Source organism: Saimiri boliviensis, chromosome 14 (assembly GCF_048565385.1).
Source record: "Saimiri boliviensis isolate mSaiBol1 chromosome 14, mSaiBol1.pri, whole genome shotgun sequence".
Lineage (NCBI taxonomy): Eukaryota > Metazoa > Chordata > Mammalia > Primates > Cebidae > Saimiri > Saimiri boliviensis.
In genome coordinates this window covers 35,493,777-35,767,387 of record NC_133462.1, presented here as the reverse complement: position 1 = coordinate 35,767,387, position 273,611 = coordinate 35,493,777, and the positions used below count along the sequence as shown (strand labels likewise).

The window sequence follows — 273,611 nt, the reverse complement described above, 5'->3', positions numbered from 1 at the left end:
GCAAACAATGCTGCTTGGTGTCCCCTATTTTTTTTTTTTTTTTAGGGACAGGGTCTCTGTCACCCAGGCTGGAGAGCAGTGGTGTAATCTCGGCTCACTGCAACCTCCACCTCCTGGGTTCAAGCGATTCTCTTGCCTCCGCCTCTGAGTAACTGGGATTACAGGCACCCACCACTGTGCCCATCTAATATTTGTATTTTTAGTAGAGATGGGGTTTCACCATGTTGGCCAGGCTGGTCTCAAACTCCTGACTTTGTGACCTGCCCGCCTCAGCCTCCTAAAGTGTTGGGATTACAAACGTGAGCCACTGTGCCCGGCTGAGTTCTTTCAAACTGGAGAGGCCGGGGTGGCCTGGGGTGCTGTGTCAGGAGAACAGGGACAGCCCCTCACCTGCAGGGCACAAGGTCGGGACGAGGCTGAGCAGGCTTCCGGCACTCCCCACCCCACGTGTTTTTCAGTGCATCCTGTCAATGATCATTGTCCTCATCGTGGAAGTGACAGCGGCCACCGTGGTCCTTCTTTTCTTTCCAATAGTAAGTACAGCCCTGCTCCTCCCACACAGCATTAGAAAGATACAGAACCAAGGCTGGGCACAGTGGCTCATGCATATAATCCCAGCACTTTGGGAGGCCGAGGCGGGCGGATCACCTGAGGTCAGGAGTTCGAGACCAGCCTGACCAACATGGTGAATCCCCGTCTCTAGTAAAAGTACACACACACACACACACACACACACACACACACACACAAATAGCCAGGTGTGGTAGCACACGCCTGTTATTCCAGCTACTCAGGAGGCTGAGGCAGGAAAATCACTTGAACCCAGGAGGCAGAGGTTGCAGTGAGCTGAGACTGTACTCCCACACTCCAGTGTGGGTGACAGAATGAGGCTCCGTTTCAGAAAAAGAAAAAAAAAAAAAAAAAGCAAAGATATAGAACCAATAGAAGCCCACCCCTCCCTGCCAGGCACCCACAATCGATTTGAGGACCCCGCGATGGAGGGGCCCATCACAGGTACCTCCTTCGATGGAGTGACAGCTGAACTCCTCGGCCTGTCCCTCCAAGGCCTCAGGAAACCTGCTGAGTTCGTTTAGTCCATCTCTCTTGTGTTTGGTGGCAGGAGAAGGGGAGGTGATCGGAAGTGCTTGCACATTGATTGGGGTTTTGAAATGTATTCAAAATAGAGGGACAATTTAACAAGATCCACCCAAATGACAAAAGCTTCAGCACTTTGACCCGGCAGTCCCATCTCTGGGAATTATTCAAGGACTCACTTGCTGGTGTGCAGAATGACATTCATACCAGGGCATGTGAAAGATTGCCAAGAGGGCCGGACATGGTGGCTCTCACCCATAATCTAGCACTTTGGGAGGCTGAGACAAGTAAATCACCTGAGGTCAGGAGTTTGACACCAGCCTGGCCAACATGGTGAAACCCCATCTCTACTAAAAATTCAAAAAAAAATTGGCTGGGCTTGATAGCATAGGCCTGTAATCCCAGCTACTCGGGAGGCTGAGGCAGGAGAATCGCTTGAAGCCACGAGGCAGAGGTTGCAGTGAGCTGAGATTGCACCACTGCACTCCAGCATGGGCAACAAGAGCAGAACTCCATCCATCCATCCATCCATCCATCCATCCATCCATCCATCCATCCATCCAGGAAGAGAGAGAGAAAGACTACAAAGACCTAGCGAGTATGAAACTATGAACAAGGGTTTAGGCAAGTTAAAATACAACCATACAGTGGAGTCCTGAACACACAGGTACAGGGAAGGAGGCGGCTCTCTGGGCACCAGATGGAATGCTCTCCAGCGTAGAGTGCTGTCCTCACTGGCATCCTCCACAGAGGCTGACCCTGAAACAAGAATTCCAAGGCATGTGGTTTATTTGGGAGGTGATCCCAGAAAGCACCTGCAGGGGATATGGGAAATGAGGCAGGTAAGGGAAGAAAGCCCACAAAAGGGGACACTGGGCACAGCACAGAACATGCACTGAAGTTATTCCACTCCAGTGGAGAGGGAGCCGGGGTATTGATCCAACAATGAATCAAGGGCTGCTCCCAGGGGGCACGTGGGCTCAGAGGCCAGAGAATCCTCACTTGCTGGCACTAGGGAGCCAGGGCAGTGGGCACAGAACTGACAAGGGCCACAGGGTTACGGACCACCAAGAGCCCCTGCTACTCTTGTCAAGAGCAGCCAGACGCAGAAAAAAAAAACCGAGTACAGCATAAACCAAATAGGAAAAATAGTGAAAATATGCTTTGCTTTGACACACATAGAACATCTCTTTGGGGGCACAGGAAACAGTTAACAGTCATTGGTATGGAGTGGGAGGGAGGAAATTTTTTGGCTGGAAGGGGTGGGAGAGAGACTTTTCATGGTCTGCCCTTCTGTGCATTGTCAATTTCAAACCACGTGCCTCTATCATCGCTTTGCAGAAGGATTTTTTCTAACCTTTATTTAAAAAACAGAAAATTAAATGTGCTCCTCTTGTGCAGAGAGAGATTCCGTGGAAGGTGATATTCAATTCTTTAATGGAGTTTCAGCTCCATCGTGGGTGCGGCAGGTTGTGGGCGATGCCAAAGAGCAGATGATTCAAATTCGTGTGTGATGGGTACAGAGAGATACCCTTGGCTCCAGACCCACACATCTCCCTGTTTCCCTCTCTTGGGGGGCACAGTAGCCTCCAAGTGTCTTCCTCTAGCACAGACCCATGAGCTGAGGGTAGGAAAAGCGAAGGCAGCACAAGGGAAGCCCCCACCTCCCCACGCTATCCTCGAGCACCCTGGCCAATGAACCGGCGCCCCTCTTGCTAGTTGGGGCACTGATCACTTCCTGTCCCATCTGTGAGGTTCGAGATGTGGCCTTGGAACACAGCTTCGTGACCCTGAGGAAGAACTACAGAGGTTACAATGAGCCAGACGACTACTCTACACAGTGGAATTTGGTCATGGAGAAGGTGAGACTTGCTTCCAAAGAAAAAAAAAAATAGTGGTAAAAGATACACAACGAGGGCCGGCCATGGTGGCTCACACCTGCAATCCCAGTGCTTTGGGAGGCCGAGGCAGGTGGATCGCCCGAGGTTCGGGAGTTTGAGACCAGCCTGGCCAACATGGCGAAACCCCGTTTCTACTAAAAATACAAAAATTAGCCAGGTGTGGGCGTGTGTGCCAGAAATTCCAGCTGCTCGGGAGATGGAGGCAGGAGAATCACTTGAACCTGGGAGGCGGAGGCTGCAGCGAGCTGAGGTTTTAGCCACTGCATTCCAGTCTGGGCAACAAAGTGAGACTCCATCTCAAAAAAATAACAAAAACAAACAAAAAAATGGCCAGGCTCGGTGGCTCACCCCTTTAATCCCAGCACGTTGGAGGCCGAGGCAGGCAGATCACCTGAGGTCAGGAGTTTGATACCATCCTGGCCAACATGGTGAAAGCCTATCTCTACTAAAAATACAAAAATTAGCTGGGTATGGTGGCAGGCGCCTGTAATCCCAGCTACTCGGGAGACTGAGGCAGGAGAATCGCTTGAACCTGGGAGGCGGAGGTTGCAGTGAGTGGAGATCTCGCCACTGTACTCCAGCCTGGGCAAGAGGAGCGAAACTCTGTCTCAAAACAAACAAACAAACTACTGAGATTGAGGAGCTGTTTGTTACTTCTGCATAACTTAGCCCAGCCTGGCTGATACAGGGATTGTGGCTAACCTGTTTCTTTTTCCCACATCCCCAGCTGTGGCTAATGTGGGAAGAGGGTTCTCGGTGGCCGGGAACAGTGGCTCACGCCTGTAATCCCAGCACTTTGCAAGGCCGAGGCGGTGGATGACTTGAGGTCAGCAGTGCGAGACCAACCTGGCCAACATGGTCAAACCTGGTCTCTACTAAAAATACAAAAATTAACCTGATGTGATGGCAGGCTCCTGCAGTCCCAGCTACTTGGCAGGCTGAGGCAGGAGATTTGCTTGAACCTGGGAGGCGGAGGCTGCAGTGAGCTGAGATTGTGCCATTACATTCCAGCCTGGGCAACTGAGCAAGACTCTGTTGAAAAGAAAAGGGGGTTCATGGAAGGCCTTTCTGGGGAGGGACATTTCGATAGAGACCTGAATGAAATAAGGGAGAAAACCATGCAGATATTTAGAAGAACATTGCAGAAAGAGGAAACGGCCTATGCAAAGGCTCTGAGCCAGGAGCCAGCTGTGTTTGTGGACAGCAAAGGAACCAGTGTGGCTGGAGCTGAATGAATAAGCGGAAGGACTGGGAGCAGGGCAAGGGCAGGAGGTGACAGAGGCCCATCGCACAGGGCCTTATGGACCACTGAGGAGTTCAGCTTTTTTTCTTCTTCTTTTCTTTTTAGAGGCAGGGTCTTGCTGTGTTGTCTAGGCTGGAATGCAGTGGCGTGATCATAGCTCACTACAGCCTTGATCTCCTGGGCTCCATCGATCCTCCAGCCTCAGCCTCCTGAGTAGCTGGGACTACAGGTGTCTGCCAGCATGCCTGGCTAATTTTTGAATTTTTTGCCGAGATGGGGGTCTCACTCTGTTTCCCAGGCTAGAAGTTCAGCTTTTACCCTGAGTGAGATGGGAGCCAGGAAGGGTTCTGAGCTGGGCTGGGATGGTTATAAGGGGATGTTTAGCAGACTCTGGAATATTGTGACCACACTGGACAGTAGCCATGAGAACCATGATTTCTGATGTTTTCATTATTTTATTATTTGAAAGGGACTCTCTAAATATTTCTTCTCCTCTCTATAGCTGAAGTGCTGTGGGGTAAAGAACTACACAGATTTTTCTGGCTCTTCCTTCGAAATGACAACAGGCCACACTTACCCTAGGGGTTGCTGTAAATCCATCGGAACCGTGGCCTGTGACGGACGCAACGTGTCCACATATGTCATCCACCAGAAGGTAACTGGAGATTTTGTGTGTTGCCTTGACAGACCCCTGAGGGCTGGTGACTTTCTTATTTTATTGTTTTGAGACGGAGTTTCCCTCATTGCCCAGTCTGGAGTGCAGTGGTGTGATCTCGGCTCACTGCAAACTCTGCCTCCCAGGTTCAAGTGATTTTCCTGCCTCAGCCTCCCAAGTAGCTGGGATCACAGGCACGCACCACCACACCAGGCTAATTTTTAAATTTTAGTAGAGATGGGTTTTCACCATGTTGATCAGGATGGTCTTTAACTTCAGGTGATCCACCCACCTTGGCCTCCCAAAGTACTGGAATTACAGGCATGAGCCACCGCGCCTGACTGCTCATCTAATTTTTTAGACAATTTATTGAAGAGACAGGGCCTTGCTATGTTTCCCAGGCTGGTCTTGAATTCCTGGCCTCAGACAATCCTTCCGTCTCAGTCCCCCAAGTATCTGGGACTACAGGTGCACACCACCACACCTGGCTAATTTTTGTATTTTTTGTAGAGACGAGGTTTTGCCATGTTATCCAGGCTGATCTTGAACTCCTGGGCTTGGGGAATCTGCCAGCCTCAGCCTCTCAAAGTGCTGAGATTACAGGCATGCCCAGCTTTATTTATTCATTTGGAGATGGGGTCTTGATCTGTCACCAGGCTAGAGTGTAGTGGTGCAATCTTGGCTCACTGCAACCTCTGACTCCTGGGTTCAAGTGATTCTCCTGCCTCAGCCTCCCAAGTAGCTGGGATTACAGGTGCCCACCACCATACCCAGCTAATTTTTATATTTTTAGTAGAGACGGGGTTTTACCATGTTCGCCAGAATGGTCTCAATGTCTTGACCTCGTGATTCACCTGCCTCATCTCCCAAAGTGCCAAGATTACAGGCATGAGCCACTGCACCTGGCCTATTTATTTTTGAGACAAGGTCTTGCTCTGTCCCCTAGGCAGGAATGCAGTGACATGATCATGGCTCTCACTGCAGCCTCAACTGGCTGGGCTCAAGCAATTCTCCTGCCTCAGTCTCTAAGTAGCTGGGACTACAGCTGCATGCCAGGCTAATATTTAATTTTTTTTTTTTTTTTTGAGACGGAGTTTTGCTCTTGTTACCCAGGCTGGAGTGCAATGGCGTGATCTCGGCTCACTGCAACCTCCACCTCCTGGGTTCAGGCAATTCTCCTGCCTCAGTCTCCTGAGTAGCTGGGATTACAGGCACGTGCCACCATGCCCGGCTAATTTTTTGTATTTTTAGTAGAGACGGGGTTTCACCCTGTTGACGGGGTTGGTCTCGATCTCTCGACCTCGTGATCCACCCGCCTCGGCCTCCCAAAGTGCTGGGATTACAGGCTTGAGCCACTGCGCCCGGCTTAAATTTTTTAATAGAGATGGAGTCTCACTATGTTACCCAGGCTGCTGGTCTTGAACTCCTGGGCTCGTGATCCTCCTGTCTTGGCTTCCCAAAGTGCTGGGATTATAGACATGAGCCACCATGCCTGGCCTTTGATTCTTTTACTCCTCTCAAAATTCTTGTAAAGCAGATAGATCCAGGGAGTACCATTTATAGATGGGAAAATGGTGTTCAGAGAGATATAGTGATTTCTCCAAGGTCACACAGCTAGTAATAATCGAGGGCGTCCAACCACACTTAATCACTACACTGGAACCTTAGCACAGACAAACAGAAGGGAGTCATCGGCATGTTCTACTGGGGGAATGAGGACAGGGAAGATGCTAGGTGGCAGGAGTAGGTGGCAGTCCAGTGAGATGGAGCAAAGGCCCTCATGGCTCTGTTCCCTTCTCCTCAAAGGATCTGAGAGGCGTCTGAATGGCCCAGTGAGTTGGGGTTGATGACAACTTGCAGTCAATGAGCCCCGAACCAGCTCCTGCTTGTTTTGGTGTTTGTTTCATCAGGGCTGTTTCCAGAAACTCCTGAAAATCACCAAGACTCAGAGCTTCACCCTGAGTGGGGGCTCTCTGGGAGCTGCAGTGATACAGGTAAGACCCAGCCTCCATAGGGCACATCGAGCCGTTTTATTAAGCACTGACTGCCCAGACACGGTGGCTCACATCTGTAATCCGAGCACTTCGGGAGGCTGAAGCTGGTGGATCAACTGAGGTCAGGAGTTCAAGACCAGCCTGACCAACCTGGAGAAACTCTGTGTCCATGAAAAATATAAACTTACCCGGGAGTGGTAGCACATACCTGTAGTCCCAGCTACTCAGGAGGCTGAGGTAGAAGAATTGCTTGAACCCAGGAGGCGGAGGTTGCGAAGAGCCGAGATTGCACCATTGCATGCCAGACTGGGCAACAAGAGTGAACACTGTCAAAAAAAAAAAAAAAAAAAAAAAGCACCTGACAAATACTGTTTTGGTCACTGGGACAAAGCAGCGAACAAAATACAACACTAAAATAAATAAATAAATAAAAGAAATAAACTAAACAAAGAAGAGCAAACTAAACCCAAAGCCAGCAGAAGGAAGACACTAAAGATCAGAGTGAAAATAAGTAAAATGGAGAAAAACAGTAAGACCAAAATTTGATTCTTTGAAAAGATAAAAAAGGTCGGTTGTAATGGCTCAGCCTGTAATTCTAGCACTTTGAGAGGCTGAGGTAGGAGGATTGCTTGAGCCCAGGAGTTCGAAATCGGCCTGAGCAACATAGTGAGATCCCTGTCTCTACAAAAACAAAAATAAGAAAATTATCCAGGTGTGGTGGCACATGCTAGTAGTCCCAGCTATTTGGGAGGATGAGGGAGGAGGATCACTTGAGCCTGGGATATCAAGGCTAGTGAGGCATGATTGTGTCACTGCACTCCATCCTGAATGACAGTGATGCCCTGTCTCAAAAAAAAGATACACAAAACAAAATTGACAGAACTTTAGACTGAAGGGGAAAAAAAGGGAAAGATTACTCAAATTACTAAAATAGGGAATGAAAGACAGACATCACTACTGATCTTACAGAAAGAAAGCAACGATTAGGGAATAGTGTGAACCTGTATGCAATAAATTAGATAACCTAGATGGAATACACACATTCCTAGATAAACACGAACTACCAAAACTGACTCAAGAAGAAGTAGAATGTCTAAATAGATCTACAACAAGTGATTAGATTAAATTAGTAACCAAAAACTTCCCACGAAGAAAAGATCAGGTCCAGATATCCTCACTGGAAAGACTACTAAACTTTGAGAGAAGAATTAACACCATTGTTTCACCCACAAACTCTGCCAATAAAAAGAGGGAAGACATATTTCCCAATTTATTCTATGATGCCATTACAAGATATTGCAGTGACATACATAAGAAAGTAAAACTATAGATCAATGTCTCTTATTTTTGAGATGGAGTCTTGCTCTGTCAAACAGGCTGGAGTGCAGTGGTGCAACCTCTGCCTCCTGGGTTCACATGATTCCCCTGCCTCAGTCTCCACAGCTGGGATTACAGGCATTGACCAGCTAATTTTTGTATTTTTAGTAGAGACAATGTTTTTCCTGGTTGGCCAGGCTGATCTGGAACTCCTGACCTCAAATGATCCGCCTCCCTCAGCCTCCCAAAGTGCTGGGATTACAGGTGTGAGCCACTGAGCCCAACCCAGTGTCTCTTTTGAATATAGATGCGAAAATCCTCAACAAAATACTAGCAGGTTAAATCCAGCAATATATAAAAAGATCAAGTGGGATGTATCCCAGAAAGGAAAGGCTGGTTAAAGATATGAATATTAATATAATATACAATATTGATAGAATGAAGGTCAAAAACCATACGATCCTCTCAATAAATGCAGAGTATTTGATAGAATCTTTACCATTCTTGATAAAAAAAAAAAACCCTGAAAAATCTAGGAATATAAGGGAATTTCCTCAGTTTTATATCAAAAAGGACAAGTGACAAAACAAAATATCGATAAACGGACATTGTCAAAATGAAAAACATGTTTCAAAGGACATGAAGAAAGTGAAAAGACAAATCATGGCTTGGGAAAAAAATTGCATCTTGGTTAACTACATGGGACTTGTATCCAGAATACATAAAGAATTATTATATCTTAATAATAAAAAGACAACCCGACTAAAATGGACAAGCGATTTGATTTTATCAAAAGAAGGGATACAGCTGGCCAATAATCACAAAAATGCTTTACCACCATTAATCATTAGGGAAATGCAAATAAAAACACTTACTCCCACTAGATGGCTAAAGTAAGAAAGACAATAACAAGTGTTACAAGGATGTGGCGATATTAGAACCCTTACACATTGTTGGTGAGATTGTAAAATGGTGAAGCCACTTCCTAAAATGTTAAACATAGAATTATTTGTCCCAGCAATTTCTCTCCCATGTTTATATCCAAGATGATTGAAGACATGTATTCACACAAAAACCTTTATGTGAATGCTCACAGCAGGATTATTCATAATAATAAAAAAGTAGATAAAACCCAAATGTTCATCAACTGATGAATGGAAAAAGAAAATGTATATCCTTGTCTGGGCACAGTGGCTTATGCCTGTAATCCCAGCACTTTGGGAGGCTGAGGCGGGGCATATCATGGTCAGGAGTTCGAGATCAGCCTGACCAACATGATGAAACCCCGTCTCTACTAAAAATACAAAAATTAGGCCAAGTGCAGTGGCTCATGCCTGTAATCCCAGCCTTCTGGGAGGCCGAGGTGGGCGAATCACGAGGTCAGGAGTTTGAGACCAACCTGGCCAACGTGGTGAAACCCCGTCTCTACTAAAAATACAAAAATAAGCTGGGTGTGGTGGCCTGTAATCCCAGCTACTCTGGAGGCTGAGGCAGGAGAATCTCTTGAACCCGGAATGCAGCGAGCAGAGATTGTGCCACTGCACTCCAGCTGGGGCAACAGTGCGAGACTATATCTCACACACACACAAAATTAGCCAGGTGTGGTGGTGGGCACCTGTGATCCCAGCTACTGGGGAGGCTGAGGCAGGACAATTGCTTGAACCTGGGAGGTGGATGTTGCAGTCAGCTGAGATCGTTCCCCTGCACTCCAGCCTGGGCAACAGAACCAGAATCCTTCTCAAAAAAAGAAGTGGACATGGATGCACTTTGTTTCCTCTCTTAACTGAACTGCAGTGGCTCCAGCTTAGCCCAGATGGTTCTTCAGCCATCTGTAAACCCTGCCCCTCACCTTTCTGGAACAGGATGCTCCTCCTGCCCCCATAACTCCACTATGATTCTGGTTCGGAGGTCTCTAACATTGGATCCATGTTTTCTTCTGTGCCCATTTCAGTTGCCAGGAATTCTTGCCACCTTGCTGCTGTTTATCAAGCTGGGCTGACACCCAGGGTGGAGAAGACGGGACACCTGGGCCCACCTGGCTGCTGGAGATTTGGTCTGTTTTATTTCTCTGTGGCACCCACTGCTTCTGGAGGGAGATTGTTAATAAAAGACCCAGGAAACCCCTGTCCAGCCTGACTCCTTTCTCCTTACTTTTATTTTTGTCAATGATTTTATCTCAAAATACCTGAATGAGATGCTATGTCTTTCTTTCTCATGCAACTTTCCTGTTTAGTAAATTACTCTTGGTGTGTGCATAGTTTTTTGTTTTTTTAACAGAGAGTCTTGCTGTGTTGCCCAGGCTGGAGTGCAATGGCATGATCTCAGTTCACTGCAACCTCTGCCTTCTGGGTTCAAGCAATTCTGCCTCAGCCTCCTGAGTAGCTGGGATTGCAGGGGCCCACCACCACGCCTGACTAATTTTTGTATTTTTAGTAGAGAGAGAGTTTCACCATGTTGGCCAGGCTGGTCTCAAACTCCTGACCTCAGGTGATCCACCCGCCTCAGCCTCCCAAAGTGCTAGGATTATGGGCATAAGCCACCATGCCCGGCCTGTAAATAACCATCTTATTCTTAGTGTCATTAACTCTAATTACAGTGAAGACAGCTGCGTACTGCTCATGTATCAACTCAAAATCCTTATATTCAATGAAAAAAAATTTTTCCCCTGGCCAGTGTTTTTCCAAATACAGTTCAAAAGTTATGGCAAGGGATGCCTACAACTGAAGCCCGTGCTGCTGGGAGAGTGATGGTTCCTGCGAAGGCTTTTCCAGGAATACCCTTCCCCCTTTCCCGCAGAAACTTCCTCCCAACTCTTTTTTTTTGTAGAGACAGTCTCGCTGTCACCCAGGCTATAGTTTAGTGGCGGGATCTTGGCTTACTGCAGCCTCTGCCTCTTGGGTTCAAGCAGTTCTCCTGCCTCTCAGCCTCCCAAGTAGCTGGGATTACAAGCATCTGCCACGGTGCCCGGCTAAGTTTTTTTTTTTAGACTGTGTCTCTGTCGCCCAGGCTGGAGTGCAGCGGTGAGATCTCAGCTCACTGAAACCTCTGCCTCCCAGGTTCAAGCGATTCTCCTGCCTTAGCCTCTTGAGTACCTGAGATTATAGGCACCTGCTGCTACCATGCCTGGCTAATTTTACTATTTTTTAGTAGACATGGGGTTTCACCATGTTGGCCAGGCTGGTCTCAAACTGCTGACTTCAGGTGATCTACGTGCCTCGGCCTCCCAAAGTGCAGGGATTACAGGTGTGAGCCACCCTGCCTGGCTAACCTCACCTTCCTTTGACTTGTTGCAGAAAGAGTGTGAAATGCTGCCAGGCTTGGTGGCTCATGCCTGTAATCCCAGCACTTTGGGAGGCAGAGTCAGATGGATCATGAGGTCAAGAGTTCAAGACCAGCCTGGCCAACATAGTGAAACCCCGTCTTTAAAAAAAAGAAAAAATACAAAATTAGTTGGGCATGGTGGCTAGGGACTGTAATCCCAGCTACTTGGAGGCTGAGCAAGAGAATCGCTTGAACCCAGGAGGCAGAGGTTACAGTGAGCCAAGGTTGTGCCACTGCACTCTAGCCTGGTGACAGAGCAAGACTCTGACTAAAAAAAAAAAAAAAAAAAAAAAAAAAAAAAAAAAAAAAAAATTAGATGTGGTGGCACACATCTGTAATCCCAGCTACTCTGGAGGCTGAGGAAGGAGAATTGCTTGAACCCGGAAGGCAGAGGTTGCAGTGAGCCAAGAACGCACCACCGCACTCCAGCCTGGGCGACAGAGTGAGACTCCATCTCAAAAAAAAAAAAAGAGAGAGAGAGTGTGAAATTCTTGAGGAGTGCCACAGGTTCTGGGTTTACTGCTTTCTTTGTGGTTTATTTACCCTGTTCCTCTTGCCCCTATATTTCCTGAAAAGTATGAGTTACCAGCACTGGCTGTAGATTGGAATCACCTGGAAGCTTTAACAAACGACCTAATCCTGAGCCACAGATCCTGTTCTAATTTTTTTGAACTGGGCTGTGACTTGAGCTTGGGGATGATCCAAGTGGTTTTTAAGATATAATCACGGGCTGAGCGTGGTGGCTCACACCTGTAATCTCAGCACTTTGGGAGGCTGCGGCGAATTGATTACCTGAGTCGGCGGTTCAAGACCAGCCTGACCAACATGGAGAAACCCGTCTCTACTAAAAATACGAAAAAATTAGCTGGATGTAGCGGCACATGCCTGTACTCCCAGCTACTTGGGAGGTTGAGGCAGGAGAATCGCTTGAACCCAGGAGGTGGAGGTTGCAGTGAGCCGAGATGATGCCATTGCACTCCAGCCTGGGCAACAAGAACCAAACTCCGTCTCAAATAATAATAATAATACACACACACACACACGCATACATATATATATATATATAAATCATGGTCACAGCTGAGCATCAAGGAACTCAGGGGTTCATTCAATAACCATAGCATCCTGAATCAATTCTTTCATTAGAGGTTGCAAAATATTGTTTATTTTAATTACTTTTCTCTTTTTTTTTTTTTTTTTTTTGAGAAAGAGTGTTGCTCTGTTGCCAGGCTGACGGACAATGGCATGATCTCAGCTCACTGCAACCTCCACCTCCCAGGTTCAAGAGATTCTCCTGCCTCAGCCTCCTGAGTAGCTGGAGTTGCACGTGCCTGCCACTGCACATGGCTAATTTTTGTATTTTTAGTAGAGACAGGGTTTTGCTATGCAGGTCAGGCTGGTCTTGAACTCCTGATGTCAAGTGATCCTCCCACCCCAGCCTCCTAAAGTGCTGGGATTACAGGTGTGAGCCACTTCGTCTGGCCAGAAATTAACTTTTTTCTCCACACTTCTGAGACCAAATATGTGGGTTTTTCCACACCAAGTAATTCTCCAATTCTATGTGGACACCCACTGGGTTTCCTACAATTCATTCCTGACATCAGTTACCCAGAGCTGGTATGTGGGCTCTGTCCCACAAAACTGAGCCTGCCCTCACTTCAGATGTCAGTAGCAAGCATCGAGTTCCTAGGTTACCCATACTTCTGTCCAACGTGGCTACAAAGTCGGGGGGTTCCTGCAAACCCCCTCCCTTTCTGTTTTCATAATTTGCTAGAATGACTCACACATGTCAGGAAAGTGTTTTGCTTACTACTTCCTGGTTTATTATAAAGGAGACAACTCAGGAACAGCCAAAAGGAAGAGATAAAGAGGGCAATCAATGTGTGGGGGATGGGGTGCAGCACTTCCATACGCTTTCTGGGTGGGGGACGCCGCCACCCTCCCATGACCTCCATGTGTTCATCAACTCAGAAGCTCTCCATAGGCCAGGTGTGGTGGCTCATGCCTGTAATCCCAGCATTTGGGAGGCTGGGGTGGGAGGATCACTTGACATCAGGAGTTCAAGACCAGCCTGATCTACATGGCAAAACCCCATCTCTACTCAAAATACAAAAATTAGCTGGGTGTGGTGGAGTGCGCCTGCACTCCTAGCTGCTCAGGAGGCTGAGGCAGGAGAATCACTTGAACCTGGGAGGTTGCAGTGAGCTGAACTCGTGCCACTGCACTGTAGCCTGGCTCTCTCAAATCAAAAAACAACAAAACCCCGGGTTTGGTGGCTGATGCCTGCAATCCCAGCACTTTGGGAGGCCGAGGTTGGTGGATCACTTGAGGTAAGGAGTTCGAGACCAGCCTGGCCAACATGGTGAAACCTCATCTCTACTAAAAATATAACAAATAGCCAGGCGTGGTGGCACGTGCCTGTAATCCTAGCTACTTGGGAGGCTGAGGCAGGAAAATCGCTTGAACACTGGGCTGGGGGTTGCGGTAAGCCAAGATCGACAAGAGTAAAACTGTGATACTGTTTCAAAAACAAACAAACAACAAAAAACTCTTCAAACCTACTCTCATTTAGGGTTCTTTTTTTTTTTTTTTGAGACCAAGTTTCACTCTCGTCACCCAGTCTGGAGTGCAACAGCATGATCTTGGCTCACTGCAACCTTCACCCCCAACGTTCAAGCGATTCTCCTGCATCAGCCTCCAGAGTAGCTGGGATTACAGGCATGTGCCAACATGTCCAGCTAATTTTTATATTTTTAGTAGAGACGGGGTTTTGCCTTGTTGGCCAGGTTAGTCTCAAACTCCTGACCTCAAATGATCTGCCCGCCTTAGCCTCCCAAAGTGCTGGCATGACAGGACTGAGCCGCCACATCTGGCCAATCCCAGCACTTTGGGAGGCCAAGGAGGGAGGATGGCTGGAAGCCGGGAGTTCATGACCAACCTGGGCAACATAGCAAGATTCCATCTCTCAATCACTCAATCTTTCAGCTGGGCATGGTGGCACATGCCTATAGTCCCAGTAACTCAGGAGGCTGAAGTGGAAGGATCCTTTCTGCCCAAGAGTTCCAGTACCACTAGAATCCACCTCCCGGGTTCAAGCGATTCTCTTGCCTCAACCTCCCAAGTAGCTGGGATTACAGGCATGTGCCGCTACATCCAGCTAATTTTTTCGTATTTTTAGTAGAGACGGGTTTCTCCATGTTGGTCAGGCTGGTCTTGAACCGCCGACTCAGGTGATCAGCTCGCCGCAGCCTCCCAAAGTGCTGAGATTACAGGTGTGAGCCGCCGCGCCCAGCCCGTGATTATATCTTAAAAACCACTTGGATCATCCCCAAGCTCAAGTCACAGCCCAGTTCAATTAAATTAGAACAGGATCTGTGGCTCAGGATTAGGTCGTTCATTAAAGCTTCCAGGTGATTCTAATGGTACTGTACCACTGCACTCCAGCCAGGGCACACAGCAAGAACCTGTCTCCGAAAAAAAGAAAAGAAAATGCTCACGAGGAAGGTTGCAGAACTAAATCAGGGGAGGGGGCAGTGAGAAAGTGAGATTTGCACAGCAGCCCAAAAGAGGAAGTTAGGTTAGGGGAGCATTGCTGCATTAGTCTGTTTTTCTGCTGCTAGAAAGAACTGCCTGAGACTGGGCAATTTATAAAGGAAAGAGGTTTGGCCTGGCACAGTGGCTCACACCTGTAATCCAGCATTTTGGGAGCCTGAGGTGGGCAGATCATGAGGTCAGGAGTTCAAGACCAGCCTGGTCAACATGGTGAAACCCCATCTCTACTAAAAATACAAAAACTAGCCAGGCATGGTGGCATGTGCTTGTAATCCCAGCTACTCAGGAGGCTGAGGCAGAAGAATCACTCAAACCCGGGAGGCGGAGGTTGCAGTGAGCCAAGATCTTGCCACTGCACGTGGGCCTGGGTGACAGAGCATGACTCTAAAAAAGAAAAAAGAAAAGAAAGAAAGAAAGAGGTCGTTTAATTGACTCACAGTTCAGCATAGCTGGGGAGGCCTCAGGAAACTTACAATTATAACGGAAGCAAAAGGAAAGCAAGACACCTTCCTCGCAGGGTGGCAGGAAGACGAAGCGCTTCAAGAAGGTGGAAGAACCCCTTATAAAACCATCAGATCTCGTGAGAACTCACTTGCTATCAGGAGAACAGCACAGGGGAATGGCTGCCATGATTCAACGACCTCCACCTGGTCTCTCCCTTGACACGTGGGGATCAGGGCCATCCAGGCAGAGGCAGAGGGAAGAACGTGTGCAAACCTTGAGGGAGGAACCTGGTATGTTCAGATGGCAGCAAATAGGCCAGCGTGGCTGGAGGAGATCAAGTGTGGGGAGGCAAGTGGGGAGATGATGGGTCAGATCATGCAGGGCCCTCGGGGCCACAGGAAGGACTTCGGCATTTACTCCAAGTACGGTGGGAGCCATTGAAGGTTCTAGGCAGAGGAGAGATGTCCTCTGCCTCAGGTGTTCACAGGTGCCCTCTTGCTGCTGTGGGGGAGAACTGACCTTTTTACTAGACCTAGTTGAGGGAAACAGTGTCCTCCCTACCTCCCATATAGCAGAGCTTTCCAAGGTCAACGTGATGGGCATGGGACCTAGTGAGAGGCAGCTCCAGGCCCGGTGAGTTTCCGCTATGTCTTGAACAGCCCTTGACTGACATCTGCTTAGTTGCAAATCAACCCCCCGTCCCAGAAATGCATTTCACTAATGGAAATAAAAGCACAACTGCATTTGGGCATGACAAATTTAATGTTTGCTTGTGGAGAAAAGAGCACATCTTCCCAAACTGGACATCGAGGAATTGCTACACAGAAGAACCACATCCAGGATAGAAATGAGCAGCCAGAGCTCGCTCAGTAGTGTATTTCAGAACTGTCAGGGAGAAGCCAGTAGGGGAACTATCGCTTTAACACCGAGACCACATTTTACCTTTTACTTGATTTTTTCTAAATGGAGTAGGAGAGAAAGATGCTAGAACGTGATCTTGGGAGGAGTTTCCCCCAGTCCTCCCCCCAAAAAAGGAAAAAAACAGAACTCCAAACCGCTGTGGTCATGGCAATTTCCCACCAAAACTGCCCATGGAAACACAAGCTGCTGTAAGTGAGTGTTAAGAAGGAAGGCACTGGTAGGTGGATGGTCCTGACTTCAATCCCTGGAGCTGGAGAGGGATTTTTCCCATGGCCTTTGGTTTAAAGTGTCTGTAAACTCAACAAACCTCCATTCCCCAGAGGTAATCTGCAAAAACATCAATTTCACCTAGAGACCATCTCCAATTAAACCTCACTCCCAAAGTCATTCAGTGTAACATCTGCCTTATTTTTAAAAGAAACAAATGTTCCCATATGATTCCTAGTCTTTGTGAGAATCCTGAGGCAGCCTCTCAGTGGCTACTTGAAGTTGAACTCTTGAAAAAATCTTCTGTAAACAGAAAGCTGAGGCCAGGTCAGGAGCAAGATGCAGCCCAAACTGTTTCTCATCACACAGGAGATGACAGGTCAGCTCTGCCCTATTCGAGACAATCTGATCCACTTTTTTTTTTTTTTTTTTAACAGCAGTTTAGAGACAATTGGCCAACGAAACCAGCCTGGCCAACAGGGTGAAACCCTATCTCCAATAAAAATACGAAAATGAGCCAGGCGTAGCGGTAGGTGCCTGTAGTCCCAGATACTCAGGAGATGGAGACAGAAGAATTGCTTGAACCCTGGAAGTGGGGGATGCAGTGAGCCAAGATCACGCCGAAGCACTTCTGCCTGGGCGGCAGAGCGAGACTCCATCTCAAAAAAAAAGAACAAAAAACTTCAACAGTCCATATTGCATCTTAAGAAGTCTTTTTGAAGCTGCTTTAGTCTGACTATAGTGTTAAAGCAACCAAAAATTTTTGTCTCCCACCCACATTCTCAGATACCCTCACTTTGTGTGTTTATAGGATTTGTCCATTTCACCTCAGTCATCTAATTTGTTGGTATAAAAAGATACCCTCTGCTGGACGTGATGGCTCATGCTGTAATCCCAGCACTTTGGGAGGCCGAGGCAAGTGGACCACTTGAAGTCAGGAGTCTGAAACCAGCCTCGCCAATGTGGTGAAACACGTTCTTTACTAAAAATACAAAATTTAGCTAGGTGTGCTGGCACGTGCCTGTAATTCCAGCTACTCAGGAGGCTGAGGCAGGAGAATCGCTTGAATTCTGGAGGTGGACGTTGCAGTGAGCTGAGATCGCGCCACTGCACTCCAGCCTGGGCAACAAGAGTGAAACTCCGTCTCAAAAAACAAAAAACGAAAAACAAGATACCCTCACTCCAAAGTTCTAAGGGTCGCCTCTGGTATGAAGTAACCGGGGCTCCCTAGAAATAAATCTAAACTGGAACCAGGCTTTCCCCCTTACACATACCCCAGGGAAGAGGCTGAGCTCATGAAAGCTGCAGGAAGTCATTTTGGCTGCAGGGGCTGGGAGAAGAGACACAGCCTCTGAAACGAAGTCGGGGAGGTGGGAACATAAAACTCCGCTCAGCCATCCTCACAGTGCTGGTCCTATTAACGGGTGTTGGTTAGTGTTTGTGAGCGGGGGGGGGAAAAGGTGCTGTGCCACCAGAGTTTGGAATTTGATGGGCAGAAAGTGTCTCTGAACTGGAGGTCGAGATGTAAATCTTCACACTGCACACATAACCTCTGAGCAGAAGCCCCAGCAGGTGGGGACTCCAGGACTGCAGCTTCATAGACTCCCTGGCACTGATCACAGCCCGTGGCTCCCATTCACATAAGGGCCTGTCATTCCCAGGCTGTCTAGAGAGTACAAGCAGTGACAGCAGGTTACTTAACCCTACCTCCTTGGCCCTTCCACCCAACCCCCAGCGTCCCCTAGAAGCGACCTCTAGTTTGAGGCTGCAGTGACGTATGGTTGCGCCACTGCACTCCAGCCTGGGCGGCCGAGGGAGACCGTCTCAAAAAAAAGAAGTGACTCCTCCATTAGCAGAAATGGTCACATCCCCCAGCCCTGCCGATGACAAGGATTGGGAAATGGTCATCGGGTCTCAAAGGGCCCCCCCACACACGGGTGAAGCCCAGATGCTTGTATCAGAAAGTCGCCGACAACTGCCTGCTGCGGCTGAGTGTGTTGCTGCCTTTCCTTTTCTAGCAGGATGAATGATTGGGCAAGAAGTTGCTTAAAACACAACCAGCCAAACAGGGCCTGGGCAGGAAGGCCCAGGCTGCTGGCTCTGAGGTTAATTAACTTCTGGCAAAAAGCCCAGAGCTGGAGTGCTAGGGGTTGGGTGAGTCTCTGCCCCGTCTAATGTGGTCCATAGTTCCAGAATTCAATTCAGGATCAGCGATGCAGTGAACACAGCAGCACAGTGGCAGGGTCGTGGGTGACGTGGATCTTGGGGGAAGCCTGGAAGGCACTTCTGGGGTCCCTGAAGCTGGGGATGGGGGTTTGAGGGGATCTGTCTCCCTATCCCTTCTACAATGGGGAAAGGCTGCTTTAATGCTGCTTTTCCCAGTAGAGGGTATGCAGGGGTCAAAATCACCCTCCCACCGTGGAGTCCAGAAAGTTTGTGGGGCAGGCTCAGAGACCAGCCTGCAGGACCTGAGAAAGAGGCGCTGCCTTCCCTCAATGGACTCCAAGAACCCACCCCGTGCAAGGAAGAAGATGAATCATCCTCCACCAGCTTGGGAATATCAGTCTGCCCAACCCAGAACAGACCTGGAAAATGGTTCTAAGCCAGAAGGCACCATGGATGCCCCTCCATCGGATGGGGTGGGATGTGTCGCCCACGGCCACCCTTCTTAATGCACCCTGAAAAGCAGCAAGCTCAAGCATGCCAATGTCCCTGGGCCCCTGCCTGCCATGCCGGGCTGAGTCCCCACGGTTTGCCGCCTCTCACCGGGGCTGCCTGAGCAATCTGGCAGACACGGTGACGAAGTGAAGGAGCGAGCCATGCAGGAGTCGGGGGCAGCTGACAGGAGGGAAGGGATTGCCCTGAGCTTGAGAATAACCATTGTGGCTCATGCCTCGATCACAGTCCCTGACGAGGCAGGAGGGGGGTGGGGAGGGTTGGGGCCATCTCTAGCAGCTGCAGCTGCTGGGCTGGGGGGCCGGAGCATCCCCCAGGGCTGGCCCTTTCCCGTTGCTGCCTGAGCTGGAGCTGGGTTCCAGGGACTCGTTCATCTTCTCACAGATGACATCCACCAGGCGCTCAAAGACCTGCTTCACATTGACGTTCTCCTTGGCGCTGGCCTCAAAGAATTCGAAACCTGGATGAAAGTTAAGGTGGGGACACTTGTGAGACTCCCGAGGTGCAGAGTCTCAGCTGTGGCATCACAGAAACCTGGGTTCTAAGCCTCATTCTGCCCTTTAGTCTGCTGTAGGATCTTCGCTGAGTGCCTTTGCCACTCCAAGCCTGTTTGCTCCTCTGTAAAATGGGAACAATGATCCTACCAATGATAAAAATCTGTGACAAGCCAGGTGCCGGGGCTTATGCCTGTAATCCTATCATTAAGGGAAGCTAAGGTGGGAGGATCACTTGAGGCCAGGAGTTCAAGACCAGCCTGGGCAACATAGCAAGGCTGTGTCTCTACAATAAATTATTTAAAAAATTAGATGGGCAGCCAGGCGTGGTGGCTCATGCCTATAATCCAGCACTTTAGGAGGCGGAAGAGGGCAGATCATTTGAGGTTAGTAATTTAAGACTAGCCTGACCAACGTGGTGAAACCCTGTCTTTACTAAAAATACAAAAAACTAGGTGGGCATGGTGGCACAAGTCTGTGATCCCAGCTACTTGGGAGGCTGAGGCAGGAGAAGTGCTTGAATCTGGGAGGTGGAGGTTGCAGCGAGCTAAGATCACGCCACTACACTCCAGCCTGGGTGACAGAATGAGACTGTTTCAAAAAAAAAAAAAAAAAAAATTAGATGGGCGAGGTGGCATTCACCTGCAGTCTCAGATACTTGTGAGGTTGAGACAGAAGAATCACTTGAGCCCAGGAGGTCAAGGCTGCAGTGAGCCATGGCTGTACCATGGTACTCCAGCCTGAGCAGTGAAGCAAGACCCTGTCTCTTTTTTTTTTTTTTTTTTTAAGACGATGTTTCACCATGTTGGTCAGGCTGGTCTTGAACTCCCGACCTCAGGTGATCCGCCCACCTTGGCCTCCAAAGTGCTTGGATTACAGTCGTGAGCCACCATGCCCAGCTTAGACCCTGTCTCAAAAACAAAACAAAACCAAGCCCTGTGGCCGCAGCCATGGCCTAAACAATCCTAAGAATCTCTTTGTCACAAGGTAGTGGCTGCAACAATCTAGGTAGGAGGGAACATGAAGAGTTCTGCTGCCCAGCGACCATGGCAGTTCCCACAGGTGGCTATAGCTCAGTTTCCACCCAATTTCTGCTACACAGAAAGGTATGGTCAGGAGACCCATGAAGTCACATTTTTCACTGCTTTTTTTAAAGAGCAACGGTTGGTCTCTCGCCGGGGGTGGTGGCTCACGCCAGTAATCCCAGCACTTTGGGATGATGAGGCAGGCGGATCATGAAGTCAAGAGATGGAAACCATCCTGGCCAACACGGTGAAACCCTGTCTCTACTAAAAATACAAAAATTAGCTGGGTGTGGTGGTGCATGCCTGTAGTCCCAACTACTTGGGAGGCTGAGGCAGGAGAATGGCTTGAACCCAGGAGGCAGAGATTACAGTGAGCCGAGATCGCGCCACTGCACTCCAGCCTGGAGACAGAGCAAGACTCTGTCTCAAAAAAGAAAAAAAAAAAGAGAAATGGTCTCTATTGCCCAGGCCGGAGTGTAGTGGTGTGAACACAGCTTATTGCAGCCTCAACCTCCTGGGCTCAAGTGACCCTCCAGCCTTGGCCTCTGAGTAGCTGAGGCTACAGGTGTCCACCACCATGCCCAGCTAATTTTTAACATTTTTATTTTGCAGAGGTGGGGGTCTCACTCACCGTGTTGTGCAGGCTGATCTTGAGCCACCACACTAGGCTTCTTGCATCCTTTTTTTTTTTTTTTTTTTTTTTTTTTGAGAGGGAGTTTTGCTCTGTTGCCCAGGCTGAGTGCAGTGGTGTGATCTCAGCTCACTGCAACCTCCACCTCCTAGGTTCAAGCGATTTTCCTGCCTCAGCCTCCCAGGTAGCTGGGACTATAGGTGTGCGCCACCATGCTTGGCTAATTGTTGTTGTTGTTTTTCTATTTTTAGTAGAGACGGGGTTTCAACGTGTTAGCCAGGATGATCTCAATCTCCTGACTTTGTAATCTGCCTGACTTGGCCTCCCAAAGCGCAGGGATTGCAGGCATGAGCCCCCAGGCCCAGCCCCTGCATCCTCTTTAAGGTTGCCTAAGAGTCTGCCTGAGACGAGCTGTCCCTGAATCTCCATGCAGCCCCACCTGCCACATCACCAAGGTAAGCCAGAAATTCAAACACCTGCCACATTACATGTGACCCAGGTTAAGTGGGCCTGTCTTCCCTGTGCATCATGCTGCACTATAAAAATGGAATCATAATGAACTAGGTGTTTAATTATCTGTTTATGATCTGTCTCCGCTACTAGAAAGCCAGCTCCAGGCAGGCAGGATTTCCGTCCATGGCGGCACCCCAGTGCCTGACACGGAAAGGTTGCTTAGAAACTGTCTGCTGAGGCCAGGCACGGTGGCTTATGCCTGTAATCCCAGAACTTTGGGAGGCCAAGGCGGGTGGATCACGAGGACAGGAGTTCAAGACCAGCCTGGCCAACATGGTGAAACCCCATTTCTACTAAAAATACAAAAATTATCCAGGCATGGTGGTGTGCACCTGTAATCCCAGCTACTACAGAAGCTGAGGCAGGAGAATTGCTTGAACCCGGGAGGCAGAGGTTGCAGTGAACCAAGATTACATCATTGCACTCCAGCCTGGGCAACAGAGCGAGACTCCGTCTCAAAAAAAAAAAAAAAAAAAAAAAAAAAGAAAAGAAAAAGAAACTGTCTGCTGCATTATTGAATAAATGAATGGGTAAATGGATGAACAGCAGAGGCAGGGCATGAACTTAGATTTCCTACTGTGAGCCTAAAGATATCAAAGCCACCCTACTGACTTCCTGGGCAGAATTTCCCTATCCACATGTGGCCTTGTCTCATACAATCGGTGTTCTTTATTTTTCTTTTTTTTGAGACCAGCTTTCACTCTTGTTGCCCAGGCTGGAGTGTGCCGGTGCAATCTCGGCTCACTGCAACCTCTGCCTACTGGGTTCAAGTGATTCTCCTGCTTCAGCCTCCCAAGTAGCTGGGACTGCGGGCACACACCACCATACCAGGCTAATTTTTGTATTTTCAGTAGAGACGGGGTTTTACCATTTTTGCCAGGCTGGTATTGAACTCCTGACCTCACATGATCCGCCTACCTCAGCCTCCCAAAGTGCCAGGTGTGAGCCACTGTGTTTATTTTTCTGATATTTATCAGGTGCGATGATGTGCGCCTGTATTCCCAATTACTCGGGAGGCCAAGGCAGGAGAATCACTTGAAGCCAGGAGTTCAAGACCAGCCTGGGTAACAATACGGAGAGAGACTCTGTATCTAAAATAAATAAAAATTTTAAAAAGAAAAAGAGAATTTTTTTAAAAAAATATTATTCACTAGAGAAATTTACTGGAGAAGCTAGAAACTACAGAGAAGTACTGAGACAGCCTGTAATCCCAGTACTTTGGGAGACTGAGGCAGGTGGATCACCTGAGCTCAGGAGTTCGAGACTAGCCTGGCAACATAGCAAGACCCAGTCTGTAAAGAAAATATAAAAATTAAGTTAGGCATAGTGGCTCGTGCCTGTAATCCCTTGGGAGGCCAAGGCAAGCAGATCGCATGAGGTCTGGAGTTCAAGACCAACCTGGCTAACACAGTGAAACCTCATCTCTCCTAAAAATATAAAAATTAGCTGGGCATGGTGGTGCACGCCTGTGATCCCAGCTACTTCAGAGGCTGAAGCAGGAGGCTCACTTGAACCTGGGAGACAGAGGTTACAGTGAGCCGAGACTGCGCCACGGGACTCCAGCCTGGGTGACAGAAGGAGACTCTGTCTCAAAAAAAAAAAAAAAAAAAAAAGTGTCAGGTGCGGTGGGTCACATCTGTAATTCTAGCACTTTGGGAGGCCAAGGTGGGCTAATCACAAGGTCAGGAGTTCAAGACCAGCCTGGCCAATATGATGAAACCCCATCTCTACTAAAAATACAAAAATTAGCTGGGCATGGTGGTGTGTGCCTGTAATCTCAGCTACTTGGGAGGCTAAGGCAGAACAATCACTTGAACCCAAGAGGCAGAGGTTATAGCGAACTGAGATTGCACCACTGCACTCCAGTCTGGTGACAGAGCGAGACTCTGTCTAAAAAAAGAAAGAAGGAAAAATTAGCCAGGTGTGGTGGCATGTGCCTGTAGTCCCACCTACTTGGGAGGCTGAGGTGGGAGGATGACCTGAGCCAGGGAAGTCGAGGCTGCAGAGAGCCAAGGTCACGTCATTGCACTCCAGCCTGGGCAACAGAGTGAGATCCTGTCTCAGAAAAAAGAAAAGAAAAGAAAAGAAAAGAAAAATACAAAGAAGGCCAGGAGTGGTGGCTCACACCTGTAATCCAAGCACTTTGGAGGTCAAGGCGGGCGGATCACCTGAAGTCGGGAGTTCAAGACCAGCCTGACCAACATGGTGAAACCCCATCTTTAAAAAAAAAAAAAAAGAAAAGAAAAAAAGAAAACAAAGAAAAGTACAGAGATCGAGATAAAAGTCATTTGTAGTCTTATCACGTGGAAACAATTACTATTGGTGTTTTGCTATTTAGCTTTCTAGTCTTTATCCTTTTTTTTTTTTTTTTTTTTTTTTTTTTTCTGAGATGGAGTCTCACTTTGTCGCCAGGCTAGAGTGCAGTGGTTTGATCTCAGCTCACTGCAGCTTTCACCCCTGGATCCTGGATTCAAGCGATTCTCCTACCTCGATCTTCTGAGAAGCTGGGACCATGTGCCACCACGCTCAGCTAATTTTTGGATGATCTCAATCTCTTGCCCTTATGATCCACTGGCCTCAGCCTCCCAAAGTGCTGGGATTACAGACATGAGCTACCAAGCTTTTTTGTTTTTCTCACCTTTTTTTTTTTTTTTTGAGACTGAGCCTCCCTCTGTTGCCCAGGCTGGAGTGCAGTGGCATCATCATAACTCACTGCAGCCTCAATTCTTAGGCTCAAGTGATCCTCCCACCTCAGTCTCCCAAGTAGCTGGGACTACAGGGGTGTGCTACCACACACAGCCAACTTTCGGTATTTTTTTATAGGGGCGAGGTTTCACCATGTTGCCCACGCTGGTCTCTAACTCCTAGACTCAAGTGATCCTTCTGCCTTGACCTCCCAAAGTGCCTGGATTACAGGGAAGAGCCACCATGCCCAGCCTTTAGTCTTTTTCTATATAAATATGTCGCTGGTGGGGTTAGGTTTGTAGGGGATGTGTGTGTGCACATGTATGTCTGTCTGGCTTTTTTTTCCTACAAAATTGGGATCAGGTCAAGCGTGGTGGCTCATGCCTATAATCCTAGCACTTTAGGAAGCCAAGGCAGGCGGATCACCTGAGATTGCAAGTTTGAGACCAGCCTGACCAACATGGTGAAACCCCATCTCTACTAAAAATAAAAAATTAGCCAGGCATGGTGGCCTATGCCTGTAATCCCAGCTATTCCTGGCTGAACAAAATTGCTTGACCCTGGGAGGTAGAGGTTGCAGTGAGCCGAGATTGCACCACAGCACTCCAGCCTGGGTGACAAGACCAAAACTGTATCTCAAAAAAAAAAAAAAAAAAAAAAAATGGAATCAATTCTGTCTCCTGCTTTGTACTCCAATCTTCTTTTTGTGTGTATGTGATATGTGATACAGGCTCACTCCATCACCCAGGCTGGAGTGCAGTGGCACAATCTAAGCTCACTGCAACCTCTGTCTCCCGGGTTCAAATGATTCTCATACCTCAGCTTTCCAAGTAGCTGGGATTACAGGCATGTGCCACCACACCCAGCTAATCTTTATATTTTTGGTAGAGACAGGGTTTTATTATGTTGGCCAGACTGGTCTCAAACTCCTGACGTCAAGTGATCTGCCCACCTCAGCCTCCCAAAGTGCTGGGATTACAGGTGTGAGCCACCACACCCAGACTGTACTATTATGTTTTAAACATAACAACAGAAAGTGAGAATCGCACCTTACCCCAAGATCCCAGATATGATCGGCAAGTAGGTATGGGAAACATCTACAAGTATTCCAGCCCGTGGCAGGCATAACCCACTTCACTACTTCCAGGCTACCTGGGGCTCCAGAGCCCTGTCCCATACAACAAAGACCCAGTTTCTCCAACAAAGCAATGGCAAGAATAAATGGGGAAAGGGATGGTTATAGCTTAGAGGTCAGCAAACCTCCTCTGTCAAGGGCCAGATCATAAATATTTTAGGCTTTCTGGGTCATATGGTCTCTGTCTCAATTACTCAGTTCTGCACTTGAAGCACAAAAGCAACCACAGACAATGCATCAATAAATAGGCATTGGCTGGGAATAGGTGTGAGCTCACTCCTGTGATCCTAGCACTTTGGGAGGCCAAGGTGGGAGGATTGCTTAAAACCAAGAGTTCAAGATCAGCCCAGGAACATGGCAAGACCTATCTATTAAAAACATTTTTTTTTTTGAGATGGAATCTTACTCTGTTGCCCAGGCTGTAGTGCAATGTCACGATCTCAGCTCACCGCAACCTCTGCCTCCAGGGCTCAAACCATTCTCCTGCCTCAGCCTCCTGACTAGCTGGGATTACAGGCATTCCCCACCACTCCTGGCTAATTTTTTTTGTATTTTTAGTTGAGGCAGGTTTCACCATGTTGTCCAGGGTGATGTTGATCTTCTGAAATGATCCACCTGCCTCAGCCTCCCAAAGTGCTAGAATTATAGGCATGAGCCACCATGCCTGGCCAATTTTTTTTTTTTTTTTTGGATGATGTTCTGCTCTGTTGCCCAGGTTAGAGTGTATGATGAAATCTCGGCTCACTGCAACCTCCGACTCCCGGGTTTAAGCAATTCTCTTGCCTCAGCCTTCTGAGTAGCTGGGATTACAGGTGACCACCAAAACGCCTGGCTAATATTTTTGTATTTTTAGTAGAGAGAGGTTTTTCCATGTTGTCCAGGCTGGTCTCCAACTCCTGAACTCAGGTGATCCACCAACCTTGGCCTCCCAAAGTGCTGGGATTACAGGTGTGAGCCACTGTAGCCAGACAGTTTTTTTTTTTTTAACTGGGCAAGTGTGTGGAGTATACCGGTAGTCCCAACTACCGGGGAGGCTGAGGTGGGAGGGTTGCTTGAACCCAGGAGTTGGAGGCTGCATTGAGCTATGATTGTACCACTGCACCCCAGCCTGAAAACCAGAGAGAGACCTTGTCTCAAAAACATAAACAATAAATTAAAAAAGTAAATGGTATGGCTGTGTCTCAGAAAAACTTCATTTATAGATACAAATTTGAATTTCATATAAGTTTCACATATCATAAGATACATATTTTTTTCAACCACTTAACAATGTAAAAACTGGGCCAGGTGTGGTGGCTCATACCTGTAATCCCAACACTTTGGGAGGCCCAGGTGGGTGGATCATTGAGGTCAGGAGTTTGAGATCAGCCTGGCCGACATGTTGAAACCCATCTCTACTAAAGATACAGAAAACTAGCCAGGCGTGGTGGCAGATGCCTATAATCTCAGCTACTCAGGAGGCTGAGGCAGGAGAATCACTTGAACCTGGGAGGCACAGGTTGCAGTGAGCCTAGATGCAGTCATTGCATTCCAGCCTGGGTGACAGAGCTAGACTCTGTATCAAAAAAAAAAAAAAGTAAAAACCAACCAGGTGCAGTGGCTCATGCCTATAATCCCAATACTTTGGGAGGCTGAGGTGGGCCAATTGCTTGAGCCCAGGAGTTCACGACCAGCCAGTGCAACATAGTGAGACCTTGTCTCTACAAAAAAATTAAAAATTAGCTGGTATGCTGGCTTATGCTAGTAGTCACAGCTACTTGGGAGGCGGAGGCAGCAGGATCGCTTGAACCCAGAAGTCTGAGGCTGCAGGGAGCCTTGAACTTATTTTGTGGAGTTAGGAGTCTCACTATGTTGCACAGGCTGGTCTCCAACTCCTGGCTCAAGCAATCCTCCCTCCTCAGACTCCCAAAGTGGTGGAATAACACCACTGTACTCCAGGCTGGGTGAAAGAGTGAAGCTCTGTCTCTACTATTTCAACAATAACAAGAACAAACCAGCTGGAGTTACACAGCGAACTGATTATAGACAAAGGGCTGGATGTCCAGGGTTTGTTTCTCAATGCTCTAGGAAAAAAGGAAAAGTATTTTGAAGGAATAGATGATTCCAGATTGATTAAATGTTGAGATTTAATTAAGCTGAATCAGGTTTTATGGAAGTGTATTACACGTTCCTTTCTACTTGTGAATGTATTTGAACTTCGTTTTTTTTTTTTTTTTTTTTGAGAAGGAGTCTTGCTCTGTCGCCAGGTTGGAGTGCAGTGGCACAATCTCGGCTCACTGCAACCTCCGCCTCCTAGGTTCAAGCAATTTTCCTGCCTCAGCCTCCCAAGTAGCTGGGACCAAAGGCACGCGCCACCACACCCAGCTAATTTTTGTATTTTTAGTAGAGACGGGGTTTCACCATGTTGGCCAGTCTGGTCTTGAACTCCTGACCTTGTGATCCACCCACTTCAGCCTCCCAAAGTGCTAGGATTACAGGCGTGAGCCACTGAGCCTGACCTGTTTTTTTTTTGGAGACAGAGTTTTGCTCTTCTTCCCCAGGCTAGAGTACAATGGCGCAATCTCGGCTCACCACAACCTCCACCTCCCAGGTTCAAGTGATTCTCTTGCCACAGCCTCCCAAGTAGCTGGGATTACAGGCATCTGCCACTATGCCCAGCTAAGTTTTTTGTATTTTTAGTAGAGACAGAGTTTTGCCATGTTGGCCAAGCTGGTCTTGACTCCTGAAGTCAGGTGATCCACCTGCCTCAGCCTCCCAAAGTGTTGGGAATACAGGTGTGAGCCACCACACCTGGCCACAATTAAAGTTTTATTGGTGGGTGTGGGGGTTAAAAAAATAAATAAATAAAATAAAATAAAGTTTTATTGGCAAACAGTCACGCCCATTCATTTATGCATTGTCTGTGGCTGCTCTGAAGCAGAGTTGAGTAGTAGTTGCCACACAGAGCATATAGCCAAAAATATTTACTATTTGGCCCTTGAGGAAAAGGTTTGCTGACCTCTGGACTAAAGGAAGCAGTCATATCCACTATTTTGCTGTTTTGTTTTTCTGCTTAGTCGGTGACATTACCGTATCAAAACATAAAGAATGACCGGATGTGGTGGCTCATGCCTGTAATTCCAACTTTTGGAGGCCAAGGTGAGTGGATCACCTGTCAGGAGTTCGAGACTAGCCTGGCCAACATGGCGAAACCCCACTTCTACTGAAAATACAGAAATTAGTGAGGCATGATGTGTGCACCTGTAATTCCAGATATTCAAGAGTGAGACTCCATCTCAACAACAACAACAACAACAACAACAACAAACCATGAAGAACATTCCCTCAGCCAGGTGTGGTGGCTCGCCCCTGCAATCCCAGCACTTTGGGAGGCCAAGGAGGGAGGATCACTTGAGGCCAGGTGTTTGAGGCCAGGAGGCTGGGCAACATAGCAAGATCCTGTCTCTACAAAAAATAAAAATAAAGAACATCCTCATCCTTTTCCACAGCTTCATAGTATTCCACTATGTGAATATACTTCATGGCCACTTGGTTCCCCAACTGTGAGACATCTGGGGAGGGATCATAGGTTTCACTTTTACTAACTTATTTATTTATTTATTTATTTATTTGTATTTTTAGTAGAGATGGGGTTTCACCATGTTGGCCAGGCTGGTCTCGAACTCCTGGCCTCAGGTGATCCACCTGCCTCAGCCTCCCAAAGTGCTGGGATTATAGGTGTGAGCCACTGCACCCAGCTGATTTCACTTTTACTAACACTGCTGCTACACTATACACACTACATCCCACATGAGTGAGGATATCTATAGGATCAGTTTCCAGAAATGGTTTTGCTAAGTTCCCCAGGCACAGGCAGTGGGATAGTGGGTGTTCCTGTGCATGGATCCCCTGAAATTAAACAGCAAAGGTGGCATACACATGGGTATTTTCCTGGGCAGATCCTCAAAGGGTCAGTGACGGGGATGGACCCTGAATCTGAGGATGAGGATGAGGGTTTGGTTCTGGGAGACCCAGGGCCTGTGGCCCAGGCTGGGCACTAACCAAGGTCATCGGCGAGCCTCCGGCCATCCTCAGCAGGCACAACACGTTCGTCCTCCAGGTCACACTTGTTCCCCACCAGGATGACCTGGGCGTTGTCCCAGGAGTAGGTCTTGATTTGCGTGGCCCTGAAGAGTTACCAGTCATGAGCCATGAGCCCGGGGGGGGTTAGGGGTCAGAGGAGAGGGCAAAGATCAGGGGTCTGTGGTCAGCAAGCACTCACCAGTCCTGCACGGCGGCAAAGGATTCCTGGTTGGCGACATCATACATGAGCAGGAAGCCCATGGCTCCCCGGTAGTAGGCTGTGGTGATGGTACGGTAGCGCTCCTGGCCTGCGGTGTCCTGGACAAATGGCAGTGACAGTTGGCTGGGAACCTGTTTCCCTGCCCTCCCCTGTCTGAGAGAGGCACTGCCCTGTGCTCACAGCCCTGTCTTATGGGGGAAACACAGACCTGCTTGCACAACGTCCAGTCTGATGGAGAATACACAGACCCTGCCCTCATAGCCCCAGTCTGATGGGGGAGGCATGGATTCATTCTCAAGGGACCTCCCCAGTCTGATGAGGGAGAGACTTAGACTTGCCCTTGAGGGGTTCCAAGTCTCAGGGGTCACAGACTTATAAGCCCCTTTGACCTCATCTCTAAGAACCAACTTCAGCCAGGTGTGGTGGCTCATGCCTGTAATCCAAGCACTTTGGGAGGCTGTGGCAGGCGGATTACAAGGTTGGAATTTGAGACCAGCCTGGCCAATATGGTGAAGTTCCGTCTACGCTAAAAAAAATACAAAAATTAGCCAGGCGTGGTGGTGGGCACCTGTAGTCTCAGCTACTCAGGAGTCTGAGGCAGAATTGGTTGAACCCGGGAGGTTGCAGTCAGCCTAGATCATGCCACTGCACTCCGGCCTGGGTGACAGAGTGAGACTCCGTGTCCAAAAAAACCCAACTAAACAACTGCAAGTAAGAACCCACTGGGCCCGATGGTACCATCTTGATAGGACACCTTGGTACTCTTGCTACCATGATTGTCACCAGCGACTCAGCTGGGAGAGGGGGCTGGGTGTAGCTCTGCAGACCAGGCTGGTTCAATGGGGATCCCAGGAGTCCCCTCTAAGATGGTATCCAGAACTCCTTCCCATTGGTCACCAGCACCTGGGAACTTTTTTTTTTTTTTTTTTGAGATGGAGTCTCACTCTGTCACCCAGGCTGGAGCGCAGTGGCATGATCTCTGCTCACTACAACCTCTGCCTCCCAGGTTCAAGCGATTCTCCTGCCTCAGCCTCATGAGAAGCCGGGACTATAGGTGCGTGCCACCATGCCTGGCTAATTTTTGTATTTTTAGTAGAGACGGGGTTTCGCCATGTTGACCAGGCTGGTCTCAAACTCCTGACCTTGTGATCCACCTGCCTCAGCCTCCCAAAGTGCTGGGATTACAGGTGTGGGCCACTGTGCCCAGCCCTTTCTTTTTTTTTTATTTTAATAAATGGGGTCTTGCTCTGTCACCCAGGCTGGAATGCAGTGGTGCAATCGTAGCTCACTGCAGCCTCAACTCCTGGGCTCAAGCAATCCTCCCGCGTCAGCCTCCTGAGCAGCTGGTACTACAGGGAGGAGCTACCATGCTAGGCTAATTTTTACATTTTTCGTAGAGACGAGATCTCACTATGTCTCACTATGAGGCTGGTCTGGAACTCCTGGGCTCAAGTGATCCTCCACCTTGGCCTCCCAAGTGTTGGGATTACAGGCATGAGCCACCATGCATAGCATAACCAGTAATTCGAACATTTTTTTTTAAGATAGAGTCTTGCTCTGTCGATAGGCTGGAGTGCAGTGGTGCAATCTCAGCTCACTACAACCTCCGCCTCCTGGGTTCAAATGATTCTCCTGTCTCAGCCTCCTGAGTAGCTGGGACTACGGCCATGTGCCACCATGCCCAACTAATTTTTGTATTTTTAGCAGAGATGGAGGTTTCACCACGTTGGCCAGGCTGGTCTCAACCTCTTGACCTTGTGATCCGCCCACCTTGGCCTCCCAAAGTGCTGGGATTACAGGCATGAGCCACCGTGCATAGCATAACCAGTAATTCGAACATTTTTTTTTAAGACAGAGTCTTGCTCTGTCGATAGGCTGGAGTGCAGTGGTGCAATCTCAGCTCACTACAACCTCCGCCTCCTGGGTTCAAATGATTCTCCTGTCTCAGCCTCCTGAGTAGCTGGGACTACGGCCATGTGCCACTATGCCCAACTAATTTTTGTATTTTTAGCAGAGATGGAGGTTTCACCACGTTGGCCAGGCTGGTCTCAACCTCTTGACCTTGTGATCCGCCCACCTTGGCCTCCCAAAGTGCTGGGATTACAGGCATGAGCCACCGTGCCCGGCCTCAAACATGTTTTAGGTTAGTATCGTCTCCCAAGTCAGACCCAGGAATAATACTGTCTCCCTCAGAGTCCCCTCGACCAGGGCAGAGCATGTCCTCTCATCCTGATAAATTTGCCTAGTAGATAATTCCCCCTCATTCTTCACACCTGTCCCAAGTGCACATCCCAACTCGGGGCTACATCTCCTCACTTGAGAACCCTCACCACAGCCGGAAGAACTCTCCAGTGAGGCCAGGTGCAGGGGCTCATGCCTGTAATCCCAGTACTTTGGGAGGCCGAGGTGGGTGGATCACCTGAGGTCAGGAGTTCGAGACCAGCCTGGTCAACATAGTGAAACCTCATTTCTACTAAAAATACAAAAATTAGCTGGGTGTGGTGGCTCATGTCTATTATCCCAGCTACTCGGGAGGCTGAGGCAGGAGGTGTATTGGAGGCTACACCAATAATAGCTCCTGTGGATTGCTTGAACCCAGGAGACGGAGGTTGTAGTGAGCGAAGATCCTACCACTGCAGTCCAGCCTGGGTGACAGAGACTCCACCTCAGGAAAAAAAAAAAAAAAGAACCCTCCAATGAACTTCCCTGGATGGACCCCACCCCCAACCGACAGCCAGCCTCCTTGCCTACCCAGATCTGCAGCTTGATCCTCTTGTCATGGCGGTAGACGGTCTTGACCTTGAAGTCGATGCCCACGGTGCTGACGAAGGCAGGCGTGAAGGAGTCGTCCGCGTACCGGAACAGGAAGGACGTCTTGCCCACGCTGCTGTTGCCGATCAGCAGCAGTTTGAACATATAGTCAAAGTTCTGATCTGCTGCATCTCGGGGGCCTGCTGGGGGGTCTCCAGCTGATGCCATCTTGGCCCGAGCCTCCTAGGACAGGGAGGCCTGAAATACTCAGAGAGGTGAGACGGGTGTCCTGCAGGGGAATCAGACACCAATAATAGCTCCCGTGGATGCACCAGGGCTGGATTCAAATCTCAGCTCAGTCACTTGGAAGCCACGTGATGCTGGATGCCTCCCTTGCTCCCTCTGGACCGCAGTTTCCTCTTCTGCAAAATGGGATGTTTGTCACAGTCCCTTCCTGAAAGAGTAGTTGGTTGTGAGCCTAAAATGAGTTTCTTTCTTCTTTTTTTTTTTAGAGACAAAGTCTCGCTCTGTTGCCTGAGGCTGAAGGGCACTGGCATTATCATAGCTCACTGTAGCCTTGACCTCCTGGGCTCAAGCAATAGTCCTGTCTCAGCCTCCCAATTAGCTGGGAATAGAGGCTTGCCACCACATCAGGCTTATTAAAAAATATATATATATTGTTTCCTATGATCCGTTTTATATATATATATATATGTGTGTGTGTGTGTGTGTGTATGTGTATATCTATATACGTGTATATATATATATTAGTTTTGTTTTGAGACGGAGTCTTGCTCTGTCACCAGACTGGAGTGCAGTGGCACAATCTTGGCTCACGGCAGCCTCCACCTCCTAGGTTCAAGCAATTCTCCTGCCTCGGACTCCTGAGTAGCTGGGATTGCAGGTGCCTGCCACCACTCCTAGCTAATGTTTGTATTTTTAGTAGAGACGGGCTTCACCATGTTGGTCAGGCTGGTCTCGAATTCCTGATCTTGTGATCTGCCCACCCCAGCCTCCCAAAGTGCTGGGATTACAGGTGTGAGCCACCACATTCAGCTTAAAAAATATTTTTTGTAGGCCGGGCGCGGTGGCTCACGCCTGTAATCCCAGCACTTTGGGAGGCCGAGGCAGGTGGATCACGAGGTCAAGAGATCGAGACCATCCTGGTCAACATGGTGAAACCCCGTCTCTACTAAAAATACAAAAAATTAGCTGGGCATGGTGGCGCGTGCCTGTCATCCCAGCTACTCAGCAGGCTGAGGCAGGAGAATTGCCTGAACCCAGGAGGCGGAGGTTTCAGTGAGCCAAGATGGCGCCATTGCACTCCAGCCTGGGTAACAAGAGCGAAACTCCGTCTCAAAAAAAAAAAATTTTTTTTTGTAGAGATGGGGTCTCACTATGTTGCCCATGCTGGTTTCAAACTCCTCTGCTCAAGCAATCCTTGGGCCTCAGCCTTCCAGTGTGCTGGGATTACAGGCACAAGCCACCATACCTGATCTAAAATGCGTTTCTTTATTCATTCAACAAATGCTTACTCTGTGCCAGGTCCTGTTCTCCATGGAGATGCAGCTGTGACATGCAAAAGTCCACCCTCAGGCGGTCATGTTTGTTTCAGTGGGAAGATATTAACACGCGTAACAGTCATTAGACAGTGCGTGGTATACAGCTGGGGCACCAAAAATGAGACTGCTGTTTAATCTTCACACTCTATGGCATAACCGAGTCTTTATTGGGCTGGAGGGTGAGACCCTTCCTGTCTGGAGACCCAGAGGCCTGGCAAAGGGTTCAAGTTCAGGGCCGAGGGTAAGGGGCTCTGGCCGCTGCAGAACTACACTCTGGAGAAGGTGCAGGTGTGGACTTCGCCCAGCGTGTGCAGCTGGTGTGGCCCAGGTGTAAGCTGGGGTGGGGTGGGGTGGGGGGAGGACCTGCCAACTGGATTAGCTGGATAGAGCCCCCGATTAAAGCTTAGGTGTTGACTTTGGCTGGTGTCAGCCACTGGGGCGCCTGCCCTCCCCCAACTCATGCCAAATATAACCCCTTCTCTGAGTGCTAGGGGGAAGGGGTTTTCTATGCACACAGCCCAGGTTTAAAGGCCAGTTCTACCCCCTCAATAGGTACTCCATTTTCTATTTGTCAAAGGGGCTGGGCCTGTCTCCTTCTGCTCAAGGCTGACTCACTCCAGCCCCAGTCCACGGAGGCAGGAATGAGAGTCCTATATCCAGGGAAACCATCCCAGCCCTCTCATTAACACAACCCCACCACCACGAACACCGCTGCCCACCGCTGGTCTTTCCAGGCAATCCCTCCCAGGCCTGGGCTGCTTGAATCTGCCCACACTCCAACATGCTGCTTCATCCCGGTCCAGGGTGCTCCCACAACCCTCATAACCTCTCCCAGGCATCAGTTTCCCCAGTTGTCTATGGCCGCTGCAGGAACCCCATAGAGGGGCTGGACAGAGGCTGAGAAAACCCTGGCAAAGCTATTTCTCAACCGCCTTTGGGGCTTTTTTCTACTTTAAACGAGGACCTAATCAGCCCCACCCTGTGTTCCAGGAGAACGAGTTTGAGGAAGGGAAGAGGCAGGAAACCTTTTCCCACGCAGGGCAGGGCCTCAAGCCTGGGGCCCCCACCTCCCCCAGCGTCAGCTCCCCTGTGTCAGTCGGCCCCGCCTCATTCTAACCTTCCGCCGACCCTCCCTCAAGCCTAGTGCCGGGGAGCTCGCTTCTCTCTCCCCTTCATTAGATTTGGGGCGCCTCAGCCAGCGCAGGTGGCTCGGGACCTTCCCTCATCACCATATGGTCCCAACGCCTGTCCCCAGCTGGGCTCTCTGCCCCGCCCGCGTCCCATCAGCGCTTCCCAAGTGCCAGCTGGGTGGGGGCGAGGACAGAGGTGTTCCCCGCAGCCCCGCCTTTGTTCTCCAGGCCCCCCACCCTTTCCCCCAAACCCCTGTACCCCACAGACCTGCTCGAATGCAGAGGGGCGGGGCGGGCTGCGCTCCTTCCCAGGGGTCGCCTCGCGTATGGGGCGCCGCCCGCAGGAGATCAGCCGGTGAACTCGCTGCGGCCTGGCCTTGGCCGAGACCCCAGCCCTGCAGACGCCGAAGCCCGCAGCCTGCAGCCACCCGGATCCCGCGCGGGCTCCGCCCAGGAGGCAGAGGAGGGGCCGTTCCCGGGGCGGGGGGTGGGGGAGGACCGCGCGGGGCCGAGCCATGGGCGGGGCTTGCTGAAAGCGGGTGGGCGGGGCTGGAAGCTGCCGCGAGCGTCTAGAGCCCGCCCTAGCCAAGCAACATCTCATTTTTCCCTCCTTCTATGCCCACGGCTGTTAAAAGCCTGGAGTCTGGAACCTAGTTCGAGTCCCAGTTCGACCACTTTGTAATCTTGTGACTTTGGAGGCGTTATTTGACCTCTTTGAAGGGCGTTAGTTTCCCGGTCCGTCAAATACCTCATAGCAAGAGTACCCAACCTCACAGAGTTGTGGGAGGATTATGATCTGAGTTGGTGTTTGTCAAGTGCAATGCCGGCCCTAAAGTAGGCTAGGGCAGGCGCAGTGGCCTGTAATACCAGCAGTTTGGGAGGATGAGGCAGGAGAATCACTTGAGGCCAGGAGTTTGAGACTAGCCTAGGCATCATAAGGAGACCTCATCTCTACTAAAAATAACAAAAATTAGCCAGGTGTGGTGGTGTGTGACTGTAACCCCAGCTACTTGGGAGGCTGAGATGGGAGGATTGTTTGAGCTGAAGAGATTGAGGCTGCAGTGAGCCGCAATTGCGCCACAGCACGCCAGCCTTGGCAACAGAGCAAGACCCTGTTTCAAATAAATAAATAAAAATAAATGAGAGCCGGGCTCAGTAGTTTATGCCTGCAATCCCAGTGCTTTGGGAGGCTGAGGCTGGTGGACCACTTGAGTTCAGGAGTTCAAGACCACCCTGGCCAACATAGAAAAACACCAACTCTACAAAATGAAAAATACAAAATTAGCCAGGCATGGTGGTGCGTGCCTGTAATCCCAGCTACTTAGTAGGCTGAAGCAGGGGAATTGCTTGAGCCCAGGAGGTGGAGGTTAAAGTGAGCTGAGATCGTGCCACTGCACTCCAGCCTGGACGACAGAGCACGATCCTGTCTCAAAAAAAATTAATAAATAAAAAGTAAATGAGGCTGGGCATAGTGTCTGATGCCTGTGATCCCAACCTTTGGGAGGCTGAGGCAGGAGGATTGCTTAAGCTCAAGGGTTCAAGGCCAGCCTAGGCAATATAAAGAGATCCCGAATCTATGAAAAAATTTTTTTAACTAGCTGGCCATGGTGACACACACATGTTGTCATAGCTAGTCTGGAGGCTGAGGCAAGAGGATTGCTTGAGCCTGGGAGAGAGAGGCTTCAGTAGGCTATGATTGTGTTACTGCTCTCCAGCCTGGGCGACAAGGCAAGACCTTATCTCTAAATAGAGAAAAAATAAAGTGGGTTGGATCTCTCTGTGAAATACTCAGGCTTTGCTGCTGTTGGAATTCCAGCAACTTCACCTCACTCGATTTGCTGAACCTCTGAATCCCCACTGCCTTACGGTAACAAAAGTAGCTGCCCCAAGAGCTGCCACGTGGATGAATGGGGATGAAGTGGGTTAGTTAGGAGGCACTGGATTATGCTTAGTAACAAGCACCCCCAAGACTCCATGGGCCCAACAGCTAAGGTTTGCTTCCCATGATGGTGGTTCGTGAAGAGAAAATGCAGCAACTTATGCACTGTTTTGCAGTACTTCTCCTTGGAAGGGGTACATGCCACCTCTGCTCACATTTAATTGGTCAAAGCAAGTCACATGGCCACCCCCAATGTCATTGGGGTGGGAAATATGATTGTACTCTAGGATCAGAACCATCAGGGGCTGGTGGCATGTGCCAGCTACTTGGGAGGTTGAGGTGGGAGGATTGCTTGAGCCCAGAAGCTGGAGGCTGCAGTGAGCTATCATGCCACTGCACCCCTGACTGGGTGACAGAGCGAGACCCTGCGTCAAAAACAAGACAAAATGCCGGGTGCGGTGGCTTATGCCTGTAATCCCAGCACTTTGGGAGGCTGAGGTGGGTGGATCACCTGAGGTCAGGAGTTCAAGACCAACCTGACCAACATAGAGAAACCCCGTCTCTACTAAAATACAAAACTAGCTGCGCATGGTGGCACATGCCTGTAATCCCAGATACTTGGGAGGCTGAGGCAGAAGAATCACTTGAACTCAGGAGGCGGAGGTTGCGGTGAGCTGAGATTGCATCATTGCACTCCAGCCTGGGCAACAAGAGTGAAACTTCATCTCAAAAAAAAAAAAAAAAAAAAAAAAAAAAAAAAAAAAAAAAGAAAACAAATAATACATGATATATCACTCGTTAACATGTCTGGTATACAGCAGGTGCTCAATAAATGGGCATCATTATAGGAGAGGCTTACAGCTGCAATGCCTGACACTTGGAGAGAGATCCAAGATGGCTGATTACTAGCAGCTTGGGATTGTAGCTGCCAGTGAAAGCGCAGAGAACGAGAGGACGCCACATTTTCACATGAATTCTTGCTGCTCACGTACCAGCAGATTCCCAGTGGAGGAGCCCCACAGGTCGTCAGCGCGACTCTTGTGACCAGCGAGGTGGTTTTGCCGGCGTCTCGCAGTGGCGGTTCTTGGTGCAGAGTCAGAAAAGCACCATCGGTCTTAACGCCGCTGTTTTGGCTGGCACAGTGGGTTGCTCAGATTCCAGTGCTGCGAATCAACAAGTTGGACGTCCACTCAGAAACCCAATTACAAAGACGGTAATTATAAAGACCACAGATGGATAAATCTATAATGAAGGGAAGAAACCAGCCTAAAAAGGCTGAGAATACCCAAAATCAGACCGCCTCTCCCTCAGCAGGGGATCACAGTTCCTCATCAGCAACGGAACAAGGCCTGATGGAGAACGAGTGCATTCCAGTAACAGAAGAAAGGATATCAGAGGTCGAAGACCAACTTAATGAAATAAAATGAGAAGACAAGATTAGAGAAAAAAGGATAAAAAGGAACGAGCAAAGTCTCCAAGAAATATGGGACTATGTGAAAAGACCTAATCTACACTTGATAGGTGTACCTGAACGTGACGAAGAGAATGAATCCAAGCTGGAAAATACGCTTCAGGATATTATTCAGGAAAATTTTCCCAACCTAGCAAGGCAGGACAATATTCAACTCCAGGTAATACAGAGAACACCACAAAGATATTCCTCAAGAAGAGCAACCCCAAGGCACATAATCATCAGATTCACCAGGGTTGAAATGAAGGAGAGAATACTAAGGGCAGCCAGAGATAAAGGTCAGGTTACCCACAAAGGGAAGCCTATCAGACTCACAGCAGATCTCTCAGCAGAAACCCTACAAGCCAGAAAAGAGTGGGGGCCAATATTCAACATCCTTAAAGAAAAGAACTTTCAACCCAGAATTTCACATCCAGCCAAACTAAGCTTCATAAGCGAAGGAAAAATAAAGCCTTTTGTGAACAAGCAAGCACTCAGAGATTTCATCACCACCAGGCCTGCTTTACAAGAGCTTCTGAAAGAACCACTACATATAGAAAGGAACAACCAGTATCAGCCTTTCTAAAAAATACCAAAAAGTAAAGAGCATCAACATAATGAAGAATTTACATTAACTAGTGGGCAAAACAGCCAGCTAACCTTAAATGGCAGTATTAAACTCACATATATTATTACTAATTCTAAATTTAAATCGACTAAATCCCCCAATCCAAAGACACAGACAGGCAAATTGGATAAAAAGCCAAAACCCATCTGTATGCTGCATCGAGACCCATCTCACATGCGAGGATACACAAAGACTCAAAACAAAGGGATGGAGAAAGATTTACCAACCAAATGGAGAGCAAAAATAACTAAATAAACAAAAAGCAGGAGTTGCAATTTTTGCCTCTGATAAAATAGTCTTTAAAACAACAAAGAAAGCCGGGCGCGGTGGCTCAAGCCTGTAATCCCAGCACTTTGGGAGGCTGAGGCGGGTGGATCACGAGGTCAAGAGATCGAGACCATCCTGGTCAACATGGTGAAACCCCGTCTCTACTAAAAATACAAAAAATTAGCTGGGCATGGTGGCGTGTGCCTGTAATCCCAGCTACTCAGGAGGCTGAGGCAGGAGAATTGCCTGAACCCAGGAGGCGGAGGTTGCGGTGAGCCGAGATCGTGCCATTGCACTCCAGCCTGGGTCACAGGAGCGAAACTCCGTCTCAAAAAAAAAAAAAAAAGCAACAAAGATCAAAAGAAGCAAAGAAGGACATTGTATAATGATAAAAGGATCAATGCAACAAGAAGAGCTAAAGATCCTAAATATATACGCACCCAATACACGAATACCCAGATATAGAAGACTCATAAAGAGACTTAGACTCCCACACAATAATAGTGGGAGACTTCAACATTAATATTAGACAGAAAATTAACGACATCCAGGACTTGAACTCAGATCAGGAACAAGTAAAATTAATTAACATTTATAGAACTCTCCACTTTAAATACACAAAATATACACTCTTATCAGTACCACATCACACCTACTTACAGGTTTAAATGAAATATTGGTTGGCTGCTGGTTTGTTATTTTCTTCCCTCATTTTTTTCATGTCTCTGTTATTAAGCACAATTACAGGCATACCCATTTTTAGACTGCATTTTAGCCTGGGCAATAAAGCAACACCCCTGTTCTCTCTCCCTCTTCCTCTTTCTCTTTCTTCCTCTTCTTTATTCTTTTTTAAATTTAATTTTTATTATTCTTTTTTCTTTCTTTCTTTCTTTCTTTAAAAAAAAAAAAGAAAAGAAAAAGAAAGATTTCACATTTTCAGAATATGACCTACCTGGAATATACATATAAGGAAATGTTCCATAATGGTTTTAATTTCAGGATAAATTTACCTAGGAAAGATAGGAATATTTTAGAGAACACTTCCTTTTTTTTTCTTTTCATTGTGCTGCTATAATGTTGAGAATCAACCAGATGCAACTGTTCCCTATGCCCCACAGTTCAGGAAAAGACAACCCAGAGCCTACGGCAGGCGTCCCCAAACTATGGCCCGCGGGCCGCATGTGGCCCCCTGAGGCCATTTATCTGCCCCCCCCACCCCCCCGCTGCACTTCAGGAAGGGGCACCTCTTTCATTGGTGGTCAGTGAGAGGAGCACAATATGTGGCAGCCCTCCAACGGTCTGAGGGACAGTGAATTGGCCCCCTGTGTAAAAAGTCTGGGGATGCCTGGCCTACAAAGTTTTGGTTCCCACCCCAGCCTGGTCACTGCCACTCATCTGGGTCCCTGTGTACTCACTGTGAAAACATAGCCTTGGACCAAATATTGTGTAAGGAGCTTTCAAGCCCTTAAATTCTATGATGAGTCATCAAGTAATGAACAACAAACTAACGGGGGACGGGGGATGTTTGATACTCCAAATCATCGTGCTTCATGAATGGGGAAGCTGAGGCTCTCGGCTCTACCCTTGCCTGCCCCTCCCCCTGCTTCTCATGTGGGGGAAAAAAAAGACAGTAGCCATTTCCAAAGAAGCATTTATTGGCATGCAGGGTCCATGCTAAAGGCTCCTTATTTCCAGGGCCAGGCCGGCGAGACAGAGCCCATTGCTCAGGACGCAGCCTAGATTGCAAAGAGAGGACAGGCCATGGTATCGGAAGAAATTCTGACGGAGGGCACTGTACTTGGGGTCCTTCTCTCGCAGCTGGCGGTAGGGATCGGGGCCCTGGTGGCTGCCTGGTACCTCCCCACCCAGGCCCCGCTCCTTCTCCACGGTTTGCAGGGCCCACGTGGCAGCTGTGGTGCGGGGCTCCAGCCAGCGGGCGTTGACAGTGGCCAGCGTAAGGCTCAGGAACAGCAGGTAAAGCTGGCAGGGACAGCAGAGGAGAAGGTAAGCCATGCCTGGGACGCCAGAGGGGCCCTAAGGAGGGCCCTTCTCAACAGCACAGGGGTGGGGGTGGGGACAGCACTGGATCAAAAGCCTGCCTCCCTGTCTTTCCTTGAACCCAGACTGAGGGCCCCAAGGCAGAGCTCCAGCTCTCCTACTCTGAAACTGGCAGCTCTGAAGGAAATCCTCCATCCCCACCTCCTCCATCCCCCGCAAAATCTCCTGAGCCTCCTCTCCTCTGATACTGAGACTGGAAGTCCCCAGGGTAGGATCTCTTGCCTCAATGGCCACAGCCCAGACCCGAGAAGCTGACACTGGACCCACAGGGAGTGAATAAAAAGTCTTTGGTGGCTCAATGCCTATAGTCCCAGCACTTTGGGAGGCTGAGGTGGGTGGATCACTTGAGGTCAGGAGTCCCAGCCAGCCTGGCCAACATGGCAAAACCCTGTCTCTACTAAAAATACAAAAATTAACTGGGTGTGGTGGCACCTGCCTCTAATCCCAGCTACTCAGGAGGCTGAGGTACGAGAATTGCTTGAACCCAGGAGACAGAGGTTGCAGTGAGCCAAGATCACACCATTGCACTCCAGCTTGGGAGACAGAGCAAGACCCTGTCTCAAACAAACAAACAAACAAACAAACAAACAAAACCAAAAAGTATCTGAAGGCAGGCATAGTGGCTCATGCCCATAATTTGTAATCCTGGTGCTTTCAGAGATAAAGGTGGAAGCATAACTTGAGGCCAGGAGTTCAAGACCAACCTGAACAACACAGCAAGACTCTCATCTCTATTTTCATAATTAAGAAAAATGTTTTTGCCATTCTCACATTGCTATAACCCCATCTCTATTTTATTTAAATATTTGAATACCTTCTGAGCCTGTTTCATTAAAATAATTAAAAGAGGCTGGGCGCGGTGGCTCAAGCCTGTAATCCCAGCACTTTGGGAGGCCGAGGCGGGTGGATCACAAGGTCAAGAGATCGAGACCATCTTGGTCAACAAGGTGAAACCCTGTCTCTACTAAAAATACAAAAAATTAGCTGGGCATGGTGGCTCGTGCCTGTAATCCCAGCTACTCAGGAGGCTGAGACAGGAGAATTGCCTGAACCTAGGAGGCAGAGGTTGCGGTGAGCCGAGATCGCGCCATTGCACTCCAGCCTGGGTAACAAGAGCGAAACTCCGTCTCAAAAAAAAAAAAAAAAAAAAAAAAAAATTAAAAGAAAGAAAAAAATAGCCTGTGAAGTTCTGGTTACCTATAATCCCCTCCTGTCTTTATGAGATTATTCTTGAAAAACCTATCAGGTCTCACTTGCCCACATCTGTTGAACATAATGCAGGCAGGGGAAGGCTAGAGTCGAGAAATCTGAGATGCAGAGATGGTTTATTGCCTTGTGGCCAGAAAAATGTGTGGAAGGGGGTAGGAAACCATAAATTCCCAGTCGGGCTGGTTTTTAAACAATAAGCTGGGGTCAATATCCTAGCTCAGCTGAGTCACCACAGATTGGCAGCAGGCCCTTCCAGCAGGAAGAGAGGGAACAGCAGCTAGTAGAGAGATGCTGAGGGGGACAGACAGGGCTAATAGAGATTGTTGTACAGACTGTGCACTGCTCAAAGGTATCAAGAGCTCAGCTTTGTATCCACTAGGAAAAAGGGGCACTTTTTTTTTTTTTTTTTTCTGGAAAAGGTGTAGCCATAGGTGCTCACTGGGGTCTTGAGAACAAGTCTCCAGAGGGTAGTGGCACTCAAGCCCACGTACCTGGCTGGCCTCCCAGAATGTAAGCTGAGCCCAGGCGTGCTGTGGAGCCAAGATGCAGAGGTTGATGAAGGCACAGCCCATGGAGATGTGGAAGTAGAAAGGGAAGAGTTTGCTCTGCACTAGGCCGAAGGTATGTCGGGGAAGGCGTCGGAAAAGCAGGAAGCCTGCAGGATATGGGGTCATAGGGATGTTAGGGCACTTCCAGGTTCCCCTCTTATTTCCATCCCCACTCCAGGTACCCATGATGTCCAAGCTGAGGGTCCCTACCTGAGACGAAGGTCACCCACATTTGCATGCCCCAGGCACCTGACAAGACCAGTAGATGGACCACCTTAATCAGGCCTCCCAGGTTACCGCCTTCCTCCATCTTGCAGCCCTGGGAAGGAGGCACCGGGTGGCTCAGAACTTTAACTTTGCCTCGTGCGTGGCCTTCAGACCCCGTGAGCCCGCTCGGGGACAGGGTAAGGGCCAATCCATCAGAGATTCTGGCAAAGCGGCCCAGGAATGAGAGTGAGAAAGGCCCGAAGCAGTCAGGGCCCAAAGACAACCCTCGACCCCATCTCTCCAAATGTCAGCGCTCAAGATCTCAGGCTGTCTGGACCTCAATCTCCATGTCACTTCAGAGTCCCCCAAATTTCAGCCCCAGCAGCTCCAGCTCATAGCCCTAGGTTTTCAGAGACCATCCCACTAACTCCCAAATATCACCGCAGGGATCCAGGTCCGACAGCCAAGACCACCCCTCTCATAACAGAATCCCAGATGTAAGGTCAAGCTCCCCAAAGCCCCCGAGGAAACCCCAAATCTCATCCCGAGGACACCGATCCCACCGTTAGGAACCGGGACCTCAACCCACAGCGCCCGGATTTCGAGAACAGAGGCGCCGGGGCCAAAAGGGCTGAATTCGGTACCTCACTCCAGCGCCCCCGGGTGGACAGTGACCCCTCCTCCACCGTGTCCCCTGGTGGGTTTCCCCCAACCAAGAATTCGTCCCGCCTCCCGGCTGAGCCCGAAACCAATCGGATCGTAAATCTGCAGCTTTCTGTCCCGCCCTCTTGGGGACTGACTAATCGATTGGTAGAAACTCACCTGGGATCCCGCCCCCTCCACGGGCTTTTATCCAATTACACCGCGGGTACTAAGCGTGAAGGCGCCAATGAGGCCTTTGGCTACTACGGCAGGGGCGGAACTAAAATGCCGGCCACACCCCTCTCTGTGACTCCTTTAGCCTTTGAGCTTTTTAATGCGATGGTGTCCCCGCGGGATCAAATTTCAGCGTCACAGCTGAGGCCTGGCTTCGCGGTCCCTGATGGGAGATCATGAACAGGTGGAATGTGGTAGGTGGGCGTCTATAGCCCGGAGGGTGGAAAATTCACAATCCAGGGGGCGGGGCCAGGTTGATGACCCCGCCCCTTCTCCTAAATTAGTTTCCCTAGAGGGACGCGGAAGCAAAACCGGGGTGGGCGGGGAGAGAGGAGACACGATTGGGGACCTGAGCTGGTTCTCAAATGCCTCTCCTTTTCGCCTCCAAGCCTCCCAGGCTTCCTACGGTCCCTAAATCACAGGTTCTCAGCGTGACATTTCAGAGCAAACACAGATTCCCATTACTGTATACCACGCACTGGCATGGATTAATTCATTTAATCACAACAGCCCAGTAAGGTGGATATTATGACATCCTTTTATTATTATTATTATTATTTTTCTTTTGAGACGGAGTTTCCCTCTTGTTACCCAGGCTGGAGTGCAATGGCGCGATCTCGGCTCACCGCGACCTCCGCCTCCTGGGTTCAGGCAATTCTTCTGCCTCAGCCTCCTGAGTAGCTGGGATTACAGGCACGCGCCACCATGCCCAGCTAATTTTTTGTATTTTTAGTAGAGACGGGGTTTCACCATGTTGACCAGGTTGGTCTCGATCTCTCAACCTTGTGATCCACCTGTCTCGGCCTCCCAAAGTGCTGGGATTACAGGCTTGAGCCACCGCGCCCGCCCCTTTTTTTTTTTTTTTTTTTTTTTTTTTTGAGATGGAGTCTCGCTCTGTCGCCAGGCTGTCGTGCAGTGGTACGATCTTGGCTCACTGCAACCTCTGCCTCCTGGGTTCAAGCGATTCTCCTGCTTCAGCCTCCCGAATAGCTGGGACTACAGGCATCGCCAACATGCCCAGAGAATTTTTGTATTTTTAGTAGAGATGGGGTTTCACCATGTTGGCCAAGATGGTCTCGATCTCTTGACTTCGTGATCTGCCTGCCTCAGCCTCCCAAAGTGCTGGGATTACAGGCATGAGTCACTGCGCCGGGCCCCAGCATCCCGTTTTTTTTGTTGTTGTTGTTGTTTTTTTGAGACGGAGTTTCGCTCTTGTTACCCAGGCTGGAGTGCAATGGCGCGATCTCGGCTCACCGCGACCTCTGCCTCCTGGGTTCAGACAATTCTTCTGCCTCAGCCTCCTGAGTAGCTGGGACTACAGGCACGTGCCATCATGCCCAGCTAATTTTTTTATATTTTTAGGAGAGACGGGGTTTCACCATGTTGACCAGGATGGTCTCGAGCTCTTGACCTCGTGATCCACCCGCCTCGGCCTCCCAAAGTGCTGGGATTACAGGCGTGAGCCACCGTGCCCAGCTTACTTCCCGTTTTTATAGTTGCGGACGCTGAGGCATGGAGAGGTTCAGGAAAGCCACCAGCATTACACAGCGGGAAGGGACAGAGCTAGGATTTGAACCCAGGCCATCTAGCTGGAGAGTTTCCCTGCTTAACCATTATGTTCAGCTGCCCCTGGAAGTGAGGACCTCCCTGAGGCAGTGACTCTTGAAGGGGCAGCTTAGGACATTTCAGGCAGAAGAAAAATGTGTACATCACAGGGTGGGTGTGAAGATCCAGTGAGTGCTTAGGGATGCCCAGCACTCAATTAGGTGCTCAGAAAATAGAAGCCTAAAAAAGGATTAAGGAAGATTTTACTGAAGATATGCTGAGTAGTTTTTGTTTGTTCGTTTGTTTGAGACAGAGTTTCGCTCTTGTTGCCCAGGCTTGAGGCAATGGCGTGATCTCGGTTCACTGCAACCTCTGCCTCCTGTGTTCAAGTGATTTTCCTGCCTCTGCCTCCCAAATAGCTGGGATTACAGGCGTGTGCCATCACGCCTGGTTAATTTAGTGCTTTAAGTAGAGATGGGGTTTGACCATGTTGGTCAGGCTGATCTCAAACTCCTGACCTCAGGCGATCCTCCCACCCCGACCTCCCAAAGTGTTGGGATTACAGGCGTGAGCCACCGCACCTGGCCTGAGGCCTGATATTTTACTTTGGGGTCTTCTGGGTCCTTCTTGCTGCCCTGCCCAAACCTTGGGGCTGGGATCATCTTTATTTTATTTTTTATTTTTTGGAGAACAAGTCTCGCCCTCTGTTGCTCAGGCTAAAGTACAGTGGTATAATCTCGGCTCACTGCAACCTCTGCCTCCTAGGTTCAAGCAGTTTTCCTGCCTCAGCCGCCCAAGTAGCTGGGATTACAGGCACCCACCAGAAAGCCTGGCTAATTTTTGTATTTTTAGTAGAAACAGGGTTTCATCATGTTGGCCAGGCTGGTGTCGAACTCCTGACCTCAAATGATCCTCCCGCCTTAGCCTCATAAAGTGCTGGGATTACAGGTGTGAGCCATTGTGCCTGGCCATACCTGACTTTGGGACCATGTTTCATTCAGCTTTGGCTTCTACCATAACAGAGAAGCCTTGAGTTTCGGGCTGAGATATCTCTGGAATGTCAGGAAGGGTCTGGGGGCAGCGGGGACATGGGGATTTATCTCAAAGCAGCCACTGCTTCCCTACTCACAGCGACCCTCTTTTGGCTGGCCTACCCCGGGACCCTGACTACTCTGTGTCCTGCCTCTACTCAACTTCCTCACCCTCCAGCGTGCGTTTGCCTGCTAACACAAAGTGTGAGAAGTACTGGGGTTCATGGCGGAGGGGGCTGCTGTAGGGCTGGGATGCTGGGAGGGGCTGGGAATGCAAGGAGTGCTCGGCACTGTCCCTCAAGGAAGCCCTCACTCCTAGGCTCTTCCTTGGACAAGGCTCTGGAGTGTACAGCTCACTGGTCCAGGACCCCACAGCGGGAGACCTTGGGACGCCCTGCTTCTGGGGACATAGTGAGGAGTGTAGACTGGATGCCAGTGGTGGGCTCGGGGCCTCCACCACATGGGGCTCCCCCCTTCCCCAACCCAGACCTGAAGAAGGAGTGCCGTAATGACCAGGACGTTTTGAAGAGGCATCACAACATAACTAAGGTCACCCCCACCCAAGAAACCCCTTCAATGCAAAAAAACCACTGCAATCTACCACTGTGGGGCTTAGGGAAGGGGCTGTAAGGCAGAGGGACTCCCATGAACATGCCCACTGTGGGTGTTTTTAACACCTAGAACAGCGTCTAGCACTCAGCAGGCCCTCACTAAGCAAGTCTTAAATGAAGGGATGATGGAATGAATGGAAGCAAAGAGTGTGGTTGCGTGTCTTCCATGGGGATTTGGCTGTGAGCGTCTCTCAGCCATACGAGTGCATTTCTGAACATGTGTAGCCCAAGGGGGAGGTGCATGAATATGCCTGGAGTGCAGCTTTGCCTGCACTTGTGGTTTGGGACACCCAGAACTGAGGAGATCCAACTCTTGTCCAGCCCTCCAAACTGGGTTGGGGTGAACAAGGAGGCAGCTCAGGGGCAAATTTCTACTCCCCTCTTGTTTCTCTTCCTTAGAAGCCCTTGGAGACCAGCTCTTCCAAAGTCAAAGGTAAGAAAGCTCCTTCCCAATGAGACTGTATGGGGAAGACCTGCTGGTTCTTAGCTCTACCCTCTGCCCCAGCAACAGCTGACCCTCTGCCAAGGTCACCCATTCACTCCTGCCCAAGGCTCACTGGGCCTCTGTTCTAAATCTTACCCCCTGTCCCTACTGCTACTCGAAGCCTCTGCTGACCTCTGCCCTGCCCTTGCCCCAGACCCCACCCCTCCCAGTGCTGGCTCACCACCCTCTCCTCTGCCCACAGCCAAAACCATTGTGATGATTCCTGACTCCCAGAAGCTCCTGCGATGTGAACTTGAGTCACTCAAGAGCCAGCTACAGGCCCAGACCAAGGTGAACCACCTTGGCCCTGTTGCCAGCAACCTCTGTTTCTCCTTGCCCTCCCCTCCTTCCTGTCACCCCAAGGTTGACCTCTTTCCCCAGGCTTTCGAGTTCCTGAACCACTCAGTGACCATGCTGGAGAAGGAGAGCTGCTTGCAACAAATCAAGATTCAGCAGCTTGAAGGTTAGGACTGGCCAGAGATCAAGGTCAGGCAAGGCCAGGTGTGGTGGCTCACACCTGTAATCCCAGCACTTTGGGAGGCCGAGGCGGGTGGATCACGAGGTCAGGAGTTCAAGACCAGCCTGGCCAATATGGTGAAGCCCCATCTCTACTAAAAATACAAAAAAATTAGCTGGGCACGGTGGTGCGCTCCTGTAATCCCATCTACTCAGGAGGCCGAGGCAGGAGAATTGCCTGAACCCAGGAGGCGGAGGTTGCAGTGAACTGAGATTGTGCCACTGCACTCCAGCCTGGGTTACCAAACTCTGTCTCAAAAGAAAAAAAAAAAAAAGCCAGCATTTTGGGAGGCTGAAGAGGGTGGATCACTGGAGGTCAGGTGTTCGAGACCAACCTGGGCACAACATGGTGAAACCCCATTTCTACTCAAAAAAAAAAAAAAAAAAAACAGGCTCGGAGGCTCATGCCTGTAATCTCAGCACATTGGGAGGCCAAAGCAGGTGGATCACCTGAGGTCAGGAGATTGAGACCAGCCTGACCAATATGACGAAACCCCATCTCTACTAAAAATACAAATATTAGCTGGGGCATAGTGGTGTGCGCCTATAGTCCCAACTACTCAGGAGGTTGAGAAAGGAGAATTGCTTGAACCTAGGAGGCAGAAGTTGCAGTGAGCCAAGATCACACTACTGCACTCCAGCCTGGACAACAAAGTGAGACTCTGTCTCAAAAAAAAAAAAAAAAAATCAGGCTGGAAGCTGGTCCTGTTGGGATCAGCTGGGCCAGGCCAGGGTGAGAGAAATTGGGAGATTCTTGGGAGAGTCTGGGTTCTGGGTCAAGATTAGGACAAGCTAGGTTCAGGGTAGGATCAGGGCTCAGGCAAGGTCCCATACTCTCTGCAGAGGTGCTGAGTCCCACAGGCCGCCAGGGAGAGAAGGAGGGGCACAAGCCGGGACCCTCTTTGGAGCAGGGCCAGCAGGAGCTTTATGGGGCCCTGGCCCAAGGCCTGCAGGGGCTGGAGAAGACCCTTCGTGACAGTGAGGAGGTGCAGCATGCCCGCACCACTCGCTGCCTGCAGCTGCTGGCCCAGGAGATCCATGACAGGTGGGTGACGGTGGGAGGGCAAGCGGGAGTCCCCGGGAGGGAAGGGAGGTCAGGAGCTGGGAACCGAGGCAGGATCAGGGAAATGGCAGAGGCCTGGGTGAGGAAGACTGGGGGATGATGGAAAGCCGGAGGGACAACAAGCGAGAATGTGGCCTGGTGCAGTGACTCATGGCTGTAATCCCAGCACTTTGGAAGGCCAAGATGGGCGGGTCACCTGAGACCAGCCTGGCCAACATGGTGAAAGCCCATCTCTACTAAAAATACAAAAATTAGTCGGGTATGGGGGCCGGTGCCTGTAATCCCAGCTACTGGGGAAGCTGAGGCAGGAGAACCACTGGAACCCGGGAGGCAGAGGTTGCAGTGAGCCGAGATCGCACCATTGCACTCCATCCTGGGTGGCAGAGTGAGACTATGCCTCAAAAAAATAAATAAATAAATAAAAGAGGAGAGGATGAGAGGCTCAGGGGAGAAAGGTGGCTGGTGGGGGTTGGGGAATGGGAGACTGAGAGGCCAGAAGGCAGGGAAGATAGAAAGCTGGAGGTGGGATGGAAAAGGGGGCCAGGGGTTCAGAAAGCGGGGTGGCAGGGAAGGCTGAGAGGGCAGGAAGCTGGGGGTGTAGAAAGCCGGGGGACAGGAGGTGGGGAGGCGGAGGCCAGGTGATAGGAGGCTGGGTGCGTTGGGAGAAGCTGAAAGAATGGGAGGCTGGGGATCAGAAGGAAAGGATGGGGATGAGGGTAGGGGGTTGTAGAAAGAGGGGGAAATGGACAGGGAGGTGTGGGGAGGGGACAGACTTGGGGGGATGGGCGGTCAGGGGTCAGGCAGCGAGTGTAGGTCTAGGCTGCACTGTCCCCTCAGCAAAAAGTTCCTGTGGGAGGAGCTGGAACTGGTTCGGGAAGAGGTGACCTGCATCTATCAGAAGCTCCGTGAGTGCCTGGAGCCACAGCCAGGGGCAGAGCGGGGGGGGGGGGGTCCTTCTTTAGCCCCTGTCCCCTTGAGCCCCCTCCCTCCACAGAGGCCCAAGAGGATGAGATCTCAGAGAACCTGGTGAACATTCAGAAAATGCAGAAAACGCAGGTGAAATGCCGTAAAGTGAGTGGATGGGGAGCCTGGGGAGGAATGGGAGAGGGAGGGATGGGGATTTTGGTCAGCCTCCGCCATCAGATTGAAGACTGGGTTCAAATCCGAGCTCTGCCCCTCACTGCTGTGTTACTGTCGGCAAGTCACTCAACCTCTCTGAGCCTCAGTTTCCTCATCTGTATAATGGGTGTAATAATAACTCATCCTGGCTGATGCCTGTAATGCCAGGACTTTGGGAGACCAAGGTGGGCAGATCACCTGAGGTCAGGAGTTCGAGACCAGCCTGGCCAACATGGTGAAACCCCGTCTCTACTAAAAATACAAAAATTAGCCAGGTGTGGTGGCGGGCACATGTAATCCCAGCTACTCAGGAACCTGAGGCTGGAGAATTGCTTGAACCCGGGAGGCGGAGGTTGCGGTGAGCAAAGATTGCCCCATTGCACTCCAGCCTGGGTGACAAGAGCGAAACTCCGTATCAAAAAAACCCTCATCCTGTTGAGCACGGTGGCTCATGCCTGTTATCTCAGCACTTGGGAGGCTGAGGTAGGTGGACGGCTAGAGCCCAGGAGTTCAAGACCAGCCTGGGCAACATGGTGAAACCCTGTCTCTACAAACAAACAAACAAACAAACAAACAAACAAACAACCACTAGCTGGGTGTGTTGGCATGTGCCTGTAGACCCAGCTACTCAGAAGGCTGAGATGGGGGGATCACGTGAGGCTGAGAGGTTGAGGCTGCAGTGAGCCCTGACAGCATCACTACACTCCAGCCTGGGTGACAGAGTGAGACCCTGTCTCAAAAAACAAACAATAACAACAACAAACACTCATCCCTACCTGATCAGGTGTCTGTGCTAGCTGAGTATTAAGCACTTGAATGCAGCCTGGCATATAATAAGTCCTGTGTAACAGTCACCTTTTACTATCGTCACTATTATTATGATTGCTATTGTCTCATCCCTCCCCACCTCAGATCCTGACCAAGATGAAGCAGCAGGGTTATGAGACATCTGCCTGGCCGGAAACTGAGGAGATACCACAGGGAGCCAATGGCTGCTGGAAGGATGACCTTCAGAAGGAACTGAGTGACATATGGTGATGCCCAGCCCTCAGTCTGACCCCTGACCCTCATGTGAACTCCTTTCCCAAACGGGATCTGGCAGTGACTTCCAGAACCTGGAGCCCACCTGAGTCCAGAGCTCCCTCACCCCCTAGGACTCAGCCCCACCACAGCACCCAACCTTAGTCCTCCTGCTGTCCACTCCTTGAGCAGTCTGGAGTCTCCCAGGACCCCCGGCTCCTCATCTTCCTGCAGGTCTGCTGTGCACGTGCTGCAGAACTCCATCGACGGCCTCACCATGTCTTTGGGGGCTCGTTCCAAGGCCTCAAGCCCCAGGGGTGAGGGAAGCTGAGAATTGTCCAGGGGTGGGAGGTCATTGTCTAGCTTCACTTGGGGGAGCTATGTTCAGAGAGCCTACTTGGGAGTGACATCCATCTCTTGGGTGTTATTCTGTTGTCACATTAAGTAATATTCTGGGGTCACATTAAGAAGTCACTGGAGTTTTCATCCAGGAGTCATTCATGGTCACATTCAGTGTCACTTGGATCTTTTTTTTTTTTTTTTTTTTTTTGAGACAGAGTCTCACTCTGTCACCCAGGCTGGAGTACAGTGGCACGATCTTGGCTCACTGCAACCTCTGCCTCCCAGGTTCAAATGATTCTCCTGCCTCGGCCTCCCGAATAGCTGGGACTACAGGCGTGTACCAGCACACCCAGCTAATTTTTTTGTATTTTTAATAGAGACGTGGTTTCACCCTGTTAGCCAGGATAGTGTCGATCTCCTGACCTCGTGATCTGCCCGCCTTGGCCTCCCAAAGTGCTGGGATTACAGGTGTGAGCCACCATGCCTGGCCCTGTCACTTGGATCTTATATGAGTCCATGGGGACCCCATGCAGTGGCTCATGCCTATAATCCTAATATATTGGGAGGCTGAGGTGCGAGGATTGCTTGAGTGCAGGAGTTTGAGACCAGCCTGAGAAACACAGTGAGACCCCATCTCTACAAAAAATTTAAAAATTAACGGGGTGATGGTGCACGCCTGCAGTCTTAGCTACTCAGGAGGCTGAGGCAGGAGGATCTCTTGAGCCAGGGAGGTTGAGGCTGCAGTGAGCCATGATAGTTCCACTGCACTCCATCCTGGGCAACAGAGTGAGACCTCATCTCACACACAAAAAAAGGTGTCAGTCGGGTGAAATTCAAGGGTCATTGAAGTCATAATTTGGTGTCACATTGAATCACATTCAAGGGACTTGGGGGTCGTGGTTTAAGGATCAGTGAGTTATACTATGAAGGGACACAGGGCATATATTTGGAGGTTACTTGAGGGTCCTATTCAGGGTACCTGTCCCTCCTGCAGGCCACAAGGGGCACCGGTACCTGAGCCATCTACTCCCCTCCTGGGACTCTGACTCTGACTCTGACCAGGACCTCTCTCAGCCACCTTTCAGCAAGAGTCGTCGTTCCTTCCCACATGGTGCAGATGATTTCCACCCCCCACTCACCCACCCATTCCCCTCCTGACCGGCCCTGGACTCCCAGTCTAGACCCTTGGGACAGGCCCAGATCCCGATCTGGACATTCGGTCCCTGTCCTGCAGCCCCAGAGTCCCCCGGACCTGGTCAGGCCCTGACCCACTCTCTCTCTCCACAGCTTGAGCAGCCGGGACTGCTCTCCCTGAAGACCCCTCCAGAGAGAAAATAAACTAGCCGAGACCCTCTTCTCGCCCTGGACTGTTAGTCCTGCTGCTTCCTGTGCTAGGAATCCCCCTGCCCTCCCAATTTACTCTTCGGTGTTGAGGGGGAGGCGTGTAGAGACCCGAGAGGTCTTTTGGGATGTGTGGGCTTGGAATCAGGGGACATGGTGAAGCCAGATTTAATACATGACAAGGCAAGGAGTCATTCTGTCCAGATACGAGCGACCAAACAGACTTCCATGCCGGCCATAGAGCCTTCCTTTCTGGGGGGCCCTGGTGAATGGGGAAACTGAGGCTCAGAGAGCAAGGGGCACGGACATGCTCTGAAGCCCCTCCCTCCTATTACCCTTGGAGCCCTCCCCAACCCCAGGGTCTTCCCTCTTTACATCCATTCTTGGTTCCTTCCCGCAATTGATGCTAACACGCCCCGCCCCCAAGAGCACGGAGGCCCCGCCCCACCCCGCTAATAAGGCCCCGCCCTACGGGGGGCTATGCAAAGGAGGCGCCCGGAGGCCCCGCCCCTCCCTCCGCCTCGGAGTCTGCGCGGCGCTGCCCGGCCCGGCCGACCGCAGCTCGGTCTCGGCGCCTGCCAGCCGGGCCGGCCGTCTGTCCGTCTCGCCGCGCCGGGGCCATCTAGGTGGAGCGGGGTCTCAGGCGACTGCGGTCTCGACGCGGTGAGGAGAGGGACTAGGGGCGCCCCTCATCCCCTCTGGTGGGCTTCCCACCCCCGGCGTTGTTCCGCGGTTCCTGAGGGTCTGGTGCCTCCGGGTCCAACGCGGGGAGGGGTGGGGGAGGGGAGGCGGCGGGGGTGCGGGGGAGGGGACGGAGCTGGGGGAGGAGACCCTGGGCGGAGGAGCCCAGCGCCCGTGGTGAGGGTGGCCGTGGGTAACTGTGATTGTGTGGTTGTCATTGTGTGTCTGTGTGTGGTTGTGTAACTGACATCGTGTGGCTGCACGACTGGGATTGTGCGGCTTCGGGAGGTCCGCGGGTGTGTGTCACTGTCATTGTGCTGCTGTCGTTGTGGGTGTCACTCGGATTGTGTGTGTGTGTGGCTGTGCTGTGGCTGCCATTGGCCCCCCGTGTGGCTGCTGTCTCTGTGTGTGACTGTCTTGGCGTCTGTGTGGTTGTGTGCAATGACAGTAAAACTGTCATTGTGTGGCTACTGCTGTGTGCTTATTCTGATGGTGTGTGTGTGTGTGTGTGTGTGTGTGTGGCTGTGGTTGTGCGCCGTGCGCCTTTCTTGTGTGGCGTTTTGAGTCTGTGCCATGGTCCGTGGAAGTGGCCATGTGGCTGTGGTTGTGGATGGTACCGTGTCTCTCCCCTATGACTGTCGGTGTGAATAAGAGACTGTTAGTGTGTGTGTGGCTGTTACTGAGTGCCTTGTAATTGGGGGTGTGACGCTCTGATGGGTTCTGTGACCCCCATTGTGTGCAGTGACTTTTTCTTTGCTGTGACTCTTTAAGTGTGTTGCAGGCCTGTGTGTCCCTGACTGTGGCGGGGTGAGGGCTTGTGTGGGACTGTGATGTGTGTAGGGTCTCCTGATGTGTTTCTCTTTGTTTGGCCCGGGGTGGGGGGTGGGGACTTGTTTGATCTGTTTGGGTGTCTTTGACAGGCTGTGTGCCCACTGTGTGTGAGTATGCAGTGACGTTTGTTGTGTGTTGGACACCTGTCTGAACGAGCGGCCCCCTCTTGTTCACTGCAAAGTGGCGTCCAGCACATTGCCTGGAAGTCGGCTAGTGCCCAGTCTTTACTGTGGGATGGATGAACGCTGTGCTGTGTGTTGGGGGTGGGGGTGGGGGTAGGATGGCTGGGTTGTGCTTCCTAGGGGTGCCAGCATGGGTGACTCTGGGTTTCTAGGACTTCTGGCGACCATCACCCCATATCACACTACAGAATGAGCGTCGTGGTTGGGGCGCTGGACCCAGAGTGCCTACCCTCACCTGCCTGGGCCTCAGTTTCCACATCTGCACAATGGGGGTGACCAGCCCTGCCCTGCTGGCCACCAGGAGCAGCTGTGAGTCTGCGGGTGTGGATGCAGCCTGGGGGAAGCCATAGGGCGCTTTCACAGGTGAGACGGGGCTGGAAGAATGGGTGTACGCAGGTGTGACTGTGTTGAGCCCTGAAGCGATGGGGACTGGGGGTAGCCTTGGGGGAGGGAAGAGGAGAACTGGGAGGCAGACCGGCTGGGAAGAGGGGGAAGGAGGGAGAAGCAGTTGGCAGAGAAGGAGGGCTTGGCTATCAGCCCAATCAGACACCAACACCACAGCCCATGGTGACAGAGAGAGGAGCCCCTGTGGAGCCATGGAGGAAAGGACTCAGGGAAAGGGCCTGGCAGGGATGGGGGCCCCTTGGGAAAGAGGATGGGGTTCCCTAAAAACTAGTGGGGACTCTTTTTTTTTTTTTTTTTTTTTTGAGAGACAGAGTTTCACTCTGTTGCCCAGGCTGGAGTGCAGTGGCACAATCTTGGCTCACTGCAACCTCTGCTTCCTGTGCTCAAGTGATTCTCCTGCCTCAGCCTCCCAAGGAGCTTCAATTACAGTTGCCTGCCGCCAAGCCCAGCTAATTTTTTATTTTTAGTAGAGAGGGGGTTTCACCATGTTGGCCAGGCTGGTCTTAAACTCCTGACCTCAGGTAATCCACCCGCCTGGGCCTCCCAAAGTGCTGGGATTACAGGCGTGAGCCATTGTACCTGGCCTTGGGGGCCCTTCTAAATGCCATGTGGGAGGGGTTCCCATGAGGCTGGAGAGTCTCTTCTCAAGGACCATCTCCTAAAAGGCACTGGCTCAGAGTCTCCGTTGTCAGCTGTAGAGGAAGGGGACCCTTATAGAATCTCCAGAATCTCAGGGAGTGGTTTCAGGGGAGGTGGTGTCCCCAATAGGGTTGGGACCAACAGGGTGGGGCCTGGATTGCAGAGGCATGGCCAGAAGGCTCAAGGGGTGGAGTCAGGGCTTCCTCTGGACCCATCGTCAGGAGCAGGGGTGTGGCCAAAGGACTCCGGGATGGAGCCAGAGTCCCAGTGACCTGAGCCTTCCCCTAGGCACAGCCCTGGGACTCCCACTGCCTCCTCACTCTGCAGGCCTGGCCTTCACCATGGCGGGAGGGAGACCACATCTGAAGAGGAGTTTCTCCATCATCCCCTGCTTTGTCTTCGTGGAGGTGAGGACTTCCATTTCTCTCCCAGAGAGGGCGTGCCTATCTCTGTCTCTCTGTCCGACCTCCGTCTTCCTATCTGTACCCACTTTCCGTCTCTGGGATCTCCCTTGCTGCCCCCTTTCTCTTGAGAAGTGGTCATGAGCCTGGATTCAGAAGTGCCACTCCCCAGGGTCCAATTCCCCTCTGCCCTATCGACACTGCAGGCTGCTGGACACCGCAGGTACCCTCCTGAGCCTCAGTTTCCTCATTCATAAAATGGGCATCACCAGCATCCCATCTCCTAGGGCTTTTTTTTTTTTTCCCTGAGATAGGCTCTCACTCTGTCACCCGGGCTGGGGTGCACTGGCATAATCTCGGCTTACTGCAACCTCTGCCTCCCAAGTTCAAGCAATTCTCCCACCTTAGCCTCCTGAGTAGCTGAGACTATAGGTGTGCACCACCACGCCTGGCTAATTTTGTATTTTTTGGTAGAGATGGGATTTCAACATGTTTGCCAGGATGGTCTAGAACTCCTGGCCTCAAGTGATCCTCCCACCTCAGCCTCCCAAAGTGCTGGGATTACAGGTGTGAGCCACCGCACTCGGCCTCCTAGGGCTATTGCAAAGGTAAAATGTATTAATTCGTGGACAAGGTTTGGTATGACCCCCCTGCCCACAGTTAGGGTTAGACCTGTGGTAGCTGCTCGTACTCCTGCTAACCTCTGATTTCTTTCCTTGTGGGAGAGTCTCTCCACCACCTGCTGTCTGTCTGTCTCTCATCTGAGCCTTGGCCCTATTCTCTCTCCCCATGCCCATCTCTTCTCTCCCTCTCTACAATTCCCTTCCCTTCTTTCCCTTCTCTCTTCTCTTGCTTTTTTTCTCCTTTTCTCCCCTCCTTCCCTCACTTCCCTTTCTCTCTCTCTGTTTCTTCCTTTCTTTTGAGACAGAGTCTCACTCTTTTGTCCAGGCTGGAGTGCAGTGGCATGATCTCACTGCAACCTCTGCCTCCGGGGTTCAAGTGATTCTCCTGCCTCAGCCTCCCGAGTAGCTGGGATTACAGGCATCTACCACCATGCCTGGCTAATTGTTGTATCTTTAGTAGAAACAGGGTTTTGCTATATTGGCCAGGCTGGTCTCAAACTCCTGACCTCAGGTGATCCACCTGCCTCGATCTCCCAAAGTCCTGGGATTATAGGTGTGAGCCACCTATTTATTTTCTTTCTTTCTGTCTTTCTTCATTCCTTTTTCTTTCTTTTTTCTGAGACAGCGTCCCCCTCTGGCACCCAGGCTGGAGTGCAGTGGTGCCATCATGGCTCACTGCAGCCTTAACCTTCTGGGCTGAAGCAGTCTTCCTTCCTCAGCCTCTCAACTAGTTGGGACTACAGATGTGCAGAGATGAGGTCATGCTATGTTGCCCAGGCTGATCTCAAACTCCTGAGCTCAAACGATCCTCCCGCCTCAGCCTCCCAAAGGGCTGGGATTATAGGCACGAGCCGCTGCACATGGCCTCTCTCTGTTTCTGCCTCCTCCTCTTTCTGTTTCTCCTAAGCCCTGACCATTCTCTCACCTCCTTTCCCCAACTCTTTCAGTCTCTCTCCCCCTTGTCTCCATCTCTCTCCGTCTTCCACCTTCTGTCTCTAACCCAGGTCTCTCCATCTTCGTATCTCTGCCTCTGTGGCCTCACCCCTGACTCTCTCTCTTCTCTCTCCACCGCCTCTCCCTGCCCTGGCTCGGTGGCAGTCGGTGCTGCTGGGCATTGTGATCCTGCTTGCTTACCGCCTGGAGTTCACGGACACCTTCCCCGTGCACACCCAGGGATTCTTCTGCTATGACAGTACCTATGCCAAGCCCTACCCAGGGCCTGAGGCTGCCAGCCGAGTGCCTCCTGCTCTCATCTACGCACTGGTCACTGCCGGGCCCACCCTCACGGTGAGACAGTGACCTCCTAGGAGGCAGGTGGGCCAGGTGAGGGTGGGTGAGGGGATGGGCTGGAAGGCCAGAAGACTCCACTTTGATCTTGCCCACAGATCCTGCTGGGGGAGCTGGCACATGCCTATTTCCCCACACCACCTTCAGCGGTCCCAGTCATGGGAGAGAGCACCATCGTGTCCGGGGCCTGCTGCCGTTTCAGCCCCCCACTTCGGAGGCTGGTCCGCTTCCTGGGTGAGAGACACAGCCTGGGGTCAGCCCCATGGTAATGGTGGGAGGTGGGTATAGAAGCAAAGAGTTGTGGGCCTGACAGTCATAATTCCAGGCCAGGTGCAGTGGCTCATGCCTGTAATCTCAGCACTTTGCGAGACCAAAGCAGGTGATCACCTGAGGTCAGGAGTTCAAGACTAACCTGGCCAACATGGTGAAATCCTATCTCTAATAAAAACACAAAAAATTAGCTGCACATGGTGGCAGGCGCCTGTAATCCTTGAACCTGGGAGGTGGAAGTTGCAGTGAGCCAAGATCGTGCCATTGTACTTTAACCTGGGCAACAGGAGCGAAACTCTACCTCAAAAAAAAAAAAAAAAAAAAGAAAGAAAAAGAAAAAAAGAAAAAATTCCAGGGAAAAGCTGGGCATGGGGGCACATATGTGTAGTCCCAGCTACTTGGGAGGCTGAGGTGCAGACTCAGCTGCTTGGGAGTCCCAGTTACTTGGGAGACTGAGCAAGACCCCAACTCTTAAAAAAAAAGGAATTCCAGGGGGGAAGGAAGAGGACCTAGAATTGCCGTGATGGAGATGTCAGGAAGCCATGAGGGACTAGGCTCAGGCCAGATGTAACGGAGGTTCTAGGGACATGGATGGGGGTGGGGCCCAACCCAACCATCATGGCAACTGTGGAAGAGGGTTCCAAAATGCCACAAGGAGAGTCTCAGGCACAAAAGAGAGACACAGGCACAGGACAAACACCCTCGGGCCCCTGGGTAGGGAGATGAGACTCTGACTGCTTTAAATGGGGTCCCAAACACAAGTGGTGGCTGTGGGAAAGGGGGAGGGGCAGAGCTGACCTATAATTGTGGTCCCAGGGGCAGAGGGTGGGAGACCCAGCTCTAACTTCTCATTGGCCCCAGGAGGAGAGTGATGAACTCAGTAGTACCCAGTTTAGGGGCAGGGAGGAAGAGGCCCAGATATGCCATTAGGGTTTTCCCTGGCCGTCCCGGGCATGGGCTGGATCCTGATGTAATGGTGTTGGCGGGGAGGTCCAAGCCCAGGTATAATGGGGCTCCAAGGGAAGACCCGCCCCTGACGTATGTGGAATCATAGAAAGACAGGGGCCAGATAATGAGGGTACCTGGGGGAAGGAGGCCTCAGAGTGCCTTCCTGGGGGTCCTAAAGGAAGGGGGACGTTGGCCAGCTACGGGGTCCCAAGTGTGCTTTCATGGCAGTTACAGGAAAAGGGAGATAAGAGGTCCAATGGAACCAGTGGGGGCATCAGGGCCCGGCGCATAAACTCTTCCACTATCCCACACCAGGGGTCTACTCCTTCGGCCTGTTCACCACAACCATCTTCGCCAACGCTGGGCAGGTGGTGACCGGCAACCCCACGCCACACTTCCTGTCCGTGTGCCGCCCCAACTACACGGCCCTGGGCTGCCTGCCACCTTCGCCGGATCGCCCGGGTCCCGACCGCTTTGTCACTGACCAGGGTGCCTGCGCTGGCAGCCCCAGCCTCGTGGCCGCTGCTCGCCGCGCCTTCCCCTGCAAGGACGCGGCCCTCTGCGCCTACGCGGTCACCTACACGGCGGTGAGCCTTGGGAGCTTCGGGGTCAGAAATGGGGGTGCGGGCTGGACGGTGACCGGGAGCCAGGAAGCCCCCAGGGCTGGAGCCTGTGTTCCTGCACGCCCCCTGGCGGGAGCCGACCTGTTGAAAACTCTCGCTCCTCCTCCTCCCAGATCTTAGCCAGGCCCCCAGCCAGTCTATTGACTCCACCCCTTGCTCTCTGGTCCCTCCTCCTGAGCCGATAATGCGCTCCTGAGGGAGGCTGTTGGCTCCACCCTATGGGATCGAGACACTGTCCCTAATGTGCAAGACTCGGAACTCCTAGAGCCTAGCCAGACCCCCAGGATGCTACAGGCGCTAGATATATTAGCTGGGAGACTAGGTGGATGGGACAGCCCCCTGGAGTCCTTGCCCCTCTCCTGGGGGCCTTGTTCCTGCCCCTTGTAGCTCTGGCCACGCTCCTTGCTCTTGACTCCTCTGGGATTTCTAACTCTGTCCGCTGCTTTTTCCTGGTCACATGACCTGTTGCTTCATCTGGCATCCGGGTTTATGCTCCAACCCTGTTAGCGGTCCCCTGGGGGTCAGGGGCTCCACCTCCTAGAGCTCCTGTACCTGCCCCCTTAGCCCTGACTCCACCTTCTGGTTCTGTGGCTACGCTCTAACCTGGCAAGCGTCTGTTCCCATCTGTGACTCCGGACCAGGGTCACCTAGGCCCCAGACCTTGTTCTCTGCCCTTGGGAGCTCTGGCCACACCTTCTAGCCCTGCAGGCTACATCCTCAGTCCCTGACTCCCGTCTTTAACATTTTGGTCACGCTTCTGGAAAAGCCCACTGAGGGCCCATGACTCCATCCCTGGAGCCCCTGGCCACACTCTCCAGCCCCACAACGCTCTGACCATGAACCCTAGCTCAGAAAGTTGCCTCCTCTTGGGTTCGGCGACTTGCCTCTGCTTGTCCCCTGACCAGTCCGGCTCCCCGCAGATGTACGTGACCCTCGTGTTCCGCGTGAAGGGCTCCCGACTGGTCAAACCCTCGCTCTGCCTGGCCCTGCTGTGCCCGGCCTTCCTGGTGGGCGTGGTCCGTGTGGCCGAGTACCGAAACCACTGGTCTGACGTGCTGGCTGGCTTCCTGACAGGGGCGGCCATCGCCACCTTTTTGGTGAGTCCCCTCCCCAACCTTCCCAGCATAAAAGACCCTCATCCGCTGGGCGCGGTGGCTCACCCCTGTAATCCCAGCACTTTGGGAGGCTGAGGCGGGTAGATCACAAGGTCAGGAGTTCTAGACCAGCCTGGCCAACATGGTGAAACCCTGTCTACTAAAAATACAAAAATTAGCTGGGCGCGGTGGCTTGTGCCTGTAATCCCAGCTACTCGGGAGGCTGAGGCAGGAGAATCAATCGCTTGAACTTGGGAGGCAGAGGCTGCAGTGAGCCGAGACTGCACCACTGCACTGCAGCCTGGACAACAGAGTGAGACTCTGTCTCAAAAAAAAAAAAAAAAAAAAAAAGACCTTCATCAGTTATCTAACCCAAGAGTCAGGAAGACATGATGGAGAAGGGCGTGGATTCTATGTGACCTTGGGCCAGTCCCTTATCCTGACCCTTCCTGGATATTCTCATCTGTGAAATGAGATACCAAGATCAAGGCCTTGAATGCAACTTTTAAGAGGGTGCCCAAACACGTAGAAATCAAGATTAATAATATTTTAACAGAACATTTTTTTTTTTTGAGATGGAGTTTCGCTCTTGTTACCCAGGCTGGAGTGCAATGGCGCGATCTCGGCTCACTGCAACCTCCGCCTCCTGGGTTCAGGCAATTCTCCTGCCTCAGCCTCCTGAGTAGCTGGAATTACAGGCACGTGCCACCATGCCCAGCTGATTTTTTGTATTTTTAGTAGAGATGGGGTTTCACCATGTTGACCAGGATGGTCTCGATCTCTTGACCTAGTGATCAACCCTCTTCGGCCTCCCAAATTGCTGGGATTACAGGCTTGAGCCACCGTGCCCCGCTCTTTAACAAAACATTTTTAAAATTCAAAGTTAATACAAAACTATCACAATACAGAATACAAAACTATCACAATACAGAATACAAAACTATCACTATACAGAATACAAACATTCTAAATAAAGACGAATCAAAGCTTATGCCGGTAATCCCAGCACTCTGGGAGGCCAAGGTGGGTGGATCCCTTGAGGCCAGGAGTTCAAGACCAGCTTGGTCAACATGGTAAAACCCCATCTCTACTAAAAATACAAAAACTAGCTGGGCATGGTGGTGCACGCCTGTAGTCCCAGCTGCTTGAAAGGCTGAGGCAGAAGAATTGCTTGAACCTGTCAGGGGGAGGTTGCAGTAAGCCAAGATCGTGCCACTTCACTCCAGCCTGGGTGAAAGAGTGAGACTCTGTCTCAAAAAAAAAAAAAAAAAAAAAAAAGCCAGGCATCATGGGGCACACCTGTAGTCCCAGCTACTTGGGAGGCAGAGGCAGGAGAATCACTTGAACACGGGAGGTGGAGGTTGCAGTGAGCTGAGATCATGCCATTGTACTCTAGCCTTGGTGACAAAGTGAGACTTTGTCTCCAAAAAGAAAAGAAAGAAAGAAATGAAATCCTGTCCCCGCACAACTTGGTCTTACTTGCTTTACCCTAGTCTGGGCTCTGTGGGATAAATAATAATTGCACCGACTTCATAGTAAAGTGGAATTGCCGGGTGCGGTAGCTCACGCCTGTAATCCCAGCACTTTGGGAGGCCGAGGCGGGTGGATCACGAGGTCAAAAGATCGAGACCATCCTGGTCAACATGGTGAAACCCCATCTCTACTAAAAATACAAAAAATCAGCTGGGCATGGTGGCATGTGCCTGTAATCCCAGCTACTCAGGAGGCTGAGGTAGGAGAATTGCCTGAACCCAGGAGGCGGAGTTTGTGGTGAGCCAGAGATCATTGCACTCCAGCCTGGGTAACAAGAGCGAAACTCTAGTCTCAAAAAAAAAAAAAAAAAGTGGAATGAGCAGTGCCTGACATATACTATGCATTAGCTGTTTTTGAAAATCTGAGCCTCAGTTTCCATATCTGGAAAGTGGGGATCGTATTTACATAGCTCCGATGTGACTGGCCCCAGGCCTCAACACACTCCTCTCCCTCTGTTCCAGGTCACCTGCGTTGTGCACAACTTTCAGAGCCGGCCACCCTCTGGCAGAAGGCTCTCTCCCTGGGAGGACCTGGGCCAAGCCCCCACCATGGACAGCCCCCTCGAAAAGTTAAGTGTGGCCCAGGTAAGGGGGGCCGGGGACTGCTCCCGGCTGGAGAGGGTGGTGGGTGGAGGAGGCCCAAGGAGGCAGGAAGGGAGTCAGGCAAGAGGTGGGGGGGTCTCAGAACCATGAGGAAGTGGAGGGATCGCCCATCTCTGTGGAAATGGTCCTGGAGGAACAGCCTCAAAGAATGAAAGGGTGCACCCCTGTCTTCTTCCCAAGGGGACACGGTTAATCATGGGAACCGTGGTTGTCTTTTCCATGGGGCTCTTGACCTGATGAGCTCCTTGTGACTGTGGCCGGTAGGGCCCAGGGGGCCACTAGCCCCTTCCCTCTGTCTCTTTGTCTCAGGAACCCGAGGTCTGCAGGCCGCATTCGACACCGGCACGGCTCACCCCATCCAGTGAGTATAGGGGAAGTGGGGGGATAAACAGGAGGACCTCCAGGTGGGCAGCCACTGTGACAGAGGTCTCACCTATGATTTTATGCCGCCTCCCAAGTTTTCTGATCCCCTGATCTCTGACTTCTGATCACTAGAGTCGCAGAACTGCGCCCGCCGTGGCCACCTGATCCCCAGCTGTGTGTCCTCCAGGGCCCCAGCCATGTGTTCGTCGCCCCGTGTGCCCCGCCCTCGTCTGAGGTCTGAGCCGACGCCCTTGCCCCTGCCCCTACCCCTGCCAGCGCCCACCCCCAGCCAGGGACCCTCGCCTTCCTCCCCTGGACCTGGGGGGCCAGGCGGGGGTGGTGGACGTGGCCGGAAGCTGCTGCTGCCCACGCCCCTGCTGCGGGACCTGTATACCCTGAGTGGACTCTATCCCTCCCCGTTTCACCGGGACAACTTCAGCCCTTACCTGTTTGCCAGCCGTGACCACCTGCTGTGAGGCCCAATCACCACCCAGAATCTGCCCGGTCCCTTCTTTCCTGCCACGAGTGTGTGTGGGTGTGCCACGTGAGTGCCAAAGTCCCCTGCCCCCCAAGCCAGCCAGACTCGGACATTAGAAGATGACTGGAAGGACATTTGGGAGATAACTGCCTCTCTGGCCCTCTGGGACATCCCGATGGGGCAGAAATGCAGGGTGGGCCCTTGCCCCTACTATTGCCCTTTTAAGGGCCAAAGCCTGACCCCATTGGCCATTGCCCGGCTAATGAGAACCCCTGGTACTCAGAATTTCAACCAAAAGGAGTTGGCTCCAGCCAGTGGGAGCCTTCCCCTCATTTCTTAGAATCCTTCTGCAAGAGGGCAACTCCAGCCAGTGTTCATCGACCTGAACAGCGAATAGGAGCCCTTGGTTTCCGGAATTTCTAGAGTGGGTGGGCATGATTCCAGTCAATGGGGGACCGCCCGTGTCTAAGCATGTGCAAAGGAGAGGAGGGAGATGAGGTCATTGTTTGTCACTGAGTCTTCTCTCAGAATCAGCGAGCCCAGCTGTAGGGTGGGGGGCAGGTTCCCCCATGGCAGGGTCCTTGGGGTACCCCTTCTCCTCTTAGCCCCTCCCCTGTGTGCAGCCTTTCCACCTCTCACCCAGTCCCTCCTAATCCCCTACTTAAGTAGGGCTTGCCCCACTTCAGAGGTTTTGGGGTTCAGGGTGCTGTGTCTCCCCTTGCCCGTGCCCAGGTCATCCCAAACCCTTCTGTTATTTATTAGGGCTGTGGGAAGGGTTTTTTCTTTTTTTCTTGGAACCTGCCCCTGTTCTTCATACTGTCCCCCATGCCTCAGCCTCATTACAGATGTGCCATCATGGGGGGCATGGGTGGAGCAGAGGGGCTCCCTCACCCTGGGCAGGCAAAGGCAGTGGGTAGAGGAGGCACTGCCCCCCTTTCCTGCCCTTCCTCCTCTTTAATAAAGACCTGTTTGTAACAGAAGTTTGGCCACCTGCCTTCCTCCCCCGGGTGGGGGAGGGTGCGGAGGACTTTCATCGTGGGTCTAGATGTCTGTGGAGCTGGGTGTGGGTGTATTGCTGCAGTGTATCTAAGGACGATTGTGGAGAGGCAGTATGGTTTCATGGGGCTCCAAACTTGGGCTGAAATCCTGGCTCAGCATTCTGGGCTCTGTGGCCTCAGGAAAGTTCATTCACCTCTCTGTGCCCTTGCTTCTTCATCTGTCAAAGGCAAACAGTCGCTCAAGCCACCAAGGCACACAAACCTACGTCAGGAGCTGTTTTTCTCAGGCCAGGGCACAGAGGGCACAGGGAATGGGGGGAGGGGACCTGGGGGTCGTGAGAGGGATGGGGGATGCTGAGGGGCACTAAGAACCTCCAAGCCAAGGGCCAGGTGTGGTGGCTCACCCCTGTAATTCCAGCACTTGGGAGGCTGAGGCGGGCGGATCACGAGGTCAGGAGTTTGAGACCAGCCGGGCCAATGTAGTGAAATGAAACCCCATTTCTACTAAGAATGTAAAAATTAGCTGGGCGTGGTGGTGCACGCCTGTCATCCTAGCTACTCAGGAGGCTGAGGCAGGAGAATTTCTTGAACCCCGGAGGCAGATTGCAGTGAGCCAAGATCAGGCCACTGTACTGCCTGGGCAACAGAGTGAGACTCTGTCTCAAAAAAAAAAAAAAGAACCTCCAAGCTGAACACCTGACTGCGTGAACGAAAGCAGGGGTGCTGAGTATGAGATTACGCCAAGACCCATTCCCCCCTGAGAACTCAGCAGATACCGGTAATGTTCCAAGGGTCAGAGAGCCACAGGACCCCTCCCACAATCATGGCTCTGAGGGGGCTTCAGACAGGGCATTTGGGACCCAGAGTCACCCAGGAAAAGGGAGTCTGTTTCCCTTCTCACTAATTAACCCATTCATTCATTCCACAAACACTATGGAATCCCCACTGTGTGCCAGATGGTCTTAGTCTTTTCCAGCTGCCATAACAAAAAGCCATGGACAGGATGGCTTAGAAACAACAGTTCTGGAGGCTGGGAAGTCCAAGACCAAGGCCCCAGCAGATTCTGTGGCCAGTGAGGGCCTGCTTTCTCATAGACGCACTCTAGTCTCAGATGGCAGAAGCTGAAGGAGCTCTCTGGGGCCTCTTCTACAAGAACACTAATCTCATTCAAGAGGACTCCACCCGTGACCTAATCACCTTTAAAAGGCCCCACCTCCTATGACTGTGGGTTAGGATTTCAACATATGAATGGGAACAGGGCACAAAGGTTCAGACCAAAGCATAGGTGCTGTTTAGTTAGGCACAGGGTGGGGGTTGTGGAGGTGGGAGTTTACAGCAGCAAATAGAACAGACAGAAACCTCTGCTGACATGGATGTGAGCATTCTAATATTAAGACAATAAACAAGGTCGCCACACCTGTAACCCCAATGCTTTGGGAAGCCAAGGCTGGAGGACTGCTTAAGCTTAGGAGTTGGAGAACAACCTGGGAAACATAGTGAGACCCCCATCTGTATAATGTGACAACTGTGGGATAGGACATAGTTTGCAATTTTTTTTAAGAGATAGGGAGAGTCTTGCTCTGTTGCTCAGGCTGAGCAATGGTGGAGTGCAGCAGCACAGTCATAGCTCACTGCAGTGCAGCCTTAAACGTTTGTGATCCAGCAGTCCAGCGATCCTCCCAAGTAGCTGGGACTACAGACACACACCACCATGCCTGCTAGTTTTTAAAAAATTTTTTAGTAGAGACAATATCTTGCTATGTTCCCCAGGCTGGTCTTGAACTTCTGGGCTCAAGCGATCCTCCCACTTTGGCCTCCCAAAATGCTGGGATTACAGGCATGAGCCACCAAGCCTGGGCTATGGTTTGCAATTGAAAGAAAGTGATCAAAGAAGTTCTCTCTGAGATGACACTCGGAGCGAGGGAGGCAGCCATGCAAATATGTGGTGGAGGTGGGGTGGGGAGACGTCCAGACAAAGGGAAGAGTAAGTTCGAAGGCCTCGAGGTGGGAACGTGCTTTCTGTGTTCAGGGAACAGCAAAGTGGCCTGGGTAGTATCTGGGAACAGGGTTAGCGAAGAGGAGACAGAAGAGGTTGGGGAGATGGTGGGGAGGTTAGGGAGGTGGTGGAGCTGATCGTGGGCCACTGGGGGATGAGATAAGAGCATCAGAGAGCTGATGGCAGAGGAAAGACAGCACCATGGGGTCCCCTGATTGACCGACCAAGGCGCCTATTTCCAGAGCTCATACACGTAAGACTTGTGGTCTCTCCTGACACATAAGCTGCCTCCACTGGGGCCAGGAAGAAAGCGAAGCTTCAGCACAATGGACAGCGCCACCACCCAAACCAGCGGGCCGTCCGCGCACCTGATGCGGAGTGCGGGCCAAGAATGGGAAAGGCAGGGGAAGAATCAGTCCCGCTCAGGAGGGTGTTGATAGCAGTCCTGGCCTTGCACCGACTCCCATAGCGATACAGATATCTTACGTAGACAGCACAGGCTGGCTTGTACTTGCTTATTCGAAAGCCTTCTCGGCCGGGCGCGGTGGCTCATGCCTGTAATCCCAGCACTCTGGGAGGCCAAACTGGGCGGATTACATGAGGTCGGGGGTTCGAGACCAGCCTGGCTAACCTGGTAAAACCCCGTTCCTACTAAAAATACAAAAAATTAGACGGATGTGGTGGCGCACGCCTATAATCACAGCTACTCAGGAGGCTGAGGCAGGAGAATCGCTTGAACCAGGTGGCAGAGGTTGCAGTGAGCTGAGCTCGCATCATCGCACTCCATCATGGGCAACAAGAGGGAAACTCTCAAAAAAAAGAAAAGAAAGGCTTCTAGGCAGGGCGCTGTGGCTCACACCTGTAATCTCAACACTATGGGAGGTCAAGGTAGGAGGATTGCTTGAACCCAGGAGTTTAAGATCAGCCTGGGCAATGTAGCAAGAACCCCGTCTTTAAAATATAAAACGTTTAGGCTGGGCATGGTGGCTCACGCCTGTAATCCAAGCATTTAGGGAGGCCAAGGCAGGAGGATCACCTGAAGTCAGGAGTTCAAGACCAGCCTGTCAGCATGGTGAAACCCCATCTCTATTAAAAATACAAAATAAAATTAGCTGGGCGTGATGGCGTGTGCCTGTAATCTCAGCTACTCAGGAGGCTGAGACAGGAGAATCACTTGAAACTGGGAGGCAGAGGTTGCAGTGAGCCAAGACTGTACTGCTGCACTCCAGCCTGGGCAGAAACCACACAACAACAACGACAAAAACAGAATCAGTTAGAGTGAAATATGGACAAATTGGGGCAGGTGGACAGGGAAATCCTGAGTAGATATTTGACCAAAGACCTAAATAGAGTGGAGAAAAAAAGAGCCAGAGGGATATCTGGAAGCTAACTGCTGTGCATACCAGAACTTCAAGTTCGAAGGACTTGCAGTGAGGCAGTGTTCGGCATGCTCCCACGTGTGTGACTGTGCCGGGCTCTGTGATGTGGGTGTCACTACTGAGTATCTGTGCGTTTGTTGTTGTTGTTGTTTGTTTTTTTCTGAGATGGAGTCTTGCTCTTGTTGCCCAGGCTGGAGTGCAGTGGCACAATCTCAGCTCACTGCAACCTCTGCCTCCTGGGTTTAAGCGATTCTCCTGCCTCAGCCTCCCGAGTAGCCAGGATTACAGGCATCCGCTTCCACATCTGGCTATTTTTTGTATTTTTTAGTAGAGATGGGGTATCACCATCTTGCCCAGGCTGGTCTTGAGCTCCTGTTGAGATAGGGTTTCGCTCTGTTACCCAGGCTGGAGTGCAGTGGCACAATCATGGCTCACTGCACCTTTGACTTCCTTGGGCTCAAGCAATCCTTGCACCTCAGCCTCCCGAGTAACTGGGACTACAGGTGCATGCCATCAAACCTGGCTAATTTTTAAGTCTTTTGTAGAGATGGGGTCTCACTACATTGCCCAGGCTGGTCTTGAACTCTTGGTCTCAAGCAATACTCCTGCCTTGACCTCCCAAAGCATTGGGATTACAGACATGAGCCACCATACCCGGCCTGTTTGTGCATTTGGAGTGTTGCCATGTGAGGTGATTCATGGGTTGTATATCTGGGGACTGAGGTGGTGTGTCTGACAGCGCACTGTGTGCCTGTGTATGTATGTGTGTGTGTGTTTGTGTGTAGTGGCAATGGCATAGTTGTGTGTGTGAGCAGGAGAAAGGGTGTGGCGGATGAATGTGTGATAGTTTGTATGGGATGCTTTGTGTCAGGATAGGGCAAGGTTGGAGCATGTGGGTGATGGGGATTCCGAAAGTAGAATATATTCAGAGATGCCATGGTGTGTGTGTGTGTGTGTGTGTGTGTGTGTGTGTAGAGGGGTGTGAGGGTGCCCAGCTGTGTGAGTGGGTGTGTCGGGGGATGTCGTGGAGCTGTTTTCTGGTCCCAGAGGGAGAGAGAAAGCCCAGGAAATCTCACTTTCTCCCTGCCCCTGGGTCTCCAGGCAACAGCACCACTTTGAAGTTACCAGGAGACAAGGTTGCCAGGGCAACACAGGCGTGAGTGGCAGCTCTGGGGCAAAGTCTGGGTGAGAAGATCCAGCCAGGGATCACGATCATTCACTTTGTTCCTCCCTTTCTCCCCGTTTCTCATCAATCCCACCTCCCTTCCTTCATTGATTTAACGACTATGTATTTGAGAACCTACAAATGTGCTAGGTGCTATTCTGGGTACTGGAGAGACAGAAGTGAACAAGATCAACAGTGTCCCTGCTGTATCTCTCCCTCAGTCTTCCAGCTCCTGTCTCTTTGTCTCTCCTGCCCTCTTCTTTGGCCTGCGGTTCTGCCTTTCCCCCGTACCACAAGGAAGGCCCCACAAAACCCCTTAGACAGGGAGGAAGTAAGTTGAGAGTCCTCATTTCACAGACTTTCAGGTATGGCTGCTGATGTTTTGCACCCGAGTGTCCCTGAGCCCGTGTCCCCCGATACACACTCCTGCCCATACTCAGGTGCACAGAAAAGACAAGCACACAGCTCATTCCCCTCTCCAACTCTCCGCTGTCATTGGATGGCATCAGCAAAACCACACACAGATACATGCCAATCACAATATTCCTCTGAGATATCCTAAGCCCTATTTTACAGGAGAGCAAACTGAGGCTAGGAGACTTTAAATAATATGTCAATCATTACGGTCTACTCCTCCAACTCTCAACGCTTATATTTGTCTGACTAGCTGACAATAATAGTGTTCGTGCTGCTTTCCCCAGCAGCCTCCCGCAGGGAAGGGTCATATTTCCCTCGAAAGCACCCCTATTCCTCAGCACTGGGTTCTAACCATTTGCCCATTCACCCGGGGCGGAGCTAGCCAAGGTCAATCGAGTTTTGATGGACAGACTCCTAGACCAATAGACAAACGAAGTGAACTATAACCGATGCGGTCTCGGCTTGGGCGGGACTAAGGCTGGGAACGCGCCACCAATTGGACAGACTACGCGGCGAATGGCGGAGACGCTGAAGCGGGTGCTAAGCAGGGGCGGCGCGGCCTGGTCCAGGGAGGAGAACAACCCTGCCGCCGGACCGCCTTTGCTGCTGCTCGGCGCACCAGGATCTGGAAAAACAACGCTGCTATTTGCAGCGGCCCTAGAGGCGGCGGGCGAGGGCCAAGGCCCAGTCCTCTTCCTGACACGGAGACCTTTTCAAAGCCTACCTCGCGGGACCGGAACGGCTCTGGACCCCATGCGACTCCAAGTAACCGTGGGGGTGGGAGCTGAGGCGTTCTAGCCAATGGTGGAGTCGATCCGGGACGTTTAGTGACAGATAGACAAGCCAATGGAGGAGACGGTGGAAAGGCGGGCCAGGGCAGACATGATGGGGCGGAGTCAAGCATGCGTAAGGGAGGTGGGACCATGGGGAGTTTAAGGTTGAGGGGCGGAGCTAAGCCTGGGTTCATCCTGTACCAGAGTTGGTTCCTGCTGGGGTCAAGGATGTGCTCGGACCGAGTATGCTGGGAGGCGGTTTTCCGTGGAAAAACTGCCCTAGAGATTTGGCCAAAACCAAACAAAATTGTCTTGCCCTCAACTAATACTCGGCAGTGATGAATGCTGGAAAAAGGGGCGAATACAAGAATATTTAACCGCTCTGAACTGGTTCATCCTGGAGGCAAGGAAAAGCACAATGTAAGGAGGCAGGATTACTCTTGCGGGGAGTCTGGCTTCCTGTGCTGAATCTGGCCCTTTCCTTCTGTTTCTCCTTCTAGAAGATCCGCTTCCAGTACCCACCCTCAACCCGAGAACTTTTCTGGCTCCTGTCCTCTGCCCATGAGGCCCCGGGGCCAGCCCCCTCCCTTCTGCTGCTAGATGGCCTAGAAGAGTACCTAGCAGAAGACCCGGAGCCCCAGAAAGCCGCCTACCTCACTGCCTTACTTCTAGACACAGCTGCCCACTTCAGCCACCGGCTTGGGCTTGGCCGGGACTGTGGGCTCATGGTAGCCCTCCAGACCCAGGAGGAGGCAGATAGTGGAGACTTCCTGCACCTGGCACTGCTCCAGCGGTATTTTCCTGCCCAGTGCTGGTTGCAGCCAGATGCACCAGGTCCAGGAGAGCATGGCCTCCGAGCCTGCCTGGAGCCAGGGGGACTGGGCCCCAGAACGGAGTGGTGGGTGACTTTCCGATCAGATGGAGAAATGATGATTGCTCCGTGGCCCACCCAGGCTGGTGACCCCAGCTCAGGCAAGGGTTCAAGCTCTGCAGGCCAGCCCTGAGCTTTGGTGGGTGACCACGTTTCTCTGCTTCAGTTTCTCATGGCCATGTGCAGATCCAAAAACCTAAAGAATGTAAAATGCTTTTTCTCTTTTAAAAATAGAGCACTATCTTTTATGTATTGCACCCAATCAATATATTGTTTAGTTTTGTTACTTTATGAAAAGAGTTTCAGACTGGGTGCGGTGGCTCATGCCTGTAATCCCAGCACTTTAGGAGGCTGAGGCAGGAGAATCATTTGAACCCATGTGTTTGAAACAAACATGATGAGGCCTCATCTCTATAAAAAATTTAAAAATCAGCCAGGTGCGGTGGCTCACACCTGTAATCCCAGCACTTTGGGAGGCCGAGGTAGGCAGATTACCTGAGGTCAAGAGCTCAAGACTAGCCTGGCTAACATGGCGAAACCCATCTCTACTAAAAATACAGAAAATTAGCTGGGTGTGTTGGTGCGCGCCTATAGTCCCAGCTACTCGGGAGGCTGAGGCAGAAGAACTGTTTCAACCTGGGAGCCCGAGGTTGCAGTGAGCTGAGATCATGCCACTGCACTCCAGCCTGCGCGACAAAGCAAGACTCCGTCTAAAAATAAATCAGTCAGGCACCAGGCACAATGTCACGCCTGTAATCCCAGCACTATGGGAGGCCGTGGCAGGCGGATCACCTGCGGTCAGGAGTTTGAGACCAGTGTGGCCAACATGATGAACCCCTGTCTCTACTAAAAATACAAAAATTAGCCATACATGGTGGCAGCTGCCTGTAATCCCAGCTATTCTGGAGGCTGAGACAAGAGAATCACTTGAACCTGGGAAGTGGAGGTTGCAGTGAGCCGAGATTGAGCCACTGCGCTCCAGTTTGGGTGACACAGACGAGATTCCGCCTAAAAAAAAAAAAAAAAGTTCAGCCAGGCTTAGTGGTGCATGCCAGTAGTCCTAGCTACTTGAAAAGCTGAGGCAGAAGGATCGCCTGAGCCCAAGAAGTCGAGGATGCAGTGAACTATGCTTGAGCCACCGGGCTTCAGCCTATGCAACAGAGACCCTGTCTCAGAAGAAGAAGAAGAAAAAAAAAACTCCCATTGAGTTACTTGTTGACACCAAGTGTCATCAGAGTACATGGCCTGATTCAGAATTATTGTTATTATTATTAATGGCAGAGACTAGCTAGAGGCCCCTTAAATAGCTTTGCTCTTCCTGGGTGTAAAACTAAACTACATTTCCCAGCCTTTCATGTGATTGTGGTCATGTGACTGTTTCCAGCCAATGAGGTGGGAGAAGAGGAAGACCATTTTCAGGTCAGATCCCTTAAATGGCCCATGGAAGGTCATTGCTGCCCTTTCTCTTCCCTTGCTGACTGTCAGAATGTAGAATAGGGTATCCATCTAAATACCCTAAGAGAAGGTAGAGCTACAGACCAAAAGTCTGAACCTCTGACTCATCCCATGGTTGGCTGCCAATTTGAGCTGAGTTAGGAGAGAGAAATCATTTAATGTGGTAAGCCACTAAGATTTAGGAGCTGTTTAACATACTGTTTTATTAATATTATGATTAGTATTCAGATTGCAGGTCCAGAACTTCAGAATAAGCTCAAGAACTTTAACTTCTACTCCTATGGCCTATGCCCAGGGGAAATGGGGTGTACAGGGTGTTTGTAGAAATCATGGTAGAAAAACTTACATACATATGTATATATAGATAGATAGATAGATTTAAAAAAAAACTATACATATTTAAAAATACTGCAGCTGGGCACAGTGGCTCATGCTTGTAATCCCAGCACTTTGGTAGGCCGAGGCGGGTTGATCCCAAGGTCAGGAGTTCAAGACCAGCCTGGCCAAGATGGCGAAACCTTGTCTCTACTAAAAATAAAATGTAGCTAGGACTACTGGCATTAGTCAGGCATGGTAGGAGGCACCTGTAATCCCAGCTCGAGAGGCTGACACAGGAGAATCACTTGACCCGGGAGTCAGAGGTAGTAGTGAGCTGAGATTTCGCCACTGCACTCCAGCCTGGGAGACAGAGTAAGACTCTGTATCAAAAAAATAAAATACAATGAAAATACTGCAAGGTTGTGATTTCCTGAGCAGGATGGGCCGGGCAGACAAAATCAGCAATGCCCCTACTCTTGAGAGAGGTCTTGCTATCCCTGTTCAGTAAGTCTTGGGTCTGCACTGGTTCTCTGGATCATAGTGGATCCCCGAGCATCTGCAGGCTGGTGTCCTAAGAGCACGTCACATAGCTGGGGGGCAGAGACTCAGAGGCTGGGATGAGGCTGTTCTCATAAGGGTTGGAGGAGGGGCCATCGGATGAGCCCCCTTGAGCTCCCTGGGAGTCCCCTGAGCTGTAGTCAGTTGAGATGCCAGAATCAGATACCACAAGGTAGAGGTACTTTAGGTGGGGTGGGGTAGGGGGCAGCTCAAGGCACAGTTCCCATGGACGCAAGAGCTGGGAGCTGGGGTCCAGGATGGTGTACTCAAAACTGGCAGCAGAAGCTCCCTCTGGGCTGGGCTTCAAGGCTAAAGCGGATGTGCAGGAGGATGCTTCTGAGCCTTCATCCATGGCCACTATATCCATGCTGCTATCAGGCCGTGGGAGGTCCTCACTGGGAGGACTCTGGGGCAGCAACCACTTGTCCAGCACCAGATAGGTATCCTGGGCATGCTCACTGCCCACTGGCTCCAGCTGGGGGCCCTCATCATCTGTCCCTGGCTCCACTGGCTGCATGGTCTCCCAGCAGCACTCGGAGAGGACTTCCAGGGAGACAGGTGGGTCCTCTGTGAAGGGAGTGCAGGGGCTCCACCACAGACAGCCGTCATTCTGGTACAGCCACAGCTGAAGAAATAGCACCAACCTGCTCAGAGAGGCCTGCAGTTTGGCTGCAAGAAGCAGGGAAGCCCAGGCACTGAGGGGACAGCCAGGCCACCTACCTGGAAATTACCCTTGTGGGTGGTAAAGAGGCCTTCAAACTCGCTCTCTGGGCTTGGGATGCCAGGCCAGATCTTCTGCTTCAAAGCCCTGTTCAAGCCAAAGAAATAGTTACATGATATGACTCACTGAATACTCACCAATACCCCCTCCACTCCCAATCATAGGGGCACAGATACTCCCGGTCTTTGTGATGACAATGGAGGCAGAGGAGTGTATCAGGGCTGGGGGACATCAGTTTTGACTAAATCATCAGCAAGGCCCTACAAAAGGGTAACTGGAACAGGGTATTGAAGGGTTCATAGGATACATCATTCTCCCTTTAATCCTGGCCATGGCCAGGTGCAATGGCTTATACTTGTAATCCCAGCACTTTGGGAAGTTGAGGCCGAAGGATCACTTAAACCCAGGAGTTCAAGACCAGCCTGGGAAACATAGTGAGACCCGATCTCTAAAATAAATAAATAAACTAAAACCCTGGCCCAGACTTTTCCAGGAGGTCCACGATGTCACTTTGTCGATAAATATTATGTTACCTTCTGGGATAAATAAGAGAAGGCATTTAGAATAAAATCCAAGGGGGGCGGGGTGGCTCATGCCTGTAATCCCAGCACTTTGGGTGGCCGATGTGGGCGAATCACCAGAGGTCAGGAGTTCAAGACCAGCCTAGCCAACATGGTGAAACCCCCCATCTCTACTAAAACTACAAAATTAGCCAAGCATGCATGCCTGTAATTCCAGCCACTCAGGTGGTTGAGGCAGGAGAATCACTTGGACCTGGGAGGCAGAGGTTGCAGTGAACTGAGACTGAGGCATTACACTCCAGTCCAGCCTGGGCAACAAGAGCAAAACTCCATGTCAAAAAAAAAAAAAAAAAAAAAAAAAAAAAAAAAAAGGCTAGGCTCGGTGGCTCACACCTGTAATCCCAGCACTTTGGGAGGCCAAGGTGGGTGGATCATGAAGTCAGGAGATTGAGACCATCCTGGCCAATGTGGTGAAACCCCATCTCTACTAAAAATACAAAAAAATTAGCTGGGCATGGTGGCGTATGCCTGTAGTCCCAGCTACTCAGGAGGCTGAGGCAGGAGAATTGCTTGAACCCGGGAGGTGGAGATTGCAGTGAGCCGAGATGGCACCACTGCACTACAGCCTGGGTGACCGTGCAAGACTTTGTCTCAAAAAAAAAAAAAAAAAATCCAAACTCCTCCCTGCAACCCTGCAGAAGGCCTTGTATGATATGACCGATGTCACCTCCCTCATCTCAACATCTGCCACACCCCCTTACATACTGTTCCAGCCACATGTCAATTCTCAAAGCTGGCTCAATGTCCAATCTCATTCCCACCTCAGGGACTTTGCCCTTGCTGTTTTTCCTCCACACTTTTCAAGCCGCTGCTTCCTTCCAACCTTCAGATTTCCGCTCTGATGTTACCTCCTCCTGGAGGCCTTCCCTGACCATCCTGTCATGTCCCCACACCCTATTTGTTTCTGTGATATCACTCACACTCATTTCAATTTGTAATCAAATATTTTGGGTCCCTTGTTTGTTGACTGCGATCCACAAGGTCAGGGGCTTGTGGTCAGGGTCTGGCTTTTCCTCCATTCTCTCTCCAGTGCCTGGCACATGTTTGGCACTCAGTATGTATTTTCCAACCAAGTAAATAACCAGTTCCGTGAAAGACAAATAGAAGATTGCTTAGCGAGGCTGAGCGAGGTGGCTTATGCCTGTAATCTCAGCACTTTGGGAGGCCGATGTGGGTGGATCGCCTGAGGTCAGGAGTTCAAGACCAGCCTGGCTGACATGGTGAAACCCCGTCTCTATCAAGAATACAAAAATAAGCTGGGCGCGGTGGCTCAAGCCTGTAATCCCAGCACTTTGGGAGGCTGAGGCAGGTGGATCACAAGGTCGAGAGATCGAGACCATCCTGGTCAACATGGTGAAACCCGTCTCTACTAAAAATACAAAAAATTAGCTGGGCATGGTGGCACGTGCCTGTAATCCCAGCTACTCAGGAGGCTGAAGCAGGAGAATTGCTTGAACCCAGGAGGTGGAGGTTGCAGTGAGCCGAGATCGCGCCATTGCACTCCAGCCTGGGTAACAAGAGCGAAACTCTGTCTAAAAAAAAAAAAAAAAAAAGAATACAAAAATAAGCTGAGCGTGGTGGCAGGTGCCTGTAATCCCAGCTAGTCGGGAGGCTGAGACAGGAGAATCGCTTGAACCCGGGAGGCAGAGGTTACAGTGAGCCCAGATGGTGCCATTGCACTCTGGCCTAGGCGACAAGAGCAAAACTTCGTCTCAAAAAAACAAAACAAACAAACCAAAACAAACAAAAAAAAAAAACAAAAAGAAGACTGCTTAGCAGACAAGGCAAGAAGGGCATTCCAGCCAGAGGGAGCAGCATGGGCAAAAGCTTGCGGGTGTGAAACCACCTTATGTGCTTGGAATTACAAATACCTCAGAATGGCTGGTCTGATCGTAGTGTCTGAGGAGCTTGACCACAGGGGTGGGGAGGCATTCAGGGGCTTACATTCTTCCACTAAATCCATCTAGTTGATTTTACAAAGGTGACGACAATGGGGGTAGGAACTAGCAAAGGGACCCAAGAAATGGCAGCTCCTGACGTAGAAGGAAAACCAGGTGAAAGTCCCCAAGAGCAGAAAATGTTAACGAAGAGTCTGGGTCTAGTCTGGCATGCATCCCAGTCCTGCCATTGACGTGTCTCCTCACGTCACTACGTGACCTTGGGCAAGTGCGTGTCTCTCTCTGTGAGCCTAGGTTTCCATAGTGAAAGAAGATTGCTGGGTGGGGAGGAGTCTGGGCCAGGTGCCCGAATGGGGAGCTCACCGGCGGTGGGAGAGCAGGGCGAGCACTGTCAGCAGCACCAGGATGAGCACGAGGATGACGGAGAGCGTCAGGATGAGGGGGTCCAGGTCTGAGAGGCAGGGAGGAGGTCAGAGCGGAGGGCTCGCCCCGTGGTTCGCCTGCCTCCTCCTACACCCCCGTCTGGAGCCTCACCAGTAGGCGTCAGCAGCGACACAGGCTCGGACCAGGCGCTCCAGAAGCCGCCGAAGCTCGGCTCAGCCATACGCGCGCGTACAGCGAATGTGTAGCGTGTCAGGCGCCGCAGATTGCTCAGTACGCACTCGGTGCGGCCCTCCAAAATCTCCACCTGGGGGCGGGGCAGACAGAAAAGACCACATGGGGGCGGGCCCTGGTGGAACCGAGCCAATCAGCGAAAGACAAAACGGGGCCAAGTATTGCAATACGGCCAGTAAGAGTAGTGGGAGGAGCCCAAGAAAGCGAAGGGCCAGAGAGGTCTCCGATACCGAGGGCAGGACCCGAGCTATTTAATAACTGGGCTAGCGTGCGTAGAGAAAGCCGGGAGCTAAAGGGGTCTAGGGTTACCAGCAGGAGGGTGAGAGGGGTTGGGGTTTAGCAGAATTGCGAGGATATTAGGAAACGGGGAGTTTCTGTGGACCTGGAACGGTCTTCAGCGCCAGGGTAATAGGATGTGGGATGTCAGGGACGGGCGCGGGAGGGGACACCTTGGAGACTGGGCGCGACCTGGAGATGAGTGGCGGGGCCAGGCTGTAGTCAGTGGCGGTTTGGGGGCTGGGCCGTAGGGGTGGGCCTCACCCTCTGCGCGCTCCCTGCGCCACTGCCTGACGAGACGTCCACCTCGTAGCGGATGTGGTACGGCATGGGTGCCCCAGGCGGCGGGAGCCAGCGCAACACCACGTGGCCGCTCTCATCAGCCAGCCGCGCTGCCAGCTCCACGGGGGCATCCAGGAGCACTGCAGGCATGGGGGTTGGTCAGGTGGGTGACGACTGAGATCCCTCTCCTCCGACCACTTCTCCATTCCCAGAGCACTTACCTACTTCATTGACGTGGATGATACGGTGATATCGCAGAGCCCCGGAGGAGGCTACTGTGACGCGCAATTCTAGGGGCACGAAGCTCGACGTGTCGGCTCTAGGCAGCGAACACCAGAAGCGCACCACGCCTCGAGCCGTGGGAGTCTGGTGCAGGCGACACCGCTTCCATGGCTCATTGCTGTACGCCCAGGGACCCGGGAGAGAAGAGAACAAGTTGAAAGGGGGGACCGGGGAGTTTGTGTTGCCCCGCCTGTGGGAGGCCGTGTGTCTGTGTGTGAGACAAGGTCTTGATTTGTTGCCCAGGCTGGAGTGCAGTGGCGCGATCACTGCTCACTGCAACCTCAAATTCTGGGACTCAAGGCATCCTTCCACCTCAGCCTCCCAAGTAGTTGAGACCACAGGCATGCACCACCTCACCCGGCTAATTCATTTTTATGGTGCCGTGACTCGGATTTTTTTTTTTTTTTTTGAGACGGAGTTTTGCTCTTGTTTCCCAGGCTGGAGTGCAATGGCTCACTGCAACCTCCGCCTCCCGGGTTCAAGCCAGTCTTCTGCCTCACTCTCCCGATTAACTGGGATTATAGGCATGCGCCACCACACCTGGCTTATTTTGTATTTTTAGCAGAGACAAGGTCTGTCCATGTTGGTCTCGAATTCCAGACCTCAGGTGATCCGCCCGCCTAGGCCTCCCAAAGTGCTGGGATAACAAGCGTGAGTCACCGCGCCCAGCCTTTTTTTTTTTTTTTTTTTTTTTTTTTTTTATATGGGGATCTCGCTATGTTGCCCAGGCTAGTCTTGAACTCCTGGGCTCAAGCAATCCTCCTGCGTCGATCTTCCAAAGAGCTGGGATTACAGGCATGAGCCACTGCTGGCCTCCGTTTGGACAGTACCTCGAGGAGGCGTCCCAGCCCCGACGAAGCAACCCCTTCGCCTCGATTTGGAGGTGTTGTTATCCCAGCCTGATGTTTGGGGTCGCATTCCAGCAGTGATCGCGGGAGTGTTCGCGTCCCAGCCCATAGGGGGCATGCCAGCCTGGGACCCACAGGGCTCCCTCCAGTAACCCGACTGGAGGCGCCTTCGGGCCTCAAACAGCAGGCGACCTTCGAGGCTACGACTTACAGGGAGCTCTGCCCCACCCGCTCCCTCCGCCCGTGGAGGCGCCCTCGGGATCGGACTCACTCGAGCTGGTAGGAGAAGCTGTAGTTGTCCGGGCCCATCCCGGCGCTCGCCGCTTCCTCCCAGAAACACACTAAGTCCTCCAGCCGCTCGGTGAAGCACAGAAACTCTTCGGACCCGCGGGCCGCCAGCAAGGCCGCTGGGGAGGGGAAGCAAAGGGAAGGCATGGGGGTCTGAGCCCTGTCCTCGGGCGACAGCCCCCTCCTCTGCCCTCCAGCAGCCTGGGCGGACCTGATAAGAAAAAAGCCCCGCCCCGCCCTCTCCCTAAGTAGGGCCCCTGGAAGGGTCTGCAGAGGTGATGCCCCCCACTAATTCCCAGGCGCGCGTCGCTCGCCTTACTGTCCCCCGCCAACACCACTCCCGCACACCTGCCCATCCAGCGGCCAGCTGAGCTGCGAGCGGCGATCAAGACCTCGAGATCGGCGCTGCCAGCCCCGCCCTAGCCTAGGACGTGCGCGCGCCGGTGGGTGTGTGCGGAGAGGCGGGCCCCCTATCGGCCCCAGCAGGCTCCCCGCCGACCGATAGCGCCAACCGTGTCCCCCGCCTCCCTCCCTCCACCGTGCCGGGCAAGTGATCTGGCGCCCTCACGCAAACAGTGTTTACAGTAACCTGCGGCTCGGCCCCTCTAACTCAGACCCCGGCTTTGTCCTTCCTCCCCCCAAGGAAGGGTCGACTTTGTTCCCAACCCCCCAGGGACCTTAGCACCAAGCCTACCCCTTAAGATGTAGCATGTCCCAGACTCCCTGAAAAGGTAAAACGGGAACCTTAAGCCCACTCTGTCTCTCCCCCAGGAAGCGATCAGGAGTCTTGGATGCCGGCATGCCTCACCCCTGCTCCCATTCATCCAGGACGCAGTCTAAGGGTCCAGCTGCCAGCTTGGCCCCCAGGACCCGGTCTGGAAGTCCAGGAACAGGCATGTCCCCCAGGACCTAGGGTGAGAGTTCAGACCCCAGCGTGGTCCTGCAGGCTCCAGTGGTTGGTGGGGGGGCTCCACACACAGCTCCATCCTTACCTTTGTTGTCGAACTTGGAGTCCGGGAGGTTGGGCGGGGATGAACAGGCGGCCCCAGCAAGCAGGAGACAAAGGGAGCCGACCTGGGGCCACAGGGATGCCACGAGGTGGCCCATGATACCCTGCCACGGGAGCCCAGGGCTTCTGACTCTCCGTCTCCTGCCCCTAGCACAGTCCACAGCTGGGTCAGCAGCTGCCTCCACCGGACGCAGCTGACCAGGCCCTTCCCCACCAGGCGCCTCTAAGAGGCAGATCCCCCGAGGGGGCGGGGCCCGCAGTCAGCTTCGGCTGAGATAAGTGCCTGGCGGGAGGGGGCAGGGGCCCTCCCCGGGTCTGAGGCCGCTGGGGGCCGGGGAGGGAGTTGGGCTGGAACAGCTCGCGTTCTGGCGTCTTTTTTATTGCTATGTGGCCCTGGACAGGTGACTTACCTTATCTGAGCTTCAGACTTCTCGTCTGTAAAATCTAGCCTGGCACATAGCGAACATTCCAAAAAAAAATGTAAGCTACTGCTTTTATCGCGGAAATCAGCATCTTTTCCCAGCCTGGAAATAATCATTTTTATTTTCTTTCTCTCTCTTTGAGTCACGGTGTTGTCCTGTCACCCAGGCTGGAGAGCAGGGACACAATCATAGCTCATTGCAGCCTCTGGACTGAAGCAGTCTTGTCACAGCACCTGGGTAATTTTTAAAATTCTTTGTAGAGACAGGATCCCACTATGTTGTCCAGGCTGGTCTCGAACTCCTGCCCTTAAGCTATCCTTCAGCCTCAAGTATCACCAATGTGCTGGGATTACCAGCACGAGCCACTGAAGCTGACCAGTAATAACCCTAAAAACGATCAGCAGTTGAGTGTTTGCACAGTGCTAGACCGTGCTGCTGGAGTGTATGTGTAATATTTCATTTATGAATTTTTGGAAAATAAATTCACTGCATACATTTTTATTCTCTTGAGCTGGGCCCGTTGGCTCACACCAGTAATCCCAGCACTTTGGGAGGCTGAGGCAGGTGGATCACTTGAGGTCAGGAGTTCAAGACCAGCCTGGCCAACATAGTGAAATCCCATCTCTACTAAAAATGTAAAAATTAATCCAGTATGGTGGCACATGCCTGTAACCCAGCGGAAGGCTGAGGCAGAAGAATTGCCTGAATCTGGGAGGTGGAGGCTGTAGTGAGCGAAGACTGTGCCAGTGCACTCCAGCCTGGGTGACAGAGTAAGACTCTATTAAAAAAAAAAAAAAAAAAAAGGCCGGGCACGGTGGCTCAAGCCTGTAATCCCAGCACTTTGGGAGGCCGAGGCGGGTGGATCACGAGGTCAAGAGATCGAGACCATCCTGGTCAACATGGTGAAACCCCGTCTCTACTAAAAATACTAAAAATTAGCTGGGCATGGTGGCATGTGCCTGTAATCCCAGCTACTCAGGAGGCTGAGGCAGGAGAATTGCCTGAACCCAGGAGTTGGAGGTTGCGGTGAGCCGAGATCGTGCCATTGCACTCCAGCCTGGTCAACAAGAGCGAAACTCCGTCTCAAAAAAAAAAAAAAAAAAAAAAAAAAAAAAAAAATCCCTGCCTGGGCAACCGCAGTGACTCAGGCCAGTAATCCTAGCACTTTGGGAGGCTGAGTCGGGGGATCATTTGAGGTCAGGAGTTCAAGACAAGCCTGGCCAACACAGCAAAACCCATTTCAACTAAAAATACAAAAATTAAGGTCGAATGGGCCAGGCGTGGTGGCTCACGCCTGTAATCCAAGCACTTTGGAGGCCAAGGCAGGTGGATCACCTGAGGTAGGGAGTTCAAGACCAGCCTGACCAACATGGTGAAACCCCATCTTTAAAATAAATAAATAAATAAGGTTGGAAGTGGTGGCTCACGCCTGTAATCCCTGCAATTTGGGAGGCCTAGGCGGATGGATCATGAGGTAAAAAGATGGAGACCATCCTGGCCAACATGGTGAAACTCTGTCTCTACTAAAACACAGAATTAGTTGGGTGTGGTAACAGGTGCCTGTAGTCCCAGCTACTCTGGAGGCTGAAGAAGGAAATTGCTTGAACCCGGGAGGCAGGGGCTGCAGTGAGCCGAGATTGCACCACCGCACTCCCCAGGCAACAGAGACAGATGCTGTCTCAAAAAAAAAAAAAAATCCCTGCTTTCACGGAGTAGTAAAGGCAGCAAATCAATAACAAAACATCAAATACATGTCAGGTGACAATAAGCATACTGGCTGAAACAAAACCAAAACACCACCTGCTTAATAGCAATGGGGTGGCCCACATAGTGAAACCTGGTCTCTACTAAAAATATAAAAAACTAGCTGGGTGTGGTGGCACCCACCTGTAATCCCAGCTACTTGGGAGGCTGAGGCAGGAGAATCGAATGAGCCCAGCGGGAGGGGGCGGAGGTTGCAGTGAGCAGGGATCGCACCATTTCACTCTAGCCTGGGTGATGGTGCAAGACTCTGTCTTAAAAAAAAAAAAAGGAACTCAATGCCAGTCTCTTCCTAGGAAATTGATATTTGGACTGTTCGAGTGTGTGAGAGAGAGGTAGACAAACACGAAGGACACCTGTTTCATAACTTTGGTCACAATAAATTGTGATTACGAATGGCAAATTTGGCCCCAGAGTTAAATGCATGTTTTCTGGAGTTCGATCAATATTTGTACACCACCCACCTACCATGGGACCTTGAATAAGTTACATAACCCTCTTTAGTCTCAGTTCTTCATGGATAAAGTGTGAAAAATACTCTGGGTGACATGGTGAGATCTCGTCTCTATAAAACATTTTCTTTTTAAAGTAAGCCAGATGAGGTGACAGGCGTCTGTGGTCCTAGCTACTCTGGAGGCTGAGGTGGGAGGATCACTTGAGCCCAGAAGGTGAAGACTTCAGTGAACTATGTTCACGCCACTGCACTCCAGGCTGGGTGACAGAGTGAGACCCCATCTCTATAAAACATTTTTTTTTTTTTTTTTTTGAGACGGAGTTTCCCTCTTGTTACCCAGGCTGGAGTGCAATGGCGCGATCTCGGCTCACCGCAACCTCCGCCTCCTGGGTTCAGGCAATTCTCCTGCCTCAGCCTCCTGAGTGGGTGGGATTACAGGCATACGCCACCAAACCCAGCTAATTTTTTTTTTAGTATTTTTAGTAGAGACGGGGTTTCACTATGTTGACCAGGACGGTCTCGATCTCTCGACCTCGTGATCCACCCGCCTCGGCCTCCCAAAGTGCTGGGATTACAGGCTTGAGCCACCGCGCCCGGCCTATAAAACATTTTTTTAAGAGATGGAGTCTTACTCTGTCGCCCAGGCTGGAGTGCAATGGTGCCATCTCAGTTCACTGTAAACTCTGCCTCCTGGGTTCAAGTGATTCTCCAGCCTTAGCTTCCCAAGTAGCTGGGACTACAGGTCCTATTACCATGCCTAGCTGATTTTTGTATTTTTTTAAGTAGAGATGGGTGTGGAGAAATGCTAAGTGTATGATAAAATATATCATTTGCTAAGAACAGTGGCAAGGAAAACCTAGCTGTCCCCTCCGCCCCCCGCCACCAAGTGGAAAACTGCTTGGGGCATTCTAAAGTAGCAAAATAGTATATGTATAGCGCATACGCCAGTTAAAACAATTCTTTTTTTTTTTTTTTTTTTTTTTTTGGACATGGAGCCCAGGCTGGAGTGCAGTGGTGCAATCTCAGCTCATTGCAACCTCCGCCTCCCAGGTTCAAGTGATTCTCCTGCTTCAGCCTCCCAAGTGGCTGGGATTACAGGCACCCGCTACCACACCCAGTTAATTTTTTTGTATTTTTAGTAGAGACGGGGTTTCACCATGTTGACCAGGATGGTCTCAATCTCTTGACCTCGTGATCCACCCGCCTCTGCCTCCCATAGTGCTGGGATTACCGGCATGAGCCGCCGCGCCCGGCCTAAAACACTTCTTTAAGCTCTGGATGGGTGACCCTGCCCCTGGGGCTCCCATGTGAAGAACACTTTCTAGTTTGTCCTTGATCGGTGGTAAGCAGGCACCAGGTGCCTCTCTAGTTTATCTTGGCTCCATGAGCAAACACAGGACACCTGCTGTTGATAATAATCACCTGTTCAAAGAGAATAGCTACCTGGGTCAGTGTCTGCTCCAGGGTCTCAGCCCGGAATGCCGTCAGCTCCTGAGGTTCTCAGCTCGGAAGGCTGTTGGCCCCCGGACAGTCTCACTTTGCTGTTCTATCTGGGTGTCTGCTCCTTAATGGCTTCAGCGCCGCCTGGGTGCGGGTCTTTACGTCTGAGCTGGACTCCATAGACGGGGTTTCACTCTATGTTGGCTAGGCTGGTCTCAAACTCCTGACCTCAGGTGATGCACTTGCCTTGGCCTCCCAAAGTGCTGGGATTATAGGCGTGAGCCACTGTGCCTGGCCAACATTTTTTTTTTTTTTTTTTAAGACAGATTCTTACTCAGCTGCCCAGGTTGGAATGCAGGGGTGCGATCTCAGCTCACTGCACCACCATCTCCCGGGTTCGGGTGATTCTCCCGTCTCAGCCTGCTGAGTAGCTAGGATTACAGAGACCTGCTGTTGTGCCCGGCTAATTTTTGTATTTTAGTAGAGACGGGGGTTTCACCATGTTGGCCAGGCTGGTCTTGAACTCCTGAACTCAAGTGATCCACCCACTTCAGTGTCCCAAAGCACTAGGATTACAAGCATGAGCCACCATGACTGGCCAGCTTTTTAAGGTAGCCCGGTAAGGTGGCATGCATCTATTGTCCCAGCTACTTGGGAGGCTGAGGTGGAAGGATCACTTGAGCCCAGGAGGTGGAGGCTGCAGTGAACCAAAGATACTACTGCACTCCAGCCTGGGTGTTAGAGTGAGAGCCTGTCTCAAAAAAAAAAAAGTGAACTACTGAGTCCAACTTGGCCGTAGAGACCCTGGCCTAGGCAGCGTTGAAGGCATTAAGAAGTAGACACCCAGATAGAACAGCAAAGTGGGACTATCTGGGTAGTCAACAGCCTTCCAAGTCGAGAGCCTTGGGGGCTGACAGCATCCCAGGCTGAGGGCCTGGAGCAGACTCTGACCCACGTATTTACTCTCTGAACAGGTGATTGTTATTAACAGCAGGTGTTCCGTGTTTTCTCATAGAACCAAGATAAACTAGGGAGGCAGCTGGGGCCTGCTTACCACTGATCAAGGACAGACCAGAAAGTATTCTCCATGAAGGAGCCACGGGGTCAGGGTCACATCCCGTGCTTAAAGAATTGGTTTAACCGGTGTATGATATACATGTACTGTTTTGCTACTTTAGAATGCCCCAAGCAGTTTTCCACTTGCAGGTGGAGGCGACCAGGTTTTCCTTGCCATCGTTCTCAGCAAACAATATTTTTATCATTCACTTAGCATTTTTCAGCAGTGGATGATAAGTGTCTATTCCAGACATGGTGGCTCACGCCTGTAATCCCAGCACTTTGGAAGGCAGAGCAGGAGAACTGATTGAAGACAGTCATTTGAGACCCACCTGGGCAACATAGCAAGACCCTGATTCTACAAAAAAGAAGAAAAATTAGCCGGGCGCGGTGGCTCAAGCCTGTAATCCCAGCACTTTGGGAGGCCGAGGCAGGTGGATCACGAGGTCGAGAGATCGAGACCATCCTGGTCAACATGTTGAAACCCCATCTCTACTAAAAATACAGAAAATTAGCTGGGCATGGTGGCGCGTGCCTGTAATCCCAGCTACTCAGGAGGCTACAGTGAGCTATGATCACACCACTGCACTCCAGTCTGGGTGACAGAGCAAGATACTGTCTCTAAAAATAAATAAAATAAATTTATAAAGTGAAAATAGTGTCTACTCCATAGGGCTATGGTGAGGATAAATTAGATAGATTGTGCCAAGTTCATAAAACAGATCTTGACACACAATAAGCATTCAGTAAGAACAGCAATGATTATTTGCTTAAACTAGTTCAAGAAGGATGCTGAACTAACATCTAAATCAGGTGTCCCCAGACTACGGGCCCCGCGGGCTGCATGCGGCCCCCTGAGGCCATTTATCTGGCCCCATGCTGCACTTCAGGAAGGGGCACCTCTTTCATTGGTGGTCAGTGAGAGGAGCACAGTATGTGGTGGCCTTCCAACGGTCTGAGGGACAGTGAACTGGCCCCCTGTGTAAAAAGTTTGGGGACGCCTGATCTAAATGGTCTTAAGAGGCCGGGGCAGCGGCCTCCCACCACTTGGGATGCAGGGGCAAAAAATACCCAAATGGTCCTAAGGTCTTTGTTTTCTCTTCTTTTCTCTTTTCTTTTCTTTCTTTTCTTGAGGTGGAGTTTTGCTCTTGTTGCCCAGGCTGGAGTGCAATGGTGTGATCTCAGCTCACTGCAACATCCACCTCCCAGGTTCAAGCAATTATCTTGCCTCAACCTCCCAAGTAGCTGAGATTACAGTCATGCGCCACCATGCCCAGCTAATTTTGTATTTTCAGTAGAGACAGGGGTTTCACCATGTTGGTCAGGCTGGTCTCGAACTCCCATCCTCAGGTGATCCACCCTCCTCAGCCTCCCAAAGTGCTAGGATTACAGGTGTGAGCCAACGCACCTGGCCTTTTTCTTTTCTTTTCTTTTCTTTTCTTTTCTTCTCTTTTGTTTTCTTTTGAGACAGCATCTCGCTCTGTTGCTTAGGCTGGAGTGCAGGGGTGGGATCTTGGCTTACTGCAACTTCTGCCTCTTGGGTTCAAGCGATTCTCCTGCCTCAGTCTGCTGAGTAGCTGGAACTACAGGCGTCCACAACCATGCCTGACTAATTTTTGTATTTTTAGTAGAGACAGGGTTTCACCATGTTGGACAGGCTGGTCTCGAACTCCTGACCTCGTGGTCCACTCACCTTGGCCTCCTGAAGTGCTGGGATTACAGGCATGAGCCACTGAGCCTGGCCCACACCGCTTCCCTTTAAGGGAAGGCTCTGAAATTTGCTCACATCCTTTCTCTTTATATCTAATTGACCAAGACTTAGCCAATGGCCAGATATGACCACACCTTGCTGCAGAGGAAGTGGGAAACATAGCTTTTACTTAGGAGACCAGCTAAAAATCAGTGGTTCTATTACCATAGAAGAAGGTGATTAAATTTGGGGGGAAAATGGACTATCTCATTCTCAGAGCAAATCAGAGCCAAGAGACAGCAAGAAAACCCTGATGACATCTTTTGAGTGCCTGGATCCAACTGTGCCTGAAGCCCTACTCACTGGACATTTGAATTGCTTGAGCCACAGATTTCCTTTTTTGTACATGCCGGTTTGAGTTGAATTTTTGGTCACTTGCAACAGAAAGAGAAGTCTGATTAGTGCAATGAGATGTAAAGTCTCTAGTTGATGTCCCATGCAGAGTAGGAGCTCATAAGTGGGCATATTATTATTACTGCTGTTACTATGTTGCAGTTGGCCCTACAGCTCATTCTGTCTCTGCCTTCTCTATCCTACTCCAGCACTGTTAGAGATTACCCCTCTCTTCACCTGCACAATCCATTTCTTTTCTTTTTCTTTTTTTTTTTTCGCTGCAACCTCTGCCTCCCTGGTTCAAGCAATTCTCCTGCCTCAGCCTCCCAAGTAACTGGGATTACAGGCATGCGCCATCGCGTCTGGCTAATTTTATATTTTTAGTAGAGATGGGGTTTCTTCATGTTGGCCAGGCTGGTTTTGAACTCGTGGCCTCAAGCAATCTACCTGTCTTGCCCTCATAAAGTGCCAGGATTACAGGTGTCAGCAACTGCACCTGGCTTTTTTTTTTTTTTTTTTTTTTTTTTTTTTTTTTTTTTCAGATAAGAGCCTCACTCTGTCATCCAGGTTGGAGTGCAATGGCACAAACTCACTGTAACTTCCATCTCCCAGGTTCAAGAGCTTCTCCTGCCTCAGCCTCCCGAGCAGCTGAGATTACAGGGACCCGCCACCACACCCAGCTAATTTTTGTTTTTGTTTTGTTTTGTTTTGTTTTGTTTTTGAGATGGAGTTTCGCTTGTTACCCAGGCTGGAGTGCAATGGCGCGATCTCGGCTCACCGCAACCTCCGCCTCCTGGGTTCAGGCAATTCTCCTGCCTCAGCCTCCTGAGTAGCTGGGATTACAGGCACGCCCCACCATGCCCAGCTAATTTTTTGTATTTTTAGTAGAGACAGGGTTTCACCATGTTGACCAGGATGGTCTCGATCTCTTGACCTCATGATCCACCCGCCTCGGCCTCCCAAAGTGCTGGGATTACAGGCATGAGCCACTGCGCCCGGCAATTTTTGTATTTTTTAATGGAGACGGGGTTTTACCATGTTGGCCAGGCTGGTCTTAAACTCCTGAGCTCAAGTGATCTGCCCACCTCTGCCTCCCAAAGGGCTGAGATTACAGGTGTGAGCCACCACACCTAATCTCTTTCTCCCTTCTTTGCACAGAGGGGTTATCTGTGACAGGAAGAGGAAGGTGAAGGCAAGAGAAAGGGTTCATCTTCACAGCCCTGTTGACTCATGGGTTATGATGCTATTTGTTTCTAATTCGGATGGAATTTCAGTCCATGGCTCTCCCATATATATGGTAGAAAAGAGGCATATCACCCCAAAAATGTTGGGGAAGGAAGTCCTAAACCCTCTTTGTGTGATAGGGTCCTCTCTTTATTAATTTAATTTTTTTTAAATGGAGTATTGCTCTGTCTCCAGGCTGGAGTGCAGTGGCCCGATCTCAGCTCACTGCAACCTCCGCCTCCCGGGTTCAAGCAATTCCCCTGCCTCAGCCTCCCGAGTAGCTGGGACTACAGGTGCACGCTACCATGCCTGGCTAATTTTTTGTATTTTTAGTAGAGACAGGGTTTCACCATGTTGGCCAGGATGGTCTTGATCTCCTGACCTTGTGATCTGCTCGCCTCGGCCTCACAAAGTGTTGGGATTAGAGGTGTAAGCCACCTCGCCTGGCCTATTGATTGATTGATTGATTGATTGAGACGTGATCTCACTGTATTACCCAAGCGAGCCTCTCACCTCAGCCTCCCAAAGTGCTGGGATCACCCTCCTGAGCCACTGTGTCCAGCCAGACAGGATCCTCTCCAGCATCTGGGTTTAGTGGCATACCTGACCCAACCCCTTTCTTAGGGCTTAGTTTTTGTTTCTGAGACAGGGTTTCCCTCTGTCATCCAGGCTGGAGTGCAGTGGCCCAATCACTGCTCACTATAGCTCCAACCTTCTGAGCTCTGGTGATTCTCCCACCTCAGCCTCCCAAGTAGATGGGATTACAGTCTTGCAGCACCACGCTCAGTTTTTGTTTTTGAGACAGGGTCTGGAGTACAGTGGTGTGATCTCCGCTCACTGCAACCTTTGCCTTCCGGGTTCAAGTAATTCTCCTGCCTCAGCCTCCCCAGTAGCTGCGATTTCAGGCGTGTGATACCATGCCCAGCTAATTTTTTTTGTATTTTTAGTAGGAGTCAGGGTTTCACCACGTTGGCCAGGCTGATCTTGAACTCCTGACCTCAAGTGATCTGCCTGCTTTGGCCTCCTAAAGTGCTGAGATTATAGACGTGAGCCACCACACGCCCGGCCTAATGTTCTGTATTTTTCGTAGACAGGCTCTCATTATGTCGCCTAGACTGGTCTTGGCTCTTAGTTTCTCTCTCTCTCTCTTTCCCTCTCTCTCTCTCTTTCTCTCTCTCTCTCTCTCTGTGTGTGTGTGTGTGTGTGTGTGTGTGTGCGTTTGTGTGTGTGTGCGTGTGGTAGCTGTTTTCTTTTATCTGGATAAAGGGTGAGCATAGCACACAGGCACAGAATAAACAACGCTGACACATGTTTTATAACTCTGATCACTATTTTCATCCACATCTGTCAGTTCTGATGTGTCTCCAACAGTTACAAGATATCTCTGGGGAGGGATCTGACTTACCCATGCCCCACCCCTTTTTATATTTATGGGATTGAGCTCTCCACCAGCCACCCATGGACTGATATCTTTGGAGTATGGATCTAGTACCAACAGGGTCAGAAAAAGAGATGGGGTCCAATGGGCTACAGCTAGGGGGTGGTCCCGGGGTACAGAGCACAGTGGCCTCTATGGGGGGTGACGGCTTTCCAGGAGAGGAGTCCCAAGCTTGCCCCTGGGACTTGTGTGTTGGAGGGAGGAGAGAGCTGCCTCAGGTGGGGGAGATAGACAGAGTGTGCCGGGCCCCCTCTTTCCGCCGCAGCATGAAATCTCCGGAGGCAACTGGACTCATGGCATAGAAGACGTTGGCATTATCAGGAATCAGGAATTCTGGTCAGGAGTGGATATGATGGTCATGGGCCCGTACAACCTTGTGTCACCCCCACAGAGGACCCAGGAGCCTTCTACCACTCGCCCTTGAACCTGAATAGCAGTGAGTCCCTCTGCAGCTACTGCCAGGCCAACCTCATTCTGCTCTCACTGGGAACCTGGATGACTTCTCACTTGAAGCCTGAACAATCTCATGATGCCACAAACTCACAAACTGAAGATCAGACAAACTTCTACATTCCCTTCTCCCGCTTGACCCTGAACAAACTTTTTTTTTTTTTTTTTTTTTTTTGAGACAAAGTCTCACTCTGTCACCAGGCTGGAGTGCAGTGGTGTGATCTTGGCTCACTGCAACCTCCAGCTCCCTGGTTCAAGTGATTCTCCTGCCTCAGCCTCCCCAGTAGCTGGGATTACAGGCATGTGCCACCATGCCCAGCTACTTTTTGTATTTTTGGTAGAGACAAGTTTCACCGTGTTGGCTGGTCTCAAACTCCTGACCTCAAGTGTTCTGCCCACCTTAACCTCCCAAAGTGCTGGGATTACAGGGATGAGCCACCACGCCCGGTCCAACCCTGAACAATCTTATTGTCTTATAGATTCTAGGAAGACAACCTTTGGGGCCTCTCTCTGACACTGAGCCAGGACAACCTCATGACCCTACATCATTAAGGCACAGGTATTTTATGTCTTCTTACCGCCCCCTACTCTGATTATCTTACCTCTCTCTGTGCCTGAACCACTTCACAGCCCTGTGAACCCAGGTACCCTTGGGCTCCATCCTTGACCCTGGTCAGTCTGCTTCCCTCCCCGCTGCCCCCCATCCTGACCTCCAAGCCATCCCTGCTCACCCCTGTCCCCAGGAAGGACTTGAAAGAGCTGATAGTCCCGGGCCCAGGGCTGGGGCACATTGTGCTTCTGCAAGGCTCGCAGGACCACGCTGGGGGCTTTGTCCTGACTGGTCAGCTGGAAGAGAGGGGCAGGAGGTGAGGGAGGACCCCGGCCTCAAGGGCAGGGCAGGCCCCAGCAGGTCCCCAGCCCAGCCCCTCACCAAGATGCTTCGATACAGGTTCCCGTGGTCATTGTCAATGCTGACACGGATGACTCGGGCCTCTGAGCTCTGCTGCGCCGGGAGGGCGACTCGAGGGCTGCCCAGAGGCGAAGGGAAGGGCCGGAGGCTGGGCAGGTCCAGGCTCAGGGGCAGCTGCAGGCAGTTAGGGGTGAAGGCTGCAGCTTGGTCCATCTGCAGATGCTGAGAGCTAGGAAAGCTCGAATCCCCAGCCACCCCTGGTATAGTCAAGAGCCCCACATTTAAAATCTCAGGGAAACATTGGCTGGGCACAGTGGCTCATGCCTGTAATTCCAGTACTTTGGGAGGGTGAGGCGGTGGATCACCTGAGGTCGGGACTTCAAGACCAGCCTGGCCGACATGGTGAAACCCCGTCTCTACTAAAAATACAAAAATTAAGCAGGGCACGTGTAATCCCAGTCCTTTGGGAGGCTGAGGCAGACAGATCAGGAGGTCAGGAGATCGAGATCATCCTGGCTATCATGGTGAAACCCCATTTCTACTAAAAATACAAAAAATTAGCCAGGCATGGTGGCACGTGTCTGTGATCACAGCTACTTGGGAGGCTGAGGCAGGAGAATCGCTTGAATCCGGGAGGTGGAGGTTGCAATGTACTGAGATTGTGCCACTGCACTCCAGCCTGGGCAACAGAGTGAGGCTCTGTCTCAAAATAAATAAATAAATAAATAGAAAAATTAGCCAGTCCTGGTGGTGCATGCCTGTAATTCCAGCTACTTGGAAGGCTGAGGCAGGAGAATCACTTGAACTCGGGAGGCAGAGGTTGCAATGAGCTGAGATTGCACCACTGCACTCCAGCCTTGGCGACAGAGCGAGACTCCGTCTCTTAAAATAAAAAATAAAACAAAATAAAAAACGAAATCTCAAGAAAACAAACAATTTCCCCCTATACACACAGAGCCTGGGACATGTAACTAAGGTACATTCACAAGCCCACATATACACCATCCCATCACATACAGACTCTGGTTCCCTGTTATAGGAACAGACATGAAGAGTGTCCATATACACACAATCCATGATCACACACAAGAAATCCTGTGTACACGCATATGCTCACAGCGGTTGTACACCCCCAGCCCACGCCACCAACCAACAACCCCACAAGATCTCGTGGATGCTCAGGCCTACGTTTCCTCTTCTGGTACGCAGGTTCTTTTTTCTTTTTTCTTTTCTTTTTTTTTTTTTGAGATGGAGTTTCGCTCTTGTTACCCAGGCTGGAGTGCAATGGCGCAATCTCGGCTCACCGCAACCTCCGCCTCCTGGGCTCAGGCAATTCTTCTGCCTCAGCCTCCTAAGTAGCTGGGATTACAGGCACGCGCCACCATGCCCAGCTAATTTTTTTTTTTGCACCTTTTAGTAGAGACGGGGTTTCACCATGTTGACCAGGATGGTCTCGATCTCTCGACCTCGTGATCCACCCGCCTCGGCCTCCCAAAGTGCTGGGATTACAGGCTTGAGCCACTGCGCCCGGCCCTTTTTTCTTTTTTTTGAGACAGAGTCTCGCTCTGTCGCCCAGGCTGGAGTGCAATGGCGCCATCTCTGCTCATTGCAACCTCCACCTCCCGGATTCAAGCGATTCTTATCCCTCAGCCTCCCAAGTAGCTGGGATTACAGGCCTGCGCCACTACACCCAGCTAATTTTTGTGTTTTTAGGAGATGGGGTTTCTCCATGGTCTCAAATTCCTGGCCTCAAGTGATCTGCCTGCCTCAGCCTCCCAAAGTGCAGGGATTACAGATATGAGCCACCACACCCAGCCTTCTTTTTCTTTATAAACAGGATCTTGCTCTGTCATGCAGGCTGGAGTGCTGTGGCATGATCGTAGCTCACTGTAGCCTCAAACTTCTGGGGCCAAGTGATCCTTCCACCTCAGCCTGCTGAGTAGCTAGGACTACACCCAGCTAATTTTTTTGATTTTTAATAGAGACAGGGTCTTGCTATCTTGCTCAGCTGGTCTTGAACTCCTGACTTCAAGCAATCTTCCCACCTTGGCCTCCCAAAGTGCCAGGATCGTAGGCAATAGCCACCGTGTCTGGCATGGTATGCAGATTCTTAGGGACGTATGTGTCCTTGTCTCTACTAAAAATACAAAAAAGTAGCCAGGCGTGGTGGCACAGGCCTGTAGTTCCAGCTACTCGGGAGGCTGAGGCAGGAGAATCACTTGAACCTGGGATGGGGAGGTAGCAGCGAGCCAAGATCGAGCCACTGCACTCCAGCCTGGGCAACTGAGTGAGACCCCGTCTACAAAAAAAAAAAAAAAAAAAGAAAAAGAAAATAAAAGAAAAAAAAAATAGCCAAGTGTGATGGCCCACACTTGTGGGGCTAGCTACTTGGGAGGCTGAGGTGGAAGGATCGCTTGAGCTTAGGGGAGGGGTGGCAGTTGCAGTGAGCTGAGATTGTGCCACTGCACTCCAGCCTGAGTGACAGAGCGAGAAGACTCTGTCTCAAACAAAAAAGGGGTGTGATGTGATTGCACCTGAGGCTGCCCCATGGGCAAGCAGTTACACAGGTCCAGATCTGAGCAGGAATCGGATTGATGAGTGATCTCTCAAATAGGACCATGCAGATGCACACAGCCCCTGGATGGATACCCCAAGCTCAGCATGTCTCAGTGTACATGCCTGGCCCCACAATCCTGTGTGTACACATGTGCACACACACACGCACACACTCACACAGAGCCTGGGTGCCCACGGGCCCACGTGCACACACAAGCAGTCTTGGTACCTTGGTGCTGGGGCTCTGGAGCCCTGGAGAGGCCGGGGGACTGCCAGCAGGAGCATCTCTGCTTCTAGGACTTGAGGGGGGAGACCCTGGGGACACACTAGGGGGAGATGCAGAAGCCGAAGTGGCGTGGCTGTGCTGACTCCTGACCCCATGGTCCCTAGTCCTGTCACCAAGAAGAATGCTCACCTGGAGGTGGGGGATGGGGGGTCCCCAGGACTCCCACTAGGGGATGTGCTTTTCTCTCGGGAAAGCTTCCTAAGGTTGGGGACAGGGGATGAGGCTGAGGCAGGAGCCGTCTCTGCTGGTATCTCCCCACCTCATCTCCAACACACACCCCGAGACTCACGCACTGAGACGCTTGGTGAGGCTGATCCGCCGTCGGATGCGTGGGGAGCTGGGGCAGGAGGCAGCTGGTGGCTCAATGACCCAGGAGAGCCGGTAGCTGAGGGGTCAATGTGTGAATGAGATGGTGGGGCCAGGAAATACAGGGGATGGAGAGATAAGAGTTAGAATCACTTGGCCGGTGAGGTGGCTCATGCCTGCAGTCCCAGCACTTTGGGAGACCGAGGAGTGCTGATCACAAGGTCAAGAGATCAAGACCATCCTGGTCAACATGGTGAAACCCCATCTCTACTAAAAATACAAAAATTAGCCTGGCGTGGTGGTGGGCACTTGCAGTCCCAACTACTCAGGAGGCTGAGACAGGAGAATCACTTGGACTGGGAGGCGGAAGTTGCAGTGAGCCGAGATCGTGTCACTGCAATCCAGCCTGGGCAACAGAGTGAGGCTCCGTCTCAAAAAACAACAATAAAAAAAAAGAGTTGGCCGGGCGCGGTGGCTCAAGCCTGTAATCCCAGCACTTTGGGAGGCCGAGGCGGGTGGATCACGAGGTCGAGAGATCGAGACCATCCCGGTCAACATAGTGAAACCCCGTCTCTACTAAAAATAGAAAAAATTAGCTGGGCATAGTGGCACGTGCCTGTAATCCCAGCTACTCGGGAGGCTGAGGCAGAAGAATTGCCTGAACCCAGGAGGCGGAGGTTGCGGTGAGCCGAGATCGCGCCATTGCACTCCAGCCTGGGTAACAAGAGCGAAACTCTGTCTCAAAAAAAAAAAAAAAAAGAGTTAGAATCAGTTGGGAGGTGGGTTTGGGGTACAAGGGGGAGCATCCAGAGGTGGCACACCACATGTCAGGGTCAGGGTGGTAAATGAGGGTCATTGAGCATCAAGGTTTTATCAGAGATGAGACGGGATGGCTGGTTGGGAGGTCACAAAGGATTCACAGGGTGGGACTAAGGAATCAAATTGGGTCAGGGTTAAGGTCAGCAACAGGACTGGGCATGGTGGCTCACACCTGTAATCCTAGCACTTTGGGAGGCCAAGGCAGGAGGATCACTTGGGATCAGGAGTTCGAAACCAGTCTGGCCAATATAGTGAAACCCCATCTCTACTAAAAATACAAAAAAATTTAACTGGGTGTGGTGGCTTGTGCCTGTAATCTCAGCTACTCAGGAGACTGAGGCTGGAGAATTACTTGAACCCGGGAGGCAGAGGCTGCAGTGAGCTGAGATGGCACCATTGCACTCCAGCCAGGGCAACGGAGCGAGACCCTGTCTCAAACAAACAAACAAACAAACACACAATGAATAAATAAATAAATACAATTTAAAAATAAACTGAGGGTCAGTCTGGGGTCAGGTCACCACTGGGGTCAATGGTTAGAGTCCCAGATATATAGAATGAAAGGACACAGTTGTGATACTTGTTAGGGACAAGCTGCCTCAGAAAACCCCCTTCGAGTAAGCTGACCCCTTCCCCGCACTCGGACTGCTCTGCCGCTGCATTCCTGAACTCCTACCTAGGCGCCAGGCTGCCAGACACGCTACAATTTAGCAAAGCCTGATTATAGGCTTTCCCTCCCTCCAGGGAGGACAGGGAAAGCAAATGTTATCCATACTTGTAAATTCCTGTTTGACGCATATCCGTAAAAAATCCTGGTTTCTCTCTTTTTTTAAAACAGCCAACCACAAAAGTCACAGGATGATGTATTGTAGGTCTGTTACAAGTTGACAAACTACCTCTGTGCCTGTTGCCAGCCAAGAGGTGACCTCAGTCCTGAAACTCCCTTATGCCCCTCTCATCCCATATAAACCCCTCGTTTTGTAAGCTCGGGGCTGCCTCCTCTGATTGTTAGGGAGCAGCAGCCCCACAGGTTAGTAAAACTTGCTTGCCTGACTTTTGGTCTATTCTCCTTTCTCTCAGCCACCCTTACAATACTCAAGTTGGACAGTCAAGCAAACATAAAAGTTGGAGTTGGTTACTCAGAACTGAGGGTCAAGGGTTGGAGTCAGAGAGTCAGATAGGACCAAAGATGGGGACAGCAGATGGGACGGTTGAGTTGAATGGCCAGCTGAATGCTAAAGGTTGGGGTCAGAAAATCAGATGGGATCAAAACTGAGATCAGAGGTCAGTTGTAACTTTTTTTTGTTGAGACAGGATCTCACTCTGTCACCCAGACTGCAGCTGCAGTGGCGTGATGTTGGCTCACCCCAGTCTCCGCCTCCCAGACTTCAGCAATCCTCCCACCTCAGCCTCCCAAGTAGGTGGGACCAATGGTGCTCATCACCACATCCAGTTAAGTTTTGTATTTTTTGGTAGAGATGGGGTTTCGCCATGTTGCCCAGGCTGGTCGAACTCCTGGGCTCAAGGGATCCACCTGTCTCAGCCTCCCAAGTGCTGGGATTACAGCTGTGAACCACCAGGCTCTAATGGTGACTTTTGATTTGGCTGGAGATACTGCAAGGTCACAGGTTTGGGGTGGGGTTCAGGGCTCAAGAGGGCATCTTGGGAGGAGCTGGAGGTGTGCATGGGTGGGTGGAATCCAGTTTGTGACGCAGGATCAGCGGGGGTGGGGCCAGGACTGGCTACAGGGTGGTCACCTCTGCTCCTCGCTGAGCTGGCGCTGGGCTTGCAGGGCGGCCAGGATGGGTGGGTGAGGCCTCAGGCTGTAGCTCTGACAGCGCTTCTGCAGCTGCTGGATGCGGGCCAGGATCTCCCACTCCTGGGGAAGAAGCTTCTGAGACCCGTCCGCCACCCCCACCCTCGGGCACCACCCCCATACCTCCCCTAGCCTCCACTCACCTTCCTCCTCTTCTCAAAGTTAATGAGATCCCCCTGGGGGCAAAATATGTCTGAATTGTGGGACCCAGGGTCAAGGGTCAAGATCAGAGGCTGGGATGTCAGGAGCCCCACTGGGTTAAGGGAGGGTAGGGCAGTGTCAGGAGTACAGGTAGGATCCAGAGTGGATATCAGGAGGCCCATTGGGCTGGGAGCAAGTGGAGTTGGGGTCAGGGGTCGAGGGTCAGGGGTCAGACCTCCAACATATCCGGCAGGGCTGTGTCCAACATAACCAGGTCCGTGAGGAAGGTGCCAAGGTAGGGGACAGGGCCTGGTGGTGGTTTCTGCGGCCCCCAAAGCTCCAGTCACTCGGGGCCATTACTGACCCCATCACCCTCCACGTCCCTCTCTGAAGGTCCCACTTGTTCCCATCCCAAACTGTAATCACTTACTGAGGGCAGGCTGCCTGGGGTGTTGTCCTCTTCTTGGGGTCCCTCAGTGGCCTCCTCCTGGGGGAACAGAAGAACTGAGCAGGCCTGGAGTCTCCTTGGACACTTCCTCAAGGACGATGCCTATATAGCCTTCCTGCTTTGAGCAATCAAAAACCAGTAGGGGTAGCTCACACCTGTAATCCCAGCACTCTGAGAGGCCAAGGCAAGCAGATCACATGAGGTCAGGAGTTCGAAACCACCCCAGCCAATGTGCTGAAACCCCGTTTCTACTAAAAATACAAAAACTAGCCAGGCATGGGGGTGTGCGCCTGAAATCCCAGCTACTCAGGAGGCTGAGGCAGGAGAATTGCTTGAACCTGGGAGGCAGAGGCTGCAGTGAGCTGAGGTTGTGCCACTGCACTCCAGCCTGGGTGACAGAATGAGACTCCATCTCAGAAAAAAAAAAAAAAAGAAAAGAAAAAAGAATGCCAGGCATGGTGGCTCACGCCTGTAATCCCACCACTTTGAGAGGCCAAGGCAGGTGGATCACCTGAGGTCAGGAGTTCGAGACCAGCCTGACTAACATGGTGAAACCCTGTTTCTACTAAAAATACAAAAAATTAGGTGGGTGTGGTGGCTCATGCCTGCAATCCCAGCTACTCAGGAGGCTGAGGCAGGAGAATTGCTTGAACCTGGCAGGTGGTGGATGCAGTGCGCTGAGATCATGCCATTGCACTCCAGCCTGGGCAACAAGATCGAAACTCTGTCTCAAAAAAAAAAAAAAAAAGAAGGCAGTGGTTAGGCCTACCCAAGAAGCCAGACCACCCTGGGTGGGAGTAGGGAAGAGATAAACAGCAGGGAGCAGGCCCCATGAGAGGTGGGGCTTGTAGGGGTGGCGGCCCCCAGGGCTGGCCTTAACAAGGAGACAATCCTTGTCCACAGCTGGATGACACAAGCCTGCCAGGGACCTCCTGGGTATCCTGAATTGCCTGTTGTTTATTTACATTTGATTTGATTTGATTTTGAGATGGAGTCTCACTTTGTCACTCAGGCTGGAGTGCAGTGTAATGCTCTTGGCTCAGTGAAGCCTCAACTGCCCTACTTCAAGCCATCCTCCCACCTCGGCCTCCGGAGTAGCTGGAACTACAGGTGTTCACCACCAACGTCCAGCCAATTTTTGTTTTTTGTACTTTTGTATTTTTTTTTTTTTTTTTTTTTTTTGAGATGGAGTCTCACTCTGTCACCCAGGCTGGAGTGCAATGGCACGATCTCAGCTCACTGCAACCTCTACCTCCCAGGTTCAAGTGATTCTCCTGCCTCAGCCTTCTGAGTAGCTGGGATTACAGGTGCCTGCCACCACACCTGGCTAATTTTTGTATTTTCAGTAGAAACGGGGTTTCACCATGTTGGTCAGGCTGGTTTCGAACTCCTGTACTCAAGTGATTCTCTCACTTCAGCCTCCCAAAGTGCTGGGTTTACAAGAGTGAGCCACTGTGTCCAGCTCATGTGCTGTTCTAGGTGCTGGGTAGGCAACAGTGAATAAAAGAGACAAAATTTGGCTAGGTGTGATGGCTGACCCCTGTAATCCCAACACTTTGGGAAGCCAAGGTGGGCAGATCACCTCAGGTCAGGAATTCAAGACCAGCCTGACCAACATGGTGAAACCCCATCTCTACCAAAAATACAAAAATCAGCCAGGTATGGTGGTAGGTGCCTGTAATCCCAGCTACTTGGGAGGCTGAGGCAGGGAAAATTGCTTGATCCCGGGAGGTGGAGGTCAAGAGAGCTGAGATCATGCCAGTGCACTCCAGCCTGGGTGACAGAGTAAGACACCATCTCAAAACAAACAGTGAAAACAACAAGAAACCAGAGATGGGATTTTGGGGATGATGGAGGCTGGGAAGGCCTCTTGGGGCAGGGACATTGCATCAGAGACTGGCAGGAGGTGAGTGAGCAAGCTGTATCAACTTGAAGAATGTTCCAGGCCCAGAGATCTATGCTAGGTTCACTCTAAAAACCAGCCTGATTGCAATGAGACTTTAACGCTTGCCTATAAATAAGCCAGACTTTTGACACACATTTTTAGTTTTGCTTATCAAGGTAAAGTCCTCAGAGCATTTTTTTTGTTGTTGTTCCCACTCTGTGCTGTGACTGACCTTCAGTAACCTTTTCTTTGTGACTTATTGTGTTTTGTTGAGTGAATAAATAGGGCAGTCACTGGCTGTGAACTATTACGCAGGAAGTAGAGGAAAGAAAAACGTGCACCCGCCAGGGACAAGGGAAAGGTCGTTTCTGAGCGACAAGGAAGGACAAAATGTGATGACCCCAGCAGGGCGAGTCCTCCTGCCTGGCCCCAAGTCCCCCCACTTCCTGGGCCTAAAATCCCCAGGGTCTGTATCCCTCTCTACCTGGAAAAGAATCTCTCTGCTGCTCAGGTGGTTGCTCTCGTCGGAGAAAATCTGCGAAAGTTTCCTGAAAGTAGATAGCAGTTCCCTGGGAGAGGGGTGGTTGGGGGTCAGTGGCTTGGGAGGGTCAGACCTGGGGTATGGACAGGGGAAGAGGGGGAAGAGGTCCCGCCCCACCCCAGCTCACCGGCTCACGGACCCCCAGCTGCGTTTGAGCCTGTAGATGGGGTTAGATTGCAGGGCCGACAGGATGGCACGCAAGGAAGAGAAGTTCCGCAGCTCTCGGCAGCGCTGCCAGGCGGTAGGGATGCAGGTCAGACATTATCTACATCTCATTCTGAAACTTCTTTTTTTTTTTTTTTTTCAGAGATAGAGGCCGGGCGAGGTGGCTCACTCCCGTAATACCAGCACTTTGGGAGGCCAAGGCAGGTGGATCACAAGGTCAATAGATAGAGACCATCCTGGCCAACATGGTGAAACTCCATCTCTACTAAAAATACAAAAATTAGCTGGGCATGGTGGCACACGTCTGTAGTGCCAGCTACTTGGGAGGCTGAGATGGGAGAATGGCTTGAAGCCGGCGGACGTTGAGTAAGCCACGATCGCGCCGCTGTACTCCAGCCTGGGAGACAAAGGGAGACTAGACACCGTCTCAAAAAAGAAAGAAAGAAAGGTAGGGTCTGTGGCCCAGGCAGGAGTGCAGTGGCTTGATCCATCATAGCTCACTTGCAGCCTGGAACTCCTGGGCTTAAGAGATCCACCTGCCTCAGCCTCCTGCCTCAGTGGCTGAAACTACAGGCACTTGCCACCAAGCACGTCTAATTTTTTTTCTTTTTTTGTGACAGAGTCAAGCTCTATCCCCCAGGCTGCAACGCAGTGACGTGATCTCCGCTCACTGCAACCTCTGCCTCCCGGGTTCAGGCGATTATCCTGCCTTGGCCTCCCGAGTAGCTGGGATTACAGGCGCACATCCCCACGCCAGGGCTAATTTTTCTTGTAAGGCTAATTTTTAACCTTTTTTTTTTCTTTTCTTTTTTTAAAGAGACAGGGGTCTCGCTATGTTGCCTAGGCTGGTCTCAAACTCTAGGGCTCAAGCGATCCTCCCTCTCCCCAAAGTGTTGAGATTACAGGCGTGAGTCACTGCGTCAGGCCTGATCCTGTGACTTGTGGTGCCAGGTTGGACCCCTGGGTCTTGTCACATATCTGACAAGCGACCAAGACTCCCCACTCATTCCCTAGTAGTCCCTTCCTCCCTCCTCCCTCGGGCCCAGCCCCTCTCCCAGCCGCCTCTTCAGCCCCTATCTCCGACCTTGACTTCTCCGATTGGGGCTTCCTACCTCTCCCAGGTCCCCTGGGACCTAGCCTTGCCCTCAGCCTCTCGGTAGGACCCAGACCCCTCCTTCCTCCCTGAACCGAAGTCTCACCCTAGATATCAACTTTCCGCCCGCTTCCTTCCCTCGCCTAGACACGCCCCTACTCTCTCCTGAGCCCTCACAGCTTCCCCTTGCCCCTCCCCGCGCCCCCAACACACCTGGGCGATGCGGATCCACTTCTCCAGCCGCTGAGCCCTCTGCGGGGCCGCCAGGCCCGGCACTCCGAGCACCGAGCCCAGCACGCAGCCGGTCACCGTGTTGAACTGGGCCACGGTGGCGCGCACAGTGGAGGAGGCGCCTGCAGCCCCCGGCCGGTCCCGCTGCGACCACACTGAGCCCAGGCATTCGTAGGGCCTGACCTTCGAGAAGAGCTCCTGGGCCAGGGGATGGGGGTGGAATTGGTGCTTAGCGGAACCTGTCCCCTCACTGTGGCCCATCCCGACCCAGTCCGGGGTCCTCACCAAGTCCATGAGGGTCAGCTGCTCGGCCACCTCGTCCACGCTGAAGTCCAGGAGTTGAGGACCTTGCAGCATGAGCCCTTCCTCCTCCTCCGCACGGGCCTCTAGAGAGTCAGGGCCAGAAGTTTGGGCAGCTCTGGGAGGTCCTGATTATTAGAAAGTATTACATACTCTCAAGTTTGAATCCAAGACTGGCTGTGTGACGTTGGGTGAGTCCCTGTCCCTCTCTGAGCCTCATTTTCCTCATTTGTGAAAAGAAGAACTCTGTTTTTTGTTTTTGTTTTGTTTTGTTTTGTTTTTGCGATGGAGTCTCACTCTCTCGCTCAGGCTGGAGTGCAATGGCCCAATCTCTGCTCACTGCAACCTCTGCCTCACGGGTTCAAGTGATTCTCCTCCCTCAGCCTTCCGAGTAGCTGGGATTACAGGCATGTGCCACCACACCCAGCTAATTTTTTTAATTTTTTGTACAGATAGGGTCTCATTGTGTTGCCAGGCTGGTCTCGAATTCCTGGGCTCAAGTGAGCCAGGTTGGGCTCGAACTCCTAGGCTCTTGGCTTCCCAAAGTGTTGGGATTGCAGGGATGAGCCAGTGTGCCTGGCTGTGGATTTTTTTTTTTTTTTTTTTTTTTTTTGAGACAGTCTTGCTCTGTCACCAGGCACCAGGCTGGAGTGCAATGGCTTGATCTCAGCTCACTGCAACCTCGGCCTCCCAAGTTCAAGCAATTCTCTTGCCTAAGCCTCCCGAGTAGCTAGGACTACAGGCGCACACCACCATGACCAGCTAATTTTTGTATGTTTTTAGTAGAGACGGGGTTTCACCATGTTGGCCAGGATGGTCTCAATCTCTTGGCCTGCCCGCCTCGGCCTCCCAAAATGCTGGGATTACAGGCATGAGCCACCTCACCCGGCCGGGCTTTTTTTTTTTTTTTTTTAAAGATCATGCATACCAGACTGCTATAAAGTGCTCAACAAATATGAATAGTTTTACATTAGTGGATTTTGATGATGGCGCCCCCTAGGGGAAACTTTGGAAGTTGGGAATCTTGAATTGTGCCCTCCAGCCTCCAAATGTCCCTGCAGACATTTGTGTCTTTGAAAACCCTGTTTGTGGCTGGTCCCAAGATGGTGACTTACCTCGATTGATTGTTCACAGTTACAAATCAAACTCCTTGTTCTACTCTTTCCCTTCTCACTACTGCACTTGACTTGTCTTTAAGAAAGGAAGAAAGGGCTGGGCGAGGTGGCTCACACCTGTAATCCCAGAACTTTGGGAGGCAGAGGCAAGTGAATCACTTGAGGTTGAGAGTTGGAGACCAGCCTGGCCAACATGGTGATACCCCCTCTCTACTAAAAATACAAAAATTAAGCGTGGTGACGAGTGCCTGTAATCCTAGCTACTTGAGAGGCTGAGGCTAGAGAATCACTTGAACCCAGAGGGTGGAGGTTGCAGTGAGCCAAGACCATGCCATTGCACTCCATCATGAGTGACAAATACTCTGTTTCCAAGAAAAAAAGAGAAAAGATAAAAGAAAAAGAAAAACCTCTTTGCAATAATCTGCATTTAGAACCTGACTATTTTGTTCATAAACACAAATTATTTTGGAATGTAAGAACCATGTATGCTAGAATATGCTAGAAAGAATTTTTTTTTTGAGACAGAGTTTCGCTCTTGTTACCCAGGCTGGAGTGCAATGGCGCGATCTCGGCTCACCGCAACCTCCGCCTCCTGGGTTCAGGCAATTATCCTGCCTCAGCCTCCTGAGTAGCTGGGATTACAGGCACGTGCCACCATGCCCAGCTGATTTTTTGTATTTTTAGTAGAGACGGGGTTTCACCATGTTGACCAGGATGGTCTCGATCTCTCGACCTCGTGATCCACCCGCCTCGGCCTCCCAAAGTGCTGGGATTACAGGCTTGAGCCACCGCGCCCGGCCGCTAGAAAGAATTTTTAAAAAAATAAAAAAGAATGTAAGGACCATGAAAGTCTGGCCTTAGTTTTGTTTGCAAGTTGCAAGTGTTCACAAGTTTGGAATATCTGTGTTGTGTCTTCGCCTCACCAGTGCTCTCCCCTGCGTTAGCTGGTGCTTGTTACTGTCAGTATCACAGCACTGTGACACTCCATTGTGATGCTAGGACAGCAAAGACATGGGACAACCTCATCCTGTGTCCTAGTGGGGCATGCCAAAGCATTAACCCATTGAAAAAGATGGTTTAGGCCAGGCGTGGTGGCTCACGCCTATAATCCTAGCACTTTGGGAGACTGAGGCAGGCAGATCCCCTGAGGTTGGGAGTTTGAGACCAGCCTGACCAGCATGGAGAAACCCCATCTCTACTAAAAACACAAAGTCGAGTGTGGTGGCACATGCCCATAATCCCAGCTAGTCAGGAGGCTGAGGCAGGAAAATCACTTGAACCTGGGAGGTTGTGGTGAGCTGGGATGGCACCATTGAACTCCAGCCTGGGCAACAAGAGTGAAACTCCATCTCAAAAAAAAAAAAAAAAAAACCAACCAACCAACCAAACAAACAAAAAACCAACCATGATTTATTATTGTGTAAATTACTCTCCTTTCCTTTATCCTTTGTAATAGTTATGGCATTATACTATTATTTTATTGTATTTATTTATTTATTTTGTGATGGAGTCTTGCGATGGAGTCTTGCTCTGTTGCCCAGGCTGGAGTGCAGTGGCTCAATCTCGGCTCACTGCAACCTCTGCCTCCCAGGTTCAGGTGGTTCTCCTTCCTTAGCCTCCCAAGTACCTGGGACTACTGGTATATGCCACCATGCCTGGCTAATTTTTGCATTTTTTTTTTTTTAAGTAGAGATGGGGTTTTACTATGTTGGCCAGGCTGGTCTCAAACTCCTGAACTTGTGATCCGCCTGCCTCGGCCTCCCAAAGTGCTGGGATTACAGGTGTGAGCCATCGTGCCCAGCTAAACCTTTATATATATATGTAACTGAGACTTTGTCACCAGGGATAGAGAAGTGGCTGCTACTTTGAAAATCGGACAGGAATGTGGCCACTGTAATCTGGAGATTAAGCGAGGGGGATTAGGGATAGAGAAGCTTCTGTGATGAGGATCAGATCAAACACAGATGGGTGAAAGATGATACTTCCTAATCAGGATGCAATTATTCAGCAAACTAATCTGTGTTGTTCCTGCCCCTGAGGACAGAGCTGGGAGCAAGGACCACAGGTCCTCCTCTCATGCACTCACAGTCCAGGAGTTGAGCAAAAGCCAAGAATCAAGTAAGGAGGCCAGCCATGCACAATGGCTCATGGCTGTAATACCAGCATTTTGGGAGGCCAAGGCAGGTGGATCGCTGGAGCCCAGAAGTTCAAGAACAGCCTGGGCAACATGGCAAAACCTCACCTCTACAAAACAACTAGCTGGGCATGGTGACACCTGCCAGTGGTCCCAGCTACTTGGGAAGATGAGACAGGAGCGTGACTTGAGCCCAGGTGGTGGAGGTTGCAGTGAGCTGAGACTGTGCCACTGCACTCCAGCCTGGGTAACAGTGAGAGACTGTCAAAAAAAAAAAAAAAAGAAGAAGAAGAAATTGAAAAAGAATTGCAAAAATAAGAAAAATTTTACAGGTTGGGCATAGTGACTCATGCCTGTAATGCCAGCACTTTGGGAAGCCCAGGCAGGAGGACTGCTTGAGCCCAGGATGTTGAGCCTGCGGTGAGCCATGATGGAGACACTGCACTCCAGCCTGGGCAACAGAGCAAGACCCTGACTCAAAAAAGGAAAAGAAAAAAGAAATTAAAGACAAATATCAAGGCAATGGTTTGTAGCTAGAAACACCGGGGCATCCTGACCCAATGGCACCAAGGAGGGAAAAGTATTAGACACAGGCTAATACTTCAGACAAAATTTTTTTTTTTTTTTTTTTTTTGAGACGGAGTTTCGCTCTTGTTACCCAGGCTGGAGTGCAATGGCGCGATCTCGGCTCACCACAACCTCCACCTCCTGGGTTCAGGCAATTCTCCTGCCTCAGCCTCCTAAGTAGCTGGGATTACAGGCATGCACCACCACGCCCAGCTAATTTTTGTATTTTTAGTAGAGACGGGGTTTCACCATGTTGACCAGGATGGTCTCGATCTCTTGACCTCGTGATCCACCCGCCTCGGCCTCCCAAAGTGCTGGGATTACAGGCTTGAGCCACCGCACCCGGCCTAAATTTTTTTTTTTGAGATGGAATTTCGCTCTTGTTACTGAGGCTGGAGTGCAATGGTACAATCTCAACTCATCGCAACTTCCACCACCCGGCTACAAGAAATTCTCCTGCCTCAGCATCCCAAGTAGCTGGGGTTACAGGCATGCACCACCACACCGGGCTAATTTTTGTATTTTTAGTAGAGACAGGGTTTCTCCATGTTAGTGAGGCTAGTCTTGAACTCCCAATCTCAGGAGATCTGCCCGCCTCAGCCTCCCAAAGTGCTGGGATTACAGGCGTGAACCACTGTGCTGAGCCGATAAAGAGTTGTTATCCCCATTGAACAGACGAGGAAATTGAGCCTTAGAGTTAAAACCTTGCTTAGGATTTGCAGCTCTGAGAGGGGAGAGAAAGCCTGTGTAGGAAGAAGCAGGCAGGAAAGGCCTCTCAGAACACGACTGGATCTGAAAACTCCTCACCTGTCCACACCTGGGGCGGCTCCTCTTCCTGCTCTCGCTCAGCCTCCTCCAAAAAATCTTCCAGAAGCTTCTCAGCTTTTTGGGCCTCAGTGCTCTCTGGGGCTGCCCAGCCCAAAAAGTTTCGGACACGGCCCAGGTCCGAGTGGGCAGGGGGGTCTCGGAAATCCTGAGGGTGGTCCTGCAGCCAGGAGCCCAGCACTGACACCACAGCCCTGGCCAGAGAGGCAGGGTCTCAGAGCCGGGTCCAGAGTGGTGGGGAGACCCAGAATGTGACTCCTGGTACTTTTCTCCCTCCCTTCCTTCCTTCCTTTTTTGACAGACTCTTTCTTTGCTGCTCAGGCTAGAGTGCAGTGGTGCTGTCTTGGGTCACCACAACCTCCACCTCCTGGGTTCAAGTGCTTCTCCTGCCTCAGCCTCCCGAGTAGCTGGGACTACAGGTGTGCACCACCATGACCAGCTAATTTTTGTCTTTTTAGTAGAGATGGGGTTTCACTATGTTGCTCAGGCTGGTCTTGAACTCCTGACTTTGAGATCCGCCCACATTGGCCTCCTAAAGTGCTGGGATTATAGGCATGAGCCACAGCGCCTAGCCTTCTTCCTCTTCTCCTTTTTTTTTTTTTTTTTTTTCTGAGACAGAGTCTTACTCTGTCACTTAGGCTGCAGTACAGTGGCCTGATCTTGACTCACTGCAACCTCAGTCTCCCAGGTTCAACTGATTCTCATCCCTCAGCCTCCCGAGTAGCTGGGACTACAGGTGTGCACCATCACACCCAGCTAATTTTTTTATTTTTATTTTTATTTTTAGTAGAAAAGGGGTTTCTCTATGTTGGCCAGGCTGGTCTCTAACTCTTGACCTCTAGTGGTCCACCTGCCTCCACCTCCCAAAATGCTGGGATTACAGGTGTGAGCCACCTCGGCCAGCCTGACTCCTGGTCTTTTCTTACCTGACCTGTAATTTTCTTTTTTTTTTTTTTTTTTTTTTTGAGATGGAATCTTGCTCTGTCACCCAGGCTGGAGTGCAATGTCATGGTCTTGGCTCACTGCAACCTCTGCCTCCCGAGTTCAAGTGATTATCTTTCCTTAGCCTCATAAGTAGTTGAGATTACAGGTGCCTGCCACCATGCCCAGCTAATTTTTATAGTTTTAGTAGATACGGGGTTTCACCATGTTGGCCAGGCTGCTCTCAAACTCCTGACCTTCTGATCCGCCCACCTGGACTTCCCAAAGTGCTGGGATTAGAGGCTTGAGCCACTGCAATTTGCAAAACCCCAGGCCAACCAGTAACCTTTGTCCTCTGGGATTTTCCTCCCCCCACTCCCCTATTTGGATGGGGAACCAACCTCAGGTTCTTGTTGAAGCTCAGATCTTGTCCCGCTGTCTTCTTGATCTCTACCCTGGGAAGAGGCCCCCCAGCAGGTGAGGTAGGCGGAATCTAGAGGGGCCTTAGGAAGAGGGCTCTGGGTTTGGGAGGTGTTTTCTGGTCCCACCTGAGAAGGTGAGGGTGTGCCCAAGTGGGGATCTAGGGTGGGAACATGGAGGTTTTGGGTTGCTACTGACCCGGGAGGTGGGGGCGGCGGCATTGGTGGCAGCAGAAAGCCCAGAAGGCGGGCAGTGGGTACGAAGGTCCGGTGGGTGGCCAGGAAGGCGGGCACAAAACTGGGGTCCTGCTCACGGTCTCCAGACACCAACTCTCTCACCAGCCACTCCAGGCGCGCTGCCCTCAGCACCCGCACTTTGCTGGTTCGATAGTGGAGGAAGGTATTGGCAGCAGAGGGGCTGGGGGCCTGCAGGAGGGGAGAGGTGGCCATGAAAGAACAGAGTGGTCCTTGAAGCACCTTCTCTAATCACATTTATCCCTAGCACCACTCTTTTTTCCTTTTTTTTTTTTTTTTTTTTTTTTTTTTTTTTTTGAGATGGAGTCTTGCCCTGTCACCCAGGCTGGAGTGCAATGGTGTGATCTCGGCTCACTGCAACCTCCGCTTCCAGGGTTCAAGGGATTCTCCTGCCTCAGCCTGCCAAGTAGCTGGGATTTTACAGGTCCATGTCCCCAACCCAGCTAATTTTGTGTATCTTTAGGAGAGATGGGGTTTCACCATGCTGGCCAGCCTGGTCTCGAACTCCTGACCTCAGGATCCATCACTTTGGCCTCCCAAAGTGCTGGGATTACAGATGTGAGCCACTGCACCCAGTCCCTAGCCCCACTCTTTTTTTTTTTTTTTTTCCTGAGACAGAGTCTCAGGAAGAAGCTCATTGCAACCTATGCCTCCCAGGTTCAAGCAATTCTCTACCTCAGCCTCTCAAGTAGCTGGGATTACAGGCACCTGCCACCATGCCTGGCTAATTTTTTGTATTTTTACTGGAGATAGAGTTTTACCATCTTGGCCAGGCTGGTTTTGAACTCTTGACCTGGTCCACCCACCTTGGCCTTCTAAAGTGCTGGGATTACAGGTGTGAGCCACCGAGCCCGGCCCCTAGCATCACTCTTGCATGTGATTCCTCTGACTCCTGACTTCTTGGAGTTATTGTTTTGTTTTAGTTTTTTTAAGAGACAGAGTCTTGTTTTGTTGCCCAGGCTGGGGTGCAGTGGCACAATCATAGCTCGCTGCAGCCTCCAACTCCTAGACTCAAGTGGTCCTCCTGACTCAGCCTTCTGAGTAGCTGGGACCACCGCTGAGCACCACCATGCCCACCTAATTATTTAATTTAATTTTTTTTTTTTTGGTAGAGAATCTTGCTGTGTTGCCCAGGCTGGTCTCAAATTCCTGGCCTGCTGCCTTGGTCTCCCAAAGCACAGGGATTATAGGTGTTCGCCCCACACCTTTCAGCTTGGAGTTATTATTCAGCCCCGTCCACAAATAGCTTCTGCAAACTGCCCTCCCTCTTCCATGCCCTGTCCCCTGCCCCCACACACACACTCTTGGCCACCTCCAGCTTCCCTCAGACCTCCTGACACGCTTCACTGGCTGCCCCACCCGCCCTCACCTGGCCGCTTCCAAACCAACCCCATTCTACCTTCCAGCCCCAGCCCTCTGAGCTGGCCTTTCCTCACCCGGCCGTCCAGTTCTGCCCTTACCAGTTTGTCCCCAGGCTCCTCTTGGGAACTGCGCAGCCATCACCTGACCCCACTCCTATTCCTTGGATCTCCCCATTTACCTGGCCGCCCCCAGGCCCTTTTCTACCCTCACCTGGTCGCCTCTGAGCCCCTCCCTTCCTTCCGCCCGCCGCACCCGGCGGCCAAACCTCCGCTCTCCAGCTCCGCCCTCACGTGGTCGCTTCCCTCCCCGCCCACCCACCGAACCCCCTCCTCACCTGGCTGCCCCCGGGGCCCTCCCCCGGGCTCAAGCGCTGACTGCGCTGCCGCCTCAGGGAGACACTGTACACCGCGCCGTCCTCGGTCTCCTCACCCCAGTCCTGCAGCGGCGCCTGGACGCAGAGGAGGACTCAGGGCACCAAAGAGGCGCGGGTCCTGGAGCCTCAGCCCCTTCGCGGCGCAGACTCGGGCCGAGTTTTCCTGCTCCATTCCCAAGCCCCTTCCTGGCCAGAGGCTGCGAGACTCCGGCTGGGGTCCCAGGCTAGTCCCCTCCTCGCTGCGGGTCCCCTCCTCCCAAGTCCTGAGGACAAGGGATGTCCCAGGGTCCAGTCTCATAGAACCTGTCTCTGGCCCTTTCTGCCAACTGCGCTCAGAGACGCCCGCCCCCATCCCTAAGAGGAAACAGTCGCTTCACTGGGTCAAGGGTCGTGAGTCCCCAGGAGGGGACTCCAGGGCAATTTCAAATTGGGAGCAGATGGCGTCCGAAGGGAGGGCACTTGGAGTTTCGGGACCTTTCGGGTCGCCAGGGATGCGGGGTCCGGGAATCCCTTGTCCCCTTACCAGGGCCAGCTCTTTGCCTGCTGTGCGCTCCATGGCCTGCGCCCGTCCCTCTCAGTGGCGCCGCTGAGTGAAGCGGAAGGGCCGGTGGGTGGCGGGCAGTGGCCGGGCGCTGGGGCCAGTGGGGCGGGGCGGTCGAGTTGCTGGAGCAGGGCGGGGCAGGCCAGACCCACGGCTCTGGATTGTTCCAGCCAGACCCCGCGCCAGCCCAGGAGAGGTCCTGGCTCTTCCGCTGGGTGCCTATCAATCTGTCCCCAGGAGAAAGGACACATCTGTCCCCAAGGGAAGGGTCTCTTTTGTATCCCCAGATGTGGGGGAGCTCCTGTGTGGGGGCAGGTGTGTGTCCCCAGACCAGAGTCCTCTGTCCTCCAGTGGAAAGGGCTAGCTTGACTAAGTGTGGGGGCATCTTCCACTTTTGATGATGATGATGATTTTTTTTTCAGGTAGAGTTTCCCTCTTGTTGCCCAGGCTGGAGTGCAATGACCAGATCTTGGCTCACTGCAACCTCCACCTCCTGGGTTCAAGCAAGTCTCCTGCCTCAGCCTTCCAAGTAGCTGGGATTACAGGCACCTGCCACCACACCCAGCTCATTTTTTTTAAATTTTTTTATATTTTTTTGTATTTTTAGTAGAGATGGAGTTTCTCCATGTTGGTCAGGCTGGTCTCGAACTTCCGACCTCCGGTGATCCACCCACCTCAGCCTCCCAAGGTACTGGAACTACAGACATGAACCACTGTGCGCAACCGATTATTTTTATTTTGAGACGGAGTCTCATTCTGTTGTACACGATGGAGTAACAGTGGCTTGATCTCAGCTCACTGCAATCTCTGCTTCCCGGGTTCAAGCGATTCTCCTGCCTCAGCCTCCCAAGTAGCTGTGATTACAGGTACCACCACCATGCCCGGCTAATTTTTGTACTTTTAGGGGTTTTGCCATGCTTGCCAGGCTGGTCTCAAACTCCTGGCCTCAAGCGATTCACCTGTCATGGCCTCCCAAAATGCTGAGATTACAGGCGTGAACCACGGTGCCTAGCCTTATTAATTTTTTGAGACAGGGTCTCACTCCCATTGCCCAGGCTGGAGTCCAGTGGCACGATCTTGGCTCACTGCAACCTCCATCTCCTGGGTTCAAGCGATTCTCCTGCCTCAGTCTCCCAAGTACCTGGGACTACAGGTACACACTACCACGCCCAGCTATTTTTTTTTTGGTGGGGTGGGGTGGAGCGGTTAGAACTGTTTTTCACCATGTTGCCCAGGCTGGTCTGGAAACCCTGGGCTCAAGCGATCCACCAGCTCAGCCTCCTAGAGGGCTGGGGAAACAGGGCCCTGGGTTTTCAGGCACAGCTGTCTCTTGAGTGGTGTAGGGTCATGAAGAGACGAATACCCAGGGGCTTGGTCTGTGACCTTTATTGCGCAATTCTGAGGCCAGGGCAGACCCAGCTGGGGAGATTTACTGTGGGAACGTCTGGCCCGGCCCCTTCCTCTCCTCCAGGCGCCGCTGGCCGCCTCGGCTCCCTGTCCGGACAGCGTTCGGCCCTTAAAGGGGCCCCGTGAGGCCTGCGCTAGACCCGGAGGAATCAGGGGCTCCGATGGGGGCTGCCAGGGCGAGTCTAGGACCTCCGAGAGCGATGGTGCTTCTTGCGGCTTTCAATTAATTTCTGGGAACGGATCTTGAGCGATGCACGGGTCACTACCTCGTTGTCCTCCTCCTCACTCTCTTCATCTACAGGGTCGGGGGGGAGTAAAGGGGAAGCAGGGAGCATTGAGGGATCCGGGTCTCCATCCCCGGGTCTCCTTCCCAGCCTTTACCACCCTATTCCACCCCCACCTTGGCCCTGAGCAGGGTATCCGACAACCTCCTGCTCTCCAAGTTGGGGCTCAACCGCACCCCTTCATCCTTCCACCCATACTGACCAAAAAACTTGTCCTTGGAAGTAGCAAGGGGCAGGGCGATGCGGGTGTTGTATTGGGGCAGTCTTCCTTCTAAGCTGGCAAGGAACTAAGCGAGCAAGAAATCACATTCCCACCGAGAAATCACATTCCCCCCTCCTCCCTACCTCATTCCAAGATATGCCCTGGTTTTAGCTGGAGACCACTGCCCACTCCCACCCCTCCTTCAGCAGACACCTTGATGCCCAACTTCAACCTCTCATCACTCAGGTGCGTCCCTGGTCTCTGGGGCCCTGCCACTAGGCCTGTCCCCATCCCGATTGCTCAGCCTCGTCCTCTGGCCTCCTGGACCCGCCCGCACCTCTTCTAGTTTCTTTTCTTTTCTTTCTTTCTTTCTTTTCTTTTCTTTTTTTTTTTTTTGACAGGGAGATTCGCTCTTGTTTCCCAGGCTGGAGTGCAATGGCTCGATCTTGGCTGCAAGCTCCACCTCCTGGGTTCAAGAGAGTCTGATGCCTCAGCCTCCCGAATAGCGAGAATTAACAGGCGTCCACCTCTACGCCCAGCTAATTTGTTGTATTTTTAGTAGAGACTTTTTGTATTTTTAGTAGAGACGGGGTTTCACCATATTGGCCAGGCTGGTCTCGAACTCCAGACCTCAGATGATCCACCCGCCTAGGCCTCCCAGAGTGCTGGGATTACAGGCGTGAGCCACGGCGCCCGGCCACCTCTTCTGGTTTCTTCCCTCGTGGCTCCTCGAACCTCACTCGTTGTCCCCACCCCTTCCTGGCTCATCAGCCTGCACCCTGGTCTCCCGAATTTGCCCGCGGTTCCCTGGTTTTCCGACCCAGCCCCACTCCTCGATCTCTAGAGCCCTGCCCCATGGCTGCAGGGCACCTCGCGGTTGGCGATGTGACGCAGCATCTCCTGGACGTCGTGGCTCCCGAGCTGCGACTGCAGTTTCAGCAGCTTTTCCTCCACGAGGCCCAGCAGGTTTGGCAGATAGTTATCTGCCTGGGGATCCAGCTCCTTTCCCGCCAAGCGACCGTCCTCCTGCGGCCAGGGCAGAGTCCGGTCAGCCGAGAGGGGTGTGGCCTCGTGGACAGGCTCCACCCAGGGGCGGGGCTTTTCTCGGGGGCGGGGCCTGGGAGGTAAAGTGCCCATTTACAGGGGCAGTGCTAGTCAATGGAAACGAGGACGCGGGTGAAGGCCACGTCTGTGAGGGCGGAGCCTCTGAACTCTAGGTGTGGAAAGGTTTCGGGGAAGCCCCTTGGTGGGGATGGTAAAAACTCGAGGGAGGCCGTTATGGGAATGGCCTCCTGAAGAAATGGGCCTCTGCTGCGGGCACGATAGGGCTTCTGTTTCGGGTTGCTCCAGAATTGCAGCGAGGTCTCCGACGTTTTCGGTAGGGACAAGGTGGGACTTCCCCTTGGAGGAGGAGCTTGGGACGGGACAGGGTCTCCGAAGTCTTGGGCTTCCTTTCGCGAGTGAGAGTTCACCCAGGGATGTGGGGCGGGGATTCTGAGGAATGGGGCGAGGCTTCTTTCCATGTGGGCGGGGCCTCTGTCGTCTGGGACATAGGATGGGGGTTCCCTAGGGCAGACCGCTGTGACAGGAATCCCCGCTTCGTGGTTGCGCGTCATCGGTCCCGGGAGGACCTGGAGGGGCTTCCTCTGGGCGGCGCCTACCACAGTGATGTGGATCAGCTTGCTGGCCAGGTGCTCCAGGCTGTCCTTGGCCACTTGCGTCGCCCGCAAGGTGCGCTCCAGCTGGTCCTGGGCCTCGGCGTGCCGCCGCTCCTCCTGCTTGAGGCGTTCCCGCGCCTCGGCTTGCAGTTTCTGCTGACTGCAGGGAACGGGGAGGTCGTCACGGGGGGCTCAGTCCGCCCCGCCGCCGCCCCACCGACCTCCCCAGGATCCCAGGGCCTCACCTTACCATCGTGGCCTCCCCCGAGTACTTGAGGTCTTCCAGCTCCCGCTGCAGATGTTGCTTCTCCTGCTTCAGCCTCACCAACGTCTGCTCGTTCTCGCTTTTGAGCGTCTCCAGCTTCGCGAATGTGTCTCCCTGGGCCAGGAACCGCCGCACCACCGACTGCGGACCACCCAGCCCCAGTCAGAGCCAGGGTCTAAGGAGGTGCAGGAGCGCTTCACCTCCTGCCCCCCACTCTGCGTCCCCTCAGAAGCAGGACAGGTGGCCTGAGCTGGCACCTTTTACACAGCGATGTATGGAGATACTGTGGGTTGGAGTCCGGGCTGCTTCAAGGGTGAGCCGCCCTGGATATATCATTTTTTGGGGGGCCCTTTCCGGCCCATATAAGGAATTTGAGCTGGGCACGGTAGCTCACATCTGTAATCCCAGCACTTTGAGAGGCCGAGACGGGAAGATCACGAGGTCAAGGGATTGAGACCGTCCTGGCCAACTTGGTGAAACCCCGTCTCTGCTATAAAAAAAAAACCCACAAAAATTAGCCGGGCGTGGTGGCGCACGCCTGTAGTCCCAGCTACTGGGAAGGCTGAGGCAGGAGAATCACTTGAACCAGGGAGGCAGAGATTGCAGTGAGCTGAAATCGGGCCACTGCACTCTAGCCTGGGTGACAGAATGAGACTTTGTCTCAAAAAAATGAAAAAAACATACAAATACAAGGAATTTGAGTCAGGCCAAATGCGGGGGCAGCTGGACAGGTGAACACAGCTTCTTTCCAAAACCAATATGCCATCCATTTCTGGCCATGAACCTTCCCCAGTCTCACAGGAAATACCGTCTTCGGAGCCATCCCCTCACAACGCCCAAATCTGGAAAAGGGCTGCACCTCAGTGCCCCAGATGACCCCATAGGTGTCCTACCATAGGTGGAAGTCCCAGAACTCCTCAGGGGTCAGCCCCATAGGAGGAGCAGCAGGTTGTCAGGCACCCAGAGGGAAAAAACAGGGTTGGGGTCCAGTGTTCACTGGCGGGAACCAGGACCCAAGGGGGACACAGCGGTCTTAGAATACTGCAAGGAAGGCTCTGCAAAGTGAGGGACCTGGGGCAGGAATGCCACTTGCAGACATTGGAGAAAGAACAAGAGAAGAAATTCCCAGTTCTCCTACAGCTGGCATGGCAAAGGAGTTAGCACGGTGCAAGAGAGAAAGGAAGGCAAGTGTAGAAATGATGGCGAGTGTAGACAGCTCCTGGGGGTTTGGCTTCGAAGGGTAGCAGAAAAACTGAATGGTAACTGGAGAGGGAAGAGATAGTTTTCAAGAAAGGAGCAAGTTTGTGAGCTGAAGAACTGACCTGGCAGAGGAGAGAGGCAGGGTGTGTCGGTTTCATCGGCCTGGGGACCCCAGAGTGCGTCTAGGGTGGAGGGGGTTCGGCAGAGAGGGCTGCGGGCAGAACTCACGTGCGACTCAGCAGTGCCGGTGGCGTCCTTGACCTTGTCAAAGATCACCTCCATCTGGTACATGCTCCAGCGCCGCCGCAGCTCCTCCTCCTTGGCATGCAGGCTGTCTTGGGTGGTGTCTTCAGACTGCAGCAGCAGGTGCTCACGGTGGGTCTGCTCGTGGGTTGAGGTCAGAGCCAGGGTCAGCTCCTGGACAGCTCTTAGGGTGGAGGACGGGGAGGGGAATCCAGACTGGGGCCCCAAAGGGAGCAGGGCTAGAACTGGAGGGAGGGGAGAGGGCAAAAGCTTGGGGCCAGATAAGGGCACTGGGCAGGAGTCAACAAAATGGGACAAGGCCAGGCACGGTGGAGGTGGCTCACGCCTTTAATTCCAGCACTTTAGGAGGCCGAGGTGGGAGGATCATCTGAGCCCAAGGGTTTGACCAGCTTGGGCAATATAGCAAAATCCCGTCTATACAAAAAATACAAAAATTAGTAGGGCTTGGTGGCGCGCCTCTAGTCCTAGCTACTTGGGAGGCTGAGGTGAGAGGATCACTTGAGCCTAGCTGGTCTAGTCTGCAGTGAGCTATGATCAGACTGAGCAACAGAGCGAGACCCTGTCTCAAAAAATAAACACACACACACACACACACACACACACACACACACACACACACAAACTATCAAAAAGGAAAAAAAAAAACCCAAAAACAAAAAGGGCTAGTCGGGTGGCAGCCTCAGGACAGGTGCAGGGGGCGGGGCCAATAGAAAGGGGGCGGGGCCTTAGGCAAGGGTTGGGCTAGACGCAGGGTCAGATTTAAGACAGGCAGTCTACTTAGGTGGGAAAGGATGGGTAGGGGTCAGTGAGTAAGGGGAAGGCTGGAGGCCATGTCAGAGCCAAAATGGAACAGCCTCCTAGGAGGGCAGGGGAAGAGCGGGGTCAGGGATATGGGAAGAGTCTTTGCACCAACTGGGGGTGGAGTCAGGAAGGGGGCGGGGTTAGGAGAAACTTCGGAAGTGGGAGAAGGCCTAGGATAAGGTAGAGCCAGGGCAAGGCTGGGCTGGGCTGGAGTCCCAGCAGCGTACTCCTGGGTGTGCCCACCTTTCGCTCCATGCGCTCGTTCTCCAGTTTCCTCTCCTCAGCGCGCTTCTTGCAGTCACTTATGTAGCGTTCCCGCTTCTTGCGCTCTCGAACCAAGGTCTCCTCCAGATACTGCAGTTGGTTCTGGAGGACGGGCAGGAGAGCAGGGGGACCAGATGGCATCTATCGCTACCCGCCGCAGGGTGCTAGGAGATAGATGGGGGCGGGGGCGTTGGGGAAGCTCAGGGACAGCTGGGATCAGATTCTGAAGCTGGGAGACCGCGGCAGCTGGGCAGGACGGTCGGGGGCAAGAGCGTTGGCACCTTGGCAATCTCCCGGGCGTTGAGGGCCTCTTGGTTCACCAGGTGCAGCGCCTCCAGCTCGTGTTTGGTTCTCACCACCTCAGCCTCCATGAAGTCCAGCCGGTTCTCCAAGTGGAGGCTCTCGTCCTGGGGCGTCGTGGGGGGGAGATGAGGCAGGCCTGTGACTGCTGTCCCTAGCCTCTGCTTACCCCCTCACCCGAGCCCTCCTAGTCCCTACCTGTAGATAGTCCTTGAGCTGCAGGTACACGCTGGTAATGTGCTCGGCCTCCTCCGCCTTCATCCGGGCCTTCTCCAGTCGGTTCTCCAGGTTCCGCATGGTCTAGAGAGCGGCAGGGCTGGGCTGAGTGCCCTCCGCACTTGATCCCTCCCACAGGACCCTCTGCCCTGCAGGCCTCTCTCGGCCCTACCTTGGCCACCTCCGAGTGGCTGTTTTGCGCCTCCGCCATCTCCAAGTGGCGCAGGCTGTGCTGGAGCTGGAGCTCCTCCAGCCGCCTCTGCCGCAACACCACCTGGTGCTGCAGGGCGTTCCGCTGCTTCACCTTCTCGCTCAGCCGGTGGTCTAGGTGCTCCAGAGCCTGCTGCAAGGGGCCGAGCGAAAGCAGGGGCCTGAACACCCCATCCCAGCACACACCCTTCCTTCTCCCATACTGTGGCTTCCAGGACACCCCTCTCCAGTTTTCTACCCACCTCCCTGGCCATCCCTTCTGTGTTGTTTTTGGAGACAGAGCACCAGGCTCTTCTCTCTGTCCACACTGACCACCTTGGTGATCGTACACACACTCAGGGTTCTAAATTTTTTTTTTTTTTTTTTTTTTTTTGAGATGGAGTATTGTTCTGTCACCCAGGCTGGAGTGCAGTGGCATGATCTCGGTTCACTGCAACCTCTGCCTCCCGGGTTCAAGCGATTCTCCTGCCTCAGCCCCTGAGTAGCTGGGATTACAGGCGTGAGCCACTGTGCCTGGCCATTTTTTTTTCTTTATTTATTTTTGAAACGGAGTCTCACTCTCTCCCCCAGGCTGGAGTGCTGTGCCTGGATCTTGGTTCATTGCAACCTCTGTCTCCTGGGTTCAAGTAATTCTCCTGCCACAGCCTCCTGAGTAGCTGGGATTACAGGTGACCACCACCATGCCTGGCTAATTTTTTTTATAAAACAGAGTCTCATTCTGTTGCCCATCCTGAAGTGCAGTGGCATGATCTCGGCTCACTGCAACCTCCGTGTCCCAGGTTCAAGCAATTCTCTTGCCTCAGCCTCCCAAGTAGCCAAGAATAGAGAAGTGTGCCACCACACTAGTTGAATTTTTGTATTTTTAGTAGAGATGGGGGGTTTCACCATGTTGGCCAGGCTGGTCTCGAACTCCTGACCTCAGGTGATCCACCCACCTTGGCCTCCCAAAGTGCTGGGATTACGGGTTTTAGCCACTGTGCTCAGCCAATATGAGCTGTTTTTAGAAGTGGGGACTTGGTCTGTTTTTTTGTTTGTTTTTTTGTTTGTTTGTTTGTTTAAAGACAGGATTTCACCATGTTGGCCAGGCTGGTCTTGAACTCCTGACCTCAGGTGATCTGCCTGCCTTGGCCTTCCAAAGTGCTGAGATTACAGGCGTGAGCCACCACGCCCGGCCAACTTGGTCTGTTTTTTCACTGCATTTACGACCATGTCAGGATGCCAGGTCCAAGGACAGTGAGTAATAAAGATGTAATTGAATGAGCACATGAATGGCAGATGGTGCGCAGAAAGGATTGGAGAGGGTGAGCCTGGAGTCCAGCACTGAGGGGACCCAGGCTGGTAATGAAGGATGAGGTGGGGAGAGGGTGGGGCAAACCTGGCCTGTCCTGTTTTTGAGGTATGGCTTCTCCGACTTCCATTCTCGTATCACTGCCTGGACCACTTTCTCATCTCCCTGCACAGAGGAGAGTGCAGTCACTTTCCATCATGCCATCTCTAGCTGAGGCCAGGTGCTGTCTCCTTGCCCCACCACCCCCCATGGGAACTCCTCCACCCATCTCTTCACCCCTTACCTTGAGCAGGTCCAGCAGCTTTAGTTCCAGTGCCTTAGTCTCCTCACGGAGCTGACTGATGGTCTCCTGGTTCTTCTTGATGTTCCACTGTGAGCTCTCAAAAAAAGCCTTCCGGTCACCCTCTGCCGGGCAGGTGAGGTGGACAGACACACAGTTACTGGGTGGGTGGGTGCAACAGCCCAGAGAGACCTTTTTTTGCAATCATCAACTTAATATTATAAGAACGCAGCTCTCTCTGATCCATGCCTCCAAGGTGACAAAGAAAAGAAGGAACAAGGGTTGTGCCAAAAAGGGCCGTGGCCACGTGCAGCCTATTCTCTGCATGAACTGTGCCCGATTCGTGCCAAGGACAAGGCCATTAAGAAATTTATCATTCGAAACAATGGAGGCTGCAGCAGTCAGGGACATTTCTGAATTGAGCGTCTTCGATGCCTATGTGCTTCCCAAGCTGTATGTGAAGCCACATTACCATGTAAGCTGTGCAATTCACAGCAAAGCAGTCAGGCATCAATCTCATGAAGCCAGCAAGGACCGAACATGCCACCCCGATTTAGACCTGCACCTGCCCCATGACTCCCACCAAAGCTCATGTAAGGACTGAGTCCTTACAGACTGAAGATAGACTATTCTCTGGAGAAAAATGAAATGGAAATTGTACTAAAAAAAAAAAAAAAAGAATGCAGTCATCAACCAGCCTGGCGACATGGTGAAACCCTATCTCTACTAAATATACAAAAATTAACCAGGTGTAAAGCCAGGCACGGTGGCTCATTTCTGTAATCCCAGCATTTTGGGAGGCCAAGGCGGGCAGATCACATGGTCAGGAGATTGAGACCATCCTGGCCAACATGGAGAAACCCTGTCTCTACTAAAAATACAAAATTAGCTAGGCATGGTGTTGTATGCATGTAATCCCAGCTACTGGGGAGGCTGAGGCGGAATAATCGCTTGAACCTGGGAGGTGGAGGTTTCGGTGAGCCAAGATCGCATCACTGCACTCCAGCCTGGGCAACAAAAGCAAAAACTCCGTCTCAAAAAAAAAAAAAAAAAAAATGTAGAGACATGGTCTCATTATGTTGCCAGGGTTGTTCTCAAACTTCTGGCCTCCAGTGAGCCTCTTATCTTGGTCTCCCAAAGTGCTGGGATTACAGGCATGAACCATCATGCTCAGCCTGTGAATACTGTATTTTCAATCTGCATTTAGTTGTGGACTCGGAATCCGGGAATACAAAGGGCTGACTATATTTACTGAAACAAATCTGAGTATAGGATCTGTGGCCAGGCACGGTGGCTCACGCCTGTAATCCCAGTACTTTGGGAGGCTGAGGTGGGTGGATTGCTTGAGCTCAGGAGTTCCAGACCAGCCTGGGCACATATGGTGAGACCCCGTCTCTATTAAAACTACAAAAAAAGTGGTCTGGCATAATGGTGTAAGCCTGTGAGTCCCAGCTACTCAGGAAGCTGAGATGAAAGGATTGCTTGAGCCCAGGAGTTGGAGACCAGCCTGGGCAGTATAGTGAGAATCCATCTCTACAGAAAAGAAAATTAGCCAAGCACGGTGGTGTACGCCTGTAGTCCCAGCTACTTGGGAGGCTGAGGTGGGAGGACTGCTTGAGCCCAGGAGGTTGAGGCTGCGGTGAGCTATTGTTGAACCACTGCACTGAAGCCTGAACAGGAGAGTAAGACCCTGTCGAAAAGAAAAAAGGCTAGCCGTAGTGGCTCACACATGTAATCCTAGAACTTTGGGAGGCCAAGGCGGGTGGATCACTTGAGGTCAGGAGTTCGAGACCTGCCTGACCAACATGGTGAAACCCCATCTCTACTAAAAATATAAAAATTAAGTGAGGTGGCATGTGCCTGTAGTCCCAGCTGCTTGGGAGGCTGTGGCACGAGAATCGCTTGAACCTGTGGAGGTTGCAGTGAGTCAAGATCATGCCACTCCTGTCCAGCCTAGGTGGCAGAGAGATCCTGTCTCAAACAAACAAACAAACAAACAAAAAAAGAGAGACAGAGAGAGGGAGAGAAAGTTACAGGAAAGTTTGAGATACAGTTCACTCGGTTCTGAGCTCATGAGAAGTTTTAAGAGAGAGAGGAGGAAAAACATGAACAAATACGAGTTTTGCCCAGAAGCTGTTCACCTAGACTCATGCTGGAGAAATACCTTTGTCACACCATGCCTGGTCAGAAGATTGTATGGATACTGTTGACCCCTGACCCTCTGGAGCCATCTTACCTAGCAGTTGTATCTTTCTACGTAATTCAGCCACCTGCGAGTGCATAGAGGACTTCCCTGCACCTCTGCGGAAGGATCCTGCCTTGGAACGGCCGAGGGTCCAAGCCTGGGTTGCACCCTTTCCTCGGAGATGGCTGGGTTTGCCCGAAGTCTCCCTGCCCTTGACCTTGGAAGAGGGCGTCGAAGCCTGATCCTGAGGAGGCAGGGCGTTGGCGGAGGCCGCCCTGCACAGGGGGGACGTCATGATGGGGTCGGGGCCGAAGGCCCCTAGGGGTTAGGGGGACAACTAGGAGTCAATCGCCCCTGTCAGTGATCGGTCAGCTCGGATTCCTAGGGCTCTGAAAAATGCACTTTCCAACCGCTAGGCGGTTGCTCTCCGCATCTCTCGGTTGCTAGGTAACCGCCTCCTCTTCTCCCTCCAGTGTTTCCATGGAGACTTACACGCGTTCCATGGCTGACACTGCGTTCTCATTGGTTGACGCTGCATGGAGGGACAGTCCCAACAGTGGGCGGAGCAGAGCCGGGCAGCAGGACAGAGGGTCAGGACACTTTAGGGTCACGTGATCATCCCATTTCCGCCCCCCCCAACCCTTTCCCGCTCCCGGGGGTTCGCAGGCATTTTTCAGGAACTTTCTTTCCGTCTAGAGAAGCCGCCACTCCCAAGATGGTGGTACGTTGCGCCGCCATTAAGAGCGAGCCCTCAGAACTGTCCTCTCTAAGGCGTCACACTCCTGGCCAAGATGGCCGTCTCGGCTCTAGCACCTCCCCCACTCCTGCCACTCCCAACATGGCGACCCTGACTCGCTGTTCCTGGTGCGGGACGAACTACCGGTAGTGACGCCTCCCAGATATTTCCGCTTTCTCTTTGCAGCTGGAACCGTGCCTGCGGAACAAGACGGGTGCGGTGGCTACTGACCTTTGCCCCGGCCTCGTGTAGGTGATGAACGAGCGGGTGGGAGTTTACTTTAATTTCCTACAGGGGCGCAACGGGAGGGTGCATGTGTGGGTGTGGACGGCGGAGACTGTTAACCCTTTTGGCCTATTGGCGGGAATTGGGCCACAACTAGGCACAGGAAGCGAGGTTTGGAGATCCTCGCCATTGATTTGAGCCAAGTGAGACTGGCTAGGATTAGGGAGATCGCTGCCCTTCGCCTCTATGTGGGAAACAAAGTGAGGCCTCGTTGCCTGGAAGCGATGGAGGAATCCGGTTAACTGGAAGTAGCCCTCTCCCACTGATCGGATCCCGTTTCTTGCTGCAGCGTGGGGATACAGCGCATCTCCTCGCCGTCGGCTTCCTCCTACAGAACCCGTTTCGGGCCTGAGAGCCTCTGGTGAAATGCTGCTGCCGCTGCTTCTGCTGCTACCCTTGTGCTGGGCGGTGGAGGTCAAGAGGCCCCGGGGCGTCTCCCTCACCAGTGAGTTCACCCTCCCGCCAGGCTGGAGGTGGGAGAAGCCAACATTGGGCCTTGGGGATAGGCATTTACAACCTTTTGCCTCAGTTTCCCGGCTGTGCTCCGCTGGTGGGGGTGGGAGGGCAGAGGTGGTGGGTGGTGGAGAAGGCCGCTTCCTGCCCTCACGTGAGCTTCCTGCGCCCTCACAGATCATCACTTCTACGATGAGTCCAAGCCTTTCACCTGCCTGGACGGTTCAGCTACTATCCCATTCGATCAGGTCAACGATGACTATTGCGACTGCAAGGATGGCTCTGATGAGCCAGGTGAGCTTTTTCTCTGTTCATGCATCAGATATTTATTGAACACTGCTCAGTGCCGGGCCTGTCTGTGTGACCAAGATATTCCATGTGCTGGTTCTCCGTTAAGTGGGCAGAAACAAGCCCAGAAGTCAGTGGTCAGTGTGATGGCCCTGGGTAGCTGGAGGAGCCCAGAGTCCTCCTACCCCCGAAGTCTGGGGGTCAAAAAAGGCTTCTCCAAGGAGGTGAGGTTTCAGTCGAATCCTGAAGGTGCTGCAGATGGAGGGGCCAACGTGGGCAAACCCCTAAAAGTGGGAGACAAGGTGGGGCCAAGAGCAATCCAGGAGGAGACAGAGGCGAAGGGAAGCCCTGGGTTTTTGTTTTTGTGTTTTTTGAAGAGACAGGGTTTTGGTCTGTTGTTGGCTGGAGTACAGTGGTGTGATTGTAGCTCTCTGCTGAGCTCAAGTCATCCTCCTGCCTTGCCCTCCCAAACTGCTACAGGTTACAGGTTCGAGCCGCCAGGATGAGACCCTTTTTTTTTTTTTTTTTTTTTTTGGCAGAGTCTTGCTCTGTCGCCCAGGCTGGAGTGCAGTGGCGGGATCTCGGCTCACTGCAACCTCCGCAGTTTCAAGGGATTTTCCTGCCTCAGCCTCCTGAGTAGCTGGGACCACAGGTGTGCACACCACGCCCAACTAAAATTTTTGTATTTTTAGGAGAGACAGGGTTTCACCATATTAGTCAAGATGGCCTCCATCTCCTGACCTCATGATTTACCCATCTCGGCCTCCCAAAATGCTGGGATTACAGACATGAGCCACTATGCCCTGCCTTTTTTTTTTTTAATTTATTTTTTTTGAGATGGAGTTTTGTTCTTATCTCCCAGGCTGGAGTGCAACGGCACTATCTCTGCTCACCTCAACCTCCACCTCCTGGGTTCAAGCAATTCTCCTTCCTCAGCCTCCCAAGTAGCTGGGATTACAGATGGACGCTACCACGTGTGGCTAATTCTTCATATTTTTAGTAGAGATGGAGTTTCACCATTCGGCTAGTCCCGTCTCAAACTCATGACCTCAGGTGATCCACCCGCCTCAGCCTCCCAAAATGCTGGGATTACAGGTGTGAGCCACCGCACCTGGCCGAAACCCTGTTTTGAAGGGCTTCAGTGAGGAGAGGCAGAAGTGCTCTGCAGGAGCACCGCAGAGCTTGACCTGAGCCCTGGGGGTGCAGTGCACAGCTCCTTCCTTCCCTTGGTCGTTCTGTTTCTTGTACTCTTTGTATGTAGTGTGGGTCAGGGGCCTTTTTTTTTTTTTTTTTTTTTTTTGAGACGGAGTTTCGCTCTTGTTACCCAGGCTGGAGTGCAATGGCGTGATCTCGGCTCACCGCAACCTCCGCCTCCTGGGCTCAGGCAATTCTCCTGCCTCAGCCTCCTAAGTAGCTGGGATTACAGGCACGCGCCACCATGCCCAGCTAATTTTTTGTATTTTAGTAGAGACGGAGTTTCACCATGTTGACCAGGATGGTCTCAATCTCTTGACCTTGTGATCCACCCGCCTCGGCCTCCCAAAGTGCTGGGATTACAGGCTTGAGCCACTGCACCCGGCTTTTTTTTTTTTTTAAGAGACAGGGTCACATTCTGTCGCCCAGGCTGAAGTGCAGTGGCACAATCTCAGCTCGCGGCAACCTCCCCATCCTGGGTTCTAACAATTTCCTGCCTCAGCCTCCCAAGTAGCTGGGACTACAGGCGCACGCCACTAAACCCAGCTAATTTTTGTATTTTAGTAGAGTCGGGTTTCATCATGTGGCCCAGACTGGTCTCGAACTCCTGAGCTCAGGCAATCTACCCGCCTCAGCCTCCCAAAATGCTAGGATTACAGGCGTGGGCCACCTCGCCCGGCCTGTCAGGGGCTCTTGTCTGTGGATGGGTGGGACATGTCTGGCTCTGAGCTGACTGAAAACCTTCCCTCCCTTCTTTCTCCCAGGCACGGCTGCCTGTCCTAACGGCAGCTTCCACTGCACCAACACTGGCTATAAGCCCCTATATATCCCCTCCAACCGCGTCAACGATGGCGTTTGTGGTGAGTGAGGATGCACCAGGATTCAAGAAAGGTGCTGGAGGGAGGGAGGAGGCGCTGCCAGGTCTGATCTCGGCCCCTGTTTCTGCCGCAGACTGCTGCGATGGAACAGACGAATATAACAGCGGCGTCGTCTGTGAAAACACCTGCAAGTACGTGGGTGACAGTACCCCTCCTGTCATCACACCCCAGGACTTTGCCTGACCCCACCCAATGAATCAGGCCCACTCTCTTTTCTGCTTTTCTGTATCGGGTGCTCCGTTTGTGCCAGGTGCCTTGTGAATCCTAATCACCACCTTTCCCTCTAGTCTGGAAGCAGGTAGGATTGTTTCCCAGTTCAACAGATGAGGGAACTCAAGTGTAGAAAGGGAAATGACGCCGGGCGTGGTGGCTCATGCCTGTAATCCTAGCACTTTGGGAGCCTGAGGCAGGCAGATCACGAGGTCAAGAGTTGAAGACCAGTCTGGCCAACATAGTGAAACCCTGTCTCTACTAAAAATACAAAAAACTGGCTGGGTGTGGCGGTGTATGCCTGTAGTCCCAGCTATTTGGGAGGCTGAGGCAGGAGAATCACTCGGGAGGCGGAGGTTCCAGTGAGCTGAGATCATGCCATTCCACTCCAGCCTGGGCAACAGAGCAAGACTCTTGTCTCAAAAAAAAAAAAAAAAAAAACAGCAACAACATAAAGGGGAAACAACTTCCCCAGCATCACATAGGAGATAGCAGAGCTGGCACTCGGACCCTCGTTAGCCTAACTTCTGACTCTAAACTTTCCATCGTTGTGATCTGCAGCAGGCCCTGAAAACCTCAGCACCCATAGGCAGGTAAACTATACAACAGGAGGAGGCTGAGGATTAGGCAGTATGGAGAGGTGGGGATTGTGGCATCTAGAGGAATAGCTCTTCTCAATTTCTGTCAGCTGACCGATCCTTTTGTAGTTCATAAGCACCATGATTTTTATTTATTTGTTTATTCGTTTTTTGAGACAGGGTGTCACTCTGTTGCCCAAGCCGGAGTGCAATGCTGTGATCTTGGCTCACACCGAGATCTTCTGGGTTTAAGCAATTCTTACGCCTCAGCTTCCCAAGTAGCTGGAATGACAGGTGTGCCCCACCACACCTGGCTAACTTTTGTAACTTTTGTATTTTTAGTAGAGACAGGGTTTCACTATGTTGGCCAGGCTGCTTTTGAAGTCCTGACCTCAGATGATCTGCTCACCCCAGCCTCCCGAAGTGCTGAGCCACCATGCCTGGCCACAATGATTAGGATTTTATGCACATGTGAGAGCCGTGCCTCCCTTAAACCGTGTTATGATCTTGGCACATTACCTGTCTGACATGACAAAGTACAAATAAACTGGGCTAATTGTGGCTCATGCCTGTATTCCCACCACTTTGGGAGGCTCAGGCAGGAGGATCGCTTGAGCTCAGGAGTTTGAGACCACCCTGGGCAAAATAGTGAGACCCCATGTCTATAAACGTAAAAATAAAAATTGGAAATTATAATTTAAAAAATTACTGGCTGGCGATGTGGCTTACACCTGTAATCCCAGCACTTCAGGAGGCTGACACAAGAGGATCACTTGAAGCCAGGAGTTTGAGACCAGCCTGGGCAACACAGTGAGACCCTGTCTCTCCAAAAATTTTTTTAAAAATTATCTGGGTGTGGTGGTTCGTGCCTGTAGACCCAGCTATTTAGGAGGCTGAGGAAGGAGGATTGTTTGAGTGTGGGAAGCAGAGGTTGCAGTGAGCTAAAAAGTTAGAAAAACAAAACAAAGTCCAGTCATTTGTTGGCAGGTGGCATGGCTGGAATAGTGTTTCAGAGAAGTTGAAGGTCCCAATACTTATGTAAACTCTCCGGATTCCAGATCTTTTAAGTAGAAGGTATATTGAACACAACCAACACACTTTCTTTTTGAGACAAAGTCTCGCTCTATCGCCCAGACTGAAGTGCAATGGCACGATCTTGGCTCACTGCAACCTCCCCCTCTGGTTATTCTCCTGTCTGAGCCTCTCAAATAGCTGGGATTACAAGTGCCTGCTACCACAACCAGCTAATTTTTGTATTTTTAGTAGAGACGGGATTTCACCATGTTGGCCAGGCTGCTCTTGAACTCCCAACCTCAGTTTATCCACCCGCCTCAGCCTCCCACAGTGCTGGGATTACAGGTGTGAGCCACCACGCTCAGCCAACCAACACATTTAATAACTGGATTGTGTTTTTGCCTGGGAGTCGTGATTTCTGTTCTTTCTGTCTTCTCTGGTTGGTTGGTTGTTTTAATTATGTGTAAAGACAGGGTCTTTATTTGTTGCCCAGGCTGATTGTGAACTCCTGGGCTCACATGACCCTCCTGCCTGCCTTGGCCTCTCAGAGTGGTGGGATCACAGGCATGAGCCACTGCACGCAAGCTAGTCTCCTGTCTCTTGAGAGTTCATATCTAGCTCTACCTCCCAGCACTCCCTAGTCCCTTCCCTGACCTCAGGGGCCTACAGATCCCACTGTCCCTCTTTCAAGGACAGGGGTGAAGGATGCTGCTGTTGAGGGGACCTGGGAGGCTGGGAGGAGGGTTTGTTCTCTTACCTTTCCCAGCATGGCTTGGTAGGGGCCACAGGTCAATTGAGCTCTTTTGGAAGAGGCAGACAGGGTGGACCCTAAGTGCCCCACGGGTGGTGCCTGTGTGTCCCTCCCACCGCAGAGAGAAGGGCCGTAAGGAGAGAGAGTCACTGCAGCAGATGGCTGAGGTCACCCGAGAAGGGTTCCGCCTGAAGAAGGTCCTTATTGAGGACTGGAAGAAGGCTCGGGAGGAGAAGCAGGTGAGGAGCCTGCAGGGCTGCCCCAGGGGGATCTGAGCCTTGAGACTTGGTAGCTTGGGCCTGCAAGGCCTGGGTGAGGTTTGCCCCGACTCCTGTCCTGGGGCAAGTGACTGCCTGCCTGCACTTCACTTTCACAGTTGTGTGCTAGGCATTTAGTTATTGGTTAAGTATAATAGTTTCCAAGTGGGAGGCAGTCAGCTTAGGTATTTATCAGGGCTGTTAGAGACAGAATACTTGTTCTCAGGTACTGCAAGAAAAAATTATCATTCAGACAAAAAGTTCTCTCAGCAAGGCAATTTTACTTTCTGCAGAAAGGGTGCTCCTGTTAGCCATCTTATCACAAGAGTTCAATGAAAAAGGAAAGGCAGCCATATTTATTCCTTATGCATTGGGTCCTTACTGCTGTTTCTGATCTCCATTGGTTGGAGCTGGACCTCACAACCTAAACTAAAACCCAACTGGCTAACAACTTAAAACTTTTCTTTTTTTTTTTTTTTTTTGAGACGGAGTTTCGCTCTTGTTACCCAGACTGGAGTGCAATGGCGCGATCTCGGCTCACCGCAACCTCCGCCTCCTGGGTTCAGGCAATTCTCCTGCCTCCGCCTCCTGAGTAGCTGGGATTACAGGCACGCGCCACCATGCCCAGCTAATGTTTTGTGTTTTTAGTAGAGACTGGGTTTCACCATGTTGACCAGGATGGTCTCAATCTCTTGACCTCGTGATCCACCTGCCTCGGCCTCCCAAAGTGCTGGGATTATAGGCGTGAGCCACCGAGCGCTGCCTCAAAACTTTTCTAAATAGGTAAAGGCAATGGAGAACGAAGGAAAAGAGGCAGTCCAAATGAGGAAGGGGCATACGCTGCAAGCTGGGACACGCTTGTGAGCACGTCCAGCACAGACATCTTGGTTAAAGTACATAAGGGCATAGAATGTACTATGTGCCTGTAAGCATGTCTAACAGCTGCATAGGATAAAGCTTAACAAAGAGTTATTAGCAAAAAGCAAGAAGGCTTTGAAGACAGTCTTTAAAGCAAACTTTTATTTCTAACATTTATTATTATTACTCTTTAACAAAAAGGAAATTTTTGAAGAGGAACTTTTTATTTTTTACAAGGGCCTTGGGCATCAGACTAAAGCAGCCTAAAAGGGCCTTGCTGCCTCCTGGGGATGGGAGGGTGGTTTCTCCATATCCCGGTTCTGTGGTCCCATTAGCTGTAAGATGGGCTGATGACAAGATGACTCCCCAGTTCTGACCTTAACAAGATAACATCAGCCAGTAGCAGCTGGATTAATTCCATAGGGTGGGTGCTTTGGGGTCCCTAGGCATGCATCTCCCTACCTTGCCTGTGTACTCGACAGGGGCTAGAAACCGATCTGGGTCTACCTCAAGGGATTCATTGCGAATGGGAGGGACAAACAACCAGGGCTGCTGGGCAAAGGGGAATTTGGGGTAGAGGCTCTTGCCAAGTACCTCTCTTGGCTTGAGGGCAGGAGACAAGGAAGGCTTCTTGGAGGAGGAGTCCTCGATCTCAAGTGAGATCTGTTCAGTAATTTGGAGTTAGTCAGGGAGAGTGTTCCAGGCTGAAGGAACAGCATGTTTGAAGAACCAGAGCCAGAAGAGTGTTTGGGGGTCTGAATGTTGTCAGGGCTACTGGGTCCTAGTAAGACAGGGATGCAGTAGGTGGGGCTGAGAATCAGGCAGGGCCGGATTACGTGGGGCCTTGTGGGCTACATTGAGGCATTTGGGCTTCTCCCCAGAGGACTACAGGGAACCCCACCCAGGGAGAGAGACCCAGTTTGGTGTGTGTTTTGGAACATCCCCTTGCTGCCCTGTGGAGTCGAGGTAGGGAGGTAGTAGTCAGTGAGGAGGAGGTAGAACAGAGGAGAGCTGGTCCTGCCTTCTGCCCACCCAGAAAAAGCTCATTGAGCTCCAGGCTGGGAAGAAGTCTCTGGAAGACCAGGTGGAGATGCTGCGGACAGTGAAGGAGGAAGCTGAGAAGCCAGAGAAAGAGGCCAAAGAGCAGCACCAGAAGCTGTGGGAAGGTATGGCATGAAGCGGTCCGAGGACTCGCCTGCAGTTCCTGGGTGGGAGGGGGTCTGGGCCTCGGAGTCTCTTGCTCATTATCTGTTGTCAGTTTCAGCAGATTTTTGATCATGGTGCCAATTTCCTTGTGTTCTTGCTTATCTTTGTGTGTTGGTCATCATGCTTGAAAATTATTTATAGAAACAATTTTCGATAATTATTTCTATAAATAATTTTCTATAATTACTTACAATTATTTCTATAAATAATTTTCAACTTAGGAAGAGAAGGTGTTCTCTAGAGAGAATCTTCTTTTCTCTCTGGCAGCGTTCAGGAACACTGCCATTCAGCAATCCCCCAAATGCAAATGCAAGGTTTGAGGTTCCTCCAACCTTTAGCAGTGTGTGAACTGAGATAGACACACAGGTTGGTTGTTTCTGATCCAGCCCGTCACTGAGGAGAGAGTCCCCTGAGGTTGTTGGAGTGATCTCCTATTAGTCTCCCTCATTGCACTCCAACGTGGGCAGCGAGAGCAAAACTCTGGCTCAGAAAAAAAGAGTTTTTTCTATCTGGGGTTTGGCCCTTTGTCTGCAACTAAAGATTTATTTATTTATTTATTTTTCTTTTTCTTCTTCTTTTTATTTATTTTTTTATTTTCTTTGAGATGGAGTCTCGCTCTTCTTACCCAGGCTGGCTGGAGTGCAGTGGTGCAATCTCTGCTCACTGCAACCTCCGCCTCCCACATTCAAGCAATTATCCTGCCTCAGCCTCCCAAATAGCTGGGATTACAGACACCTGCCACCACACCTGGCTAATGTTTGTATTTTTAATAGAGAAGGGGTAGCCGGGCGCGGTGGCTCACGCCTGTAATCCCAGCACCTTGGGAGGCCGAGGCGAGTGGATCACGAGGTCAAGAGGTCGAGACCATCCTGGTCAACATGGTGAAACCCCGTCTCTACTAAAAACACAAAACATTAGCTGGGCATGGTGGCGCGTGCCTGTAATCCCAGCTACTCAGGAGGCTGAGGCAGGAGAATTGCCTGAACCCAGGAGGCGGAGGTTGCGGTGAGCCGAGATCACGCCATTGCACTCCAGCCTGGGTAACAAGAGCGAAACTCCATCTCAAAAAAAAAGAAAAAGAAAAAGAGAAGGGGTTTCACCATGTTGGTCAGGCTGGTCTCAATCTCCTGACCTCAGGCAGCCTGCCTCGGCCTCCGAAATGCTGGGATTACAGGTGTGAGCCGCTATACCCAGCCCCGTCTGTTACTGAAGATATTATTTCCCTTTTTCATTTGTTTTTGGTGCTAGGGCCTGGTGCTTTTTTTTGCAAGGCCTCGTTGTTTGTAGAAAGGGAATTCATTGTCTGGCTTTCTGCCCCTGAACCTCTGCCCTGCTGCAAGGTTCTTTTCATGTGGGTCTGGGCAAGCTCGGGCTTGATTTCCCTTAGGATGTGGTGTTCTTGGTGGGGAGCTGCGGAATCAGAGGGAAGCGCCATGTTTTGACCCAGATTCCCAAAGGGTGGCGGAGCCGAGCCTGGACTCTTGGGGCGGTTGGCCTGGCGTGGGCCCCAGGCTACACCCCTCCCTGGCTGGGTGCTGATGAGCAGATCCCTTCACCCACGAAAACTGAGGAACCCCTCAGGCTCTCATCTGTGAGGCTCAGAACAGTGTCAGCCGGGTCTTTTGGGACACATGGGATCTCCTAGGGTGACCCAAATCTCTCTAGAGCAGGCGTCCCCAAACTTTTTGCACAGGAGGCCAGTTCACTGTCCCTCAGACCGTTGGAGGGCCGCCACATACTGTGCTCTTCTCACTGATCACCAATGAAAGAGGTGCCCCTTCCTGAAGTGCGGCAGGGGGGCTGGATAAATGGCCTCAGGGGGCCACATGCGGCCCGGGCCGTAGTTTGGGGACGCCTGCTCTAGAGGAATTACCGGCTGTTCTTACTGTTTGTAGAGGACCAAGCTGGAGCTTGGTATACAGTGGGAAGTTCGTCATTGGAGCAGCTGTTGTGGCTGCTCTCCCCTCCGCTTTGGCTGGGTGGAGCAGTGGCAGACGCATGAGGGGCTTCTGGGACAGCAGCTCAGTCCCATTTTGTCCTGCTGGCCCCTCTTCCTGGGACGCCCCCGAGGCCGGTCTCCCTCCCTCTGTCCTCCCCATCTCCCAGCGTCCTTGGCCCAACACCCCTCTGCCAGGCCCTAAACCGAAAGTCTCAGTGGCCAAACTCCTCTCCCCCACCCATCTCCCACCTCCGACCCTCTGCGCACCCCATCTACGCCTCCCTGGAATCTGCCTCAGCTCCATGCTTCTTCCTCCACCCCCAGCCTAGGCCGGCCCTTGTTGTCACCTGGCTCCCTCCCTCAACCCCACGACCCCACCCCCGTCCCAACAGTGGCCTGACATGCCTCCCTCTGCCACCTGGCTTCCCGTCTCCCTGCTGCAGCCCTGAGGTGGCCCTCCTGCCCCTGCGCCCTGCCCCCTGCCCCACTCACCCTCCTGCCCCTGCGCCCTGCCCCGCCCACCCTCCTGCCCCTGCCCCTGCCCCCCGCCCCGCCCACCCTCCTGCCCCTGCCCTGCCCATCTCCCCCAACACAAGCAGTCTTAGTCATTCATCTTGCTTGTTCGGCCTCCCCTGCTAAGGGCAGGGACCTTTGTCTCCTCCACAGTCATGTCCCCAGGGTCCCTTGTGGGGCCAGGTGCACTGTAGGTGCTCGGTGGCAAATGACTCTGTGGGGTGCTGGGGGTGGTGGGAGCCGGCAGGTGGGCAGGGGTGATAGAGGCAGCCTCTTTACAGAGCAGCTGGCTGCCACCAGAGCCCAGCGGGAGCAGGAGCTGGCGGCCGACGCCTTCAAGGAGCTGGATGACGACATGGATGGGATGTGAGTGTCCCTGCGCTGGAGCTCCCCACCCTTCTGTGGGCCTGAGTTTCCCTCCCCACCACCCTCACCTTTAGAAACCAGCTAGAGCCCCCCTGGGTTCCCTCGGCCTGGGGTCCAGGCTGACCCCAAGCCCTGTGTGACCCTGCCTCTCTTACTCCTGGACCAGGAGACGGGGACCACCCTCTTTCCAGGAGCTCTGCACAGACTGTCAGCCTGAGGAAGTGTGGCTAGGGGTCCTAGCGATCGGATTGCTTTTCCCAGGCTCACTCTGTATGCTCTGGGGAAAGCCAGAGCTGGGTTTAAATCCTGGCTGTGCCTCTGAACTTACTGGGTTACCTGGTGGAGGGTGGACTTTTGGGGGCCAAGGGGGACACAGGGAGCCTAGGAGATGTGGGGTGCCAAGGAGCAGGGGGCTTCAGCGGAACCAAATGGGCAGCATGGGCAAGGGTGAGGGTGGGCTTTCGCTGGGTGGGGGACCCACTTCTGCGAGTGGAAGGAGGTGGCTCATGGGAGAGTTGGGAGAGAGGTCATCGGGAATTTGGGGGTCCAGGTGTCTCCCAGTCCCACCCCTTACTCTGAGCCTCTTTGGGGGTATGGAGTCCTGAGGAGGGGGCTGGAGATTGGGGAACCCCTGCACCTTGAGATTCTGAAGCAAGTTCCAGGGTGGTGCCCCTGGTCGGGAGGAACAGGTGGGCCATGTGGTGCTGAGAGCCACATGGGCCTCACCCCTTTAGTCTGCTTCTGCCACGCCCTGCAGGGTCTCACTGACCGAGCTGCAGACTCACCCGGAGCTGGACACAGATGGGGACGGGGTGTTGTCAGAAGCGGAAGCTCAGGTACCCTGGCTGACCCTTGGCTGGGGACTTGTAGACAGCATTGCCCCAGAGTGACCTCAGGGCACAGGAGGGGGACGCAGGAAAGCTCCCTTCTGGCCTGGGAGTTCCTCTGGGTGAACCCGGATGGCAGTCACCAAGGGCGGCTTCCCACCCGGTGGGACCCGGCCCCCACTCTCCCCGCTGTGTGGGCACCAAGTCCCCTTCCTGTCCCCTCACACCCCTGCCCTATTTCTCTCCTTCGCCATCCCCCTCTTCCCCATCCGCCGCCACCGCCCACCACCCACCCCCCACCCTGTCCCTGTGGCCCCTGGTTTCTGGCTCCCCCTCTGCCCAGCCCTGGTTTCGGGCTCCCCCTCTCTGCCCAGCCCTGGTTTCTCCCATCTCATTGCAGCCTTGACCTTGGCCTTGGCCTCGGCCTCTCCCTCGGAGAGCCTGGCCCTCTCTGGTCCTGGGCTCTCTCCTCCCTCCATCTGTCTGTCCATCTGCTGCTTTGTCTTTCTGCTTCAGTGTCCCCAACCACTCCAGCCCCCGGCCCCTCCTCCCATTCCACGGGCCTGTGCTGCCCTCTCCTGGCCTAAGTGCCTCACTGGCCTGGCCCAGGCCTGGTCGTCAGGGCCCAGCCTGCCTGTGCCTGGCACTGCAGCCCGGGTGCCTGGAGTAGCCCGGGAGGGGGCATGTGGCAGCTAAGATCTTGACACCACCCCCAACACACACAGGCCCTCCTCAGTGGGGACACTCAGACAGACGCTACCTCTTTCTACGACCGAGTCTGGGCCGCCGTCAGGGACAAGTACCGGTCTGAGGTCAGTCGGGGGGAAGAGAAGGGACTTGGCCTCCCCCCGCCCCCACCCCTCCTCACAAAGGAGCTGCCGCCAGTTCTGGCATCCGGCCACCCTGGCCAGCTGGGCGGCCCCAGCATCCCCCACTGAGGCACCCCCACCCCAGCTGTCAGTCCTCCCTGCAGGCCCTGAAGGAGGGGCAGACACCAAGCCTGCCCCTTGGGCCTCGGTGTGAGCCTGAGGGTGTGTGTAGGTGGACCCCGAGGCCGCAGCATCGACCACCCCGCTTTCCTGCCAGGCACTACCCACTGACCTTCCAGCACCTTCTGCCCCCGACTTGACGGAGCCCAAGGAGGAGCAGCCGCCAGTGCCCTCGCCGCCCACAGAGGAGGAGGAGGAGGAGGACGAGGAGGCTGAGGAGGAGGAGGAGGAGGAGGAGGAGGAGGGTTCCGAGGTGCAGGGGGAACAGCCTAAGGTCTGTGTTTGGGGGAGACGTGGGGACAGAGAGGGTGGGGGGAGCTGCTCATCGACCTTTCCCTTCCCCAGGAGGCCCCCCCGCCACTGGCCCCACCACAGCCGGCCAGCCCCGCAGAGGAAGACAAAATGCCGCCGTATGATGAGCAGACTCAGGCCTTCATCGACGGTGAGTAGGGGCGGGGGGTGGGGTGCCTAGCTCCTCGGGTGGGCCCAGCGTTTCCTGCCAGTGTGGCACAGCTCGGGGAAAGATCCCGGACCTGGCTCCTGCTCTGACGCGGCCAGCGCAAGCCCCAGTATGTTGGGGAGTCCGGGAAGGGGGCCTAGGGTCAGCCAGCCCCACCCTCACCAGCCCCAAGGGGCCCCTCTACCTCCCCAAGGATGGCAGCTTGTTTGTCATTCCTGGCAGCCCCAGGAGCCCTGGCCCTTCTCCCTCCGGAGCCTGGGCAGCAAGGTGGGCCTGCCCTGCAGCTGGCGAGGCCTGGGGGCTGTCTGGGCAAAAGCCTTGACCGGAGCATAACCAGGGTACAGGAGGACACAGCCGCTTCCGTGGAACCCTGTTCCCCATCCTCCTGAGCGGGAGTGAGGACATCTCTGACCTCCACCCTCTCCCCACAGCTGCCCAGGAGGCCCGAAACAAGTTCGAGGAGGCCGAGCGATCCCTGAAGGACATGGAGGAGTCCATCAGGTATGGGGGGGGCTGAGGAGGCGGGGACACCTGTTCCACAGCACCCAGGGCCTGGTTCCCAGGGGAGCCGGTGATAGGAATCAACGAGGCAGCTGCAGGGAGGGTCCCCGGGAGGTGGCAGGGAGGACAGCCCGTGCTCCACGGCTCGGCCAGGCCCTCCTGTGTCTGTTGGGCTGGGTCAGGCACTGTCGTTCCCAGCTGCCCCTGAACCGCTCCGCCCCCTCTTCCAGGAACCTGGAGCAGGAGATTTCCTTTGACTTTGGCCCTGATGGGGAGTTTGCCTACCTGTACAGCCAGTGCTACGAGCTCACCACCAACGAGTGCGTCCTAGGGGTGCAGGGGCCCCCACTGGCAGGGTGGGAGGTGGGTGGCCCTGGAACGGGCGCCATCGGAGTTTCCTGATGGTTGGGAACCATCTGCGGGGTGGGGCCAGGGGGCAGGCTTAGGGTTGGTCACTGCAGTTTGAGGTACCCTGTGTGCGGGGACAGGAGGAGGCAGGGAGGGGCTGTGGGAGGAGGCTGGGATCCCTGTGTCCCCACCCCACGTGCCTGGTCCTCCACAGATACGTCTACCGCCTCTGCCCCTTCAAGCTTGTCTCGCAGAAACCCAAACTCGGGGGCTCTCCCACCAGCCTCGGGTGAGTGGCTTGGGCTGGCCCCGTCCTGCTGCCCGCTCCTGGTGTCCTGGCCCCCACCCAGCCCTCAGCACCCTGTGTCTCTCGCAGTACCTGGGGCTCGTGGGCTGGCCCCGACCACGACAAGTTCAGTGCCATGAAGTACGAGCAAGGCACGGGCTGCTGGCAGGGCCCCAACCGCTCTACCACCGTGAGTACCTGTGGGGTGGGGAGCGGGGCACGGAGACCCAGGCCCGGCCCGGCCGAACCCTCTTGAGCGCCTGTGTGCCCATTCCCAGGTGCGCCTCCTGTGTGGGAAGGAGACCATGGTGACCAGCACCACCGAGCCCAGCCGCTGCGAGTACCTCATGGAGCTGATGACGCCGGCCGCCTGCCCTGAGCCCCCGCCTGAAGCACCCACAGAGGGCGACCATGACGAGCTCTAGCTGGCTAGGCACAGAGGTGGGCGGGGAGGTGGAGTCTTGGGCTGCCCAGCTAGGGGAGGCAGCAGGCCCTGAGGAAGATGGACCCACATGGCCACTCTGTCAACCTGTGTCCCCTGCTTATTTTTGTTTTGAGGCAGAGTCTCACTCTGTCGCCCAGGCTGGAATGCAGTGGTGCGATCTCTGCTCACTGTAACCCTTGGTTCCCAGGGTCAAGTGATTCTTCAGTCTCAGCCTCCCGAGTAGCTGGGATCACAGGCATAAACCACCGCCCCCAGCTAATTTTTATATTTTTAGTAGTGATGGGGTTTTGCCATGTTGGCCAGGCTGGTCTCAAATTCCTGACCTCCGGTGATCCGGCCACCTCAGCCTCCCAAAGTACTGGGAATACAGGCCTGAGCCACCGTGCCTGGCCATCCCCTGCTTTTTAAAAACAAGTTTTCTTTTACTTTTGAAAATAAATAGACCAGGTGTGGTGGCTCACACCTGTAATCCCAGCACTTTGGGAAGCCGAGGCTGGCCAATCCCTTGAGGTCAGGAGTTTGAGACCAGCCTGGCAAACATGGCGAAACCCTGTCTCTACTAAAAATATAAAAAATTAGCTGGGTATGGTAGCAGGTGCCTATAGTCCCAGCTACTGGGGAGGCTGAAGCACAAGAATTGCTTGAATCTGGGAGGTACAGGTTAGAGTGAGCCAAGATCATGCCACTACACTGCAGCCTAGGTGACAGAGCGAGATTTGCTCTCAAAAAAAAAAAAAAAATTAGAAAAGGTCTCCAGGCTGGTCAACTCCTGGCCTCAAGTGATCCTCCCACCTCAGCCTCCCAGGCAGCTGGGACTACAAGCAAACGTGACCATGCCCAGCCGTCCCCAGCTTTCTAATCTGGTCTTTCTCCTGCCCCAGAACCTCAAGACTGTTGTGAAACCAGCCCCTGCAGTGCTGTCCACCCACCCCTCCCGGGCCTGCCTGTGGCTCTGTCGCCCTCCTCTGTGGGTAACAGGACCTATATGGGGCTTCCTGCCCTGCTCTGAGGCCCAGGCGGAGCTGGTCCGTATTCCTAGGCCCCAGCGGCCTCCCAAGATGGGATAAAGGAGCTTGCCCTCCCTGGGCCCCCCACCACCCCCAGCCCTACCCCTGCCTCCCCTCCTGTTGGGGACCAGTGAATGACTTGACCTGTGACCTCAATACAATAAATGTGATCCCCCACCCAAACCTGCCTGTGTCCGACTGGATTTGCTGGGGATGGACCGGGGCAGGGGCAAGCGAGGGACGCAGCTGTCTGCAGACCCCGCCCGGGGCCTCCCCACCATCCGGGGATCCCACTGGAAGATAACAGGTGGATGAACCCTAGGCCACTTCTGTCTGAGCGTCCACCCAGGCCCCTGTTCCACCCTCCCTAGGTCTCACCCATGCTCTGTGGAGGTCAAGGGTTCTCTCCTGGGCCCACAGCTCCTGCTGCAGACACACCCTGGCCCAGAGAGGGACAGAAGCCTGGGTGCTGTCACACAGGACACTCCTGCATGTACCCTCCCACCTGTGCAGAGATGACCCAAGGCCATAAGATTCTGAACTTTTATTTTCTGGCATGAAAAGTACAAATAATTAAACAATTCCATGTAAAAGTCTGTTACCGCGGCCAGGCCTGTAATCCCGGTAATAAATAGTCTAAACGCAACGCAAAGTGTTCCTGTTGGGTTTTTTTGTTTTTTTTTTTGTCTTTTGTTTTGTCTTTTTTTTTTTTTTTTTTTTTTTTTTTTTTTCAGTTCTTTATCACCTCCAACATGGACTCTGTCGTGATTTGAAACCTTCCGAATAAATAACAGGATGAAGGGAGGGGTGGAGGGGCTGAGCCCCCTCCCCCCCGACCTGGCCTCTGCCCCCCAGGGTGTGGAAGACCCCAGGTCCCCTCCCCTGGGAGCCCTGACCTGGTCCCCTGAGGGGAGGGGCTGGCCTCCAGGGAGGGGGCCTAGCTGGGCTGAGTTTTGTGATTTAGAAAAAGAAGTCCCCTCCCAGTTTTGGGGGGCGGCAGGGACCTAGGCCTTGGTGGGGGGGGTGTGGGGAGGTGCCCCCTCTCTGGAGCCTGGCCCCCCCAGGGTGGGGGACAAACCCAGCCCTTATTGCTCGGACGCCCTGCTGCAAACTTCCCACGCTCATACGCGTGTTCCTGAATGCAGAGGGCGGAGGGGAGAGAGCCCCAAGAGACAGCAGGGGAGAGGGGTCCCTGCCCTGCTGGAGGGGAGAGAGGGGAGAGGGCAGGGAGGACTTAAAACCACAAGAATAAATAGGTTCATGTATCAAGAACAAGCTAGGGATTTCACCAGCTAAATAGGACTGAAAAAATTCTCAAGACAAGAGCAAAAAGAATCCCACTGATGACCTGGACGTCGCTGGCCGGGCGGACTGCCCCGAAGAGCACACGCCCCCGGGTGCCACTCGGCTACCATCACTGTTATTAATAATTATTATTACTTTAATGATTCCACTTCCCCTTTTATAAATAAATTAGGCATAACCATGTCTCAGCAAAACTTAAAGAAACAAAGAGAACATTGTCGTTCCTTTAACTTGCAAACCGGATGAAGTAACAGAAATATACACGGATGTCCTTACAGGGCAACGAGGAGAATAAATAGTTAACATAGCAATAAGTTAAAACTACAAGAAGCTAAATTCAGCAAAAAAGTACAAGAAAGTTAACTGGTGCCAGTTTATGTCTTTTTTTTTTTTTCCTTTTTTTTTTTTTAAATCTCTTCTGTGTTTTCTTTTTTTGTTGCTTTTTTTTTCCTCTTCTGTTTGTGTTTTTTTGTCGCTTTTTTGATTTTTTTTCTTTTTTGTTCCTTGCAGCAGAAGCTCCACAGACGTTTAATAACAACACCGGGAGGGGTGGGGGAGAGAGAGCTGGACAGTCAGATGGGGGGCGCCATAGCCAGACACCAAACGTGGGGACACGGGGGAAGGCAACTTAACTATAGCTAAAGTCGGGGTTTTGCAATTCTCAGTTCCGACGGGGCCGCTGAGGGGGCTGGGGAGCGGTGCGAGGGCTCCCAGGGGCCCCAGCCTGTGGCTTCTGTTGGAATTTTTTTTTTTTAAAGAAAGAAAACTAGGGCGATGCAACGTCCAGACAGAAGCCGGGGGGCCGGGGCTCGAGATCGGGGGCTGTGTTCACTGCAATCTGGAAAGACGAAAAACCCAACAAACCCAAAGGGGGTAGGTAGCTGACAAGTGGACGGGAAAGGAGTGCGGGGCCAAGCCCTTGGGGCCAGTCCACCCTACCCTGGGCCTGGCGGGTAATGCCGGTGGCGGGGCGGTGGGGAGGGCTTGCTGCTGGGGAGGCCCAGTCCTGGTGGGGGAGGCTCAGGGCTGGGCCTCTCCCTCAGCTGCATAGGCCAAGGCCTCGGCCCAGGGGGAGGCTGAGCCCCGGAGACAGGGATGTCCTTTGGCCTCAAGTGTTGTGGGGGGGGGGGCTGCCTCCAGCCCACCGTGATGCCAAGGTGGAACGAGGTATCGTGTGTCTCAATGCATGTGCGCTGTGTGTGCACGCCTGTGTTCGTGGGCGCCAAGGAGACCCTGGGGGTCCAGGAGAGATCTCTGCAGAGAATGGGGTGGGGGCCAGGGCATGAGGGGCCAGGAGGGCGAGGGAGTGTCTGGGGTGGGACCTCCTGCCTGGGCCTGTGGGATGCTATGGGCTTATGTCTGCGTGTTCCTGGGTGGTGTTTCTCTGTGACCGAGTGTCCAGATCCAATGTCCAAATATTTATCGCTACATTCATGTGGGCACGTGGACAGGCAGATTCGTGTGCCCACATCTGTGGTCCGTGTCCAAGTGGACATAGCCCTAACCTCTGTCTCCTCCCGTCTATCCCTGTCCACGCATCTCAGTTTGGCCAACCAGTCCCTTCACGCGTCCGGCGTGCCGCTGTGTCTGTCTGCGTCTGTCCGTGTGTCCCCGTGGTGTGAGTGTCTGTGTGGGTGTTTCTCTGTGTGGCCCCAAGGGCTGCCAGCCCCTAAGCCCCACTCCCCGGCCCCCCCATCCCCGCCCCAGTTGGTAAACATAACCTGCCAAAATATTTTCTTTTTTTTTTTTTTGTCTTTTTTTGTGTTTTTTTTTTTTCAAGTTCAAGAATCCCCAGTAAAAATTCTCCACGAGGTCTTTTTCCCTTTTTACAAAAATAGAGTTTTTCTTCCCCTCCCACCCCCCCTTTTTTTTCATTTTGTTTCTGCTTCCAGCCCCACTGCCTGATCCCCGCATTTCACCAGGGGGCACTGGGCCGGGGGTGCCCACACCCCTCCTCACGGTTTGCTTTTTTGGGGATTTTTAAACCTGTTCCTCCTACCCCAGGCCCCACCTAGGTGCTGGGGAGGCCTGGGCAAGGGGATCTGGGAGGGGCACCCCCTGGAGCCCCCCAAGCCATCCCATCAGGGGTGGTCGAGGGTGGGGGTAGGGGCACATCTCTGCATTCTTTTTAGCCGAAAAAAGAAACAAAAACCTTCATCATGAACCAAACCAAGACGAGAGAGTGAACAGCCCAGCCTGGGGTGGGGGTGAGGAGGATGGGGTGGGGGACCCCCAGGCACCCCCCCTCCACTCCCTGCAGACCCTACCACCCCCCGAGTGCTCACCCTGTGGCTTCTGCAGGGACGTGGGGCCCTCGCATCGTCCGTGGGGCTGCCTGTGCTGTCTCTCTTGGGCCCCTTCTCTCTCTCTCTCTCTCTCTCTCTCTCTCTCTCTCTCTCTCTCTGCTGCCCGGGGAGGGGGTGGGAGGGCAGGCGGGGTGGGCTCAGGCCTTGTGCTGTTTGCTGGTCTTGAAGGAGACCTGCAGCACGCGCTCTCCCAGGCGATAGCCATTCAGGCTGGCGATGGCCATGGCTGCCTCATCATAGTTGGTCATGGTCACGAAGCCGAAACCCTTGCACTTGTTGGTGGTGAAGTCACGGATGACCTTGACGTTGGTGACCGCCCCAAAGGGCCCAAACAGCTGCCACAGCACGCTCTCGTCCGCCTCTGGTGACAGGTTGTACACGAAGATGCACCAGCCGGCGCCTGCCGCACCGCCTGACAGGCCCACGCCCGCCAGGCCACTCATGCCGTCGATGGCGATGGGGGAGAACCTGGCGATGAGCGACAGGGGACTACTTTGGGGGTCACGCGGGCTCTGCCCTGACCCCCCGCATGCTTCCGACCCTGCTGTGACCTCACACCTTTATGACCTGTGACTGCCATGACCTTGGAATGGTGTGACCCCTGCAATACAATTTTTTTTTTAAGAGACAGGGGCTTGCTCTGTCACCCAGGCTGGAGTGCAGTGGTACAATCATGGCTCACTGCAGCCTTGACCTCCTGGGCTGAAGCAATACTCCTGCCTCAGCCTCCTGAGTAGCTGGGACTACAGGCAAGTGTCCCTCACACCTAGCTAATTTTTTTTTTTTAAGACGGAATCTCGAGCTCTGTCATCCACACTGGAGTGATGTGGCACGATCTTGGCTCACTGCAACCTCCACCTCCCGAGTGCAAGAGATTCTCCTGCCTCAGCCACCATACCCAGCTAATTTTTGTATTTTTAGTAGAGATGGGGGTGTCACTGCACTGGTCAGGCTGGTCTCAAACTCCTGACCTCAGGTGATCTACCCACATCAGCCTCCCAAAGTGCTGGGATTACAGGTGTGAACCACCGCACCCAGCCACATTTTTTAATTTTTGGAGACAAGGTCTCACTCTATCACCCAGGCTAGAGTGCAGTGGCACCATCGTAGTTCACTACAGCCTCTAACTCCTGGGCTCAAGCAGTCCTCCCACTTCAGCCTCCTGAGTAGCTGGAACTACAGACCTATGCCACCACACCAGGCCAATTCTTGTTTTTTTCTTTTTAGAACAGAGTCTGACTCTGTCACCCAGGCTGGAGTGCAATGTCAAGATCTCGGCTCACTGCAACCTCTGCCCCCTGGGTTCAAGCGATTCTCCTGCCTCAGCCTCCCGAGTAGCTGGGATTTACAGGCGCCTGACACCGTGCCTAGCTAATTGTTGTATGTTTAGTAGAGATGGGGTTTCAACATCTTGACCAGGCTGGTCTTGAACTCCTGACCTCTTGATCCACCCACCTTGGCCTCCCAAAGTGCTGGGATTACACGCGTGAGCCACCGCGCCTGGCTGCAGCCGTAAGTCTTTAAAAAAAATTTTTTTTTGTAGAGAAGGATATTGCCCAGGCTGCTCTCAAACTCCTGGCCTCAAGTGCTCCTTGCCCCTCAGGCTCCCGAAATGCTGGGAGCACAGGAGAGAACCACCACACCTGCCCAAAGGCACCTCTTGTCCCTCAATTGCCATGCTACTCCAAGACCCAGGCAAACAAGACTAAGCCTGCAGCCCCAGTGGTTAGTTGGGGAGGGGTGCATCAGGGCACCAGGCGGTGAGGGGTGGGGACGGGGGGAGGGGGCACTATTACCTCTTGACGCCGTAGGCCATGTTGAGCAAATTGTCCAGCCTGTGGAGGCAGAGGTAGTGGTCAGAGGTGGCCTTCAGTCACGTCGCCACGCTGTGACACTGTCAGCCTGCCCTCCCCACCCCCACCCAACAGGCCTGCAGCAGAGCCCTGCCCCCTCCCGCCGGCTCCCCGCCCGGCTAGACACCGCCTGGCACGGAACCGTGGTCACTCAGGCACCGCCTCTCGCCTGCCCTGCCACTGCCCAGCCTTCACGGCCTCCTAATCCATCCTCCCCCTCCTGGCCGGCGGGTCCTCTCTAGGCCCCTGCGCTGGGATCCCTGGGGAAGGATAACTGTAACAAAGGCGACAGTAATGACCACAGCCAACATTCTCGCAGCACTTGAGGGGGTGATTAACTTGCCCTGGCCACCCAGGGGCCCACAAGGGGCTTCCACTGTCTCCCCTTGGAATGGCTATGAGCTTTGACTCCAGGTCCTGGGTTCGAGTCTCTGCTCTGTTTGGGCTAGGCAAACCCCAACATCTCTCTGAACCTCAGGGTCTCCGTCCATAAAACAATACAAGCTCTGTTTTCATCGGGATACAGAATAAGGGTGTCTAGCATGCTGCAGGGACTCATGAAATATTTGGTGTTACTACAGATGGGGAAACTGAGGCACAGAGCGATACAGCCACATGCCTAAAAGAGAAAGGGGCCACCAGAGCTGGACCCCAGTCAGATGACTCCAAAATCTTTTTTTTTTTTTTTTTTTTTTTTTGTGATGGCGTCTTGCTCTGTTGCCCAGGCTGGAATGCAGTGGCATGACCTTGGCTCACTGCAACCTCTGCCTCCTGGGTTCAAGCAATTAACTGCCCCCGCCTCCCGAGTAGCTGGGATTACAGGCACCCACCACCACGCCTGGCTAATTTTTGTATTTTTAGTAGAGATGGGGTTTCACCATGTTGGCCAGGCTGGTCTAGAACTCCTGACCTCAAGTGATCCGCCCGCCTCCACCTCCCAAAGTGCTGGGATTACAAGTGTGAGCCATTGCACCCCGCCAGTGACGCCAAAATCTTTTACGCCAAAATGCCAATCGTCGTGGCCAGCACACATTGAGTGCCTGCTGTATACGAGCGGCTGGCCTAGGCACCTGACAGATACGTTCCTTGGCCCCCGTGTGTGTACCCTCCTGGCATCCCACCCCTTGGCAGGAATGCAGGTTCAGGGAGGGCACCTGTGAACCTGAGGGCCCCTGGCCTGGGGCTGTCTGGGTGGGTGGCAGGGGGCTCACCGGAAACGCTGCGTCTGATGGTGCAGGGGGCCTGCATAGCGCCGGGCGGATGACTGGTAGAGGTGGGTGAGCAGCGCCTGCCCCGTCTTCTGGCTCGGGTTGTTCGCGAACTTGACTGTGATGGGCTCGGCGGCCCCCAGCGGCTTCTGCCCGTTCAGTCCTTTGATAGCTTCCTCAGCCTCAATCCTCTTGTCGAAGCGGATGAATCCCACACCCCGAGAGACACCTGCCAGGGGGTGGTGGGGATGTCCCTCATGACGACCCTGACCCCCTATGTAACCCCACTCCTCCCCACTTCCCCACTTCATGCCTCGGCATCTCGGTCGGTTTCTCCACGTTGGTCACACCTGATGGCCTTTCCCCGGTGCCCCCTGCCAGGTGCACCCTCCCTGACTGCCTGACCTGTGACCTGGTCCACCAGGATGCGGGACGTGATGATGCGGCCGTACTGGGAGAAGAGCTGCTCCATCTCTTTCTGGCTCATGGTCTTGGGGAGCCCGCTGACATACAGGTTAGCGTCCCGGATGGATGCTGAACTGGGTCTGGCATAGGACACCTGGGTGAGGGGGTCAGACGGACGGGGTGAGGTGGACACTCATTTCACAGATGGAGAGAGAGAGGCCACATCTAAACTATCATGGATTTGGCAGAAGAGACCCATCCGTCACTCAATAAGTATCTCTAGAGCAGTCACCATGGGTAGGGCTGAGTCGGATATGCGGGAGGGGACATGGGAGAGGCTGTAATGGCTTGGCACTGCCTGGATAGTGATGGGGGGACCTGCCACCTGGGAAGGACACATATCTCCCTGGGGTGACATGTGACCCCAAAGGGAGCTTTGAATACCCAGTTCACATCTTCATGCTTGATAGTCCATCAACAAACATTGATTTTTTAAAATAAGACAAGGACTTGCTTTTTCACCCAGGCTGCAGTGCAATGGTGTGATCTCAGATCACTGCAGCCTCGACCTCCTAGGCTCAAGCAATCCTCCCGCCTAAGTCCCCCAAGTAGCTAAGACTACAGGCATGCACCACCACACCTCGCTAATTTTTTATATTTTTTGTAGAGATGGGGTTCTGCCATGTTGCCCAGGCTGGTCTCGAACTCCTGAGGTCAAGTTATCCTCCCACCTCGGCCTCCCAAAGCGTTACGATTACAGGCATCAGTCACCTCACCCAGCCTCAGCTAACCTTTGAAAAAAAAATTTTTTTTTTTTTTTTTGAGATGGAGTCTCGCTCTGTCACCCAGGCTGGAGTGCAATGGTGCGATCTCGGCTCACAGCAACCTCCGCCTCCCAGGTTCAAGCGATTCTCTTGCCTCAGCCTCCTGAGTAACTGGGATTACAGGTGCCCACCACCACACTCAGCTGATTTTTGTATTTTTAGTAGAGATGGTGTTTCACCATGTTGGTCAGGCGGGTCTGAAACTCCTGACTTCATGATCTGCCTGCAGCAGCCTCCCAAAATGCTGGGATTACAGGCATGACCCACTGTGCCCGGCTAAAACAATTTTTCATAGAGACATGACCTCATTGCGTTACCCAGGCTGATCTTGAACTCCTGGCCTCAAGTAAATCTCCCATCTTGGCCTCCCAAAATGCTGGGATTATAGGTGTGAGCCACTATGCCTGGTCTATTTTTATTTTACTTAAAGATGGAGTCTTGCTATGCTGCCCAGGTTAGAATGTAGTGATTATTCACAGGTGCAGGCATACTGCACTGCAGCCTCCAACTCCAGCACACAAGCCATCCTCCCACCTTGGCCTCCCAAGTAGCTGGAATTACAGGCATGCGCCACCACACCCGGCCACTCTTCCCACTCTTAGGGAGAGTGGACCTGGGACACTGACCACTTCTCTTCCCAACTACACTGGACACTCAGGTCTTTAGCCATCAGCTCAATCCGACAACTCCCAAATGTCCCCAGTCTGTACACCAGGTGCCCCACATGGAGGTGTCAAGGGCACTTCACACCCAGCATGGCTGCATCCAGCTCCTGCCCACCTCCAGTCAGCCTCGACTCACTAATGGCAGCTCTGTCCTCCCAAATGCTCGTGTCCCAGGATCAGGTTGTCCCTGACACCTGTTCTTCACACACACATCCGACCCCTGGAAATCCTGTAGGCTCTACCTTACTCCTTATCCAGAATCCACACACTTCACCCCCCTGCCACTGTCCCACCCTGGCCCAGCTCCCACTACTGATCACCTGGCCAGTGTAGCGGCCTCCACCCTGGCCCCCTATTCATATCACCCACTGTCTGTCCCCCTACAGCTGCCAGAGGGCGCCTGTGAACACCTGAGCCAGGTCACATCCTCCCTCTCCTCAGAACCCTCTATGGCTCCCACCTTCCTCAGCAGGAAAGCCAAAGTCCTTTCCTCGGACCCCAAAGCCCTGCACATTCTTCCCCATCACATCCTTGCCCTAATCTCCCCCTACTTTCTGCCCCAATGACTGTGTTCCAGCAACTTGAACTTCCCCTATTTTCCCCAAACACAGCAGGCATGGGTCAGCCTCACGGTATTTGCACGGCCTGTGCTGTCTGCCTGGAATGCTCTTCCTCCCCTTCTTCCTTTGGGTCTGGGTTCAAACATCCTCCCTCTCCTCTCTCATCTAAATTTGCCCTCCCCTCACCACCTCCATTACTCTTTCTCAAAGCACTTCTCCCAGCTGGGAATTAGACGCAATTTAGTACTATTATCTCAATCACATTATTAATTATAGTCCAACCCAACAATGAAACTCTCTACAGGTGTTTAAAAAAAATGGTGGGTCAGGTGCAGTGGCTCATGCCTATAATCTCAGTGCTTCAGAATTCAAGGCGGGAGACTCGACAGAGCTCAAGAGTTTGAGATCAGCCTATAGCAAGACCCTGCCCCCCGATCTCTTAGAAAAAATAGGCGGGTATGGTGGCACACACCTGTGGTCTCAGCTACTCGGGAGGCTGAGGCTGGAGGATCACTTGAACCCAAGAGTTCAAGGCTGCAGTGAGCTATGATCACACCACTGCACTCCAGCCTGGGCTACAGAGCAAGACCCCACCTCTAAAAAAAAGAAAAGAAAAAGATGAACATATGTATTTATTTCCTAGAAACAGTGGTCAATGGTGAGTGTTGTAAAATGGAGGACAGAAAAGTCTATTTACAAAGCAGAGAATATTGTGTGACCTTGTTTCATTGTGTGTTTTTCAGTATCCTGGAAGCATGGTTGGGAGGTCCACCTCTCAAATGCATAGTGGGTGACCTGTCCAGGGACAGGGGAAGAGGCTAGGGGATGGTCATGAGCAATTCTCCCCCTTATGTATGCAATGTCCTTCCTTCCTTCCCTTCCTTACTTCCTTCCCTTTCCTCTTTCTCTTTTTAAGTGAGGTTGTTGTTTGTCTGTTTGTTTTGAGGTGGGGTCTCTCTGTGTTGCCCAGGCTGGAGTACAGTGGTGCAATCATGGTTCACTGCAGCCTTGACCTCCCAGGCACCAGCAATCCTCACACCTCGGCCTCCCAAAGTGCTGGGACTACAGGTGTGAGCCATTGTGCCTAGCCTCTATTTTCTATTTCTTCTAATTAACCTCTTGATAGATAGGGGTCATTGTTGAGGGTCTGGCTTTTGTTTGGGACAGTGAATTGTGAAAGCATATGCCTCCATTAGAAACAGAAAATTGAATTCCATTAGAATTGAAAATGAACAAAATACATAGAACAGTTTGAGAGTAACTTGGGGGTGGGGGTCCTGACTGGTGATTTTGTGCACCTGGGGTTTTTCAGAAAAAAAAAAAAAAAAAAAAGACAATCACATCAGTCACCGTCATGTCCATAATAGTGATTTTCAATATCACAGCCATGCCAGGTGAGGTGGCTAACATCTGTAATCCCAGCACTTTGGGAGGTTGAGGCGGGAGGATCACCTGAGTTCAGGAGTTCGAGACCAGCCTGGCCAACATTCTGAAACCCTATCTCTACTAAAAACACACAAATTAGCTGGGTGTATTGGCAGGTGCCTGTAATCCCAGCTATTCGGGAGGCTGAGGCAGGAGCATCGTTTGAACCCAGGAGGTGCAGCTGCAGTGAGCTAAGATTGCGCCACTGCACTCCAGCCTGGGTGGTGACAGAATGAGACTCCATCTCAAAAAAGAGAAAAGAAAAGAAAAGAAAAGAAAAGAAAGAAATCATGTCCATGTATTTGACAGTTCTCTCTTCTTTTTTTCTCTCCCGTGGGGCTAGGAGCTGTGAGAGTACTTGCTATTAAATCAGATTTGGGGTTGAGGGATTAGATTTGGGAGTAAGATCCTGGGTGAGTTTTAGAGGTCCAGCATCGTGTAAGACACAGAGGAGGTTTTCATAGGCCTTCCCATCCCTCCGTGACACGGGCTTCCCAAGGGCAAGTACAAGCCCAATTCCGCCTACACCCCAAACTGGGATGGGGCCTGGCTGGAGGCAAGCAGCGGGGGACATTTCGGGCAGCTCCCAGAGTGCCCAGAGCGGACTGACCACGTCACACATCACACAGGCAAAAACACACAGGGACAGACTCAAGGCCGTGCAGTGCTGCCCCACTGCACAGCCTCAGAGATGAAACCAGCCAGAGGGGACACAGGCCACTGTCATATTCTCCGCAACATTCAGAGGGAGACTCAGAGAATTACAGTAAAGGTTGTAGAACCACACGCCCACCACACCCCGGCACAAGCACACGATGTCACTACCCAGTCCCGCAGAGCAGGGCATAGGTAGACACACCCACACCACATCTCTGTGACATGCAAACATCCTGCCAGAGCCAGATGCATCCCTGAGGCTCCACTAGGTCACACCCGGAGCTAGAGTGTCACATGCACCTGTCAATAAACACCTCATCCTGGGATAGGGAAGGTGGCTCACACCTGTAATCCCAGCACTTTGGGAGGCCGAGGCAGGCAGATCACTTGAGTTCAGGAGTTCAACACCATCCCTGCCAACATGACGAAACCTACTCTCTACTAAAAATACAAAAATTAGCCAGGCATGGTGGCAGGGGCCTGTAATCCCAGCTACTCAGGAGGCTGAGGCAAGATAATAGCCTGAGCCTGGGAGGTGAAGGTTGCAGTGAGCCAAGATGGCATCACTACACTCTAGCCTGGGCAACAGAGGGAGACTCTGTCTTAAAAAAAAAAAGACCAAAAAAAAAAAAAAAAAAAACACTTCATCCTACAGACACATAGGGATATACCCAGTCTTTTTTGTCTTTTTTTTTTTTTTTTGGAGACGAAGTCTTGCTCGCCAGACTGGAGTACAATGGCGTAATCTCTGCTCACTGCAACCTCCGCCTCCCAGGTTCAAGTGATTCTCCTGCCTCAGCCTCCCAAGTAGCTGGGATTAGAGGCATGTGCCACCACACCCAGCTAATCTTTATATTTTTAGTAGAGATGGGGTTTCACCATGTTGGCCAGGCTGGTCTCAAACTCCTGACCTCAGGCAATCCACCTGCCCGCCTCGGCCTCCCAAAGTCCTGGGATTACAGGGGTGAGCCACTGAGCCTGGCCCTGAAGTCTTAAATACACAGATCTGCTCAACGGCAGCCACTCCATTTTTTTTTTTTTTTTTTTTTTTTTTTTTGAGACAGGGTCTTTCTCTGTTGCCCAGCCTGGAATGCAGTGGTGCAAACATGACTCACTGCAGCCTCGGTCTCCTGAGTTTAAGTTGATCCTCTCTGCTCAGATGCCAAGTGGTTGGGACTACAGGTACAAGCTGCCACGTCCAACTAATTTACTTTTTTTTTTTTTGAGTCAGAGTTTCACTCTTGTTGCCCAGGCAGATGTGCAATGGCGTGACCTTGATTCACTGAAACCTCTGCCTCCCTGGTTGAAGCGATTCTCCTGCGTCTGCCTCCTGAGTAGTTGAGATTACAGCCATGCGACACCAAGCTTGGCTAATTTTTTGCATTTTTAGTAGAGATGGGGTTTCTCCACATTGGTCGGGATGGTTTTGAACTCCTGACCTCAGGTGATCTGCCCCCTTCGGCCTCTCAAAGTGCTGGGATTACAGGCGTGGACCACTGCTCCTGGCCACAGCCACTCTTATAGGCACTGTGTCCCACAACCATCGTGTCACAGCCAGAGCCACAGCGAGTCACAGGACACCTGGATCATAAACAATGTGGCTCACAGCTCAAGATGACACATGCACATATATACACACATACACACCCACACAAACATACACACGCATACACATGCACACGCGCACATACACACATGCACACACACACGCACACACACATACATACACACATATACACACGTTTCATCTCAATGTCACTGGGGTCTGGGGTCCTCATGCCCTGGGGTTTCTGGGTCTAGTTGGCCATGAAGGGACCCACTGGGTCACGACTTCACTCCCCCCACCCCAACCCCCACCCCCCACATCAGGAAAAGGAAGAGATTCCTGCACCTCTGTTCCCATGTTGAACTGGGAGCCAGATGGGCCATCCCTCCACCCCAGCTTCCTCCAGGGTCCATGAGCAGATTTACAGGGCGGAGCCCAAACACCTCCAGGCAAACCCAGAGAGGGGAGTTTCCATGACGATTCCCCCCCAGGGAACCTGGGCTTGCTGGGTCCCAGCTGCAGCTGCTGAGAAGGGCAGTCATGGGGGAGGGGCATTGCACAAAAATGGGGGATGGGCCGCCCCTAATCCCGCCCTCCCAGACCCTAATTAGGATCCAGATGGCAGATGGGCCCCACCCCTATTTCCATGACAAAGGCAGGGATGGTACTGCTCACAGGACTCTGGTCACTGCGCAATCTCCAGGGCCTAGCTGACTCCCTGAGCCTCCAGAGATCATGGAGCTGGTACTGTCCCCATTGACAGGTGAGGAAACTGAGGTTTAGAGAGGGAAAGCCACTGCCCCTCACCCCAGCTGCGAAGACTTGGAGGGGAGATTTGAGCCCCTCCGGGGATGAGCCCTGAAAGGCTGTGGACCGTGGATGTGTCGGGGCGGGTAGGTGGCAGTAGGGGTTGGGGACGGTTGGTTGGGGTGGGTGGTCATGGGGGGATTGGGGAAAGAGGCACCAACCTTGATGGTCTTCGTCTGTAATTTGAGGCCGTTGAGGGTGTTGATGGCTTTGTCTGCATCATTGGGGTCAGAATAGTTCACAAACCCGTAGCCAAGGCTCTGCCCTGTGGGCAGAACCAGAATGATGACTTTCCCACCCAACCTTGACACCTGACAGTGTCCCCCCCCAAGCCCAGGCCTGAGAGACTGACCCCTCCCCACCAAGATCCCACCTTCCTGTTTCCAGAGGACACCTGCGATCCTAGAGTCCCACCTGCCCCCATCGGTCCTGAGACCTTCAACTAGGGGGCATACCCATGTCGCCATCAGGTTCCTAGACCACCTCCAGCCTCGATTACCCCTTAGACACCTCAGCAAGTGGCTCATCTGCCCCCATCACCCCTGTATTTCTGAGGCTGCCAGCTCTGTTCTCCCCCCAACCCCAGCAGCCACACCTGTGATCTTGTCCCGAACCAACTTGCAGGACTCAATGTCCCCGATGCTGCCGAAGAGGCTCTTGAACTCATCCTGGGTCATGTTCTGGGGCAGGTAGTTGACGATGAGGTTGGTCTTGCTGTCATCAGTGGCTCCATTTGTACCGAGGAGTGGCCCGTTGGGCAGGGCCGGGCCGGCCGGGCCCCCCCCCACCTGAGACTCCATGGCCCCCAGTATCTGCTGGAGATAACAGGTCGCATCCACTCACCGCCCAGTCCCCACATCAGGGACCTGCGGGAATGAGTGGCTTGCTGGTGATGAATTGATCATGTCTTAAAGGGGCTTCATCATGGGGAGGGGTCTAATTATTCCAATTATCGGAATAATGATGGGATTCTATATATTGGAATAAGCACTAGGGGAAAAAATAGCGCCTGATTTTTTTACTGCAAGAAATCCCTCATATAAGTACTATATGTGCAAACAGAGGTCCAAAATCAACCTGTGCATTTACAGAATAATAAATGCTTTCGTGTCAGAAATGCTTTCCAGCCGGGCACGATGCCTCACGCCTGTAATCCCAGCACTTCAGGAGGCTGAGGTAGGCGGATCACCTGAAGTTGGGATCCAGACCAGCCTGACCAATATGGAGAAACCCAGTCTCTACTAAAAGTGCAAAATTAGCCAGGTGTGGTGGCGCGTGCCTGTAATCCCAGCTGCTCGGGAGGCTGAGGCAGGAGAATCGCTTGAATCTGGGAGGTGGAGGTTGCAGTGAGCTGACATCGCTCCATTGCACTCCAGCCTGGGTAACAAGAGCAAAACTCAGTCTCAAAAAAATAAAATAAAATAAACGCTTTTGCTTTCAGAAAAGTAAATCTAACACTTTTAGTAGCTTTTTTTTTTTTTTTTTTTAAGAGATGGAGTCTCGTTCTGTCACCCAGGTTGGAGTGCAATGGTGCAATCTTGGCTTACTGCAACCTCCGCCTCCTAAGGTCAAGTGAGTCTCCTGCCGCAGCCTCCTGAGTAGCTGGGATTATAGTCGCCCACCACCACACCTGGCTAATTTTTGTATTTTTAGTAGAGATGGGGCATGTTGCCCAGGATGGTCTCAAACTCCTGACCTCAGGTGATTCACCCACCTCGGTCTCCCAAAGTGCTGGGATTACAGGCGTGAGCCATTGCGCCCGGCCCCATTTTTAGTAGCTTTTTTTTTTTTTTTTAGAAAAAGGGTCTCATTCTCACCCAGGCTGGAGTGCAGTGGTGCAATCACAGCTCACTGCAACCTCAACTTTCCAGGCTCAAGCAATCCTCCCACCTTAGCAACCTGAGTAGCTGGAAGTACAGGTGCATGCCACCATGTCCGGTTAATTTTAAAATTATTTGTAGAGATGGGGGTCTCACTATATTGTCCAGGCTGGTCTCAAACTCTTGGGCTCCAGTGATCCTACCACCTTGGCCTCCCAATGTGCTGGGATTACAGGTGTGAGCTACTAAGCCTGGCCTTTTTTGCAGCTTTGAAGCCTCATAAGCCCTTCCCTAAACATATTTATTTCCCTCCTCCCACCAAAGGTAATTCCTATCCCAAATGTGCTAACTATGTCTTTTGCTTCACGCATAAGTTTCTTACTAGTCATTTACCTGCCTCCATCTCCCCTTGACACCCCCAGTTTTCCCATTGAGCTATTTTGTTCTTTTGCTTTTTCTGTGTAACATAAAACACCTTCGGCCGGGCGCGGTGGCTCAAGCCTGTAATCCCAGCACTTTGGGAGGCCGAGACGGGTGGATCACAAGGTCAAGAGATCGAGACCATCCTGGTCAACATGGTGAAACCCCGTCTCTACTAAAAATACAAAAAATTAGCTGGGCATGGTGGCGCGTGCCTGTAATCCCAGCTACTCAGGAGGCTGAGGCAGGAGAATTGCCTGAACCCAGGAGGCGGAGGTTGCGGTGAGCCGAGATCGCGCCATTGCACTCCAGTCTGGGTAACGAGAGTGAAACTCAGTCTCAAAAAAAAAAAAAAAAAAAAAAAAAAAAAAAAAAAAACACCTTCAAATAATGACAAATTTTGTTTTTCATCTTCAGTCTATACGTGTTATCTCTTTTCTTGTCTTATTTCAGGGGCTACAGTGTCACAGTGGCTTCTTTATTCTTGATGCTAAGGGAGGTGCTTTAAACATTTCACAGCTAAACACTTTAATTTTTATTTTATTTTAATTTATGGTCTTTTTAAAAAACCCAAATCTATGGGGTTTTTTTTCTAGATGGCCTTTATTGGGTTAAGAACATTTTCTTTTGTTCCTAGATCCTAAGACTTTTTAAAAAAAGGATGTTAATTTTTTTTTTTTTTTTTTTTTTTTTTTTTGAGCTGGAGTCTCACTCTGTTGCCAGGCTGGAGTGCAATGGCTCGATCTCAGCTCCAGAAAGAAATAAGAAACCTCCGCCTCCCAGGGTCAAGCAAATCTCCTGCCTCAGCCTCCCAATTAGCTGGGATTTCAGGCATGCGCCACCACACCTGGCTACTTTTGTATTTTTAGTAGAGATGGGGTTTCTCCATGTTGGTCAGGCTGGTTTCAAACTCCTGACTTTGTGATCCGCTCGCCTTGGCCTCCCAAAGTGCTGGGATTATAGGCATGAGCCAGCATGCCCGTCAGGATGTTGAATTTCATTGACATTTTTCTACAACAGTTGAAATCATTTTTTTAGCTTTATTTAATTAATTTATTTATTTTTGAGACAAGGTCTCACTCTGTCACTCAGGCTGAAGTGCAGTGGGGCAATCTTGGTTCACTGCAACGTCTGCCTTCCAGGCTTAAGCGATTCTCCCACCTCGGCCTCCCCAGTACCTGGGACTACAGGCATGCACCTCCAAGCCTGGCTAATTTTATTTTTCTTTGTATTTTTAGTAGAGACAGGGTTTTGGCATATTGCCCAGGCTTGTCTCAAACTCCTGGGCTCAAGCAATCCTCCTGCCTTGGCCTTCCAAAGAGCTGGGATTACAGGCATGAGCCACTGCACATGGCCCATTTTTTTAGCTTTAATATATTAATGTCATAAATTATATTAATTTTAATTATGTTGATTTTCTAACATTAAACCAATCTTCATGGGATAAACCTTACTTGGTCATGCATACTAGAGTTTTGTTTTTTTATTTTTGGAGACGAAGTCTTACTCTGTTGCCCAGGCTGGAGTGCAGTGGCACAATCTCGGCACACTGCAACCTCCACCTCCTGGGTTCAAGTGATTCTCCTGCCTCAGCCTCCCAAGTGGCTGGGACTACAGGCATGTGTCACCATGCCCGGCTAATTTTTTGTATTTTTAGTAGAGATGGGGTTTCAGCATGTTAGCCTGGATGGTCTCGATCTGCTGACCTCGCCTCAGCCTCCCAAAGTGCTGAGATTACAGGTGTGAGCCACCACGCCCTGCCTGGATTTTGCTTATATACATTGCTTGATTTGATATGCTGAGATTTTTGGTGGTTTAGCATTTTTTTCATATATGTTCAGGAGGATATGCTGTTTTTCTTCAATTTACACAAAGACTCTAAAATGGTAGAAGTTGGTGGCTCACGCCTGTAATCTCAGCACTTTGGGAGGCAAAGGTGGGCAGACTGCTTGAGCTCAGGAGCTCAAGACCAGCCTAGGCAACATAGCAAAACCCTGTATCTACTAAAAATTAAAATCTAGGGCCGGGTGAGGTGGCTCAAGCCTGTAATCCCAGCACTTTGGGAGGCCGAGGCGGGTGGATCACGAGGTCGAGAGATCGAGACCATCCTGGTCAACATGGTGAAACCCCGTCTCTACTAAAAATACAAAAAATTGGCTGGGCATGGTGGCACATGCCTGTAATCCCAGCTACTCAGGAGGCTGAGGCAGGAGAATTGCCTGAACCCAGGAGGCGGAGGTTGCGGTGAGCCGAGATCGCGCCATTGCACTCCAGCCTGGGTAACAAGAGTGAAACTCCGTCTTAAAAAAAAAAAAAAAAATTAAAATCTAGCTGAATGTGGTGACGTGTGCCTGTAAGGGACGGTCACCCGAGGTTAGGAGGCTGAGGATACAGCGAACCGTGATCACACCACTGCACTCCTGCCTGGGCAACAGGCAGAGTAAGACACTGTCTCAAAAATAAATAAAGCTGGGTGTGACGGCTCAAGCTGTGATCCCAACAGCTTGAGAGGCCGAGGCAGGAGGATCACTGGAGGTCAGGAGCTCAAGACCAGCTTGATCAACATGGTGAAACCCCATCTCTACGAAAAATACAAAAATTGGCTGGTTGAGGTGCTTAACACCTGTAATCCCAGCACCTTGGGAAGCCAAAGCAGGCAGATCACAAGGTCAGGAGTTTGAGACTAGTGTGACCAATATGGTGAAGCCCTGTCTCTACTAAAAATATAAAAATTAGGTAGTTGTGGTGGCAGGCGCCTGTAGTCCCATCTATTCTGAAGGCTGAGGCAGGAGAATCACTTGAACCTACGAGTCGGAGGTTGCAGTGAGCTGAGATTGCGCCATTGCACTCCAGCCTGGGCGACAGAGCAAGACTCTGTCTCAAAAAAAAAAAAAAAGAATTTTTTTTTGTAGAGATGAGGTGTCACTATGTTGCCCAGACTGGCCTCAAACTTGTGGCCTCAAGCAAGGCTCACCCCTTGGCCTCCAAGAGTGTTGGGATTACAGGCGTGAGCCACGGAACCTGGCCCAATTTTCTTACTATAACAGTCAACCAGGCTGGTACTGGCTCTGACAACTCAATATGCGTCTCTGGATATGCCTGCTAGGGCCCTGTTTCACTTTGCTGAAAACAAAACAACTGGCAAGGGCTATATGAAGGGCTATGTAGAGGAGAACTTTAAAGCCACTTCAGAGCTCAGCAGGAAACAGTGCTGGGATTTGACTGACCTTATCTGTCAGGGACATAAGAAGGTCAAGTAGCCAGCGTTTCCTTATATCTTCTCCAGTGGCACGGTTGGCACACAGGTTTGCCCTCACTTGAAAACCCAAATTGGGCCAGGCGTGGTGGATCATGGCTGTAATCCCAGCACTTTGGGAAGCCGAGAAGGGTGGATCATCTGAGGTCAGGAGTTCGAGACCAGCCTCGGCAACATAGCGAAAACCTGTCTCTACTAAAAATACAAAATTAGCCAGGTGTGGTAGTGGACGCCTGTAATCCGGGCTACTCAGGAAGCTGAGGCAGGAGAATCGCTTGAACCCGGGAGGTGGAGGTTGCAGTGAGCTGAGATCATGCCACTGCACTCCAGCATGGGAGAGAGCAAGCCTCTGTCTCAAAAACAAACTGACTGGTAGTGTCTTTATGGAGGAATGAATTAAGAAAACGACATTCAGGCCAGGTGTGCTGGCTCATGCTTGTAATCACAGTACTTTGGGAGGCCGAGGTGGGAAGATTGTTTGAGCTTAGGAGTTGAAGCCCAGCCTGGGCAACACAGTGAGATCTTGTCTCTACTAAAAATTTAAAAATTAGCCGGGCGCGGTGGCTCAAGCCTGTAATCCCAGCACTTTGGGAGGCCGAGATGGGTGGATCACGAGGTCAAGAGATCGAGACCATCCTGGTCAACATGGTGAAACCCCGTCTCTACTAAAAATACAAAAAATTAGCTGGGCGTGGTGGCGCATGCCTGTAATCCCAGCTACTCAGGAGGCTGAGGCAGGAGAATTGCCTGAACCCAGGAGGCAGAGGTTACGGTGAGCTGAGATCGCGCCATTGCACTCCAACCTGGGTAACGAGAGCGAAACTCCGTCTCAAAAAAAAAAAAAAAAAAAAAAAAGAAAAATTAGCTAGTCATGGTGGCTTGCACCTGTAGTCCCAGCTACTCAGGATACTGAGATAGGAGGATCGCTTGAGCCCAGGAGGTGGAGGTTGCAGTGAGTCATGATTGCACCACTGCCCTCCAGCCTGGGCGACATAGTGAGAACCCTGTCTTAAAAAGGAAAAAAAAAGAGGCCAGGCAGTGGCTCATGCCTGTAATGCTAGCACTTTGGGAGCCTAAGGGGTGAGGGGGTGGATCAACTGAGGTCAGGAGTTTGAGACCAGCCTGGCCTACAAGGTAAAAACCCATCTCTACTAAAAATACAAAAATTAGCCAGGTATGGTGGTGGGCACCTGTAATCCCAGGTATTAGGGAGGCTGAGGCAGCAGAATTGTTTGAACCTGGGACATGGAGATTGCAGTGAAATTGCAGTTCTGCACTCCAGCCTGGGTGACAGAGTGAGACTCTGTCTCAAAAATAAATAAATAAATAATCATATACAGTTTTCAGTAGGAAAGATCACTGTGATTGATTAGCAATGTCTGCTGTGGCCACAGAATTAGAAACAGCCAGCAGGTACTAATTATTTCAGCCATCCCTGACTCAAGTTCCAGTATCTTAATTATTCCCAAATATTGGTTACTATTGTGTGCCAGGCACTGTGCAAAGCCCTCTACATGCAAGTTTTCTGTTCTTATTCACAACAATCCTAAAAAGGGAAGTTTTCCTCCCCCACTTCACCCCCACTTAATACATGAGGAAACTGAGATATTTTAAAAATTGCCAAAGATCATGCAGCATATAAATGGTGGAACAGGGATTTGCATATGAGTTTTTCTGATCCAGAGTGTGCATTTCCAACTTCCACTGCCAACCAAGAACGGTGCCAGCTCTAACATTTCCCAGCTGTGTGTCCTCAGATAGACTACTTAGTGCTTCTGAGCCTCTGCTCCCTTTTGCTGCAAACTCCAAATTACAGTCACACTGGCCTGAGGAAGGAGCTAAAGCCATATGCTAGAAAGCATCTTGAATTGATTAGATCTATCTGTCCTGGGCATGATCATGGGAATTAAAAGCAGGCTTGTCACATCCATCATCCGTACCTCTTAATACGCCTACATTATTATTTATTATTATCATTATTATAATTAGACATGGATTCTCACTCTGTCACCCAGGGTGGGGTACAGTGGTATGATCATGGCTCACTTCAGCCTAAACCTCTGGGGCTGATATGATCTTTATACCTCAGACTCCCAAGAAGCCGGGAATATGGGCGTGTGCCACCATGCTTGGCTAATTTTTTAATTTTTTGTAGAGATGAGGTCTCGCTATGTTACCCAGGCTGATCTCAAACTCCTGGCCTCTCCCATCTTAGTTTCCCAAAGTGCTAAGAATTCAGTTGTGAGCTACCATGCCTGGCACATTATTATTTTATTTAAAGATTGGGTCTTGCTATGTTGCCCAGCCTGGAGTGCAGTGGTTATTCACAGGTGCAATCATAGTGCACTGTAGCCTCCAACACCTGGACTCAAGGGATTCTCTCATCTCAGCCTCCCAAGTAGCTATGACTACAGGCATGTACCATTGCATGGGGCAATACTGCCATATATATATATATATATGTATATATATATATATATTTATTTATTTATTCTCCTGCCTCAGCCTCCTGAGCAGCTGGTATTACAGGCATGCACGCACCACCACACCTGGCTAATTTTGTATTTTTAGTGGAGACAGGGTTTCTCCATGTTGGTCAGGCTGGTCTCAAACTCCCGACCTTGGGTGATCTGCCCACCTCGGTCTCCCACAGTGCTGGGTTTACAGGCATGAGCCACTGCACCTGGCAATACTGCTGTATTAATGAGCATTCCCCTACAATGAGCATCTACTGTGTGCCAGGCACTGTGGGAAGTACTTTGAGGCATCATTTCAGTTACTCTTCCAACAATCTTAAAAGACTGAGAACACGTTCTCTATTTTACAGGTGATGAAAGTGAACTCAGAGACGTTGGGCGGTATGAATAGGGAACTTCATTTCAGTCCCGGACCTGTTTGCAGAGCTGTTTTTCATCATTATGGCCAATGCCTTGTCTGTCTATGTTACCCAGGCTGACTCTGAACTCCTGTGCTCAAGTGATTCTCCCATCTCAGCCTCCCCAGTAGCTAAGATTACAAGTGCAAGTCACCATACCCAGCTAATTTTGTTTCTTGTAGAGATGGTGTCTCGCTAAGTTGCCCAGGCTGTTTTCAAACTCCTGGCCTCAAAGGATCCTCCTGCCTCAGCCGTCCAAACTGTTGGGATTACAGGCGTGAGTCACTACACCTGGCCACCATTTACTTTTTTTTTTTTTTTTTTTTTTTTTTTTAAGACAGAGTCCTGCTCTGTCACCCAGGCTGGAGTGTAGTGGCACAATCTTGGCTCACTGCAACCTCCACCTCCCAGGTTCAAGTGATTCTCCTGCCTCAGCCTCCAGAGTAGCTGGGACCACAGGCATGTGCCACAAGGCACGGCTAATTTTTTGTATTTTTAGTAGAGATGGGTTTTCACCATGTTAGCCAGGCTGCTTTCTAACTCCTGACCTCAGATGATCTGCCCACCTTGGCCTCCCAAAATGCTGGGATTATAGGTGTGAGCCACTGTGCCCGGCCCATTTACTCTTATAAAACAGATGGCACAGAAAGTCAGCTCTCTGCATCTCTAATTGGCTGAGAGTTGCTCCCGGGAGGGTTACCTGGAGGACCACTTTGAAGACACATCCAGGCTCAAAAAGAACACACATTGGGTTGATTACCAATGTCTGCAAGGCACCTGTGGTGATGCAGTAATGTTTGTGGGTGGGTGGGGAGGCTAAAACAGGAGAATTGTTTGAGCCTAGAAGTTTGAGACCAGCCTGGGCAACACAGTGAGATCCTGTCTCTACAAAACATTTCCAACAAATTAGCTGAGTGTGGTGGTACATGCCTGTAGTCCCAGCTACTTGGGAGGAGGAGGTGGCGAGAGGATTAACTTGAGCCCAGGAGTTTGAGGAGTGTGATTGTGCCACTGCACTCCAGCCCGGGCAAGAGGGTAAGACCCTGACTCTTAAGGGGAAAAAAATGACGGAATAGAAACAGGGTTGCACAGGATACAAACAAAGTGAAACAAGAATTCTGGCCAGGCACGGTGGCTCACGCCTGTTATCTCAGCACTTTGAGAGGCCGAGGCAGGAGGATTACCTGAGGTGAGGAGTTTGAGACCAGCCTGGCCAACATGGCAAAACCTCATCTCTACTAAAAATACAAAAAAACCAGGCGTGGTGGTGAGCGCCTGTAACCTCATCTACTCCAAAGGCTGAGGCTGGAGAATCACTTGAACCTGGGAGGTGGAGGTTGCAGTGAGCCGAAATTGTGCCACTGCATTACAGCATGGGTGACAGAGGGAGACTGTCTCAGAAAAAAAAAAAAAGAATTCAGTTTCCGGGTTTGGACTTCGGAGCCCACTCTCCTAACAAAAAGACCAGTAATAATAACAAAATAACAACAGCAATGCGAAGCCCAGTACCTGTCATCTGCCATGTCCTGGGCATCATGACATTTAAACCCACTTCATCAGTTGAGTCTATTAATTCAATTCAACAAATATTAACTGAGGGCTACACAGGCCGGACTCTACCCTCCTCATGCTGTCCTCTGACAGTTATGCCAGCTCTCTATGCCTCTCTGTTCCTCCTTAAGGAAGGTATGGCACAGAGGTCTCACGTGTATAGAGATGGCTTCTGAATTTGCATCCTGGCTCATTGTGGGTTTTTTTTTCTTTCTTTCTTTCTTATTTTTTTGAGACAAGGTCTTGATCTGTTGCCCAGTCTGGAGTGTAGTGGTGTGATCATGGCTCATTGAAGCCTCAACCTACTGGGCTCAGGTGATCCTTCTGCCTCAACCTCCCAAGTAGCTGGGACTGTAGGCTTGCACCACCCAGTTGGCTAAATTTTCTCTTTTTCTATAGAAACGGGGGTTTGGCCATGTTGCCCAGGCTGCAATCCTCCTGCCTTAGCCTCCCAAAGTGCTGAGATTACTGGTGTGAGCCACCACACCTGGCCCTGGAGATGGATTCTGAATTTGCATGCAAGCTTATTGAGGTAAGAGTTTTACGTTGAGTTGATAATATTTGCTATAAGAGCCCAACGAGCAATCAGCAGTACACAAGCCACAGCTAGATCCCTATTATTATTATTATTATTATTATTATTATTATTATTATTGAGATGGAGTCTCGCTCTGTTGCTTAGGCTGGAGTGCAGTGGTGTGATCTTGGCTCACCACAACCTCTGCCTCCTGGATTCAAGCGATTCTCCTGCCTTAGCCTCCCTCATAGCTGGGACCACAGGCATGCACCATCACAACCAACTAATTTTTTGTATTTGTAGTAGAGATGGGGTTTTGCCATCTGGCAAGTCTGGTCTCGAACTCCTGACCTCAAGTGATCCACCTACCTCGGGCTCCCAAAGTGCTGGGATTACAGGTGTGAGCCACTGCACTAGATCCCTATTTTTGAACTCAACTGGGCATGTGCAAAGTTTTCATTGACTTCCCAAAACCACAGTGAACAGTAGAGAGGATCTGCCACATTTCTCAGATGGAGACATTAAGGGTTAGTCACAGGAACCTATGACTTGTCCAGGATGACAGGAGGAGGTGGAGGGGATGGTGTTAGCATCTGACCCCCTGATCCAACATCCCCAGAGCCAAAAGAGTTACCGGATGCCCCCTTCCCCATGGAGTCCCCAAATTGAATGGAGTGAAAGGTGACTGGGTGGGTCAGACCCAGGTTCCTAAGGAGGTTGAAGTGGCCCCCCCCGCAGGCCAGGTGTTCCCAACTTGACACCATTAGAAAGCCCAGCCTGCTAATCTGGCCACCACCCCTTCTCCCTCACATCTGTGCCAGAGCTTAGCAGGACCAGTGTCGCGTTTCTCCAAGGCTGAGCCGGCTGAGCCGATAATGAGGATCAGATTGATGGAGGCCACACCCGCCCTGCTCCAGCCTGCAGTAAGTGCGCAGCCTGGGACAGTGGCCACGTGGGCATCAAAGGGACTTCGACAACTGGCCTCAGACAGAGATAGAGGGCTGGTAAAGTCAGAGAGAAGGAGGGCAGATCAAAGATAGAGGGTAAGGGAACCTTCCTTCCCATTCTCTCCAGTGCTGCTTCTAAGTCTCCCCTTACTTTTGGTTACTCGCTCCCTCTTTCTTCCTGTTTCCCTCTTTTCTCCACTGTCCTGCCCTCTCTCTGAACCATTCTGTGTCCCTGGCTTCATCACTCTCTCTTCCTGTTTTCCACCATTGCACATACATCTGAGGTACGGATGTTGCAGTGAACACACCTGAAGCCACTTGTTTCTTAGAAACTCCTGTGTCTGACTCCCACGACCCCCAGCTGCTCTCCTGGTCCCAGTCACAGTGACAGATGCCTGGATACCGGCCGGCGACAATAGGGCATTGAGTGGCTATGCATGGTGAGGCTGGGCTACCACGTGGTGCTGACTGAGCCTCCCACTTCTGGGCCCTCCTTCAGTGCAGGGTCCTCGTGGTCTTAATTTATCACCTCTCCTCCTCCCAGCCCGTCCCCATGATACATCTCTGCCCGAGCTCTCGCTTACAGAAGAACCCAGGTCCTCAAGGCCCCTGTGTGACCTCTGACCACACCCTCTTTCCCTTTGTGCATTAGTTTCCTTTTTCAAATGAGAGAACCGATCAGAGGACGCCTAGGAGATGCTGGACTGTTGCGGGAGTTCTGAGGTCCTCAGGAGGCCACACTCCAGTTCCCAGACCTGAGTGAGCAGCACGAAGCCCAGAGAGGGAAAGGAACCGGCCTGAGGTCACACAGCTGGTGAGCCAGGCTTCAGGGACCTCATTTCTCAGAGCCAAGTGGGCGGGTCCCAGGGTCCAGCAGGGAAGAGGCCCAGGCATGGAGGGAGCGCCGATCATGCCCCCACCCCCACTGCTAGCCACGACTCGAAAAAGAGACCCGGAAAGAGACACAGTGCACAGAGACACACACGCAGAGACGGAGAGATAGGAAGAGCGGAAGAGGGAGGCCCGGGCGCAGGGACCAGACAAAGGACGCGAGGCGGCGCGGGGAGCGGAGTCGCGCGGCAGGGGCGGGGGTGGAGCCGGGGTGGGGCTATAACTGGCCAGCCCCGCCCCCGGGATACGCCCGGGCTGCCGAGTGGGAATCCGAGGGCTCGGGCGAGGCCGGGCCCCCGGGGCCCTGGGGGCGGGGCCTAGATGGGCGTGCCCGGGCGTGGCCAGGCAGGGCGTGGCAGGGCGGGAGGGGCCGCCCGCTCGGGAGCTGACCAGCTCCGTGGCTGCTGAAAGCACCAAGCGCGGGGCGAGCGGTGCGGGCGGGCAAGCCGGCGGCGCTCAAGGTCACCTCGCGGCCCAGAGCCTTGGCGAGGTGGGGAGCCCGGACCTGGCCTAGGGGGGCTGCCTCGGTCTCCTACCCCATATCTCTGGGGGCGGGGACCCGGGATCTGAGAGGTGCCACCACCAACCCGCGGGCCCTCCTCTCCCCTCCCCCTCCCCGCAGCCCGAGGCGCCCGCGCGAGGCTACGGCCCGCGAAGAAGCGCCGAGAAACAAAGGGACGCGGCAGCGGCGGCGGCGGGCCCGCGGGGCCTCCGGGCGTGCCCCCTCCTCTCCCCTCCCCGCTTGCCGCAAGGTCGACGGGCTTGAGGACGAGACGCCCGCCTCCCGGGCGCGGTCGAGGCCCCGGGCGCGCGATCCGACGCCACCCGCTTCCCTAGGGCTCTCGGGGACGCCCTGTCGCTTTGGCCTGGCCCAGCACCAGGCATCGGGCCCTGCGTTTGCCTGGGCGGCCTGCGGGGTCTGGGCCTGGATGGAGGAAGCATCCTTAGCCGCCACGGCCCCTCCCCCATCAGGCCTGCTGGCGAGGGGGCCATCCCGCCTCCAGGGCGGCGTCGGACGCCCCCTGAATCTCAGTCCTGCTCCCAAAGGTCCCTCAGGCCAAGCTCTCAGCACCCTCAGCACTCTGGGCGCGGCCCTGCCCACTCTCAGGCCCCGAGGCTCGGTCCTACCCCCCCCACCGGGGCCTACCTAGGCCTGGTCCTACCCCCCCTCCCCGCACCCGCCCAATCTCCGCGGAGCCTGGGCCCAACTCCTCCCAGTCCCGATTCCCTTTCGGCAACAGGGGAATACCTACAGTGACCATTCTTGTGTGCCCGGCGGGCGCGGTCCGTGTTGAGGGCGGCTCCGGGGGTCGTGCACTCTTAGGGGGGCGCCCGATGCTCACGCGGGGGTCCCGCCCGGGCGGCTTCTGGTGCGGCCGCTGCAGATGAGGCGATGAAGGCGGCGGCTCCCTCGAGGGCCAGGGACGGGCCCGAACCCGGGGATGCGCGAGTGGATGGCCGGGCCCCGGGGTGGCCTGCGGGCGGCAGGGGATGGAAAGAGGGAGCTGGCGCGGGGTTGAGGACGCCCCCTGCGCGGCCCCGCGGGGCCCGGGGAGGTTGCGCTTCCCGACAGAGATCGCGGCGCTCTGCCTTTCGCCGCCGCCCCTCTGTCGGCCCTGTCCGGTCCCGGGTGTTCAAGTCCTCTCCCCTCGCCCACCCTCCCTCCCTCCCTCCGGCCCGCGCTGCGCGCTCCGCGCTCTGGACCGCGCCGCCGCCGCCCCCAGCCCTTTATAGCAGCAGCTGCCAGCGCCGGCGTCGCTCATTGGCTGCGGCGACGGAACTCCGCCTCCTCACGGCTCCCGACGGCGCGGCAGGTGGAAACGAGCGCGCGCTGGTCGGGACTCTGCACCCCACAAAAGCGTATCCTAGGTGCTCGGGCTGCCAGATTCAGGCCCTCCTTCCCTCGCGGCCCTTGCTTCCTGCCTTGGCATCCGTTCTTGGGCTGGCTTTCGGGCCAGGAAACGGGTTCCCCTCCTCCGTCCAGCACCTAGTGCTGGAGGAGCCAAGAGATCGAGGAGGTATTAGTGGTCTGAATATGCGACCTCCTAGAGGTACTGTCTACTGAGGGGACTGGGACCTGGAACCAATATTTCAGTAGGCAGAGGCCTGGTTCCCCAGATTTGGAGGCACCAGGTGTAGACCACCTCAAAACCACGGGGGAGGGTGGCTAGTGTGGCTATAGTCTTCTGTGGAAGGAGGCTGGGACGCTGTTAGAGTGGGCTGGGTGCTTCTAGGGTTCAAAAGGTGAGGACTGGCACTCCCCATTGCAAGGGAATTCCGCACTGCTCCGAAAGGGGTAAAAAGGTTTGGGGCTCAGTGTTTTGGATAATCCTCGCTGGAGCCCTGCAGCTCCGGGAAACCACAGATCCTTCTCGGACCCCCAAAAACGGGGGTGGATGGATTTGCCACATAAATGTCCTGGCTTCCTCGGCTCGTAATTGGTCCTCCTGACTGTGGAGTCATGCTCGCTCTCTGCTAGCGGGGACCTGGCCTCTCTCTAAGGCATTGGGGTTGGCGAAGCCTTCTTTGGTGCGCGGGCGCAGGTGCATGTTTACGTCGAGGCGCTGGAACAAGCTCACACTGGGGCGGGGTCGCCGGGGTGTTAGGCTTCAGCACCACAGACAGCAATCCGACGGTCCGGGCGAGGGCTCTGCGGGCGGGGTAACCCGGACCCCCTAACAGGAGAGCCCTAGTCCCCACCCTATCCTCGTTCCTGCACGCCCTTTAGGCTCCAGACTGTCAGAGAGCGCCACCAGCCAGGAGAGCCTAATTTGCCCAATCAGGGGCGGCCCTTGAGAGAACCAATTACTGGAAGATGCCCTAGAGATCGAGCCAATGGAAACGTGCGTACCAGGGGATGCTGCCACGCCTGGAGAGGGCAGACCAATCGCAGTGGCCCGCACAATCGGGGCGGTGGCGGTGCGGGTCCCCGGGTGGCCCCTCTCGGGCTCGCTGGGGCGACCTGGCTGCCGACGCAGGGGACCCTAAGCGATGGTCTGTTCCCCCACCCGTGTTCCTCCCAGTTTCCGTCATCGGAAGCTGTGCCCGGAGGTGGGGGCTGCTCCTGGGCGCGCGGACCCCGCTGCGGTTCCCATGGAAACCTGCCGGCTCCGGCTGTGCTGGGAGAGCGGAGGGGACCTGCCTCAGGGGGGAAGGGAGCTCGCGGGGGCGGCCCCAGCGGCCGAACTCGCTCGTCCTTGCCGATTCTTGTCCCCGCCTAGGGTAGCCCCCCGGTCCGTAGCGCAAACAGGCGTAGCTGGGGCCCCGCCCCACCCGAGCGAGCTGGTGAGGAGCCGGCGGGGCCAATCTGCGCGTGGCGCCACAGGGCTCTCCTGGGCACGTGCCTGAACTCGCGGCTGCGGTCCCCAGGGTCACGTGGCTGCGGCCACCCGGGCCTACGCGACTCGCGCGCCACCTGGTGGCCGCGCCTCGCTCCCTGCCCCTCTCCCTAGCGGCCCGCAGGAGGAGGCGGCCTCAGCATCCTCCTCCGGGAAATGGGGCCAGGGCAGGCGCTGCCAACTCCCCTTCCCCCCGCGGCTTCCTGTTTTAGGAACACGCCGAGCTGGTTCTACCTTGGGGTTTCAGCACTGGTTGTTCCTCTGGCCTGAGAATTTCCTCCCCCACTTCTCTTCAGGGATAGATCTTTGTCATTCTGGCCTATGCGCAAATGCCACCTCCTCCGAGGCCCTTCCTGACCACCGACCTCAACAGCATCCCCGGAAAACAACGCATCACTCTCTTTTGCTTGTCACTTGCTGCAGATGTTTCTCATTTAGGGAACTGCTGAACACCTCCCCCATCTCATCTCGGAGCTCGCTGAGTGTGGCAGATGGGTGCTCTGTAAGACCGGAGGAGTGGGCATTAGGGTCCTGAGTTCTGGGAGATGCCTAGAGACCCCAGACCCCAAGCCCCACCTCATCCTGTGGGATCAGGGGCTGTGTGGGGCTGCCCGGACCAGGGGCATACCCCCTGCCCGGCCTCGCTCAGGAAGGGATCAAGTAGGCTGGAGACAAGACAGGGACCTGGCACCCCAAATTATTCAGGCCCAGGAAAAGGGCATCTCCTTTCTCGCTCTTTAATCTCGCTCTGCTCTCTTGACACAGTTCCAGCAATGCAGCCCCAGGCACCAGCTTCAGAGAAGGATGCGGTGGGTTTGGGTGGGGAACCTGCCCAGGGGGCCCAGCCCTGAGGTGGGGCGGGCGCGCCTCCTTCCGGCCCGCGGTCTGGGCGGCCCTCCCAGCAGTCCAGGCCCCGGCAGGCCTGGTTGTGGTTGGTGTCCGAGCGGACGAATAAATAGGGGCGGTCAGTGGTCAGGTGGGTCAAGTGGGCTTGTGGTCTGGGTGGCTTTTGAGCGTGTGGAACTTGACGCTGTCCAGCTTCTCAAAGCGCTTCCCGCAGCGATCACACGTGAAGTTGTACTGCACCTCTGCCGTATGCTTCTTCATGTGCCAGTTGAGCGACGCGCGCTGCCGGCACTGGTAGCCACAGATCTCGCACCTGCCGGGAGCCCGTGGCAGCACGGGGTGGGGTCAGAGTGGGCTGGGCACCGTGGGGTGGGGTGGGGCCCTACAGGGCCAAGCACTGGTGGAATCATGCCCGGGCACTTCGTCGGGGCAGAGCGCTCCCGGACCTGCTGGAATCCCCTCCCTCCCGATCCTCTAGCTATTCGGGGCGGCCTGTGACTCACTGCAGGGGGGTCTCGCCGGTGTGCGTGCGCCGATGTACCTCCAGGTGGTTCTTCCTCTTGAAGGACTTGCCGCAGGTCTCACAGGTGAATTCACGGACACCTGGGGGCGGTAGGGACCGAGGCTGAGGACGGTGCTATTCGGGCAGGGGGCTATGGAGTATCACTGATGTGCTGCAGACTCTGATGTTAGCAGGAGCAGCAGGCTGTCTCTTTGCATGTCCCAGGTCTGCAAGTGCAGACCGACCAAACCCAGGGAACCCTACGTTCTTCCCCTGCGACTGCTGGGAAACACAATCAAGTAGAGCTGAGATTCGAACTTGAGTACCTGAGGGGCATAGGGTGCAAACTGCCAAGCCAACATGGTTCTGAATTTGTCCCCAATTTTTTTTTATTATTGTTGCTATTTTCCCCTCGAGATGAAGTCTTGCTCTGTCGCCCAGGCTGGAGTGCAGTGGCATGATTTCGGCTCACTGCAACTTCCGCCTCCCGGTATGAATTAATTCTCCTGCCTCAGCCTCTCAAGTAGCTGGGATTACTGGCATGTGCCACCATGCCTGGCTGATTTTTATATTTTTAGTAGAGACAGGGTGTCTCCATGTTGGTTCAGGCTGTTCTCAAACTCCCGATCTCAGGTGATCCACCTGCCTCAGCCTCCCAAAGTGCTGAGATTACAGGCGTGAGTTACCGTGTCCAGCCTTATCCCCCATATTTGAACTTTGAATAATTTTGCATTAAAAAAAAAAAAAAAAAAAGTCTGCCAGGCTTGGTGGCTCACAGCTGTAATCCTAGAACTTTGAGAGGCCGAGGCAGGCAGATCGCCTGAGGGCAGGAGTTGGAGACCAGCCTGGCTAACATGGCAAAATCCCATCTTTATTAAAAAATACAAAAATTAGCCGGGTATGGTGTTGGGCGCCTGTAATCCCTGATACTTGGGAGGCTGGGACAGCAGAATTACTTGAACCCGGGAGGCAGAGGGCTGCAGTGAGCCAAGATCACACTCCAGCCTGGGCAACAGAGCAAGACTCCCTTGCAAAAAATAACCCCCTCAACACACACAAGAAAGAAAATGAAAAGAAACAACAAACAGCACCCCAAATTTCTGACCTCTCGAGATAGCAGAAGCTCTGGCCCTCACTGTGTCCCCAGCCCACAAAGAAGACCAGCATTTCTATCACAAGCAGAAACAGAAGCCCAGTCCCAAACCAGCTGCCCCTCTCTGCCCAGCTCTCCTTCCTGTTGCTACTTGGGTGGGCACTGGCTCTGGCCTGTGGCCCCAGGTGCTGCTATGGTTCCAATCTGGAAGAGCCGAGGTGGTATCTTAATCTTGCATGAGACCTGCTCATACGGTTGTGGGGATAAGAGGGGAGATAGCCAGCCCCACCCCCCTCCTGTGATTGATTGGTAACAGTCCCGTTGTTGTGGCTCAGGTAGCTACAGCCTACTGAGCACAGGCAAGAGGCTCCTAGGGATGCAGTCCTGTGGGTTTCTGCCAGGGAACCCAGCACTGGGTTTTGACCCTCCGGCCGGGCCCAGGCTCCCAGGCTCCCAGGCCCCCTATCCCATTCCCCTGTGTCCCCAGCTCACGCACCAGTTGGCCCAGGGCCTGACCTGAATGGATGATCATGTGCCGCCGCAGGTGGTTGGATAGATAGAACTTCTTGCCGCAGCCAGGATGAGGACACACTTTGGTCTTCCCTTTCCGATGAACAAGATTGACGTGGTTCTGGGGACGAGATGGGCAGAAGTGGGTCCCGTAGACCCATTGAACGGGCTCTGGGGGGTGGGGAAAGATGAAGGCAGCTGGAAGGCAGGCTGGGGCTGGCCTCCCCAGGAGGAGGGAAGAAAGCTACCCTTGCTCAACTCTGAGATTCCCAGGGGCACAACTGGGGTCAAAGGGCAGCTCTACTGAACACCTACTATGTGCCAAGCTCTGGACTGGGGTATCCGTCAACTCTGTGAAGGGCCCAATTAATGGATGAGGAAACTGAGGTTCCAGGCTCAGTGGTTTGGCCAGGGTCTCACAGGTGGGCAGCGGCAGGACTGGGACTGGATCTGAGGGCTGTCCGCAGATCAACAGGCAGTCTCAACTGATTCATTCCTCTGTTCTTCCGTTCTTTAACTTACTGGCTCTAGCTTGCAGGCCTGGCATGTACTAGGTGCTTAATATATGCTTAATCAAAGCATGGCATGGCACATTCAAAGGCCAGTTGCTGCATCCTCCCATGCCAGGTGTGAGATGTGACAAGTCCCTGTCTCTGCCTTCAGTGGCACCTCGTCAAACTCCAAGGGGTAAACTAGAGGTAGGACGTCCTGGTGGTGCCATGACCTGGGCCTTGTGGGCCTGGCCCAGGCTACTCTGGGTGGCAGCCTCACCTGGAAGCTGCTAAGGGCCACGTAAACTTGGCTGCAGCCCTCGTATGGGCAGTGGAACATCTCGAGCAGGCCGTCAGCGTCCATCACCCGCGACCGCTTGCTCCGCCGCCTCCTGGAGGGGAAGAGGCCCATGAGGTTGGGGCTCCCGCACCAGGCAGGCTGGGGGCCTGGCCACTCCTATAGCTCGCCTTCACCCTCGCCCGGCCCTGGCACCCACTTCTCGGGCTCCTTGGGGATCTCGTAGATGATGGCTGACATGTCGCTGCCGTCCAGCTCCCCCGTGTCCACCTCTGCTGCGGGCTCTGCACTCTCAGGCACCGTCGTTGCCAGCTCTGGGGCTACGGGCTCCTCCTTCTCCTCCTTCTTGAGCAAGCACAGGTCCTCCTTCTCTACGGGGTGGACACAGGGTGGTGTCCGCGGGGCACGAATCCTGCTGAGGTGCCCACTTGGAGGGCCACTCCTCGCCCAGTCCCTCCCAGGCCCAACCACCCCTGGCCAGAGGCCATGGCAGGTCCCCCAGACCTTTCTTGGTCTCGACGCCCACTACAGTAGTGGTATCCGTGGTGCTGGGCTGGCTGCCCTCGGGCTCTGTCTGGGTGTAGGCTGCCACGCCCTCCATCATGGCACAGGGCACCTCCTCACCCAGGCCACCGCCAGGGGCACTGCTGCCTGCCGCCATGTTGAGGTGAATGCCCTCAGCTGTGAGAGCGTCGTAGCCAGGGCCTGCGATGATGATCACCTGTGAGCCAGGCACCATGCCCGGCATGGGGCAGCTGGCCACTACCTCACCCAGGGCCTCCTGAGGCACGTTCTCAAAGAGGGCGCCGGGGCCCGCACCCACTTGCATGGGTACTGGCACGCACACCACTGTCTCCAGAGCTTCGGGCCCACTGCCTGCTGGGTTGGGGCACAGCGGGGTCCCCTGCTCGGCCAGGCTCTCCACGTGGTGGACGTCAAAGGGGATGTGCACGCCCTCCTGAGTGATAAGCCCGCTGCTGCCCACTGGGCTGGTGGGCGTCACTGCTGCCGCCGCCGCCGCTACAGCCTTGACTGGCTGGCCCTCAGGGCGCTCCTCAGAGTCGGAGCCAGAGCCAGAGCCAGACAAGTCAGAGCTGCTGGCCACCAGCCCATTGCCCACTGTGGGGACAGAAGAAAGAGAATGGTTATGGTAGCTGCAGCCGCTGGTATTTGTTTAGTTTTTCTTTTCTTTTTTTCTTTTTTTTGTTCAAGAGACTCTGCTACCCAAGCTGAAGTGCAGTGGTGTCATCTCAGCTCACTGCAACCTTGGCGTCCTGGATTCAAGTGATTCTCCTGCCTCAGCCTCCCGATTAGCTGGGACTACAGGCGTACACCACCACACCCAGCTAATTTTTGTATTTTCAGTAGAGAAGAGTTTCGACATGCTGGCCAGGCTGGTACTCCTGACCTCAAGCGATCTGCCTGCCTGGGCTTCCCAAAGTGCTGGGATTACAGGTGTGAGACACCTCGCCCAGCTCCGATTTTTTCCAGTAGAGACCAGGTCTTGCTATGCTACCCAGGCTGGCCTTGAACTCCTGGGCTCAAGGGATCCTCCCACCTCGGCCTCCTAAAGTGCTGGGATTACAGGCGTGAGCCACTGTGCCCGGCTAGCACTTGGTATTCGTTGAGGGTTCTCCAGGGGTTGGACACTGTGACCCTCTCACTGCCCAAACAGCAGTCACCTCTCAGCCCCCACTGCCCATGACTGCTCCAAGATGACTGACCCAGCTGAATACCCCTGTTCCGGGGGACATTTTCCTCTCTTGGTCCCCAGACTCACACTCTAGTGTCCCCAAAGTGCTGGGATTACAGGTGTGAGACACCTCACCCAGCCCCGATTTTTTCAAGTAGACACCAGGTCTTGCTACGCTACCCAGGCTGGCCTTAAACTCCTGGGTTCAAGGGCTCCTCCTGCCTCGGCCTCCCGAAGTGCTGGGATTACAGGTGTGAGCCACTGTGCCCAGCCAGCACTGGGCCCCTCCTGGTGGCTCCTTCCAAGTTTCTTTGGTTCTTGCAGGCCTGGAAGGCTAGGGCTGAGGCCTCTCCTCAGCGCTCACCTCACTGCACCCCCAGCCTTGCCCAGGCTGATGGGGTTAAAGGCCACACTCCAATTCTCAGTGCCAACTGTGTGTCCAATAATTCAATCCATTTTTACATTATCTTCCTGGAGCGGGCATCAAATCCTATAAGTTAAAGGCTCAGTCCCACAAGACTGCCCGGACTTCAGATGTCAGCTGCAAGTCCTGGGCTACCCTGTATGTCTGACCAACAGGCTATAAATGGGGGGTTTCCGTGACCCCGTCTTCAGGTTTGATATTTGTTAGAACAACTCACAGAACTCAGAAAATGGCTCTACCTACGATTATAGCTTTATTATAAAGGATTCAACTCAGTGGCAGCCAAATGGAAGGGTACAGGGTAAGATATGGGGGATGGTATGGTCTTCCATCCCTCTCCAGGGGGCACCACGGCCCCAGCCTCTCATGTTTTAGAGCCTTGCTCTGTTGTGCAGCCTGTAGCACAGTGGCACAATCTCGACTCACTGCAACCGCCGCCTCCTGGGTTTAAGCAATTCTCCTACCTCAGCCTCCCAAGTAGCTGGGACTGCAGGCGTGCACCACCACGCACAGCTAATTTTTTGTATTTTTAGTAGAAACAGGGTTTTGCCATGATGCCTAAGCTGGTCTTGAACTCCTGATCAGAGCCATGAGCCACTGTGTCTGGCAAGAGTTTTTATAACTGTCTCCAGCTCCCTGTTCAGTCCCTGGGGACTGGGGGTGGCGCTGAGAGATCCCTCTCTGATCCTGTGTTTGGTCTTCCTGGCAACCAGCCCACATCCAGAAGCTATCTAGGAGCCCCACTGGGAGTCACCTCATTAGCAAAGATTCAGGGGTGTTCCTAGCGGGCTTATTATGAGTAACAAAAAACACTCCTATCACTTGGGAAATTTAAAGGGTTTTGGGAGCTCTGTACCAGGAACCCAGGACAAAGACAGAGACGAGGTCTTGCTCTGTTGTCCTGGCTGGAGTGCAGTGGTTTGATCATAGCTCATGACAGCCTCGAACACTTGGGCTCAAGAGATCCTCCTGCCTCGGCCTCTCAAGTAGCTGGGACTACAGAGACGCTCCACCATGATAGGGTAATTTTTAAATTTTTCTAGACACAAAGTCTCACTATGTTGCCCAGGCTTGTCTTGACTTCCGGGTCTGGAGGATCCTCCTTCCTTGGCCTCCCAAAGCACTGGAACTACAGTAAAGTATCTATCTTTTTTTTCTTTTTTTTTAAAGACAGAGTCTTGTTCTGATGCCTAGGCTGGAGTGCAGTGACACCATCTCAGCTCACTGCAACCTCCACCTCCCAGGTTCAAGCAATTCTCCTGCCTCAGCCTCCCAAGTAGATAGGATTACAGGCACATGCCACCATGCCCGGCTAATTTTTGTATTTTTAGTAGAGACAGGGTTTTGCCATGTTGGCCAGGCTGGTCTGGAACTCCTAACCTCAGGTGATCTGCCTGCCTTGGCCTCCCAAAGTGCTGGGATTACAGGCTTGAGACACTGTGCCCAGCCAAGTATCTATTCTTTTTTTTTTTTTTGAGACAGAGTCTTGCTTTGTCGCCCAGGCTAGAGTGCAGTGTGGCACAATCTCACTACAATTTCTGACTCCCAGGTTCAAGTGATTCTCCTGTCTCAGCCTCCCAAGTAGTTGGGATTACAGGCATGAGCCACCTCACCCAGCCAAGTATCTATTCTTATTAATACTATAACCACCTATGGCCTGGTGACTCCATGTGCAGCCCCTTCCTAGACCTTCCTGTCGAGCTCCAGATTATTCCATCTGAGGGTCTCACAGGCATCTCAAACTCAGATCTGCAATGCTGGGCTCTGAATCTTCCCTGCCACAAAGCCTGCACTGTTCACGGGTGTCCCTGACTCAGCGGATGGCAGCTCTGTCCCTCCAGTGGCTCATGCCAAAGTCCTGGGGCTCTTCTTGATTTCTCTCTCTCTCACACCCACTTCCAATCTGTCAGCAAAACCTGTTGGTGCTGCATCCAAAATATATCCACCTGCAGCCTGACCGCTTCTCTTACTTCCCCTGCAGCTGCTAGTCATGGCCCCTCCATCCCCCTGCCAGGGCCAGTGCAGTCCCTTCTGCTGGGTCCCCAGCTCCTGACAACCTGCTCCTTACCTCCTGTGAAAGATGCAGACCAGCTGCTCACTAAACCCCTCTCCACCTGGCACCAGCACAGACTACATTTCCCAGCATCCCTTGCAGGTAAATGTGGCACCATGTGGCTGAGTCCCAGTCAATGGAATCCAAATGGACAGGTGCTTTCAAAGTTGAACCTCCACTTTTCTCCCCAACCACCCAGCCAGGACCCAGAAGGAGGCTGGAGCCACAGGAAGGAAAGAACCTGAGTCCATGAACGAAAGGCAGCCTGCAGGCTGGAAGCACCAGGCTTTGTATGTGGGAAACAAACTACTGTGCCATGTCATGAGAGCTAGAGTGTGTCTGTTTCAGGAGGTGTTCAATTACCGACTGCCTTTGCTTTCTCTCCTAACATCCTTGGAGACGCTGGACAGGTTCCTGCCTCAGGGCCTTTGCACCTGTCATTCCCTCTGCTTGAATTCTCTTCTGTCCGACACCTGAGAAGGCTCCTCCCTTCCCTCCATCAGAACCTTCAACAAAGGGCATTTTTTCAGGGGGAATTTTCTGACCATTCTGCCTCAAATAGTTCCTTTTTCCCTCCTTTATTTTTTCCCAAAGCACGTACCCCCTTACAGGGCACTCTATATTTTATTTTATTTTTCAGATGGAGTTTTGCTCTTGTCATCCAGGCTGGAGTGCAATGGTGTGATCTTGGCTCACCACAATCTCCAACTCCCAGATTCAAGTGATTCTCCTCCCTCCGTGTCCTGAGTAGCTGGGATTACAGGCACACGCCATCATGCCTGGCTAATTTTTCTATTTTTAGTAGAAACGGTGTTTCACATTGTTGGACAAGCTAATCTCGAACTCCCGACCTCAAGTGATCCATTTGCCTTGGCCTCTAAAAATGCTGGGATTACAGGTGTGAGCCACCACACGGGGCCTATATTTTATTGATTGATTGATTGATTGATTGATTGAGACAGTGTCTCCCTCTGTTGCCTAGGCTGGAATGCAGTGGTACAGTCACAACTCACTGCAGCCTCGAGCTCCTAGGCTCAAGCCTTCTAAATCACTGGGAGAAGTGCACCACTATGCCACACTTTTTCATTTTTTGGCTAGAGATGGGGTCTCACTATGTCACCTAGACAGTTACTCTAAGTCCTGGCCTCAAGCAATCCTGCCTTGGTTTCCCAAAGCACTGGGATTACAGGCTTGAGCCACTGTGCCCGGCCTACACTCTGTATTTTTATTAGTTTATCCTGCTGCATTTCCTCTCCAGAATGTAAATTCCATAAGGTTGCAGGGTCCCTGTGCAGAGACCCCAGTGCTAAGAAAGCTGCTTGGTGCACAGTGAGGGTTTGTTCCAATAAATGAACGAATCTCAGTTCCCTGATCCTACCTCACTGCAACCTCTGCCTCCTGGGTTCAAGTGATTCTCATGCTTCTGCCTCCCAGGTAGCTGGGATTACAGGCATGCGCCACCATGCCCAGCTAATTTTGTATTTTTAATAGAGACGGGGTTTCTCTGTGTTGGTCAGGCTGGTATCAGACTCCTGACCTCAGGTGATCAGCCCACCTCATCCTCCCAAAGTGCTGGGATTATAGTTGTGAGCCACCGCACCTGGCTGTTTTGGGTCTTTAATGAATAAATATGTATAAGTGCTTAGGACAGTAGGGGGCTCAAAGTAGGCATCCTGTAAGTTTCCTATTGTTATTATCTCAGTACCATTCATTCAGCGAAGTGAGATGCCCACTCTTGATAGACCTGGGGTGGCAGCAGGGTTGGTGATAAGGATGATCAGACTCTCTTTCTAAACAATTTCCCCTTGTTTTATAATCTGCAGGGTGGGCGAGCACCGTGGCACCATCCTGAAGGAGGGGGCAGTCACCCAGTGAGCAGAGGGAATGGCCAGAGGAAGCGTCTGGGTCCACGTGACTGCAGCATCTGCTAAGTCTGGCTGATCGAAGACTTCTCCCCAGGTAATGACAGCACTAAAATAGCTGTGGGCAAGGCACAGTGGCACATGCCTGTAATCCCAGCACTTTAGGAGGCCAAGGCAGGAGGATTACCAGAACCCAGGAGTTTCAGACCAGCCTGGGCAACATAGTGAGATCCTGTCTCTACAAAAAATTTTAAAAATTGCTGGCTGTGCTAGTGTATGCCTGTGTTCCCAGCTACTCAGAAGGGTGGGGTGGGAAGATCACTTGAGCCCAGAAGTTGGAGGCTGCAGTGAGCTATGACTGCACCACTGCACTCCAGCCTGGGCAACAGAGTGAGACCCTGTCTCTAAAAAAGTAAAAAAATAAAAATAAAGGCGAAGTGTGGTGGCTCATGCCTATAATCCCAGCACTTGGGGAGGCCAAGGCGGGCGGATCACGAGGTCAAAAGATCGAGACCATCCTGGCCAACATGGTGAAACCCCATCTCTACTAAAAATATAAAAATTAGCTGAGCATGGTGGTGCACACCTGTAGTCCCAGCTCTTTGGGAGGCTGAGGCAGAAGAATCACTTAAACTCAGGAGGTGGAGGTTGCAGTGAGCCGAGATCACACCACTGCACTTTAGCCTGGCAAGAGAGCAAGACTCTGTCTCAAAAATAAATAAATTAAATAAAATAGAGTTAGCCACCTGCGGTGCCTCATGCCTATAATCTCAGCACTTTGGGAGGCCAAGGCAGGAGGATCACTTGAGACCAGAGGACTGCACTCGCCCCTGAAGCCCTCAGCCAGTTCGAGGGTCCCCGCTCTGTCCCAGTTCAAGACCAGCCTGGCCAATGTGGTCAAAACCTGTCTTTACTAAAAATACAAAAATTAGAAAGGCATGGTGGCTCATGCCTGTAATCCTAGCTACTGCGGAGGCTGAGATGAGAGAATTGCTTGAACCGGGAGGCGGAGGTTACAGTGAGCCAAGATAAATAACACCACTGCACTCGAGCTTGGACGACAGAGAGAAACTCTGTCTCAAAAACAATAAAAAGAAAAAGTTGAGGCTGGGAGCACTGGCTCACGCCTGTAATCCCAGCACTTTGGGAGGCCAAGGTGGCTGGATCACCAGAGGTCAGGAGTTTGAGACCAGCCTGGCCGACACCTCTACTAAAACTACAAACATCTCTACTAAAACTACAAAAAGTAGCCAGGTGTGGTGGTGCACACCTGTAATCCCAGCTACTTGGAAGGCTGAGGCGGGAGAATTGTTTGAATCTGGAAAACAGGTTGCAATGAGCTGAGATCGCACCATTACACTCCAGCCTGCACAACCAGTGCAAGACGCTGTCTCAAAAATAAATAAATAAATTTAATTACATTAAATAAAAAAGAAAAAGTTGAGTTGGGGCATAAGGAAGCTGGTCTGGGTGCAGCCCACACCCCAGCCTGACCCATCACCAGATGGACCAGTCAGATCACTCCTGGGGCCTAGGGTTCCTCAACTGACAAGTGGGGCTGATGACAAGGCCATGGGGAAGATTCAGGGCAGCTCGGTGCAGGGTTAGGACTGGCACACAGTGAGGACGACAGTAAAAGGCAGAGGAGGGCAGAAGGCAGGTCCCAGATCACAGGACAGGGCGGCCAAAGGGCCACGGCATGCTGGAAGCCTGGCCGACCCTTGGTGGGATGGCTGTTGGTGGGGGCACCCACCCAGAACACCTCTCGCCCCCGGCTTCCCCTTGGCCAGCTGGGATGCCACCTGCTCCAAGATGCCAGCCAGCACCGGCTCAGCCCCGGTGACTGCCCCACCCTCAGCCCTGACGGGGCGCCTGGCAGCAGGCCCCACACTCCTTTTCTAGCCAATGCCAAACCCCTGAGGCCGCAGGCAGCCCCCTCACCACCCACCAGGGCCAACTGGGCCTCCCTCACTAAATCCTTCCTGGCTGCCCCATGGGATGGGAAGGAGAGAGGCAGGGACCTCGAGGGTGGGAGGGAGGAGGAGAAAGGGAAATGAAAGGAAACAAGAGAGAGAGGGAGGATGAGACAGAGAAAATGAAACATCAAGGAAGGAAGAGACAAAGGCAGCTCAAGGGAGGAGAAATGGGGACCAGGAAGGGAACAGAATGAAGTGGGGACAGCAAGAAGCGAAGCCTGGAAAGGCAGAAAGTGAGAGAATGGGACTGGGAGCCGGAGAAAATCAAAAAGGAGGTAGCAGCCAGCTTAGCCAGGACTCAAGAGGGCATCTCAGCCTACAGAGCCATAAGGCCAGGATGGTTCAGGCGGCCGTGTCGCTGTGGGGCCGAGCCCTGCCCCAGCAGGCCTGCCCCCACCCCAGCTGCCAAGCCAGGGCTCCTGGGCCCTCAGCCAGCCCTGCCGGGGATTGGCCTTGGGCACATATGGGCAAACTGCTTCGTAAGGAGGGACTGCCTCCTCACTGGGGTTCTGTAAGGACTCAAAGAGGTCAAGGCCATGAAGGGATGAGCCTGGCCCACCGTGTCCCCGCTCTGTCCCAGTGCCAGAGCCAGAGCCAGAGCCACTGTGGCTGCTATTCTGTTTGCAATGCTGGCCTAGGGCTGGTAAGAAGCCCCCAGACATGGGCGGCCCCCCGTGTGCCCTCGCCTCACAGACCCACCTTTGTCACTGTCAGGGTCTGAGTCGCTGAGGGGCTTCAGGGGCGAGTGCAGGTCCTGGAAGTAGCGGTGGCCAGCTTCACACTGCCACACGGCTGTGGTGTACAGGCCGAAGGTGGGGTCTAGCTCTGCCAAGTGCGGCTCGTACGGGCAGCGGTGCTTGTGGTCCTCGTACCAGATCACCACGTTCTTCAGGCAGTTCACATTGCGTCGCCGCCCTGTGGACACAGGGCTGAGGGGTGAGTGTAAGGGGCAGGGCTCAGACCATGGTGACACGGCTGCCTGAACCACCTGGGCCTTATGGGTCCCATGAGTTGGGAGGGCCTCCTGAGTGCCATCCAGGCCTGTACCCAGTTTAGAGAGGCAAACTGAGGTTGAGAGAGGAGAGGCACCCCTAACAGGACTGTTCAATTGGTTAAGTCATATAAACAGTGGAGCCTGGCACACAGTTGGTGCATAATTGTTAGCTGCTTGTTATTGTTCTAATCTTCATCAATCGCCTAGACCAGCGCAGCCCTCAGGCCCAGGACTCCCTGGCTCCTGCCCTAACCACCCCCTACAGCCTCAAGGGGGCGCCTGTCAACACCCGAGTCAAGTCTGGTCCCTCTTCTGCGCAGAATCCCCAACAAGGGCACAGCACAATGCCTTACACCTTCAATGCCAGCACTTTGGAAGGCAGAGGATGGCAGATCACTTAAGGCCAGGAGTTTGAAACCAACCTGGCTGAGATGATGAAAACCTGTCTTCACTAAAAATACAAAAATTTGGCTGGGCGTGGTGGCTCACACCTGTAATCCCAGCACTTTCGGAGGCCAAAGTGGGCGGATCACAAGGTCAGGAGTTCGAGACCAGCCTGATCAACATGGTGAAACCCCGTCTCTACTAAAAATACAAAAATTAGCCAGGCATGGTGCCTCGCACCTGTAATCCCAGGTACTCAGGAGGCTGAGGCAGGAGAATTGCTTGAACCCGGGAGGTGGAGGTTGCAGTGAGCCGAGATCACGCCACTGCACTCCAGCCTGGGTGACAGAGCAAGACTCTGTCTCAAAATAAAATAAAATAAAATTAGCCAGGCATGGTGGTGCATGCCTGTCGTCACAGCTACTTGGGAGGTTGAGATAGGAGTATCGCTTGAGCCCCAGAGGTGGAGGATGCAGTGAGCCAAGACTGCACCACCGCACTCCAGCCTGGGTGACACAGCAAGACCACCTCCCTCAGGGTAAAAGCCAAAGTCCTCCTTTCAGCCCACAAGGTCCACTGTGATTTGTCACCTCACTGCGCTTACCAGCTTGGTCACTCTACTCCAGCCACACGGCCTCCTCACTATTCCTGGAGTGGGCTAGGTGTGGCCTTGCTTCAAGGCCTTTGCATAGGCTGTGCCTGCTTTCTCCAGATAACTGTCTTGCTCCCTCCCCACATCACTCAGGTCTCCCCCAAATGCGCTCACCTCTGAGAGGCCACACCCTGCCCAGTCACTGTGGTCTGTTTTCTCCAGGTAGTACCTAGATGCCATCTGTGGCCATTTGTTTACATGTGCCCTGACTGTCTCTCCCACCAGAATGTCGATTCCTCAAGAGCAGGAACACTGCTGTTTTGTTCCTTCTGTACCCCCAGTGCCCCCAGCCAGGGCCTGGCACACAGTAGGTGCTCCAAGAACATTGGCTGCATGAGAGAACGCTGTGTAAGGGGTGAGCATGGTGGAACCAGACGGCCTGGGTTTGAATCCTGGCTCTGCCCCTTCCCAGCTGGGTGGCTCTGGGCAAGTGACTCGGCTTCTCGGAGCCCCAGGTGCCTCCTCTGAGCTGGGGGAAATAAGGGATTCCCATCCCTGAGGGCTGCCAGGTAGGAGGGAGGGAGTGAAGACATTACCAGGGCACAGAACAAGGCTGGGCATACAGTGAGTGCTAGGAAATGTATCTGTGACTTGTGTGATGGCCCTGGTCCCTCGGCCAAGTGGGGTGACAGCATGCCCCCCAACCCTGCCCTCTGGGCTGGGAGATGAAGAGGGGGCCCAGAAGAGGGGTCTGGGTCTAGGGAATGCACCCAGGGTCTCCAACCATGAGGGCAATAGAGTCATCGCCGACAGCCGCCTCTAGCCCAGCCCTTTCCCTCCTTATTGTGCTCCTCAACCCTTAAGGAGCTCATCCCTTGAGGAGTGCAATCCCTTGAGGATTCAGGGTCAAGGTCATAGGTCACCCCCACCTCCGAAGCATCCTAAGAAGGGGAGGGGCTCAGTGCCACCAGGGGGCCTTCACCTTGCTGGACATGGCCTGGGACCCCCAGCTCCAGGGCTCAGAGCTGTGCAGACCGTAGCTGTTCAGACTCCCACCGACTGGTATCCAGCAGGACAGGAGAGATAACCTCCAGACCTCTCCTCTAACCACCAGTGCCTTGCTCCGTCTGCCCTTCAGGCTCTGCACAAGCTATTCCCTCTGCTCTGCTCTCCCCTGACCGACTCCCATGCCGGGAGCAGGAGACTGAGGAACACAAGCACACTGCGCCTGAGACACACACACCTGGCTTTGAGGTCTGGCTCTGCAGATTCTAACTGTGCTGCCGGTGGCAGTGACCTGGCCTGCCAGGCCTCTCTGGGCCTCGATCTCCATATTCCCGCCACTCCCACCTCTCCCCACCTCCCTCAGAGGCTAAGCTTCCACTTACTTTTCTTCCGCTTTGGCTTTTTGGGGACCTGCTCCCAAGGCTTCCTGCAACAGAGAGAGGCAGTGAGGGTGAACACAGGGCCAGCGCTGGGCCTGTTTGACCTGTAAGTAACAACAATGGCTACAGCCACTGGTCATGGTGCACTGAAACAAAATCTGAACTTTTTGTTTTTTGAGATGGAATTTCGCTCTTGTTGCCCAGTCTGGAGTGCAGTGGCACGATCTCAGCTGACCACAACCTCCACCTCCTGGGTTCAAGTGATTCTCTTGCCTCAGCCTCCTGAGTAGCTGGGATTACAGGCATGCGCTACCACGCCCAGCTAATTTTGTATTTTTAGTAGAGACAGGGTTTTGCCATGTTGGTCAGGCTGGTCTCCAACTCCCGACCTCAGGTGACCCACCTGCCTGGGCCTCCCAAAGCGCTGGAATTACAGGTGTGAGCCACTGTTCCCGGCGCTTTTTGTTTTTTATTGAGATGGAGGCTCATTCTGTCGCCCAGGCTGGAGTGCAGTGGTACTATTTTGGCTCATTGCAGCCTCCGCCTCCCAGATTTACACGATTTTCCTGCCTCAGCCTCCTGAGTAGCTGGAATTACAGGTGTGAAACACCTCTCCTGTTTTTTTTGAAGGAGTCTTGCTCTATCACTCAGGCTGGAGTGCGGTGGTGTGATCTCAGCTCATTGCAACCTCCGACTCCTAGGTTCAAGCGAGTCTCATGCTTCCAGAGTAGCTGGGATTACAGGTGTGCACCAGAGTAGCTGGGATTACAGGCGTGTGCCACCATGCCAAGCTAATTTGTGTGTGTGTGTGTGTGTGTGTGTGTGTGTGTTTAGTAGAGACAGAGTTTCACCACATTGGCCATGCTTATCTTGAACTTCTGACCTTAGGTGATCGGCCAACCTTGGCCCCCCAAAGCGTTGAGATTATAGGTATAAGTCAGCACACCGAGCCAGAAATCTGAACTTCTATGTACCTGTCCCGAGCTCCAGCACTGTGTCACCAGGTCCCTTGTTTGGGCTCTCTCCCCGACTGCCACTAGCCCTGGGAGGGGGTTCTAGTATTATCGCCACCTCAATGAGCAAGAAAAACAGGCTTAGGTCGAGGTCGATCTCTTGACCTTGTGATCCACCCGCCTCGGCCTCCCAAAGTGCTGGGATTACAGGCTTGAGCCACCGTGCCCGGCCCATATATATATATATATATATATATACATATATATATATATATATATATATATTTAAAGGCCAGGCTTGATGGCTCATGCCTGTAATCCCAGCACTTTAAGAGTCTTAAGAGGGGTGGATTGCTTCAGGCCAGAAGTTGGAGACCAGCCTGGAAAACATGGTGAAACTCTGACTGCAAAAAAAAAAAAAAAAATACAGAAATTAGCCAGGCAGAGTGGCATGCACCTGTAGTCCCAGTTACTCAGATGGCTGAGGTGGGAGGATCACCTAAGCCTGGGAATGTCAAGGCTGCAGTGAGCTGGGATCACGCCACCGCACTCCAGCCTGGGCAACAGAGTGAAACCGTGTCTCAAAAACAGAGAAACAAATTAAAAACAAACAAAACACGATCTTGGTCATGCTGCAGCCCTGTCACTTAGTCATCAATAAGCAAATAGTACAATGATCATTATGATTATCAGTATCACCGTGGAGCCCGGGCCCCCTGGCACACTGGCCTCCCTGCTGTGGCCCAGACCTGCTCTTGCCACAGACATCCTGACAACCAGTCTAGTGTCTCTTATCAGCAAAACTGCCCTGTTAACAATTCTCAGCCCCATACCCATCTGGTCCCCAGGACTGCACCCTGGGGCTTCTCCACCCTTCCTAGCCCAGGCTCTGCCCCTGCTGGGGGCTCTGCTCCTCCACGTCCCATCCCATGTGACTCTATCCCTTCTTATGGCTCTACCCTCCCCTGCAAGGGGACTTACTGGCTGTGGAGACCCTCACCCAACCCAAAACCCAAGTCTGTCTGTTTGCCCAGGCTGGAACACAGTGGTGCCATCTCAGCTCACTGCAACCTCCGCCTCCCAGGTTCAAGTGATTCTCCTGCCTCAGCCTTCTCAGTAGCTGGAATTACAGGCGTCTGCCACCATGCCCAGCTAATCTTTGTACTTTTAGTAGAGACAGGTTTTGCCATGTTTGGCAAGCTGCTCTTGAACTCCTGATATCAAGGGATATGCTCACCTTGGCCTCCCAAAGTGCTGGGATTACAAGTGTGAGCCACTGTGCCCGGCCCCAAACCCAAGTCCTAAAGTCCACAGCCACCTCCACCCACTCACAGCTGGAGGCTGGGAGTGTCACACTGCAGTGGGAACAGTCTTGGGTATCAGCCAGACCCAAGTTCAAGACTAAGCTCTTTTTTGTTTTTTTTTGAAACAGAGTCTCAATCTGTCACCCAGGCTGGAGTGCAATGGCATGATCGTGGCTCACTGTAACCTCTGCCTCCTGGGTTCAAGCAATTTTCCTGCCTCAGCCTCCTGAGTAGCTAGGATTATAGGCGTGTGCCACCATGCCTGGCTAATTTTTGTATTTTTAGTAGAGACAGGGTTTCACCCTGTTTGTCAGGCTGGTCTCGAACTCCTGACCTCATGATGCACCCACCTCAGCCTCCCAGAGTGCTAGGATTACAGGCCACTTGCCTGTGTGACCTCAAGCAGGTCTTATCCCCTCTGAGCCTCAGTTTTCCTGTGTGTCAAGTTGAAACAGTAGCAGTGCCTTCCACACAGAGTCAGCACAGGACCAAAGAAGGTCATGTGTAACATGGCGAGTACCACTCTCCAACCCCAAGGCATGGCTTTCTCCCTCAACCTGCCTTCCCTGTCCTGTCTGCTTCTCCAAGTTCTGCCACTTCTCTGACTTGCAGCAGAGGCCACTGGCATCTAGGACCACAGTTATTGGGGCTCCTCAGGTCTTGGTTTTGCTGTTCTCTGTCATTTGCTTTCCATCTTCACTCATTCATTCCCACCAGCATCTAAATATGCCTTATTTCTCTTATATTGGATTAAAATCATTTTGATACCGACCTTCCCCAACAGCCCCTTCCCCATGTCTCTTTTTCTTTTCCTGAGACAGGGTCTCGCAATGTTGCCCCAGCTGGAGTGCAGTGGCATCATCATAGCTCACTGAAGCCACGACCTCCAGGGATCAATGGATCCTCCTGCCTCAGCTTCCCGAGCAGATGGGACCACAGAAATGCGCCATCACCCCCAACTAAGTATTGCATTTTTTTTATAGAGATTGGGTTTCACCACGTTGTCCAGGTTGGTCTCAAGTTCCTGGGCTCAAGCAATCCTCCTGCCTTGGCCTCCCAAAGTGCTGGGATTACAGGTGTGAGCCCCCGCGCCCAGCCTCCTTCCTCATTTCCCCCCTTTGCCACAGTTGTCTACACTCGCTGTCTCCATGTCCTCTCCTCCGTCTCACTAGAAATCCTCCAGTCAGAGCTTTTCTCCATCACGCCACACAGTGTCCCATCGCAGTCACCAGTGACTGCTGTTTCACTTGGCCCAACAGCATTGGACCCGAAAGATGCTTCCTTTGGCCTCCTGGGCGCTGCCACTGGCCCTGGGGCTGCTGCTTCTCTCACCTCCCTTACCAAGGAGAGCGAATGCCACACTCAGGACTGTTTTGTCTAAAAGTATCCCATTAGTAATTTTTTTTTTTTTTTTTTTTTTTTGAAACGGAGTCTTGCTCTGTCACCCAGGCTGGAGTGCAGTGGCACGATCATGGCTCATTGCAACCTCCACCTCTTGGGTTCAAGCTATTCTCCTGCCTCGGCCTCCCGAGTAGCTGGGACTACAGGTGCAAGCTGCCATGCCTGGCTAATTTTTTATATTTTCAGCAGAAAAGAGGTTTCGCTGTGTTAGCCAGGATGGTCTTGATCTCCTGACCTTGTGATCTACCTGCTTTGGCCTCCCAAAGTCCTGGGATTACAGGCGTGAGCCACCGTGCCCGTCCCTCTTTTCATTTTTTATTGTTGTCAAGAGTAGACTGAACCTCTTTGGACTTATCACCGGCTTTACCAATTGTCAACTCTTGGCTAACCTTGTTTTACAATGTGTAACCCATCCATCATTCCAGCCGCACACATCCTAGAGAGAGTTTCTTCTAAAATATAAACCAGGCTAGGCCAAGCATGGTGGCTCACGCCTGTAATCCCAGCACTTTGGGAGGCCAAGGCGGATGGATTGCCTGAGGTTAGGAGTTTAAGACCAGCCTGACCAATATAGTGAAACATGAACTCTATTACAAATACAAAAAATTAACTGGGCATGGTGGCGGCTGCCTGTAATCCCAGCTACTCAGGAGGCTGAGGCAGGAGAATCACTTGAACCCAGGAGGTGGAGGTTGTAGTTAGCTGAGATCACACACACACACAAAAAATACACACACACACACACACACACACACACACACACCCCAGGCTGGGTACAGTGGTATGTGACTTGTAGTCCCAGTTGCTCTGGACGCTGAAGTGGGAGAATCATTTGAGCCCAGGAGTTCAAGACCATTTTGGGCAACATAGCAAGACTGCATCTCAAAAATAAATAAATAAAAAAGGAAATAAAAGGCCGGGCACGGTGGCTCAAGCCTGTAATCCCAGCACTTTGGGAAGCCAAGGCAGGCAGATCACTTGAGGTCAGGAGTTTGAGACCAGCCTGGCCAACATGGTGAAACCTTGTCTCTACTAAAAATACAAAAATCAGCCAGGGTTGGTGGCACATACCTATAATCCCAGCTACTCAGGAGGCTGAAGCAGGAGAATCAGTTGAACCCGGGAGGTAGAGGTTGCAGTGAGCCAAGATTATGCCACTGTACTACAGCATGGGCGACAGATCGAGACTCCATCTCAAAAAAAAGTGGGTGGGAGAGGGCGGGATAAAGGTACACCATGCCACTTCTTTCTCTGTACAAAATCTTACACCTAAGAAAAGGCTCCCACCTCACTGAGAGGAAAAACTGGAATCCTCTCCATGGCCCTGCATGACCTTCCTGTCACCAATCTGTCCTTGTCTTCCCTTCTCCTCCTCACTCGTTGCAGTCCAGCCATACAATCCTCTTCAGTGTCCCTGGCACACAAACAGGCAGGTCCTGCCTCAGGGCCTGTGCATCTGCTATTCCCTCCACCTTAACTCTTCCACAGAGACACGCAGGGTTCCTTGTAGGTTCCTTCAGGTGTTTACTGAAATGCTATGTTCTGAATGCGACCACCTAAATCTCCCTATTTTAACTTCCAACTCACACTCCTCATTTCACTTTTGTTTTTTCCATAACCCCTATCTCTCTCTTAGGGACTATTTACTTCTGTTTCTGGTCTGCAGTAAATAAGCCTTTTGCCAGGTACGGTGGCTTACAACTGTAATCCCAGCACTTTGGGAGGCCGAGGAGGGAGGCTCCTTGAGCCAAGGAGTTCGATACCAGCCTGGGCAACATGGTGAGATCTCTGTCTCTACAAAAAATTTAAAAAATTAGCTGGGCGAGGTGATGCACCTGTAGTCCATGCTACTTGGGAGACTGAGGCAGGAGGATCCTTTGAGTCTGGGAGGTTGAGGCTGCTGTGAGTTATCAACATGCCACTGTACTCCAGCCTTGTTAACAAAGCCAGACCCTGTCTCAAGAACAAACAGACAGGGCTGGGCACAGTGGCTTTCAGCTGTAACCCCAGCACTTTGGGAGGCTGAGGCTGGAGAATCACTTGAGCCTAAGAGTTTGCGACCAGCCTGGGCAACATAGAGAAACCTCTGTCTCTAAAAAAAAATACAAAGATCAGCCAGGTGGGGCGACATGCACCTGTGGTCCCATATACTCAGGAGGATCACCTGAGCCCATGAGGTTGAGGCTGCAGTGAGCCATGATCATGACACTGCACTCCAGTCTGGGTGAGAGAGTGAGACCCCATCTCAAAAAGAAAAACAAACAAACAAACAAAAACCCAGGACTTTGAACAAGCCATCCACTCTGTCCACCAGAATGTCTGCTCCATGGGGCAGGTATCTTTGCGTTCCCAGCATTTCTAGTCCTGCCCCTGAGCATATAAACCAGCTTGCTGTCCTAGGAAAGGTGGGTACAATTCAGCAGGATCTGTTTGATTCTTGACTCTCAGAATCTCCCCCCAGAGAAACGTGAATATGTGCACCTGAAAACCAGGGCAGAACAAAGATTTCCTTGCAGCACTGCTTTTGATAGGGAATAAACATCACTCTCCTAACAGTTAATACTCAGGGAACTCACTACCTGCCGGGCACTGTTCTAAGCTCTTTGCCTATTTTAACTCAATCATCACATCAACGTAAAAGGCAGGAAGGGAAAAACTCCATCCACACTGCTCCTTCTCAAGATTGAGAATTTACTCTACAAAAGACAGGCCTCTCTGCCCTCCACCTGCCCAGCTAACTCGGGAGCTCCTCTTTATCCGAGTCTCCCTGGACTGAGTTGCTTCACAGAACTAGGAGGTTTAGGAGAGTGTGGCCCAGGTTGTAAAGGGTCCTCCGGGTGTGCTGAAACGGGTTGTGGGAATGGAGCCATATGGAATCCCAGATGGGGCACCAGAACTTCATGAAGTTCAGGGGTGAGTGCCCCAGAGTGTCCAGAGTCCCAGGCCAGGTGGGGAATTGAGCGGGGGAGGATGAGACTGCTGAGGGGGCGGGGCTGCCGCTCCAGGGACTGGGTAGTTACAAGGCCTGGAGGTAGGGCCAGTCCCAGGATTGGGCCGCTAGAGTTCTAAGGGGAGGGACCAAGCGCTCAAAAAGGCGGGTCGAGAGGCTAGGTGCATCCTGGGATTGGGCAGCCGGAACGATGGGAGGCAGGGCCGCAAGCCAGGCGAGTCCCTACCGGACAGTCAGAGACCCAAGCCGGCGGCCCGGCTCCTGGGCGGGGCTCGCAGGTGCTAAGGGCGGGGCCTTGACACGGAGGGGGCGGGGGCACAACCGGCTGGGGCTGGGGGCGTCTCCTCCCTCGCTCCCTCCCTCCCTTGGGCCGGGCCCCCTCACCCGTGGCGGCCGCTCCGCTGGCCGCGCTCCAGAGAGATGAGGTAGGCAGCAAGCTTGGCGTCGCTCCAGCCGCTGCGGCGCCGCAGGTCCACCCAGGGCCCGTGCGCCTCGCCCAGGTACACGCGCCGCACGTCGTACTTCTTCCGGGACTCGAGCCGTCGCCGGGCCCGGTCCGACTCCGTGAGTCGCGGCCGGCCCCGCGCTTTGCGGCCTGCTGCGCCCTCCTCGGTGGCTGCCTCCCCGCCCGCGCCCGCCTCAGCCTCCGCCTCGGGCTCCGGCGCCCGCTCCGCCATCCCCCCCACCCTGGTTACCAGCCTCCCCCGTTGTTAGGAGCCCGACCGGAAGTGGCGTGCATCTTCTGCGTCGCCGGGAAATTTTTCACGGTCTCTCGCTGCCCGAGGGCGCCAAAAGGAGACCAAGAACGGAAACTGCGCATGCGCCCCTTTTCAGTTAAACTTTCTAACTTCGTTTGGTGGGGGAGAACCAGAAGAGCCTGCAGACCCTGGAGGGGTCTCGCTTGCCCATCGCTGGCAGCCTGAGATCCTGGGGAGGGGATGCCACACTTGCCAGAGAGGAGGGAAGGGAGCCCCATGCAGCAAAACATTTATTTGCTCTACACTCAAAGGGCATCTCATGCCTTCATTCCAGTCCACCATCTCCTCAGGCCATAGACTGTGCCTTCGTGGAAGCTCAGACTCAGCTCTGGCCCTCCCGCTGTCGCTGCAGGTTGTTGTCTTCTTCCTCGCGGTCCTCGGGCAGCGGTGGCTCTTCTAGCCCTGCAGATGTCTGGAGCTCCCCGGTGGGTCCAGCCAGGCGGAAGACCACGGGTATCTGAGCCAGGGCTGGGTTGGTCTCCTGCAGGTACTGGATCCACCTGGCTAGCGTTGCCTGGTCATGGGCACCCGCTATGCACATGGCGAAGACAGGGCCTTCCTCCACTGTTGGAAGAGATGCACCCTCAGGGTTTGCACAGTTGGGGCTGCAGCGGGTAACCCATACCTACACCTTTTTGAGGTATTTTACACTACCTTCCACTTTCTTTTTCTGTGATGGAGTCTCACTCTGTCGCCCAGGCTGGAGTGCAGTGGCGAAATCTCAGCTCACTGCAACGTCTGCCTCCTGGGTTCAAGTGATTCTCCTGCCTCAGCCTCCTGAGGAGCTGCGGTTACAGGCATACATCACCATACCCAGCTAAGTTTTTTATTTTTAATAAAGACGGGGTTTCACCATGTTGGCCAGGCTGGTCTCCAATTCCTGACCTCAAATGATCCACCTGCCTCAGCCTCCCAAAGTGATGGGATTAAAGGCGTGAGCCACTGCACCCAGCCTCCTCCTACCTTCTTGTGCCTCCAGACCTTTGCACAAGCTAGCCCTGCTGCCTAGGCTGCCCACTCCACACTTCACCTGGGCGATGCCTTCTGGGTCTTCCGGATTCTGCCAGGAAGCCCTCCTGACCCCCCTACTCAAGGCATGCTCATCTCCTCAGCTCCCCAAAGTGTAATTTGCCTGTTCCTTCACTGACCCGAGCGACTAGGCTTGTCCTGGTGACACCCAATAGTCAGCACAGAGGTGTGGAGGGAGGGAATGACCAAGGGCCGACTGCGCTGGGTGGCCTCAGGTCTGGAGCCCCTGGGACAAATGAGTGTGTGTGGCAGGAGGACCAGGGGGTAAGTGGACTGTGTCTCAGCCTGGGCCTACCCATTGACCCAGAGGCCGCCCCTCATCCTGGAAGTCCTGCCTGACAAGCTTTTTGCCTTTTTTTTTTTTTTTTTTTTTTTTTTTTTTTTTGAGACGGAGTTTCGCTCTCGTTACCCAGCTGGAGTCCAATGGCGCAATCTCGGCTCACCGCAACCTCCGCCTCCTGGGTTCAGGCAATTCTCCTGCCTCAGCCTCCTGAGTAGCTGGGATTACAGGCACGCGCCACCATGCCCAGCTAATTTTTTGTATTTTTAGTAGAGACGGGGTTTCACCATGTTGACCAGGATGGTCTCGATCTCTTGACCTCGTGATCCACCCGCCTCGGCCTCCCAAAGTGCTGGGATTACAGGTTTGAGCCACCGCGCCCGGCCTTTTTTTTTTTTTCTTTAAAGAGATAGATAGGGTCTGTCACCCAGGCTGGTGTGCAGTGGCTCAATCATAGTTCACTGCAACCTCAACTCCTGGGCAAGTGACCTTCCCACCTCAGCCTGTTGGAGGGCTGGGATTACAGGCACATGTGTGAGCCATGGCACGGGGTTCAGTTTTTACCTTCATCGATGTCAAACTCGTAGTCGTCCCAGCCATGCCTCGCGTAATCTAGGTCCAGCCACATCGGGTAGTAGAGGTTCCACTCCTCTGGCATCTCTTCCACTTCCTGCTCCAAGGAGGGTAGTGTAGGCAGGGTCAGAGGCTAGGGCTCTAGCTCTCCCGCAGCCTCTCCCACTCGCCCTCAGAGTGGTGCCAGCCCTGACACGTGCTCTGCTTTAAGCCCTCACCCTCTCCTCCGGGGGCAGCAAGTCAGCTCTGAGGATATGGTAGTACACACACTTGTTGCGGAGCCACAGGGAGAAGGGACCCTCAACAAAGATAGGCCGGGTTGAGTTGTGGCGAGCCAGGGCAGCCTGCTGATCGGGACTCTGGATTCCTGGTGTGGAGACATACATGCTCTGTGCTCTGTGTGGGATTCTGCCCAAAGGCCCAGGTAGCCCAATCTAGGCCCTGCAGGAACCCGGCAGTGCCTGGGGCAGGTTAGAGGCCTGGCCACCCCCATGCTCTCAGGACTTACCTACGATGTGGGGCTGGGTGGGATCTGCTGCATCTGTTGAGTCTTTGGAAGAAGCAGTCTGCAAGGAAGAGAAGGGATGTAATCTTGTAACCCTCAACCCCCTACAGAGGAACTGGGGACAGAGAAACAGAAAGGGGGATATCAGCAAATTGAGGACACCTCTCCTAGACCTGGTGTGTGGCCCTCCATCCCATCCCCTCCTCCCTCTGTCCCATTTGGCAATAGCCCCCGATCTTTAGGATGCTCCTGAGGGTACCTGGAGCCAGCCCACCTGTGTCAAAATCCTGACTCTGTCATAAGCTATATGACCTCGGCCAAGTCACTGTACCTGTGTGCCTCAGTTTCTCCAGATGCACAATAGGGATAACAGCACTTAATTCCAATTTTTTTTTTTCTTTTTTAGAGCTGGGGTCTCCCTCTCTGTTGTCCATGCTGGAATACAGTGACATGATCATAGCTCACTATAGCCTTGAACTCCTGGGCTCAAGTGATCCTCCCACCTCAGTCTCTGAAGTAGCTGGGTCTACAGGTGCACACTACTGTGCCTGGCTAATTTTATTTATTTATTATAATTTAATTTTTCATATCGATTTTTGCTCTTGTTGCCCACGCTGGAGTGCAGTGGTGCAATCTTGGCTCATTTTAGTCTCTGCTTCTTGGGTTCATGTGATTCTCCTGCCTCAGCCTCCTGAGTAGCTGGGATTACAAGCACCTGCCACCACACCTGGCTAATTTTTTATATTTTCAGTAGAGACAGGGTTTTGCCATGTTAGCCTGGCTGGTCTCAAACTCCTAGCCTCAGGTGATCTGCCTGCCTGGGCCTCACAAAGCACTAGGATTATGGGCATGAACCTAAGTTTGGATGGTTATAAAACATGTAGAACAGTGCCTGACAGGTAATAAGTGCTCAATGCTTGTGAATTAAAAATAGAAAAAGAACTTCACATATACAGAATATCCCAGGAAGGAGACATTAGAAGCAAATGATAGCTCTCACCTCTGTGGAGTACAGGGTGGGAAGGAATACCTTTTTGTATCTTTTAAAATTTTATACCTTGAACATAATTCAAAAACACTAGACAATTTTTTTTTTTTTTTTTTTTTTTTTTTTGAGATGAAGTTTCGCTCTTGTTGCCTAGGCTGCAGTGCAATGGCATGATCTCAGCTCCGTGTGATCTCAGCTCACAGCAACTTCCACCTCCTGGCTTCAAGTGATTCTCCTGCCTTAGCCTCCTGATTAGCTGGGATTACAGGCATGCACCACCATGCCTGGATTTTTTTTTTTTTTTTTTTTTTGGTATTTTTAGTAGACACAGGGTTTCGCCATCTTGGCCAGGCTGCTCTCAAACTCCTGACCTTGTGATCTGCCCACCTTGGCCTCCCAAAGTCCTGGGATTACAGGTGTGTGAGCCACCGCACCTGGCCAGAAACATTTTTTTTTTAAACAGACAGGTTTTTGCTCTGTCGCCCAGTCTGGTGTGCAGTGGTGTGATCATGGCTCACTGCAGCCTTGACTTCCTGAGTTCAAGTCATCCTCCTGCCTCAGCTTCCTGAGTAGCTAGAGCTACAGGCATGCACCACCACTCCCAGCTAATTTTCTTATTTTGTTGGTAGAGATGGGGTTTTGCCATGTTGCCCAGGCTGGTATTGAATTCCTGGGCTCAAGCAATCCATCTGCCTTAGTCTCCCAAAATTACAGGCATGAGCCACCATGCCTGGCTTTATTTTCCTCAGTGAGATAGGGGAGAAGAATATTTAAATACAAATGATATAGATGCAAAAAAAAAAAAAGATACATATCTGCTTGCAAATGTATAGAACCTCTCTAGAGATGGGGGTGAGGGGGGCCAGGGTAGAGGCAGAGGACTCATCACTATGTGCTTTTATGTGCAACTTCGCTTTTTAGTGCATTGCTTTGTAAAATGAAGAAATAAACTAAAAACAACCCTTCCCCCTGACATCTACTGCTGCTCTCAAGCCGTCTCTCACCTGGACCCACAACCTATCCACCATCATGTATATGGCCACCAGGGGACACATTTGCAGTTGCAGATTTTTCCAGAAACATGATTCTAACCCTATCCCTCCTTTTTTTTGAGATGGAGTCTTGCTCTGTGGCACAATCTTGACTCACTGCAACCTCTGCCTCTCACGGTTCAAGCAATTCCCCTGCGTCAGCCTCCTGAGTAGCTGGGACTACAGGCATGTGCCACCACGCTCGGCTAATTTTTTTTTTTTTTTTGTATTTTAGTAGAGACAGGTTTCACCATGTTGGCCAGGATGGTCTTGAACTCCTGACCTCATGATCGCCCGCCTGGGCCTCCCAAAGTGCTGGGATTACAGGCGTGAGCCACCGTGCCTGGCCTCCTATCCCTCTTTTTAAATCCTCCCCCATCACCCAGATGGCTCTCCCCACCATCCAAGGGATTCGAGATCACGCTCTTTAATCAGGTGCCCCCACTCCCTGCATCCAATTTCCTGGTGCACACTGCTCCTTCTGCCCGGAGTCCTCTGCTCTCCTCACCTCCTCCAGGAAGCCCTACCTGCCCGCTTGGTTCCCACAGAGCTTTGGGCTTCTCCATCTCAGAACCACTGGCCCTTAAGGAAACTGTTATCTGGGGCTGGCCTCCAGGACCAGATGACAAGTGCTGTGAGGAGCTCTCTTTGGATCCCCTGAGTGACATGGCATGAGTAGGGGCTCCTAGGACACTGAGATGGGAGTGTTACTCCACTCGGTCATTCAGCAAACCACTGCCAAGTGTCAGCCTTGCACCAAACCCTGTGCCCAGCCTTGGGAGATGAGAGGGAGACTGAGTCATGGTGAATGAGGAACAAAGCCCAGCACGATGAAGGGTTGGTGCCTTGGACAGGGAGGTCAGGAAGGGCATCTTGATTAGGAACAGTGGAACTGAGACCAGAATAACATGAAGTCCATGGGGAACAGTGTTCCTGGCAGAAGGAACAATGGGTACAAAGGCCTGTGGTGGGAACTGACAGAGAACACTCCAGGAACAAAAAAGAAGGAAGATGCCAGGCCGGGCATGGTGGCTCATGCCAGTACTTAAGGAGGCCAAGGAGGGCAGATCACAAGGTCAGGAGATTGAGACCATCCTGGCTAACACAGTGAAACCCTGTCTCTACTAAAAATACAAAAAAATTAGGTGTGGGCCGGGCGTGGTGGCTCAAGCCTGTAATCCCAGCACTTTGGGAGGCCGAGGCAGGTGGATCACGAGGTCAAGAGATCGAGACCATCCTGGTCAACATGGTGAAACCCCGTCTCTACTAAAAATACAAAAAATTAGCTGGGCATGGTGGCGTGTGCCTGTAATCCCAGCTACTCAGGAGGCTGAGGCAGGAGAATTGCCTGAACCCAGGAGGCGGAGGTTGCGGTGAGCTGAGATCGTGCCATTGCACTCCAGCCTGGGTTAACAAGAGCAAAACTCCGTCTCAAAAAAAAAAAAAAAAAAAAAAAAAATTAGGTGTGGGGCGGGTACCTCTAGTCCCAGCCACTCAGGAGACTGAGGCAGGAGAAGTGGTTAAACCCAGGAGGCGGAGGTTGGAGTGAGCCGAGATCGTGCCATTGCACTCCAGCCTGGGTAACAAGAGCGAAACTCCGTCTCAAAAAAAAAAAAAAGAAAGAGAGAGGTCAAAGGGGCTTGTTTGCCCCTTATACTATGTGAGCACACAGCAAGAAGGTGTCATTTTTGAAGCAGAGAACAGACCCTCACCAGACCTAGATCTGGTGGCACCTTGATCTTGAAACTTCCCAGCCTCTAGAACTGTGAGCAGAAATTTCTGTTGTTCATAAATGACCCACGCTAAGGGATTTCATTAGAGTAGCCTGAGTGGATTGAAACAGAGGTCACTCAAGCTGTGCTAGCAGTAAGGACCATGGGAACCTACCAGAGGACTCAGCTAGAGAATCAGAACTTAATTCACAGCAGGCACAGTGCCTCATGCCTGTAACCCCAGCACTTTGGTAGGCCAAGGCAGGAAGATCGCTTGAGCCTAGGAGTTCAAGGCCAGCCTGGGCAATATAGTGAGACCTAGTCTCTCTAAAAAAACAGTTTTTTAAATTAGCCAGGTGTGGTGGTATATGACTGGTGTTCCAGCTACTCGGGAGGCTGAAGTGGAAAGATGCTTGAGCCTGAGAGGCAGAGGCTGCAGTGAGCCAAGATTGTGCCATTGAACTCCAGCCTGGGCAACAGAGCAACACTCTGTCTCAAAAAAATAAAAAGAACTTGATTCACCACAATCACTTGAGTGAGAGAAGGGGAGCCCAGAGGAGGAATGGTGGGAGCCTGGCGTGGGGTGGCAGCTGAGGCTGTGGTCAAGGGCAGATACCTGGTATATGGTGACCTTGGCGCTGAGGTCAGGCTCTATGCGCCGCAGGGCGAATGTGGCCAGTTCCACAGGGTCCTGCGACAGGTCCCGGGGCACAGGGAAGGGGTTGACGTTCATGAATCGAGGGAACCACCGCTTCAGGCGCAGGAACTTGTGCATGGGATGGCTTTGGCGTCCAAATATCTGAATCAACAGGAACTCTGTCTCCTTGTTGGGCATCACCCCTGTGCTGGGCAAATGCAAGCAGAGTGTCAGAGAGGGAGGAGGAAGGAGGGAAGGGAAGCAGAGAGAAGAGAACATCGCAGTCAGGGAATTACAGACAGGGAGAAAAGAATCCGAATTAGAAAAAGTTAGGCTCAAGCCTGTAATCCCAGCATATTGGGAGGCCAAGGGGAGAGGATCACTTGAGCCCAGGAGTTTGAGACCAGCCTGGGCAATAGAGCAAGACCCTATTTCTAAAAGAAAGAAAGAAAGCCAGGTGCAGTCGCTCACGCCTGTAATCCTAATACTGTGGGAGGCCGAGGTGGGCAGATCACAAGGTCAGGACATTGAGATCATCCTGGCTAACACAGTGAAACCCCATCTCTATTAAAAATACACAAAATTGCTGGGCGCAGTGGCTCACACCTGTAATCCCAGCACTTTGGGAGGCCGAGGCGGGTGGATCACAAGGTCAAGGGATCGAGACCATCCTGGTCAACATGGTGAAACCCCGTCTCTACTAAAAATATAAAAATTAGCTGGGCATGGTGGTGCGTGCCTGTAGTCCCAGCTACTCGGGAGGCTGAGGCAGGAGAATTGCTTGAACCCAGGAGGCAGAGGTTACAGTGAGCCAAGATAGCGCCATTGCACTACAGCCTGGGTAACGAGCAAAACTTCATCTCAAAAAAAAAAAAAATACACAAAATTAGCTGGGCATGGCGGTGCGTGCCTGTAGTCCCAGCTACTCAGGAGGCTGGGGCAGGAGAATTGCTTGAACTCAGGAGGTAGAGGTTGCAGGGAGCTGAGATCACACTACTGCACTCCAGCCTGGGTGACAGAGCAAGACTCTGTCTCCAAAAAAAAAAAAAAAAAAAAAAGAAGAGGTGACCACACCTGTAATCCCAGCACTTAGGGAGGCTGAGGTGGGGGGATCACGAGGTCAGGAGATAAAGACCATCCCAGCCAACATGGTGAAACCCCATCTCTACTAAAAATACAAAAAAATTAGCTAGGTGTGGTGGCGTGTGCCTGTAATCCCCAGCTACTCTGGAGGCCGAGGCAGGAGAATCACTTGAACCAGGGAGTCGGAGGTTGCAATGAGCCAAGAATGTGCCACTGCACTCCAGCCTGGTGACAGACGGAGACTCCATCTCAAAAAAAAAAAAAAAGAAAGAAAAGAAAAATAAAGAGTAGAGGGGAAGGGGAGGGTGCAAAAGGGAGGAAGAGGAGGAAGGGAAGGGAAAGAGGCAAGGGAAAGAGAAGGGAAAGGAAAGGGGAAGGGAAAGAGACTGGGAGAGGGAGGGGACCTAGAGAGACAGAGCCGGAGCTGTGGAGGAAGGAGGGGCTGAGACCCAGGAGAGGTGCTGCCAGCTCTCAGGGCAGCCCACTCCCCACCCCACACCGGCCTCCTGTCCTCACCGTTGTTCTCCATCTGCTCCAGGACAGTCACCCCACACTCCTGCTGCCGAGGGTAGTGGATGAAGATGTGCTGGATGAAGTTTCGAGGCCGGAAGACCTCCTTGGGGAAGATGTCGAGCAGCAGGTTGTACACGGCCAGGTCCCGCTCGACGCCATACTCACGCATCTTGCGCAGGGCCAGGTAGATAAAGTCAACGTGGCCCCGCTTACGCACGCTGTGCTCCCGAAATTTCTGCACCGCCTGCAGGAAGCTCGCCTTGTCCCGTTTCCCATTGGGCGCCTGCCCAAACATGTCTTCATAGGGCACCACGGCCTTGGTGCGTCTCTGTTGGGGTTCCGTTGGGGTGGGAACCAGCGACTTTTCAGAGCTGTGGGTGGCTGCGCTGCAGTGAAGGCCCCGAGGGAGCTGGCGGGCGACCTGGGGAGGGAGGAGAACTGCTGGAATCTGACACCTCCCAGTGTCTGGAGGCGGAGTGGCTGCCAGGCTGGCTTTTTCCTTGGAGAGGTGCCAGTGGCCTCCCTGAGGATCTTGGAGGTAGGAAACTGTGGTTACAAACCCAAGATTCGAGGCCATTACAAAGTGCAATAAAACACAGTGCTGGCATGGCAGGGATGAAACAGTCGCTGCCAGCCATGGCTGGGCAGCTGCTAAAAACTGCCATGGAGGCAACTTGGTAACAGTCACAGTGATGACATGATGACACACACATGCCTTTTTTTTTTTTTTTTTTTTTTTTTTGAGACAGAGCGTTGCTCTTTCCTCCAGGCTGGAGCGCAATGGCGCAATCTCAGCTCACTGCAACCTCCTTTTCCTGGGTTCAAGCGATTGTCCTGCCTCAGCCTCCGGAGTAGCTGGGATTACAGACTCCTGCCACTGCGCCCAGCTAATTTTTATATTTTTAGTAGCGATGGGTTTTCACCATGTTGGCTAGGTTGGTCTTGAACTCCTGACCTCAGGTGATCTGCCTGCCTTGACCTCCCAAAGTGCTAGGATTACAGGCGTGAGCCACTGTGCCCAGGCTTTTTTTTTTTTTTTTTTTTTTTTTTTTTTTTTGAGACAGGGTCTGGCCCTGTGGCCTAGGCTGGAGTATAGTGGTACTACTATGGCTTACTGCAGCTTTGAACTCCTGGGCTTAAGAATTCTCCCTGTCAGCCTGTCCAGTAGCTGGCACTACAGGTGTACACCATGGCACCTGGCTAATTTTTAAATTTTCAGCAGAGTTGGGGTTGCACTATTTTGCCCAGGCTGGTCTTGAACACCTGGCTTTAAGTGATCATCCTGTCTCCACCTCCCAAAGTGTGGGATTATAGACATGAGCCACTGGGCCTGGTGGCCCTTTTTGCTTTTAATTTAATTTTATCTTTTTGAGACAGTCTCACTCTGTCACTCATGCTAGAGTGCAGTGGCATGACCTCAGCTCAATACAACCTCTGCTTCCTATGTTCAAGCGATTCTCATGCCTCAGCCTCCCAAATAGGGACTACAGATGTGCTCCACCACGCCCCACTAATTTTTATGTTTTTAGTAAAGATGGGATTTCACCATGTTGGCTAGGCTGGTCTCAAAGTCCAGGCCTAAAGTGCAATTCTCCTACATCAGCCTCCCAAGTAGCTAGGATTACAGGTACCTGCCACCACGCCCAGCTAATTTTTTTTTTTTTTTTTTTTTGAGATGGAGTCTCACTCTATTGCCCAGGCTGGAGTACAATGGCGTGATTTTAGCTCACTGCAACCTCCACCTCCCAGGTTCAAGTGATTCTCCTGCCTTAGCCTCCCGAGTAGCTGGGATTACAGGTGTGCACCACAACTCCCGGCTAACTTTTTTTTTTTTTTTTTTTTGAGACGGAGTTTCACTCTTGTTACCCAGGCTGGAGTGCAATGGCACGATCTCGGCTCACTGCAACCTCTGCCTCCTGGGTTCAGGCAATTCTCCTGCCTCAGCCTCCTGAGTAGCTGGGATTACAGGCATGCACCACGATGCCCAGCTAATGTTTTGTATTTTTAGTAGAGACGGGGTTTCACCATGTTGACCAGGATGGTCTCGATCTCTTGACCTCGTGATCCACCCACCTCGGCCTCCCAAAGTGCTGGGATTACAGGCTTGAGCCACCGTGCCCGGCTTAATTTTTATGTTTTTAGTAGAGATGGGGTTTCACCGTGTTGGCCAGGCTGGTCTCAAACTCCTGACCTCGTGATCCACCTACCTCAACCTGCCAGTGCTGGGATTACAGGTATGAGCCACTGTACCCAGCCTATTTTTGTATCTTTAGTAGGGATGGGGTTTCACCAAGTTGGCCAGGATGGTCTCAAATTCCTGACCTCAGGTGATCCACCCACAGCCTCCCAAAGTGCTGGGACCCTTTTTTCTTTAAAAGATAGAGTCTAGCCGTGTTGCCCAGGCCGAAGTGTAGTGGTTAGTCACAGGCATGAGCCAGCTGATCAACACAGGAGTTGTGACCTGCTCTGTTTCCAGCCTGGGTCAGTACACCCTTCCTTAGGCAACCTGGTGGTCCCCCAAGTCCCAGAAGGTCACAATATTCACGCAAAACTTAGTGCAGCATGCTCCATCAGCATGGTGCACTACAGCCCAGAACTCCTGGGCTCCAGTGATTCTCCCACCTCAGCCTCCAGAGTAGCTGGGACTACAGGCATGCATCACTAAAAGCCAGGCTAATTTTTGTATTTTTTGTAGAGACGGGGTTACGCTATGTTGCCCAGGCTGGTCTCAAACTTCTGGGCTCAAGCGATCCTTCTGCCTTGGTCTCCCGAAGTGTTGGGATTGTAGGCTTGAGCCACTGAGGCCACCTGGGGCTACTTGTATGTTACAGTGTAGCGCAAAGTAACTGTGACTAGTTGTGAGGGAGCCCATGTGGCCTGCAAAGTTGAAAATATTTACTATGTGACCCTTTATGAAAGTTTGCTAAACCCTGGTTCTAGATGATACAGTAACGAATTTCTTATTTTAATTTAAATTGAATGTTTAAATTAGAAGGGTTATATATAAGGCATCTTTAAAAATATATAGCTAATTATCCAGGCATGGTGGTGAGTGCCTGACAGTTCCAGCTACTCTTGGAGTCAGAGGTGGTTGGACTGCCTGAAGCCAGGAGTTCAAGGCTGTAGTGTGCTTTGATTGCACCACTGCACTGCAGTCTGGGCAACATAGTGAGACTCTCTCTCTCTCTCTCTATTTATTTATGAGACGGACCCTCACTCTTTTGGCAGGCTGGAGTACAGTGGCACGATCTTGGCTCATTGCAACCTCCATCTCCTGGGGTTCAAGTGATTCTCCTGCCTCAGCCTCCAAGTAGCTGGGACTACAGGCATGTGCGCCACCATGCCCAGCTAAGTTTTCTATTTTTGGTAGAGACAAGGTTTCACCATATTGGCCAGGCTGGCCTCCAACTCCTGACCTCGTGATCTGCCTACCTCAGCCTCCAAAGTGCTGGGATTACAGGTGTGAGCCACTGCGCCCAGCTGAGACTCCATCTCTCTATGAAAAAATTAAAAAATAAACTGAGCGTGGTGACGTATGCCTGTAGTTCCAGCTACTCAGGAGGCTGAAGCCAGAGGACTGCTTGAGCCCAGGAGTTCCAGGCTGCAGTGAACTATGATTGTGTCGCTGTACTCCAGCCTGAATGAAAGTGAAACCTTGTCTCTAAAAAATAAATGTATGTGTGTGTGTGTGTGTGTGTGTGTGTAGCTAACAAGTAAGAGCCAATATTAGGCCAAGCGCGGTGGCTCACGCCTCTAATCCCAGCACTTTGGGAGGCAGAGGCAGGTGGATCACCTGAGGTCAGGAGCTGGAGACCAGCCTGGGCAACCTGCTGAAACCTCATCGCTACAAAAAAAATACAAAAATTAGCCAGGCATGGTGGTGTGTGCATGTAGTCCCAGCTATTCAGGAGGCTGAAGGAGGCAGATCAATTGAGACTAGGAGGGCCAGGTTAAATGAGCTGAGATCATGCCACTGCACTCCAGCCTGGATGATGGAGCAAGACCCTGTCTCAAAAATAAGAGACGGCCGGGCACAGTGGCTCACGCCTTAATCCCAGCACTCTGGGAGGCCGAGGTGGGTGGATCACGAGGTCAAGAGATCGAGACCATCCTGGTCAACATGGTGAAACCCCGTCTCTACTAAAAACACAAAAAATTAGCTGGGCATGGTGGCACGTGCCTGTAATCCCAGCTACTCAGGAGGCTGAGGCAGGAGAATTGCCTGAACCCAGGAGGCGGAGGTTGCGGTGAGCCGAGATCGTGCCATTGCACTCCAGCCTGGGTAACGAGAGCGAAACTCAGCCTCAAAAAAAAAAAAAAAAAAGAGAGAGACAATATTTACTGAATATTCTTCCACTGTAGACACTGCTGAGCACTTTATATATGCGAGGCCTTGGCCGGGCGCGGTGGCTCACACTAGTAATCCCAGCACTTTAGGAGACAGAGGTGGGTGGATCACCTGAGGTCGGGAGTTTAAGCCTGGTCAATATGGTGAAACCCCATCTCTACTAAAAATACAAAAAATTAGCCAGGCGTGGTGGCGCATGCCTGTAGTCCCAGCTACTCCAGAGGCTGAGGCAGAAGAATCACTTGAACCTGGGAGACAGAGGTTGCAGTGAGCCGAGATCATGCCACTGCACTCCAGCCTGCGCAACATGAGTGAAACTCCATCTCAAAAAAAATAAAAATTTTAAATAAATAAATGTGAAGCCCTATGTCGGGGTATTCTTCCTGTGCTCATTTTACAGATAAGAAAACCAAGACCCAGGAAGATGAAGTGGGATGCACAGTGTCCCACAGCTGCAAAGCATCAGAACTGAGAATGGAGTCAGTGCCCTCAGCCCCCTGCTTTACTGTCCCCAACAGCCATCCTATGTCCTTCTTGGATAAGGCAATGTTTAAAAAAAAAAAAAGGGCATTCATTTAAAGTAAAATTTCAGGCTGGGTGTGTTAGCTCACACCTGTAATCCCAGCACTTTGGGAGGCCGAAGTGGGTGGATCACTTGAGGTCAGGAGTTTTTGACACCAGCCTGGCCAACATGGTAAAACCCCAACTCTACTAAAAAAAAAACACACAAAAATTAGCTGGGTGTGGTGGTGTGTGCCTGTAATCCCAGCTACCCCGGAGACTGAGGCAGGAGAATCATTTGAACCTGGAAGGTGAAGGTTGCAATGAGCTCAGATCACACCACTGCACTCCAGCCTAGGTGACAGAGGAAGACTGCATCTCAAAAAAGGAAAAAGAAAACTGAAATTTCAGTTAACTAATACTATAGGTGGTATAGTATTATACCACTTTAGGTAAGAATCAGAAAAGAAGCTCTAAAATGCCTAATGAGGGGGAAACTCTGCGAAGGAGGTAATGTAAATGAAATGCATAGCATGGGGCGGGCACAGAGTAAGTGCTCAATACAAGAACTATTAATATTCCCACCATCATCGTTATTGCTATCTATGGCTGTCAATCTGCTTTTGCCATCTGGTCATTATGGGTATGGGAAGGAAATTCAGTTTTCTGCTCCATCTTTACAAGCAGATTCAGGAGCTACCCACAGTCACCACACAAATCCACTGAGCTCATATGTCCTTATTTTCAAAGTCAACCCCCTCACCTACGTGGGCACTAGCATCTCTTAAAATAAATTAGGGTCCAGACACAGTGGCTCGAGCCTGTAACCCTAGCACTTCGGGAGGCCAAAGTGGAAGGATCCAGAGCCCAGAGGTTCAAGACCAGTCTGAGCAACATAGCAAGTCCACATGCCTAAAAAAAATTAACAGCCAGGCACAGTTGCTATTTGTTTTACATGTATTCCTAAAATCCCAGCAGTTTGGGAGGCCAAGGCGGGCAGATCACCTGAGGTCAGGAGTTCCAGACCAGCCTGGCCAACATAGTGAACCTCTGTCTCTACTAAAATTATAAAAATTAGCTGACCGTAGAGGCAGCCATCTGTAATCCCAGGTACTCAGGAGGCTGAGGCAGAATCATTGCTTTAACCCGGGAGGTAGAGGTTGCAGTGAGCCAAGACCACACAACCTGGGTGATAAGAGCAGAATTCCATCTCAAAAAAAAAAAAAAAAAAAAAAAACAACAACAACAACAACAACAAAAAAAACACCATTAGCCAGGTCTAGTGGCTCAAATCTATGGTTCTAGCTACTCAGGGGGTTGAGGTGAGAGGCTCACTTGAGCCGAAGAGTTTGAGGCTACAGTGAGCCCTGATTGCACCACTGTACTCCAGCCTAGGTGACAGAGCAAGACCCTGTCTCAAAAATAAATACATAACAGAGCAAGACCCTGTCTCAAAAATAAATAAATAAAGTAGGGGCTTTTGGCTAGGTGCTGTGGCTCATGCCTGTAATTCCAGAACTTTGGGAGGCTGATGTGGGTAGATCACTTGAGCCCAGGAGTTCGAGACCAGCCTGGCCAGCATGGCAAAACCCCTTCACTAAAAAATATATATAAAGCTTAGCTGGGCGTAGTAGTATGTGCCTGTAGTCCTAGTCCTAGCTACTTGGGAGGATAAGGCGGGAAGATTGCTTGAACCTGGGAGGTCAAGACATGAGCTGTGATCATACCGCTGCACCCCAGCCTTGGCAAGAGAGCGAGACACTGTCTCAAAAAACAAACAAACAAACATACATACATACATAAATTAGACTTTCCATGTGACTTCAGCACAGATAAACCAGCCCAGACTCACCAGAGCTGGCTTCACAGAGTGGATTCTGAAGGGGCTAAGAGCAAAGCCCAAGCTTACCTCCCTCTGCCCCAAAGACTGCCTGGCTGGTGCTTACCTGAGAGATGGAGGTTCCTGTGAGGGCGGCCCCGCAGATGCCTCCCCAGGCTCTACAGAGGCCTCGGGCCAGTAGGATGGCCTGGACCCAGCTCATGCCTCTGCTTGTCAATCACCTGCCCCAAAAAGAAAATCCAGCATTAGCCTGGTACCTTACCTGACAGAGGCGAGAGCCCCCATAGGGTAGAGGGCACATTGCAGATTATGTGGCTAACTCACCAGCCCCAATGTTTACCCTACCCACAAGACAGGCTCAGGTGACTCAAAGACTTTGTTCCTGGAACAGCACCCCCAACCTCCCTGCCCCAGGGGTGTGATCATAGCTGACTGCAGCCTCCAACTCCTGGGCTCAAGTGATTCTCCAGCCCCAGCACCTCAAGAAGGTGGGACTACAGGCGTGTGCCACCATGCCCAGCTACTTTGAAAATAGTTTGCAGAGACCCAGGGTCTTGTTGTGTAGCCCAGGCTGGTCTTGAACTCCGGGCCTCAAGTGAACTTCCCACCTCTTGTCTCCCAAAGTGCTGGGGTCAAAGGTGTCAGCCACCACTCCTAGCCATTACAATGTAGTTTTGCAAATTTTTGTCCCTCCAATAAGAAGCCCTGTACCCATTAGCACTCATTCAATTTCCCTTGACTCCCAATCCCAGGAAACCACTCATCTACTGTCTCTACAGATCTGCCGGTGCCTATACATGGAATCACAAGTGCTCCTTTGTGACTGGCTTCCTTCACTTGACATGCTTTCTTTTTTTTTTTTTTTTGAGATGGAGTCTCACTCTGTCACCCAGGCTGGAGTACAGTGCTGCCATTTCAGCTCACTGCAACCTCCGCCTCCTGGGTTCAAGCAGTTCTACTGCCTCAGCCTCCTGAGTAGCTGGGACTACAGGAGTGAGCCACCACACCTGGCTACTTTTTGTATTTTTTAGTAGAAACAGGGTTTCACTATGTTGGCCAAGCTGGTCTCGAACTCCTGACCTCAAGTGATCCACCCGCCTCCACCTCCCAAAGTTCTGGGATTACAGGCGTGAGCCACCGCACCCAACCCATTGACATGTTTTCACGGTTCATCCATTATTTTTTTTTTTTTTTTTTTGAGACCGGGTCTTGCTTTGTCTCCCAGGCTGGAGTGCAGTGGCACAAGCTCAGCTCACTGCAACCTGTGCCTCCCAAGCTCATGATTCTCCTGCCTCAGCCTACTGAGTAGCTGGGATACAAACGTGTGCCACTGCACCCAAAAATTTGTGATTTTTAGAGACGGGCTTTTGCCACATTGCCCTAGCTGGTCTCAAACTCCTGAACTCAGGCAGTCTGCCTGCCTCGACCTTCAAGTGTTGGGATTATAGGTGTGAGCCACCTTGCTCAGCCATGTTGTAGCATTTTGTCAGAACTTCATTGCTTTTATTTGTTTTATTATTATTATTACTATTATTATTATTATTTGAGGTGGAGTTTTTCCCTTGTTGCCCAGGATAGAGTGCAGTGGCACTCACCGCATCCTCTGCCTCCTGGGTTCAAGTGACTCTCCTGCCTCAGCCTCTCGAGTAGCTGGGATTACAGGCATGGGCCACCATGCTCAGCTAACTTTGTACTTTTAGCAGAGATGAGGTTTCTCCATGTTGGTCAGGCTGGTCTCGAACTCTCGACCTTGGGTGATCCACCTGCCTCAGCCTCCCAAAGTGCTGGGATTACAGACGTGAGCCACCTTGCCCTGCCAATTCCATTCTTTTTGGAATGGAATATAACCAGGTTTTGTATGGCTATAACCATATTTTATTTATGCATTCATCAATTGATGGACATTTGGGGTTGTTTGCCAAATGTTTTTGACTGTTATAACTACTATTGCGACCAAGATTCATGTAGAAGTTTTATGTGAACATATGTTTGTACTTCTCTTGGGTATATACTTAGGAGTGGAACTGCTGAGACATATGGTAACTACATGTTTCACATTTTTAGGAACTGCCAGACTGTTTTTGGGGATGACTGCACCATTTTACATTCCCATCGGCAATGTACAGTTGACCCTTCATCAACACAGGTTTGAAAAGCATGAGTGAATTTTTTTTTTTTTTCAGTACAAGTTACGGCTGCGTGTGGTGGCTCATAAGTGTAATCCCAGCACTTTGGGAGGACAAAGTAGGCAGACCATTTGAGGCCAGGAATTCGAGAGCAGCCTGGCCAACATGGGAAAGACATCGTCTCTACTAAAAAAAAAAAAAAAAAAAAATTAGCTGGGCATGGTGGCACGCTCCTGCAGTCCCCAGCTATTCAAGAGGCCAAGGCAGGAGAATCACTTGAACCAAGGAGGCAGAGGCTGCAGTGAGCTGAGATTGTGCCACTGCACTCCAACCTGGGTGACAGAGCAAGACTCTGTTTGAAAAATAAAAATAAGGCCAGGTGTGTGGTGGCTCACGCCTGCAATGCCAACACTTTTGGAGGCCAGGCAGGGAATCACTTGAGGTCAGAAGTTCAAGACCAGCCTGGCGTATGTGGCAAAACCATGTCTCTACTAAAAATACAAAAATTAGCCGGATATGGTGGTGCGTGCCTGTAATCCCAGCTACTCAGGAGGCTGAAGCAGGAGAATCACTTAAGCCTGGGAGGTGAGTTACAGTGAGCTGAGATCGCACCACTGCACTCCAGCCTGGGTGACCGAGTGAGACTATGTCTCAAAAAACTAATTAATTAAATTTATTTAAATAGGCCGGGCGCGGTGGCTCAAGCCTGTAATCCCAGCACTTTGGGAGGCCGAGGCGGGTGGATCACGAGGTCAAAAGATCGAGACCATCCTGGTCAACATGGTGAAACCCCGTCTCTACTAAAAATACAAAAAATTCGCTGGGCATGGTGGCGCGTGCCTGCAATCCCAGCTACTCAGGAGGCTGAGGCAGGAGAATTGCCTGAACCCAGGAGGCAGAGGTTGCGGTGAGCCGAGATCGCGCCATTGCACTCCAGCCTGGGTAACAAGAGCAAAACTCCGTCTCAAAAAAAAAAAAAAAAAAAAAAAAATTTATTTAAATAAAAGTTAAACTTTAAAAGCCCAAGGGCTAGTAAAAAAGAAAGTTACATCTGAGTGTGCCTGCCTCTCCTGATTCTCCTTCTACCTCTTCCACCTTTCTGCCTCTGCCACCCCTAAGACAGCAAGACCAACCCGTCCTCTTCCTCTCTTCCTCCTGCTCCTCCTCAGCATACTCAGCGTGAAGATGAGAATGAAGACCTTTAAGATGATCCACTGCTACCCAATGAATAGTAAATTAAATGTATTTTCTCTTCCTGCTGATTTTCTTTCCTCCAGTTTGTATTAAAAATATTGTATAATATATATAAAACATAAAAATATGCTAATTGACTATATGTCATCACTAACGCTTCTGGTCAACAGTAACTGGTCATTAAGATTTTTTGTTTTGAGACAGGATCTCAATCTGTTGCCCAGGCTGGAGTACAGTGGTATGATCATGGCTCACTGTAGCCTTGACCTCCCTACTCAAGCAGTCCTCCCACTGCAGCCTCCTAAGTAGCTGGGACTACAGGTATGTGCCACCACATCTGACTAATTAAAAAAATTTTTTTTTCTTCGAGACAGTGTCTCACTCTGTCGCCAGGCTAGAGTGCAGTGGTGTGATCTCAGTTCACTACAACCTGCACCTCCTGGGTTCAAGCAATTCTCCTGCCTCAGCCTCCTGAGTAGCTGGGATTACAGGTGCGCTCCACCACACCCAGCTAATTTTTGTTTTTAGTAGACACAGAGTTTCACCATGTTGGTCAGGCTGGTCTCAATCTCTTGACCTTGTGATCTGCCCACCTCGACCTCCCAAAGTGCTGGAATTATAGATGAGCCACAGTGCCTGGCCTTTTTTTTTTTCCTTTGAGACAAGATTTTGCTCTGTCACCCAGGCCAGATTAAAGTGTGATTAAAGCTCACTACAGCCTTGAGCTTGGGCTCAAGCGATCCTCCTGCCTCATTCTCCCAAATAGCTGGAACCATAGGCGTATACCACCATGCCTGGTTAATTTTTTTATTTTTTGTAGAGATGGGAGTCTTACTATGTTGCCCAGGCTGGTCCAAAACTCCTAGGTTCAAGTGATCCTTCCACCTTGGCTTCCCAAAGGCCATGCCCAGCTAATTTTTTTTGTATTTTTGTGGAGACGCGGTTTCACCATGTTGGCCACCATGTTGATCTTGAACTCCTGACCTCAGGTGATCTGCCTGTCTCGGTCTCCCAGAGTGTTGGGAGTACAGGTGTAAGCCACCACACCCAACAAAGTTGTAAGAGTTCTTTATATATTGTCTTTATTTTGAGAAATGGTCTTGCTCTGTTGCCCAGGCTGGAGTACAGTGGTGTAATCTCGACTCACTGAAGCCTCAACCTCCTGGACACAAATGATCCTCCCACCTCAGCCTCCCAAGCAGCTGGGACTACAGGAATGAGCCACCATATCCAGCTAATTTTTGTATTTTTTGTAGAGATGGGGTCTTGCTATGTTGCCCAGACTGGTCTCAAGCTCCTGGCCTCAAGCAGTCTTCCCATCTTGACCTCCCAAAGTGCTGGGATTATCGGTGTGAGCCATCACCACGGCCTTTATATATTCTGGATAAATCCTTATGATTTGCAAGTATTTTCTCCCATTCTGAGAACTGTGTGTTCACTTTCTTGATGTTATCATTTGCAGCATAAAATTTTAAATTTTGATGAAGTCCAATTTATCCTTTTTCTTTTAATAGCTGTGCTGTGGTATTATATCTTAAAAAAAAAAAAAAATTGCCTAGCCCAAAGCCAAGAGATTTGCATCTATTTTCTTTTTTCTTTCTTTCTTTTTTTTTTTTTTTGATATGGAGTTTCACTCTTGTTGCCCAGACTGGAGTGCAATGGTGTGATCTTGGCTCAGTGCAACCTCTGCCTCCAGGTTCAGGTGATTCCCCTGCCACAGCCTCCTGAGTAGCTGGGAGTAGAGGTGCCCACCACCATGCCCAGCTAATTAATTTGTTTTTGTATCTTTAGTAGAGACGGGGTTTCTCCATGTTGCCCAGGCTGGACTTGAACTCCTGACCTCAGATGATCACCCACCTCAGCCTCCCAAATGCTGGGATTGCAGGTGTAAGCCATCACACCCGGCCTCTTCTAAGAGTTTTACAGTTTTACCTCTTACATTCAGGTGTTTGATCCACTTTGAATTAATTATTGTGTATGGTGTGTGGAAGGGGTTCGTATAATGTGGATATCCAGTTGAATTTGTTAAAGACTATTCTTTCCCTATTTTATTGTCTTGCTAAAAATGAATTAAACATAAATATAAAGGCTTATTTCTGGGTTTACAATTCTATTCTATTGATCTACATGTCGACACTAATGCCACTATCACACTGGTTTGTTTTTGAGAATGGAGTGTTGCCCAGACTGAAGTGCAGAGGCGTGACCTCAGCTCACTGCAATTTCCATCACCCAGGTTCAAGCGATTCTTCTGCCTCAGCCTCCGAAGTAGCTGGGATTACATGCCCAGCTTCTTTTTGTATTTTTAGCAGAAAAGGGGTTTTGCCATGTTGGCCAGGCTGGTCTTGAGCTCCTGGAGTCAAGGGATCTATCCACCTAGACCTCCCAAAGTGCTGGGATTATAGGTATGACCTACGGCGCCCAGCCTACCACATTGTTTGGATAACTATAGCTTTGCAGTTAAGTTTTGAAATCAAGAGGTATGAGTCTTCCAGCTTTGTTCTTCTTTCTCAAAATTGCTTTAGCTAATCTCAGTTCCTCACAATTTCATATGAATTTTAGAATCACAAGCCGGGCGCGGTGGCTCAAGCCTGTAATCCCAGCACTTTGGGAGGCCGAGGCGGGTGGATCACGAGGTCGAGAGATCGAGACCATCCTGGTCAACATAGTGAAACCCCGTCTCTACTAAAAATACAAAAAACTAGCTGGGCGTGGTGGCGCGTGCCTGTAATCCCAGCTACTTAGGAGGCTGAGGCAGGAGAATTGCCTGAGCCCAGGAGGCGGAGGTTGCGGTGAGCCGAGATCGCGCCATTGCACTCCAGCCTGGGTAACAAGAGCGAAACTCCGTCTCAAAAAAAAAAAAAAAAAAAAAAAAAAAGAATCACCTATGAATTTCTGCAAAAAAAGCCAGCTGAAATCCACATAGGGATGGTGTTGAATCTGTAGATCAGTTTGGGTATTGCTCTCTTAACAATATTGTCTTCTGATCCATGAACATGGGATGTCAACTTATTTAGTTCTTTTTTATTTTTACTGGAATCTCTGTCACCCAGGCTGGAGTGCAGTGGTGCAGTCTCAACTTACCTCTGCCTCCCAAGTTCAAGCGATTCTCCTGCCTTGGCCTCCCAAGTAGCTAAGATTACAGGCACCCACCACTATGCCCAGCTAATTTTTTTTTTTTTTTTTTTTTTTATTTTTAGTAGAGATGAGGTTTCACCATGTTGGCCAGGTTGGTCTTGAACTCCTGACTTCAGGTGTTCCACCATCTTGGCCTCTCAAAGTGATGGGATTACAGGCATGAGCCACCGTACCCAGCCTAGTTCTTCTTCTTTTTTTTTTTTTTTTTTGAGACAGAGTTTTGCTCTTATTACCCAGGCTGGAGTGCAATGGCACAATCTCGGCTCACCACAACCTCCACCTCCTGGGTTCAGGCAATTCTCCTGCCTCAGCCTCCTGAGTAGCTGGGACTACAGGCACGCGCCACCATGCCCAGCTAATTTTTTGTATTTTTAGTACAGACGGGGTTTCACCACGTTGACCAGGATGGTCTCGATCTCTCGACCTCGTGATCCACCCGCCTCGGCCTCCCAAAACTGGGATTACAGGCTTGAGCCACCGCACCCGGCCTCTAGTTCTTCTTTAATTTATCTCAATGTTCTGTAGTTTTCAGTGTATTCTGCCATTACCTTGATGGCAAAAACTGAAATTACTTTTACAACAAACTAATACACATCTTTTATTTCTTTTTTTGAATTTGTTTTTTTCTTTTTTAGAGATGGGGTCTCACTCTGTCACCCAGGCTGGAGTGACAATCACAGCTCATTGCTGCCCAAAACTACTGGGCTCAAGTGATCCTCCTACCTCAGCCTCGCAAGTAGCTGGGACTACAGGCACATGCTACCGTGCCCACCTAATTTTTAAATTTTTTGTAAAGGTGGGGTATCACTATGTTGTCCAGGCTGGTTTTAAACTTCTGGGTTGAGCAATCCTCCCACCTCAGCCTCTTAAAGAGATAGATTACAGGCATGGGTCACCATGCCCTGTCTGGAACTGTTTTTCTTAATTTCATTTTCGTATTATTTATGGCTAGTGTATAGAAATATAGAAATATATTTTTATATGTCAATCATGTATCCTACAACTTTGCTGAACTTGTTTATTAGTTGTTTTTTTGAGATGGAGTTTCGCTCTTGTTACCCAGGCTGGAGTACAATGGCACGATCTCGGCTCCCCGCAACCTTCGCCTCCTGGGTTCAGGCAATTCTCCTGCCTCAGCCTCCTGAGTAGCTGGGATTACAGGCACGTGCCTCCATGCCCAGCTAATTTTTTTTTTTTGTATTTTTAGTAGAGACGGGGTTTCACCATGTTGACCAGGATGGTCTCGATCTCTTGACCTCGTGATCCACCCGCCTTGGCCTCCCAAAGTGCTGGGATTACAGGCTTGAGCCACCGTGCCTGGCCCAACTTGTTTATTAGTTCTAATAGTTTTTTGTTTTTTTGTTTTTTTAGACGGAGTCTTGCTCTGTTGCCCAGCTGGAGTGCAATGACACCATCTCGGCTGACTGCAACCTCTGCCTCCTGGGTTGAAGCGATTTTCCTGCCTCAGCCTCCCTGAGTAGCTGGGGTTACAGGCGCCCACCACCACGCCTGGCTAATTTTTTTTGTATTTAATAGAGATGGGGTTTCACCATGTTGGCCAGGATGGTCTCGATCTCCTCACCTCATGATCCTCCCATCTCAGCCTCCCAAAGTGCTGGGATTACAGGCATGAGCCACCATGCCCAGCCAGTTCTAATAGTTTTTTATTAGATAACTTGTGATTTTCTGGATACAAGATCACGTCATCTGCAAGTTTTACCTCTTCCTTTTCAATCTGGATGCCTTTTACTTGTATTTTATTGTTTTCTATTTATACATTTTTTAAAGACATGGTTATCCTGTATCAACTGCAGCGGTGATGATGGCTTACTGGAGCCTTGACCTCCTGGGCTCAAGCGATCCTCCCAACTTACCTTCCCAAGTAGCTGAGACTACAGGTGCATGTCACCATGCCTGGCTAATTTTAAAATTTTTTGTAGACACAGTGTCTCCCAGTGTTGCTCAGGATGGCACTGAACTCCTGGCCTCAAGCAATCCCTCTGCTTTGGTCTCCCAAAGTGCTGGGATTACAGGTGTGAGCCACCACGCCAAGCCTCGTTCCTCATCTTAAGAGGAAAAAGCATCCAGTATTTTTACATTAAGTAAGGTGATATTATATGTTATTTTAACATTATATATTATTTTAACATTAAGTAAGCTGACATTATATGTTAGCTGTGGGTTTTTGATAATGCCCTTTATTAGGCTGAGGAAGTTCCTTCTTATTTCTGGTTTGATGAGTGTTCTCAGCAGAAAGTATATTGGATTTCTCAGCACTATAGGAGGCTGAGGCAGTCATATCATTTGAGGTCAGGAGTTCGAGACCAGCCTGACCAACATGGCAAAACCCCATCTCTACCAAAAATACAAAAATTAGCCCAGTGTGTTGGTACATGCCTGTAGTCCCAACTACTTGGGAGGCTGAGCAAGGAGAATCACCTGAACCTGGGAGACGGGGGTTGCAGTGAGCTGAGATCACACCACTGTACCTCATCCGGGGCAACAGAATGAGACTGTCTCAAAAAAAAAAAAAAAGAGTATATCAGATTTTGTCAATGCCTTTTCTGCTTCTACCGAGATAATCATGGTTTTTGTCCTTTTATTCTAACTCTAATATAGTATATTAATTGATTTTTCGGATGTTAAACTAACCTTGCGTTTCTGGTATAAATTCCGCTAGGTCATGGTATATAATTATTTTTCTATGTTGTTGGATTTTGTCTGCTAGTATTTTGTTGAGGAATTTTATGTCTATATTCATAAGACATATTGGTTGGCTAGTAAAGAGGCAAGATGTGTGAAAATCAATCACTCAATTAAAATTACACGCCTGTAATCCCAGCACATTGGGAGGCTGAGGCAGGTGGATCACTTGAGGTCAGGAGTTTGAGATCAGCCTGACCAACATGGTGAAATGCTGTTCTACCAACAATGCAAAAATCAGCCAGACGTGCTGGTATGAGCCTGTCATCCCTACTACTTAGGAGGCAGGAGAACTGTTCGAACCCAGGATGTAGAGGTTACATTGAGCTGAGATCGCACTACTGCACTCCAGCCTGGGCAACAGAGCAAAACTCCATCTCAAAAAATATATAATAAAATAATTAAAAACAAATAAACAAATATAAATATTAGTCTGCAGGGTTTTTTTGGGGTGGCTGTTTGGTTTTGGTATCAGGGTAATATTGGCATCAAAGAATAAGCCTCAAAAGGGTTGAATCTTTTTTATCACCATCTAAACCTTCACTGGCATCTTTATCACATTTCCTCCTCAGTACTCCACTCTAACCACACAGAGTCTTTGCTGTTCCCAGTGCCAAAAGTGTTCTCCAGATATCCAGATGGCTCACTCACTTCCTCCAGACCTTTACTCAAAGGCCACCTTATTGAGGCCATCCTGTTATTTATTTATTGAGACAGAGTCTCGCTCTGTCACCCAGGCTGAAGTGCAGTGGTGCAATCTCAGCTCACTGCAGCCTCCACCTCCCAGGTTCAAGCAATTCTCCTGCCTCAACCTCCTGAGTAGCTGAGATTACAGGCACACACCACGTCTGGCTAGTTTTTGTATCTTTAGTAGAGACTGGGTTTCACCATGCTGGTCAGGCTGGTCTGAAACTCCTGACCTCAGGTGATCCACCCTCCTCAGCTTCCCAAAGTGCTGGGATTACAGGCATGAGCCACTGTGCCCAGCCCCATCTTTTTTTTTTTTTTTTTTGAGACAGGGCCTCACTCTGTCACCCAGGCTTGAGTGCAGTGATGCAATCTCGGTGTACTGCAACCTCGGCCTCCTGGGTTCAAGCAATTTTCATGCCTCAGCCTCCTGAGTAGCTGGTAGTACAGGCACGCATCATCACACCTGGTTAATTTTTTTATATTTTCAGTAGAGACAAGGTTCTACCATGTTGGCCAGGCTGTGCATCTCCCATCTTGACTCAAAGTCTCCCTCCAGCTTTTGCTTCACAACTTCGAACAACTGATTGATTGATTGATTGATTTGAGACAGAATCTCAATCACTGTGTCATCCAGGCTGGAACACAGTGTTATGATCATGGCTCACTGCAGCCTCAAACTCCTGCCCAAATCCACAGTCTCAGCCTCCCAAGTAGCTGAGACTACCTGTATACACCACCATGCCCAGCTAAGTTGTTCAATTTTTTTGTAGAAACTTAGTTTCACCATGTTGCCCACACTGGTCTTGAACTCTTGGCCTCAAGCAATATTCCCATGTCAGCCTCTCAAAGTGCTGGGATTACAGGAATGAGCCACCACATTGGACCTTGGCGCCCTTTATAGTAAAGCTTCTCCCAGGAGATGTCCACACACTATGGCTCCTTCCCGATTCTCCAACTTGGCTGCTGCCCCAACCACTTTGTAAAGACCTCTTGTGCACAACTGTAGTCCTAGCTAACTGGGAGACTGAGGCAAAAGGATGTTTTGTTTTGAGACATGGTCTCATTCAGTCACCCAGGCTGGAGTGCAGTGGCATGATCTTGGCTCACTGCAACCTCCACCTCCTGGGTTCAAGTGATTCTCTTGCCTCAGCCTCCCAAGTACCTGGGACTACAGGTGTGCACCACCATACCCAGCTCACTTTTGTATGCTCTAGTGATTCTTTTTTTTTTTTTTTTTGAGACAGAGTTTCGCTCTTGTTACCCAGGCTGGAGTGCAATGGCGTGATCTCGGCTCACCGCAACCTCCGCCTCCTGGGTTCAGGCAATTCTCCTACCTCAGCCTCCTGAGTAGCTGGGATTACAGGCACGCGCCACCATGCCCAGCTAATTTTTTGTATTTTTAGTAGAGACGGGGTTTCACCATGTTGACCAGGATGGTCTCGATCTCTTGACCTTGTGATCCACCCGCCTCAGCCTCCCAAAGTGCTGGGATTACAGTCTTGAGCCACCGCGCCCGGCTCGCTCTAGTGATTCTTAAACTTTGTTCATTTTAGAATCATCTAGGGAGCTTTTAAAAATCCCCATGTTGGCTGGGTATGGTGGCTCACGCCTGTAATCCCAGCACTTTGGGAGGCCAAGACGGGTGGAACACCTGAGATCAGGAGTTCGAAACCAGCCTGGCCAACGTTGTAAAACCTCATTTCTACTAAAAATACAAAAATTAGCTGGGCATGGTGGCAGGCGCCTGTAATCCCGTCTACTCAGGAGGGTAAGGCAGGAGCCTCCAAAAGTGCTGGGATTACAGGCATGAGCCACTGTGCCTGGCCCGAATCTGCATTTTAGCAAGTGTCCCTGCTATCTCCTATGGGTGTTAAAGTTTGAGAAGTGTTGATCTGTGTGTGGATGGCTCCCTAACATTAATCTCAATCACTGGGCCCCAGCCTCTACACCTAACTGCCACTTTGGCATATACCCAGCCATCTCAAACATAATTTGCTCCAAACTGATATCCTTGCTTCAGCTTGATCCTCTCCATCCTAGCCAATCGCACCACTACTACTAGTCATTCAAGCTACAAACCTATGAGTCATTTCTGAGTTGACTATATCCCTCACTCTCCCATTCAACCCATCAACTAGTCTAGGTGACTACTTCTAAATCCATCCCAAATGCACCTCTCTATCTGAACCCACCACCTCAATATATGACTTGGATACCTACCAAGCCTCCCACTTCTGCCCTTCCTGCCTCCAGTCAGTTCTCCCCACTATGGCCAGAGGAAGCTTTTTTTTTTTCTTTTGGAGAAAGAGTCTCACTCTGTTGCCCAGGCTGGAGTGAAGTCGCATGATCTTGGCTCATTGCAATCTCTACCTCTCCCGTTCAAGTGACTCTCATGTCTCAGCCTCCTGACTAGCTGGGACTACAGGTGTGTACCACGACAGCCAGCTAATTTTTTGCATTTTAGTAGAAATGGGGTTTCACCATGTTGCCGAGGGTGGTCTCAAACTCCTGAGCTCTATCAGTCCACCCATCTTGGCCTCCCAAAGTGCTAGAATTACAGGCATGAGCCACGGCACCCAGCCAGAGGGAGCTCTTAAACTAAAATTAGTGATTTCACACTTAAAATCAGGGACTGAGCACACTGGCTCATGCCTGTAATTCCAGCACTTTGGGAGGCCAAGGCAGGTGAGTCACGAGGCCAGGAGTTCAAGACTAGCCTGTCCAACATGGTGAAACCTCGTCTCTAATAAAAATACAAAAATTAGCCAGGCATGATGGTGGCACACGCCTGTAATCCCAGCTACTCAGAAGGCTGAGGCACGAGAATTCCTTGAACCCAGGAAGCAGAAATTGCAGTGAGCCGATACTCTATCAATGCACTCCAGCCTGGGCAACAGAGAGAGACTTCGTCTCAAAAAAAAAAAAAAAATTATCTAGGCATGGTGGTAAATGCGTGTCATCCCAGGTATTGAAGAGACTGAGACTGGAGGATCCTTTAAGGTCAGTAGTTCGGGTTGCAGTGAACCATGACTGCATTTGTGAAGAGCCATTGCACTCTAGCCTGGGCAACATACTGAAACCCTCTCTCTAAAAATAAATAGGGGCCGGGCACGGTGGCTCACACCTGTAATCCCAGCACTTTGGGAGGTCGAGGCGGGCAGATTACAAGGACAGGAGTTCGAGAGCAGCCTGGCCAACATGGTGAAACCCCATCGCCGGGCGCGGTGGCTCACGCCTATAATCCCAGCACTTTGGGAGGCCGAGACGGGTGGATCACGAGGTCGAGAGATCGAGACCATCCTGGTCAACATGGTGAAACCCCGTCTCTACTAAAAATACAAAAAAATTAGCTGGGCATGGTGGCGCGTGCCTGTAATCCCAGCTACTCAGGAGGCTGAGGCAGGAGAATCGCCTGAACCCAGGAGGCGGAGGTTGCAGTGAGCCGGGATTGCGCCATTGCACTCCAGCCTGGGTAACAAGAGCGAAACTCCGTCTCAAAAAAAAAAAAAAAAAAAAAAAAGAAACCCCATCTCTATTAAAAATACGAAAAATTAGCCAAGTGTGGTGGCAGGCACCTGTAATCCCAAGCTGAGGCAGGAGAATCACTTGAACCCAGGAGGTGGAGGTTGCAGTGTGCCAAGACCGCACCACTGCACTCCAGCCCCAGGCAACAGAGTGAGACTCTATCTCAAATATAAATAAATAGGCAAGGAACAGTGGCCCATGCCCATAATCCCAGTGCTTTGGAAGGCCAAGTGGAGAGGATCACTTGGGCCCAGGAGTTCAAGACCAATCTGGGCAACATAGCAGGATATGATCTTTACAAAAATTGTTTTTAAAAATTAGCTGGACCTGGTGGTGTGCACCTGTAGTCCCAGCTATTTAGAAAGCTGAGGCAAGAGAATCACTTGAGCCGTGGAGTTCAAGGCTGCAGTGAACTAAGATTGTGCCATTGTACTCCAGGCTTGGCGAGGAAGTGAGATCCTGTCTCTAAAAAATATAAATAAATAAATAAAATCAGACAGGTGTACCCCTCCAAACTCAACTCCTACCACTGGTAGCTTCAGCTACCCTGTCTCTGAAAGAAACTAAGTTTACCCTATCTCAGAACCTTTGCACTTGCTTTTCTCTCTGTCTAGAGCTTTTTTCCTCCACATCTGCCCACAGCTGTCGGTAGTCATTTCAGTGAAAGGTATTCTTTGAGGCCGGGCGCGGTGGCTCAAGCCTGTAATCCCAGCACTTTGGGAGGCCGAGGCAGGTGGATCACGAGGTCAACAGATCAAGACCATCCTGGTCAACATGGTGAAACCCCGTCTCTACTAAAAATACAAAAAATTATCTGGGCATGGTGGCGCGTGCCTGTAATCCCAGCTGCTCAGGAGGCTGAGGCAGGAGAATTGCTTGAACCCAGGAGGCGGAGGTTGCGGTGAGCCAAGATCGTGCCATTGCACTCCAGCCTGGGTAACAAGAGTGAAACTCCGTCTCAAAAAAAAAAAAAAAAGAAAGGTATTCTTTGACCCTCATCACCCTATTAATGCATTTCTTTTCTTTCTTTCTTTCTTTTTTTTTTTTTTTTCCTGAGACAGGGTCCCGATCTGTCGCCCAGGCTCGAGTGCAGTGGCACAATCACGGCTCACTACAGCCTCAACCTCCTAGACTCAAGCAATCCTCCCACCTCAGATTCCCGAGTAACTAGGACTACAAGCAAGCACCACGACGCCCGGGTAATTTTTTGATTTTTTGTAGAGAACAGAGTCTTGCTATGTTGCCAAGGCTGGTATGGAACTCCTGGGCTCAAGCGATCTTCCCGACTCGATTAATGTATTTTTAGCAACGATCACTACCTAAAATCACCTGTTTCTTTTATTTCTAATTTGTTCAAAGTCTGGTTCCCCTAAGAGATGAGAGATTTTTATCTGTCTTCCTCATTGCTGTGTGTCCAGCACCCAGGACAGTGCCTGGTATATGGTAGGTGCCTAACAAGTATCAACCGAACGGAAACAGCTCAAGTTCAACAAAACACCTATAAGTCTGAACCCCAAGGTAGGGTGTAGGTACAGCAGCTCTGAAGCCGGCTGCCAGCATTCTGGATCTCCTGGGGGGAAACACGGAAACGTGGATTCCAATTCCTGCCAGGCTGCCGACTTGAGGCGTGACCTCAGGCGAGAACTTTAATCTGAGTCAGTTGTTACATCTGCAAAATGGGAGACTGGGGGCGTGTGGCGGGTGGCCTTTCCCAGCGCGTCCCCACCCCGACTACGAAAGGTCACGGTGCCCTGGCCCTGCAGCTGGGTCCCTCTGTGATTGCCCTCTCGCGCTGCCGGGTCCTGAAGGGCCCGCCTAGAGCCCAGCAATTCGCGTTCGCCTACCCGCTCGCAACCTACCTATCCACGCGGTCAGCCGCGGACTCCAGGACGGATCTATCGTCTTGCTGGGCGCCGCCATGTTGGCCCAGAGAGCGTCCGGGTCAGGGGCCGCAAGGGAGGCAGCAAATCAAGAAAGGCGGTGTAATAGGTCCCGCCCACAATACGAGAAGCGCCAGTAGGAAGGAGAAAGGACCTTGGGCCAGGCCCCATTTCTGATGAGGTAAGACGCACTCCAGGCCTGGGAACCTTGAAATGGCCCGGGAGGCTGGACTTTCGACGTCTATGAATCCGGCCGCGCGGCTGAAATGAGAAAGTGAACTATTAAAAGTTAAAGGGGGGCGGCAAGGTGGCTCATGCCTGTAATCCCAGCACTTTGGGACGCCAGGAGTTCGAGACCAGCCTGGGCAACATAGACTCTGTGTGGTTAGAGTGGAGTAACTGAGGAAGAAATGTGATAAAACGAGATGAGATTGAGTAGTGGGGGCTCCTGGTCTCCCCCAGAAAGAGACAGATTTCAGCTGTTAATAACTAAGGTGGATAAGCACATACTTAGGGGTATTGGCAATCGCAATGGCCCCAGGGAAGGAAGGTTATCAGCCCTCATAATCCCATTTCTGCAGTCCCTCAGCCTCTGTGGCAGAGCGAGGTGGCATGGGGGCCAGGATGCAAGAAACTACCCTTGAGATACCTCAAGGATTCTGCGCAGTCGCAGCACATCCACCTCATCAGAACTCCTGTGATTGGGCAATCTCAGAAGACCTGTAGCCAATCAGCTGCTTGGCTGGAGCACTTCTCCCTGGCAAGTTGACAGGCAGGCTGGGGGAGACTGGGAGCGCTATTGCCCTCTGCCAGACTCCTGAAGCTACAAACAGGCAGTCAGATCTGCTTAGCTGAGAAGTGGGTAAGATGATGGAGTTGCTGACCTCCGTGGCCTTCAGAGTTCCTGGTGTCCTTCTCTTGAGGTGGTCATAGCTCTTGGTTTTTTTTTAATTTATTCTCCTAGAACTAGTCTTATTATTATTATTTTTTTTATTTTGGAGATGGAGTCTGACTCTGTCACCCAGGTTGGAGTACAGTTGTGCAATCTCAGCTCACTGCAACTTCCGCCTCCCGGGTTCAAGCAATTCTGCTTCAGCCTCCCTAGTAGCTGGGATTACAGGCATGCACCACCACGCCTGGCTAATTTTTGTATTTTTAGTAGAGACGGAGTTTCATCGTGTTGCCCAAGCTGGTCTCAAACTGTTGGGCTCGAGTGATCCTCCTGCTTCAGCCTCCCAAAGGGCTGGGATTACAGGCATTCACCACCATGCCCAATCATTTTTTTTTTTTTTCTTTGAGACGGAGTTTCGCTCTTGTTACCCAGGCTGGAGTGCAATGGCGCGATCTCGGCTCACCGCAACCTCCGCCTCCTGGGTTCAAGCAATTCTCCTGCCTCAGGCTCCCTAGTAACTGGGACTACAGGCACGCGCCACCATGCCCAGCTGATTTTTTGTATTTTTAGTAGAGACGGGGTTTCACCATGTTGACCAGGATGGTCTTGATCTGTTGACCTCGTGATCCACCCGCCTCGGCCTCCCAAAGTGCTGGGATTACAGGCTTGAGCCACCGCGCCCGGCCGCCCAATCATTTTTTTTTTTTTTTTTTATTTTTTTTCTGAGACAGTCTTGCTTTGTTGCCCAGGCTGGAGTGCAGTGGCACAATCTAGGCTCACTGCAACCTCTGTCTCCCTGGTTCAAGAGATTCTGCTGCCTCAGCCTCCTGAGTAGCTGGGATTACAGGCACACGCCACCATGCCCAACAAATTTTTATGTTCTTAGTAGAGGTGGGGTTTCACCATGTTGACCAGGCTGGTCTCAAACTCTTGATCTCATGATCCGTCTGACTCAGCCTCCGAAAGTGTTGGGATTACAGGCATGAGCCACGGTGCCTAGCTATTATTATTATTTTAAAATAGAAATGGGGTCTCACTATGTTACCAAGGTTTGTCTCAAACTCTTGGGGTCCATCGATCCCCTGTCTTGGCTTTCTAAAGTGCTGGGATTACAAGCATGAACTACCACACCAGACCGGGTAGTCTTTTTAAAAACAAGTATGGCTGGGCGCGGTGGCTCACGCCTGTAATCCCAACACTTTGGGAGGCCGAGGTGGGTGGATCACGAGGTCAAGGGATGGAGACCATCCTGGCCAACATGGTGAAACCCCATCTCTACTAAAAGAAATACAAAAATTAGCTGGGCATGGTGGCACATGCCTGTAGTCCCAGCTACTCAGGAGGCTGAGGCAGGAGAATTGCTTGAATCCGGGAGGCGGAGGTTGCAGTGAGCTGAGATTGTGCTACTGCACTCCAGCCTGGCACCTGGCGACAGAGCGAGACTCTGTCTCACAAAAAAAAAAAAAAAAAAAAAAACAAGTATGAGGCCAGCCATCTTGACTCACGCCTATAATCCCAGCACTTTGGGAGGCCAAGGCTGGGGGATCACAAGGACAGGAGATTGAGACCATTCTGGCCAACATGGTGAAACCCTGTCTCTACTAAAATACAAACAAACAAACAAACAAAAAATTAGCTGGGCATGGTGGCAGGTGCCTATAATCCCAGCTACTTGGGAGACTGAGGTGGGGGAATTGAACCTGGGCAGCAGAGGTTGCAGTGAACCGAGACTGTGCCACTGCACTGCAACTGGGTGACAGAGCAAGACTCCATCTCAAAATAAAACAAAAAACAAGTACGTACATATTTTATGCACTGTATGTATTAACACAGAGCACCCTACTATATGTGAGGCCCTGGTACAGTCTTTAACATGCAGTCCCAGAGAGAACCCTAGAAAAAATAGCAGCTTCACTTGTGGAAGATCCTGGCAGACACCACCTTAACCGAGGGACCAACATTAATATCACCAGCAATGAGTCATGGTGATATCATGAAGCCCTTAGTATGACCCACTTAGAAGGGTACATCATCACCTCTCTGGTATTCTTACTAGTAATGTAAACACCTCAGTTTATTCAAGACAAACCAATCTGAAAGACATCTACAAAATAACTGACCAGCACTCTTCAAAAGTGTCAAGGTCCTGAAAGACCCAGGAACTATTATAGACTAGAGGAATATAAGAAGATGTGAAAATTAAATGCAGTGAGGGTGAAGCACAGTGGTGTGCCTGTAGTCCCAGCTATTTTGGAGGCTGAGGCAGGAGGATTGTTTGAGCCCAGGAGTTCGAGTCCAGCCTGGGCAGCATAGTGAGACCTCATCTCCAAGAAAAAAAATAACAAATAATAAATAAATTGTAATGAAGGATCTTGGATTGAATTCTGGAACAGAAAAAGGACATAAGTGGAAAAAGTAAAGAAATCTGCATCAAGTCTGTAGCTTAGTGATAGAATTGTAGCAAAGTTAATGTCTTAATTTTGATAAATGTATCATGGTTATGTAAGATGTTAACATTAGGGGCAGCTGGGTGAAGTGTATATGGGAACTCTCTCTACTAGTAATTTTGCAACTTTTCTGTAGGTCTAAAATTATCTCAGGCTGGGTGTGGTGGCTCACACCTATAATCCCATCATTTTGGAAGGCTGAGGTGGGAAGATCACTTAAGCCCATGAGTTTGAGATCAGCCTGGGCAACATAGGGAGACCCCATCTCAACAACAACAACAACACAACAACAAAATTAGCTAGACACAGAGGCATCTGCCAGCAAAATTAGCTAGACACAGAGGCATCTGCCTGTAGTCCCAGCTACTCAGAAGCCTGAGGCAGGAGAATCCCTTGAGCCTGGGAGGTCCGGGGTACAATGAGCTGTGATTGTGCCACTGCACTCCAGCCTGGGTCACAGAGTGAGACCTTGTGCCAATAAATAAATAAAATCATCTCAGACGGTTAAAAACAAACAAACCTATGAAGCAGGCACTATTTTTTTTTCATTTACGTATTTTTCAGAAGCAGGCACTATTGATACAACCATTTTCCAGAGGAGGAAATTGAGGCACAGTGACGTAAGACACCTGTCCAAGGTCACACAGCCAGGACACACAGACATGTCTCAAAGCCACAGAGTATAGATCTGGAGTCCCCACTCTTTTTTTCTTCTTTTTTGAGACAGAGTTTCACTCTTGTTGCCCAGGCTGGAGTGCAATGGCACAATCTTGGCTCACCGCACCCTCCGCCTCCTGGGTTTAAGTGATTATCCTGCCTCAGCCTCCCAAGTAACTGGGATTACAGGCATGTGCCACCATGCCTGGCTAATTTTGTATTTTCAGTAGAGATGTGGTTTCTCCATGTAGGTCAGGTTGATCTTGAACTCCTGACCTCAGTTGATCTGCTCACCTCGGCCTCCCAAAGTGGTTGGATTACAGGCATGAGCCACCGCACCCAGCTCTCCCACTTTTTTTTTTTTTTTTTTTTTTTTTTTTCAGATGGAGTTTCACTCCTGACCTCAGGTGATTTGCCTGCCTTGGCCTCTGAGAGATTACAGATGTAATCCCCTGTTGGGATTACAAGCATGAGCCACTGCACCCGACCATGCCACTGCATTTTAGTCTGGGTGAAAAAGAGAAGAAAAGAATGCTTGGCAACATGCAGTACAGGGGAGGCTGTGGGAAGATTGTTGATGAGTGTGGGCAATTTGTTGATAGTTTTCCAAATGACAAATGCCCTTACCTTCTCAACAAGCATATTCTCTATTTTAGAATATTCCTCAGAAGTACAAGTGTAGGTGTGAAGAATGACATATGTGCAGGAACATTTATTGCAGTGGCCTTGTCATAATAAATCACTGTATAAATCCCATCAACGAAGGATGAGGGAGATAGACAAAGCTGATGTCAAAACATGTAGCATGTTGTTTCAATTAAATGAAGACATTGTAGTGCTGTGCTTAAGAGTAGGGACTCTGGCCAGGTGCAGTAGCTCAGGCCTGTAATCCCAGCCCTTTGAGAGGCTGAGGCAGGAGGATTGCTTGAACCAGAGAGGCAGAGGTTGCATTCAGCCGAGATTGTGCCTCTGCACTCCAGCCTTGGTAACAGAGGGAGACTGTCTCCAAAAAAACAAATACAGTGGCATGATCATAGCTCACTGCAATCTCCAACTTCTAGGCTCAAGTGATCCTCCTGCCTTGGCCTCCCAAAGTGCACTTTTTTAAAAAAAACTTTTTTTTTTTTTTTGGTAGAGGTGGAGCTTCCCCATTTCACCCAGGCTGGTCTTGAACTCCTAGACTCACGGAATCTGCCCATCTTGGCCTCCCAAAGTGTAGAATTACAGACATCAGCCACCACGCCCAGCTAGGTGTGAGTTTTAAACGGTTCTGAGCGTCAAGAAGGTTTTAAGGGCTTCCCTAAAGTTGAGGAGAGGCATGGCTTTCCTTTCATGACTGTCCCAGACTTCGGGAAACCCTGCCTCTTACAAGATCCCACACTTCTCATTTAGATGGTAAACTGAGGCACAGAGAGGCTAGAGTCTGGAAAATGCCAAAAAGGAGTGAATAAGGTATGACATCAGGCAGTCAGTGATGGGGATGTCTGAGACTGGGGCCTCCATATGGGATCAGCCCCATCTACCAGAGAGACACGAAGAGAGACACACGCAATGCGGCGACAGCGACACGAAGAGAAACAGAGTGACTGAAAGACCGAGAACAGAAACAGAAACACAGAGACAAAGGCAGAGACCGAAAAAGGCTCGGCGACCCAAAGACGGAAATACAGAGACAAATCAGAGGGATAAGGCAGTCCCAGAAAGGGCTGTCCCCTGAGGGGACCCGGGGCTGCCCTGTTGGGGGAAGCGCCACGAGCTCCCCCACCTCGCCCCGTCGTGCCTGGGAAGTGACTTCAGAGCCCGTGCAGATTCTATAAATGGCCAGGAGGCCGCGGGCCGGAGGGCGGGGCCGAGTGACTCATCGCGTGACGTCATCACCGCCTGGACTTCGCCAGGCCTCGCCCCCGCCCCTCCCGGGCCGCCAGGGGGCGCTGGCCGCAGGTCCTCACATACGCAGAGCGAGGGCCGCTCAGCTTGGGCGGGATCAAGGAATCTGCGGTTTCGAATCCCGCCCCTGCCACCCTCGAGGTGTATGACCTGGCCATTCGGCTTCACCTCCCTGTGCCTCGTATAGACCCACCTCATAGGGCTGTCCTAAGGAATGAGTTAACAGACTCAAAGCTCTTAGTACATAGCAGGTGCTAATTATTAGTTCATTTTATGTACTTCCTATTTTTTCTTCCTTCCTTCCTTCCTTTTTCTTTCTTTCTTTTAGTAGTTCACTGCCATTTCCTTTTTTTTTTTATTTATTTAATAGAGATGAGATCTTGCTATGTTGCCCAAGCTGCATGCAAACTTCCGGGCTCAAGTGATCCTCCCACCTTGGCCTCTTATTTTATGTATTTTTGTGTACGTTCAACATATCACGACATGCCATCAACTAGCACATTGCCTTAGCTCAGTGGTTTGCGAACAGGGGTGATCTGCTTCTACCTCAACCCCAGCCAGGGGACATTCAGCAATGTGTGTAGACATTTCTTTTTTAAATCTTTCTTTCTCTCTCTCTTTTTTTTTTTTTTTTTTGTTGTTGTTGTTGTTGTCGTCGTTGTTTTGTTTTGTTTTGTTTTAAGGAGCGGAAAGTTTAATAGGCAAGAAAGAAAAAAGATAGAAGAAAAGGGCTCCCCTGTACGGAGGGAGCAAGGCTCCAAACAGACAAACCCCCTTAAATTTTTTTTTTTTTTTTTTTTGGTGGGAGATGAAGTCTTGCTCTGTTGCTCACTACAGTGGCAATCTTGGCTCACTGCAACCTCCGTCTCCCGGATTCAAGCTATTCTCCTGCCTCTCGGATCTCCTGACCTCGTGATCTGCCTGCCTTGGCCTCCCAAAGTGCTCAGATTACAGGCCTGAGCCACTGAGCCCAGCCAGTTTTCCTCTTTTAGAGACTATGGTCTTGCTATGTTGGTGAAACTCCTGGGCTCAAGCAATCCTCTCACCTCAGCCTCCTTAGTAGCTGGGACTACAGGCTCCTGCCACCTTGCCAAAACATTTCTGTTTATTACAACTAAGAGGGTGCTACTGGCATCTGGCAGGTAGAGGCCAGGGATGCTGCTTGAAGTCCTACAATGAATGCCTAGGATAGCCCCCACCCATGAAGAATTATGCGGCCTCAACTATCAACAGTGCAGAGGTTGCAAAACCCCACCTTAGCCTCATAATTGAGGTTCATGGAGCATGGTCTTAAATTGTCCTCTGACCCTGGCCTGCTCTGTGATGCTGGAAAAGTGATTCCAAGCCCCCGTGCCTCAGTTTCCCCACCCGTAAGTACTTGTATTAATAATAACAGTGTCGGCTGGGCATGGTGGCTCATGCCTGTAATTCCAGCACTTTGGGAGGCTGAGGTGGGCTGATCATGTGAGGTCAGGAGTTCGAGAACAGCCTGACTAACATGGCAAAAGCCCGTCTCTACTTAAAATACAAAAAGTAGCCAGGCATGGTGGCAGGTGCCTGTAATCCCAGCTTCTCGGGAGGCTGAGGCAGGAGAATCACTTGAACCTCAGAGGTGGAGATTGCAGTGAACTGAGATCGTGCCACTGCACTTCAGCCTGAGGGACAGAGTGAGACTCTGTCTCCAAAATAATAACAATAATAAGGCCAGGGATGGTGGCTCATGCCTGTAATCCCAGCACTTTGGGAGGCTGAGGCGGGTGGATCACCTGAGGTCAGGGGTTTGAGACCAGCCTGGCTAACATGGCAAAACCCCATCTCTACTAAAAAATACAAAAATTAGCCAGGTGTGATGGCAGGCACCTGTAATTCCAGCTACTTGGGAGGCTGAGGCAGAAGAATTGCTTGAACCCAGGAGGTGGAGGTTGCAGTGAGCTGAGACCGTGCCACTGCATTCCAGTCGGGGGACTCTGTCTCCAAATAATAATAATAATAATAATAATAATAACAGTGTCCACCTCTGAGGGTGTCATGAGAATTGAGTGGATGTTTGTACTGAGCTTGGAACATGGCCTAACATAGGGCTGTAGTTATCTGACTATTGCAGCCATACCATTAGCATGTAACCAATAAACTGCACGTCCTTAACATGTCATTAGTGTGCAGCAGGTTGCAGACATGTCATCCAAGTGTCACAGACATGGCCTTCACTCATGTAGCATGATATGGTCATAGCATCCACCCCTGTGGTCCAGGGGTGACATCTGGCTAGGTAGGTCTGCTTGACAGGGACATAGTTCATGGCCTGGGGCTTGCCAACAAAGTCACGCTGTGGTTCAGGTGACACACAGGTGGATGTCAGGGGGTAAGATTCAGGATCTATGCTCCCCCAGGTCCTTATGAGGGACTGGAGAGGACAGAACTGGGGTGCTGGGCCCTCAGCATAAAGAATGCTATGTGCTGGGCATGGTGACTCATGCCCATAATTCCAGCATTGTGGGAGGCCAAGGCAGGTGGATTGCTTGAGCCCAGGAATCTGAGACCAGCCTGGGCAACATAGAGAGACCCCATCTCTAAAAAAAAATTAGCCAGGTTGGTGGCACAAGTCTGTAATTCTAACTACTTGGGAGGGCTGAGGTGGGAGGATCACTTGAGCCTAGGAGGTCAAGGCTATGGTGAGCTGTGATTGTGCCACTGCACTCCAGTCCAGGGGCAGAGTGAAACCTTGCCTAAAAAAAAAAAAAAAAAAAAAAGCCGGGTGCAGTGGCTCAAGCCTGTAATCCCAGCACTTTGGGAGGCCGAGGCGGGTGGATCACGAGGTCGAGAGATCGAGACCATCCTGGTCAACATGGTGAAACCCCATCTCTACTAAAAATACAAAAAAAAAATTAGCTGGGCGTGGTGGCACGTGCCTGTAATCCCAGCTACTCGGGAGGCTGAGGCAGGAGAATTGCCTGAACCCAGGAGGCGGAGGTTGCGGTGAGCCAAGATTGCGCCATTGCACTCCAGCCTGGGTAACAAGAGCGAAACTCCGTCTCAAAAAAAAAAAAGGCTGCCAGGTGCAGTGGTACGTGCCTGTGGTCCTAGCTACTCAGGAGGCTGAGGCAGGAGAATCACTTAAACCTGGGAGGTGAAGGTTACGGTGAGCCAAGATTGTGCCATTGCACTCCAGCCTGGGCAACAAGAGTGAAATTCTGTCTCAAAAAAAAAAAAGAAGGCAGCTATGGCCTGAGTCCTTCTGCTGTGGCCGGCACTGTGCTGGGCATGTCAGAGGCATATTTCTTTTTATCTTTACGACTTTTCCATGAGGCAGGCACTATCATTAGCCCATTTTACAGATGTGGCCATAGAGGCCCAGAGATGACAAGGGGCTTGCCTAAGGCTATAGATTGTTGGTATCTGGAGGTAAACCCAGGATGATGCTCAGTAAACTACCATGGGATTCAGTTGTGCCTCAAGACTTCAGAGAGATAGGGAGAGATGACCTCAGAGACAAAGAGACTCAGAGACCCAGCCAGAGGCCCAGTGGGCAGTGGGAGGGGTGGGTGGAAGAAGGCTGGTCTCTGTCTGACCAAGCCCCCCCAGAATAACGCAGGCTGCCCCCCTAGGTGGAAACAATGACACAACCAGCTCCCAATACCAAGGGCCTGACATCACAAGTGGGGGGAGGCAGCGGAGGTGGGGGGGTGCCCCGCCCCTTGGCAGGCCCCCTCAGCCAATGGAACGGCCTTGGAAGAGACCCGGGCCGCCTCCAGAGCTTCAAAAACGTGCGAGGAGGGAAGAGGGTGCAGACGGAGCTTCAGCTGCTGCTGCGGTCCTCAGCGTCAGTGCTGCCACTGCCCGTCGCCAGAGCCCATCGGCCAGCATGTCCTCTGCTCACTTCAACCGAGGCCCTGCCTATGGGCTGTCAGCTGAGGTTAAGAACAAGGTATGGCTGGGGGGCCTTCCTGGCCTGGCCCACATGCCCTGCCAGGCCAGAGCCCCTTGCTTGGGGTCCCTTGAACCCCCTCCTGCCTGTCCCATGTGACTTGGAAACAGAGGGGGAAAAGGGAGTGATACGGGATAGGGGCTGCCTGTCTCTCCCCCTGAACATCCCAGAGCCCCCAGCTATGGTTGGGGTGCAATGGGGGGCACAAAGCCACACATAAACAGAGGAGGTCAGTCCATGGCAAAGATATCCACCTAATCAGTCTTCTGATAACCTTTTGTGTTCTTTGGGGGAACAACATAGGGGGAAGACTTGTGGATTTTCCCATACCCCCTTACCTGAAAATAAATTAGAGCGCACTTGAGAGCTGGTGCCCCTGGGAAGTGAAGCCCAGAAAGGATAAGAGATCTTGAAGGCAGAGGGGGACGGTGGAGGGCAGGAAATGGGCATCAGAAGTGCTCAGGGGTCTCCTAACTGTGGAGCTAGGAAGACACCTTGACATCACCTTCATGCTATGGAGGGGTAAACTGAGGGTAGGAGAGGAGAGGCAAAATGCTGCGGTCCCCGGTAAAGCAGGTACAGCGCTCCGACCCTGGACTCACCCCCCACACCAGGATGGGGTCAGCTTCTCCCGGCGGGGTAGGGGGAGAGCTTGAAGTTTTCAGCCCACTGGAATCGTCCCAACAGCACGGCCGAAGGAGGAGTTCCTGCCCCATTTGACAGAGGGGAACACTGAGGCTCAGGGTGGCTTTTCCCAGGGTCCCATGGTGAGGAAGTCGGGGGCTGGGTTGGAACCTGGATCGGGGGATCCTCGGGGTTGGAGGAGGGGGCTGGTGGGGGGCGGGTCCTCAGGCGGGAGACAGATCCCAGCGCCGCCCTCCTCCCCCCAGCGCCGGCCCCAGAGCCGCGCAGAGCCGCCGCGCCTTATAAGGCGGCCTCGGGGAGCCGGGGACACGCTATATAAGGGCGGGTTTGCTTTATAAAGCCGGACTGGTGGCGTGGGGGGCAGCAGGGCTGGGGCCAGGTGAGGGGGCCGCCCCTCCCATCTCCCCCCACCCACCCTGGAGAAGAAGGGGCAGCCCGGTCCCCTAGGGGCTGGGAGCGTGGCTGGGCTGGGGCGGAGGGTTCTAGAGAAATGGGAGTGGGGGAGGGGGGCACAGTGGAGAGAGGGAAAAGCTGGGGGAGAGGCAGACAGAGATACTGGGAGCCTGAGACACCCTAGGGACAGACACGGGGAGGGCGAGCCGGGAGTCAGATAAGCCCTAGACAGGGATGGAGGGGCTGAGAGGAGAGACAGAGCCCCACCCCCATCTCAGGCAGGAAACCTGGAGACAGAAAAAGACCTAGAGAAGCTGAGATGCAAGACCCAGGAGTCCCACCCCCGCCCAGGCAGGGTCTAGCCACCCAGAGAGATGGGGACCTCAAGAATGGGCCAAGGAAAGACAGAACTGGGAAGAGGGAGACAGAGGAGTCAGGCGGTGGGATAAGGGGGCGAGAGACACACAGACCGTGCAAGGGGTGAGCATTAAGACAGAGGCAAGCCCCCAGCCCTAACCAGAGACAGAGCCCTGGAGCTGAAGACCTGAGGGACATGGAGAGACAGAGGTGTATGAGGAGCACTCTTCTGCAAGCCAGCACCCGGAGGCACCTCCGTAGACCTCCTTCTCTGCTTCATGAGGTGCCCCCTCTTCCAACAGGGGGCACAGAGGGGGCAGGACTAGAGGAAAAGCAGCCCCAAGTTTGGCCTGAATGGAAAACCAGGGGGCCTGGCGCAACCTCTCTAGCTCAGAGGATCCAGCTCCCCACACCCCATCCCTCATCTCATTCACTGGTGCCAAACCTCAGAATGCCCGGAATGGCCCCCTGGGCAGGTGCCACCTCGGCCCTGGCTCTCAGCCCTCCCCAGCCCCCCCACCAACTATGGATCTGGGGCAAAATTACCTTAGTTGGGAAGGACCCGGGAGATCAGGCTCTAGGTGGCTCGGATAGGACCCAGGGAGCCCAGGTTGGCCCACTGCATCCTCACCCCTTTCTCTGTGCCCCCTCTCCCCCGCCACCCCAGCTGGCCCAGAAGTATGACCATCAGCGGGAGCAGGAGCTGAGAGAGTGGATCGAGGGGGTGACGGGCCGTCGGATCGGCAACAACTTCATGGACGGCCTCAAAGATGGCATTATTCTTTGCGAGTGAGTGAGGCTCTGAAAGCCCAGACCCTGCACCCCCACCCCCAAGTCTGGGCAGCCCCTCAACCCTCAAAACAACCATGATTCTGGAACTGACTTGAGCACTTTCTGTCAGTTACCTTTGGGATGGCCAGTCATCATTGTGCCCATTTAACAGGCATAAAAAACTGAGGCTCAGTTAGGTGAAATACATTGCCCCAAGTCCCACACTGTTTCAAGGGAATTGACTCTGGAATCTTAACCACCATGCTATGCAGGGTAGGCCCATCTATGGCAACCAGAGTCCCCAGAAAGAGCAGTCACAGCTAAAAAGCAGCAGCCAACAGCTGTTCATGGCTGGCTTGGTGACCCAAGGAGAGAGGTATGGCAATAATTAAAGTAGGCCCTGGTTTTCTTTATGGTTTTTGTTTTGTTTTGTTTTTTTGAGATAGAGTCTTGTTCTGTTGCACAGGCTGGAGTGAAGTGGCACCATTTCAGCTCACTGCAACCTCTGCCTCTGGGGTTCAAGTGATTCTCCTGCCTCAGCCTCCCCAAAAGCTGGGATTATAGGCATGTGCCACCATGCCCAACTAGTTTTTGTATTTTTTTTTTTTTTTTGAGACGGAGTTTCGCTCTTGTTACCCAGGCTGGAGTGCAATGGCGCGATCTCGGCTCACCGCAACCTCCGCCTCCTGGGTTCAGGCAATTCTCCTGCCTCAGCCTCCTGAGTAGCTGGGATTACAGGCATGCGCCACCATGCCCAGCTAATTTTTTTTGTATTTTTAGTAGAGACGGGGTTTCACCATGTTGACCAGGATGGTCTCGATCTCTTGACCTTGTGATCCGCCCGCCTCGGCCTCCCAAAGTGCTGGGATTACAGGCTTGAGCCACCGCGCCCGGCTTGTATTTTTTTTTTAGTAGACATAGGCTGGTCTCGAACTCCTGACCTCAAGTGATCCACCTGCCAAAGTTCTGAGATTACACGCTTGAGCCACCTTGCCCAATCTTCTTTTTTTTTTTTTTTTTGAGATAGACCTTGCTCTGTTGCCCAGGCTGGAGTGTAATGATGGAATCTCGGCTCACTGCAACCTCTGCCTTCCAAGTTCAAGCGATTCTCGTGCTTCAGCCTCCTGAGTAACTGGGATTACAGGTGCCCACCACCACACTCAGCTGATTTTTGTATTTTTAGTACAGACGGTGTTTCACCATGTTGATCAGGATGGTCTCGATCTCTCGACCTCGTGATCTACCCGCCTCGGCCTCCCAAAGTGCTGGGATTACAGGCGTGAGCCACCATGCCCGGCCTCATGTTTTATTTTATTTTATTTATTTATTTAGAGACGGAGTCTGGGCCGGGCGCGGTGGCTCAAGCCTGTAATCCCAGCACTTTGGGAGGCCGAGGCGGGTGGATCACGAGGTCGAGAGATCGAGACCGTCCTGGTCAACATGGTGAAACCCCGTCTCCACTAAAAATACAAAAAACTAGCTGGGCGTGGTGGCGCCTGCCTGTAATCCCAGCGACTTAGGAGGCTGAGGCAGGAGAATTGCCTGAGCCCAGGAGGCGGAGGTTGCGGTGAGCCAAGATCGTGCCATTGCACTCCAGCCTGGGTAACAAGAGTGAAACTCCGTCTCAAAAAAAAAAAAAAAAAAAAAAAAAGAGACGGAGTCTGGCTCTATTGCCTGGGTTACCTTGTTCCATTGCCATCCACTAGGAACAAGGAATTGGCAGGTGGTGAGGTGGGCATGCTGGTGTCCCAGCTCAGACAGATACATAGTAAGATCTGGATAACATAATAAGATCCTATCTCTACAAAAAAAATTTTGTTGTGATTAGCCGGGCATGGGGGCATGCGCCTGTGGTCCCAACTACTCAGGAGGCTGAAGCGGAAGGATCACTTGAGTCCTGGAGGTCAAGGCTGCAGTGAGCTATGATTGCACCACTGTACTCCAGCCTGGGTGACAGTGAAACCCCGTCTCAAAAAAAAAGAAAAAAAAAAGAAAATGTAGTACAGTCACCCACCCACTTGGTAATTCACTCATTCATTCATGCAAGAAGCATTTATGAGTTCCTGCTGTGTGCCAGGCTCTGGTCTAGGGACTAGGAACCGTGAACAGAACAGACTCAACTCAGAGCTTGACTTTTAGTCCTAGTTGAGGAGATCAATCAAATAGTTGATCAAATAATCACAGACTTGCCTGTGGTGATAAGTGTCCTGGGGAAACCCCAAGTAGGAAAGGAAGATAGGAGGGTCGAGCGTGTGTGTGGCGAGTGGAGGGGCTGCAGTTTCCTAGAGAGTGGTCTAGAGACCAGGCTTGGTGGCTCACTCCTGTAATCCCAGCACTTTGAGAGGCTGAGGCAGGCAGATCACCTGAGGTAAGGAGTTCAAGACCAACCTGACCAACATGGTGAAACCCTATCTCTACTAAAAGCACAAAATTAGCTGGGCATGGTGGCACATGCCTGTAGTCCCAGCTACTTGGGAGACTGAGGCAGGAGAATTGCTTGAACCTGGGAGGCGGAGGTTGCAGTGAGAAGATTGTGCCATTGCACTCCAGCCTGGGCAACAAGAGCGAAACTCCATCTTAAAAAAAAAAGAGAGAGAGAGAGAGAGAGAGCGGTCTGAGAGGCCTCCGTGAAGAGGTGACATTTGAACAGAACCTTGAATGAAGTGAGGGAGGCTCAGGGGACCTGAGAGAAGAGTAAGGAAAGCAGACGGGGCAGCCAGTGCAAAGGCCTGGGGTAGGAACGTGCTTGGGGTGTTCAAGAAACAAGGAGGAGGCTGGTGTGACGGGCACCAAATGATTGAGAGGAAGTTGATATGAAGTCACAGAGTGAACTGAGAGTCGATGGTGGAGGACCTTTTATTTCATGTATTTATTTATTTAGAGACAGCGTCTTGCTCTGTTGCCCAGGCTGGAGTACAGTGGTGCAATCATAGCTCACTACAGCCTCGACTTCCTAGGCTCAATTGATCCTCCTACCCCAGCCTCTTCAGCCCCAGCCTCCTCAGTAGTTGGGAGTAGAGGTGCATGTCACCACGCCCTTTTTTTTTTTTTTTTTTTTTTTTTTGTAGAGACATGGGTCTCACCATGTTGCCCAGGCTGATTTCAAACTCCTGGGCTCAAGCCATCCTCCTGTCTTAGCCTCCCAAAGCACTGGGATTACAGGCATGAGCCATTGCTTCCAGTTTACAAAGGGCCTTTTAGTCATACAGAGGAGTTAGGATTTCATTCTGAAGGCAATGGGAGGCTACAGAGGATTTGGAACTGGAGGGTAAATTGAATTGTTTTAGCAAGGCCATTCTGGGCCGGTTATGGTGGCTCTCGCCTATAATCCCTGCACTTTGGGAGGCCAAGGCAGGTGTATCACTTGAGGTTGGGAATTTGGAACCAGCCTGATCAACATGATGAAACCCCATCTCTACTAAAAATACAAAAAAATTAGCTGGGCATAGTGGTGGGTGCTGTAATCCCAGCTACTTGGGAGGCTGAGGCAGGAGAATTGCTTGAACCCAGCAGGTGGAGGTTGCCGTGAGATCACATCACGCCACTGCACTCCAGCCTGGGTGACAAATTGAGACTCCATCTAAAAAAAAAAAAAAAAAAAAAGTCATTCTGACTGCTGGATGAAGAAGAGCCTGCTGCAGGGGATGAGGTAGAAGTTGGTAGCCCATTACAGGAGCCCAGGAAACAGACTGTGGTGGCTCAGACCCAGGAGGAGATGGCGGGGAGCAGTGGGGGGGCTTCTGGACGTATTAAAAGGCAGAGGGTAGGCCCAGTGCAGGTGGAGGGACTGAATATGAGGCTAAGAGAAGGAGAAATTGGGAGCCAGGTGCAGTGGCTCACGTCTGTAATCCCAGCACGTTGGGAAGCCAAGATGGGTGGATCTCCTGAGGTTGGGAGTTCAAGACCAGCCTGACCAACATGGAGAAACCTCGTCTCTACTAAAAAAAAAAATACAAAATTAGCTGGATGTGGTGGCGCATGCCTGTAATCCCAGCTACTTCGGAGGCTGAGGCAGGATAATTACTTGAACCTGGGAGGCAGGGGTTTCGATGAGCTGAGATCGTGCCACTGCACTCCAGCCTGGGCAACAAGAGCAAAACTCCATTTCAATAAATAAATAAATAAAATAAGAAGGAGAAAGTGGGAGTTGAGGGCAAGTCCGAGGGCTCTGGCTGAGCACCTAGAAGCAGGCATTGCTAGGCAGTGAAGATGGAGGGAGAGGGAGTCTGGAGGGGGAAGCTGCGTGTCGGGAGTCTGGCAGGATGAGTTTGATTTGAGACACCCAGACGCCCACAGAGGGAGCTGGATGAGACCAAGAGAAACCCAGGCTGCAGGGAGATGAAGGAGTTGCTGGCATATGGAGGCAGTTAAAGTCAGCAGACTGAATGAGGCCAGGCGCTGCAGCTCACACCTGTAATCTCAGGATTTTGCAAGGCCGAGGCAAGAGGATCACTTGAGCCCAGGAGTTCCAGACCAGCTTGGGCAATACAGTGAAACCCCATCTTTACAAAAAAAAAAAAAAAAAAAAAAAAGATAGCCAGGTGTGGTGGTACACACTTATGATCCCAGCTACTTGGAAGGCTGAGGTGGGAGGATCGCTGGAGCCTGGGAAGTTGAGGCTGCTGCAGTGAGCTGTGATTGCACCACTGCACTGTAGCCTGGGCGACACAGCCAGATCCTGTGCCAGACAAAAAAAAAAAGAAAAAGACTGAATGAGATCATTAAAGGGGTCAGAGAACAGGCCCCTGTGGGCTCCCTGCTGTCTACAAGAGAAAAGGATGCTGAGACACTGGAGGGTAACATGAATTGTTTTAAAAAAGGCCATTCTGGGCCGGGCACAGTGGCTCAAGCCTATAATCCCAGCACTTTGGGAGGTCAAGGCAGGCGTATCACTTCAGGTCAGTAGTTCAAAACCAGCCTAACCGACACGGTGAAACCAAATCTCCACTAAAAACACAAGAAAATTAGCCAGGCAGCGAGCCTTGGGAAATCTTGGAGACTCGGACACACCTTGGATGAGGAGGCTTTTTGATTGTGACCTGAGTCTAGCTCCCTGGCATCAGTGCCCCATTTGTATGTGTGCTTGGGTGGTTTGGAGGGGCTGTAGCTGAGAGCTGACGGCAGGGAGAAGTGACACTAGGGCATGGCATGGCCCCTTGTGGTCATCCTGACCCCATCCTCCCCCACTGGGCTAGGCTGGGTAAGGAGTAGGGGGACACCTTTCTTAGCCCCTCCCCACTCTTCTCAGATTCATCAATAAGCTTCAGCCAGGCTCTGTGAAGAAGATCAATGAATCAACCCAAAATTGGCACCAGGTGAGCCCCGACCCAATCTCTTCCATCCTTGCCCACAACACCTCAGACCTCCACCGCCCCCCAGTGACCATCGCCTGCCCCCCTCTAGCTGGAGAACATCGGCAACTTCATCAAGGCCATCACCAAGTACGGGGTGAAGCCCCATGACATCTTTGAGGCCAATGACCTGTTTGAGAACACCAACCACACCCAGGTGCAGTCCACCCTCCTGGCCCTGGCCAGCATGGTGAGTGTGGGTGCAGGCCGGGCAGTGGACAGTGGGCAGCCCGGGCTGGGATGCATGTGTGGCCGCTTGTGCCCCCGAGCTCAGTGTGGCCCAGGCGTGGTGGCTCATGCCTGTAATCCCAACACTTTGGGAGGCCTAGGAGGGCTGATCGCTTGAGGCTGGGAGTTCGAGACCAGCCTGGCAACATGCTGAAATGCCATCTCTACTAAAAATACAAAAATGAGCTGGTCATGGTGGCACATGTCTGTAATCCCAGCTACTCAGGAGGACGAGGCAAGAGAATCGCTTGAACCCAGGAGGCGGAGGCTGCAGTGAGCCGAGACTGCGCCACTCACTGCACTCTAGGCTGGGTGACAAAGCGAGACTCTGTCTCATAAATAAATAAATAAAAAACAGTGTCCATGGGGACTGTGCAGTGGGGCGTCCCCCTCGTCAGTCCCTGCTCTCCCTGCCCCACCCAGGCCAAGACGAAAGGAAACAAGGTGAACGTGGGGGTGAAATACGCAGAGAAGCAGGAGCGGAAATTTGAGCCAGAGAAGCTAAGAGAAGGGCGGAACATCATCGGGCTTCAGGTACATCCCTATCCTCTCCACACAGAGGTCAAGGAGGCCAGGAAGGCACTCTGGTGTCTTCAGGCTTTTGGGGACGGGATATTCAGCATTAACTATACTATAGGCCGCGTACTACCCTTATCCACATCTTCTGTTCACTAACTCACTCACTCTGCCAACACCCCTAGCAGAGAGATGCTGTTGTCACTATACTTGTTCCACGAACGGGAAAACAGGCCGGGAGAAGCTGGCTCACTTTTGCCCAGATCTTCCAACTGAGACATGGCAGGCTGAGACTGGAATGCTGGAAGTCAGTCATGTGATAGGCCCAGTCTGGGCCTCAGTTTCCAGTCTGGAAACGGTGCCTCAGGCAGGGTGCAGTGGCTTACACCTGTAATTCCAGCACTTAGGGAGGCTGAGGCAGGAGGATTGCTTGAGGTCAGGAGTTTCACACCAGCCTGGGCAAAATAGAGAGATCCCGCCACTGCCATCTCTACAAAAAAATTTAAGAATTTAGCCAAATGTGTGGTGGCTGAAGTGAGAGCATCACTTGAGCCCCAGGAGTTCAAGGTTACAATGAGCTATGATTGCATCATTGCACTCTAGCCTGGGGGACAGAGCGAGACCCTGTCTCTGAAAAATGAAAATTGGCTGGGCAAAGTGGCTCATGCCTGTAATCCCAGCACTTTGGGAGGCCGAGGCGGGTGGATCAACTGAAGTCAGGAATTTGAAGCCAGCTAGTCAACATCGTGAAACCCTGTCTCCACCAAAAAGACAAAAATTAGCGGGCGTGGCAGTGAGCAACCGTAGTCCCAGCTACTTGGGAGGCTGAGGCAGGAGAATCACTTGAACCCCGGAGGCAGAGGTTGCAGTGAGCCAAGATCATGCCACTGCATTCCAGCCTGGGTGACAGAATGAGACTCAAATAAAATAAAAATAAAATTAAAGAAGAATAGAATAAAACAAAATAAAATATAAAGATAAAATAAGGCCGGGCATGGTGGCTAACACCTGTAATCCCAGCACTTTGGGAGGCCAAGGTGGGTGGCTCATGAGATCAGGAGTTCAAGACCATCCTGGCCAACATGGTGAAACCCTATCTCTACTAAAACTACAAAAATTAGCTGGGCATGGGGACACTGCCTGTAGCCCCAGCTACTTGCGGGGGCTGAGGCAGGAGAATTGCTTGAACCAGGGAGTCGGAGGTTGCGTGAGCCAAGATCACGCCACTGTACTCCAGCCTGGGCAACAGAGCCAGACTCCATCTCTAAATAAATAAATAAAATAAAACATGAAAACAGTGTCTCATTCTCTCACATCAGCCTCATGACCCACAATGAGGTCTGTAATTCTTGGTGTGATTCTTCTTCTGGCTTCCTAGATGGGCACCAACAAGTTTGCCAGCCAGCAGGGCATGACGGCCTACGGCACCCGGCGCCACCTCTATGACCCCAAGCTGGGCACAGACCAGCCTCTGGACCAGGCGACCATCAGCCTCCAGATGGGCACCAACAAAGGAGCCAGCCAGGTGAGAGGGGCCCCCTGGGGCAAGCCGTCAAGGCCCGGGACCCTGGCTGCCCCACGGCCTGACCACACCGCCCTTCGCAGGCCGGCATGACCGCACCAGGGACCAAGCGGCAGATCTTCGAGCCGGGGCTGGGCATGGAGCACTGCGACACGCTCAACGTCAGCCTGCAGATGGGCAGCAACAAGGGCGCCTCACAGCGGGGCATGACGGTGTACGGGCTGCCTCGCCAGGTCTATGACCCCAAGTACTGCCTGACGCCCGAGTACCCCGAGCTGGGGGAGCCTGCCCACAACCACCACACACACAACTACTACAATTCTGCCTAGGGCCACAAGCCTTCCCTGTCTTCCCCCCGAGGGAGGCTGCTGCTGCTCTTGGCCGGACCCAGCCAGGCCCAGCCAACCCCCTACTCCCTGCATGGCATCCTCCAGCCCCTGTAGAACTCAACCTCTACAGGGTTAGAGTTTGGGGAAAGCAGACTGGGGGGCCCTTCGGGGGGAAGGGGACCCTCCACTCTGTAGTGCTACAGGGTCCAACCTAGAGCTGGGTGTCCCCAACAGCGCCCAAAGGACGCACTGAGCAAAGCTATTCCAGCTGTCCCCCCACTCCCTCACAAGTGGGTACCCCCAAGACCAGAAGCTCCCCCAGCGAAGCCCCCAGAGCCCAGGCTCGGCCTGCTCCCACCCCATTCCCACAGTGGGAGCAAACTGCATGCCCAGAGACCCAGCGGACACACGCAGTTTGGTTTGCAGCGACTGGCATACTACGTGGATGTGACAGCGGCGTTTGTAACGCGAGCACTTTCTTTTTTTTCTATTTCACTGGAGCACAATAAATGGCTGTAAAATCTCCTGAGACCTCAGGGCTGCTCTGTTTTGGATATGCTCCATTTCCCACACACACCTCTGCATGGACACACACGCTCACACGCACCCTAAGACGCACATATACGCTCACATGCACCCAAAGACACACACCTCACTGTAGCCACTCAGCTAGACACAGGACAGGCACCCATCACACTCACATGCAGAGTCCACACACACTCCTCCTTTTACACACACAGAGATGAACATACATCCAGTACATATTCCCCACGACATGTAAAAAAGGCATAGCCAGCCAGGCACAGTGGCTCATGCCAGTAATCCTGGCACATTGGGAGGCTGAGGTAGGCAGATCACCTGAGGTCAGGAGTTTGAGACCAGACTGGCCAACATGGCAAAACCCTGTTTCTGCTAAAAATATAAAAATTAGCAGGACATAGTGGTGCCTGTCTGTAGTCCCAGCTACTGGGGAGGCTGAAGTAGGAGAATCACTTGAGCTCTGGAGGTCTAAGCTATAGTGAGTGGAGTGGTGCCACTGCACTCCGGCCTGGGAAACAGAGCAAGACTCTATCTCAAAAAAAAAAAAAAAAGAAAGAAAGAAAAAAAAGCAAAAAGCATAGCCAGAGAGCCAATTCTCTCTCTCTCTCTCTTTCTCTCTCTCTCTCTCTCACACACACATATACACACACACACATACGAGACCCACACTGCTCTCCCAGAGGCTTGTGGATGGTGACAAAGAACCCAAGAACTGGGCCAGGCATGGTGTCTCACACCTGTAATCTCACCACTTTGGGAGGCCAAGGTGGGCATATCACCTGAGGTCAGGAGTTCCAGACCAGCCTGACTAACATGGAGAAACACTATCTCCACTAAAAATACAAAATTAGCCAGGCGTGGTGGTGCATGCCTGTAATCCCAGCTACTCAGGAGGCCGAGGCAGTAGAATTGCTTGAACCTAGGAAGCGAAGGTTGCGGTGAGCCGAGATTGTGCCATTGCATTCCAGCCTGGGCAAGAAGATCGAAATTTTGTTTCAAAAAAAAAAAAAAAGAGCCCTGTCCCTATACTGGGACCGGCTGGATGGCATATGAATCAGAGTGGCTGCCTGGGTGACCTCGGGCAATCACTTCCCCTCTCTAGACCTGTTTTCCCATAATGGGGACGGTGAGCCCCATGTGGTCATGAAACGACACCCCCAGATGGGGGTGATGATCTAAGTGTTTAATTGCTGGTGAAGATTGGGTACTGTTAGAGAAAGGATGACAAGTAGGGATGCTGGTGGCCCCTGTGGGCAGGGTGAACCATTTAGCCCCAGACTGTGGGGAGGGGAAAGGGAACTGGGAGAGAGACAGTTCTGAGCCAGGGCAATGGCCCTTTGCCGACTGGCACAGGGTACCATAGGGCATAGTTAATCCTGTGTGCCCCGCCCGCTCTCAGACTTCTTAAGGCTGAGCCTGCCAACCCAGGACCCTAAAAGGCTGTGTCCAGGGCCCCAACCTCCACGTTTTAGAGGGGACCCTGTTTTCCCCGTGAGGAGAAAGAAGTCCCCAGTCATCAGGATTCTGTGGAGGAGAGGAGGCAGAGAAGTGAGGAGGGGGGCACAGAGCTGTCTTCTCCCCAGGGAGGGCAGGGGTTGAGGCTGGAACGTGGGGGCCTGTGGAGACAGACACCAGAAGACCCGCGCAGAGACGCACGCAGCCCCTCGGGCCTCGTAAACCGGATTCCAGGCGCTCTTGGCCTGGCTACCGCGAGTCCCGCTCTCCCAGGGCGGCGCGGGGAAGCTATGCTGAGGAGGATCTGTGCCTGGCCCAGGGCCCTGCCTCTTCAGGAAAACAGCACCATATTAGCACTTAGCCTGTGAGGCTGGGGTGGGCAGGCAGCAGGGAGGGCCCCGGGTGCCTGAGGAATGAACCCCCTTTCTGCTAGATCCCAGAGCACCACCACCCTAAACTTAGGTGCCTATCCACCACTCTGCCTATGTGTGCGGGCTCCTGCCAAGGTTAGCGGATCACCAGGGAAGACATGGCAGAGAGGGCCCGGGGGGTGCACAAGGCAGACCCAGTAGCCCAGCCTGGCAGCCAGGGCTTCCGGGACAGCTCAGTGTCTCCTCGGGCCATTCACATCGGTCAGTGCCGTGGATGGGCCCCAGAGCTGCTCAAACCACATCTGGCACTTGCATCCTCAGCGTGGCTCCGGGAGGAAGGTGCCTCCATCCCCCGCACTGTAGCAATGAGGACTCTGAAGCATAGGTCACCTGCCACCTGGGCTCACAAGGCCAGTGGAGGGTCTGGCACTGCCTCAGGCTGCTGTGGTCCTTGTCACCCGTGCAACCAGCTGAGAAGAGACACGAAGCTCCCAGGCACTCCCCATCGGCCGAATCCTACCCCCATGCCAGCCTTCTGAGAACGCTCGGCACCCTTGGATAAAGTTCCCTTTCGTGGACTGTTTCTCTCCCCAGTGTCCCTCCTCCACCTACTGCCTCCTGGACGGCCTGTGAGCTGTTCCCTCCGCCTGGACTCTGGGCTCCCAAGGAAGTCAGGCTGTCAGAGGTAGAGCCGCGCTTCCTGGGTTCAAGCCCCACCTGTGCCACTTTCTGGCTATAGGGTCTTGGGCCAGTGACTTCCTTCATCTCTAGCCTGTTTTGTCATCTTTGAACCCGGGCTTAGCTTGGCACCTGCTCCACAGGGTGGCTGTTGGGACACTGGGGTGACACAGGCAAGCCCAGAGGTCAGCGTCTGGCTAGAGGTGGCCCTACAGTGTCACCGCCTCCTGCCCCTCCCAGAAGCCTCCTCTGACCACTGTAAACACCTGGCCAGGTGTCTGCCTGCTCCACCACCTTGAATGTTTACTGACAATAAAACACTGGGTGATGCCGGGCGAGGTGGCTCACACCTGTAATCCCAGCACTTTGGGAGGCCAAGGCAGGTGGATCATGTCAGGAGATGGAGACCATTCTGGCCAACCTGGTGAAACCGTCTCTACTAAACATACAAAAATTAGATGGGTGTGGTGGTGTATGCCTGTAATTCCAGCTACTTGGAAGGCTGAGGCAGGAGAATTGCTTAATGGCTTGAACCAGGGAGCGGGAGGTTGCAGAGAGCCAAGATCCTGCCACTGCACTCCAGCCTGGCAACAGAACAAGACTCCGTCTCAGGAAAAACAAAAAACAAAAATGCTGGGTAGTTTGAAGTGCTGATCACATGGGCAGCCAGGCCACTTCCTGAACACTGGAGCCTCAGGTCCCCCCTTCATCTTCTGGCAACGAGGCAGACGCAGAACCCAAGCAAGACATTAACGGAGAGCAAGGGATGTGCACTGGCTGCTTTATTGAAGGGCTTATGATTGACAGCTGTCCCCACCCCAGCCCTTGCCTCCTCTACCAAAGCAACTGAACATGAAACACAGCTTCCTGGTTCTCATGGGGGTAGGGAGGCAGCTCACTGTCAGGGCCCAGCCCAGGGACCTGGGGAACAGTGGCTTTGAATCCCAGGCCACGGGCACTAGAAGGTGGGGAAGGAGGGTGGGAAGTTCAGTTCGGATGGGCACAGTGCTGGTGAGGAGGCTGGAGAGGTTCCCTTCCAGCCTCTACTGGGCTTCCCCTGTCCAGGATATCAGGAAACAGCCCCCAACTTCCAGTGGGGGGAGCCACGGCTCCAAAGCCGGGGGGCCAGGGCCTGAAGAAGGGAACACAGCAAAGGCTTCTGGAGCCAAGTGAAGTCAGTTCAGGCCCCTCAGGCCCAGGAACCCCTGGACACCACCGCGTGCCTATGAACACACACTCACCGCCACCCCAGTAACACGTGCAGCCACACACTCACACCCACAGCCACGCCACACCCACACCCACTCCCACACACAGAGGGCTGCCACAACCCAGGACCCACACCCTGGACCCCTGGAATGTCTCTGGACCCGCAGCGAGCAGCTGGGTCTACAGCAGGCGGGGCTACCCAAGGGGCGGGTCCTCTCTGTTGCTACTGATTGGCTGCCTCGCAGGCATCTATCCAATCACTGTACACGTCCACGGGTTCTGACAGATCTGTGCCGCTTAAGTCAAGGGCCATCAGTTGCATTGGGTCCCTGCCCTGTACCTTCCCACCCCATATAAATCAGTAGGTGGCACCCGTTCCTCTGGATGGCCTTGGCCCTGAACCAGGGCTGACCGCTGGGACAGAGGAGCAGGGTCTGGACTCCAGCCCCCTCCCCACCCTCTAGAAAAAAATTCAGGTTTCCAAGGATACACGTTATGGGCGTCTGGAATTCCTCTAGGCACACAGTACAAGAGATGACTCCGGTGTTGCGGGCACGGTCCCTGAAACAGACAAAGAGAAGGGACTGGTTAGCAATGTGCCCTGAGCCTGTGGGTGATGATGCCTCCACCAAGGGCGGCAAGAGGCAGAATGTAGGACGGTGGGGAGAAAGGAGTGGGGAGGCCTGGGCATCCCATGAGGCAGGATCCCTTGCCCCGTTCCTCACTCACATTTTCACGTCACAAGACTTCTCGTGGTTGCAGAAGGGGCAGGTGAACTGGGTCTCGAGGGTGCCCGTCATCTTCTTCTTGGGAGGCGGCTTTCGTTTTGACTTTCTGCGTCCCATGTCTGCAGGTGGATGACCCTGTGGGGAGTGGCAAGTGTCAGTGGCTTGGGGAACCCATGCAGTCCCCTAGCTCAATGCTCCAGAAAGCAGGCCGGGAAGAGGGTCTAGCAGCGACCCAATGTGAAGGGGGGACTTCCACCATGGTGCTGGGGCCTCTGCCCTTGAGGGATGAGGCCCGCAGTCCTGGTACAAGAGGACAATCCCCCGTCCCACTCTGGATGGAAGGGGTGATAGGAGGCTCTCTAACCCCATCTCTCTCACTTACTGCGTGACCTGGGCCGGTTATTTACACTCTCTGTGCCATAGTTTCCTCGTCTATAAAATAGAGACAAGGTCAGGCATGGCAGCTCACACCTGTAATCCCAGCCAGCACTTTGGGAAGCCAAGGTGAGAGGATCACTTGATGCTAGGAGTTTGGCACCAGCCTGGGCAACATAGCGAGGCCCCATCTCTTAAAAAAATAAATAAATAAAATAAAATTGGCTAGCCGTGGTGGCTCACACCTGTAATCCAAGCACTTTAGAGGCCAAGGCGGGCGGATCACCTGAGGTCGGGAGTTCAAGACCAGCCTGACCAACATGGTGATACCCTGTCTTTAAAAAAAAAAAAAAATAGCCGGGCGCGGTGGCTCAAGCCTGTAATCCCAGCACTTTGGGAGGCCGAGGCGGGCGGATCATGAGGTCGAGAGATCGAGACCATCCTGGTCAACATGGTGAAACCCCGTCTCTACTAAAAATACAAAAAATTAGCTGGGCATGGTGGCGCGTGTCTGTAATCCCAGCTACTCAGGAGGCTGAGGCAGGAGAATTGCCTGAACCCAGGAGGCGGAGGTTGCGGTGAGCCGAGATCGCGCCATTGCACTCCAGCCTGGGTAACAAGAGCGAAACTCCATCTCAAAAAAAAAAAAAAAAAAAAAAAAAATTAAAAATTAGCCAGGCGTGGTAGTGTCCGCCTATAGCCCCAGCCACTTGGGAGGCTGAGATAGGAAGATCACTTGAGCCCAGGTGTTCCAGGTTTCAGTGAGCTATGATCCAGGTACTGCACTCCAGCCTGGGCAACAGGGTGAAACCCTGTATCAAAGAAGAAAGAAAGAAAGAAAAAAAATAGAAACAAGGTTGCTATCTCAGAGGAGACTTGTGGGGCTGACACCAGGAATAGTAAGTTAAGTACTTAGCACAGAGCTGGCCCATCACTCTGGTGCCAAAACGAGGAAGCCACTGTTCCTGGCGAGGATGGCACAAGACTCCAAGACAAGCCAGTTGTTCAGGGCTGGGCACAGCCTAAGTGCCTAGGAGCTGGTGATTTAAAAAAAAATTTTTTTTTTTGAGACAGAGTTTCACTCTTGATGCCCAGGCTGGAGTGCAATGGCACAATCTGTCACCGCAACCTTCCCCTCCCGGATTCAAGTGATTCTCCTGCCTCAGCCTCCCGAGTAGCTGGGAGTACAGGCATGCGCCACCACGCCCAGCTAATTTTGTATTTTTAGTAGAGATGGGGTTTCTCCATGTTGGTCAGGCTGATCTCGAGCTCCTGACCTCAGGTGATCTGCCTGCCTCAGCCTCCCAAAGTGTTGGGATTACAGGTGTGAGCCACTGTGCCTGGCCGAGACAGAGTCTTACTCTGTTGCCAGGCTGGACTGCAGTGGCACGATCTCAACTCACTGCAACCTCCGCCTCCCAGGTTCAAGTGGTTCTCCTGCTGCAGCCTCCTGAGTAGCTGAGACTACAGGCCTGTGCCACCATGCCCAGAGCTGGTGATTTTATTCTGGTTGCAAGCAGCATCCAGGAGGAGTGACACTCAGGGCATCTGATAACCTCCATCTAGATGACAGACCGCAGGGCAGAGAGGTGGGGATAGGCACTCCCGAGTAAAGGAACACTGTGTGAAGGTTCAGGGGCAGCTGTCTGTGTCCTGGCAGGTGGGGGACGGAGGAGGGGCAGGTGGGAGGGTTCTGGGTGTTTGGATGGATCCTGGGAGCTACAAGGAGTGAAAGGACAAAGTCATCTGTGCTTTTGAGGGATTGAGGCACAGCCAGGACAGTGCTGTTGAGGTAGAGATGGCAGTGGGTGAGAGAGACAGAAGAGGCATGGGCGGAGCGAGCAAGTGTGACAAGAGGAGAGTCCAGGATGACTCCCAAGGTTGTGGTGGGGACACAGTGGGTAGCGGGAGAAGGTGACAACATTCTCTGATGTCTAACACATAGGAAGGACAGGGTTTTGGAGAAAATGATGAGGTTGGGTGGCAGAGGGATATCTAGGAAGAGATGTCCAGGAGGCAGGTGGGTGGGGAAACAGCAGCAGTTACTAATGAACCAACTCCCCTGCTAGGCACCGTGTTCAGGCACTGTGTTTGCCATCCCTGAGCCTCCTATGGCAGCGCCTCCTCCAACACACACACACCCCACACATACACAACTGCTGGTTCTAGCATCATTCGCTCCTCCGTGACAGGGGAGGGCAGCAGCCTGTCAGGGTCTTCCACAATAAACAGTGGCATTTTATTCATTATTTGGTGATTGCTTCCTATGTAACATCCCCAGCTCCTAACTGTGATGCTTCCAATTCACTAAGTAAATAGAAGCAATCCAAAGACAGCTCCTAGGACCAATTCATTCAGCCATTCACCCTTCCTCTTTATTTAAGAGATGAGGTCTCACTCTGTTGGGCAAGACCAACAAAGCCAAGCTGGTCTCCAACTCCTAACTGCCAGGCTGGAGTGCAGTGGTGTGATCACAGCTTGCTGAAGCCTCAATCCTCTGGCCTCAGCCTGCTGGGTAGCTAGGACAACAGGCTTGCACCACCACGCCCGGCTTCGGCATGCCTCCTTTACTATGGAAGTATGTTTCTGCAAAAACAATTTGTTCACTCTGCCCTGGCTCCCATCCCCTTTTCTTTAAGCACCATCAAATTTTCCGGCTCTACCGGATCACTGCCATGCTTGTTATTACCTCTCTCCTCATTTAAAAAGGGGGAAAAAAATCTCTTCATCCTCTTCCAGCTATGATCCATTTCTCGGTAGGCTGTTTTAGCGTAGAGCCATCTGCATTCCCTCCCATCTCTCTACGTCCCTTGCCTCCAAACTGAGGTGGCTTCATACTGCCCATCCCAATGGCAGTCCTCCCATTCCAGGGGTCCCTCCTCCCACCTTTCCCACGTGGCTCTCAGGACCCCCAAGTGCTCCCTATCCCCTGCCGCACTGGTGGCTCCTGTTAACCTCCTATGCTCGTGCCTCTCTGCCAACTTGCTCTGATGAAGAGAGCACATGAGTTTGGGCCAGGTCCGGTGGCTCACATCTGTAATACCAGCACTTTGGGAGGCCGATCACTTGAGGTTAGGAGTTGGAGACCAGCCTGGCCAACATGGTGAAACCTCGTTTCTACTAAAAATACAAAAATTAGCTGGGCATGGTGGCACATGCCTGTAATCCCAGCTACTAGAGAGACTGAGGCAGAAGAATTGCTTTAACCTGGGAGGTGGATGTTGCAGTGAGCCAAGATCATGCCACTGCACTCCAGCCTGGGCAACAGAGTAAGACTCCATCTAAAACACAAAACAAAACAAAAGGTCCATCAATGTGGCTCATCCCTGTAATCCTAGCACTTTGGGAGGCTGAGGTGGGCGGATCACGAGGTCAGGAGTTCAAGACCAGCCTAATCAACATGATGAAACCCCATCTCTACTAAAAATACAAAAATTAGCCAGGCGTAGTGGTGCACGCCTGTAATCCCAGCTACTCAGGAGGCTGAGGCAGGAGAATCCCTTGAACCCGGGAGGCAGAGGTTGCAGTGAACCGAGATTGTGCCACTGCACTCCAGACTGGGTGACAGAGTGAGACTCCTCCATCTCAAAAAAAAAAAAAAAAAAAAAGAGAACCCAGGAGTTGAATCATTGAATCCTCTCCTCTCTGGCTATACTAACCTTCATGAAGATTTCACCCAGTCTTAGGGCTTCATGCCTACTTTACACTGAGGACACCGGCTTCTCCAGCCTTGAGTCTGTCCCCTCAACTGCAGACTCTGATCTGTCTGCCTTGGCCACAGCCCCACCCTGATGTCTAACTTCCGCCCAATATTAAACATAACATGTCCAAAACCAAGCCGCTGACACCGCAACGTGCTCTTCCACAGTCTTCCTCATCTCAGCTAACAGCAACTCTATCTTTCTGGATAATCAAATCAAAAACTTTGGATTCAGCCTCAATCCCTTTCTCACACATCCCTTGTGTGATTCTCCCCCTACCCGTCTACCTCTGAAATACAAATTAGCTGCAGCATCATGCCCAGCTAACTTTTTATTTTTTGTAGAGACAGGGAACCCACCACGTTGACCAAGCTGGTCTGGAACTCCCGGGCTCAAGTGATCCTCCCACCTCGGCTTCCCAAAGTGCTGGCTTTACAAGCATGAGCCACCGTGCCTGGCAATAAGTATTATTAAATAACCCAATCAATCAGTCCCAGGAATCTGAATCTACAAAAAGAGCCGGATGTGCTGGCTCAGGCCTGTAACTCTATCACTTTGGGAGGTGAGGACTGTAATCTCATCAATTTGGGAGACCCGAGTGGGAAGATCACTTAAAGCCAGGAGTTGGAGATCAGCCTGAGCAACATAGTGAGACCCCTCATCTCTACAAAATTACAAAAATTAGCTGCGAGCCTGTAGTCCCAGCTACTCTCGGGAAGCTGAAGTGGGAAGCTTGAGGCCAGGAGGTCGAGGCTGCAGTTAGCTATGATCGCGCCACTGTACTCCAGCCTGGGCGACACAGCAAGACTCCGTCTCAAGAAAAAAAAAAGTCCAAACAAAATCTACGAATGAGCCCTAGAATCTCATTTTGCCCAGGGACTACAGTTCCCCCACCCCATGAACGGGGTCTGGCTTGCATAAGGATTGCAGAGGCTTCAGCCTGTCCTGTGACAACGTTAAGTCCAAGAGCGCCAAAAGGGGATGGCAGAGAAGTCATCCTCGAATCTGCTGAGACCCAAGAGGTGGAGGGGTTGGCTGTTCCTTCAGACTCACCGAGGCTTCGGCGTCGCCTCCCGACGGCCGCCGGGAGGAGCCAGGAGCCCCGGTAGTCGCTCTTGGAAGGATGGGGTCGGGGGGAGTCAGTCTCCCCGACCTGCCGCCCCCCAAGCCCGGGGTCCCAGACTCCTCCTCCAGGACCCCGTAAACGCCGGAGTAGAACTCCCAGTCCTGCCCGGCCCCAACGCCCACCTGCACGAGCCGCACCAGCACTCACCTAGCCTCGCTGCAAAAGCTCCGTTTACCCGGGAGACAGTGACTTCCGACTCCTGCCGGAAGCGGAAACCCCTCTCCTCCCGCCCACCCCCGGCCGGGACGGCCCTGCAAGTAGGCCCCGCCTTCGTCGCCGGGACGCTGAGCGCACGCGTATTCAAATAGCGCGCTGGTGGTGGTCGCGGTACGCCTGCGCAAAAGCCGGAGCGTGTTTATTTGTAGCTGCGTGCGAGGCCGGTAGTTCTGGTCAGCTCCCAGGAGCGGAAAGTGAGGAATATGAAATACCCTTATGGCCGAATCAGGGTGAAGGGGAAGCCTGTAGGCTTGTAAGACGCTGTACTTAAACTCTAACGAGCATCTGCGGGCCTTTTTAAAATTCACGTTCTGATCCAGCAGATGAAGAGGGAGGCCTGAGAGGCTGCATTTCTAACTCGTTCCCAGGTGACTTCCACGCTGCTGGTCCGCAGACCACATTTTTAGTGCCCTGGTTGTATGTAATAGATGAGGTTGAATGGACGGGCTGGGGCCAGATTCCATGGGGCCTCGTGGGCCGTGTTAAGGACATTTATTGTTTTTTGTTTTTGTTTTTCCTGAGACAGGGTCACCAAGACGGACTACAAGTGCGCACCACCATGCCTGGCTAATTTTTGTATTTTTGGTAGAGACGGGGTTTCATCATGTCCAGGCTGATCTCGAACTCCTAAGTGATACACCCGCCTTGGCCTCCCAAATTGCTGGAATTACCACCACGCCCGACCTGAAGAACATATTTCAAGATAGAGAGAGAGGGGTTAGCTGTGTCATGTGTCGGTGAGTTAAAATGAGGAAAGAGAATTGACAGTTGAGTTTGGCAAGGTCTCTTGGGGACCTTCATAAGAGCTGTTGCATTAGAGTGTTCAGGAAAATAATTTGTAATGAAATGTATTTCAAATACAGATGCTCCTTGACTTATGATGGGGTTACATCCCGATAAAACTATCATAATAAAGTTGAAAAATCTTAGAACCGTCAAGTCAGGGACTGTCTGTAGCGCGATCTCTAGGATGTCCCCTAGGGGGCAGTGATACCCTGGGAACTGTCAAGTGTAACCAGTATACCTGCCCTCCTGTGAGACCGTTTTTCAGTGCTGGCACGAACTAGAATCCACACAGGATGGAATCACACAGCTACCGTGCAACTTGCTGTTTCCACGTAAGCGTCTATACACGTATACCTAACTCCTGTTTTTAGTAGCTGCACGATTCATAGTGCAACTCTGCCGTAGTATAATAAACTGTTATCCTACTGATGGACAATTCCTGGACCTTCCTGAGTTTTGAGACTATGATGATGTAGTAAAAGTCCCTGGATCAAAATCCTTAGGACTGGGACAGGATCTTTAGTGAGACATAGTTTTCGAGAAATGATACATGTGAGTACAGTGTCTCATCCCTGTAATCCCAGCACTTTGGGAAGCCAAGGTGGGAGGATTGCTTGATCCCACGAGTTTGAGGCTAGCCTGGGCAACATAGTGAAACCCTGTTTCTTTTTTTTTTTTTTTTTGAGACAGAGTTTCGCTCTTGTTACCCAGGATGGAGTGCAATGGCGCGATCTCGGCTCACCGCAACCTCCGCCTCCTGGGTTCAGGCAATTCTCCTGCCTCAGCCTCCTGAGTAGCTGGGATTACAGGCACACGCCACCATGCCCAGCTAATTTTTTGTATTTTTAGTAGAGACGGGGTTTCACCATGTTGACCAGGATGGTCTCGATCTCTCGACCTCGTGATCCACCCGCCTCGGCCTCCCAAAGTGCTGGGATTACAGGCTTGAGCCATCGCGCCCGGCGTGAAACCCTGTTTCTAAAAATAAAATAAAAATAAATGATGGCCTGGTGCAGTGGTTCACGCCTATAATCCCAGCACTTTGGGAGGCCGAGTTCGGTGGATCACCTGAGGTCAGGAGTTCAAGACCAGCCTGATCAACATGGTGAAATCCCGTCTCTACTAAAAATATAAAAATTAGCCTGGTGTGGTGGCGCATGCCTGTAATCCCAGCTACTTGGGAGGCTGAGACAGGAGAATTGCTTGAACCTGGTAGACAGAAGTTGCAGTGAGCTGAGATCGTACCATTGTAATCCAGCCTGGGCAACAGGAGTGAAACTCTGTCAAAAAAAACAAAAGACATTTCTGAGTCACAGGGTATATATATCTTTCATTTTGTTTATGATTGCCAAATTAGTTTTCTTTTTCTCTCCTTTCCTCCCTTCCCTCTCTTACTTCCCTCCTTCTGAGCTTTGTTACAATGTAATTCACTGAACACAAACTGCTCATATTTAAACTATGCCTGGCTGAAATTGCATGTTTTGACAAACAGGTATACCATTAAAACATGACCGCAGCCGGGCGCGGTGGCTCAAGCCTGTAATCCCAGCACTTTGGGAGGCCGAGGCGGGTGGATCACGAGGTCAAGAGATCAAGACCATCCTGGTCAACATGGTGAAACCCCGTCGCTACTAAAAATACAAAAAATTAGCTGGGCATGGTGGCGCATGCCTGTAATCCCAGGTACTCAGGAGGCTGAGGCAGGAGAATTGCCTGAACCCAGGAGGCGGAGGTTGCGGTGAGCCGAGATCGCGCCATTGCACTCCAGCCTGGGTAACAAGAGCGAAACTCCATCTCAAAAAAAAATAAAAAATAAAAAATAAAGCCAGGCTCGGTGGCTCAAGCCTGTAATCCCAGCACTTTGGGAGGCCGAGGCGGGTGGATCACGAGGTCGAGAGATCGAGACCATCCTGGTCAACATGGTGAAACCCCGTCTCTACTAAAAATACAAAAATTAGCCAGTTGTGGTGGCGAACGCCTGTAATCTCAGCTACTCAAGGGGCTGAGGCAGGAAAATCACTTGAACCCAGGAGGCAGAGGTTGCAGTGAGCTGAGATTGTGCCACTGCACTCCAGCCTGGGCAACAAGAACAAAACTCTGTCTCAAAAAAAAAAAGAAAGAGAAGGTTTTGCCCTGTTGCCCAGGCTGTTCTCGAGCTCCTGGGCTTAAGCAATCCACCGACCTTGGCTTGTCAAAGTGCTAGGATTATAGGCATGAGCCACCACATCCAGTTTTGTTTCTTTTTATTACTAAGTTATATTCTGTTATATGACTGTCTCATGCTTTGTTAATCCTTTCACCTGTTAATGACTGGTTTTCGAATTGTTGCCAGTGTTGAGCAATTATTACAGCTGCTGTGAACCATCTCTTTCATTTTGAGGGTGGCAGACAATGCCACCAAAATATGCCACTTTGGCATATGGATTTTTTTTTTTTTTTTTGGAGACAGAGTTTCGCTCTTGTTACCCAGGCTGGAGTGCAGTGGCGCGATCTCGGCTCACCGCAACCTCCACCTCCTGGGTTCAGGCAATTCTCCTGCCTCAGCCTCCTGAGTAGCTGGGATTACAAGCACGTGCCACCATGCCCAGCTAATTTCTTGTATTTTTAGGAGAGACGGGGTTTCACCATGTTGACCAGGATGGTCTCCATCTCTTGACCTCGTGATCCACCTGCCTCGGCCTCCCAAAGTGCTGGGATTACAGGCTTGAGCCACTGCGCCCGGCCTGGCATATGGATTGTTTTGAGCTAAGGGCACTTGAAAAGTAGCAGGTGCAGAAAAGCACTGTGACCTCCCTCTTATCTTCTGGAAAACGAGATAAATCCCCATATGGAAGATGCCCTCCCCATACCAGAAAGAAAGTAAAATTTTTTTTTTTTTTGAGACAGGGTCTTACACCATTGCCCAGGCTGGAGTGAAGTGGTGTGATCTTGGCTCACTGCTACCTCCACCTCCTAGCCTCAAGTGATCCTCTCGTCTTGTCCCCAAGTAGCTGGGATCACAGGCACACACTACCATGCCCAGCTAACTTTTTATATTTTTGGTAGAGACAGCATTTCACCAAGTTGCCCAGGCTGGTCTCCAACTCCTGAACTCAAGTGAACCACCTGCCTCTGCCTCCCAAAGTGCTGGGATTATGGGCATGAACCACCGTACCCAGCCCTAGGGTGGAAAATTCTTATCACCAGAAGACAGGGAGTCAAAGCTCAGGGAAAAAAATATACAAACAAATCTTGTTTTTTGTTTTTTATTATTTATTTATTTTATTTATTTTATTTTTTTGAATTTCTTTTTCTCAACCCCCCACCCAGCCACCCCTCATAAACAACCTTGTTAAACAAACCCTTATTTTTCTAGTTATTTTTCCACCATTAACTGCCGTAGCCCAAACCCCTTTGTCTTGTCACATTTTCTAATTTTACTACCCTTTTGTCTTGTCACGTTTTCTAATTTTACTACCTTTTAAAAATTTTATTTATTTATAATTTTTATTTTTTTGTTTTTTTGAGACGGAGTTTCGCTCTCGTTACCCAGGCTGGAGTGCAATGGCACGATCTCGGCTCACTGCAACCTCCGCCTCCTGGGTTCAGGCAATTCTCCTGCCTCAGCCTCTTGAGTAGCTGGGATTACAGGCACGCACCACCATGCCCAGCTAATTTTTTGTATTTTTAGTAGAGACGGGGTTTCACCATGTTGACCAGGATGGTCTCGATCTCTTGACCTCGTGATCCACCTGCCTCGGCCATCCAAAGTGCTGGGATTACAGGCATGAGCCACCGCGCCCAGACCCCAATTTTTATTTATTTATTTTTTTTTTTTTTTTATTTTAAAGACAGGGTTTCACCATATTGGTCAGGCTAGTCTTGAACTTGTGACCTCAGGTGATCCACCCACCTCAGCCTCCCAAAGTGCTAGGATTACAGGCGTGAGCCACCGCACCTGGCTATTTTATTTATGTATTTACGTAGAGACAGGATCTCACTCTTCTGCCCAGGCTGGAGTGCAGTGGTGCAATCATAGCTAACTGCAGCCTCAAACTCCTGGGCTCAAGTGATCCTCCTGTCTCAGCCTCCTGAGTACCTAGGACTACAGGTGCATGCCATCCAGCTAATTTTATTTTTTGTTGTTTTAGAGATGGGGTCTCCCTGTGTTGTCCAGGCTGTTCTTGAACTCCTGGGCCCAAGCAGTCCTCCCATCTTGGTCTCCCAAAGTGTTGGGATTACAAGTGTGAGCCACCATGCCCATCCATAATTTACTACGCTTTTTTTTTTTTTTTTTTTTTTTTTGAGACGGAGTTTCACCCTTGTTACCCAGGCTGGAGTGCAATGGCGCGATCTCGGCTCACCGCAACCTCCGCCTCCTGGGCTCAGGCAATTCTCCTGCCTCAGCCTCCTGAGTAGCTGGGATTACAGGCACGTGCCACCATGCCCAGCTAATTTTTTGCACTTTTAGTAGAGACGGGGTTTCACCATGTTGACCAGGATGGTCTCGATCTCTTGACCTCGTGATCCACCCGCCTCGGCCTCCCAAAGTGCTGGGATTACAGGCTTGAGCCACCGCGCCCGGCGCTTTTTTTTTTTTTTTTTTTTTTTTTTTTGAGACGGAGTTTCGCTCTTGTTACCCAGGCTGGAGTGCAATGGCGCGATCTCGGCTCACTGCAACCTCCGTCTCCTGGGTTCAGGCAATTCTCCTGCCTCAGCCTCCTGAGTAGCTGGGATTACAGGCACGCGCCACCATGCCCAGCTAATTTTTTGTATTTTTAGTAGAGACGGGGTTTCACCATGTTGACCAGGATGGTCTCGATCTCTTGACCTCGTGATCCACCCGCCTCGGCCTCCCAAAGTGCTGGGATTACAGGCTTGAGCCACCGCGCCCGGCCCGCTTTTTTTTTTTTTTTAAGACAGAGTCTGTTACCCAGGCTGGAGTGCAGTGGTGTGATCTCCGCTCACTGCAACCTGCAAACTCTGCCTCCTCGATTAAAGTGATTCTCCTGCCTCAGCCTCCCCAATAGTTGGGATTACAGGCATATACCACCATGACTGGCTAATTTTTGTGTTTTTAGTACAAACAGGATTTCTCCTTGTTGGCCAGGCTGATATCCAAGTCCTGACATTGTGATCCACCCACCTAGGCCTCCCAAAGTGCTGGGAGTACAGGCGTGAGCTACCACGCCCATCCATAATTTACTACTGTTTGTTCAATTCAGCAGATAAATGCTTCACTCTAACTTCCTCTTTGGGTCTTCAGTTCCTTTTCAGGGCTCCCATGTCCCATAGAACTTATGTTAAATTTCTATGCTTTTCTCCTGTTAATCTGTCACATGTCAGTTGAATTCTTAGGTCTAGCCAGAGGTCTAAGAGGATAGAGGAGAAATCTTGCCTCCGCAGGACTTTGTGTGGATGTTCATTTTCATCTTTCCCTGTGATTGCTTGCTTGCTTGCTTGCTTGATTTTGAGACAGGGTCTCACTCTGTGGCCCAGGCTGCAGTACAGTGCCATGATCATGACTCATGGCAGCCTTGACCTCCCAAGCTCTACTGATCCTCCTGCCTCAGCCCCTGCCCCACCCTCTCCACTCCACCCTCCTGCCCTCTGAGTATCCGGGACTACAGATAAGCGCCTTCATGTCCATTTATTTATTTATTTATTATTTTTTGGTAGAGATGGGGTCTCGCTATGTTGCTCAGGCTGGTCTCGAACTCCTGGGCTCAAGCAATCCACCCACTTGGGCCTCCCAAAGTGCTGGGATTATAGGCATGAGCCACCACATCCTGCCTCCCTGTGATTTTTATTTTATTTTATTAATTAATTTATTTTTTGGAGATAGAGTTTTGCTCTTGTTGCCCAGGCTGAAGTGCAGTGGCGTCCTCCCAGGTTTAAGTGATTCTCCTGCCTAAACTTCCTGAGTAGATGGGATTATAGGCACTTGCCACCGTGCCCAGCTAATTTTTTGTATTTTTATTTTTATTTATTTATTTTTTTTTTGAGACGGAGTTTCACTCTTGTTACCCAGGCTGGAGTGCAATGGCGCGATCTCAGCTCACCGCAACCTCCGCCTCCTGGGTTCAGGCAATTCTCCTGCCTCAGCCTCCTGAGTAGCTGGGATTACAGGCATGCGCCACCATGCCCAGCTAATTTTTTGTATTTTTAGTAGAGACGGGGTTTCACCATGTTGACCAGGATGGTCTCGATCTCTCGACCTCGTGATCCACCCCCCTCGGCCTCCCAAAGTGCTGGGATTACAGGCTTGAGCCACCGCGCCCGGCCTAATTTTTTGTATTTTTAATAGAGATGGGTGTTCATCATGTTGGCCAGGCTGGTCTCGAATTCCTGACCTCAGGTGATCCACCTGCCTCGGCCTCCAAAGTTCAGGGATTACAGGTGTGAGCCACTGCGCCAATTTATTTTTACACTGAAATATTTGATTCCTTCATAATTTATTTTTGTATATGGTCTAAGGTAGGTTTCAGGTTTGGGCTCATGCCAGTGCAAACTGACAAGGCAAATAACACCTCCTTTCCCATGAAGTTACAATACCACCTTGAATCTATATTATGTTCTTATGTAAATCTCGCTGAATTTGTTCTTGGATTCCCTCTTTCTATTTTCCTGAGCCACTGCTGTATTGTTTTTGTATTGATTTCTACTTTCTCTTGATAATTTTCCTGAGCCAATGTTTTGGGTTGGGTTTTTTGTTTGTTTGTTTGTTTTTGCTTTTTTTATTTTAGAGATGGGATCTCACTCTGTCATCCAGGCTCAGGCTGGAATGCTGTGGTGTGATCATTGCTCACTGTAGCCTTCAGCTCTATGCCTGGTTAATTTATGTATTTTTTGTAGAGATGGGATCTTGCTATGTTGCCCAGGCTAGCCTTGAATTCCTGGGTAACTCCATCTCAAAAAAAAAAGAAAAGAAAAGAAAAAAGAGCAGGGCAGGTGGATCACGAGGTCAAGAGATCGAGACCATCCTGGTCAACATGGTGAAACCCCATCTCTACTAAAAGTTCAAAAATTAGCTGGGCATGGTGGCACACGCCTGTAGTCACAGCTACTCGGGAGGCTGAGGCAGGAGAATTGCTTGAACCCAGAAGGCGGAGGTTGTGGTGAGCTAAGATCGTGCCATTGCACTCCAGCCTGGGTAACAAGAACAATACTCCATCTCAAAAATAAAAATAAATAAGAGCCAGGCACGGTGGCTCACACCTGTAATCCTAGCACTTTGGGAGGCTGAGGCAGGCAAACCACCTGAGGTCAGGAGTTCAAGACCAGCTTGATCAATATGGTGAAACCCCGTCTTTTTTTTTTTTTTTTTTTTTTTTTGAGACAGAGTTTCGCTCTTGTTACCCAGGCTGGAGTGCAATGGCGCGATCTCGGCTCACCGCAACCTCGCCTCCCGGTTTCAGGCAATTCTCCTGCCTCAGCCTCCTGAGTAGCTGGGATTACAGGCACGCGCCACCATGCCCAGATAATTTTTTTGTATTTTTAGTAGAGATGGGGTTTCACCATGTTGACCAGGATGGTCTCGATCTCATGACCTCGTGATCCACCCGCCTCAGCCTCCCAAAGTGCTGGGATTACAGGCTTGAGCCACCGCGCCCGGCTGAAACCCCGTCTTTTTAAAAATAAAAATAAGAAAGAAAGAAAAGAATAAATAAATAAATAAATAAATTCAGATGGCTGAGTGCTGCCTGGTGGTGTCTCCTCAGCAAGATAGAAGCCCCCAAGGGCGAGCACCTGCCCTGGCTTATTCCTCCCAGCGTCTTTGGGTTCCCAGCTGCTTGGCACAGAGCTTTGCTCCTTGGTGCTGGGTAGAAGTGTCTAGCTGGTGTAGAGGAGGGAGCCTGAGTTACAATCCCCCCTCCCCTGCTACTCAGTCTTCGTGTGACATTGGATGTGTCACTTCTTCTTTCTGGCTCTGGGCCCTGGGAACAGGGGCCTTGGGCTATGATGGTGACCTCTGATTCAGACTCCTGCCTGCCCGGTGCCTCTGAGTCAGTGGGAAGAGGCAGGGTGGCTGTCACCTCCCTAGACTGTTGTGGTTAAAACTGAGGGACTGCCACTTCCTAGGAATGACCTTGGTCACAGTACTTAATCTGTCCATCTAAGATAGATATTGTGCCAAAAAAAAAAAAAAAAAAAAAAAAACCATAAAAACCCATCTGAGCTTTTTTTTTTTTTTTAAGATAAGAGTCACTCTGTTGCCAGGCTGGAGTGCAATGGTGCCATCTCAGCTTACTGCAACCTCTGCCTCCTGGGTTCAAGCAGTTCTCCTACCTCAGCCTCCTGAGTAGCTGGGACTACAGGCATGCAACACCACACCCAGCTAATTTTTGTATTTTTAGTAGACATAGGGTTTCACCATGTTGGCCAGGCTGGTTTTGAACTCCTGACCTCGTGATCCGCCTGCCTCATATCCCAAAGTGCTGGGACTACAGGCATGAGCCCCTGTGCCTAGCCCTGTCTGAGCTTCTCTAACATCCTCTGAGGATGATTCTGGCCCCTGACTCATGGGCCAGGATCAGTAGTGATGGTAAATGGCAGCTGGAACAAACGATTGGAATTTTGAGTTGTTTGTTTGAGACAGAGTCTTGCTCTGTCACCCAGGCTGGAGCTCAATGGCACGATCTCAGCTCACTGCAACCTCCGCCTCCTGGGTTCAAGTGATTCTCCTGTCTCAGCCTCCCAAGTAGCTGGAATTACAAGCATGTGCCACCACGCCTGGCTAATTTTCGTATTTTTAGTGAAGACAGGGTTTCACCATGTTGGGCAGGCTAGTCTCAAACTGCTGATCTCAAGTGATCCGCCCACCTCAGTCTCCCAAAGTATTGGGATTACAGGTGTGAGCTACCACACCTGGCCAGGATTGCATTTTGCAAGGATAACTGCTTAATTATAATAGTTGGCCAGAGGCAGGAGGGAGGGGAAGAAAAAAAAAATAGTTGGCCAGACATGATGGCTCACACCTGTAATCCTGCACTTTGGAAGGCTGAGGAGGAGGAAGGATTGCTTGAGGTCAGGAGTTTAACACCTCAACATAGCAAGACTCTATCTCTACAAAACAAACACGCACAAAATTAGCCAAGAGTAGTGGTGTGAAGCTGTGGTCCCAGCTACTCAGGAGGCAGAGGCAGGAGGATCACTTGAGCCCAGGACGTGGAGGCTGCAGTGAGCTATGATTGTACCACTGCACTCCAACTTGGGCAACAGAGTGAGACCCTGTTTCAAAAAAAAACTCCAAATTATAACAGTAATACATACATCTTGTAACAAATTCAACAATATTGACATCTATAAAGTAGCAAATGATACCAAGACACACACACACACACACACACACACACACACACACGTAACAAATGAGCTGGGCACATTGGCTCACACCTCCCATCACTTTGGGAGGCTAAGGCAGGCATATCTGAGATCGGGAGTTTAAGATCAGCCTGACCAACACGGAGAAAACCTGTCTCTACTTAAAAAATACAAAATTAGCAGCCGGGCGCGGTGGCTCAAGCCTGTAATCCCAGCACTTTGGGAGGCTGAGGCGGGTGGATCACGAGGTCAAGAGATCGAGACCATCCTGGTCAACATGGTGAAACCCCGTCTCTACTAAAAATACAAAAAATTATCTGGGCATGGTGGCACGTGCCTGTAATCCCAGCTACTCAGGAGGCTGAGGCAGGAGAATTGCCTGAAACCGGGAGGCAGAGGTTGCGGTGAGCCGAGATCGCGCCATTGCACTCCAGCCTGGGTAACAAGAGCGAAACTCCGTCTCAAAAAATAAATAAATAAATAAATAAAAATTAAAAAAAATTAGCTGGCCGTGGTGGCGCGTGCCTGTAATCCCAGTACTTGGGAGGCTGAGGATGGAGAATTGCTTGAACCTGGGAGGCGGTTGAGCCATGATCGCACCATTGTACTCCAGCCTGGGCAACAGGAGCAAAACTTTGTCTCAAAATAAATAAATAAATAAAGTAACAAATGAAAGGTGACAGTTTCACCAAGTGCCTCTCCCCAGAAGTAACCTCAGCTACACTTTTTTTTTTTTTTTTTGGAAACGGAATCTCCCAGACTGGAGTGCAATGGCATGATCACAGCTCACTCTAGCCTCCACTTCCCAGACTAGAATGAGTCTCCTGCCTCAGCTTCCCAAATAACTGGGATTATAAGCATGTGTCACCAGGCCTAATTCTTTTTTTTTTTTTTTTTTTGAGACGGAGTTTCGCTCTTGTTACCCAGGCTGGAGTGCAATGGCACGATCTTGGCTCACTGCAACCTCCACCTCTTGGGTTCAGGCAATTCTCCTGCCTCAGCCTCCTGAGTAGCTGGGATTACAGGCACGTGCCACCATGCCCAGCTAATGTTTTGTATTTTTAGTAGAGACGGGATTTCACCATGTTGACCAGGATGGTCTCGATCTCTCGACCTTGTGATCCACCCGCCTCGGCCTCCCAAAGTGCTGGGATTACAGGCTTGAGCCACCGTGCCCGGCCTCTTTTGTATTTTTTTTTTAATCAGAGATAGGGTTTTGCCACGTTGGCCAGGCTGGTCTCAAACTCCTGTCCTCAAGTGATCCCCCTGTCCTGGCCTACCAAAGTGCTGGGATTACAGGCGTGAACCATCATGCCCAGTCCTGTTACATTTTGTCCAGGTTCATTTCACTCAGCTGGGCAGGCAGCTGGAGCCAAACAACTGGGTCTCTGCAGAGTAGCAGCTGAAGTGGTGGTTGAGGGCGGGCCAAAGGAGGGGTTCTGTGCCTTGCCCAGCTCTAATGGTTAGGATTGCCTGGGGGTGGGGTGGGTGTTACTTAACTCTCCCTCAGAGGGGAACTGGGCTCCCCTGCAGCTGTCACATCAGGTCTAGCACTAGGCTTTCAGTATTTAAGAAAGAAAATCGCCCTGTGATAAGTCTTTTTTTTTTTTTTTTTTTTTTAAACTGAATCTCACTCTGTTGCCCAGGCTGGAGTGCAGTGGCACCATCTTGGCTCACTGCAACCTTCGCCTCCTGGGTTCAAGCGATTCTCCTGCCTCAGCCTCCCTAATAGCTTGGATTACAGGCATGTACCTCCACCCCAAGCTAATTTTTTGTATTTTTAGTAGAGATGGGGTTTTGCCATGTTGACCAAGCTGTTCTCTAACTCCTGATCTCAAGTGATCTGCCCACCTTGGCCTCCCAAAGTGCTGGGATTACAGGTGTGAGCCACCTGGCCTGGCCTGGCCTGGCCCTGAGATAATTCTGCTTTTGGAAATTTTCTTACACACAGACTTGTACAGACGTACAAAAGCATTGATCCAGGGACCACCCCTGCAGCCTTGTTGGTAAGAGAGAAACATTTATTGTTTATTTATTTTTATTTGGTTTATTTTTTTTTGAGACAGAGTCTTGCTGTGCTGCCCAGTCTTGAGTGCAGTGGTATGATCTCGGTTCACTGCAACCTCTGCCTCCTTGGTTTAAGTTATTCTGCCTCAGCCTCCCAGGTAGCTGGGATTACAGGCACGTGCCACCATGACCAGCTAATTTTTGTATTTTTAGTAGAGATGAGGTTTCACCATATTGGTCAGGTTGGTCTTGAATTCCTGACCTCAGGTGATCCACCCAGCCTTCCAGGCTCAAGTGATTCTTTTGCCTCAGCCTCCCCAGTAGTTGGGATTACAGATGTATGTCACCATGCCTAGTTAAGTTTTGAATTTTTAGTAGAAATGGGTTTTACCATGTTGGCCAGGCTGGTCTCAAACTTCTGACCTCAACTGATCAACCCACCTAGGCCTCACAAAGTGCTGGGATTACAGGTGTAAGCCACTGTGCCTGGCCTCTTTTAATTATTATTTATTTATTTTTTATTTGCTTGAGACAGAGCCTTGCTCTGTTGCCCAGGCTGGAGTGCAGTGGCACAATCTCAGCCCACTGCAACATCCACCTCCTGGGTTCAAGCAATTCTCCTGCCTCAGCCTCCGAGTAGCTAGGACCACAGGCACCCACCATCAAACTGGCTAATTTTTTCTTTTTTTTGAGATGGCGTTTCGCTCTTGTTTCCTAGGCTGGAGTGCAGTGGGGCGATCTTGGCTCTCTGCAACCTCTGCCTTCCAGGTTCAAGTGATTCTTCCTACTCAACCTCCTGAGTAGCTGGGATTACAGGCACATGCCACCATGCCCTGCTAACTTTTTATATTTTTAGTAGAGATGGGGGTTTAACCATGTTGGCCAGGTTGGTCTCGAACTCCTGACCTCAAATGATCCACCCACTTCAGCCTCCCAAAGTGCTGGGATACAGATGTGAAACACCGAGCCCAGCCTCTGCTTGGGTTTTTTTTTTTTTTTTTTGAGACAGAGGCTTGCTCTGTCACCCAAGCTGGAGTGCAGTGGTGCGATCTTGGCTCACTGCAACCTCCACCTCCTGGGTTCCAGCGATTCTCCTGCCTCAGCCTCCCGGGTAGCTGGGACTATAGGCACACGCCACCATACCCAGCCAATTTTTTGTATTTTTAGTAGAGAGAAGGGGTCTCACTCTGTTAGCCAGGATGATCTGAATCTCCTGACCTTGTGATCTGTCTGCCTTGCCCTCCCAAAGTGCTGGGATTACAGGTGTGAGCCACTGCGCCTAGCCACTGCTTGGGTTTTAAAATCACATCCATGGATGAGGCAACTTGGTTATGGAGGGGCGTAGGGGCAAGGAACTGCAGCTCAGGGAGCCCAGCCACTCTAACCCGGAGCATATAACACACCAGTGGCACTGGTTCAGCCTTGGCAACTATTCTTTATTGAACATCAGTGACAGAAAGATGCCTGATTTAGGATGAAGCTTTCTCTCCCTCTAGCACTGCACCCTGGAACTCGGCAGAGGTGAGCCAGCCACAGAGTGTAACACTGTGGCTGGGACACACATCCATGTCTTTCACATATGAGGGCATCTGTGCCACGAGGGTCATGTGGCACCACAGTTCATCAGCTGTGGTTCTCCTGCCTGCCCTGCTGCAGAACCACAGGTTAGAGGAAAAGCCTGCCTGTGAGCAGGGTCCCGGCAGGGCCCATCCACCCAACAGTAGTGATCGGGCCTCAGAGCTGGGCACTCATGGGATTTCAGGGCCTGGCTCGCCTTGGCAGGCTGGTCTTGAAGAGGGACTTGCCCGAGGCCTCGATGTAAGTGACTGTCATCTCTTTGGAGCTGATCTCCACATAGGCAAAGCCACCCAGTGAGTCTTCGGTGCCATAGTGGAAGCGCAGGTAGCCGTTGGGGACTTTTCGCTGGTGCCGCTTTGAGGGGTCCATGAAATTCCCAGCCCCACTCAGCACATAGCCCACGCCGTTCTCATCTTGCAGGTACTGAGGATGGAGGACAAGGGGTCAGTGGAGACCCAGCTTTGAGCAGGGGTTCCACCCACACACACCTGCATAGGGTCCAGGGCTAGATCTGGCCCTAACCACAGAGTCACCTTGAGGTACCTAACCCCTCCTGCCTTCAATTTCCCAACTTTTAGGAGTATATTAATCCTATTTCACAGGTAGAACACTTAGTAAGAAATTGGTGGCCAGGTGCAGTGCTGTAATCCCAGAACTTTGGGAGGTTGAGGCAGGTGGATTGCTTGAGCCCAGGAGTTTCAGACCAGTCTGGGCAACATAGTAAGAACTTGTCTCTACAAAAAGTGCAAAAGGGTCAGGCGCGGTGGCTCACGCCTGTAATCTCAGCACTTTGGAGGCCAAGGCGGGGGATCACTTGAGGTCAGGAGTTTGAGACCAGCCTGGCCAACCTGGTGAAACCCCATCTCTACTAAATACAAAAATTAGCTAGGTGTGATGTCGCAAGCCTGTAATCCCAGATATTCAGGAGGCTGAGACAGGAAAATAGCTTGAACCCAGAAGGTGGAGGTTGCACTGCACTCCAGCCTGGGTGGGAGAACGAGATTCCCTCTCAAAAGAAAAAAAAAAAAAAAAATAGCTGCACGTGGTGGCACATGCCTGTAGTCTCAGCTACTTGAGGCTGAGGTGGATCACCTGAGCCCAGGAGATTGAAGCTTCAGTGAGCTCTAATTGCATCACTGCAGTCTAGCCTGGGCGAAAAACAGAGTGAGACCTTGTCTCCAAAAAAAAAAAAAAAAAGAAGAAGAAGAAAAGGCCGGCCGTGGTGGCTCATACCTGTAATCCCAGCACTTTGGGAGGCCAAGATGGGTGAGTCATGAGGTCAGGAGATCGAGACCATCCTGGCCAACATGGTGAAACCATGTCTCTACTAAAAATACAAAAATTAGCTTGGCGTGGTGGCGTGTGCCTGTAGTCCCAGCTACTCAGGAGGCTGAGGCAGGTGAATTGCTTGAACCAGGAAGTCAGAGGTTGCAGTGAGCCAAGATCGTGCCACTGCACTCCAGCCTGGCAACAGAGCATGACTCCATCTCAAAAAAAAAAAGAAAAAGGAAAAAAAGAAAGAAATTGGCAAGTCAAAGATATTATTCTGGCTTTGGAGTGTTTTCCTGGTGAGACAGCAAGATTTGAGGGACAGTCTAGACATTCTGAAGGCCACAGGAGGCCCTTAAATAGCAGGAGGACCCCAGCCATGTGGACATCAGCTGGGGTGGGGACCCCTCACCCAGCTCCCACTCCACCCACAGGGCCCTCACCTGCAGGTTGTGATCATGGCCGCACAGGTAGGCGGTGACCCCGTATGTGGCCAACAGTGGCCGTAGCTGCTTGACCAGGCAGCGGGTAGGCCCATGCTCGGCTATGGACCACACGGGGTAGTGGCCTGCCACCAGCACGTAGTCCTCCCTGGCCACTGCTAGCTGTTTCTTGAGCCAGGACAGCTGGGTGCGGGCCAGGTCTGGGTCTCGGGGCCTCTCAGGCTGCTGGCTGAGGAAGTCATCTGAATTGCCACATAGCATCACAGTGTCCAGCATAAAAATGGCCACAGACACGTTGGTCCGTGGGACCTTGAAACGCAGGCGGTAGAAAGGGCTAGGGAAGTTCCTGTGGAGGGGATAGAGGTCGAGAGTGCACATCTTGGACGCAGAATTCCCAGGGTCAGCTCAAGCCAGAGGGCCCCATGTCCCCGCTGTGTCAGGGTCTGGGGGAGGCAGGGTTAGGGGTGGCTCACCAGCGCTTGGAGATCTTAGAGTATGCAATCTGGGCAGAGACGTTGCCGAGGTGGTCGTGGTTTCCAGCCAGCACATACCAGGCCACGTTTCGAAGGGAGCGGTCAGAGAATACGTCCTCAAAGGTCTCCTGTAGTGAACAGACAGGGCAGGCCCCTTCCCTGGGGTCAATGGCTACCCTGATCCTCCCACCAAGTTAGGAGCTAGGGATAAGGGAGACACGGATGCTCCAGCCCCCCAAGATGCCCCATCACCTTCCCTCTGCCCTCTCCAAAGGAAGGTTACCAGGTAAGGTGGCTTCTCCCCACTGCCCCCCACCACCTCCTGCCCCACTCTGTTGGGCACAGACCTGGAACCTCTTGTCATTGGCGTCTTGTACACCAGTGAAGTAGAAATTGTCCCCTAGAGACAGGATGAAGTCTGCACCCAGGACCTGCACGGTCCTAGCCATCTCCTTGGCGTTGGCCATTTCCCGAGCCGTGTGGAATGGGGCATTGGGGACCCCTCCCCAGTCGCCCACAGCTATGAAGCGCAGGGCAGGGGTGGCTCTGTCAGCCAGGGAGGGTAGCAACAAGGCTTGCAGGATGAGCAGCGCTGCCCACATGTCCATCTGGGAGAAAAGAAACGAACATAGGTGGCCTGGGCTGTGACAAGGACAGGGAGGCCTTGAGACCCCAGCCTGCCCTGAGAGAGAGGGAGACCGATTGCTGCAGGCTGCCCCTGCAGGAACCCTTCTGTGCCCTAGTTCTCAGGACTCAAGGCTGCACAAGCCGGCTTAGGGTACAGGGCGGTCTGTGAGAGGGCGGGCTGCACCAAGATGACCCTGCAGGCCCATTTCACCCTCCCTCTGCCTAGCCTGCCCAGCACTCACCCTGGGGGAGACACAGGCCAGTGACCAGAGGCTCCGAGAGGCTGGTGGGCTGCGGGGCAGAACTGCCAGTCCCTGAGCCTTTATTCCCTGGAGAGGAAGTGGATCATTAGTGAGGATGATGCAGTTTCTCCGAGGGCTGTCCTGGGAGCCCTCCCCTTGGGTCATGTGAGCCCTTGGACTTCACTGGAGCAGGACACGGGACTGGGGTGGAGGTGGGGGGATCTGGGCACATGTTTGAAGCAGCCTCAGGCCACACAGCCTCCGGGTCAACCTGCAGGGGCCTGTCTGTGCTGTGGGTGTTACACGTCCAGTGTATCTCTGTGTGTCTGTGTATCTGAGTGTGAGTTTGTGTGTGTGTGTGTGTGTGTGAAAGAGAGAGAGAGGGGCTCTGGCTGTGATAAACCCAAGACACCTCCTTTCTCAGAGTAAGGGCTTGCCTGAGTGTGTCTGGGTGTGTCTCGCTTCCTGCATGCAGCTAAGCATGCCTACCTGGGCCCTGGCAGGGTCTCTGTAGACGTGTATGCTGAGCCTGTGAGGCCTGTATGGCCTGTCTGCAAGGCACACCTGCGTTCTCACGTGGCACTGGGTGGGAATCCCTATGGATGGAGTTTTGTGTGTTGCGTCTCTAAGCTGTTGTGTATCTGGAGTGGGATGTGTGTTTGACAACATCTGAGTGTGGGACTCTGCGTATGTCACTGTCCTCCCCCTTCCTGCCTTCTCACCAGGCTTCGCACAAGCAAGGAGCCTCCCTTTTCCAGGAAGTCCTGCCCATACCCTCCTCACCCCTCACCCCACCCCGGACTCCCATTCCAGCGGGAGGAAGTAGGCAGGAGGCAGCTAGCTGGTGACAGCGCGCGTGACCACAGACCTCTGACCCTCATGTCTCAAATCTGCCTGCAGGCCCTCCACGGGACCGCAGCCTCGGAGGGCAGGAGGCGCTGCACCTGCAGCCGGTCTGACCTGCTCCTCACCTCCCCGCCTGCCTCCTCCGTGCTGGGCGCCGCCAAGACACGTTCCGCCGACGCTCAGGACGAGTCCCTCCAGTCCCTGCGAGCGCGGACCCGGGAAAGAGCCCTCATTCAACGCCGAGGCCACTGGCTCAGAGATCTCCCTGGGTCACCCAGCGAGGTGTTTGTTCCCCCCCATCCCCAGCCCTGCAGCAGCGAAAAACGGGAAGGAAGTGAGTGACGAGGGAGGGCGGAGACCCCTCCCACGGGGCCGCGCGCATCTCACCTGCCGTCGGTGGGGCGGGTGCTGCGGCCCAAGCCCAGCTGCAGATCCGCCGGAGTTCGCGCTGCTGGGCGGCCCCAGGTTTAAACAGGCAGCGGCCGATCGGTCCTGCCCGAGGGCTCTGGGCCGGCCCAGGTGAGCCCCGGCGGGTAGGGCGGGCGCCTGGGCCTCCCCGCCCCCGAACACTGCACCGCCCGACGCCGCCACGCCCCCCTGCTGTAGGCCCCACATCTGTAAAATGGGATGATGACCCCCGGAGGTCGGCTTAGGTTCACGGACTGCAGCTGCAGCTGGGCCAAAAGGGGTGGCCAGGGGAGCCGATTTTATCCTTGTTTTCCCTCCAGGCCAACCAGGAGTTCCCATCTGCCTGGGACCCTTTGGGGCCACCCATGGGTCTGACCCACAGCCCCAGGGCCACCGCACCAGGTGGGGTTTCAGCCCTGGCTGAGCCAAGGGCTAAGATCCTGTAAGGCTGACATCTTTAGCCTCAGTCTCCTGTTTTGTTGTTGTTGTTTGTTTGTTTTTGTTTATTTCTGTTTATTTCATTTTTTAATATTTATTTTTATTTTGGTAGAGATGGGGTTTCTCCATGTTGGTCAGGCTGGTCTTGAACTCCCGACCTCAGGTGATCCGCCAGACTTGGCCTCCCAAAGTACTGAGATTATAGGCGTGAACCACCGCGCCTGGCCTGTTGTGTTTTTTTGTTTTTTTTTTGAGATGGAGTTTCACTCTTGTTGCCCAGGCTGAAGTGCAATGGTGCGATCTGGGGCCTCACCACGACTTCCACTTCCTGGGTTCGAGTGATTCTCCTTCTTCAGCCTCTGGAGTAGCTGGGATTACAGGCATGCGCCACCACACCCAGCTAATTTTGTATTCTTAGTAGAGATGAGTTTTGTTTGTTTGTTTGTTTTTGTTTTTGTTTTTTGAGATGGAGTTTCGCTCTTGTTACCCAGGCTGGAGTGCAATGGGGCGATCTCGGCTCACTGCAACCTCCGCCTCCTGGGTTCAGGCAATTCTCCTGCCTCAGCCTCCTGAGTAGCTGGGATTACAGGCATGCACCACCATGCCCAGCTAATTTTTTGTATTTTTAGTAGAGACGGGGTTTCACCATGTTGACCAGGTTGGTCTCGATCTCTTGACCTGGTGATCCGCCCGCCTCGGCCTCCCAAAGTGCTGGGATTACAGGCTTGAGCCACCGCACCCGGCCTTAGAGATGAGTTTTGTCATCTCAGCGAGACTGGTATTGATCTCTTGACCCCAGGTGATCCGCCTGCCTCCACCTCCCAAAGTGCTGTGATTACAGGTGTGAGCCACTGCGCCGGGCCAGTCTCTTGTTTTTTCGTTTTGTTTTGTTTTGTTTTTTGAGACGGAGTTTCGCTCCTTACCCAGGCTGGAGTGCAATGGCGCGATCTCGGCTCACTGCAACCTCCGCCTCCTGGGTTCAGGCAATTCTCCTGCCTCAGCCTCCTGAGTAGCTGGGATTACAGGCATGCGCCACCATGCCCAGCTAATTTTTTGTATTTTTAGTAGAGATGGGGTTTCACCATGTTGACCAGGATGGTCTCGATCTCTTGACCTGGTGATCTGCCCGCCTCGGCCTCCCAAAGTGCTGGGATTACAGGCTTGAGCCACCGCACCCGGCCTGAATCCAGAATTTCTGGGCTGTAGTGCGCTATGCCAGTCAGGTGTCTGCACTAAGTTCGGCATCAATATGATTACCTCCTGGGAGTGGGGGACCACCAGGTTGCCTAAGGAGGGGTGAACCGGCCCAGGTCAGAAAAGGAGCAGGCCAAAATTCCCATGCTGATCAGTAGTGGGATCGCACCTGTGAATAGCCGCTGCACTGCAGCCTGGGCAACATAGCGAGACCCTGTCTCTATTTTTAAAAATAATAATAAAATAATTTTGTGTGTGTGTGTGTGTGTGTGTGTGTGTGTGTGTGTGAGACAGAGTTTCGCTCTTGTTACCCAGGTTGGAGTGCAATGGCGCGATCTCGGCTCACCGCAACCTCCGCCCCCTGGGTTTAGGCAATTCTCCTGCCTCAGCCTCCTGAGTAGCTGGGATTACAGGCACGCGCCACCATGCCCAGCTAATTTTTTTCTATTTTTAGTAGAGACGGGGTTTCACCATGTTGACCAGGATGGTCTCGATCTCTTGACCTTGTGATCCACCCGCCTCGGCCTCCCAAAGTGCTGGGATTACAGGCTTGAGCCACTGCGCCCGGCCCAAAATAAAATTTAAAAAGATAAAAATTAGCTGGAGGTGCTCACCTAAACCCAGGAAGCAGAGGTTGCTGTGAGCTGAGATAGTGCCACTGGCCTCCAACCCAGGAGGAGGAGGTTGCAATGAACCTAGATCATGCCATTACACTCCAGCCTGGGTGACAGAGCAAGACCCTGTCTCAAAACAGAAAGAAAAAAAAAACCTGAGGCCGGGTGGGGTGACTCACACCTGTAATCTCAGCCCTTTAGGAGGCTGAGGCGGGTGGATCACTTGATGTGGGGAGTTCAAGACCAGCCTGACCAACAAGGAGGAACACCATCTCTACTAAAAATACAAAAATTAGCCGGACATGGTGGCACATGCCTGTAATCCCAGCTACTTGAGAGTCTGAGGCAGGAGAATTGCTTGAACCCAGAAGGCAGAGGTTGCAGTGAGCTGAGATCATGCCATTGCACTGCAGCCTGGGCAACAAGAGTGAAACTCTGTCTCAAAAAAAAAAAAAAAAAAAAGAAAAGAAAAGAAAAGAAATCTGAAGCAAGCAATTATGACCAAATGTTAACATCTGTTTCTTCACCCGGTGGGTACAAGCGTGTTTTGGAAGCTTCTATGCTTCCTGTATTTTGAGATCACACAAAACTGTTTATTATCTTAATGTGCTACATGACCTTTGTAGAAAAGTTGGTAAATTCTGGAATGCACGAAGAAAAAGGTTATAATGGCCAGTAATTCTCCTGCCCAGAGAGACAGTATCCATTAATTTTTCTCTGCCTATGTTTTTCTTTGGAAAAATGGGATGCTATTGGAACTATTTTATAACTTTTTAATTTGTATTAACACTTTCTATATATTTTTTTAATTAAAAAATCTGGCCAGGTGTGGTGGCTCAGGCCTCTAAACTCAGCCAATGTGAGAGGATCACTTGAGCCCAGGCATTCAGGACCAGCCTGGGCAACATGGCAAGCCTAAATTTCTACGAGAAACAAAGCAAACAAATTTGCCAGGCATGGTGGTGCACACCTGTGGTACCAGCTACACAGGAAGCCGAGGTGGGAGGATCACTTGTGCCTGGGAGGTTGAGGCTGCAATGAGCTATGAGTGCACCACTGCACTTCAGCATGGGCAACACAGCTAGACTCTTGTCTCAGAGAGAGAGAGAGAGAGAGAGAGAGAGAGAGAGAGAGAGAGAGTGGGGGAGAGAGAGAGAGAGAGAGAGAGAGAGAGAGAGAGAGAGAGAGAGAGAGATGTAATGAAAAAAATAAACCCAATCTTGCACAGGGCATGTAATAAAACCTTGGCTGTCTCTCTCTGGTCTCCTCCAGAGAGTTCTGACTAAGCTCTTCTCTCTCCATTCACCCAGGAGAACCCTCTCCTGCTGATTTTCTGTGGAGCTAGATCAGGATGTGACTCAAAATCTCCCTCCACCTCCACCCCTGCCTATTTTCCCAAAACCAATGTCAATCCCAGGTGCCAACAACCCCACGTGTGAGTTCCTCCTTTCCACAAGACATCCAGGTCCTGTTCTCCGCTGCCCTCTCTACCCAGTCCCTTTCCTTCCTTCCTCCTGCCAATCCAGCTTTCCCTCTTTCTTGCTCCTCTGACCTCCACTGCATTGCCTGTCTCAGCTGCGCTCTAGGCTCAGGGTCTTGGCCCTTTCTGTTCCGCCTGCCTGGAGGGGTTTTCCGTCCTCAGATACTGAGGTCACCCATTGTGTTCAAGTTCCTTTAATTTATCTGAAATGAGGCTGAGCATGGTGGCTTATGCCTGTAATCCTAGCACTCTGGCAGGCCAAGGCAGGTGGATCACCTGAGGTCAGGAGTTCAAGACCAGGCTGGCTAACATGGTGAAACGCTGTCTCTACTAAAAATACAAAAATTAGCCAGGCATGGTGGCACGAACCTGTGGTCTCAGCTACTCGGGAGGTTGAGGCAGAATTGCTTGAACCTGGGAGGTAGAGGCTGCAGTGAGCCAAGATCATGCCTCTGCACTTCAGCCTGGGTGACAGAGTGAGACTGTCTCAAAACTGTCTCAAATAAAGAAAAAACAAGAAAAAATATAATTACTGAAATGCACTACCCTGCACCCATCACTGTCTGCCTCTCCTGTTGCTGTACTTTGCTCTGCAGCACTTATCAGTGCTTGAAAAAACCACCCACTTGTTTATTTTGCTTTCAGTCTGTCTTCCGTTAATGAAAGTTTTTTTTT

The 273,611-nt window shown here is 51.9% G+C and overlaps 16 protein-coding genes and 2 pseudogenes across 50 annotated transcripts in view; 7 read left to right on the top strand and 11 right to left on the bottom strand.

Moving 5' to 3' along the window:
- Positions 1-10,329, top strand: part of TSPAN16 (tetraspanin 16) — a 12,866-nt gene extending 2,537 nt beyond the window's left edge. Inside the window, exons 3-7 of one of the 2 annotated variants that reach the window (XM_003941786.4) lie at positions 459-533; positions 2,850-2,957; positions 4,742-4,894; positions 6,805-6,888; positions 10,157-10,329. In XM_003941786.4, coding sequence (XP_003941835.1) covers positions 459-533; positions 2,850-2,957; positions 4,742-4,894; positions 6,805-6,888; positions 10,157-10,204 — 468 coding nt within the window. In that variant the 3' untranslated portion in view covers positions 10,205-10,329. The remainder of the gene's footprint in view (positions 1-458; positions 534-2,849; positions 2,958-4,741; positions 4,895-6,804; positions 6,889-10,156) is intronic. The other variant, XM_003941787.2, reaches the window with a different exon arrangement.
- Positions 10,330-16,265: 5,936 nt separating this feature from the next.
- RAB3D (RAB3D, member RAS oncogene family) lies at positions 16,266-38,757 on the bottom strand. 3 transcript variants are annotated; one of them, XM_039465867.2, is made up of 5 exons: positions 38,406-38,757; positions 32,843-33,296; positions 30,071-30,189; positions 29,851-29,975; positions 16,266-19,786 (listed from the first exon to the last, which is right to left on the bottom strand). In XM_039465867.2, the coding sequence occupies exons 2-5, from the start codon at positions 33,068-33,070 to the stop codon at positions 19,599-19,601; spliced, it is 660 nt and encodes a 219-aa protein (XP_039321801.1). In that variant the 5' UTR covers positions 33,071-33,296; positions 38,406-38,757; the 3' UTR covers positions 16,266-19,598. The 3 variants fall into 3 exon arrangements, with proteins under 3 accessions (XP_039321801.1, XP_039321800.1, XP_003941831.1); XM_039465866.2 differs by lacking the exon at positions 38,406-38,757 and adding an exon at positions 35,803-36,003; XM_003941782.2 differs by lacking the exon at positions 38,406-38,757 and adding an exon at positions 35,803-36,003 and having other exon boundaries at positions 32,843-33,131.
- A 2,638-nt stretch (positions 38,758-41,395) lies between these two features.
- On the bottom strand, positions 41,396-44,521 carry TMEM205 (transmembrane protein 205). Of its 3 annotated transcripts, none has more exons than XM_010329525.3 (4): positions 44,425-44,521; positions 43,784-43,892; positions 43,517-43,680; positions 41,396-41,738 (listed from the first exon to the last, which is right to left on the bottom strand). In XM_010329525.3, exons 2-4 carry the CDS (start codon positions 43,881-43,883, stop codon positions 41,433-41,435), a joined length of 570 nt encoding a protein of 189 aa, XP_010327827.1. In that variant the 5' UTR covers positions 43,884-43,892; positions 44,425-44,521; the 3' UTR covers positions 41,396-41,432. The 3 variants fall into 3 exon arrangements, with proteins under 3 accessions (XP_010327827.1, XP_074240713.1, XP_003941832.1); XM_074384612.1 differs by having other exon boundaries at positions 43,784-44,001; positions 44,425-44,508; XM_003941783.4 differs by having other exon boundaries at positions 44,344-44,507.
- Positions 44,522-44,725: 204 nt separating this feature from the next.
- Positions 44,726-54,185, top strand: CCDC159 (coiled-coil domain containing 159). 3 transcript variants are annotated; one of them, XM_074384611.1, is made up of 13 exons: positions 44,726-44,850; positions 47,333-47,434; positions 47,552-47,781; positions 48,243-48,276; positions 48,530-48,618; positions 48,709-48,790; positions 49,687-49,888; positions 50,744-50,811; positions 50,901-50,977; positions 51,938-52,059; positions 52,280-52,362; positions 53,382-53,498; positions 53,675-54,185. In XM_074384611.1, the coding sequence occupies exons 1-13, from the start codon at positions 44,823-44,825 to the stop codon at positions 53,677-53,679; spliced, it is 1,239 nt and encodes a 412-aa protein (XP_074240712.1). In that variant the 5' UTR covers positions 44,726-44,822; the 3' UTR covers positions 53,680-54,185. The 3 variants fall into 3 exon arrangements, with proteins under 3 accessions (XP_074240712.1, XP_074240710.1, XP_074240711.1); XM_074384609.1 differs by having other exon boundaries at positions 44,726-44,840; positions 47,333-47,436; positions 53,382-54,185; XM_074384610.1 differs by having other exon boundaries at positions 47,333-47,436; positions 53,382-54,185.
- A 1,511-nt stretch (positions 54,186-55,696) lies between these two features.
- PLPPR2 (phospholipid phosphatase related 2) lies at positions 55,697-65,668 on the top strand. 3 transcript variants are annotated; one of them, XM_039465868.2, is made up of 9 exons: positions 55,697-55,785; positions 56,794-56,873; positions 58,589-58,777; positions 58,876-59,011; positions 60,311-60,582; positions 61,539-61,715; positions 63,707-63,829; positions 64,157-64,208; positions 64,343-65,668. In XM_039465868.2, the coding sequence occupies exons 2-9, from the start codon at positions 56,808-56,810 to the stop codon at positions 64,684-64,686; spliced, it is 1,359 nt and encodes a 452-aa protein (XP_039321802.1). In that variant the 5' UTR covers positions 55,697-55,785; positions 56,794-56,807; the 3' UTR covers positions 64,687-65,668. The 3 variants fall into 3 exon arrangements, with proteins under 3 accessions (XP_039321802.1, XP_039321803.1, XP_074240709.1); XM_039465869.2 differs by having other exon boundaries at positions 63,707-63,813; positions 64,343-64,462; XM_074384608.1 differs by lacking the exon at positions 55,697-55,785 and having other exon boundaries at positions 56,781-56,873.
- A 5,459-nt stretch (positions 65,669-71,127) lies between these two features.
- SWSAP1 (SWIM-type zinc finger 7 associated protein 1) lies at positions 71,128-72,420 on the top strand. Its single transcript, XM_010329519.3, has 2 exons — positions 71,128-71,408; positions 71,917-72,420. The coding sequence occupies exons 1-2, from the start codon at positions 71,160-71,162 to the stop codon at positions 72,418-72,420; spliced, it is 753 nt and encodes a 250-aa protein (XP_010327821.1). The 5' UTR covers positions 71,128-71,159.
- Positions 72,421-74,631: 2,211 nt separating this feature from the next.
- Positions 74,632-81,643, bottom strand: EPOR (erythropoietin receptor). The gene is made up of 8 exons (XM_003941778.3): positions 81,402-81,643; positions 80,393-80,528; positions 79,213-79,391; positions 78,974-79,131; positions 78,353-78,506; positions 78,182-78,269; positions 75,339-75,426; positions 74,632-75,243 (listed from the first exon to the last, which is right to left on the bottom strand). Exons 1-8 carry the CDS (start codon positions 81,514-81,516, stop codon positions 74,632-74,634), a joined length of 1,530 nt encoding a protein of 509 aa, XP_003941827.1. The 5' UTR covers positions 81,517-81,643.
- A 9,526-nt stretch (positions 81,644-91,169) lies between these two features.
- On the bottom strand, positions 91,170-111,843 carry RGL3 (ral guanine nucleotide dissociation stimulator like 3). Of its 7 annotated transcripts, none has more exons than XM_074384603.1 (19): positions 111,738-111,843; positions 111,176-111,289; positions 109,424-109,650; positions 109,207-109,260; positions 107,867-108,078; positions 103,229-103,371; positions 102,926-103,141; positions 101,582-101,685; positions 101,398-101,482; positions 99,011-99,067; positions 98,816-98,902; positions 98,583-98,615; positions 98,381-98,502; positions 95,788-95,883; positions 95,628-95,696; positions 95,442-95,538; positions 92,678-92,869; positions 92,478-92,592; positions 91,170-91,629 (listed from the first exon to the last, which is right to left on the bottom strand). In XM_074384603.1, exons 1-19 carry the CDS (start codon positions 111,768-111,770, stop codon positions 91,511-91,513), a joined length of 2,175 nt encoding a protein of 724 aa, XP_074240704.1. In that variant the 5' UTR covers positions 111,771-111,843; the 3' UTR covers positions 91,170-91,510. The 7 variants fall into 7 exon arrangements, with proteins under 7 accessions (XP_074240704.1, XP_039322786.1, XP_074240706.1 ...); XM_039466852.2 differs by having other exon boundaries at positions 92,678-92,830; XM_074384605.1 differs by having other exon boundaries at positions 103,229-103,329.
- A 1,028-nt stretch (positions 111,844-112,871) lies between these two features.
- Positions 112,872-122,996, bottom strand: ODAD3 (outer dynein arm docking complex subunit 3). 4 transcript variants are annotated; one of them, XM_010329509.3, is made up of 13 exons: positions 122,631-122,996; positions 120,398-120,519; positions 120,202-120,279; positions 118,789-118,959; positions 118,599-118,700; positions 118,382-118,507; positions 118,080-118,202; positions 117,000-117,152; positions 115,552-115,712; positions 115,310-115,466; positions 114,519-114,674; positions 113,649-113,733; positions 112,872-113,457 (listed from the first exon to the last, which is right to left on the bottom strand). In XM_010329509.3, exons 1-13 carry the CDS (start codon positions 122,872-122,874, stop codon positions 113,345-113,347), a joined length of 1,791 nt encoding a protein of 596 aa, XP_010327811.1. In that variant the 5' UTR covers positions 122,875-122,996; the 3' UTR covers positions 112,872-113,344. The 4 variants fall into 4 exon arrangements, with proteins under 4 accessions (XP_010327811.1, XP_074240701.1, XP_074240699.1 ...); XM_074384600.1 differs by lacking the exons at positions 112,872-113,457; positions 113,649-113,733 and having other exon boundaries at positions 114,555-114,674; positions 115,557-115,712; XM_074384598.1 differs by lacking the exons at positions 112,872-113,457; positions 113,649-113,733 and having other exon boundaries at positions 114,582-115,466.
- Positions 122,997-123,462: 466 nt separating this feature from the next.
- PRKCSH (PRKCSH beta subunit of glucosidase II) lies at positions 123,463-139,151 on the top strand. 6 transcript variants are annotated; one of them, XM_010329517.3, is made up of 18 exons: positions 123,463-123,563; positions 123,890-124,045; positions 124,231-124,347; positions 126,300-126,395; positions 126,487-126,544; positions 129,088-129,205; positions 131,118-131,247; positions 134,021-134,105; positions 134,863-134,941; positions 135,658-135,744; positions 136,019-136,174; positions 136,267-136,363; positions 136,813-136,882; positions 137,113-137,202; positions 137,445-137,519; positions 137,607-137,706; positions 137,795-137,957; positions 138,843-139,151. In XM_010329517.3, exons 2-17 carry the CDS (start codon positions 123,967-123,969, stop codon positions 137,939-137,941), a joined length of 1,584 nt encoding a protein of 527 aa, XP_010327819.1. In that variant the 5' UTR covers positions 123,463-123,563; positions 123,890-123,966; the 3' UTR covers positions 137,942-137,957; positions 138,843-139,151. The 6 variants fall into 6 exon arrangements, with proteins under 6 accessions (XP_010327819.1, XP_003941821.1, XP_039321913.1 ...); XM_003941772.4 differs by having other exon boundaries at positions 136,019-136,195; XM_039465979.2 differs by having other exon boundaries at positions 123,474-123,567.
- Positions 127,614-127,730, top strand: LOC120362910 (small nucleolar RNA U13; annotated as a pseudogene).
- A 346-nt stretch (positions 139,152-139,497) lies between the features above and the next one.
- LOC141581032 (uncharacterized) lies at positions 139,498-141,744 on the bottom strand (annotated as a pseudogene).
- ELAVL3 (ELAV like RNA binding protein 3) lies at positions 139,498-166,507 on the bottom strand. Of its 3 annotated transcripts, none has more exons than XM_039465980.2 (7): positions 166,060-166,507; positions 153,125-153,344; positions 152,691-152,794; positions 146,046-146,199; positions 145,644-145,869; positions 144,376-144,414; positions 139,498-143,068 (listed from the first exon to the last, which is right to left on the bottom strand). In XM_039465980.2, the coding sequence occupies exons 1-7, from the start codon at positions 166,066-166,068 to the stop codon at positions 142,717-142,719; spliced, it is 1,104 nt and encodes a 367-aa protein (XP_039321914.1). In that variant the 5' UTR covers positions 166,069-166,507; the 3' UTR covers positions 139,498-142,716. The 3 variants fall into 3 exon arrangements, with proteins under 3 accessions (XP_039321914.1, XP_039321916.1, XP_039321915.1); XM_039465982.2 differs by having other exon boundaries at positions 139,498-143,047; XM_039465981.2 differs by having other exon boundaries at positions 142,714-143,068; positions 153,125-153,341; positions 166,060-166,496.
- A 2,334-nt stretch (positions 166,508-168,841) lies between these two features.
- Positions 168,842-190,725, bottom strand: ZNF653 (zinc finger protein 653). 4 transcript variants are annotated; one of them, XM_039466499.2, is made up of 9 exons: positions 190,240-190,725; positions 183,251-183,294; positions 180,592-180,807; positions 172,389-173,003; positions 172,084-172,255; positions 171,867-171,978; positions 171,102-171,216; positions 169,494-169,593; positions 168,842-169,303 (listed from the first exon to the last, which is right to left on the bottom strand). In XM_039466499.2, exons 1-9 carry the CDS (start codon positions 190,530-190,532, stop codon positions 169,126-169,128), a joined length of 1,845 nt encoding a protein of 614 aa, XP_039322433.1. In that variant the 5' UTR covers positions 190,533-190,725; the 3' UTR covers positions 168,842-169,125. The 4 variants fall into 4 exon arrangements, 3 of the variants coding, with proteins under 3 accessions (XP_039322433.1, XP_074240702.1, XP_074240703.1); XM_074384601.1 differs by having other exon boundaries at positions 169,532-169,593; XR_012513444.1 differs by having other exon boundaries at positions 169,289-169,303; positions 169,532-169,593; positions 171,102-171,266.
- Positions 190,726-190,825: 100 nt separating this feature from the next.
- ECSIT (ECSIT signaling integrator) lies at positions 190,826-220,995 on the bottom strand. 2 transcript variants are annotated; one of them, XM_003941770.4, is made up of 8 exons: positions 220,889-220,995; positions 205,760-205,874; positions 198,968-199,385; positions 197,348-197,571; positions 193,004-193,061; positions 192,714-192,862; positions 192,487-192,592; positions 190,826-191,177 (listed from the first exon to the last, which is right to left on the bottom strand). In XM_003941770.4, the coding sequence occupies exons 2-8, from the start codon at positions 205,853-205,855 to the stop codon at positions 190,936-190,938; spliced, it is 1,293 nt and encodes a 430-aa protein (XP_003941819.1). In that variant the 5' UTR covers positions 205,856-205,874; positions 220,889-220,995; the 3' UTR covers positions 190,826-190,935. The 2 variants fall into 2 exon arrangements, with proteins under 2 accessions (XP_003941819.1, XP_010327808.1); XM_010329506.3 differs by lacking the exon at positions 192,714-192,862 and having other exon boundaries at positions 191,088-191,177.
- Positions 220,996-230,562: 9,567 nt separating this feature from the next.
- CNN1 (calponin 1) lies at positions 230,563-241,358 on the top strand. Of its 2 annotated transcripts, none has more exons than XM_003941767.4 (7): positions 230,563-230,717; positions 232,780-232,901; positions 238,132-238,198; positions 238,287-238,424; positions 238,886-238,996; positions 240,357-240,503; positions 240,584-241,358. In XM_003941767.4, exons 1-7 carry the CDS (start codon positions 230,655-230,657, stop codon positions 240,827-240,829), a joined length of 894 nt encoding a protein of 297 aa, XP_003941816.2. In that variant the 5' UTR covers positions 230,563-230,654; the 3' UTR covers positions 240,830-241,358. The 2 variants fall into 2 exon arrangements, with proteins under 2 accessions (XP_003941816.2, XP_010327806.2); XM_010329504.3 differs by lacking the exon at positions 230,563-230,717 and adding an exon at positions 232,371-232,395.
- Positions 241,359-244,637: 3,279 nt separating this feature from the next.
- Positions 244,638-251,231, bottom strand: ELOF1 (elongation factor 1). Its single transcript, XM_010329505.3, has 4 exons — positions 251,160-251,231; positions 245,812-245,945; positions 245,573-245,643; positions 244,638-245,370 (listed from the first exon to the last, which is right to left on the bottom strand). The coding sequence occupies exons 2-4, from the start codon at positions 245,925-245,927 to the stop codon at positions 245,306-245,308; spliced, it is 252 nt and encodes an 83-aa protein (XP_010327807.1). The 5' UTR covers positions 245,928-245,945; positions 251,160-251,231; the 3' UTR covers positions 244,638-245,305.
- Positions 251,232-264,739: 13,508 nt separating this feature from the next.
- ACP5 (acid phosphatase 5, tartrate resistant) lies at positions 264,740-269,326 on the bottom strand. Of its 5 annotated transcripts, none has more exons than XM_074384595.1 (7): positions 269,190-269,326; positions 268,917-269,110; positions 267,957-268,043; positions 267,435-267,695; positions 267,088-267,215; positions 266,615-266,960; positions 264,740-265,325 (listed from the first exon to the last, which is right to left on the bottom strand). In XM_074384595.1, the coding sequence occupies exons 4-7, from the start codon at positions 267,693-267,695 to the stop codon at positions 265,083-265,085; spliced, it is 978 nt and encodes a 325-aa protein (XP_074240696.1). In that variant the 5' UTR covers positions 267,957-268,043; positions 268,917-269,110; positions 269,190-269,326; the 3' UTR covers positions 264,740-265,082. The 5 variants fall into 5 exon arrangements, with proteins under 5 accessions (XP_074240696.1, XP_010327805.1, XP_074240697.1 ...); XM_010329503.3 differs by having other exon boundaries at positions 268,928-269,110; XM_074384596.1 differs by having other exon boundaries at positions 268,917-269,003.
- Positions 269,327-273,611: the final 4,285 nt, after the last annotated feature.

Excerpts from the sequence above, each read along its gene's own strand:
- SWSAP1 (XM_010329519.3), top strand. The coding sequence starts at position 71,160 with ATGGCGGAGACGCTGAAGCGGGTGCTAAGCAGGGGCGGCGCGGCCTGG. Across the intron at positions 71,409-71,916 it reads TGGACCCCATGCGACTCCAA|AAGATCCGCTTCCAGTACCC; the intron begins GTAACCGTGGGG and ends TTCTCCTTCTAG.
- RAB3D (XM_039465867.2), bottom strand. The coding sequence starts at position 33,070 with ATGGCATCAGCTGGAGACCCCCCAGCAGGCCCCCGAGATGCAGCAGAT. Across the intron at positions 29,976-30,070 it reads TTTGCCGCCGTGCAGGACTG|GGCCACGCAAATCAAGACCT; the intron begins GTGAGTGCTTGC and ends GTAACTCTTCAG. Across the intron at positions 19,787-29,850 it reads GAGGCTCGCCGATGACCTTG|GTTTCGAATTCTTTGAGGCC; the intron begins GTTAGTGCCCAG and ends ACTTTCATCCAG.
- ECSIT (XM_003941770.4), bottom strand. The coding sequence starts at position 205,855 with ATGAGCTGGGTCCAGGCCATCCTACTGGCCCGAGGCCTCTGTAGAGCC. Across the intron at positions 199,386-205,759 it reads CAGGAACCTCCATCTCTCAG|GTCGCCCGCCAGCTCCCTCG; the intron begins GTAAGCACCAGC and ends CTCCCTCCCCAG. Across the intron at positions 197,572-198,967 it reads GGAGCAGATGGAGAACAACG|GGGTGATGCCCAACAAGGAG; the intron begins GTGAGGACAGGA and ends TGCCCAGCACAG.
- CNN1 (XM_003941767.4), top strand. The coding sequence starts at position 230,655 with ATGTCCTCTGCTCACTTCAACCGAGGCCCTGCCTATGGGCTGTCAGCT. Across the intron at positions 238,425-238,885 it reads TCCTGGCCCTGGCCAGCATG|GCCAAGACGAAAGGAAACAA; the intron begins GTGAGTGTGGGT and ends TGCCCCACCCAG. Across the intron at positions 238,997-240,356 it reads GGAACATCATCGGGCTTCAG|ATGGGCACCAACAAGTTTGC; the intron begins GTACATCCCTAT and ends CTGGCTTCCTAG.
- TMEM205 (XM_010329525.3), bottom strand. The coding sequence starts at position 43,883 with ATGGAGGAAGGCGGTAACCTGGGAGGCCTGATTAAGGTGGTCCATCTA. Across the intron at positions 43,681-43,783 it reads GTGGGTGACCTTCGTCTCAG|GCTTCCTGCTTTTCCGACGC; the intron begins GTAGGGACCCTC and ends CATATCCTGCAG. Across the intron at positions 41,739-43,516 it reads CATTCTGGGAGGCCAGCCAG|CTTTACCTGCTGTTCCTGAG; the intron begins GTACGTGGGCTT and ends TGTCCCTGCCAG.
- ODAD3 (XM_074384598.1), bottom strand. The coding sequence starts at position 122,874 with ATGACGTCCCCCCTGTGCAGGGCGGCCTCCGCCAACGCCCTGCCTCCT. Across the intron at positions 115,713-116,999 it reads CCGGCACTGCTGAGTCGCAC|TCGGTGGTGCGGCGGTTCCT; the intron begins GTGAGTTCTGCC and ends GGTGGTCCGCAG. Across the intron at positions 115,467-115,551 it reads GGGGAGGCCACGATGGTAAG|TCAGCAGAAACTGCAAGCCG; the intron begins GTGAGGCCCTGG and ends CGTTCCCTGCAG.
- ELOF1 (XM_010329505.3), bottom strand. The coding sequence starts at position 245,927 with ATGGGACGCAGAAAGTCAAAACGAAAGCCGCCTCCCAAGAAGAAGATG. Across the intron at positions 245,644-245,811 it reads AAGTCTTGTGACGTGAAAAT|GGACCGTGCCCGCAACACCG; the intron begins GTGAGTGAGGAA and ends TGTCTGTTTCAG. Across the intron at positions 245,371-245,572 it reads ATTCCAGACGCCCATAACGT|ATCTGTCAGAACCCGTGGAC; the intron begins GTATCCTTGGAA and ends TAAGCGGCACAG.
- ACP5 (XM_074384595.1), bottom strand. The coding sequence starts at position 267,695 with ATGGACATGTGGGCAGCGCTGCTCATCCTGCAAGCCTTGTTGCTACCC. Across the intron at positions 267,216-267,434 it reads CCAATGACAAGAGGTTCCAG|GAGACCTTTGAGGACGTATT; the intron begins GTCTGTGCCCAA and ends TGTTCACTACAG. Across the intron at positions 265,326-266,614 it reads GCCATGATCACAACCTGCAG|TACCTGCAAGATGAGAACGG; the intron begins GTGAGGGCCCTG and ends CTCCATCCTCAG.
- EPOR (XM_003941778.3), bottom strand. The coding sequence starts at position 81,516 with ATGGGCCACCTCGTGGCATCCCTGTGGCCCCAGGTCGGCTCCCTTTGT. Across the intron at positions 79,132-79,212 it reads CATCCACGTCAATGAAGTAG|TGCTCCTGGATGCCCCCGTG; the intron begins GTAAGTGCTCTG and ends CCATGCCTGCAG. Across the intron at positions 75,427-78,181 it reads GCCCTGCTCTCCCACCGCCG|GGCTTTGAAGCAGAAGATCT; the intron begins GTGAGCTCCCCA and ends TGGCTTGAACAG.
- RGL3 (XM_074384603.1), bottom strand. The coding sequence starts at position 111,770 with ATGGAGCGCACAGCAGGCAAAGAGCTGGCCCTG. Across the intron at positions 109,651-111,175 it reads AGGGCCCCGGGGGCAGCCAG|GCCCCCAGCCCCTCTGCTGC; the intron begins GTGAGGAGGGGG and ends CCCCTCCTGCAG. Across the intron at positions 91,630-92,477 it reads AGTCCTTCCTGGGGACAGGG|AATTCCTGATTCCTGATAAT; the intron begins GTGAGCAGGGAT and ends ACTCCTGACCAG.
- ELAVL3 (XM_039465980.2), bottom strand. Across the intron at positions 145,870-146,045 it reads CCTGGTGGACCAGGTCACAG|GTGTCTCTCGGGGTGTGGGA; the intron begins GTCAGGCAGTCA and ends ACCCCCTGGCAG. Across the intron at positions 144,415-145,643 it reads CATCAGACGCAGCGTTTCCG|GCTGGACAATTTGCTCAACA; the intron begins GTGAGCCCCCTG and ends CTGCCTCCACAG.
- CCDC159 (XM_074384609.1), top strand. Across the intron at positions 47,437-47,551 it reads TTTGCCTGCTAACACAAAGT|GCTCTTCCTTGGACAAGGCT; the intron begins GTGAGAAGTACT and ends CCTCACTCCTAG. Across the intron at positions 48,277-48,529 it reads CAGCTCTTCCAAAGTCAAAG|CCAAAACCATTGTGATGATT; the intron begins GTAAGAAAGCTC and ends CTCTGCCCACAG.
- PRKCSH (XM_003941772.4), top strand. The coding sequence starts at position 123,967 with ATGCTGCTGCCGCTGCTTCTGCTGCTACCCTTGTGCTGGGCGGTGGAG. Across the intron at positions 124,348-126,299 it reads GGATGGCTCTGATGAGCCAG|GCACGGCTGCCTGTCCTAAC; the intron begins GTGAGCTTTTTC and ends TCTTTCTCCCAG. Across the intron at positions 136,364-136,812 it reads GACTCAGGCCTTCATCGACG|CTGCCCAGGAGGCCCGAAAC; the intron begins GTGAGTAGGGGC and ends CTCTCCCCACAG.
- PLPPR2 (XM_039465868.2), top strand. The coding sequence starts at position 56,808 with ATGGCGGGAGGGAGACCACATCTGAAGAGGAGTTTCTCCATCATCCCC. Across the intron at positions 61,716-63,706 it reads CGGCCATCGCCACCTTTTTG|GTCACCTGCGTTGTGCACAA; the intron begins GTGAGTCCCCTC and ends CCTCTGTTCCAG. Across the intron at positions 64,209-64,342 it reads GGCACGGCTCACCCCATCCA|AGTCGCAGAACTGCGCCCGC; the intron begins GTGAGTATAGGG and ends TCTGATCACTAG.
- ZNF653 (XM_039466499.2), bottom strand. The coding sequence starts at position 190,532 with ATGGCGGAGCGGGCGCCGGAGCCCGAGGCGGAGGCTGAGGCGGGCGCG. Across the intron at positions 173,004-180,591 it reads AGACCCTGACAGTGACAAAG|TGGGCAATGGGCTGGTGGCC; the intron begins GTGGGTCTGTGA and ends CTGTCCCCACAG. Across the intron at positions 171,979-172,083 it reads ATCCCCAAGGAGCCCGAGAA|GAGGCGGCGGAGCAAGCGGT; the intron begins GTGGGTGCCAGG and ends CTTCCCCTCCAG.